This window comes from Lynx canadensis, chromosome A2, assembly GCF_007474595.2.
Source record: "Lynx canadensis isolate LIC74 chromosome A2, mLynCan4.pri.v2, whole genome shotgun sequence".
NCBI lineage: Eukaryota > Metazoa > Chordata > Mammalia > Carnivora > Felidae > Lynx > Lynx canadensis.
Window position 1 is genome coordinate 100471392 of NC_044304.2, and position 252119 is coordinate 100723510.

A 252119-nucleotide genomic window follows, 5' to 3' on the forward strand; every position below is an offset into this window, starting at 1 on the left:
GCATCCGTGAGAGTCAATGTTATCTAAAGAATGGGCTGCCTCAGAAGGAGATAATTGTCCTACCAGAAATGTTCACCCCATGACGACCCAGTCACTTAGAGTATTTGTCTGAAGGATATAAGCAACAGAGGAGACATAGGACTAGAAGACTCTAAGGATTGTTAGCAATTCTAAGAGCCTGATTAAAGCTGGGTTTAAAATTTCCCAGTGCTCAGAGTCTGATGTGACTTTAAATGAATTTGTTTAAATGAAGAATTTTTTCTAAGATATTAATTTATGTGAAATGATAATGAATGCTTTTAGAAAGATATGAGGACACAAATAATAAACAAAGAATTCAATATCAGAATCTATAAGGAACTCCAGGAATTAAATAAGGAAGGAAAAGACAATCCAATAGAAAAATCTTCTCCAAATATCAACAGACATTTCACAGAAGCCTCAGCCCAGATGGTAAACAAACAAGGTTAGATGCCACCAGAGAAAGTCAAATTAAAACAAGATATCATTTTACACCCACTTTTAGCAAAACAGAGAAGTCTGACAATACTAAGTGTTGACAAGATTATCAAACAGTGGAAACTTTTATACACAACTGGTGGGAATTTATAATGAATTGGTTCAAAACACTTTGGGGGAAAAATTGGTATAATATACTATTTTTGAATATTTATATGTCCTGGAACCCAACAACTCCATCATTATACCCAGCATATACCCTAGAAAAACACTGGTACCCATACACCCAAAACTACATAAGAGCATTTGTAGCAACACTGATGGAACAGGGGGAAAAATTAAATGGAAACAGTTTAATCATAGACAAAGCAATGGTTAAACATATTTTGTGATATATGCCCACAGATATGATGCAACTTTGAATGTAAATGGACATTTATGAATTAGAATATATTGACACACCAAGTTGCAAAGAATTACATATTATGAAACAAATGTTCTAAAGCTCAAAAAACCTAAATAATAAGTTACTTAGGAATACATTTAGATATGGTAAAACATATAGATTAATGATAATATTGAATGAAAACAGCAAGTTGCAGAAGACTAGAACATGACCCTATTTTTATAAAGCTAAAATAAGCAAGACTATGTATTGTGCAGAGCTACAAAAAAAATGATTTTACATGTAAAATTACCTATAAAAACCTGATAGCAAAGTGAAGTGGTAAACACAAAATTCAAGATGAGTTATCCCTGGCAGGGAACAAGGAGCTGGGATTGCAGAAGGGAACACAGGAAGCTTCAACAGAATTGATTATGTCTGGTTCATTGTCTGTATGATATGTTCACTGATGTTCATCTTGTTATAGTGTTTGGTAACTTACAAGTATATCGTATGTATTCTTTTGTGGTCTCAAATATTACATAATAAAAATGTAATTAAACCACACAAAATTGTTTTTGTTAAGATGGCTATTCTTCCAGCTTCCTCTTCCTGGACTGCCCTTTTTTGTATCTCCAAACTTGAATGAGGGTCACAGGCCTGAAAGAAGAAAAAAGTGTGTTGTAAGATGATATATAAAAATGCTGTCTAAGCACAGCTCAGAACTAATGATCTTCCCGGGCTGGATGTCGCAAAATTATTACAAAAGTGACAGAGCCAATTCTCTGTTACTCTGTTGGGTCGTATTTCAGTTTAGTGGCTCAGTTTTCAGAATAAGTCTTGCCTTTAAAATACCCTGTTCCGGAGCCTATGGTCTTCAGCGAGTCCCTGGCTATCAAGTGCTTTCTCATTCTGCCCCTGAAAACTGAGTGACTCATTTACATATTTTAAAGGAAGGGTGAAAAGAGTTTCTTTGTTTAAATTACAACTTTTGTCTTAAATATAGTTTTGTTTTTTTACCTTTGTTACCAAACATGTTAGAGGAGTGAGAAGTGACAATTGTTAATAAATTTGAGTTAAGTAGTTTTCTTTTTTTTTTTTTAATTTTTTAATGTTTATTCACTTTTGAGAGACAGAGACAGAGCACAAGTGGGGGAGGGGAAGAGAGAGAGGGAGACACAGGATCTAAAGCAGACTCCAGATTCTGAGCTGTTGGCACAGAGCCCAATGCGGGGCTCGAACTCATGAATCACAAGATCAGGCCTGAGCCAAAGTCAGATGTTTAACCAACTGAGCCACCCAGGCACCCCTGAATTTTCATTCAGATTGGTTTCTCAATCACTTTCAGGGCTAGGGAAGCAAAAATCTAACTACCCTCAGCACCTCACTCCTATCCCAGTACCTCTCATCTCCCATAATCACCATCTTGCTGGGTTTCCCCCAAGCAGGATGTCTTTCTGATCTCGCCACATGCTATGCACAGACACACTCCCATCCCTTCTGATTCCCAGACTCAAATCTTTTCTACCACTGCCCTTTTGCTATAGACAGGGCTGTAAGGGGGTTGGGCACTGAGACCAGTGAGATGTACTGGGTGGGTGCTGGGGACATTGGGAGGTTGGGCCAGGTGTTTAATCTGACATAATTCGTATCAGAACTACATTGCCGGCTGTGATGTAGTGATAGCCTGTGTCTTGAGGTTACACATCCCTGACTCAAATCCCCAGCCCTGCCACTTTTTAGCTGGGTAACCGTCCAGTGGTCCCTGAACTTTTCAGAGCCTCAGTTTCTTTGCCTATAAAAGTAGTTAATACCTACATCCTAGGGGTGGTTGTAAGGACTCACCTATGCTTGTGAATTTTAAGTACTCAGTAGGTACTCAGGTGTGGTGTTTTATTTGTATTGGGTGAATGTGTTGAAATATAGAAGCTCTTTCTAGGTGTGCAGACTACACTCATTAGAGGTTGATTCACTTACTCATCCTTGAATGCAGATTTCTTGACACTCGTTTTCACTGTTGAATCTATTCCCTGAGCCATTACAGCCACTGAACCAAAAGCGGGCACAGGAGTTGACCTGTTTGTCATAATACCATCGAACTACATATTCGCCACAGTCTCCCGGCTTTAGGGGTTCCAAGCATCTAGGATCTAGAGTCAGAAAAGGATACCATGTTATTATAGGCTTTTTTCCCCCTGAAAAGATGAAAAGAGAAAGCTTTGTAAAGTTTATTCTCCATGCACAGAAACACATCAAGGAAGAAAATATGGTTCCAAGTTAAAGACGTGTTCCCTGATACCTAAAATATTTCCTCCAGCACCTGAAACTCCACTATTGGATACTCCTTAGATCTTCATGCAACCTCATTAAAAATGCATATTTCCCTGAAAACATAACCCCGTGAGCCTTCATTGGCTAACACTCTTGCAGGGATTAGTTGGTAAGAGAAAAACAGGAGTTCTTCGTTTACTTTGGACTTGATCTAAAATCAGATTAACATTTGGAATAAAGAGGATCTCAGCCTTCTGTACACATTCCCTCTAGAAAGCGCCACTTGTGATCCCATGTAATTGTGCCCACTAGAAAAGGAAAATCCTTGGGGTGTCTGGGTGGTTTGGTCAGTTAAGTGCCCGCCTCTTGGTTCAGGCTCGGGTTATGATCTCATGGATTGTGGGATAGAGCGTCAGCACAGAGCCTGCTTGGGATTCTCTCTCTCCCTTTTTTTTCTGCCCCTCCCCTGCTCTTGCACACACAGGCACCCTTTCTCCCTCTCTCTCAAGATAAATAAATGAAATGTAAAATGAAAATAATAAATAAAATAATAAAAATAACAAATGAAATAATAAATGAAAATAAAATAAGTTACCACAAAATAAATAAATAAAATGAAGGGCTCTCTTTATATCACAGGTTTCTCTTAAGAAGAGTAGTTCTTGGGGCGCCCGGGTGGCTCAGTGGGTTAAGCATTCGACTTCAGCTCAGGTCATGATCTTACAGTGCATGAGTTTGAGCTCTGCATTGTGCTGTCTGCTGTCAACACAGAGCCCGCTTCCAGATCCTCTGTCTCCCTCTCTCTCTGCCCCTCCCCTTCTCTTTCTCTCTCTCTCTTAAAAATAAATAAATATTTTTAAAGTTTTTAAAATAAAAAGAATAGTTCCTGACAATAAAATCATGACCTTTTAATGTCTATTTGCAAATAAGTCTCAGAAACACTTCCATTGTAAAGAGGAAAAAAAGACAAAGGAGAACTACAATAGGAAAGCCATTCATTAAATCTCTCTTTCTTTCATGGTACTCCTTAGTGTCTTGATTAGTATTCCTTCCTGAGGAAGTGATTCCAAGGTGAGAAAAACCACAAAAACCAAGTAGGTACTTACCGCCTGAGACTTGTGTTCTGTGAGACAGTTTATATGCCACAAGCTTCATTTCTCAATTGTAAAACAAATCCTTTCTCCATCTCCTGTAATCATTTCCCCGGATATAGAGCATGTCTGTATTCCTTTATTTTCTAAAACTAACTTCCAAATCTCCTTCTCCTATGAAGACTTCTTAGACCGAATGGAAAGGAGCAGACTTTCACTATCTCCACTGTTAAAAACAATAACTGAGTAATGTATACCGTGTAACTTGTCAAACCAATCTAAAGTTCTTTTGGGCAAAGATGTTGTCTTTCTTGCATGTTCTTCAGAAACGATGTATATAATGATTAATTTCTATAGATACTAACTCCACAGAAAATGTGTTGATGAGTTGGAATCTAGGTTCTAGCTTTTTTCTCTTCTATAATCTAGGAGTCAAAAATTCAAATGTCTACATGAGTCAAGGCCACATATAAGACAATAGGGAGTGGTAGGGGCCATGGCAAAATGAGAACACAATCATCTGTAAAGGCATTTAAATTTATTTATTTTTTTATGTGTATTTATTTTTTTATTAATTTTTTTTTCAACGTTTATTTATTTTTGGGACAGAGAGAGACAGAGCATGAACGGGGGAGGGGCAGAGAGAGAGGGAGACACAGAATCGGAAGCAGGCTCCAGGCTCCGAGCCATCAGCCCAGAGCCTGACGCGGGGCTCGAACTCACGGAGCGCGAGATCGTGACCTGGCTGAAGTCGGACGCTTAACCGACTGCGCCACCCAGGCGCCCCGTATTTATTTTTTTAGAGAGAGAGTGAGCAAGCCAGGAAGGGGCAGAGAGAGAGAGAGAGAGAGAGAGAGAGAGAGAGAAATCCTAAGCAGGCTCCACACTGTCAGCACAGAGCCTGACATGGGGCTCAAACCTATGAACTGGGAGATCATGACTTGACCTGAAACCAAGAGTCAGATGCTTAACTGAGCTGCCCAGGTACCCTTGTAAAGGCATTTAAATAAAACAAGCAGACAAACAAACGAAAAACAATAAACATGGCGCACCTGGGTGGTTCACTTGGTTAAGTGTCTGACTTTGGCTCAGTTTCATGATCTCACAGCTCGTGAGTTCAAGCCCTGCTCTGTGGTGACAGCTTGGAGCCTGGAGCGTGCTTTGGAATCTCTGTCTCCCTCTCTCTCTGCCCCTCCCCTGCTTGTGCGCGCTCTCTCTCTCTCTCTCTCAAAAATAAGTAAACATTAAAAAAACTCCTAAATCTCTAAAAAACTAAACATTATAAGAGCTTTAAAATTTTCTTATTGCACAAATTTGTCCTATGACCATTCTATTTTCTTATTCTACCTATAATAAAATGAAAAGTGTCTTTTGTCCTCCCTGAGTCAACACATGTTATTTCTGAATGAGATTTCAGAGACACACCCCTTCTGTGCCTTGACATTGTAGATGCAGCAGCTGATTGCCAGGTATCTCTTACCTTGGTGCGCCAACTTTTCTGGCTTTAAGTTCAAAATGGGACTTGGAATTCTTGTTTCCAGACCCTCTGCCCCCTCCTCAGGGAGGCTGAGCAATGGTTCCTGGGTGGTAGCAGCCTCAGGTGAAGGAGTGGTAGTCAGGCCATCAGCCCAGTTAGGCTCTTTCTCTTTGTCCTGGGCTCCAGAGACAGTGACCTACACACAAAAAAATTCACGTTTCTAGTTTGGGGAAATATTTCAGGAAAACCTCAGCATTGCTTCTTCTCCCCAACTCTCCAATATTATTTCAATAAAAGCTCAGGGAATGATGCCCCTCTTCTGTGTCATGCATCCCAGAGTACCTAAGTTATGGACTTCCCTTCTGCCAGGCACAGATGTCCCTGTGCTTGCCTTCCGGAGAGATCCACATTCAGAGTATGAAAGGTATGGGCTTGGGAGAAGTTTATCTCCATTCTTTTCATACTCACTGTCATGAGGAGGGGAAATAACCACTAGTTTCTTTGATCTTGCCTTTTTAACGGACTTTTCCATTTCTTAACACTAGAGAAATTAACAATATATTCCAAAATATCTACAACAAACCCTCAAATGATTTTGGCATTGGGAATTGGGTGGCAGAGGACAATCATGCAGGTGAAATAAAAATAGTAGCAATTGCTTTTCGTCTCATCCTGTTATCTGGACCCCAGCAAATGCCCAATGCTGCAGGATGCTCAGCTTCTAAGAAGTTCTAAAAATGTTTGTTAGTGAAGAAACAAAGGAACATAATGTCAAAAGCAAGTTTTCTGGACTCAAGTTTCCGAGTTCTGTCTGAATTTATGATATGTAATGAGACAAGGCAAAAAAGGTATTTTGTTTCGAAAAAAAAGTCACGTCAGTTATTGTTGACAAGGTCAGTCTTTTATGGGACCAATTAAGTTCTTTTACTTCTTTTCCCTTGGACCCCAGCTACAGGGAATTGAGTCAATCATTTATCTTGGTCTTAGCACGGTATGGTCACTTATCCTTGCAAGGCACTCTTTTTGTTTTCTTTTTGTTTATTTATTTAAATAGGCAAATCTAACTAAGTAAAGTCATTTTTTGATGTTTTCTTACCTGTGTTTCCTATCATCCTGGGACCAGAGCCAGCTGTTATCATTAGCTGCTCTCTGCTGTCTAAACTATAGACACACACACACACACACACACATACACACACACACGGAAGGACTAATCAGTTCTATTACTCATTGTGTACATTTTTACAATGATTAAAGTACTACCAGGTAAATCAAAGCAAACATTTCCATTGGGACTGATGTAGTCATCAGCCCAATATAAAGAGCACTCAATTCAAATACAATTATGGTATGTCACTAGCCCCAAAACACAACTTTTGGGACAAATGGAGATAAAACGATGGATCACTTGGCCTTCCTCCTTCTTTGAGAATGGTCTTGTGTGTACAATATATCGATTTGAATGTGCAATTTTGTTGTCATCATTGAACTACAGAATTTTAAGGCTAAAGGAAAATTCTGTGAATACTTCATTTTCTATAGGGGAACCTAAAGCTCCAAACGAATAAAGAGCCTCCCCCAAATCATTGGTAAGCTGGTGATAAAATCTGAGAAATGCCTGTTTCAAGAAAGAAATCCTATGTTTTGGTTTTGTTTTGTTTGCACATATTTTGTTAAGGAAAAAAATAACTTAAAAGCTTGACTAAGGAGTAGTTTATCAAACGTAAAAAAGCCAATAGGCAGTAGGCTACACTTCAGATCTACTATCTGTCAGGTGAGAAGTTTCCTATGAAGAAGTGCACTGGGCAGCAGTTTTCTTAAAGGAACTAACTCGGCCTTTAAATCATTCCCTTGTTCAAGCCTTAGGGCCTCATAAGTTACTCTTTACCTCTTGTAAGTGTAGGAGTGTGTGTTTTCTTTCTCAGTCACAGCATCATTTGGGAATTTTGACTGCTAGAGCATTATACCTCAGGTTCTAGAGCAAATGGAATTAATATTTTTTCATCAGTGAGAATTATTTTCCCTTTTGGTTCCATGAGATTTCAGATTATTTAAACAAATGCATCATTATTATGGTTTGTCATTTTTATAATTTTCTTATTATAAAAACAAACACAGTCCTTGAAGGGAATTGAGAGAATCTGGACAAGCAACAAGAAGAAAATAAAAATCACAAGGGATTCCACCTCCCAGAAATAATCATAGATGATATTCAGGTGTATTTTTACCTCAATCTTTTTCCTCTGTGCATTTATTTTAACAAATAAAAAATATTGGAGTGTTAACAGGTTTTCTATGTTCCTTTTTTGAACTTATTATATTACTGTGGCCCTAAAATACCATTTAATTATATTACTACCTTTAAATATACAATGACAATACCTTTTTAAACATTTAATTTATTTGCTTTTCTTTTTTTCTGTTGGAAACCACATGCTGATTGCTGGATCTAAGAACACACATATTTGAAGCTTATGAGACAGTCTTCTCCAGAAAAGTCTTATAATTTGCATTCTCACTAGTATTTTTTCTTAAATGATCACCATTTCCTAGCTATTATGACTGAAAAAAGATGTAATTACTAGTTTGATAGGTGAAAAATTCTTCAACTGTTCTCCACAGCCCTGCCACACTGTGTCTCCTACACACACACACACACACACACACACACACACACACACAAACACGCACGCGCTACCTCACCAGCCACTCCTCTCAGCCCACCTTACTATGACCTTTCATTTCTTCCCTTTCATTCTGCCTCAGGCTCTCAAAGTCTGCCCTCTTAAGGGGCCCAGGAAAAGTTGGTCCCCAGCACCAAAACCTTTCCCAATAACCTAGTCAGTGCTAATGCTCCCCTTCCAGTACGTGCATAGTGCCTTCAAATGCTCCCTGCCTTGGCCCTGATATCTAGGAGTTAACCTTTAATCCTACATTATTTCCTAACCTTTCCTGTTTCACATGTGTAACTATCACCTCCCTGATAAGAGAAATTAAACCATGCCACATTTTCTTTCTTTCCTTCTTTCCTTCCTGTTTGTCTTCTTTTTAAAAATCTTTATTGCATAGAACAGCAAACAGCAAATACTAGTCACTGGATAAATTCAGAGTGCATTGGAGGGAGAGAGAAGGAGAGAGGGGACTTTGGGTTAATTCCATTCCTTTAGGTTTTAATGTCATTGTTTTAAAATAAGAAAAGATTAGACCCTGACATCTCTCTCTCTAAAAGTGGTATTTAAGCAGTCCCAAACTTTACTGGCAGAATGCTCACCCGATTCAGGGTAGTCATTGCCTTTGGAGGGAGGGGAAGGAGGAGGAGGAGGAGGATCAGACTGACCACAAACAAGCAAGGACTTTAACTTTATCTGAAGCAACAGTGAGTGAACAAATGGAAACCTGAGTCATGTCCTGGTGGCAGGCAGTCAACTGCTTGTTTTATGCATTCTCTGATCTTTTATAAATCTTAAACCTAAAACAAAAGCCTATCACCTCAACAGCCTTCCTTGGAGGAGACCAGTGGTCTTAGCTCCGAGCAGGGACTCCCCACAGAAAACAACACAGAAGAGGAGCTAGGGGCACGTGAGGGGGCAACACCTAGAGTCCAGGGCTACTTTGTGACGCTGGACAAGCACATGTGACAGTGTCAGTCTCTTTCAGCCTTAGAGCAGATCTTTAAGAGGAGAAAACAGATTTCATGCAACATCCTAGAAAGCAAATGTGAGAGCTAAAAGGAGAATTACTAGCCAGGGTGCCACCGGATTCCAAAAGGTCATTTGGTTTGTGATTTCCAAACATTTGTCTTGTCATTCATTACCCCGAATCTTGCATATATTACAGACAGGCTCTTCAAATCTGAGCTCATGTCTTCTCTGGATGAATGTTAGTCATCATCTGCATTAGCCCATGTGTTTGGACTTTGCTTTTTCCAAAAGTGAGGATCCAAGTTTCTCCTGGTTGGTTGTGGGGACTCTGCTCCTGCCAGCTGGCTCCACAGCCAGCGCCTTCAAGGTGCCTGATTTCTTAGGCTTCTAACCTTAATTGACTCTTCCCAGGTGACCACACTTCTTTTTGCCAGGTCTCTCAGCACATATCTAAACTGATGCTCTTTATTTTCAGTAAAGGCTGCTGAGGACTGTTAGGAACACCTTAAGTTTGGGCTGTGTGCCTCCCCTGATGGCCTGCAGCTTTCCTAGAGGGTGGACTGCAGGATTTTATTCTGTTTAAAACCTCCTCTACATGAGTATAATGCCCTCCATTCTGCCGTTGCCCAGTAAATGTTTCAGACTCTTCTTTCTAATCATATTTTTTTTTTATTTTTTTATTTTTTTCAACTTTTATTTATTTTTGGGACAGAGAGAGACAGAGCATGAACGGGGGAGGGGCAGAGAGAGAGGGAGACACAGAATCGGAAGCAGGCTCCAGGCTCTGAGCCATCAGCCCAGAGCCCGACGCGGGGCTCGAACTCACGGACCGCGAGATTGTGACCTGGCTGAAGTCGGACGCTTAACTGACTGCGCCACCCAGGCGCCCCAACATATTTTTTTTTTAAAGGAAGAAGAGTCTAGCAATAATCCTTTACTTTGCAAATGAGGGAACAGAAACCTTAAGTAATAGGTGATTGACGCAGTGTCAGGCAGCTATCAGATTTTATTTCTAAGAGGTCATTCACTGTCAGATACGCTGTAAATTTTTAAAGTCTTTTTAAAAAGACCACAACACACTAAATAGATGCATCCAGATCTCTGAAATAATAACATAGAAAAAAAAAAACAACTACAGAGCCAAGGAAATAAATATTTAGCTTCAACATTGACAATACAAGCCAAGTTTCCTAACTTCTAGGTCCAGAATATTTCTTCTAGATCAGTCTGCAGTGTTTTTTTTTTTTTTTTGCCCCTTCATAAGATAGAAGCATCTTAATAAGTCTATTATTAGCAACATATGGCACTTATACAGCAACTTCACCAAACAATACTAATATTGGTTGTTTCATAGGGTTTTATCAAGAATTTGAGTTTTTTGACCACCACAATGAAAGAATATTAATTTTATTTTATAAACAAATTATAATATTGATCAATATAACCATGTCTGTATATGTGGCTTAGTCAAGGACACTCACAAATAATTAGGTCTGATTTCAGGAAATCAACTTAATTTTCCTGTTGGTGGAGAAACTAAACTAACACTAGTCTCGGTCTCAAGTTGTTTCTGAAAGTTTGAAAAGTCCACATGTTTTAAGAGCATTGATTATGAATAGACTATTTCATTTAATAATGTGTATAATATGATCAAGCAACTTGCAGAATTTTGCTTGAATTCTGTTAGGAGGAATTCAATACCCTATTAGGAGGATCCTATAGGAGAAGATATAGATATACCCAAGTGTTTATATTATTTTTCCTAATGTACTGTCATGGGGGCTTTATACCAAGTTAAAATAGATGTCACTGTATTATGGACAGGTTTTTAAAGGAAATTCAGTCAAAATGGGATTATATCTAGGAGAAATAATTGATGATGTTATTTTTAAGAGTAAAAAAATAAATGAAATGACACTATCAGCAAGTAATGAGTAAACTGGAGAGGATGTGGAAAAGAGAGATAGGACAAGGGTTTTGAGACCATATTATTAACATAGAAAAGAAATGATGAGACCTCAATCTGAATGGATGAGGAGAAAAGAGTTGACAGCATGGATTGAGAGATGATAAGAACAGACCAAAGAAGACAATACCAGCAAGTATGGAGATAAAGTAAGATTACAGCTACCAGTGCATCCAGGTTTCCCATCAGGTGCCTGGCTGGTTGGTGGGACTATATCCCTAAGGAAGGCAATCTGGAGGAGCAGCATTGTGAACGTATTCCATGTTGGCTGACTGTGGAACACGCAGAGTAAGATCTGCACAGATAACAAAAAATGTAAACCTGGGGCCCAGGAGAAAGATCTGGACTGGAGAGGCAGATTTTGAGAGTTGTTAACATAGGTGGCTTTGGAACTCAGAAAGAGAAGGCTAAGAACAGATGTTAGAAAAGTTAAGAGTTTAACATTTAAGGAATAAACAGAGAATCCACCAAAACAATTGAGAAAGGAAGTTCAGAAGGCTGGGGGGAGAACAAGGAGAAAGAAGACTCTCAAAATCAAAGAAAGGAGCGGCATGGTGTTTATGCAAATGAGAGAGTAAGTAAGAGGATGGCAGTAAGGATGTGGCAATTAGGAGATTGTTTCAGTGCCATATTGGAGGCAGTAGCCTGCCTTCAGAAATTTTTCCCAAGTGAACAGAACTAAGGAAGTGGAGACGGAGAGGAAGGGAAGGAGAGTAAAGGGATATGTGTGTGTTTGACAGAGAGGCAGAGACAGCAGAGACTGGCCTGTGGAATAATTTTATTATAAAAAGATAGAGATAGGATATTAGCAAGAGGAACATGAACTAAGGGAGGGTTAGAGAATGTTTTAGATGTGAGAGTCTAAAACCTATTTACTAGCTGTAGGGAGGGAGTCAGAAATATTGGCAAGAAAGGAAATATTGACAAAACAGTGAAGCAAGGTCCTAGTCTTGGAAGACGCAGAAGGGAATGGGCCTCAGAGCACAGGTAGGAGACTAAAAGGTATCACATTAGAATTGAGGATAGAGCCTAGGGTCATATTTTAGGACAAAGGGACACATCCAATTCCAATATCAAGTCAAAACCTGCCAGAGCTCTAGTTCTTAAAGAAATTGCCAGTGGAGCCCATCTCAGGATGGAGTAAGAATGAATACACATTGCAGGGAAAGGAGGGTAAGAGATGGGAGAGCCAGCAAGAGTGAAAATGAGATGGACATGAGGGGAGTGATGAGGCAAGTGGGATGGGGACCGGGGACAGGGTCCCACTAACTGAGAGGGTGGACAGTGAGAGGGCGGGACGGCCAGCCATCAGCCTGCTATGTTAGTTTGCCATTTACATCATTTACATCAATAGGTGTACATTTCCTCCATGGAAATGAGGGGCCTGCATCCTGGCATTGGACTGCATCTCCTGATGAGAACAAAGGCGAGAAGACTCCCAACTTCCCACTTCCTCCTGGTACAGAGCTACCCAGAGGCACCCTTCCCACACTAGCTTGACTCCCCCTTCACTGGCTTGCTGTGGAAGCACCCTGCATAGGAATCCCACAGCCTCCTTTCCACCAAGAGGAATATATCTCTGCTGCCAGTTATCCAAGTTATTGGCAATCAGGGAACAAATTTTCATGGTACAGAAAGAAGCTTTAAGGAAAAGGTACACAGGGCTTCTTGCTTTTCTACTCTTTCAACTGGAAAAAAAAAAGCTAGAATATTGTTATAAGAAACCAGCTCCAGTGAGTAAACAACCTGTGTGTTGACATTAGTTTATTAATGCATTTAGAATGACAAAAAGTGACTTCATGCAGGAAATTAATATGCTTATTTGCTTAATGAACCATTACTGGATATAATCAGTTGGTCTGACTAAATAATGTGTCCTTGATTTTATTGCCCCACTCACATTTATATCTTGGAAATCTTAACCTAACTGAATATGCCCAGAAAGAATAAAGGAACATGAGTGCCAACATTATTAGTCCCGTGAAAGATAAGGATTTTTTTAAAAACAGTATAATTGATGCCTTTCATTGAAGAAAAATTTGAGATTTCTTTCTTAGCCTAACATTTGGCATAGCATTCATTTGGTCAACAAGTATTTATTGGGCATCTATTGTATGAAAGATGAAGCACAGTTTTGAGTCATAAGTGGGACACAACATTTATTTAGACACAGATCATGTTCTCAAGAAAGTTCAATCTGTTAGGAGAGTTAAGGTATATGCATAAATAATTATTAACAATGTAAAATGTAATCAGCTCCAAAGAAAGAATCCATTATCCTGAGATCTCAGGAGAGGAACAGACTAGAATGGATGCCCATGTTTAGCTTCCCAAGACTGGCCTAAGAGAGCAACAGAGCAGGGGTTGCCGAAGTGTTATGAATTTAGTAGAACCTGGGAAATGCACCTGCTTTCTACATTTCCCAACCCACCTGTTCACAGATGTGTAGTGTGCCTCACGTTCACTCCACAAAAAGATGCAATGCTTAAAATGTAAGTCCTTCTTGGAGGTGGAAACCCATTGACTTAGAGTTCACACAAATGTATAAATAACTAGACTTTTCTCTAAGAACAGATTTTGATAGAAAGAAGAGAAGAAGGAAGGCCAGAAGTAAATGCTGTAAGGGGTAATGAGGCAACAGAGAAAAGAAATACAGACACAGTAACAGAAATAAGACTTCTGGGATCATTTGTTTTACAGGATTGCCTAGGGGTAGGCTTGGGAACAATCTGAGAATCGAAAGGTTTGGACAGATTCACATTACATGTTTGGATTCTTGTAATTATACATTTATTTATTTATTTTTGTAATTATGCTTTAAGATAAAGGTGGTGTGCATGTACAGGTATATAAGTATGTTTTTGTATTTATGTGTGTGTGTACATTATATATGCACATGACAGAGCTATGAATATAAATGCAGATATGTTTGTTCAGTCTAAAATCTATTAGGAACATTTATTGTTTAAAACTTCAATCTTGCCTTGGTGCTTCTGCAAAGAGAGCCAGGGTGAGAAGGTCTAGAGATAAGGGCTAGAAGCTCAAGATCTTTGCAAGCTTCACTATCTTGCTCAGAGGCACCCTAGGAGAACCTAGCTGAGCCTCAGTTTCCCTTTATGTGGTGCTTGGTGTTATAAATCCAAACCATTTTGGATGCACTTTTCTTATGCCCTCCCCTCCACAACTACTAGACTGCTTCATCTGTAATAATCTGTTAACATCATTTGTTTCTCAGGTCCCTCTAACTTCCTGGGTAGTGATAGCAGAGGCAGAGGGGCTTGCTGTCCCTCATTCTGTGTTGTAAGTGCCTTGGAGGTCCTTCAGGCACCTCCACTTTACCTGGAGCAAACTTAGCTCATTATTTTCCTCAAAATACCCCACCCTGGGGCACCTGGGTAAGTCAGTTGGTTAAGCGTCCACCTCTTAATTATTGGCTCAGGTCATGATCTCACAATTTGTGAGATTTGCCTTCTATAGCCTCCATCTCAGCAGATGGTGTTTCAGTTCACTCCAATCCAAGTTAGAAATCCAGCTGGTTAAGTTCCAATCCCTCCAGTCACTAAATTCTACCCCAGAAATGACTTCTACTCTATGCCTGGTTTCATTCTGACCACCCTGCATTAGTTCAGGGCCTCATTACCTCTCTTGGGGACCATCACAGGATCTCACAGCTCCACTCCAATCTCCTGTCCTCTTCCTCCTTCTACTTCTTTGTGCTGCAACAGGGTTATTCCCCATGCAAACCAAACATGACCATACAACCCTCACTTTAGAAACTCCTCTGCTTTCTCCTGGCTGCCTGGCCTACAGATGAAGTTCAAGCTCCTTCACCTGCCACATGACATGTGTAATGTCCAGCTGTAACACTCACCATTCTTCCACACACGTCTTAGGCTCCAGTTAGACTGAACCTGTCTTAATGCCTTAAAATGCCATGCCTTTTGGAATCCCCCTTTGCCCACATGTTCCCTCTGCTGGAAATACCCTTCCCCCTACCCTTTTCTTGAGAAACTCCTACTTATCCTTAAAACTCAGCTCAATGCCACTTCCTCTGTAAATTCTTCCTTTACTCTGAAATTAACTGCAACATCTTTTGTGCCTCACCCACAGCTCTGCTAAAGTTCTTAATAATTCTTGCATGTTCCATATTCCTAATAGGCCATGGACTTCTCTTGGGCAGAAACTGTGTCTTAAGAGCCACCACCTGATACAGTGGTAAATGATCAATACGTACTATGGAATTCATTGATTACAAGGAGAGTTCAGGGTTTAAGTGCCACTTGCTGAATCAAACCTGAGTTTGCTCTCATATAGGAAATCTTCAGAAGGGGACAGATTGAGTAGGGAAGGGACAAAGTGGTAAGTCACACAAGCAGGCAAGGCCCCAGGAGCATTCTATGCTCAGGAAGAGATAAACTGTGTACTTTCTTGTCTGTAATTTACTTTTAAATGCTCAGTGAAGACCAGAATCAGCAAGCCCCATGGGCCAAATCCAAGTTTTCGTCTGTTTTTAGAAACAACTTTTATCTGAATGTAGCCACATTGGTTCACTTAAGTATTGGCTATGGCTGCTTGTGCACTTCAAAGGCAGGGCTGAGTAATTGCAAAAGAGATCAAATGACATGCAGAACTAAAAATAAATAAGTAAATAATTTTACTATGTGGCCCTTTACAGAATTTGCTGACCCCTGATATAGACCATATGGTATAAATGTGTATGTGAATTTCAATCTGCAATCCAGGGGCACTCTATTGCTCTCACTGGAATTACTCATCTTGGAGTCAGTCAGTATTTAATCAAATAAAAATATATTAGAGACTTTTATACCCTTTTTTGAACAGAGTATAAAAATCCAGTGAGTCCTATAGTCTGTCCCCTTAGGAATGGCAACCTAGGCCATCTGAATGGTTCTGGGTCCAGCTAGTAATCTGGAGGTTTCTCAGGGCCTTAGTCCAACTAGATAGTTAATTGAATCCTGATGCTAGAATATTACTGCATTTGCTAATAATGAATATTTCATGTCCTTTCATTAAAGCACAGCACAGGGACTTCACTGAGCTCACAGAATAGGGATATGACACCTGTGTGCCTCTTGCTAGGAGATGTCCATATGTGTGGTAGGGATCAGTCAGCCCTGCTTCGATTGTAACTTGGTGGGGAAGAGACCACAGCACTCCTTTACTGGTAATTATGGCAGGCTCTCTAATTTTCACCTAAAAGAACCTAACAGCTATTGCTCCTGACCTGATTGGCTGAGGTCAGTGCCCAGAAGCTTGCTATGGGGATTGTCATATTTGTCTCAGCACATTCAGGGGGCAGTTCTTTCTCGCACATGTGATTGAGGAACTCTGAAACAGAGCATCCACCTTGTACCACAGAGATGCTTAGCCTCCCACTCCATCCCCACTCTGAGCACAGGAGGTGGAAGCTAAATGAGCAAGAGCAGGGCTTGGATCATGGAAAATGGCAGGTTGAACATGTGCACACATAGAAGAAACTTGCGAGGATGCAGAGTGGGGAGCATATACACAGAAGGATGAGGGGGACTTGTGACCTGTACGAAAGGATCCACAGAGCAAGGCAACTGGGTGATTAAAATAGTGTAGTGTTAATCTGTCCTAGTAGTGTGCACGATTTCTTTGGTGGTAGCTGGGGTACACTACAAAAAGATTACTTGTAGCACTCAATAAATAATTACTTATAAAATATGGAAACATTTTTAAAAATCATATTCATGTTCACAAGCCCCAGAGCTATTTTAGAACCAGATATATGAAGACAAAAGTACCACTATTTATAGTCAAGGACCTGAAAATACATATCCCTCCCTCAGTTGATTCTTGCCACTGCAGGGCAAGATGGTCTTTGATGTAAAGCAGAATACACAATTTTAAGCTAGGCACAAATTAGGCATGACAGTTACTCACAGACTCTGAAATTTCTTCCTGAGGCTCTGGAGTGGATCCACCAAGTTCTTCCTCTGATATCCCCAACCCAGGTTGAAGTAGTGGAGAACCCAAAACTTGAATGAGGTAGGAATCAAAATCCTCACACTTCTTTTTAAACACTTTTTGCTTCAGGGTGTCTTTTAAAAGAGAAGTATAAAAGGGGGGGGAGAGTGGGAACAAATTATGTTTAAAGAGATCTTCCACACTTTGCTTAAAATAAAAAGACATTTTCACATCACTTGAAGTCAACTGCTCGGTGAACTAAGTTTTAAAGCATTTGGGCCTCACCTATAAGAGGCCATCTAAAATAATTCACTTTGGGGTGCCTGGGTGGCTCAGTCTGTTAAGCCCAACTCTTCGTATTGGCTCAGGTTATGATCTCATGATTCGTGGGTTTGAGCCTCACATGGAGCTCTGTGCTGGCAGTGTGGAGCCTGCTTAGGATTCTCTCCCTCTCTCTCTAAATTTTTTTTTCATGTTTATTTATTTTTGAGACAGGGAGAGACAGAGCACAAGTGGGGGAGAGGCAGAGAGAGAGGGAGACATAGAATCCCAAGCAGGCTCCAGGCTCTGAGCTGTCAGCACAGAGCCCCATGCAGGGCTTGAACTTGCAAACCACGAGATCATGACCTGAGCTGAAGTCGAATGCTTAACCGACTGAGCCACCCAGGCGCCCCTCTCTCCCTCTCTCTTGCTACCCCTCCCCCATTTGCACTGTTTCTCTCAAAACAAATAAACTTTCAAAAATAATAAGATAAAATAATTCAATTTAATTTAATAACGTACAACAACCTAAAGTACGCAAAAGAATGACTTAAATCCTTGCTATCCAAAGCATCAGTTAGCTGAAGTATTCTGTGGAAGGGGCAAGTTCTACCCATAAGAAGTATAATAGCCAGTCATCTCTGGTTTTAGGGATAGCAAAAGGCCAGCCAGTCCAAAAATATATCCCTCATTGGCTGGAATGAAGTCTAACTCCTTTGGTTAAGATGATAAAATTCTTAATTATCAAAACATAATATGTCTGAAATGTATAATATTTATGGCCATTCTAACACATTAATAGCCCAGTGAGATTGACTATGTCAGATAAACCCACCAGTCACCCTGCAGTGTGTATTAAGGAAATGAAACCCCAGGTTCGAAAGGCCTGGAGAAAGGGAGAAAGTGAAAGTAAGAAGGTTCTGAGTGAGGCATGCTATTCTTCTGGTGAGCTATGCTAGGACCCAGAGTAGGCCAGGAGCAGCATGAGGCAAAGAAAGTCTGTGTTAGGCCACGTCAGACCCCGCTCCAAGATGGGTGGAGAAGGAAAGAGGGAGCCAAACCTAAGACTAAAACAGATTAAGCATATGTTTTACTTACTTCCTAAGCTGGAATGAGTTATCAGTTTCCAAAGAATTGGAATATTGCTTGTGAAACAATACTGACCCTACTGCAATTGTAGATGAGTTAGTGTCTTAGAATGACTCACTGGAAAATATCAGTTCATGTGAAAGAGTAAAGTAATAGAGGGAAGCCCATCAGAGTAGCATGATGAATATTCACAATGTTGTACTTTGAGATAAACTCCTGGGGCACATGGGTGGCTCAGTTGGTTAAGCATCCAACTCTTGATATTGGTTCAGTTCATGATCTCATGGTTTTTGAGATCGAGCCCCACATCAGGCTCTGCACTGACAGCATGGAGCCTGCTAGGGATTCTCTCTCTCTCTCTCTCTCTCTCTCTCTCTCTCTCTCTCTCTCCCCCTCCCCATCTCTCAAATAAATAAACTTAAAAAAAAGATAAACTCCTGATATCCACCTGTTTATTCTTCATTATGTTCATATTTTGTTAAGAGCAGAGAATAGGAAATAGAACAGAGACTAGAATAGAATAATCCCAGTTATTGTATTTCTCATCTCTTTAGATTACCATAACTTTTTTTCATTCCCTGTGTACTTCTTAATTCACTTTGCTTTCATGGTTATTTTCTGCCTTGCTATTGGCTTACTGCATCTCATATGCAATTAGGTAACTTTTTGAACATTACCTTAGAATATCCCCAATCCTACTCTTTCTTTTTAACCATATCCTCAACCATGATAGCTCAGTTAACAAACTCCAAGGCCAACTCAGCACTTATTCCAAATGAATAAAGACAAGAGATTATACTCTCTAAACTGGATTGATGCTAAATGTGTTTTACCTTCCGGAGTTTATGTGTTCAATTAAATGTTGGTGTAAGCCTCATTAGCCTCCTACTGATTTCCATTTTTGGTCAGAATAATCCAGTGATGTGGTACTTGGAGCAATAACATCAACTCCTTTCACCTGATACTGAGTCTTACCTTGCAGGGTAATGAAGTCATCAAACTGATAAACGTGCTCACTATCTGGGTCAGTAGCAATCAGATTCATTTCTTTGTGGAACATTTCAAAGTTGGGGTCATTTTTCTTCACTACCCCAATCACAAATATTTCCACATTCATGTCACTGGCTTTCTTCACCACCTCTGTCAGATTCTTTTCATCTCGGATATCTGTCTGCCCATCAGTGATGACCAAGGCCACCTTCTTTACACCTGGCCTTGCGGCTTCAAACATGTGGTTGGCTTCATGGAGCGCTGTGGCCGTGTAGGTGCCTTCCCCCAGATACTGCATGTTGTCCACAGCCAGCTTGAAGTCATCCTTGTTGGAGAACTGTGTCAAGTGGGCCACCTTCTCCACCTTATGGCTATAGTTAATTATGCCGATGCGGGCCGTAGCTAGGTCCAGAGCAACCTGGTCAGACAGAGTCTTCACAAGATTTTTGATGATCTGGAAGTTCTCCAGCCCCACGCTTTCAGAGCTGTCGATCACAAACAGCAGTTCTAGAGGAGTCTCTCTGCATTTGGGCCCACAACCTAAAAGATGCATGTTGAGGTAGAAACATTGCATGAATGAAAATAAAAACTTACTGATTGGTATGAGAGAGGGGCAGGGATGAACCAGAGACCTGGATTATTACTTTCCTTCTCTGTGAGTGTTAACATAGCTAACAACTGTCCCCCTCTGGTTTCTATATCTGACTTAAAAAAAAATAGTATACTGCAAAAACAACCCCACAAACCCCCCCCCCCACCAAAACACCGTAGAAGATAAAATAACGAACAGCTATGTGCCAATTTCTCCGATTAAAAAAATACATTTTTAAAAGAGACGGCATCCCTGTGTATGCCTTCCTGATGACATTCTTCTCCCTCTTCCTAAGAGATCACCCTATCCTCAGTTTGCTCTTTATCCTTCCAGCATTTGTATTGAAACTGAATCTGAAAGCTACTATTTTAGTCTTCAATCATATCCTTCTGTGAGATTTGCTATTTGCACATTAGCATGAGCAGTGGGTAAAGTGATGGATTGAAAATGTTTAATCGTGGGGGAGGGATTAGGACCTGTAACTGTTCACAAGAATAGCTGTCCCCAGCTACTCAAGTTTATGTCTCGAGTCACTCACAGTGACCACTAAGCTGGCTCAGTGAGGCCAACAGTGCATCCATACTATGAAACCTTTTAAGGAGAATGATCTCAGAATGCTGGTCAATAAACACCTTCTATTTAGGGTTTACCATTCAAAGCAATCGTTAGAGTCACCAGGAAATAAGAACTATCAGGGCTCCATTGGTTTATTCATATCCTCAGGTTGCCCAACAACCCTACCACAAAAAATCATGAGGAAACTTGGTGTTATATTTACAGGGCTTCTAAAACTCAGAAGCCACGTCTAAATTGGCCTGTCACCATACGAGTCCCAAGTGGGTTCTTAAAGCCCAGAGGTCTTTTGGGGGACAAGCCAGTTCAGGGGTTCTCTGTAAGGAAAAACAAAGACGTTTCTGCCTCTGTCTGTTTGAAACACACAAGTTTCTCTTATCTTCATTAGTCTATTAATCTCTTGCCGTTTGGCTAATCTCTTTTCTTCCTCTTTCTGCTAATTCTATTTTAAGTCAATCATATTTAGCCATAGAAGCATTTAGATGGAGCTCTGAAGCAAGATGACCTCCTGACTCTGTCGGCCTGCCTCTGAAATGAAATGCGCTCTAGAAATAGTGCTTAAAACTCCACTCAGAGAGACTTCTTGCTTCAGGAAAAACACAGACAATATAATCACCAGCCAGGCTGGATTCAAATACCAGTTAGGCCCCTGTGGTTGTATTTCTTTTGTTGTTTTTTCCTTCCCAAGCTCAGGTAAATGTCACTGATTACAAATGAGCTCTGTGCTCACAAAAGGCCTGGCTGCCCACAGACTCCAGGGCCAGTATCTTCACTCTTCTGAACCACCCTGGGAAGATGATTTCTTTTTTTAAATCAGGATTCCTATAGCCTCTCTCACTGCTTCTTGCCATTTCTCATTGACTTTTCAAAAGAGCTTCAAACGTTCCCATGAGCTGTATCATCCACATCTCCGGGTGACCACATTTATCTTGACCAACACAGAACATAGTAGGGTTGGTACTTTAAAGTGATGATTCTCTTCTTGACAGTCAAATCTTACCACATATCTCAAAAATAATTTTGATAATTTCTTCTTTCTGGAGGACAAAAGGAAAATGTATTAATTATATGACCATAATATTTCTTCCTATAGTCCTAAAAGCTATGTCTTACTACAGTTAGCATTGGTCTGTTTCCTTTTATTCTTTCACCAAAGGAAATAAATAGCACAGGGGTTAAAAGTTGGCCACAATATATCACAACTGAAATGCGTTTGCATTGTGAAATGTCATAGCTCAGATTTTTGCAGTTCAGATTGTGGCTTAGCATTTATCAGCTGTGTGACCTTGGACATAGACGATCTAACAGTATCTGTGTCTCAGGGCCGTGATGGAGATCGAATGAGGCTGTGCACACTGAACTCCTAGGATAGGGTCTAGCGCCATAAGGTACCGCTTACAAGGTGCGGGCAATGCGTGCAATCAGTTACACAATTTAACCCACATGTGCTGAGCAACCAAGACAAGTACTGGGGCCAAAAGAGAATTCATTCTACACTGTATTCCCTCTTTCTTTTCTCTACCGCTGTCCAGTTTTGCAAGTCTCCTTCCCAGCTTCCCAATACTTTGACTTTGGCACTTCCATGAAGTGTCGCCATGTTCCTGAATGCCCCTGGTCCTGCAGCCATCAGCCCCAGCAGAAGAGCCTGGGATGAGGTGGGTAGTAGAAATAAAGCTGCCAATGCTCTGCCCTGAGCAGCACGTTTACGAATAACTGGGATGACGCGACAGAAGGCAGAATTCTATATTTGCCGAAGACAGGAAGGTGACAGGAATGATTAACTTAATAGAAGCCCAGAAAATCTCAACAGGAAGGAGGCATGAACCTGATCTAAGAAGATAAAAATTTAACAGTTGCAAAAGTAAAGTTTTGAAGAAAAAAATCTATACTGACAGAATTGGGGTAAAGATGACATCGTTGGTGATGTGACTTAACAGAAACACGTATGGAAAATATTCAGGGCACTTTAATTTAATTGTATTTTCAATTTAAATTGAGTAAAAGCCAATAATTCCAGTGGCTATTTAAAAAGAACTCCCAGATACAATATTATAAAATTATATAAAATGAGGAAGTCATCAGCATCACTGATATCTCTTTCGAGGGGGGGTGGGGGCTTGTCATATTTTAGCACATTTAGAGAGGCATTTAATAAATCTGAAACCAGGACATGTCTAGAAAAGGCAAATGTCTATATTTATATATTTATATTATGTATTTGGAAAGGGGAAATATATGTATTTATGTTCAATTTTTTACAAGTGGAGAAAATACTTGACACCTAGTTTATGATTATAGTTTTTCACTTAACATTATTGCATAATTAATTTCCCATATTATTAAGTATTCTGAAAAACTTGAGGGGCACCTGGGTGGCTCAGTCAGTTAAGCATCCGACTTCAGCTTAGGCCATGATCTCACAGTCTGTGGGTTTGAGCCCCGCGCCAGGCTCTGTGCTGACAGCTCAGAGCCTGAAGCCTGCTTCAGATTCTGTGTCTCCCTCTCTCTCTGCCCCTTCCCTGCTCCCACTCTGTCTGTCTCTCAAAAATGAATAAACATTTAAAAAAATTTTTAAAAATTGATTACTGAAGTCAGATGCACGACCATTTAAGGTTCTTGATTCATCCTGTCAAAGTGACATTCAGAAAAGTTGTAACAGACACCGCTAACAGCAGTCTATAAGAAAAACTGTTTTATTTTAGACACAAAATACTGGTTATTACTATTACATAATCTTTGCCATTTGATAGAACAAGAATTTGCAGTATTTTAAACTATACTTATGCAATTCTCAGTGAGGCTAAATTTTATTTCATAAGCATGTTTCCAAGTTGTATCCTCGTGTGCAAATTCTTTGTATGTTTTTTGTCCATTATTTTCTATTAAAATGTTTCTCTTTCACTGATTTATAAGAATAATTTATATATCAAAGTTGCATTCTAATGCTTTTCATTGTGCTTTTATGTCATAACTGGGTCTAAAATGCTTTAAGTATTCACATATATCAATCTTTTCCTCCTATTCTTTGCTTTTACGTGACTAAAATTGTTTTATTTTTTTCTACTCAAATTGCCCAATGACTACTTTGGCTATTTTTGTCAATGATGAAGCCATCAAATTTATATCCATCAAAAGATTTATAGTACTTCTTATTAGAAGTAGACAAATAAGTACTTTTGTAAGTGCTATGCTATTGGGTTGGAGCCAAAGAACCACGTTGGTCTGCTGGGATTTCCAGGGGTGGGAGCATGAGGGTGGGGTTGTGGTCCAGGGAGGTAGATTGTGAGCAGGTTGGGGTAGGAAATGGTGGCAGGGTAGAGGGGTTGGGGGAGGAGGAGGTGGGGGAGGAACATTCCAGGCAGGGGGCAAAGTACACAAAGCACAGTGCATTACAGTACTTGAGTAAACTTAGGACTCAGGGTACATGGCAGAAAGGATGACAGGAAATGTGGAAGACAGATGAACTCTAGAAGGTCTGTGTGTCATGTTGAAGGGTGTGAATTTTATCCTGGGCAGCTAGAAGACACATGGTCCCTAGGCAGAGAAGAGATCTGATCACATTTTACTTTAAAAAGGTGATCATGGCAGCCAGTGGAGGGGGTTGAGGTTCCTAAATAGTTCAGGGGAAAAAGTGACACCAGAAAGCAGCAGTGGCAGTGGATGGGTAGGAGAGGCTGGCCTGGAGGGACCTTTCAGAGGGAAAATGAAGGGGGTTGGTGAGTAATTGGAAGAAAGGGTGAGGAAAAGGAGTCTCAAAGGAAACAAATGGTGATGGCACACTCTCAGAGGTAGGGAAGAATGGACTAGGCAGGCTGGGAGCTAATGAAGATCACCGGGCTCAGCTTGGGCCTGGCTGGGTCTGATGCATCGAGGGGACATGTGGCTGGAGATGTCCAGTAGGCAGTGAGATGTAAGGTCTGGTGCTCAAGAGAGCAGTTCAAACTGGAGGCGGATTTAAGAAAAGCCAGTGTACAGCTGACTGTTGATGGCAGATGAGATTTCATGGAGCAGAGCCTTTCAGTCTTTTTTAAACTAGTGTATCCCCATACCCCCATTTGTTAAACATATTCTTTTCCATGTTTATAATCTAAAGACAATATTTTTTCACCCTCCATCCAACTTTACTATGATATTACATTAGCCTTTTCAAACTACAACCCCCCCATCCCCCGCCTTCCTTTCATGGCTATCCCTTCCTGAGAGTTTAAAGACCAGGAGAGAGAAGACTGAGGGCAGACACTGAGAAACGCGAACATGTAAGGGACAGGTAGAGAAATAGTCTTTCTGAAGCAATTTTTGGCATGAAGTATTAAAACATCGAACTCTGCCATTGGTATTTGCCTCTTAAAAGAGTAGTTTGCTAATCTGGATGAATCTACAACTGACAGCTGTTTGGGGATATATTTGGTCAGGGAGAGAGCGTGGGTGGGAAGAAGAAAGAGGCCTTCTAAGAGCAGCATTTGTGGGGGAGCAGACTAGATTTGGTACCAGACAAGCCATCTCTGGCTACAAGGGTTCTGCTACTTGTTAGCAAGGTGACTTCAGGCATATGGCTCAAACTTTCTATCTGACTTAGCATGTCTTTCATTGAAGTATAGATAACAGTACCTCACGGGGCTATCGTATGGATTAACATGGAGTCTTGGGCAAGAGAGGGTTGTGGCCTACAGTCTATCCCCTTCTCATTGCACCCTCTCCCCACCAGTTCTGCACTGCATGGGACCTGGGCCAGCATTCATGTAGTGAACACAGTCCTCAATTCTGAGCTCTGTCCAAATTCCCTGAAAACACTTTCCCCTTGCCCACCTTTTGGGTGGACCCATGCATACAGGTCAGTGCTGTCAGCTTTCCAAATGGGCCATTTAGGCAGGCAATTCTGGGATCCTGTGTGTCCAGAGTGTAAGATGGGGGGGGGGGCATGAGCTCAGGGTGTTCACTCTTGATGGCCCTGAGGACTCCTCACCCAGGAAAGGGTACAGCTGAAGAAGTACTAAAGGTCCAGAGTGGGCCCTCTAAGGAGCCCCCAGGCATCTTACCCAGTAAGGGTGGTACTGATGTGAAGGAGCCTACACAGTACCGGTCACATACTAGATTCGCACTTAATGAAAATTCTCTCTTCCTTCATTCATCCTTCCCTGCTAGGCCCTTTTCTAGAATCTAGAAAGCCAAATCAGCAGAATGACACCCCCATTTCTAAGATCTCTGCCTCTTGGTTAAAAATCTTCTGCTCAATGGGAATGCAAGCTGGTGCAGCCACTCTGGAGAACAGTATGGAAGTTCCTCAAAAAACTAATTTTAGAACTACCCGATGACCCAGCAATTGCACTACTAGGCACTTATCCATGGGATACAGGTGTGCTGTTTCGAAGGGACACATGCCCCCCATGTTTACAGCAGCACTATCAATAACAGCCAAAGTATGGAAAGAGCCCAAATGTCCATCGATGGATGAATGGATAAAGAAGATGTGGCATATATATACAATGGAGTAATACTCGGCAATCAAAAAGAATGAAATCTCCAGTTCCATCCATTTGCAGCTATGTGGATGGAACTGGAGGGTATTATGCTAAGTGAAATTAGTCAGAGAAAGACAAGTATCCTATGACTTCACTCATATGAGGACTTTAAGAGACAAAACAGATGAACATAAGGGAAGGGAAAGAAAAATCATATAAAAACAGGGAGGGGGACAAAACAGAAGAGACTCATAAATATGGAGAACAAACTGAGGGTTACGGGAGGGGTTGTGGGGGGGGATGGGCTAAATGGGTAAGGGGCACTAAGGAATGTACTCCTGAAATCATTGTTGCACTATATGCTAACTAATTTGGATGTAAATTTTAAAAAATTAAAAATAAAATTAAAAAAAATTTCTGCTCAGGAGATAAAAGCCTAACTTGGCCCCAAGCATCACTATACATCATTTCGTCTGCTCAGGATCCACATATCTACTCCTATCATAGCATTTATCAAACTGCAGGTGAACATTGTTTGCTTGTCTTTCTTTCTAATGGGCTGTGAGCTCCTTGAGTTCAGAGACAGAATCTTTTATTCTCGACAATTCCCCTGGCACCTACGTCAGAGCCTGACTCAGAATACATGCCCAATAAATGTCGGTGAAATGAGAGAACAAATGAATGGATGAAGGAAGTCAGGCCCTCTCCCCATGTTGGGATAGGAGGGAGGGTATAAACCAATGGGGAATGTTCCTCTGGGGATTTGACATACATTCTCCCTGCTACTCTGGGGGAGGCATTGATGTGCACACAGCTGTTCATGCCCATAGGCATCTGGGGGTGTCTGACTTGTGGTGAGGAAGAGCAAAGAGGAAAAGGCAAACAGGCCATAAAGAAAGTATGTGTTCTTTTTGTCATATGCCCAGCTCTCATGTCTTACCATCACCACCTAAACTCCCACCCCCCTACACCTGGATTCACTTAGCACAGCAAATAGGGTCACTGTCCTCAGACCATGACCCACTGAACAATCAAAAAGAGGAAAAAAAAAAAAAAGAGAGAAGGTTCTTGTTGTTTCTCCACTCTAGGAGATGTAGTGCCTTCCAATGAGAAAGGAAGAAAAAGACTTTGCCACAGAATTTCTAAAACTTTCCCACCCCGTGGGACGTTAATGAGTCAGCTTTTTATTTGCAATGATGCGGGGAGAATAAGGAAAAGTTTGTCGTGGACTCACAAGTTCTCTGGAATAAGTGAATCCGTACCTTAAAGTAGTCCCCATTTTGTGATGGCTGTTCTCGGAGTACTTCCTAAAGGAGCCAGTCAAGGAAACAGAACTCCCATTCCGGAACGTGAAGGATCACGTAGATTAAAAGTTACCTGGTCGGGTGGCTTCTTTGAAACAGCTCACCTCCTTGTTACCCCTTGTCTAGCAGGGGTCAGAGGGAAGTAGCAGCATATCCCCACGAGGCTGGGTAAGGGTTGCCTGGTGTTATTTCTCCCTCATGCTCAGATCAGTTACCTCATGCCCAGTCAACACTGGGCTTGTAGCAGTGATATCATTTAAAAAGCAACTGGAGCTCTGCGTCCAAAGAATTCATGCTTCTGAAGCTAAAACATGAATGTAATAATTTTGCAAATGTAAACCCTCAATTACCCTCTAGGATGGATACTCACAGTAAGTCCTGCGTCTCCCTTTGGTCCTTGTAACCCCTACTTAGTGGAAGAAGAGTAACAGTCAGTGTAGGTTGGAACAAGCTAATGTATAAAATTACACTAAGACTTTAAAAATCACTTCTTGCCTGTTTCCCTGGAGATCCGGGCTCCCCAATTTCACCTTTATCGCCTTTCTTTCCCATAGCGCCCCGTTCTCCATGCTCTCCCTTTGTAATACAGTGAAAAAATAAGTATAGAACATAAATATTAAAGCCAAACTCTAAAATTTGGTTCATTTGCAAGCGGCATCTCTTAAGGACCTGTGGGGCTTGTTGATACAAATATACTACCGGAAAAAAATGGCAAGCATTATATTTATATCCCCACCCCCCCACCCCCCAGGTACCATAATCTAATTCATGATGAGCCGGGAGTCTCAAGGTGAGGAGATCTTGAGTTACTATCAGATCGGCTGGCTACCTTCGGGAAGTTCAACTATTATAACATTCTAACCAGGGTTATCCAGTGTTTTCTATGCGGTATGTTGTAAGGATTTGTTCCTTTATCAGCTGGCTTTTAAGGATGAAAAAATGAGATTTTATGAAGTAAGCATGTTTATAGTTAGGAAAGGAAATGCATAAGGAACTGCTTTCAAATGGATTGTTTCCTCTGAGAGCTGTCAGGATGAATGACCAGTAGAAGTGTTCTTCTAAAGTTTATGTTAAGCTGTTGAGATCCTAAACCTAAGCATTTCTCTAAGGCCCTGAAATGCTTACCTTCTGGCCAGGGAGGCCATGGCCTGTCATGCCTTTTGGCCCTGGAAAACCTTGAGGTCCTTGCTCCCCCTACACACAATATAAAGAAGGGGTCATCCCATTAATTTCCCAAGATAACTCAGAAAATTCCTTGGGTCATATATACACTTGCAGTTTCAGAACAGCCTTATAACATTATCTAAATTGCAGGGGAGGGGTGCCTGGGTGGCTCAGTCAGTTAAGTGTCTGGCTCTTGATTTCGGCTCAAGTCATGATCTCCTTAGTGAGTTTGAGCCCAGTGCATCGGGCTCTGCACTGACAGTGCAGAGCCTGCTTGGGATTCTCTGTCTTCTTTGCTCTGCTCTCTGTCCCTCCCTCTCCCCTCTCAAAAATAAATAAATAAGCATTTAAAAAAAAAACAAAACAAATTTGGAGGGGACTATGTATGTCAGATGGGCTCGATTCTTTGCTAGGAAAAATTTAACTTCTGAATCTGGGGTAGAAGTGAAGGAGCTGATTTATAGCATTTGCCTATTTCTGTGTTGTAATTACTCCCACCTTGGCCAATTTCAAACTATGAACATTATATCAATCAGTTCACACATAACAAGCAGCTGTTATTTCAGTTGTGATATTAATGGTGATTTTTATAAACTTCTCTATATTTTTCTATATTTTTGATAGGCTAAAAGCATTTATTATCTTAATAATGGAGGAAATGAGAATATAACAGCATCTCTACCCAATGAATGTCAAAGAGCTGTTTATATAATTACCATATACTGTTAGTTCCAGCCCTGATAATTTTTTACCATGAATCTATTTATCTAAATTTAGTACCTCCTTAATTCAGAAAATAAAAATGTATTCATTTCAAGGACTTTAACTGCCCCCTCCTGTACCTTAACATTATCTCCTGTCCCCTGCCCCCTGCTCCCTAAAGCACACAGATTTAAAGGGCTTTCATGATGTCGAGCATGAAACAGAATAACCCCTGTTCAGTATACACTCATAGTTCTGATGCTGCTTAACTCTGAATCATTATTAGCAATGAGTCTGTGGCAAAGCTTTGTGGATTCTCCTGGTCAGGAGCTCCGGGGATTTCACTTGCTTACCTTGAATATCTTTCTCAAAGGTATACTGACTACACCTACTAGAACTGCTGGGATTCTTAATGAAAACCTCAGACTATGAAATGAGAATCAAGGATAGGGGTAGGAGTAAAATATGCATTTTGCCATGGCCTTCTAGGACTTGAGAGCCACTGCTCCAGAAGGCCAGATAGCTTGCTTGGAGACCATTGTAACTTTGAGTATTGGCATTCCTCAGCCCCCCTTCCTAGCTCATTGGCTTTCAAGCTTTTTAAAATCAACAGAACCCTTTCTTTCAAAAAGTATTAATAATGAAATATTTCAGACATAAAATTTATACTGAAGAAGGCAAACACTCACCTATATACCACCATATTAAAAGATGAAATGGTGCAGATACCACTGATATACCCTGATGTACCCAATCCCATGCTCTCAACAAGAGGGGAAATCTTTTCTGAAACTGACATGCATCACTCATATCCATGTTTTTATGCTTTAACTACATATGTATGTTCTAAGACAATGGATAATATTTAACATTTTAAACTTCAAATAAGTGATATATTTATGCATTCAATTGTATTCTAAAACTTTTTAAAGCTTGGTTATTTATTTTGAGAGAGAGTGTGTGTACTTGGGGAAGGAGCAGAGAGAGAGAATCCCAAGTAGGCTCCACACTGTCAGTGCAGAGCCCTACATGGGGCTCACATACACAAACCATGAGATCATGACCTGAGCCAGAACCAAGAATGGGATGCTTAACCGACTGAGCCACTCAGGCACCCCACATCCAGTTTTTCTTAAAAAAAATTTTTTTAACGTTTATTTATTTTTTGAGAGAGAGAGAGACACACACACACACACACACACACACACACACAGTGTGAGCGGGGGAGGGGCAGAGACAGTGGGAGTCACAGAATCCGAAGCAGGCTCCAGGCTCTGAGCTGTCAGCACAGAGCCCAATGTGGAGCTTGAACTCATGAACCACTAGGTCATGACTTGAGCTGAAGTTGGATGCTCAACTGAGCCACCCAGGAGCCCCTCCAATTTTTATTTTAAATATCAGAATTATCTGTTGGAAATTTGTCTGTGTACCTATACATAGTTCTAGTTTGTTAATTTTCTCTGCTGTTACAGTACGCCATTAAATAACTCGACTAAAATTTATTCATTATCCTAGTGATGGATACGGTTGTTTCCAATATTTCCCAGTTACAAATAACACTTCAATAAATACGCTCTTATATATCTTTGCATACTTGTACATATACCTAAAAGGGAACCTTTTCATTAAAACAAATCTTATATAGAGGGTACAAAATAAGATGAATATAATTGGAGACTCCTTTTGAAATGCGCAACTTTTGTTGGACCCAAGACTTGGCTAAACTTCTAGGTCCTTTTCATCTCTGCCATGTATTTCTAAATGCAAGGCAGGTGTGGGGTTACAGTTTTGCCTCCTCAATTCATCTCCAGAGGACTTAGACCAAGTTCCTTACAAAGGTCAGATTGCAGAGAACTCATTTGCTGAAGGTCTTTTTCATCTTGGTAACTGTTGAGCCAAGCACAGTGCTATGGTAGAGTGGGCCCACAGTAAAGGCTTGTGCAGTATTGTGCGTGGATGTCTCAGGCCTGAGGACACCCACCCCAGAAGAAGGAGTGGTGCCTCTGTTCGTTCTGTTGGTTGCTTCAGTGGTGATAGGAGACAGGCAGAGATCGCTGGTCTTCTATACTCCGTTCACATTCAAGAGAGAATAGTCTTTTCTCACCCAGGAAATATGGTGGCATTGAGAGCCTCAGAACCTTGGATAGGGATTGGTGCCACTTAAATAAGCCTGAGACAGTAAATCCGCATTCAGATTCCAAGCTGGATATTCAAGCAGGAGAAAGGAGAGGAGAAAAATCTGTTCTGTTTCCAAAGACTGCACAGCTAACACAGGTATGAAGAGGAATAGACAGGAATATGTGGAACACAGACCAACCTCATTACACTTGCTGAAAAACGTGCTCTAAGAGTGGATGTGCAGCCTCATCTTGAATATGAAGGGTAGAAGGGTCTGTCTACATACAGACTGGGTGGCCAGCTCACAGAGTCATAGGCAGGGTGGTGGGAAGATGCCTGCCTGAGATTCTGCCATTCTCTGTTCTAATTAAAAAGAAAATAAGAACCAAAAGTTATATGAAGTGTATCATCTTAAGACAGGTGTGTCGGTAAGGGATACTTTGGCATAGATTAGTTTTCTCATATTTTTTTGTGGGCGTGAAGGAAGACATCTTTATTCGACCAGGTAACTGGTTGAAAGGTAGCTTGAGGGTGTCAGGAAGATGCTCGAGACCGCTGCGACCTGAGTTGGGGGGGAGGGGGTGGTCAGGAGGTTTCCTAGCCAGGTGGAAGGGGATTGAAGGCTCATGAGAAAACACTAGAAGATCTATAGTCGGCTTTGTCCCAGCCCTGAAGGACAGAAGAGCGCGGAAAACGCAGCATCTAGGACTGGGATATGATAGCAAATTATCACTGGGAATTGCAGTAGATGAAGCGGGTCCAGAAAGAACTTGACACCTTTCTGACAATTATTCAGAATAATTATGTCTTTTACAACTTTTTGGATCCTATGACAGCTAATATAGATGTCCAATAGATGTTTATGACTAACTAGCTTCCTTTAAGAAATTACACAATTTCCTAGCAAACTTAAAAGCTACTGTGGCCTCACTGCCAAGCCCTGAGGGAAAAACCTCAAAGTAGCCTCTAATCACGTCAGGATCAGTTCCGTGGTCAGGAATTTATTTTGCATTACTTCACATTATAGATATTTTATATGTAATTGTTAACACTGTAGCTATTCCAGGCAGCTGGGTTTCCCTATAAAGAGGCCCTTTTTTTTCCCCCTTTTAATTATCAGTTTGCCTTCAAAATACTTGAAATCTTCCTATAACTTTCAGACTGTACTATCTGGCTAGCAGCAAGAAGACCTCTTAATTTGGCAGAGGTGAATGCTCTCCAGTCATCTGTGTTTTTCCTTACAAGTCTCAGGAAAATGATACACAATTATATCAGCCTGGATCAGATGCAACTACAGGAAAGAACCTGTCTATCTGAAGGTGTCATTAAATCCAAATTTCAAACCCAGTTTCTCAACCACCGTATCTCAGCCTTAGATTTTCATTGTTCAGATATTTAAGGTGCAGTAAGAAAAAAAAATCAAACTCACGGATGATCAAAAACTATAAAATGAACTTCTGGCTTCCTTTTAGGGAAATTTCTAGAAACTAGAAAAGGCTGCTTTCATTTTTAAATCCACAGTAAAAAAAATGCTAACTAATCTATGAAAGCACAACTTTTTCTCAGAGCATCATAGACCTGTGGTTGCAGCACAACCACCTAGCTCAAAATCTAAGGAAACAAAGGATCCTCTAAAGGAGAGACAGGACACAGGTAGTTACTTAGCTGCTGGAGACACCAGGTGTCATACAAGCTGGTAAGAACTTAGTGAAAATTCTTAACCAATGGCTGAGTGTGGGCTAATGTAAGAAGACAGGACCTCTGAGAGCTCCAGACGCAGGGGAATTTATACCCACTGTCTCATGAACTCTTCGGGGACCTCACCAGTGCTCATGAGAGAGACTGGGGACAGGGCGAGTCCCAAAGCTTCCCTAGTGGTGCAGGCCCAGGGGAAGGAAGCAGGTAACCCCCGTGAAAAGCACAAAGCCTCTTGTGGGACAAAAGTCTTAAGCTTCTGGGGGAAGTACAGCAAACGCTGTCACCTTTAGGGCATAGATGATCCATGGGAGCTGGAGGAAGGAAATAGAATAAAACTTGTAGGAATGGGTCCCAGATCTTTGGAAATGTCCTTACTACTTGGAAAGGGTCAGGAAACCCTCCTCATTAGAGGCCTCTTATGCATTTGCTGGAACTTGTAAAACTGTACACTTAAAAGGTAAGTAATAAGATTATAAATACTCTTTTACTAAACAATAAGAAGAGTCTTTTAAAAAGTAAAAAGAATTAATAGAACAATTGGCAAAATGAATAGGGTCTATAAAGGAAATAGTGTAGCAATGATAATTTTTTGATGTTTATAATTTTACTGTGTTATGTAGGGGAATGTAGTAAATATTGATAAATTTTGAAGGTAGGGAGTACAAGCTCAGTCAAGCAGGCCTTTGAATGAAAAGCAGCTTGAAGTAAGAAAGCAGTATTAGATTAAGATGTTGACTTAGTGGGTAAATGGCAGAGTTAGCAAGACATGGTAACCTGCCTGAATAGTCATCTAAGTATTTGGCCTCAAATCCAGGAACCATTCTGTATTGAAAGGGATTATTTTCTTAGGCTTTAAGGAAATGGCTAGTTCACTTTAGATGGAAGATAGTATTTCCCTGGTGGCCTACAGAGTACATATAATTGTACATGTAGACAGAAGGAGCTTATCTAGGGGCGCCTGGGTGGTTCAGTCGGTTAAACATCTGACTTTGGCTCAGGTCATGAGCTAACAGTTCATGGGTTTGAGCCCCATGTCAGGCTCTGTGCTGACAACTCAGAGCCTGGAGCCTGCTTCGGATTCTGTGTCCCTCTCTCGCCCTGCCCCTCTCCCAGTCGTGCTCTGTCTCTCTCAAGAATAAATAGACATTAAAAATAAAAAAAAAAGAAGAAGGAGCTTATCCAGGGACCCTCTAGAACAACCTAATGGTCTGGCATTTTGGCACCTCTCTCCTTCCACCTAAATTCCAAGCATAACATTCTTCTGTTACAACTAGCAACTGCCAATGATTTGTGTGTCTACATGCGAAGGACTGAGCCAGGTAATCAGAGAGCTAGACATATTCTTATTTAATCGCTATAATAACCTGGGGACAAGTATATAAGTGCTAAAACTGAGGCTTTGCAATTCTTCCCCATCACCTTGGATTGTATTTGATTTCACAGCAATGCTTTCTTTGAACAGTAAATCTCTCCAAAGGTGGTTCTCCCAAAGGCTCTGATTTTCTTCGCTCAGTTCTGTTTCGGCACAGACTAGAAGCTAAGCAGTTTCTCCATCTCCAGCCTGAAAATCAAGAGCCTCCAGCTTCTTCAAATCCTTATCTTTGTGGAATTGAACTCCTTTAACTTAGTATCCCATCTTGATATGTTAACATTCCCTAACACCGGCTAAGACAGCCTAATGCTTGTCCCGCAAAGCAGCCCACTTGGTTGGGAATACAATCAGTGGTTACATTATTTGTGATCAGGCGAGCCTTCTGCTGGAGCATAGCCCAGGCTCACCTGGTACCTGGCCAGAATATCGTCCTAATGGGCCTAAATGGAACAACATGGCTTCATTATACTTGATTTTCATTCAAATGGTGATTGAGTCCCATTGTGTCCCATGAGAGGCAGAGAAATGGTTTGCTTTTTATAGATTCAGGGACTGATTGTGAATCTGTTCCTAAAAATGGTTTAAAACCTGCACCATCTGTTCCTCCCCTCCTCTCCATGGCCCGCAATTCAGGGTCTTTTTTTTAATAATCTAAGAAGTGTCAGCCATGTACAGCAAGGGTTTTCAAAACAGCTCCAGTGGAAACTTCCATGAGTTGGACCAAAATGTTGCTGACGTTAATATTGATGGCTATATTCATTTCCTATTGTTGCTGTAATGAATCACCACAAATTTAGTGGCTGAAAACAACATAAATTTGTTCTCTTACTGTTCTGGAAATCAGAAGCACAAAGTCAGTTTCACTGGAATGAAGTCAAGGTATCGGCAGGATTGGTTTCCCCTGGAGGCTCTGAGGAGAGCATCTGTTTCCTTGACCAAAAAGTTCTAGTGGTCACCTGTATTCTTTGGCTTGTGGTCCCTTCCTTCATCTTCCTCCACTCCATCCCTGTGTCCACCGTCACATCACCTCTTCTGTACTCTCTTCTGCTTCTGCCCCCCTCTTATAAGGACACTCATGATCAGACTGAGGGCCCACCCAGACAATCCAGGATCACGTCCCCACCTCAAAATGCTCAACTTAATCATGTGTGCAAAGTTTCTTCTGCCATAGAAGGTAATATTCACAGACCCTCAGGATTAGGACATGAACGTCTTTAGGGGCCATTATCCAGCCTACCCCATTGGCTTTTTCCCTATTCATGCAAATACGTGTATATGCAATTTAGTTTATACTCTAGGGGTGCTAAGGTAACATTTGAAATACCATAATCAGTGGGCCATACTTTAAAGACAGGTGCTTTAACGCTCACTCTCTGAATTTGCTCCAGAGGGATAACGGAAACAATTTATCCTTGGGGAAATAAGAGGTATTCAAGACCTGTCATAGCTAGGAATTTTGTGCAGATACCTTACTCCTTGCACGAATGGGGTAAAAGAATCAGCCAAACGCTTTGGTAGGGCACCCTAATTCTAGAACTCATTCAAAACAGGTGCCTTCAACACTCATCCCATAATGAAGAGTCCCTTCACTGATTTAAAAGGTTAAGTGGTCCAATCATGAGAATATGGTTGTATTTATCTTAGAGAAATCATTTTATGCAAAGTGCTTGTCAAAGTGCTTTAAAGAAAACCAGAAAATTGGAAATTGGACCAGGCTTCGGTGCATGTTTTTGTGCCTCCTTATTAATAAGTAGCAGAACATTGGGTAGAATTCTATCTGAAACTTGCTTTCATTAAAACACACAATCCGGGGGCGCCTGGGTGGCGCAGTCGGTTAAGCGTCCGACTTCAGCCAGGTCACGATCTCGCGGTCCGTGAGTTCGAGCCCCGCGTCAGGCTCTGGGCTGATGGCTCAGAGCCTGGAGCCTGTTTCCTATTCTGTGTCTCCCTCTCTCTCTGCCCCTCCCCCGTTCATGCTCTGTCTCTCTCTGTCCCAAAAATAAATAAACGTTGAAAAAAAAAATAAATAAAAAAAAAAAATAAAACACACAATCCGATAGTGTTGTCTAGGAGGAAGCAAGTAACTCCTACCAATCTTCAGGGGCTACTGAGAGTCATCAAAAAGATTCTGACAAATTTAAATGTCCAAATTGGCCTTGCTCAGCTCACAACACTCATAGCCAAATGTGCTCAATTTGGGCATATTTCCCTCCAATCCTTTCTCTTAAACTTTTAGTCCCTGCTTCCATTTTTCTGTTTATATCTGCCAGCAGATGTTAATAGAGTTGAACAATTAGCACATGAATATTCACAAATGATCTCAACAGTCAAGCCACCAAACTGGACTGTTTGATTGCTTTGTGGACATATGTGCTCCCGGTTATGATTTTCTATCTGACTGCAGAATTTGGTCCTATTTTCCAATAATAAAATTGTTCTTAGCATAAATGTCAGAATTGAATACATTGATAAGTCATAGTGCAAAGACCTTCATGGCTTCAAGGGGCTTTGCCGGATCAACTCAATTGTACACATTAACTTTGTCTGCCTAAGTAGCCTTCTGTAAAACCTGCCAAATTTCATGAAAATCTTGCATGGCATTTGGCTACACTTACTGCATAAATGACACATACAAGGAGACAAGGTCAGCTTTATGGCAGTTGCCTCTGCTAGAGACAGGAGACTCTGGAATGCTCCCCTTGCTGGCTACCTGCATAGTCCAGGCTCCCGGTTTCCCTCCTGCCGTTGACAATTTGCGTTTTACTTCTCCAGTATCTCTTTTGGTGCTCTCTGTGCCCTCAAGGTAGATGTCTGCCATGGTCCTTACTTTTGTTTTGCAATATTATCCACGTGCCTGGCATTAGTAGTGACCCTACGAGGATAATCTCCACTTTTCTAATCCCCAGTCTCACCCCAGTCTCTCTGCTCTGGGACTAACTTTATATCTGCTTTCCAGAACTTTCCACCTGCTAGCCATATCAGAACCAAATCCATCAAATACAGAAATTCTACTCGGCCAAGCCTGCTTTGTTTTCCGCCTTTCCCTCTTTGACTCCAGGCTTGGGGTTCTCTTCGTGTCCTGAGCTTCTGTGTCCTCTCTAAATACCCTCGTTCCATCTGTGGGCCAGTCCTGGCCCACCAAACATATCCAAGGAGTTTTCCCTGACCCACTCTCGCCCCAGCCATGAGTAATACCCCACAGCATGCCACACCTCTCCTGTGGCACATGTCTAACGGGTTTGGGCATGCACATCTTTCTGTCCTACTTAAATTCCCAAAGTAGATTCTTCATCTTCTTTGTCTTTCTACCTTCTGAAGTACGCATTTCAGGGCCCTGCATATCAAACTGAGCTAGATGGAGTGGATGTGGAGGCCTGCCACCTTGTTGGTAGAAGTTGTCTTGACACCATACACCCTAAATTCTGTTTTTATGTTCACAAATCCTCCACTCCCAACACACACACACACACACACAGACACACACACACACACACACAGGTAACGAGGTGCCTCTCTGGTTAATATAAGGCAAATTCCATGATAAGCTTTTGGGATCAATAGGGAAAAGAGATAACAAAAAGATGTGTGGAAGTGCTGGCAGAGACTTCACGATGTGGGTGCTGAAGGGGGCACTTACAAGCACGTCATCTGGCCTGGAGTGTGGAGCTGTGTGCTGACCACTTTAGCAGTGCGGCCAGGGTGTGGGGACGGCAGGAGGTACTGATCTGTATGGCCACAGCTGCTGCCACAGCAGCGGGACAGGGGGCCTCCTGCTGCGGGGCCTCCTAGCACAATGGTATAAGGGTCTAAGTCTGCTGAGCAAAGAGATGCCATGAAATGTTGTATGCTTTTCAATTCTACTTCTCTTTTCCATGGCTCAGTTGCTTAGCAGACAAGAATGCATCCAGAAGTACTGAAAAGGGCAAAGCCTCTTTTCCGCTGATTTAATAGGAGGGCAGGCTGAATAATGGCCCCAAAGAAACGCAGGTCCTAATGCCCAGAACCTGTGAGTGTTATATAGAAAAAAAAGTTTTGGCAGATGTGATTAAGGATCTGAAGAGAGATTTTGATCTCTTCCTCAAGAGATTATCCTGGATTATAGAGGTGGGTCTTCAATGCAGTCATAAATATCCTTACAGGGGCGCCTGGGTGGCTCAGTGGGTTAAGCATCCAACTCTTGATTTAGGCTCAGGTCACGATCTCGCAGTTCAGGAGCTGGAGCCCTGTGTGGGGCTCTGCGCTGACAGCATGGAGCCTGCTTGGGATTCTCTCTCTTTCCCTTTCTGTCTGCCCCTCCCCTTGCCTCTCTCTCTCTCTCTCTCTCTCAAAATAAATAAATGAACATTTAAAAATAAATAAATAAATAAATAAATACCCTTATAAGAGGGAGGCAAAGGGAGACTTGACAGAAGAGAAGATCATGTGATAGTGCAAAGCAGAGTCAGAAAAGATGCATATCACTGACTTTGAAGACAGACAAAGGGGCCATGAGCCAAGGAATGAATGCAGGAGTGTGGCTCTAGACACTGGAAGAGCAAAGAAATAGATTATCGGCGAGACTCCCTGTCAACATTTGGTTTTTGCCCCGTTAAGTTTCATTTTAGACTTCTAGGCTCCAGAGCTGCAAAAGAGTAAGCTGGTGTTGTATTAAGCCACAAATGTGATAATTTGCTACAACAGCCAGAGGAAACTAACAGAGACACCGACGTTCTCATTTCTCCCACTTGTAGCAGATCAGACCACAACACATGGCATTTTGCATTAAATTACCAAAAAATAATTTGTCTCAGAAATCGTTTGTATTTCAAGTGTCACAAAGTGACAATTCTAATATTAAAATGAGGAGGCCGTGAGCAGCGCTTAGGGTGGCTCTGGGCTTTGTGGAAAAGTTTGAGAAGCTGTGCTTTTCAGTAGCCTTTCTCCCTTCAGGAGAGGAAGCAATGTTGAAAAATAATATTTCACACACCAAAGGGAAGGTTGTTCAATATAGCACATCACTTTTGCAAGATAGTTGGAGACTGGTAGAAGAAGATTATGAGCTACTAAGGATAATGGTTCAGAATGAATAAATCCATCCCTTTTAAACCTGCCTTGGTTCAGGGCACATGGGTGGCTCAGTGGGTTGAGAGTCCGACTTTGACTCAGATCATGATCTTGGGGCTTGTGAGTTTGAGCCCTGTGTCAGGTTCTGTGCTGACAGCCTGGAGCCTGGAGCTTGCTTTGGATTCTGTGTCTCCCTCTCTCTCTGCCCCATCGCCCCCTCGCGCTCTCTCTCTCTCTCTCTCTCTAACGATAAATAAACATAAAAAAAAATTTCAATCTGCCCTGGTTCAGATTCACCTCACCCATGGGTTAAATTGTTACAATAGTTTAATGCATGCCTTTACTTCAGCTCATGTACATCTATACTAAACATTCTCAGTTGTGGGGCCAGAGAGAGAGATGCTAGCATGCAAGGGAGAGGATATTTCCAATGGCACAGCCCACCTCTTACCCCCACACCACCATCTAAAAAGGTAACAATGAGTACAGCTGAGGATGGAGTGTTCTGGATGTGGGAATGGCGTGGAGGCAGAGGAATGAGAAGCCCTGTCCCAAGCTGTCACATACTAAAACATTCAGCTGGCCAGGTCACTCCTGTCCTTAAAAAGGACAAGGTTTACACCCAAGACAAATAAAATCATGTGTCTACACAAAGCTTACACATAGGGGTTCATAACAACATTATTTATGACAGCCAAAAAGTGGAAATAACCCAGTGTTCATCAATGGACAAATGGACAACCAAATATGGTACATCTCTACAGTGGAATATTATTTGGCCGCATAAAGAAAGTTCTAGTACAACATGAATAACCTTTTTTTTTCCTAAGTTTTTATTTAACTTCCAGTTAGTTAACCTACAGTGTAGTATCAGTTTCAGGTGCACAGTTTACTGATTCAACCCTTACAATACCCAGTGCTTATCAGGGCAAGTGCCCTCCTTAATCCCCATCAATATGGATGACCCTTGAAGACATGATGCTAAGTGAAAGAAACTAGCCACAAAAGACTACACACTGTGTGAGTCTGTTTATAAGAAATGTCCAGAATTGTCGAATCCATGGAGACAAAAAGTAGATTAGTGGTTGCCAGGGACGAGAGGTTGAGTGGGAAGGGAAAGGGGAGTGACTATTATGGGACAGAGGGTTTCTTTTGGGGATGATGGCAATGTCCTAAACTTAGGTTGTGTTGATAGTTGCACAAATCTGTGAAAATACGAAACTTCACTGACTTGTTTAATTTAAACAGGTGACGTGTATGGTATGTTAGTTATATCACCATAAAACTGAGTTTTTAAAATAAACAAACCCTTCCAGGGTTTTCTATCATCAGAGCAATGGCTCTTCAACTTTGGTACACATCAAAAATATCTGTAGAGTTGTGAAAACAAAGATTACTGGCCTCCACACTAAAAGTTACTGATTCATTATGCCTAGGTGGGGCCCAAGACCTTGGATTTTTTAAGTGTTTATTTATTTTTTGAGAGAAAGAGGGAGAACGTGTGCACGCACACAAACAGGGGAGGGGCAGATAGACAGGGAGACAGAGGATCCTAATTGGACTCTGCACTGACATCAGAGAGCCCAATGCCAGGCTTGAACTCACAAACCATGAGGTCATGATCTGAGCCGAAGTCCGATGTTTAACTGAGCCACCCAGGCACCCCAAGAACTTGCATTTTTTTTTTTTTTTAATATTTGTGTATCTTGAGAGAGACAGAGTGAAAGAGAGAGAGTGTGTGCATGAGTGGGGGAGGGGCAGAGAGAGAGGGAGAGACAGAATCCCAAGCAGGTTCTGTGCTGTCAGTACAGAGCCTGATGTGGGGCGTGGTCCCATGAACCGTGAAATCATGACCTGAGCCAAAATCAAGAGTCAGATGCTTAACCGACTGGTCTACCCAGGTGCCCCAAGAATCTGCATTTTTAACAGGTTCCTAGGTGAGGCTGATAGAGCTGGTGGGGAGCCCCTTTGGGAATCACTGACTGATAGGCTCCAGCCGAAGCTCTTTAGCTTGGCCCTAACGTCCCTTTACAGACTGGCCCTGCGTGTTTTACCAGTTTATTCCTCTAAAGTCTTCCTCTCATCTTAACCTTAACTCATAAAGATCTAGTTCTAGTTGGGATGAGCACTGGGTGCTGTATGGAAACCAATTTGACAATACATTTCATATTTAAAAAAAAAAAAAAAAAGATCTAGTTCTAGTTCCCCACCAAGTTCTGGCCATCTATTACACACTGGGCATTGATTCATCCCTAGCATCTAGCCCAGTGCCTGGTGCATAGAAAATGTTAAATTAATGATTTAAAAAATTTTTTACATTTATTTATTTTTGAGGGACAGAGAGAGAGAGACAGAGCACAAGTGAGTGAGGGGCAGAGAGAGAGGGAGACACAGAATGCAAAGCAGGCTCCAGGCTCTGAGCTGTCAGCACAGAGCCTGACGTGGGGCATGAACTCACAAACTGTGAGATCATGACCTGAGCTGAAGTCGGATGCTTAACCGACTGAGTCACCCAGGTGCCCCATAAATGTTCAATTAATGTTTTTGAACCAGTGGTTGGTCCCAGACCACCCCAGTACCCTTCCATCTCACATGAACAGATAACTACCTCCTCCTAAAGTCAATGTTACCCCCTTATTGAAATCCCCTGGGATAGGGGCCATAAAGAAAAAGGAATAAGAAAGCAAAATAATACTCATGAGGTATAAACCTTAAAATTCCAAATATACCAAACTATATAAGCCATGCATCCTTGGGCATGTAGCCAAAGGGAAGAGTCTAATTAGAGTTAACTAGCCTCAGTATTCACCAACTTTAGAAACACCAAGAGGAAATGCATGGTGAGAGTCCGTTACATGCTTAACATGAACAGAAAAGTACAGTAGGCAGCTTTATACATAAGCAGAAGGTCACAATGAATGTGTCTTGACTGTCACACTTTTAGGTGTGAAGGCTGGTAAAGATGATGTTTACTTTATTTCATCACCATATGACTCTGGGGAAAGGGAAACTGATTTAGGCTCTATGTGACATGTTTAATTATATCAAAAAGAAGATATTGGGGGCGCCTGGGTGGCTTGGTCGGTTAAGTGTCCGACTTCGGCTCAGGTCATGATCTCACAGTCCGTGGGTTCAAGCCCCGCATCGGGCTCTGTGCTGACAGCTCAGAGCCTGGAGCCTGTTTCAGATTCTGTGTCTCCCTCTCTCTCTGCCCCTCCCCTGTTCATGCTCTGTCTCTCTCTGTCTCAAAAATAAAATAAACGTTAAAAAAAAATTAAAAAAAAAAAAAAGAAGATATCCATGTGACATTCAGCCAGGTCTCTCCTTAGGCCCAATGTATTTCCTGTCAGTAGGTTTGGTGACAACTGTTAATGTCACCAATGTGACACCAATGTTAATGCACCAATGTGTGGTGCACCAAAAAACAGGCCAAAAGGTGAATTGCTCCAACACTTTATCCCATGGTCTCCTTTGGCTGCACCAATGACACCCAATCCACCCACTATGCCAACACTCTTGCGGATCAGGCCCCGGCCATCCTGGAACTCAGATAGCTGCTCTCCCCATGTAGAAATTCTGGAGGCGGTGTTGACACATGTATTTGAGATGTGAATTATAGGACCTATGCCTCTGTACTGTCCTCCTAGTTTTTTTTTTTAATTAATGTTTATTTATTTATTTTGAGAGAGAGAGAGCAGAGGAGGGGCAGAGAGAGATGGAGAGAAGATCCCAAGCAGGCTCCTCACTGTCAGTGCAGAGCCTGATGTGGGGGCTCTATCTCACGAACCATGAAATCATTACCTGAGCCGAGGTCAAGAGCTGGACGCTCAACTGACTGAGCCACACGGGCGTCCCTGTCCTCCTAGTTTTATTACCTGTCAAAAAGATTATAGCTCCTGAGAGACAGTGGCATTCTGTAGACTGATTTCCTCTACCAGGAATTAAAAGCACAAAAAGACCAATACCTAATTGTCCTCTCACAGCGTGTCTTTCACCAGAGGATTCACAATAGTAGCTCTTCTATGTGTCTCTGGATATGCTATGGGGATTAAAGAAGTAATATTTATAGACCCATGATTTTTTTTAATTTATTAATGTTTATTTTATAGACAGACAGAGCACAAGCAGGGGAGGGGCAGAGAGAGCCGGGGACAGAATCTGAAACAGGCTGCAGGCTCTGAGCTGTCAGCAGAGCCTGATGTAGGGCTCAAACCCACAAACCATGAGATCATGACCTGAGCTGAAATCAGACACTTAACCGACTGAGCCACCCAGGCGCCCCTAGACCTATGAATTCTTTAAGTGAAGGTAGGCTTATTTCATTTACCATAAGGTTCTCCGGGTTGATTCATGTTGTCGCATATAGCAGAATTTCCTTCTTTTGGGGAGGCTGAATAATATTCTACTGTGTATACATGCCACATTTTCTTAATCCATTCATGCTTTGGTGGGCATTTAGGTTGTTTTCCTATCTTGGCTATTGTGAATAGTGCTACAGTGAACATAGGAGTGCTAAGTGAAATAAGCCAGTCACAGAAGGACAAATCCTGCATGACTGCACTAATCCGAGGTAACTAAAACAGTCAAGTCATAGAAGCAGAGTAGGATGGTAGTTACCAGGGGCTAGGAGGAGGAAATGAGATGTTGTTCAATGGATATAATGTCTCAGTTTTGCAAGATGAGTAGGTTCTAGAGATGTGCTGTATAACATAGTGCTTATAGTTAACAGTGCTCTCCTGTACACTTAAAAATGTGTTAAGTGGGTAAATATCATGTTAAGTGTTCTTACCACAGTAAAAAAATGAAAACAATAGCTGAAAAGAATAAATTTGTTTTTTAGAAAATGGAAATGATAGGGGCACCCAGGAGGCTCAGCCGATTGAGGTCTGACTCTTGATGTTGGCTCAGGTCATAATCTCATAGTTTGTGAGTTCAAGCCCCACATTGGGCCATGCATTGTCAGTGCGGAGCCTGCTTGGGATTCTCTCCCTCTCCCTCTCTCTGTCCCTCCCCTGCTCATGCTTGTGTGATCTCTCTCTCTCTCTCTGTCTGTCTCAAAATAAATACAAAAATCTTTTCTAAAAAGTGGAAATGATAAAGGTATCCAAGAATATTTTTTGAATAAAATAAAGAAAATTACATTAATGTTAAAAAGCTGGAAGAAAAAGTACAATAACACCTACTTCCTGTAGGCAGTTGTCAATCTCATTCATTTATATGCCCTCTTTTCCTTTCTCATTACTTCCAGCTTCGCATGATAGGAACTATTCCCAATGATTCAGACTCCACTTTCAAAAAGGCAGAACTAACTCATCTATGGAAACTTCGCTTTTGATTTTTCCTGGCAAAACTCCTCTAAACTGTCTTCATAAGCTGCTTACTGAGAAGCTGACAGTTGGCCATGCCGTACCACAGAACACACAGTTGTGGTTGGCATCTCTCAGGTCAAGAAACAGAATTGAAGCAACGTGAAAAGGTCCATAAAACCACAGTCCCCTATAAAAGCCTACCTTTCAAAAACTCTATTTAACAAAGTTAACTCCGGTTTCAACTGCGTCATACTTCCTTCAAGGATAAAGCAAGAAAACATATGAGTTAAAGTTTAACAGTAAGAGACAAATATACATATAATGAAAGTGTATTCACAGATTTTTATAAGCCTAGACTCATGATCACAGTGAAGTAGGAAACCACATCAACAAAGCGGCAGAAACAGACAAAGTCACAGGCAGACAGATTTCAGTTCAACATAAAGAAGGAAAGCCTACCAATTATAGCTATAGAATAAGCCTTTCAACATACAATGAAATGGAAATACTAGCACAAGTATGAGAAAATACAAGAATGTTCTCTGCAGCATTATATAAGGAAGGGAAATATATAAATAAATTATGTTACATTTGTGTAATGGAGTGCTACATAGCTGTTAAAAAGTTTGGTCTTTATGTTTTGATTTGCAGGGCCATCCATGCTCTATTAACTGAGGGTGGGGAGCAAGTTGGGAAAACTACATATAAAATGATTTTAAAGGCTGTTGTGCTATATGTGTGTTTACACATGTAGTCAAAGCTACGGAAGCTACCCATCAAACCACAAACAGTGGTAATCTGTACGGTAGGACTGAAGGGAAAAGTGGGAGACTTTCACAACTTTGCATGATTATGAGGTATTTAGATTTGACACAGTTTGCATTATTTTCATTTTAAAAAGTGACATAGTTTGGGGGCACCTGGATGGCTCATTTGGTTGTGTCCAACTCTTGGTTTTGGCTCAGGTCATGATCTCACAGTTCCTGAGATTGAGCCCCATGTGGACTCCACAGTAAGTGTGGAGACTGCTTGAAATTCTTTCCCTCCCTCTCTCTCTGCCCCTCTGCCGCTCACATGCGTGCATGCATGTGCACACACACTCTCTCTCAAAATAAATAAATAAACATTTAAAAAGTCCCAGAGCTGGGCACCTGAGTGGCTCAGCCTGTTGAACGGCTGACTCTTGATTTCAGTTCAGGTCACAATCCCAGAGTCATGGAATGGAGACCTGCACTGGGCTCCACACTGAGTGTGGCGCCTGCTTCAGATTCTCTCTCCCTCTCCCTCTGTCCCTCTCCCTGGGTGCGTGCTCTCTCTCTCTCTCTAAAATAAAAAATAAAAATAAATTTAAATTTAAAAAAATATAAAAAGTAGCGAAGCTTCTTGAATTTGCTACCAGCCCATTGGGAAACATATGAGAGAGGTGCAAAGCTTTTACTCCCTGGAACATCCAAGCAGAGTGTGAATGGCCAGATGCCCTTTAGAATATTGTAGGATAGATTCTTGTGTTGGATGGAAAAGAAACGAGTAGAAGCACCTTCTAATTCAAAAAACCATAGGCATGCCTCTAGCAACTCCTTTCTCTTTGGCATCGTGAATACTGCCCTGTTCACTAGATCTTTTCCATTAGCATACAGTACACATACATACATACATACATACATACATACATAATATATACACGGAATCTCTCCTATCTTACAAAAAAAAAAACACTTCCTTAATCACACATATCACTCTATTACTCCTTCTCTATGACCTCATTTTCAAAAGTATTGCTGATGTGCTCTGTCTTTATTTCTCGCCAGTGTCTCTTTTTCATGCTTTTTATTTTAAAGTAATTCTAAACATACAGAAAAAATGCAATAATAATACAAATATTTCCCACATTCCCTTCACCTCAATTCATCACTTGTTAAGATTTTCTCACACTCTGTGTGTGTGTGTATTGTGTGTGCGCATACACGTGACTTTTGTCAAGGTCACCAATGACTTCCATGTTGTCAAACCCAATGACCAATCTTCACCTTGCAGACAATAAGCAGCACTGAAACTAGATGACCACTCCCTCCTTGAAACACTTCTTCCGGTAACCACTTTCTCTTAATTCTCTGGCTACTACTCTGGCTACTAATCCACAGTCTCCTTTGTTGCGTCCTCTTCATCATACAAACTGTCAAGTTCTGGAGAGCCTAGGCCTTGTCCTTAGATCTCTTCTCTCTCTACATTCACTCCCTACATGTCCTCATCCACTCCTTTTTTTTTTCAAGTTTATTTATTTTGAAAGAGAGAGAAAGAGAGCATGAGCAGAGGAGGGGCAGAGAGAAAGGGAGAGGGAGAATCCCAAGCAGACTGCACTGACAACGTGGGGCCAGATGTGGGGCTTGAACTCATGAACCTTGAGATCATGATCTGAGCTGAAACCAAGAGCTGAACCTTAACTGACTGAGCCACCCAGGTGCCCCTCCCATCCACTCTTACTTAAGACTTTAAATACCATCTCTAGATTGGTAAACCAAATTTATATCTCCTGTGTTGATCTCTCCACTGAACTCTAGATTTCTTTCTCCCCAAATCTATTTAATAGGCCCATTGGAGGTTTTAGCTTTACATGTCCAAATTTAAATTTCAGAGTATATGAATTGATTTCCTCCATACTTGTCCATCCCCATTTTACTCTCCCTCCCAGCTCAGAAAATGGCAACCCCATCCTTCCAGTTGTTCAGGTCAAAAATCTTAGTCATCCTTGATTCCTTTGTTTTCCACCCCACACTCAACCCAGAATCCAAACACCCCTTCCCATTTCTATCATTACCACCTTTGGTTAAGCACCACCATCTCTCACCTGCGCTTCGGCAATATCTTCCTATCTCAACTCTATGTCTTCATACTCCCACAGTCTATCTATCTGCCACATGCTGCTGGGACCATCCTTTAAAAGTATGATTTATATCAGGTTGCTCCTCTAGGCAGGCTTCTCATCTCATTCATGATTCACTGCAGTCCCATCATCCTGTTACTGATGCTCCTTGACTATACCAGACCTGGATTCTTATTTCAAATCCCTAATTAAGAACCCCCCAAATTCCTTCTACCCACTGCCTGAGCTTCTACTCCACTTTTTAACCTGTAGCATGGAATGTCAAGGGCTAGGAATGCAGAGTGAAGAAGGACAAAGGATGTGACCAAAAAGAAAGTGTTTTTGACAAATTAAGCAAAAACGGGTGGTAAAGAGAGTCTCCCAGTGGGAGATTTGTTGCCCTGAGTTCTCTGTTCCTTTCATTCAGACTTTAGAATATGCCATCAATACAGCTGGTTACTCTGGGGAACTGTTTGTTTTCCACATTGGCTGATATTATTAGGATTTACTTCCAGTTTATGATTTCATCAACAAAGGAAACAGTTAAACCTAAGAACATTTGCTTTGGTGGTCAAGGCTGGTTGCAATGCCATTATCTCATGCAATGATAAGAAGTAAATCATAAATACACATATTCTATAGTTCAAAAGGAACAGGCTCATTTCAGTGTGTAAGGGAAGTCTTCTGGAAGAAGTGCTACCTAATATGAGCCCTGACAGGGATAAGAGCTTATTTCCCTGATGATTAGTAATGTCAAGCATCTTTTTATCTACCTGCTACTTGTTCATATATGTTCTTTGGGAAAATGTCTATTCAGGACTTTTGCTTATTTTTTATTCCATTTTTTGTTTTTTTCTTTGCTATTTAATTGTATAAATTGTTTCTATATTTATGAATTAACCACTTATCAAATGTATGGTTTGAAATTTTTTTTTTCAATGCTGCAGGATGTCTTTCCATCTTGTTGACCATTTCTTTTCCTCTGAAAATCAATACATTTTCAAACTTATTTTTTCATTATTGTTTAGTCAATGGTAAATTTTTAAATTTAGTTTTTCATTTTAATTCCTGTATAGTTAACATATAGTGTTCTATTAATTTCAGATATACAATATAGTAATTCAACAATTCTATACATTACTCAGTGCTCACCAGGGAAATGTAAATCAAAACTAAATAAGAGGGGCACCTGGGTGGCTCAGTTGGTTAAATGTCTGACTCTTGATTTCAGCCCAGGTCATGATCTCATGGTCATGAGATCAAGCCTCATGTTGGGTCCTGTGCTAAGAGTGGAGTTGCCTTTGGATTCTCTCCCTTTCTCTCTGCCCCCGCCCCCGCCTCTAAATAAATAATTTTTTTTTTTTAACTACAATAATGTGGGAAAATAGGTTCTCCTTACATAAATGGGTTAGAAAAAAACTTAGGGCAGAAAGCAACCACCACAGGGTGAAAATGCCCAAGGTTAGTTAGCAAGATGTTGTAATGGAATCATGAGTAACTTGTTATATCACTTGCAGGTAATTACTTCCCATCTGACGCCAATATCACAAACTCCAATTGCCCCCCACACACTTTGCTTCTTACACATGCAAGTTAATGATCACTGTCTGATTGTTTTTTCCATATTCACATGTATAAGATCTTGGTTTCTTCACGTGGGTAATATCTTGTGAGCTCAATAAATAGGGAGATGAAACCCCCGTTCTGGGCTCTTGTCTCCTCCTGGACATTAGCCTCTCTCGTATTCAATTCTGTGTCTTCTCTCTTGCTGGACAAGAGAGAACTCCAGACTCATAGTCTGCGACACAATAAGATATCGCCTCACACTTAGAATGGCTATCATAGGGGCACCTAGGTGGCTCAGTTGGTTAAACATCCAGCTTTGAGTTGGAGCCCTGCATATGGCTCTCTGCTGGCAGCATGGAGCGTGCTTCAGATCTTCTGTCCCCGTCTCTCTCTACCTCTCCATCACTCTCTTTCTCAAAAATAAATTAACATTTTTTTTTAAAAAAAGAAATAATAGCTATCATAAAAAAAGGAGAGATAACAAATCCTGGCAAGGATCTGAAGAAAAGGGAACCTTCATCCACTGTTGGTAGGATTGCAAATTAGTACAGCCACTGTGAAAAACAGTACAGAGCTTCCTTTAAAAAATTAAAAATAGAGGGGCCCGTGGATAGCTGTCAGTTAAGTGTCCAACTTCAACTCAGGTCATAATCTTATGGTTTGTGAGTTCGAGCCCTATATCAGGCTCTCTGTTGCCAGCACGGAGCTCACTTTGGATCCTCTGTCTCTCCCTCTCTCTCTCTCTCTCTCTCTGCCCTTTCCCCACTCATGCTGTCTCTCTCTCTATCTCAAAAATAAATAAACATTAAAAAATTTTTTTTAATTAAAAATAGAACTACTACCTGATCCAGAAATTCCACTGCTAGGAACATACCCACAGAAAACAAAACAAAATGTCAAAAAGATATCTGTACCTTCAAGTTCATGTCAGCATTATTTTTAACAGCCAAGACATGAAACACCTGAATGTCCATCAACTGATAAATGAATAAAGAAGCAGTGTTATATATACGGGAATACTAATCAGCCATCAAAAAGGAAACTCTGCCATTTGCTACAACAGTGATGGATTTTGATGGCATTATGCTAAGTAAAATAAGTCAGAAAGAAAAAAACAAATACTATATTTTTTTATTTTATATGGAATCTTAAAAAAATAGAAGAAAAATGAAAAAAATATCATAGAAAAAGAGTGCAGATTTGTGGTTACCAGAGAAAGGGAGTGGAGGTAGGGGAGATTGAATAAATGCGGCCAAAAGGTACAAACTTCCAGTTATAAGAGAAAAAGGTATTAGGGATGTAATGTACAACCTGATGATCACAGTTAATACAGCTTTATGATATGTTTGAAAGGTATGAAGAGAATAAATCCTAAGAGTTCTCATCATAAGGAAAAATCTTTTATGTTTTTGTCATTTATTTTTTGTATCTATATGAGATGATGGATGATAACTTCAGTAACTGTGGCAATCATGTATGTAAGTAAAGTCATTGTACTATATACCTTTAACATAAAAAAGTGAGCCTGTTTAAGTAAAGTCTGAAAGGGATCTCTGGAAGAAGAGGGAAAGCATATTCAGAAGCACTGGGGCCAGGATACAGGGGAACTGACTTTCAGAGCTGAGGGGTTGATAAACTTAAAATTGGCTGGCTGCCCAGATCATATGGAGTTTTGCTAAGTTTTTGAAGCTATCTTTTTGGGTACATGTTAAGAACTCTTTAGATTTATTTTCTTGATATATAAATATATGAAGATTTTTAAAAATTATTGAACAGATTTTGGATAGCTACCTCTTTACTATGGATAAGGGTTTTGTGTATTAAGAAATACATTCTAGGGGCACTGGGTGGCTCAGTCACTTAAGCTTCTGACTTTGGCTCGGGTCATGATCTCACAGTCCATCAGTTCAAATCCTGCATCAGGCTCTGTGTTGACAGCTCAAAGCCTGGAGCTGCTTCAGATTCTGTGTCTCCCTCTGTGTCTCTGCCCTTCCCCTACTCATGCTCTCTCTCTCTCTCTCTCTCTCGCTCTCTCGCTCTCTCGCTCTCTCTCTCTCAAAAATAAATAAACATTAAAAAAAAAAAGTACATTCTAGAATGTTTTCTAGTGGACAGTAGAAGACCGGCCACTCTTTTACTGGACTTTGGCAGGGAAGTCAGGTAACAGGTGGTACTTCTGTCACATATAGGTCCTAAACCTCATAATTTTACCTATAATGTTTTAGCATATGATTATTATAGATACAGAAGAGAGGAAAGGAAGGGAGAAAGGCAGAAGGAAAGAGGAAAATCCCACCTTTGTTTTCTACAAAAGCATAATGAAAACATGTCTTTGGGGTTAGGATATTTTATTTTTGTACACAGTCCAGATATAAAATACAGTTCAGTATGTTTCAGTAGTTTAAAACTCAGTTGGTAGCTATGCAATCTGATTTATGTGTCTGGCATCAATTGTGCCAGAGCGTCTCTTGTCACATGTTTCTACTATCAGATACAAGTAACTAGATATAAATCCTTTCTGAGGAAGTTAAATTTCTGTGAACTAGATTGCAAAACCTAGATATTCAAATATCATTTGTAATTTCCTGGATTCCTAAATAGCCTCCTAGTTCAGTCTTGGTCCTGCTACAGTCTATTCTCAGCCCACCAGTCATAGTTATTCTTTTAAAAAGTAAGTCAGACCAAATCAAAGTGTTGGTTAAAAACCCAGAAACACTCTAACGTCCTTTTTTTTTTTATTTTTTTTTTCCTTCCCCTCCCCCATGGGTTCCTGTTAAGTTTCTCACGTTAGAGTGGGAGAGAGCCAAAGCATAAGAGACTGTTAAAAACTGAGAACAAACTGAGGGTTGATGGGGGGTGGGAGGGAGGGGCGGGTGGGTGATGGGTATTGAGGAGGGCACCTTTTGGGATGAGCACTGGGTGTTGTATGGAAACCAATTTGTCAATAAACTTCATATAAAAAAAAAAAAAAAAAAAAAAAAAAAAAAAAAACCCAGAAACAGCTCCCCACTTCACTCTGAGTAGGAGCCAAAGCCCTTACAAGGGCCTATCTGGCTAGACATGGACTGCCCCCCACCCTGACCCTTGTGCTGTTACCTTCCTGACCTCATCTCCAGCCACACAGATCCCTTCTCTCTTCTTTTGAACCTGCCAGGCACCTTCCTGAGACCACAGGGCCCTTGCACAAGCTCTTCTCTCTGCCTGGGATGCTCTTCCATCAGAAATACAAGACTCCCTCCTTCAGATCTTTGCTTAGATGTTACCTTCTCATGATTTCATTCCACTTAAAACTTCATCACATCCTCTTACCCTGATTTCCCTTTCTTTCCCATATCAGCTTTCATCTTCAAATATACCAGATAACTTACTTATTATGTTTATTGCCAATAGAATGCAATTTCCATGAGTCAAGCATCTTTGTTTGTTTGCTCATGATATGCCCCTACCACCTATAACACAGCCTGGCATATTTAAATATGCTCAATAAATACTTTTTGAATGAATTGCCAAAACAAAATTTTGTATAACTAGCTGAGACTAAATATTGGAGGCAATATCCTTGATTTTGAGCAGAAAGAAGATCTGATTTTTAAAACTTACATATAAAGTTATTTCCCTTATATACAGAACAAAAACATATCCTATTTGAAGGACATATTAGTATTACTCATCTCAATCCTGGCAAAGTGTGTGTGTGTGTGTGTGCACTATTATTTAAGTATATATGTAGCAGAAAAACACAGCAAGTATGTTTACTTCATGAAATTATCATAGTAAGGTAATTTAAGAAGAAAGGACAGATGGAGGTCTGTGGAAGATTTATTATTTCTAAAATTGACATAATAATCACAATGGGAACTATTGACTCATCAGATTTCATTTTTCAATACCAACAGAAGCCAATAGGAGAATTTTCAGAAGGCTAGTATTCTAATAAATTAAAAATCTCTTCTCTCCTTGGAACTTTAAGAGCTACTATTTAGAGGCATAATTGCATATGCCAATAAATAGTCCTATAAAAAAGCTCACTGTCTCTACACTGATGAATAGGAATTGATAATGAATTATATTAGTATTCTTGAAATGTCATCTCTACAAATATGAACTCATAGGAAAATCTGTCCATTTTTAAGGCTAAAACTTCTTGCTAAAAATTACTTCCTGGTAAAGTGGTGAAAATATAACTGGATGATACTGGGTGTCTCATTTAATTCTAACTTGGTTATGAACTTAAGAGGACCATGGGAAGTGTAATGATATTGCCATGGTTGTCTGGTCTGGTGACAGGTAATGATGGATTAAGTTTCCTCCTGCTTATCTCCTTAATCTATTAATGAGAGTCTTTAAAATAGGACCTAGGTCAATTACGAATTTATTAAATATATGCTCTGATTACCACTAGGCAGAATGCTTGAGTGTAAAAAAGAATCACCAGATATAACACCTCAGGCCCGTTCGTAACAAACACATATGTTTACATGGATAGAATTCACTGTGATCCTGTTGCACTGTGGTAATAGATAATTTGGTCACAAAAATCTACTTTCAAGAAAGCCAAATCCAGCATTTCAAATAAACTTCTATCTGTTAGGCCAATCAAGTATACCAACCCGCAAGAGTAAGGTACTCCCACTATTAAACATTAGGATTTAAAAAAGAATTTATCATTTCACAAGTTTAGAGTTCTCTTAATAATGGAATTCAGTAGTTGTTTATTGAATTAAAATATATATAAATGAATCATTTTGTGGGTCAATAATATGGTTACAGGTGGAACTTTACCACTATTTACTATATAACTTTCATATATCCATTCAATTATTCATTACTTTGTTCATTCATTAAACAAATATTTATTAAGTGTTTACTGTATGCCATACATTCTGCTGGGGACTGGGAATTTAGATATGGATGAAGAAACAAAGTCCCTGCTCTCAAAGAGTTGTTGTCTTGTTGTTGTTGTTAACCAAAAGAAGACAGATAATAAACAGGAAAAAAAACACAAATATTTTCAGATGGTGATAGTGCTACGAAAACAATAAAATGGGACAAAGTTACAGAATGATTGAGAATGGGATGATGAGAGTCTCCCAGAAATGATTAAAAAAAAATACTAGTCCACAAAATTAAAAATTCTAACAAATAAAGATTAAGACACATAAAAAAAGAACCTACAGCTAGATACATCATAGTGAAACTGCCTAACACCCAATAAGAAGAGAAACCATTAAAAGTCACAGAGACAAGGACAAATTATCATCTAAGGAATAGTTAGAATGATGGGTAACTTCTCAAGAACAAGAGTGGGGACCAATTGATGAGAAAATCTTCCCTGCACTGAGAGGAAAAGCTGTGTGCCTAGAATTCTAGCCTCAGAAAAACATCTTTTAAGAAGAGATTAAGGAGAAATAAATGTAGTTTCAGGCAACCAAATGGAGAGTTTACTCTAGCGGCTCTCTACCAAGGAAATTCTGAAGAATCCACCTCAGGCAGAAGGACAGTGGTTCCAGTCTGAGATGAAAGATGGATTAAAGAGGTAGAAAGGAGTACATATGTGGACAAGTCTGAATAAACAGTGATTAAGCAAAAATTACCCGAGGGATTGAAAATTAATTAAAACATGAAACAATAATGATAGGGTAGAGGTAAATAGAATTAAAGTATTCTAGTTATTGTAGTACCCAAAAAGTTAATATGGGTATTTCATAAGGTAAATGTGAATATTTTTAAGAGTAAATATTGAAAAAGAGAAAAATGAGTAAATTCCAAACAAGTAAAAGGAAAATACAATAGTTAAAAAGGAGTAAACCTTAAAAGAGGGGGAAGAAAAGATTTTTAAAAAGGAACATAGAACAAGGGGGGACAAATAACCCAAAATTAGATGGTAGAAATAAACTAAAGTTCACTAATTATATTAAATGTAACTGAACTAAAAATGCTCCTGGCAAAAGACAAATGTTGCCAGACTGGACTTTTAAAAATCCAAATACATGGCGGCACCTGGGTGGCTCAGTCGGTTGGTTAAGCATCTGACTTGATGTTGACTCAGGTCATGATCTCACAGTCTGTGAATTCAAGCCCTCCATCAGGCCCTGCAGAGAGAGTGGGGAGCCTGCTTGGGATTCTCTCTCTCCCTTTCTCTCTCTCTGTGCTCTTCCCCCCTCTCAAAATAAATTAAAAAACTTCAAAAAAATCCAAATATATATTGTCTAAAAGAAACATAAAATAAAAGGATACAAAAAGGTGGAAATAAAAGGATAAGAGTAGAACATCAGGAAAATTTAACCAAGAAACAGTAACTACATTAATTTCAGGTATTAGAGGCTTTAAAGTCAAAAGCATTACTACCCCTAGTATCCTAAAAAAGTCATCATAGCCAGTTTTCGATTCTTTCTTGTATTTCCCTTTCTCCTTTTCCCTCCTAATTCCCTCTCTCTGATTCAGGCAAGTGTTCTGCCTGTTTCTCTCCATTTCAATACTCCTTGCTCTTCTGCCTCAATTTCACTTTCCTAGGGCACAATGCACTCCCGTTGGGCCCATGATTCCCAGCCTTATGATGTGAGAAGCAGTTTTGAAGAATTGCTGATTTGAAGAATTTGCTGTAGGCTGAAAGAAAGATTATCCTGGGGCTGTTTTTATCGCCTTCAGTTTGAGCCACAAATACCCATAAACTCCATACTCATGGCTTTGTTAGAGATTCTCTGATCTCAAACAGGTAATTTACCTCATTTCCTCTGACATCTTATATTTGAAATGAGAAGTCATATCTGCAACTAGATAAGCAAAGGTGCTGATAATAAGAAACCAATAACTGTAAAGTTCTTAAGGTGTTTGTAAGAGCATAAGAAAGTTTTGACTACAGACCAGTTGGCACTCACGGACCTGTCACAGAGGTTTGCAGTACAAAAGCATATGTCCTCAACCAGCCACACAGGAAGGGACTTGATAAGACTTTGAGTGTGGGGGGCGTGTAGCGGTTCTTATAGCCTTCCCCCGCAGCTACACGTACCAGCCCAGAGTCTGCCATAATTCCTAGTCTTAGGCCTGGTCATTGATAACAAAAGTTCACTAAGTCCAATCCTTGGCTTTTGACAGAACTGCACTCAGGGAAACAGAAGTGCTTTTTAATATTTCTCTCTCTCTCTCTAAGTTTTTATTTATTTTGAGAGAGACAGAGCACACTAGTGGAGGAAGGGCAGAAAGAGAGAGAGGGAGACAGAGAGAGTCCTAAGCAGGCTCCATACTGTCAGCATAGAGTCCAACACGGGCCTCACACTCACGAGCCGTGAGATCATGACCTGAGCTGAAGTCAGACGCTTACCCGACTGAGCCACCCAAGAGCCCCTTGAAGGGCCAACTTTTAATTTCAAGATGCAAATAAAAATTTTGCATAGCATTTACCTCTGAAAATCTCAAACTGATCATTTTCCTCTTTCTGACACCTACCTTGACTTGGTTATTATAATTCCTTCCGGGAGGAGGAAAAGCAGGGGTGAGTGACCTTGGTACATTACTTAGCATGTCTGTGTATCACCCATGGAATATGAAGAATGTAATACGGCCTTAGTTCCCTTCCTGAGCTCAATATCCCTGAAGAATAAAGTTGCCTCTTTCCCTGCTGAAAGAAGGGGAAAAATATGTACTAGTAATTTACTTCTAACCAAGCATTGATGGGTGGGAAAAAAAATAAAATACCTTTTGTAAATTTTCAACAGTGAAATTCATGTGCTATAAAGATGGCAGCAGCAAAGAGTTAATTTATCCATGTCCTTCATTCAACTAGGTTTTATATGGACAATATCTGTTACAAGAATGAAAAGGAATTAAATATATAATATTTATGTCTTAATATATTAAATAGACATGAATGGATGGGTAGGAAGAGGAGGGGGTGGGGGAGGAGACACAAAGGGAGGAAGAAAAAAGTCAGAACAATTTAAAATGGCAGCATGCCAGGGCGCCTGGGTGGCTCAGTAGGTTGAGCGTCCAGCTTCAGCTCAGGTCATGATCTAGTGGTTCGTGGGTTCAAGCCCCACGTCGGGCTCTGTGCTGACAGCTCAGAGGCTGGAGCCTACTTCGGATTCTGTGTCTCCCTCTCACTCTGCCTCTCTCCCACTCATGCTCTGTCTTTCTCTGCCTCTCAAAAATAAAGAAACATAATTAGAAATTTAAAAATAAATAAATAAATAAATAAATAAATAAATAAATAAAATGGCAGCATGCTCACCATAATTAAAAATTATGTTGCAGTTAGTATAGTATATATTATATATATATATAATTAAAAATTATGAGCAGTTAGTATATAACTGTGCAAATGAAATCTTTCACATAATTTTCAAATATTTGGTGATAACAAATCTTTTTTTTTTTTTAATATTCACCATTAGCACATGGCATTGAACATTGTCTTATCTTTATTACCAAGTCTTTAGTCTTTTGACTTCTCTTTGGGAATTGGGGAAACCATAGTAAAGCTTGGAGCAGGGCACCATTATCTTTGGAAAAAGTGACTTAAAAAATTAGTTTTCCCTTTGGGGTTCATGGCAGTGTGAGGAGTGTGATAGAAGTCAAGCGGACTTCTGAGACCGTCACTAGCCATTGCACAAGGCTGTATCCACAGTAAACAGAGAACAAATATAAACTGATAATGATGATTCAAGTCCACTAAATTAAGAGCCTAAAATCTCCACTCCGGTTCTGATCTGGGGAATAGACTGTTTTCATTGGAAATGTAATGATGAGATTGAGAAGGGAAAACAGCCTACCATATCTTCAGATTCAGATTGAGAAATAAAAAAAAAAAAAAAAAAAAAAAAAAAAAAAAGCCATCCTTTTTCCTAACTGGCTTGAAGGAATGAAAACCACTTGGCACAGGAGGAAAATGAAAGCATGAAGCAGTGAGAAATGCAGATGGTCTCAGAGCCAGTGCCGGTTGATGAATGTAAGCTTTCCCTCACCTGTACAACCTATGTAGAGAATACTGTGAGTGCAGTGCCATTGGTTTGGGTTTATAACCCATGTAATTGTTTTTAATTTAGTTTAAAAAATAGTAAAAGGTATAAAGGTATAATACAGGTATAAAAGGATGCCTTCGATGTCTGAAAAACAGGTTTGTGGAGTTTGATTACCAGGATCAACTTTCAGCCACAGCACTTCCCACCAGAAGCACCTTGGCAGGTGTAATCCCAAAATGCTGAACTATTTTAAGGTACCTGTCACGTGGTTCTGATGACTCCTTTCAAAGTAGAGGAATCATTGTGGGAATTAGAAGATCACAATATGGGAAAAGTATCAGAAGCTAATTCAAAGATGGTTTGTGGCATAAGCACACATATAATCTATTTTATGCCGTTAACTATATTCCTTATTGTTTCAGTTTAGTTTTTAAGGTGTGTTCAGGTTGAATGCAGTGATTCTACTATTGCCAGGGCTAGTTTGTGTTTTAGTTTTGATGCTGCTCTTTGTAGTCACGAAGGACAAAGAAAACTTTAGGTTGAAACACCAGAAAGTCATTGTATTAAAACATGTGTGCGCATATATTTCTCTCTTAATCGTATTAACACTATCATACACATGGTTACCAGTTTAGAAGACTAGGAAATCTTCCTAATGTCAATGACTCTTAACCTTTCTGCAGGCATTTGCAACTTGGTGTAAACCAAATCTACCCCTGACTTTTTCCCCCTTAAGTCAATTTCAACAAATAAATCATTTCTATTTGACCCTTAAGTGGGGGTAATTTTCCATGCTGTAATAGGTCCACTCTAACCGAAAATCTAGTCAAATGGATTCTGGAAACGCTTTGAAACTGATCAGGTCATAGGTAGGAGCCAAAGAGAAGGCTGTGGGGCTCTCTGTGAGATGTCCACCACTCCATGTATGCTCCAAGTCTTTGAAGCTTTAGCCTTTCTGGTGAAAGGATCCCAGAAGGTGGCAAAAATACTTCTCAGTTAAAAGGGCTCTTTGAGTTTATAGAACCACCGTTACTTTAATGCAGGTGAAACAAACAAAAATCTACCTAAGAAATGACATTAACCCTAAACATTGAATGAAGAATCTTAGAAAGCTCTGGGTCCTAACCTAAATTTCTAAATCAGAGGGCTTTGGAGGGTAAAGCCATTTTCTTTCTGACTGTTCTCCTGCTGGCCCTGAAAGCTGAGCTGACTCACCTACCACCACACCCATGCTGGTCTCAGATGCTATCAGTATCCTGAGTAATCCCCTAGGACACTGACCCTCTCCTCATTCCCCACATGAGCCCAATTGCTGGCTTCTCTTTATTCCTGTCTGGCTCTTCCTCTTCATGCCAGGTCTGCCTCCCTCCTCTGATGTCATCTCTCTCTAGACTTTGAACCACAGCTGTGCTGCCAGGTTCCAGGTGGCTCTTGTCCTCTCACCCTGCCTTTGTCACAGATAGGAATGAGCATTTCCTGTTCCTCTCCTGGTCCCTCCAAACCTCAAGCCTCCTCCAGCTCTGTGGCTAATACTCGGCCTGTCTTCTTGAGACAAATTTCTAAATCATCCGCTGGTGCTCCTGATGCCGCGTGAAATAAGTAAGAAGATATCAAGGTTCTAAGGTTTTCTTTTCAAGTTAGGATAAAAGAATGATGAAGCCAAACTCAGTCTTTGTAAGCCCAGGTAACAGAGTCTCACACTATCAGGATAGCAACTAGCCATTCTGGAAGTTGCCATGGAGACTACTCTTATCTTGTGTTTGCTTCTGGAAGCACCAATATACTTCAGAACAACAAATCACTTTAAGTTTGCCATTCTTCCTAGAGATGGGTTAAATTATGTGTGGCATTAATGCAAGCTCTTCACCAAACCTGTGGTTCTTCTTCCTGGTCACATAGCTGTACTGCCTTTCCACAACACTAATTCCAGCCAGTAGAATGGGGGCAGAGGTGATGTATGTCAACACCTGCCCAAGACTTTGAAGAAGCAGGTGTGCCTCTTTCACACTGTCCCTATCTGCCTGCTGGGAATAAGTGGTAAAGAGGCCCAGAACGTGGAGGAAGCATCAATGGCAGATGAGGTTCTCTCAAATTCTAAATGAAAGAAAATTGTCCACCACAAAGGAACACCTACCTTGGGCTGTTATGTGAGCAAACATACTGTATGTGAGCTCTACTGTTTTTGAGCCGTTATTCCTTTTGGAATAATGGAGCCAGGCCCACACTAAGTCACACAACCAAGATTTTATGTTGTAGAGCATGAAATCATTTGAATGCCAGAATTCTGAGCCTTCATCCTGGAAAATAGAAAAGGGACTAGTGGAAAGAGAGGGAAGCAGGGAAGGAATAATAATGTGACTAACCATAAATATTTGTTGCCTATATAACTATGTGCCGAGTCCTGTGTTAAGTGTGTTATACATACAGTCTCATTTAATTCCATCTCTTCTTTATGATATTTTAGGCAATTGTACTATTATTATCTCCATTATTCAGATATGAAAACTGAGGCCAGGTTGCAGGACTGAGGAAGCCATGATTCAAATCTGTTGACTCCACAGCCAACCTCTGATTGAGTACTCAGTACTGTGTCCTGGGCCCTTTGTACAGTTTTATCTTCACAATGCCTTGTAAAATAGGCTGTCTTATCTCCATTTTAAAGATGAAGAAACTGAGGTTCAAGGATTTATCCAAGCTTACACAACTAGCAAGATTCAGCCCAAGGTCTGTGTAGCTCTCTCTCAAGCTCATTTTCTTCCCATCATGCTTTGAGGTCAGACTATAGGTAGAGGGGGGAGATCATTTGGATGGAGTTTCCCTCCATTTCTGGGCTCCAGTTGTCTTAGAGGTTAATCCTTTAACTCTATAACCATGTGACCACTCCCATCATCACTATTTACCAGCTTCGGAGATATTGGGATTTCTGCCAGATAATGTTCACTAGATTCCCCTAGCATGTCACTGAGGCTATTTTTCACACTGGCTGGGCCTAAATATCAGCCCTTCCTGTGTCACAGCCTAACTGCAGGGAGAGTTCCCTCAGCCAGGTTTGGATCAGTCATGCTCAGGCCTAAATGCAGAATGGAAGCCAATGCCATAGAAGCATATTTTTTTTAAATGAGTGAAGGGTTTATGTCCAGCAGTAATTATAGTAGATACCAGTCCACAAATCTACCTCAGAAACTCCTGAAATCAAGGAGGGCCACTAGGAATCTCATTTTTATAAATACCGATTGATTCTCTGAGAAAAAGCACTACAGGAATGTCAGAGCTGATCAGGACACTGGAACTGACTTCAACAAAGATGGAGAGAGGAAAACTGGCCCACACTCTCATTACATCCCTCCTGGACTCTAGGAGGTTGGATGGTTGACATATCATGGAATCCCTTAAGACCCCACCCCATTTCTCCTCCCTCCTGACTTAATCTGGAGGATTACCGGCATATATATAGTCCATATTTAGGGAAACGGTCAGTGTTCACAGTGGGACAAGATGGTGGAATAACAAACTCCTGGTCTATGCCATGAACCTGAAAGACCAAAGCCAAGAAGCCACACTCCCAGATTCACCCATTCAATCAATAGACATTTGTAGTTGAGAGAAAGCAATGAAGTCCCTGAAGGAGCCAGAGATTCTTTGCAATGCAGAGCCAGCTGAGTCACAGGACTGCAGAGAAACTGCAGGAGGCTGCCCGGGTGCCCAAGGGGAGTGAGCCCATCAGGTTTTCATGTTTCCCAGGACAAAGGCTGCCATGGCAACAGCCCTATATGGTCCCAGAGCTTCAGGAAAGGCAGGAAGAGAGGGTTACCAGAAGGTCACACTCTTTCATATGGAAAATCAGGAGAATACATAGGGGTATGGGAAGGGGAGGGCCCACATTCCTCATAGTCAGTGCACATCCAGTCTACAGATGGTAGACAGAGTGAGTCTTTGCTAATACCTCTCTGATCATGTCATCCTTCCCTGACTTTCAATTACTCTTAGGGTGAAGACTAAACTCATTACTGTGCACTACTCTAAGCCCAATTTATTCCATGTACTGCCCTTCCATACTCTCTGGAGTTCAGAGTGTGATTATTTTATAGCCTGTAAACTTTATGAGGACTAAATACCTGTCTTTTCAGTCATCATTTTATATTGCATTTAACTTATTTGCCTGACACAGATGGTGTTCAATCGGTATTGGTTGGTTGGTTGGTTGGTTGATGAGTGACTGACTGAGACACAATATTTTGGCAACAGGGTCCTCTGGGTGGCTCAGTCAGTAAAATGTCTGATGCGGGATTTCGGCTCAAGTCATGATCTCATGGTTCCTGAGATTGAACCCCATGTAGGGCTCTGCCCTGATAGCACATAGCCAGCTTGGGATTCTCTCTCTCTCTCTGCCCCACCCCTTCACTCTCTCTTTTTCTCTCTTTCTCTCTCTCTCTCAAAACAAATAAATAAACTTAGAAAAATATTTTAACAACAAAATTAGGTGGGTGTTGGAGCAAATACCTCTGTGATTGTAACCCAATCCCTATTTTCCCTGTGGTTGGGACAGTATGAGAGACGGGCATAGATCATACCCCAATGTTAAATGTTACCAGCGACAAGGGCTTCCATCAAAGACTTACCAGCAGAAGTGAGTTTTACTAATTCAAATGCGTTTTAGAAAGAGGTGGGAAATGGGTCAACAAATGAACATAAATGATATTTTACTCACCACATAGCCCTAAAATAACTTGGAGGAACACCAGTTCCCTCCCTTTTTTCCATGATGGTATAACCCAGGGTCAAGAAAATGAGGTGGCAGTCCTGAGTAAAATAGGCTTGCCCTGTTGCCAACAGGATGCCAGGCAATCCAGTATGTCTAGAGAGGTTCTATGAGGCCACCTTGGTCAGGGTTCACTGCCAAGTAGTATCAGGCCACAGTCCTCAGAGTTTATCTCATTTCTGCTAGCCCTGGATATGTGACAGTTTTAATTTTGGTTCCTTCCCTATCGTGGTAGGCTTCACGGTATCAGAGATTCACTCAAGATGGACTTTGAACATAACATAACGTGGAGGGCATAATAAAAGACAAGTGGTGAGGAAGGCAGGACACCTCAGTAGGGTTGGTGAGCACTAAGTGCAACCCAGGCCACTCCTTGTTGAATAAGGAAGTATTTCAGGGATCATAAAAAAGAGAAACTGGCACCAGATTTAACACGGTGGCAATAAGGAACTAACAGCACATGTGAATGGAGCTCCTGTTGGCGGAAAGACCAGTGATCGAACGTGGGTTCATTGCTTAAACAAACCCATGCAAAGGTATCTATAGAGCGTTACTGTCTTTTAACTGTAGAATTTTAAGATTAAGTATGAGAGCGATGTTTACAAAGAAGCAGTTTTTTGCTGTATCTTCCAGTGCTAGTAAAATATCAGCAACATGTTAACTGTCAGGCCTTCCCTTGGATACTCAGCCCCACAGACGAGCAACTGTTATTGAAAAGACCTGACATGGAAGCCCCAGACATTGGGAGAGAGATAGAAAGATTTAACACAGATTCAGTGAGTTTTGCTTCTGACAAACCTCACTCTTTATACAGGAGTAGGCAGTTTATTTTCTCAACACTGGATTTCACAATTATTATCTTAAGCTCCCACTGTCTCCTACTTGCTAAGAAATTCTATTTGTTTTCTGTTTTTATTTTGTTGCCTTTTTTTTTTTTTTTTTTTGAGAGAGAGAGAGAGAGGGCACACAAGCAGGGAATGGGCAGAGGGAGAGGGAGAGAGAATCTTAAGCAGGCTCCACGCTCAGCACAGACCCCGATGCAGGGCTCGATCCCACAACTCTGGCATCATAACCTGAGTGGAAACCAGGAGTTGGGTGTTTAACCGACTGAGCCACCCAGGCATCCCAAGAAATCCTATTTGAAAACCAGTTTATTTTGAACGTTTCAATTTTTAAGAGTCAATATCAACTATGCAGGGGATGAATTACTCAGTTTCAAAGTTTAACTGTGGTAAAAAACAATAGAAGTTTTTTTGGGAGAAACTACAATGTGAATGAGTAAAAAACAAAAATTAAAAATAATAAATCAACATAGGAGATGTAGAAAAGGAAATTGTTTGAAATTACATTGCGACCATTAGATGCCAAATTTTGTCTGCTGAGACATGGGGCACCCTGGGAGTTGCACCTTGCTGGATAGCTTATTGCTGTTGAGACAGAAATACAGCAGAATATAGGTGGCTGTGAATTCCAATAACACAGACTCAGGGTTGAGAGCCACGGTTCTCACCCCAGATGCTCAGGAGAATCACCTGGGGGGCTTTTAAGCCCACAGTATTCAATCACTACCCCGAGAGATTCAGATTTCATTCTTCTGGGGTAGGTTGTCAGTATTATTCATAAAGTTCCCCAGGCAGTTCCACTGTGAGCTAAGACTAGGAAATCTTAGGCTAAGAATGGAAGATACAGTTGAGGAAGGTAAGAGGGAGAGAGAGAACACACAGCTGGGCATAAATTCTCCACTCAGCTCAGAGACCAGCAAGAACAACAAACCTACTGTAACAGAAATTTCACCAAGCAATTTATGTAATGTCTAGTGTTCATGAAAACTAATGTACTTACACCATTTATACACTTCTGGATTGTGTCTCTAAAGTACTGGAGGTAATTTTACCCGCTAAGCTTATATTAAATTCATTTCATTATAGTCATGTTTTTATATTATCCATAACCTCTTTTCTCATCGTTCTGGCGAATTGAGAGATGACTCTCGTGCAATCACATCCACTTACTTTAATTCCTTGTAATCCGTAGCCAGGGGGGCCAGGAGGGCCAGGCAGGCCTTTCTGCCCAATATTTCCCTGTTGGAAGATGAAGAGAAACCAGAGAGAAACATGAGGAGATTTAGGAAGAAACAATGTATCTCTGCTCTTGTCTTCCTTCTTCCTTCCTTCCTTCAGTCCTATCAGGACCTGCATCTGTGCACCCCACAAGCTAGATCATATTTTTTATAAAGCAGTGTTTTTCCAAAAATTTTAAGCCACAGAATCCTTTGTGAAAATCTTACACATAATCCAAATGTAAGTAAAGAGGCAAGGCAGGGCTGCTTGACCGAAGAAGAGTGACGTCCCAGTCACCTTGTCTGCTTGGGCTCCTCTGGTTGAACCTACCACCAACCCCTAGAACACCAGGGGTGAGAAGGCTGCTCACACATAATTCTGTGTAGCCTCCAATGTGTTGTTCCATTTCAACATGGAGTGCTATTCACCGGACTTGCAGTGAAAGGTTCAGTGGATCAGTATCAAACTTTCTTTTTTTTTAATTTTATTTACACCCAAATTAGTGAGCATATAGTGAAACAATGATTTCAGGAGTAGATTCCTTAGTGCCCCTTACCCATTTAGCCCATCCCCCCTCCCACAACCCCTCCCGTAACCCTCAGTTTGTTCTCCATATTTATGAGTCTCTTCTGTTTTGTCCCCCTCCCTGTTTTTATATTATTTTTCTTTCCCTTCCTTTATGTTCATCTGTTTTGTCTCTTAAAGCCCTCATATGAGTGAAGTCATATGATATTTGTCTTTCTCTGACTGACTGATTTCACTTAGCATAACACCCTCCAGTTCCATCCACGTAGCAGCAAATGGCAAGATTTCATTCTTTTTGATTGCTGAGTGATACAGTATCGAACTTTTAAGAAAATCTGCAAATGAAGCGGAAAGTGTAGCATTGCCCAGTGTGTGCATTCTGCAGCACAAGTTAACCCCACGCTTCTTGGGGAAAGTCTCCTGTGGTCAAATGAGATTGGAAAATGTTCTATCCCACGGTGTGTGCCTCTCCTTGGAGATCCCTAGTGCATACAGGCATACCTTGTTTTATCGTGCTTCGCTCTTGTGCTTCCCAGACACTGCATCTTTTACAGATTGAAGGCTTGTGGCAACCCTGTGCCAGGCAAGTCTATCCGTGCCATTATTGCAATAGCATTTGCTAACTTCCTGTCTCTGTCACATTTTGGTAATTCTCACAATATTTCAAACTTTTTCATTATTATTATATTTGTTATGGTGATCTCTGATCAGTGATCTTTTTTTTAAGTTGATTTTTTTTATCTTGGGGGGCAGGGGGAGGAACAAGCTAGGGAGGGGCAGAGAGAGAATCCCGAGCAGGATCTGTGCTGTCTCCCACTTATTAAGAAATTCTATTTGTTTTCTGAGAGAGAGAGCACGCATGTGCATAAATGAGATGCAAAGAGAGAGGGAGAGAGAGCATGTGCATAAGCAAGGAGCAGAGAGAGAGAGGGAGAGAGAATCTTAAGCAGGCTCCACACACAGTGCAGAGCCCAACACAGGGCTAGATCTCAGGACCATGAACTCATGACCTGAGCTGAAATCAAGAATCAGAGGCTTAACCGACTGAGCCATTGAGGTGCCCCTGATCAGTGATCTTTGGTGTTACTATCGTAATTCGTGGGGGGGGGGGGGGGACACGAACCACACCCATATAAGACAGCGAACTTAATCTATAAACGTTGTATGTGTTCTGACTGCTCCAGCAATGGGGACATTCTCCTGTCTCTCTCCCTCTCCTCAGGCGTCTCTATTCCCTGAGACACAAGAATATTAGGGGCTGATGCAGCTGGTGACCTGAAGTTGAAGCCAGTTATCATTTACCATTTTTAAAATCCTAGGGCTCTTAAGAATTATGCTAAATCCACTTGGCTTATGCTCTATAAGGAGAACAGTAATGCCCGAATGACATCTGTTTGCAACACGGTTTACTGAATATTTCAAACCTACTGTTGAGGTTTACTGCTGAGGAAAAAAAAAAAGAAAGAAAAAAGATCCCTTTCAAAATATTGACAGTGCTTGTGGTCACCCAAGAGCAACTGATGGAGACAGACAATGAAAGTCGTGTTGTGTTCATGCCTGCTAACACAACATCCATTCTGCAGCCCATGGATCAGGGAGTAATTTTGACTTTTAAGTCTTATTTAAGAAATACAGGGGTGCCTGGGTGGCTCAGTGAGTTAAGAGCCCGACTTCGGCTCAGGTCATGATCTTCCAGTGGATGGGTTCATGCCCACATCAGGCTCTGAGCCTGGAGCCTGCTTCAGATTCTGTGTCTCCATCTCTCTCTGCCCCTCCCCCACTCATGCGTGTTCTCTCTCTCTCTCTCTCTCTCCTCTCTCTCTCTCTCTCTCTCTCTCTCAAAAATAAATAAACATTAAAAAAAGAAGAAGAAATACATTTTGTGGAGCACCTGAGTAGCTCAGTCAGTTAAGCGTCTAACTTCAGCTCAGGTCATGGTCTCGGGATTCTTGAGTTTGAGGCCTGAGCCAGGCTCTGAGCTGACAATGTGGAGCTTTTTTGGGATTCTCTCTCTCCCCCTCTCTTGCTGCACCTCCCCTGCTTGTGCTCTGTCTCTCTCTCAAAACAGATAAACATTAAAAAAAAAAAAAAAAGGAAATACATTTTGTTGTAGGAAATCTGAAGAATTACTGAAATGAAAACAAAGAATTTAGAATACTGCGTAAACTTAGTTGATACAGCAGTGGCAGCATTTGAGAAGACGACTCCAATTTTGGAAGAAGATCTATTCTGGGTAAAACACTATCTAACGCGTGCTACAAAGAAATCGTTTGTGAAAGGAAAAGTCAATCAATGCGGCTAACTTCATTGTTGTCTTATTTTAAGAAATTGTCACAACCACCACAACCTGCAGCAACCCCCACCTTCGTCAGCCAGTGACCTTTAACATGGAAGTAAGACCCTCTACCAGCAAAATGATTACAACTCACTGAAAGCTCAGAGGATGGTTAGCATCTTTAGCCATAAAGCATTTTTAATTAAGGTATATTCATTGGGCTTTTTTAGACATAATGCTATTGCACCCTTAGTAGACTAGAAGATAATGGTTTTATATGCACTGGGAAGCCAAAAAATTCATTTGACTCTCTTTAGTGTGGTACTTGCTTTATTATGGTGGTCTGGAAATGAACCCTCAGTGTCTCCAAGGTATGCCTATATGAATATATTAAAGCCTCTAAAAAGTCCCACAATAGAGAGATTAGTTTGACTTTGCTTATTCCAGAAGTTCCCAAAGTAACATTTGATGGAATAAACTTTGAGCAAGGCTGGATGAACATAAGTTACGGTACAAGTCAGTCTTTTTTTCTTTCCACTATAGGCAAAAGCTTTATTTATTTATTTTCTGATTGTAAGAGGAACACCTGTTCACTTGAAGAAAATAACAAACAAAAACTAAAACTAAAAACAGAAATAAAGATAACAATGAAGAAGGAAAAATGGACCCCTCTTTCCACCACCCAGTGATAACAACTACTAACATCTTGGGTATGTCTTCATCCATATCAAGTGATCCATAAAGTTAAGAAATCGCCTACTGCCAGAATGAAGTTGATGGACAAAAAAGGATAAACTAAGAATCGTGGTAATTCTGGGATCCTCAGAAAAATCTTTGACTCATAGAGCCTTTTCCCTTTCCTCTCTGATAATGGGGCTCTCATTCATTTCTGTGCATCTTGGTCATGAATATACATGTTTGAAATTTGCATGTGTAATGAGAGGCTCCCTGACGCCCGTTTTCCCTATGAACATGCCTGATACTTTTTTATTTTAGTTTTTGAACAAATCAAAGAATTTTTTGTTGGGCATGTGAATCAATGGTTAAAACAGGGCTTCTGAGCCTCTGAACTCTTGCCATTTTGAGCTGCCTAATTCTTTGTGATGGGTGCTATCTTGTGTACAGTATGATGTTTAGCAGCATCCTGGGCCCCCAGCTACTACCTGCCAGTAGCACCCCTTCCCTGGTTGTGACACCCAAAAATGATTCCAGACATTGCCAAATGTCTCCTGGGGGCAGACCAGGAAGGCAAGAACTCCCTCATTGAAAAACACTTGATTAAGAGAATGAAAGATGAATAATCACCAAAATGGACATGGAAAAAGAAAGAGGAATAGAAAACAGAGCAAAGGGATCCAGAGGCAGTTTCTTTCATGTTCTATGGGGGCAATAAATCTGGACCCTTGCACTGAGGCCCTGACAGAGTGGACTACGCACATATGTCACAATAGATACATTAGCAGGTGTTCTGTTAAAAGGCCAGCAGAGGCGCCTCCGACCAAAGTGAAGATGTGCTTCTTAAGGACAGCACAGCCTTTAAGAAACCTGGAAATATTTTGAGCATTTTGCAACCACTTCCTAATTTCTTTGGGGGAAATAAATGGCTTTATGAACTTACGATCTATTTTACTGAAAGCTCACATAATATGAGAAAGTGAGACTTTTCATCAGCAATCAAGAAAAAATAAGTCAACGCTAAAATAAACATTTGCTATGAAGTTAATGTTCACTTGGTACCTGACCTTCACACAGAGCACAGAATTTAAGACTCACCTTTGGCCCCTGGGTTCCTATGCCCCGAGGCCCAGAGGGACCTGGGGGGCCTCTGACACCAGGCTCTCCCTGAAAAGACACAATGAATGACAAGTCACTGATTAAAGTGAAGCTTTATGTGGTATATTTTATATAAAATGTCATATTTCATATTAACCATATTCCATATGAACTTTCATGTAAGAAAATATATTTTAAAACCCAAACCCTTGAATTTGAGATATTAATTGGGGCCTTTTCTATCAGCTCACTTCCCTATACTTGACAAAGGGAATGTTATCGCCCTTTGTTTTCACTTCTTATTGCCATTTATGCAATCTTCCAGCCAACTGATATGGGTACACTTCAAAGCAATCAAGTCAGTTAACTTGTGACAACATTCCTAGGTACTTTTTTTCAGAGCTCCCTTCTCTGGAATTGGAAGTGCCACCATTGTGAGTGGAGAGAGAAAGATGAGATGAGAATAAAAAGGAACCATTGAAAGGTAGAGCTCCAACCCGAACTAGTCCCTCCTGTTCTTTCATATAACAAAGATTATGCTACTTGGGGTACGGATGAACTTTGTGATACTTCTGCCCCAAGAGCAGTTGAGGCTCCAGGAAAATTCCTATAAAGTGTTTTCAGAGTCTCGGAAGTGTTTTAGAACAGGCAACTAGCCCAGAGAAAAGGTAGGGCTTGATTGGGGTAGGTCCGGCCCTATGCCTAGACCCATGTGAGATGTGAATGATAGGAAGAAGCAGAGAAATGAAAATCTCTTCATCAAACCACCTTCTATGTACCCAGCACTGTGCTGTGCACGTTCACATATGCTAAGTGATATAATTTCGTACTTGCGACAACTCTGCATCACAGTGATGACTAACTTACCTAACTTCTCTGAACCTCAGTAAATTCATCAGATACACAGAAAGTCATACTTACATTTCATGGGGAGACAGAGAAGTGAGATAAAGAATGTGAGTGTGTCTATCACAACGTCTAGCTGAGTAGGCACTTGGGAAATATGAACTCCTTATTGCAGCTTTTATGTTTAAATTTTTTTTAAATGTTTATTTATTTTTGAGAGAGAGACAGAGTGTGAATAGGGAAGGGACAGAGACAGAAGGAGACACAGAATCCGAAGCAGGCTCCAGGCTCTGAGCCGTCAGCACAGAGCCCAACGCGGGACTCAAACCCACATACTGTGAGATCATGACCTGAGCTGAAGTCGGACGCTTAACCAACTGAGCCACCCAGGTGCTCCTCATTGCAGCTTTTATTAAAGAGGAAACTAAAGTTAGCCCAAAGCTGCACAGCTATTGAGAAGTAGGACTAGGAGGACAAGGAGAAGGAGGAACCCTCAGTTGCTGGTACAGCCACTTAGGAAAAGTTTGGTAGTTTCTTAAAAAGTTCAACATCAATTTACCATACGATCTAGTAATTTTACTCCTGCACCCAAGGGAAATGAAAACATACGTCCACACAAAGACTTACATATGAATGCTTTTAGCAGAATCGTTCATAATAGCTACAAACTAGAAACCCTCTAAATGCCCATCAACTGATAAATGGATAGACAAAGCGTGGTATATTCCACAGTAAAAAGGAAAGGACTACGGCTGTATGCTACAACAGGGATGAGCCTCAAAAGCATTAATCTCAATAAAAGAAGCCAGATATATGAGACCACACATTGCTTGATTCCATTTGTATGAAATGTCCAGAGAAGGCGAATCTATAGAGATAGAAAGCAAATCCATAATTGCCTGGGACCAGGAATAGGAACTAGGACAGGATTAACTGTAAATGGGCATAAGGGATTTTACTGAGAGGAAGAAAGTGTTCTAAAACTGATTTATGGTGAGGCCATACAACTCGCTAAATGTACTTTAAAAATCATTGAAAAATACACTTGGAATGGGTGAGTTCTGTGATATATAAAATATGCCTCAGTGAAATTATAAAGAAAAAAGGACAGAAACCAAAGCCAGGCTTTGAAGGTAAATCTCCCAAGCTCTTGTCCCAGGTCCGCTTTCATCCATGTTCTGTTAGGAGCTAAATACCTTGTAGATTTCAACAGTGCAAAGATCATGGATTATAAGAAATGATGACATTGTTTATCTAGCAAAATAGCCCATCCTTATTTAAATTTACTCTCTATGTATAAATCCTAAAGTACTTCTAGAGAAAACAAGGCCTTAAAAGAATTAGAAAGCATTTAAGCTTTATTTTATTACTGCCTTAATTCTTTCAATCTCTATTTTCATAATTACCTATTTTCCTTGTGCTTGCAGACCACTTTTATGATGTGGATCTCCTGTTACCGTCTCTTCCACTTAGTTCTTAGCTGCTTTTGTGGTCACAGGTACTAATTCTCTAACACCTCTCTCCTTCTGCCTCCCAACTTTTGGGTCTTAATTGACCCCCAGATTCTCCCAGCTTAAATGATCTCTCCTGTCATCAAAAGCTCCAAGTAGAGAACATGAACATGTCCTATATCACATACATTTCTGCTGTCTCTCCTTTCCTAAGTATCTCTGATGTGCCTTTAGAGGCAGTATATGTAAGTTCGCTGGGGGAGGGTCTCCAGCTATACCTGACTCACACTCGCTGCATTTTGATACCCTCCAGCAAAACAGAACCCAGGTAAACATACTTCAGTAGATTTTACCCAAAATCATTCAACGTTTTATCAAAAATAATTGTCTTCTTTGCCTGGTTACTGTCAACTCCACCCCAGATACAATGGCTCCCTCTCTTGTGTTTCTATTCACCTCTCCCCTTCCACAGTGAGGTTGGAAAGCATATGGCTGCAACCTGCTATGCGATGGGGAGTACACAGCCCCACCTGGAAAGAATTCTGCTAAGAAAAACAGAACCTGTATTTGAAGAAGTCTCTAAATCTGAGGATGCAGAAACCAGAGGATGTTTCTGTACAACCAGAGGATGTAGAAACATGTAACACCGTAAGAATAGCGTGGGGTGGTTCAGTCTGTTAAGCATCTGACTTCCGCTCAGGTTGTGATCTCTCAGTCAGTGAGTTCAAGCCCCGCATCCAGCTCTGTGCGGACAGCTCGAAGACTGGAGCCTGCTTCAGATTCTGTAACTACCTCTCTCTCTGCTCCTCCCCAGCTCACTCTCATGCATGCGCTCTCTCTCTCTCAAAAATAAACATTAAAAAAAAAAATAGCGAGGATGAGACACAGAACTCATCTACACAGAAAGCCCAAGGAAAAAACAAAGGATGACTAACCTTTGATTAAAAGAGACTTACAAAGCATCTCAATCAAATGCAATGTGTGGACATCATTTGGATCCCAATTCAAACAAACCAACTGCAACAAATTTGTAAGACAAGCTGGTAAATTTGTTTTTTGTTTTTTTTTTTAATTTTTTTTTAACGTGTATTTATTTTTGAGACAGAGAGAGACAAAGCATGAACGGGGGAGGGTCAGAGAAAGGGAGACACAGAATCTGAAACAGGCTCCAGGCTCTGAGCTGTCAGCACAGAGGCCGACGCGGGGCTCCAACTCACGGACCATGAGATCATGACCTAAGCCGAAGTCGGCCGCCTAACGACTGAGCTACCCAGGCGCCCCTCAGGCTGGTAAATTTGAACACTGGATATTTGGTGATACTAAGAAATTATTAATATTGTTTAAGGTTTGTTAATGGTACTACAGTTATGTTTTTAAATTTTTTTAATGTTTATTTTAGAGAGAGAGAGAGAGAGGGAGAGAGAGAGAGAGACAGAACATGAGTGTGGGAGGGGCAGAGAGCGAGATGGAGACACAGAATCTGAAGCAGGCTCCAGGCTCCAAGCTGTCAGTACAGAGCCTGAACTCACAAATGCGAGATCATGACCTGAGTCAAAGTCAGATCCTCAATCGACTGAGCTACCCAGGCGCCCCTACAGTATGTTTTTAAAAACAGCTTTTAATTTGAGATACACATACTAAACCTTTATATGAGAGATGTGTGGGATAGGCTTCAAAGTAATGCAGCAGGAGAGGGGGAAGAAGATAATAGAAGATTGGCCACATACTGATAGTTGTTGAAGTGCAACAGGCAAATGGGAGTTCATTTTAGTAGCCTTTCTACTTCTATATGTGCTTGATAATTTTCAGAATAAAATGTTTTTAATAGTATTTTTAAAATCCATCAACAATATCTGATAACAATCTCACCAGTGAAGGGGAGGAAAGGTTAATGTGATGTTCACCTTTAATGAGAAGAAGAATACAAGATTTTAAAGACAAAAATATGGCAAAGGGTAAAAGCACACAAGTGGATTCAGTATCATTAGAACGTACATGTCTTTGATGCATTCTTGGCATGTCCCCAATGTTATATGACTTAAAAATTAAGTATATGGAGGCAAGGTAGGAGATTTTTTTAACTGAGTAAATATTTCTTTTAAGAAAGAATTCAATACTCTACAATTTAATTCGTGGTATTTTGTGTGTGTGTGTGTGTGTGTGTGTGTGTGTGTGTGTGATGGTTTTAGTTAAAACTTCCTTCTCATTTAGTATTAGTCTCTCTCTTTCTCTCTCTCTCTCTCTCTCTCTCTCTCTCTCTCTCTCTCTCTCTCACACACACACACACGCACACACACACACATGCACACACAGCCCAGATGTGAAAGCAAGGGGAAAAACAGTTGAAATTTGTTGTGAGTGTACTTTAGGCCAGCTTTGTCCACGTTTATTATTGCTACTCATTCTCTCTCTTACTCAACTCTCCCTAACTCTCATCATGTAGGAGTGCCTGCAGGCTGAGTGCCGACCTTGTGGGCACCTTGTTGCTCTTTCTACCCTTAAACCTTGGCCAGTGAACTCTGAAGGTGTGATTCCCATGTCACCTGTGGTGCTTCAGTGTTTCCCTCAAACAAGCTGTCCATCTTTACTCATATAACTGTTGACATATAGCTATGTTTTACGTATCAAAATAATCTTTTGTAACCTTTTGACCTAGGTAAATATAATCTGAGATATGCATCTGATATATAGATAGTCTTCAAACCAAGTCTTAACATATTCTGCAGATGTTAGAGTTGGTCTGTAACATGGTATTAGGTAGGGTTGTTCCTTGGTGTTTCTGTACCATAATTTTCAAGAGGTGGGAATATCAGGCACTTAATGAATTACGTGAATCCACAGAGACAGAGTCTCTCTACTATGGTGGGGTCTTGAAAATGTATTATGTCTTTTGCTCCTTGGGCCATGTGTCCATATGAGGCCACAACAGTGGGTGAATGCATACAAGAAGACCATGGTCAAGACGGACTTCACCATTTGATAGCACCCCATCTGCCACAATGCAGCAAAAGTGGTACCTAAGAAGTACCACTTTCAGACATGACATTTTCAGACATGCAGTTTTATTGTCAGTGGATGGTGTGACAATCATAAATAAAAGGAATTACAACAGGGACTCGCACAGCTGGACATGCAGGATCTGAGAGTTATTAGAACCTGCAGAGGGAGCCCTTGCATTAGGAGATCATAAACAGGCAAATTCTGGAGCTGCCATTTTTAACTATATCCATCAATTTCATAAGACCACATAGCCTAAGCCCTATCCCTCCCCTTCCTCAACAAAACAAAACAAAAGAAAAAACAAAACAAAACAAATCGAAACTGTTTAGATTGCCCAGAGCTTCCCCTTGGCCCACAAAGAGAATTCTAGACTCAAGATACTCTTGCCATTTTCACAGGAAATGGCCAAGTTTAGAACTAACTACCTGCAGTACTTGTATATGTAGTTTAACAATGATTCAGTGAAGGTTTTACCTGGACCATAACCTTGTAGAATGGTTGAAAATCATTCATTGATTAATATCACAACTTTCACTTTTTAAAAAAAAGAAAAAGGAACCAAACACATTATTGCATTCATTCTTTTTCTCATTTCTCTTTGCTCTGGTTAACATTAAAATTATCATAATTAATAATAAAATTAATAACAATTGGCATTTATTAAATTTATTAGGTGGCAAGTACTCTTCATTCATTATCCGATCCTATCAACATCAACTTACTTCATTTTATAGATTAAGGAAGCTGAGACTTTCAGATAAGAATACACGATTTCCCCAAAACCACATGGCCAGCAGCAATTCAAACCCAGGCCTAACTCCAGAGCCCATCTCTCATCTTGGTGGTGGCTGGAGCTAGATGCAAAACGCTAGCTAATGTCTCCATAGACTTTCTTCCAACCGCCATTAAATGCAAAGACAAGGCTCTGTAGCTGTGAAAGGCGTTTCCTATACTCAGTTAATCACACTCTCTCAAGGAGAAGGAAGAAAGCATCCTCATTTCAAGATCCCTGACAGGCCCATGCAACCTGTACAGGTACCCAGCTGCCTAAGGCCTCCCTCTTCATTTCCCCGCTGTTGCCGTTGCTCGGTTTTGTGGCTTAACCCCAATTTTGTACTTAATCTCATTCCAGATCTTCTGCCTACACAATTCTTATTTCCTCTGTGTATCCCTACTGCGATATACTTGATTTGGCAGAGTAACACATGCTGTGACTACTACTACTACTACTTTAGTGTGTTACAGTTTATTAAAACGTTTTATAGACATTATTCCACTAATTTCTTAAACCATAGTTGAGGAAATTAAATGACTTGCTGAGGTCTCACAGCTAGTAGAAACAGAGGTTTCGAGTAGAGCAGTGAAAAGGAAACAATCTATTATACCTTCTATAAGATTTAAATAGAATATTTGAGAAGACAGTGCTCTTAGAGACAAAGGAGCCCAGTTAGACTGCCCCCCCCCCACCCACATTTAGACAAGGCTTTAATCACTCACTGCCTCTCTCCTGGCTGTGCCACTTAGGTCCCTGTCACTCTTTGAGAGGAAGGTGGAAGCAGGTTACAGTTGTTCTAAAAAGGATTTCATGCTTTTCTACTTGGGCACAATGAAAAGCAAACTGAATTCCCTATGAAAAGAATTCACTTCTTAAAAATTTTCCAAGGAACAGTACTCAAGATTCTCCTAAATGATGAAACCAGGAAATGATTGAGTTTTAAAATAAGGCACAAGTCTGGAGCACCTGGGTGGCTCAGTTGGTTGAGCGTCTGATTCAATTTTGGCTCAGGTCATGATCTCATGGTTTGGTTCATGAGATCGAGCCTTGAGTTAGGCTCTGCACTGACAGCGTGGAGCCTGCTTGGCATTCTCTCTCTCTGCCCCTCCCCTGCTCGCTCGCTCTCTCTCAAAAAATAAATAAACTTAAAAAAATTAAGGCATAAGTCAAAGCGATGATTAGCAACTGCTTAATGTTTTTTTCCTTTCTGCTTTTTAAATAAAATTAAGATATATCTACTAAGGCACCAACTACCACAAACACAAGCACCACTCCGGAACGGATTATCTAATGAGCATAGGTACTGGTTTAGTGACTGCAATACCTCCCTTGTGGTTGCCAGGATGTCAATGGAAATTTTAGAGGTCTTATTCTAAGTTTATGAATATGCAGCCTGATACTGATAATGGGTATTGGTTATTGACTGGCCGTTGTCATAATACTCAGTCACTTCTCACTGACACCCTTTAATGTGAGAAGGGAGACAGCAACGATTACTAGCACAATTATCGGGGAGATGTGAAAATAATTAAGAAGGTGCTGGAGGGGCACCTGGGTAGCTCAGTCAGTCGGGCATCCACCTTCACCTCAGGTCATGATCTCACGGCTTGTGAGTTTGAGCCCCTCATTGGGCTCTGTGCTGACAGCTCAGAGCCTGGAGCCTGCTTCAGATTCTGTCTTCATCTCTCTCTCTGCCCCTCCCCTTCTGGTTCTTTCTCTCTCTCAAATATAAATAAACATTAAAAATTAAAAAAAAAAAGAAGGTGCTGGAAAACAAGAACACAAATCATGATAACATTTCCTTTATCATATTTTCCTAGCTTTAAATTTCAAAATATTTAAGCTAATTTCAATTATTCCAGGTAATTTCTCTCCTAGAACTTTAATATTCACCCCAAAGCAGCAGTTTCTCAAAGTCCGTGATAATTTAAAAATTTGCTTTAGGATCCAGGGAGGATCTTTCTTTTCTCAAAATCAACTCATCAGAGATGAACATATGATTCCCCTATGCCAAGAATCTCATTGGAGAGAGAGTCTTTCTCATTTAGCTGAATTAGAAACCTTGAAAATAAAAATACTGATATTGTCCCTAATGACAGAAGAGAAGGCTCTCTTGCACTGATATTCAATATACTTCCCACTGGGGGCACACTCCTCTAGTCTGCATGATTGCAAATAGAAATGTGTTGATGGTGAGTTGGTTGGCTTATGTTAAGAGGATTTAGTGTGTGTCTCCAAGGCGGAAGGGAAGGATGTATGTGCTGCTGGGGAGAGCCATGCAGAGCCAGGAAAACAGCAAGGAGAGACGAAAGCAACTCTGCAGGTCACAAGACAGGCCGGAATGCAGTTCTGATTTTGAAGAACATGCATGGAACTGAATTGGGGGATAACCTGGAAAGGTCACCTCGTCAAGTTTTCCTGGTCTTGAATGTGACCTCTTTTGAAATCTAAAGGTCGGATTGCTTGGCATTTCAACTTGCTATGGCTCTGGCTTTAATTAGTCCTGTTTTTGAGCCGATTGCCCTGTCACAATTTTGCAGTCATATTATGGGAGGTGGGTTTCTTCAGCTCCAACTTGGAGTTACAGACCCTTAATTTCACTGTCATTAAGCCTGCATCCAAGGCCAGCCCTCCTTGTCAGAGACTGTTCAAGCTGGAGTTTCTTGTCCAGTCCATACCCACCAAGAGAATCTGCAAATTCCGAATGCATCTCTGTGTGAATCGCTCCTCTGTTCTGCCACTGCTTGTTGGTGGTGTGCACATATGTGAGCCATTGCAGAGAACAGAGGGACAATTCAAATGCTGGGAACATTTTTAGAATAATGATACTCGGTGGAATTTCACAGAGACTTGCGTTTTAATTTATGACTCTGGGCCACTTTTGTCAAATAAAGCGTGTATTTACAATATTCAAACATTTAAATCTTTGGAAAAATGTTTAACTCTTTTGGGTTTGGGTTTATGCGTCCCTTTAATATTTACGTGATTTAAGTTTTGGTGATGGAAAAGCTAGGATGGAAAGAGAAACAATCCAACTATATACTAAATGGTGCTGAGATAACTGGAAGATAGACAACTTTGAAGATTAAGCATCTGTAGGTCAGGGTGAGTCATTCTCTCTGCTCTGATTTCGTTCATTCATCCATATCCATAGTCTCTCCCTTACACATGAACACAACATAGTATCAAAACTGTTTGTATTGTAAAGGGGCAAGTTGTTCAACCTTTCCTGGTCTTGATTTCCTCACCTACAAAATAAGGGAATAGCTTAAAATGCCATGATATTCTGGAAATACTTAAGTAGTATATAATATATATTTATATGGTATGCGGTAATAATAGCAACAGCAACCCAACATGTGTTCTCTGCCCACAGATTTTATTCCAACCACTTGATGATTAAGAGGTCCCTTGAACACCCTAAAAGGCAGGTTAGATTTCCTCTGTGCAAGGACTGGCCCAAGCTCACCTGCTCCAGAGCCTTAGGGAAGGCTTGACTTCCTCTCTGATGAGCTAGCACACTGAAGGGGGCTGAAAGGGCCAAGACAGGTGCATGGCAGAATGCACTTGCCCTTATAGAGCTCAGGAGAGCCACTCCTTGTATTTCTCTTCTAAGAGGCCAAGAATAAACTCTTACCCTCAGAGATGTCAGTGGATAAACCTCTGGGTGACATGCACCTCATGAGCCTTTGCAGGTGAAAATACAGGATCAAAGAGTTATCTGGGCTTCTCAAAGGGAGAAGAGATTAGCATAATGATTGTCCCCAAATCACAAAGGGTCCTTCTCATCTAGGGGTCCAGGCAGCATTAAATAAGACCATGGAGCTGGCCTTCCCCATCAACAAACAAGTCAGTTTCCAGGGAACTGGGTGTTAGATGAGCATGCCCCGCTTACCAAGAAACCAAATTGTCAGTTCTTCCTGGCGTGTTTCAAAAGTAGGTTTTAAAACTGTATCTACCATCCGCTTGGAAGTGTAGTTTCTACAAGAATTGTAGAAATCTTTCAGAAGCGCTTGTCAAATTTGGATGCCATTCAAGGTCACTGTATATAGAAGCACTATACCCACTGATGTCATATGGAATTCTTCCACTTGGAAAAAAGCCAGAGAGCACCACAAGGGTGCAAGATGTCAGGGACTGCTTTTGATATGTTTTGAAACATAGGAGCTTTGATTCTAATGTCTGTGTCATATGCTAAACACATGTGCCCTTACCTAAATATCACAAAAACCTACCATAAATTGTCAACCTTAATGGTTTCCTCATTTCCAAACACATTTGTTTTGTAAGTTAATGCGCTAAGGCCAATATTTTAAGGTGACTACACAGAGTTTAAATGAAAAACATATCAGATATATATGTCTATACAATTACATACACGTACACACACTCCCACATAATTACAATTTCTTTGTTATTTTAAGTCAGAAAGAAAGGCAAGGAATTTTGTACACATTTGAGACCAGTGCTTTTGCTACCATTGACACCGTTAGGTATTTTAAGGCTCTCATCCCCACTTTACCAAATCAGAAGGACAAAATTAGGTGAAATTAAACTTTTCCAAACATTTTTCTTTGTGTGTGTGTGTGTGTGTGTGTGTGTGTGTGTGTGTTTCCAAAAGTTTTCTTCAGAGGAAGAGGCCGTATAGAGACTATGGCCTCTACAAAGACGAGAGGTGATATTGAAAATTATTTGAAAGTTGGTGTTTGCTTTTAGAATTTCCTTTATTTTCAAGTTTATGATCCATGTTCTTTCATTCCAAGACCAGCTCATACTCCTAACATCTCCTTCTAGGGACAGAAATTTCCAGGATAACACATCTTCCTAGTATCCCCAGGAAGAGGCCAAAGAGAGGAAAAAAGGCAGCCTAGAGGGTGGTGGGGGACAGGGAAACAGAGGCAGGTCCTGCAAATATTCTTTCCTCGTCTCAGCTGGGAATGAGCTCTCAGCTTCTGCCTCCACTCAGCCTCCTGTGCGAGCTAACAGAGATAATGAGTGTCACTTAAGACACATCTCTGGCAACATGTTGGTTGTTTCAAAAAGTAAAATAGGCATGGGGTGCCTGGGTGGCTCAGTCAGTTGAGTGTCTGACTTGTGGTTTCTGCTCAGGTTGTAATCTCATGGTTTGTGAGTTCGAGCCCCACGTTGGGCTCTGGGCTGACAGGTCAGAGCCCGCTTGGTATTCTCTCTCTCTCTCCCTCTCTTTCTGCCCTTGCTGCTCTCTCTCTCTCTCTAAAAGTAAATAAATAAAAACTTTTTTAAAAAGAAGCAAAATAGGATAAAATTTTGAAGAAATGCCCTTTTTCTTTATTTCCCCCCTAAAATGTTATGATAGCAAATACAAGGGACTTGTAGAGAAAAACAGTAGTATATGAAATCATTTTGTAAATCTTTTTTAAAATTTATTTTAATGTTTATTTTATTATTTTTGAGAGACAGAGAGACATAGAATCTGAAACAGGCTCCAGGTTCTGAGCTGTCAGCACAGAGCCCAATGCGGGGCTCAAACTCTCAAACTGTGAGCTCATGACCTGAGTCAAAGTCAGACATTTAACTGACTGAGTCAACCAGGTGCTCCAAAATCATTTAGTAAATCTTTTAGCCTGTATGTTAAATAAACTGACACAGTAGAATATTCACAAGAAACAGATTTTAAAATGTCCTATGTGTATAAGTGCCTGTCTTTATTATCATTGCTAAATATAAAGCAGTAGCATAATAGTATAATTTAATATAATATGATGTATACTTACATAAAATATAATAATGTGCTCAGTGGAAATGTAAATGATCATGTTTCCACTAGAATACAAATGCATTCCAGTAGATATTTAATATATTTTATTTCATGCCATATTTTAAATAAGTTTCTACTTTCCTAACTGAAGGAATATTTATGTAATAACAAAAGCTCTTACCAGTGCTTCACTCAGAGCAGAAAATAACAAGATTTATGTATTGAAATGTCATTCTATTTTAAAATTTTAACATTTGACAGATTACCATGCGTTAAGGAAACAAAGAATACTTCAATCCCCAAATTTAGTATGGTTATTGACACTGTCAAGGGGTGTTAGAGGATTGGATTCAGTTCTGAGTCAGACCAAGCCAGAACCTTGATCAAAGTATCTCAGCTGTGCTCAGCTGCAGGTTTACATAGTACCTTCAGATGCAGTCTCTTCCTGGACTCTCATGGTTACCCTAACAGAGAAAGGGGGGAGCCAAGCTGTCCTTTAGAGATAATATTTAGTGCCATGGGTCTCCAATCATCTTTGGAGAAGGCAAAAGGGCATCTGCCTCACTGCACAGAAGCATCAGTAGGTGTTGTCACTCCCAAGTTCGACGGCAGAGACCAAAAACTCAAAATGAGAAGCTGACACGGAGCAATTACAACTTCTCTCACTAATGACCTGGAAGCATTTGAAAAGCTAAGTAGATATGCCTCCAAGGAAATATTTTTTCTTTAGAGTAATATCCTTCATTCATTTTCAGTTCATTACATGTTTTTTGTTTTGTTTTTTAATGTTTATTTTTGAGAAAGAGAGAGAGACAGAATATGAGTGGGGAGGGGAAGAGAGAGAGACACACAGAATCTGAAGCAGGGTCTAGGCTTTGAGCTGTCAGCACAGAGCCCGATGCAGGGCTCGAACTCATGAACCGTGAGATCATGACCTGAGCTGAAGTCAGACACTTGAGCTTGACTGACTGAGCCACCCAGGCACCCCTGCAGTTCATTAGATGTTATAATGCTCCTTGTGTGTGGCACACCTACTTTCTGTGCCAGTAATTTGGCAGGGAATGAGACAAACAACCTGCCTTCAGGGAAACTTACACTTCCGTGGGATACACAGAACAGTAAATGAACAAGATGGCTTCAAACGGTGATAAATGCTATGGAGGAAATATTCAAGGGGATGTGATAGTGATGGAGAAGGGGAGACAGGATTGTTCTTTGTTTAGGTGGTCAAGACCAGGTGAAGTGAGACTTGAGTGGAGGCCTTAAGAATGAGCCATCTTGGGGTGCCTGGGTGGCTCAGTCGGTTAAGCTTGTGACACTTGATTTCAGGTCAGGTCATAATCTCATGGTTGTGAGATCGAGCCCTGTGTCAGGCTGTGCACTGGGTGTGGAGACTGCCTAAGATTCTCCTTCTCCTTCTCTCTCTGCCCCTCCCCTGCTCTCTCTCTTTCTTTCTTTCTCTCTCTCAATAGATAGATAAATAAATCAAGAAATTTAAAAAAGAGAGAGAGAGAGAAAATGAGCCATCTTGACAGAGCCAGGAGCTAGAAGCTGGAATGAGCTGAAATAGGGCAGAGCAGTGTGGCTGGCGGAAGGCAACAAAGAAGGAGGCAGAAGCTACCATCAGGTCATGAAGGGCCTCACAGGCCACAGAAAGAAGGAAGAGCTTGTTTTAAGTGCAGAGACAAGCCATCAGAGTGTTTTTTGAGAAGGAAAGGAATATGATCTGTTTCGTGGTTTTAATGACTTTTTAAAAAATGTTTTTATTTATTTTAGAGAGAGTGTGAGTTGGGGAGGGGCAGAGAGAGAGGGAGACAGAGGATCTGAAGCGAGCTCTGTGCTGACAGCAGTGAACCCAATGCAGGGCTCGAACTCAGGAAATGAGAGATCATGTCCTGAGCCCAAGTCAGATGTTTAACCAACTGCACCACCTAGGCACCCCTGGTTCATGGTTTTAAAATACCACTCTGCCTGCTAGGTAACAGAAGGGCCAAGATGGAAGAGGCAAGGCCATTGGGGAGATTAACAGCCCAGGCAAGAGATGATGGTGGTCTGCCCTGGTGAAGCAGAAGGAGAAAAACAGCTGGAATCAAAAATATGTTTTGAAGAGAGAAGGCATCAGCACATGGGTAGTGGTGAAAACCATGGGACTGAATGAGTACACCCAGGGAAGAGATGTCTAAAGTAGGGAAGAGGGCTCTGGACCAAACTCTGACTTTCCTACAGAAAACAAAGCAGCAAAGGAACATGGGAGTTGATACCAGAGAAGCAGGAGATAATCCACAAAGTTTATCTACATGTTTAAATTAGTGTGAGTTCCCCAGAAAGTCCATAGGTGAAGATAAATAACTATATATTCTTTAGACACCACTGCTCTTCTAACATGTTTGGGAAAAAAAAAAAAATCACCTTTACCAAAGTCACTTACCTATAAATACATTTTTTTAGAAGCTTCTATGTTACTTACTTTAAAATCTTACCTTTGCTCCAGTGTCCCCCACTCCACGTAAACCCATTGGTCCAGGGGGTCCCGGTAGTCCCCGAGGTCCCTGAGATGACATAATAAAGGAGTGAGTGAGTGTACTTGTCATGTGCAGTGTTCATCAAAGAAGAAAGGAAGGAAGGTAGGGAGGAAGGAAAGAAGGAAGGGGGGAAGATGGAAGGAAGGAAGGAGGGAAGAGAGAGGAAATGAAGGAAATAACAGTGATGTCCACACTTACAGCCACACCAGGATAGCCATCACCTTTGAGTCCTGGAGCACCCACTGGTCCCCGAGGTCCTTGCGCACCCTGGGTAAATTCCAACACCAGGTCATAATGTTAGACTAAACTATGAAACACCTGGCAAAACTTAAGCACAATACCAACTCTATATGGCAAACATGCACTTGATAATGCAAAGGAATGATCTGAAAAATTTTAGAAGGGAATTCTACCACGGATGGCAACTTGTTATAAGTCTCTCTTCATAAGTCTTACCCATTTGCATTTGGTGGGAAGCGTGGAGTGAATACAGGGAATATATGTGAACCATTACAAAGTCCTCTATAGGAAACACATTTCATAGGAATTAAAAATGGCCGATTGTTGATAGGTTAATTTTTAAATTTATACTTTTCTGCATCATAAATTGTGGAGAAGTATAAAAATGAGAAATTTTAATAAGCACAGTGTGAGAAGGAAAGAATACATAGCTATATTTCAAGTGTAAAATTTTGAATGTAAAGTAAGATAACTATGTGCAACCTATTGTTAAACTATATCCATTGTCCTCTTCATTGGTGCCCAAATTACACAAGGAATAAATAAGCCAAAATGAAAATTAAATACAGATTAATTTTTTTAAAAAACAAGTTGTAAACATATAGGATACAGAGTTTGTGTTGTGATTCATATCTCAAGACCGAGGAAGAAGTTCTATATATTGCTTTACATGATAACCTTTGGCATCAAAAACTTTTGGTAGCTACAATTGGCCTCCTCTATAGAGGAAAGTGTGATTACTGCCTTTTGAATGACAGGATTTTCGGGAAAGTGTAACTCTCCTTCGAATGGAAATCAAAGAAATTTCTGGCTCAAGTAAAATGGAGAGAGAGGAAGAAAAAAATGAGGAAAACTCTAGAAGATTCAGTAAATATAAACCTATTACACTGTATTTAAAATGTGTAATTTTTTTTGTATCACATTCCATTCTGTTGCTGTGATAACTCTTACAATGACCCTTTCAACGCATATCAACTATTTTAATTAAAAACTGTCCATATTCCTATGGGTTTTACATTAGAAAGAAACTAGTAATTGGCAGACCTTTGTTTCCCAAGATTGGAAAAAGTAGCAGGACTCTCAGTGCTTTCCTTATATGCAAGGATCTCAAATTCTGAGATCAAACTACCATTATCCCAAGCCAAATGCTGCCCACAATCCAACTCTCAAAAGCTGTTCCTAATTCTACTTCTATGAATGAATGATTGACTGGGGGGAAGAAAATTACATACTCTTTAAGTATAAAAAAGTTAAGTTTATTTTGAAAATCATGAATACAATAGCTGTTTTTTCCTATTAAATTGAGACTGGTTTTATGGGATTAACCTTCTTAAGAGTGATCTCTAGGAAACGTGTGGCCACTTGTAAGAACTTAATCTACTATTTATCATGAACACAACCCCAGGATGATCTCTTCAGGTTATGTGACAGAGAGCAAAAACAAGTTCTTCTGGAGAGGTGAATTTTGGCATATCCCCAGCTCTAAGGAACTAACTAGTCACTAGAAGCAATTTATTGTGTTAATCCAACCAAATTTAATGTTAACAAGTTCTTCTGGAGAGGTGAATTTTGGCATATCCCCAGCTCTAAGGAACTAACTAGTCACTAGAAGCAATTTATTGTGTTAATCCAACCAAATTTAATGTTAAAGTGCCAAACATTACATAAAGACATGTCCCAAAACAATATATCCGTTTCTTTCCATGCCTACACAAGGAACAGGCCAACGACAGAAGAAAATAGTAACTGCTCCCTGGTTAAGTTGAAAGGAAAAGAAAACTGGAATCAAGATTCACTTTCAGGTTTTATTTCTAAATTTCAAGACTATAACAGATTATCAACAGCTGTTACTGTTTATCCTCTGGCACCCACATGGGGAGAAAAAAAATGTTAAAACATTTATAGTTTACAACTAAACATTTTTTACCTAGAGATCCTTGTGCTGCTTCCTGCAAAATTTTCAGCTAGCTTGTTACTTCTAATATTAATAGGAAATATCAGGGGGCAGGGATAGGGGCACTGTTCTGTCTCAGATTTTTATTCTGGACTCCTCACAATATATTTCTAGAGAGAATTTTTGTCACTTGGCCTTTATGTGCTGGATTCAAGAAAATGTCCTGCAGAGCAATTCCCTTTGAAGCGTCTCTCGTTCAATAGAAATTAGGGCAGAAATATCAATCTGGTGTTTTGCAATGGGCTTTAGGGGAGGATCTGGAGCTCCCTGAAGTCATATACAAAACTGAATTATGTGCCAAAACTTCTATAAGACGTTTAACCTCTCAAAGGTTTAAAAAATAGCGCATTAGGGAAGAATGGCAGAAAGAGTATCATTAGAGACCAAGGGATTAGAAAAATCATGGAGTAAAGAAGCAAATAACTTTAACTACATCATTAGCAATGCCAATGGCGATCAGTAAAAAAAACAGGAGGGGCTAGTAAATCCAGGCTGCACATTTAATTGGATTTTATTTCTACTGTAAAGGACAGTATAAGTAGAGAGATGTAATTTTAAATCATGGAACTAGGAATATGCAGATTCAGGAAGTTATCAAACAATATGAAAACTGCTACCCAATGTTCTTGATCAAAGCCCTATCTGCAGTATTAGCATTAGAAAATTTGGAATTTTCTCCTTGTGTCGTACGGAGCTTGGGTTCCCATGTACCTCAGTGTCTGGGGAGTAGGATGACCATCTTGTTCTGGTTTGCCCTGGACTTTTCTCTGTTTTAGCTTGAAAATCCCACATCCTGGGAACCTTCTGTGTCCTCAATAAACCAGAAGATTGCCTCTCTAGCAAGGACAACTGTTAAAGTGATTAAGAACAATGGAGTTCAGGATCTTCCCTTGACCTTTAAAAGGACCACTCCAACTTAATTGCAGTATATAATAGGTTTTGCATTATATTTCAAAAATGGTTCTTAGTTTTCTTTTTTGAAGTTTGAAAATCCCTGATGTTAGTACTTGAATCCTTGTATCCACAAGAGGCAATCTGATAGAACTAAAACCAGTTTCAAAACCACATAACAACATGCTACTGATTTAATGAAGTGCTGATTATGGAGCCCTGAAGCCTGTTCTCATAAACGGGGATGGGATGTGCTTGTGACATTTGGAATGTTAAATTTTGCTGCGATGCTGGGTTTTGTGTGAACAGGGAAATGGTGCCTTGTTGCCATGGAAAATAGATATGATTACTGAAAGCCGTCTTCTCCTATAATTATTTGCATTTTCATTTAAAATAACTGAAAGATGGAGAACGAAGCAGAGAAATTTAATTCAATAAAGCTTCCAAACATGAACTTTCAGTATCTCTTCTGCAAAACGCTGTCCAAAAAGTTCAAGTTTGGAAGATTTATTGAGTTAAATTTCTCTGCTTTGTTTTCCACAGTGGTGGTTTGCAGAAGAGACACCTAGGCCATTCACATGTAAATGAAAGAAGCTAGAGATCATATAATCTCTTGTACCACAGACATTACAAAAGGAGTATTTTCAACTATTGAGTCATCCAAAATTTCACCATAAGGGGCTATCATTCCTCCACATTTATGAAAAATAAATTATCTGATGGCTTGATTTTTAAAAACGAAAACAATGCACTGAGTTCTTCAATGTAGACAGTGAGTAGAACAGTCTCAACTATAAACTTACTGTGCGTTAAATCCCCTTTCTCTTCTGTCTCGTAGAGGGAAGAACATGAATAAAGCCTACCTTTGGTCCTCGAATAGCAATTCCCGGTTCTCCTTTAAATCCAGGCATCCCAGGTCCTCCCCTGTCTCCCTGCATATTTCAAATAATGTTCAGTTTCAGGCTTTAAGTAGCAGGAGAAGCCATAATAGCACGAAGCACAAAAGAGATGAACCAGTTTATAAAGGCTTTGATCTATCAGTCTCTGATCTTGAGGTAGTGGCTTCTTCTAATGTATTTGAGAGGGATTGCAAATCCTAAGCAAATAAAACCTGTTGGTAAAGACTATGACAGCTGTTTAGAGGAAGGCCACTAAAATAGGTGGCTACCTAGACTCAAATACTTGGACTGTAAGAATGGGAACCTCTTAAATCTGAGTAGATTTCTTTCCTGCCAGACTTTCTGATTATTAACCCTACCTGATTCTTCTGAATAAACACAGTACATTTTTACTTGCATTAGGGTTCCAGGATTTGGTGGAGGTAGTTCATGATGAAGTGACAAGTTCAAGAGCAGAAGCTAGAAATCTGTTTTCTAATCTTGAATTTCCTGCTAGACCTTAGTTTGCTTAATTGTGAACTGTCAGGGTTGAACTAGATAATATCTTGGGGTTCTTCCAAAACTAAAATTCTAGTCCATTGGTATCATGAATTTTTTTCCCCACCCCACCTGCCAAAGATCCAAGTTTAAAATATGTATATATAAAAAATAAGTATTCTCAAGAATGCATACCTTTGGCCCAGGTGGTCCAGGAATTGATGCTCCGGGCATCCCAAAAGGGCCCATAATTCCTGGTTCACCCTAAAAAAAAAGAGCAAAATACTTACTACATTGCAAGCAAAGAAATCATATATAGGAATTATATTAGGAAAAATAGAAATGTATTCCCAGCATTTTAAAATATTATGACCTATTTCCCAGACCAATGTGAAAATATTTGAACATCTTTGTAAACCACTACTAAAGTTTTTAATGATTAAGATTTCCGTGCCTTTAATAAATGCATTCAATTAACTTCTGAGTATTAGGAAATTTTTATCTCTTGTGTATTCTTTTATTTGCCAATAAAAATTATGCAATTCACGGTGCTTCCATTTTGTATTGTGTGCCAGGAAGCTCAGAGGGAACTATGTGTTCAATTACAAGAACTTTCTCCAGCATAAGTTCTTGGGTACACTTGGCAGGCAAATAATGTTCCTTTTAGTTTATAACTTTTTCCTTTGTTATTTTATTTTATTTTATGGCCCATGGTGTATCAGTCTTCTATTGTATGCTATCTCACATCACTTTTCAGAAGTAGGGAGTTTATGGTAAAAACAATGGAATTTTTAATAGAAAATTTCAAACATGTCTTTTATTTACTTATTTATTTAATTTTTTTGGCATCTCAATATTGACTCTCAATAAAAACCCAAGCAATATCTCTGTCTCACCTGGTTCTAGACCAGGATTCTCAAATTTTAGTGTAGAGAAATCATAAGAGGAATTTGGTAAAATATAGTCAGGTCTTAGCCCCAGAAACTTTAATTCGGTAGCTCTAGGGGCTGGGCCCAGGAATATGAATTTTATGAGGCACTTCTGGTGGTTCTGATATAGGTACAAATACCTCACTTAAAAACACCATTGGGGAGCCTGGGTGGCTCAGTCGGTTAAGCATCCAGGTCATGATCTTGTGGTTCGTGAGATCGAGTCCTGTGATAGGCTTTGTGCTGACAGCACGGAGCCTGCTTAGGATTCTCTCTCTCCCTCTTTCTCTGTCCCTCCCTGATGTGTGCAAGCCCTCCTCCTCCCCCAAATAAATAAATAAACCTTAAAAAAAAATTTAGAGCACTATGCAAAGTAATTGTCATTAAAAGAACATGACATGTTCAAAATGACCCATTTGGGATACTAGAAGAAAATATTAAAGCTTCATGATATATTTTTATCTCATCTTTTAGATTTTCAATTATTTATGTAAATATCATAACAATATGATAGTTTATAAATAAAACTTACAATTAAAAAATAAACCTATATTGAGGTGTGGTCGAATTCATTTTTGCTAGTAGGGATTTATAATCAATCAGTTTGGAAACTACTGATGTAGGATAGGTGTGGCAAACTGCGACCTTCAGGCCAAATCCTGCCTGCTGCCATGTTTTACACAGCCATTGGCTAAAAATGGTTTTCATGTTTTGTTTCTGTAAGTCGGCTCCACACCCAACATGAGAGTTGAGCTCATGACCTTGAGATCAGGAATCACATGTTCTATCAGGCATCCCAGTTTTCACATTTTCAAATGATTGTTATATAAGTGATTATGTAATATCCTCAATTTTGCCTCTTGGCCACAAGGCCTAAATTATTTACTACTTATACTTTTCCAAGAAATTTGCCTCCCCTTGCCTTAGAGACTGAGCTGTTTCCAAGTGCATGAGCTGCCCACTTGGCCCCCGTGTCTCCTCCAAGAGGGGCTCCATCAATCAGATTCACCACTAAGACTCTTGCCCTTGACCACATTCATCTTCAGAGCTGAGACCCTCCCACTGTGCTGATTACCCTGTACGACCCACAGGCTGAGCACACCAGCCAACCAGGGCCCAGATCGTGCCAACACATGCACACACCAGTCTTTAATTCCGAACCCATAAGGCAATGGCGCATGACACAGTGAGGATTTTGGCAACAGACAACCACCCTGTTCAATCCTATGGCCAAGGATAAAACATCAACTCATTAAAATTCTCACTTAAACCAGAGTAAACAAGATTATGCTTCTAGATTTAATCTATTCTTTTAAAATAAGAAATTATACACATAGTATAGAATTCTCTTAAAGACTGTATTAAATTGTGATTATGCTTTAAAAAATAGCAATTCTTCATCAAAAAAGCTTTATTTCAAAATACAGAAAAAATACTTTGAATAAGAGTAAGATATAAGGAATAACCATTATTATTAATACTAATACAACATTTTCCCTACATGGCGGCATTTCTCATCAGGTGCTTCTTGAATTACCTGGAGCATAGGGCACTTATTTACAAAACACAGATGGCTAGGACCCACCCACCTATTAAGTCGCGCTATCCAGGCATGGCACCAAGAAATACAATTAAAAAATTTTTTTTTAACATTTATTCATTTTTGAGATTGAGAGAGGCAGAGCATGAGCAGGGAAGGGGCAGAGAGAGAGACACAGAATCTGAAGCGGGCTCCAGGCTCTGAGCTGTCAGCACAGAGCTTGATGCGGGACTCGAACTCACAGACCATGAAATCATGACCTGAGCTGAAGTCGGACGCCCAACTGACTGAGCCACCCAGATGCCGCAAGAAATATGGATTTGTAACAAGCTCCCAGGTGACACTGATGGACACTGAAGCTTAATAACTGGTCTACAGAGAATGCTTTATTTTCTACCTGCTCGTATGTGGCTGATACCATTTTTTTTCCCTTTTAGTTGTTTTTTTTAATATCTGGTCCTTGAATATGCTCCTTGTCTCCTTACAAGTAGCATCTTCCTAGAAGCCTGAACTCTTTTAGGTTTGCAATTTCTGTTTCCTGACACATCCAAATGACCTCAATATTCTCTCCTGTTAAGTCAGGACACATACCTAATTGCCTGTCTCACAATTTCCTTTTCTTCATCCTCAGCACCCTGTCCTGGTCACTTTATCAGGACATATATCTCCTACTTTCCATTTCACAGTATTGATTTTTTACTCTCTGAATAGCTCCACGTACTATGTGCCAGGAACAGTGCTAAGTGCTTTATTAACTCTTTCAATCTTCACAGCGATCTTAGAATAGGTACTATTTTTACTTTCTTTCTGCGATTGAAGTGACGGGCCCAGAAAGGTTCGGGGTGGGGGCAGGATGAAAATCCTACTCTACCGCATTCTGAAGCCCCACTCCTCATCATCACTGTGCTGCCTTAGTCTGGAATTGTGCTGTTGTTTAGCAAAAAAGGATGGTAGAGAATTGGTATCTCCTACAGTCATAACTTCATCCCAACTTCTGAATATTTGGTGGTAAGTTGAAAGAATTGACAAACAGATTGTCTCTAAGAATCATAAATGTTCCAGTGGAGATGACATAGTTTGTGGACTCTACTCCATCCTGTTTGGTCTGGAATAGTATGCTTATTCTAAAGCCTTTTTCATTTGGGAGTTTTGTTTTGTATTTGTTGAGTAGGAACCAGGGAATCCAATTTGCAGTGGAAATCTACTATTCTATTAAAACCAGACACAACTTCAATCTCCCGAGAGCACAAATGAGAATATAAGAAACATACCTTCGGCCCTTCAGGCCCTGGAAATCCCCTCTGTCCTTGATTTCCTTTGCTCCCTTTCTTCCCTTCATCACCCTGATGAAATAATTATAAAAAGACAGTTGTGTTAACAAACCGTCCTCGCTCTTCTAACAACCCTATCAGGACCCTGTTATCAACCGACACTGATTTCCTAGCAATGTGTCCCAAGTCCTGCTGGGTGGCATGGGATTTGTCAATGTTCTTGAGCAGATAGGGGGACTTCAGAATTGTTCAGTCTTCACCATTTATTCAATGTGATTTAATATTTTTAACAATCTAAGCTCAGTATCTCTCTTTGGGGACTTCAGTTTGAATTCACAATTCTTTTCACCGTTGGTTTATTAACAGATGCCTCTGAGACATTCACAGTTTCAGAAAAGAGAGCTACCTATGCTTTTTCAGCTTTAATGCCACTTCAGTGTTGAAATGTAAAATGAGATGTTTTCCAATATAGAGAGCAAACTGGTGGTTGCCAGAAGGGAGTTGGGTGGAAGAATGGGTGAAATAGGTAAAGGGGATGAACAGTACACTTATCTTGAGCACTGAGAAATGTATAGAATTGTTGAATCATTATATTACACACCTGAAACTAACAAAACACTGTATGTTAATTATAGTTGAATGGAAAAAAATCTAATTTTAAAAAGAAGTGGCAACAAGGTAGTGAAGCATGAAATAGCTACACAAAATGTTACCACTGAAGGAAACCAGATTTTTCAAATCCAGCCCCATTTCTTCCTCAATGAGGAGTCTAGCTCTATCTCCCGAAGGAGACCAATAATTCTATTGGTAGAAAGATCCATGAGCATTAACCTGGAGCAGAGTTAGAAACTGCCTACTGGCTATTCCTCAGCCTGGTTGTGTAACCTTAAGCTTCTCTGAAAGAATTTTGTGACCTCCAACCAGAGAGCTCAGAGAATTACAAAGCGATCCTTAAACTAGGGCTCAGTTGCAAGGTATCATATCTAAATGTATGCTCAGCTCAACAAAGGAATGAATTTGAGGGTTGCAGGTGAAACCATTTAATCATTTATCAGATAAATGATTATACCACAGTTTTCAAACCTAAGAGTGCATCAGAGTCACGTGGAGGGCTTGTCACCCCACGTGGAGGGTTTGTGCTGAGCCCCACATCCACAGTTTCTGATTTAGTAGGTCTGCATTAAAACCCAAGAATTCACATTTCTGACACATTCCCAAGGTCATCAGCAATGCAGACACTCCGTGAAGAAGAGGTGAACTCCTATTACACCCACAGATTGTAATTAACTCCCCAAGGTCCGAACTAATAAAGAGCAGGGACACGGGTGATAAAAAGTAACAGTTGAATGTTATTGTACCATGAACTTACTGTATCATTATCATTTGCCAATGGAGGCAAAATCTAACCCCAACTAGTTATTTTCTTCCATTCACTCCCACGTTTAATTTACTGACCTAAATAACCCAGAAGATAGCAATAGGAACTCAATTAAAGGTAATAAAGTGCCAACACTGAACAAGAGCATGCCTGGGCTGTGTGATATATTCCTACCACTCTTCTCCATCACCCTCCATAAACCACAAAACCCCTCAGAGCTACAAATCCTGAGCCCTCTTTTTCCAAAGCATTGTCCTTGCTCTATTGGTAGCATTCAACACCACCAATTGCTTTCCTCTTGAAACCCCCTCTCCTTGGTTTCCCTAACATGATAGCTATTCTGCTTATCTTCACACTATTGTGAATGTTCTTTTCCAGCTAAAACACAAGGTGGGATTCAAACCTCAGCTCTCTTTCTCAGAGACATCATTCATTCTACAGCTTCAATGGTTAACTCCAAGGGTCTATTTTCCGAAAGTATATTCTAGAAAACGTTCATTTTCCTGAATGTTAATAGACAAGCATTTCTAAAAATGTCTTTGTACGATGTGAAAAAGGTATTCTCTGTCAACATTCACCCACAAAAAAAGAGATCTCATAGTCTGATAAGTCAATAAATTAAACTGTTTGAAATTCTACAAATGAATTTAAATTTCAAATTCTTACAATTAAGGTTAAGGACTCAATTTTAGCCAATATTTGCATAAAACATAGATTTCTTAGGTTTTCAATGACCATTTTAATACAATTATAAATAGAACACTAATAATTATACAGATTTTATTTTTACTTTACTCATATGTAATTATTCATAATCTTTATATGAACATTGATGACTATACAAAAACTGCAGGAACATCTGGCACCTTAGAGTCTGTAGGTTATGTCACTCGTGGTCTTGTCGATGAATTTGGATATTCTTATCTTGACCTATAAAGATGTTATTCAACCAGCATTTCTATAATGTGCAAAATAAACTTAGGCCAAGTTGTGAAAGTGCAACCTCCGTTTAATAAGGTTGGGATTATGACTTATTTCTTATTGCTTTGTGTGAGATTCTATAAATTTTTGAAGAAAATATATGGACTTTCAAGTCTCAAGGATGTATTTCAAGGCTTCTTTTCTGTTTCTAAAATGTCAATGTGGGCATTTATTGAGAAAACATGTGTTGAACTCTTCCTATTATCTGGGTCTTATGATAGATCTTAGGAAAACAAAAATGAATGATACATACTTGCTGTCTTTCAAAGGTTCCGACAAGCTAGATCCATAATTTTAAACCAGAAGTAAACGCATGTGACATAGCAGGAATACCAGTCTAACAATCGAATTTCTCCCCAGTTGTCTCCTCGGGCAATCTGCTTTCCTCAACACTTTGTCAATTCCATACCTTAGGGCCAGGTTGTCCTTTTCCAGGTGGTCCTTCTGGGCCTCTTGTTCCTGGAAGCCCTGCTTCTCCCTAGAGGAAATGACAATGATGCCTTAGCTGACTCTCCACGGACAGTTTGTGTAAGCCCACCTTGTCTCCTTTTCTGGTCAGTGGATTCTCTGCTGAGACCCTCCGAAAAAAGACCTTCATTCTAGTCTTAAAATGGATTTGGAAATCTACCAACTTTAATAAATTAATATCAAGCTCTAGTTTAGCTCAGAGCCGCTGAAATATGAAAAAGTCCAATTTCTCAGCCAATTTTCAAAGACTATACTCACTTTCCTATGGCTCATCATTCACATGTGATGGTTTGGCTTAAAAAGAAAAAAAAAAACGGAAAGACCTTCAGCCTTTCCATCTGCTATTTTTCTCTACTTATATTGAAAAATGAGTATTTCAAATGTCAATTCATAACACTTCAGAAAATCTTTACAATGGCCTTACTTCCTGAATGCATTTACAGCCTCTCATTTTGGAGGGGGAAAAAGTGTTTTTCTCTAAGGCTACACTCAGGTACTTTCTAGGAATCACAAAGGGACTAGATCACTGGAGGGTACCATGGTCGAAACACTAGAGAGAAAGCAGAGAGCATGAGACCCTGTTCACCCATTAAATTGGTGCTCTTCCTCTCTGAAATAAGTGGAAAAGGAAATTTATAATTATGAGATGTTTTAAAAAGACTAAGCTTGTCCTGGATGGTTTACTTTGAGTTCCTGCAGGACCAAGGTATCAGTGTGGTTCAATAGTTTTTACTCTAGTCACGGAAAAACATACTGTTGTTACCTTCTTTCCTGCAGCCCCATCCTCTCCTGGTACTCCTGGTTGTCCTGGGAGCCCTGTTGAGCCTGGCTCCCCCTGGTGGATGAGCAAAGATTTTATTTCCCAGAAATTCATATTTATAAGTGTCATGTTTACCATAATTTAAATTCATATTTATGCACCACCATTTTGAGGTACTTACCAACTGTATATCTTACAATATTTGAAACAAACCTCTGAATGGGGAAATCTGAGTAGTAACCAGTAGTAATGAAATTATTTGACCTTGGGCAAGTTACTTCAACTTCTTGGATCTCAGTTTTCGATTATGTTGTTCTGGATTGAACTGTAACCTCAAAGAAGATATGCCAAAGTCCTGACCTCTGGTACCCGTGAATGTGACATCATTTGGAAATTGGGTCTTTATAGACGTAACCAAGTTAAAATGAGATCATTAGGGTGGGCCCTAATTCAATATGACTTCTGTACTTAGAAGAAGAAGCAAACGCCATGTAAAGACAGACACATGGGAAGAACTCCATGTGATGACAGAGGCAGAGACAAGAGTGGTGCCACTGTGTGCCATGGAATGCCAAGGATTGGCAGCCAGCGCCAGAAGCTGGGCAGAGGCAAAGAAGGATTCTTCCTTACAGGTTTCTGAGAAAGCATGACTCTGCAGACACTTTGATTTTCGACTTTGAACCTTGAGAATTGTGAGATAACAAATTTCTGTTGTGTTGAACCACAGTGTGTGATTCTTTGTATAGCAACCCTAAGAAGTTAACATGAAAGTGAAATTTCAGCTCTAATATTCAGTACTGCTACTTGCTTTCAAGTTAATTTGTATTTAAGAATACACCCTTTAAAGTGTTTAGAGATAACATGTGCTACCTTCAAACAGTGCCAGAGTGCTTATTGCATTCATTAACAGCAAAAATATTAAAAATAAGTGAAAGTCATTTCACCTAACTTAGCTAAAAAAAAAAACAAACAAACTCGTGAAGATAAAAGCACAGTAAACCTAAAAATAAGTAGAAGGATATGGTAAGGATAAGAGCGGATAGTAATAAATTTGAAAGCCAAAAGTAAGAAAAGTAACAAAATTAAAGGGTATTACCTTTAAAAACTAATAAAATAAATAAGCCTCTACTAGCAGGAATTACTAATACTAAAAATAAAAGTCACAGTTAAACAGTATTAAGAGTTAAAGGGAAATATAACTATATACATATAATAAAAATTTTAGAAAAATTTTCATGACAATTTCAGACAAATGTATTGGAGAACATTAATAAATAATCTTTAAGAAAAATATAAATCACTTAAATGACATAGGAGAAACAGACGAGCTAAATGAACGAGAAGCATCAAAAAATTGAATCAGTAATGAAAATCTCTAACTTCTTTTCCTTCTAAGATCACGGGCTTCGTTGGCTTAACAGTCAAGCCTTATAAATTCTTTAACCTTTGAAGAACAGATATTCCCTATCTTATACAGATAGTTGTGAAAAACAGTAAAAGAAGGAAGTCTACCCAATTTGTTTCACAAGGGTAGTAAAACCTTAATTAAAGTCACACAATAATAGGATGAGTAAACTACATTGTAGACCAGACTACCTATGAATATAGATATAATGTAAATTTCCAGTCAAAATGCAGGATTAGGGGCCAGATTTAATTTCCTCCCTGACACAACTAAAAACCAGACAAAATATATAAAACAGTATCCTTCAAAACATTAGACACCAGTAATGAAGGATAATAATACCGGGGAGCAGGGAAACAAATTACGTAAACACTATACTTTCTCCAGTTTGCTGCCAGGGTAGTTTCCAGGCCATGGTGTACGGAAGGAGAATCTGGAGAAATTTCAGAAATCTCTCCAATTTCAGGAGACAAAGGTAGGAGTCTGGGTAAGCCAGGTATCAAAAATTCACAGACTAGATTACCTGATAGGAAGAAGGTACACAGAACAATGAAGCTCTGAGGAGTGTCCCCTCAAATATTCAAGTAAATACTGTTCAGCACAGTGTGACAAAACTACCTGACTCCCAGAAAACAACCAACTGAAAAGAGTATAAAGAACTGGCAGCAGACCAGAAACGGTGCCTGGTTCCAGTGGCAAGAAAGGAAATGTCACAATTCTGAGGGCGTGTATTAGAGTTCTAGAAAAGGTCTTGCTTCAGTAGTCAGGAAAAATGAACCCTAGACTAAATGCCGCCCCAGTCCTACCTAAGAAAGCTTAAAAGCAAGACCAAGAGGTTCAAGCTGTTTTAAAGTGACTTAAAAGAATCCAGGACAATGCATAGAAATACAGAGATATGTATAGGAATACAAAAACGTCTAGCCCCCCAAAAGGTAAAATTTATGAAGTTTGGATCTAGCCAAAAATTATCAGGAATTCAAAGAAACTAGGAAAAAGCTGACCAAAAAAAAAAAAAAAAAAAATGACACAGGTGATAGAATTGGTAGGTAAGGACACTGAAACAGTTATTATACTGCATTCTACATGTTCAAGAAACCAAAGGAAAGTTGAAATACATTAAATAGAGACAGGAAGGTAGAGAAAGATACAAATTGAACTTCTAGAGTTGAAAATTGCAAAGTAGGAGATACACTGGATAAAATTCAAAGCAAATTAGACATCACAGAAAATCAATGAACTGAGAGACATAGCAATAAAAACTATTTTAAATGAAGCAGAGAGAATAGAGACTGAAAAGGAATGAGCAGAGCATCAGGAAAACAGCCAAATATAAGTAAAATGGAGATTCCTGGATGAAGACAGACAGTGGGAAATATTTTGAGAAACAATGGCCTAATGTTTCCAAATTTGATGAGATCGCTAACCTACAGATCCAAGAAAATCAATGAACTGCAAGCACAAGAAATATGAAGAAAACAAAACTAAGGCACATTGTAATCACAGGGCTCAAAACTAGTGATACAGAGAAAACCTAAAATGTAGCCAGAGAAAAGAGACATACAGAGAAACAAATGTGTAGATTCTAAGAGATTTCTCATCAGAAACAATGCAAGTGAGAAGACAGTGGAACAACATCTTGAACATACAAAAAGAAACAAAACAAAAACAGCCATCAACCTAGAATGCCATACCCAGTGAAAATATGGACAAAATAAAGACTTTTTTGGAAACAAATGTGGCAGTTTCTTGAAAAGCTGGCCTACCATATGACCTAGCCATTTCACTCCTAGGCATTTATCCAAGAAAAATGACAGCATATGTCTATACAAAGACATGTACATAAATGTTCATAACAGCTTTATGTATACCATCCCAAATCTGGAAACAACCAAGCGCCCACCAACATGTGACTAGATGAACAAATTATGGTATGTCCATACAGTGGAATACTATTCAGCAATAAAAAGAACAATAAAAAAAGAGGCTGTTCATAGATGTTAAACATGGATCTCAAAGTAATTTTGCTGAGTAAAAGAGAAGACAGAAAAAAAAGCTTACACGATATATTATTCTATTAATATAATATTCGAGGAAATGCAGACTAATCTATAATGACTGAAAGCAGATCAATAGTTACCAGAGATTGCAAAGCAGATCAGTAGGAGAAGTTAGGGAGGGATGGAGGGATGGTATTACAAAGGGACACATAATAATTTTGGGGGTGGGGGATGATGGATACTTTATTTGGTTTTGGTGATGGTTTCAAGAACATATACATATGTTTTATCAAAGTGTACACTTTAACCATGTGCCTTTATTGTATGTCAACTATGCAATAAATGGAATTGTTTAAAATGGATGAAAAAAATCCTGAATAAAAGATTAGTCAATTAAATTGCTATCATTAAAAAAGTTATACATCATGATCAGATGGGTTTATCTCAAGAATGCAGAATGGTTCAATACCTAAAAATTCTGGAAATGCAATATACTACTATTTACAGGTTAAAAGGGAAACATAAAACAATTATCTTAGTAGAGGCAGAATCTGATAAAATCCAATATTCATAATTAATAAGGAATTTTGGTACAACTGAAACAGAAAGTAATTATCTTAACATAGTAGAGGTTGTCTATCAAAACCCTACAATAAATATCCCACTTAAAATTGAAATTTTAGGGGTGCCTGGATGGCTCAGTCAGTTGAGCATCTGACTTCAGCTCAAGTCATGATCTCGAGGTTCTTGGGTTCAAGCCCCCCATCAGGCTTTGTGCTGACAACTCGGAGTCTGGAGCCTTCTTCTGATTCTGCATCTCTCCCTCTCTCTCCCTCTCTCTCTCTGCCCCTCCCCCGCTTGTGCTCTGTCTCTCTCTCTCTCTCTTAAAAATAAACATTAAAAAAAATTTTTTAAGTGAAATTTTAGAAGCACTTCCTTTGAAGTCACTTCTTTTACACATTGCACTGGAGGTCCTGTCAGTGTATAATTTTTAAAAATGAATAGGAAAAAAGCTAAAAAGAAATAGGTAAAACAGTTTTTATTTTCAGACAATATGATTACGTACACAGGGAATAAAAAACGAAGACTTTGTAAACAATTAGAAACAATAAGAGGAAGGTGCCTGGGTGGCTCAGTCAGTTGAGCATCTGACTCTTGATTTCAGCTCAGGTCATGATCTCACAGTTCGTGAGATGGAGCCCTGCATTGGGCTCTGTGCTGACAGTGTGAAGTCTGCTTGGGATTCTCTCTCTCCTTTCTCTCTGCCCCTTTCTCCGCGCGCTCTTGCTCTCTCTCTCTCTCAGAATGAATAAATAAATAAACTTAAAAATAGAAATAAAAGATACTGTCAGGTGCCTGGATACAAAAATCAATACACCAAAAAACAAACAACGCCACCAACAAAATAATACTTTTCCTGTAGACCTGGAATAGCTAATTAGAAGATGTAGAAAAAGAAAACAATTCACAATTGCAAAACATTTCTCCAATGTACTTTTTTAAAAATGTGTATTTATTCTTGAGAGAGAGACAGAGTGCGAAGTGGGGAGGGCAGAGAGAGGGAGACACAGAATCCAAAGCAGTCTCCAGGCTCTAAGCTGTCTGCAGGGAGTGGAGCCCGAAGCGGGCCGAACCCACAAACTATGAGATTACAACCTGATCTGAAGTCCAACACTTACCCGACTGAGGCACCCAGGATCCCCTCCAATGTACCATTATAACTGAAAAACTACAAGATCTATATGGATAAAATGACAAATATTTTTCCCGGAAAATTAGTTTTACTCTGTGGTTTGAAAGACTCAATATTTAAATTTTTTTCAATGTTTATTTATTTTTGAGAGGAAGAGAGAGACAGAGAGCAAGTAGTGGAAGGGCAGAGAGAGAGGGAGACACAGAATCCACAGCAGGCTCCAGGCTCTGAGCTGCCAGCACAAAGACATGGGGCTCAAGCCCATGAACTGTTAGCTCATGACCTGAGCCAAAGTCAGATGTTTAACCAACTGAGCCACCCAGGCATCCCTGAAAGAGTCAATATTTAATATGAAGTTTCAATGCAACGCTAGTTGGAGACTCCAATGGGATATTTTGTCAAATTTGACAAGTCAATCCTGAAATGAGTATGTTAGATTCAGGAGTAACCAGGAAAGAAATTGGGAGTATTTTCCCTGTTGATGATAAAACTTATAAATCGATCATAATCAAGACAGAGATGTAATAGCTCTGAGAGAGAAATAGACAAATGGGACAGAATAGAGAACTCAGACACTGATCCTCACACACAGAGAGCTTGACGTATGACATAGGTGGAGTTACAAATCAGTGCAGCGAAGACAGACTGCTCAGTAACTGATGTGGGGATAGCTGGTTATCTGTATGGGGAAGAAAAAGATCACCACGTTGCCCCATATACAAAAAATAAACTGTAGTGGAATAAAGACTAAATACCTAAATTTAAAAAAACAAAAACACACCAAGTTTTAAGAAGAAAATACATGAGGATCTTTATGACTTTGGAGTCAAGAAATGTATAATATTCAGAAAGCTGAGACCATAATGGGATAGAAATACACCAAAATTTAGGACTTCTGTATACTAAAAGGTACCCCGTAAAAAAGACAAGCCATAGCCCTGGAGGTGATATCTGCAACCTAAACAACAAAGAATTAATATCCAGATACAGAAAGAGCTATTAATAAAAAAGGAACACCAAGCCTTTAAAAAAATGAATATCTACAGGAATTTACAAAAGAGGAAAGCTGAAGGTCCATTAAGCACACAAAAACTGTTCAAACAGTTACCAGGGAATAGAAATTAAAACAATGAGATTTATCATTCACACTTCCTGTTGGCCAGAAGGTAGAGAAAGGAACGTTGTCATATATTGCTGGAAGGAAGGCAAATGGGCAGAGTACCCATCATCCATTTTGGGCAGGATTTTCACAATGTCAGACGTGAAAACTTGCCTATACTCTATGATCTTCCAATTCTGCTCATAGTGTTTATCACCTACTAGTAAGAGAAACTTGCAGTCTGACTTACACCAAAGGAAACTTGTAGAATGCATATGGCAGCATTGTTGGCAAAGGCGAAAAATGAGAAGCAATTTAAATGTCAATCAATAGGAAAATGGATACGTTTTAAATGAGATATTTTTATACAACGGACTATCATAGACAAAGAAAATGAGTAAATTAAAGGTATAGGAAAACAAATAAGACATGAGACTGAATACAGATATATGGCAGAATGATACATTATGTAAAGTTCAAGAACACACAAAAGATATATGTGGTTTATAGATAAAAACATATGTGGGAAAATTATAAAAACTTTGAAAGAATGATAAATACCCAAGTCATGAAAATAACACATCAGGGGAGGGTGGGGAGGGCCATGAGATTGAGGGGCACAACCAGAGGCCTCTACATATATCTGTAATTCTTCTTCTTTTTCTTTTTTTTTTTTATAAAACTCTATTTAAAAAAAATTTTTTAGTTTATTTGTTTTGAGAGAGAGGGAGCGAGCACAAGCAGGGAGGGGCAGAGAGAAGGAGAGACAGAATCCCAAGCAGGCTCTGCACCATCAGTGAGATCATGTGAGATCATGACCTGAGCCAAGACCAAGAGTCAGATGCTTAACCAACTGTGCCAACCAGGTGGCTTCTTCTTAAAAATAATGCTTTTAATGCTTCTTCTTAAAAAATAGCTAGCATGAATAAGGCAAAATGTTAACATTGGATAAAGCTGGGTTGTGGAATACATGGGTGGGTTTGTTTGTTTGTTTGTTTTGCATTATTCTCTGTACTATTGAGTATGTTTGAAAGATTTCCTTTTCTGAAGTGAGAGAAGCTTAAGATTGTTCATCTAGTTAGTGGCAAAACTGGGATTTAGACAAGGAGTCTAACTGCTGAGCCTTACTATCCTACAGTGCCTTTCTGAAATTGGCACATGAATGATGTAATATGTGTATATACAGATCCGTACACTACATAGATGTATGGTGATATATGTAAGTCACACTTAGCACTTAGCATATTGGGTGGCACATCAAAACCATTCAACAAATGGCAGCTATTATAACCATTGATTTATATTAGTAATTGCTATTTATATTGGTATGTTTTGTAGCCTTTGTAATTGTATGTTTATGTATATGTAATGTGTATATTCTTCCAGACCCACATCTTACACATCCCAAATACTTATACAAACAGTGACCATGTCAGCAGAAACAATGATGGAGTTTAATCCTCAGTGTGGCTAGCCAGGTCCTATATGCCTTCAGGATTACTTCTAGAAATTGTGAAGGGCAAAGTAAGAATTCATTCATTTACTTAACAGCATTTATTGAGTACCTATCATGTCACCAAAACTGGGGATCCACTAACAAACAAGACGAAAAAAGAAACCAGGTCCCTGCCACAGGTGAGAAGCACTATTTAATAGTGTAGCGTAAAGCAAGCCAGATACGTGATTGTAAATTTTCTAGTAGCCACATTTACAAAATTAAAAGAAACAGGTGAAAATCATTCTACTAATGTATTTTACTTACTTTAATGGATCTGAAATTTCATCACTTGAATATGTAATCAACATGCAAATGTAATGACATAGTTCACATTCTTTGTGCCAAGCTTGGTAACCTAGTGTGTATTTCACACTTATCCCACATCCCACTACACACTCAACATGTTTCCAGCATTCAGTAACCATGTGTGGCCAGTGGCTGCAATGTTGACCAGGGTCTTTCGTGAGCGGATTAGTCAGATGAGAAGCAATTCAGAAAGCATGCAAGTTGAGGTAAGTGGTAAAAGCAAAGGAAACTGCAGGCTGAGACATAAAATAACTGGGTAGTAGGAGTGGGGTAGGCATACTTTAGGCTTAAGGAATGACTTTCTGAAGAAGTAGCTTGAGCTTGTACCTGAAACACAAGCCAGCGGCAAGCAAGATGAGGAATGTACCCTTTGCTGCAATCCTACCGTGCTAGGTGCCCTGTTTTACAATAGGACAGGCAAGAATGTTCTTAAAGAATCAATCTGTGCCAAAAGAGGGCCTCTGATGCTAATAAATATATGAATAAAAAAACAGCGGTTGTTAAAATAAACTAGGAATTTTGGTTCTTTTTAAATGATAAGAGTTACACTGAGCATCACTTTTCCAAACAAATATTCTCCTCTGGTGAAATAACAGATGACACATGCATGATCTGTATTGCATTTGGATATGAATGAAACTTCACATAATATGACATAAATTATCTGAGTGCTTCTGATTGGGATGGTCAGCTCACCTTTGGGCCTTGTACTCCAATTCCCACTGGCCCTCTAGGACCTGTAGCTCCTGTTTGGCCTACTTCTCCCTAGTGAGGCAAGAGTATTTGAAGAGTATATGACTACAACAGTAAAATAAAAATAATATATTCCTGCCTTAAGAGCTAAGTGCTCTCTTACAACAACACAATAAGATAAAACAGAGCTTTATGTCCTCAATTCATATATGTGTTTGAATATATATATAGTAAGTATATATTGATTATATTATTAATATCAATGCTCACAATATGTTGTAATGTAAAATATGAAAATATGTAAATATATTATGTTTTTAAGTATATGTTTCTATGTAATTCAAATATATATATATATATATATATATATATATATGCCTAAAATCCCTTTAGGTAGATGGAGTTGTACCGAATTTGGAATATATAATGGACTGGCTTAAAATACAGGCTAGGTAGCATACTTAAAAGGTGGAGGGCACCTGGAATATAGGCAGTTACATTCCACATCAACTAAAATTGACACATGAGAAGCCCAAGTGACTGCTAATCAAGGGCAATATCGTGAACGGACAGAATGACCTGAGCTTCCAATGGTGAGCCCAGATCAAAAGTCTCAAGGACAGTAACTTTATGCTGTCAAGTGCTTCTCACAAGGGAATCTCTAAGGAGTGTACTGGAAGGTAACTACTCTCAGAGGAGTATTTATTTAATGATCATTAGTGACCATTTGAAGCAACATTAAGTATAGCTAGTTAAATAATAAGTGCCATGCTTCTCCCTAAGGGTAAATAATAGCTGTTAATTTAGGACATAATAAGATTCCCATGTTCACAGAAAAGTTTTATGTATTTCTGACTCCATATCTTTAATTAAATGTTTCAGGAGTTTGACCTATTGTGGGAGTGTTGGTCAGAATGAATTAGCAAGCCCACAGGTGGCCTCTACTGACAATCCTCCTTGAATTGCTAGAATAGGATCTCTTGAGAAAACGTAATAAAACAGTAAATTAAGATTGCATAAATAAATGTGTCTAAGAGCATAAAGAATACACATTACCTTATCTAAACCATCAGGAATATCCATAATGTTTTGCATTAAGTAGAAATCTGATGTTTAAGTTCATTTCATGTACTGCTTTCCCAATGCACTGGCTCCTGACCAGGAAACAGCAATAGACTATGGATGTACTAAATTCTGCTTTCATTTAGAAAGTTACCTTGGGAAAAGAAAGAAAAGAAAGAAAAGAAAAGAAAGAAAAGAAAAGAAAAGAAAGAAAGAAAGAAAAGAAAGAAAGAAAAGAAAGAAAGGCAGAAAGAAGAAAGAAAGAGAAGGAAGGAAGAAGAAGGAAGGAAGAAAGAAGGAAGAGAAAGAGAAGAAAAAAGAAAGAAAGAAAGAAAGAAAGAAAGAAAGAAAGAAAAAGGGAGAAATGGAGAAATGGAGAAAGAGAGAAAGGAGATAGGAAGGAGGGAAAGAAAAGAAAGAAAAAGAAAAGAAAGAAAAAGAAAAGAAAGAAAGTTACCTTAGAACCAGGTAAGCCTTGTCCTGGGGGCCCTTGTGGACCAGGTGGACCCATAGGACCTTGGATTCCCTTTAAAATAAAATGTTTAAAAATAGTATTAGTGAAATTCAGAAATTTGGATAAGACTAGTTTCATATCCTCTAACATGAAATTTTAGTTCACATCACATAATACATTACTCATCCTCAATATTTGTTGAAAGGCATGGCAGAGGCTGCTAGTTGAACCATAATATGCATTCTCCCCTTTATCCATAGTAAAAGAATTTTAGCTGACCTGCATGGCTGCCTAGAATAATGACCATATTTCCCAGTCCCTTGTGGAGACAGGCATTGGCATATGGACTGGATTCTGGCCAATGGGATATGAATGGAAGTGATGTGTGCAATTTCTGATTCATGACAAAGGAGGAAGTATGCCTTCCCCTTCCATGTTCCCCTGCCCCAGTGGCTGAAGTGAAGACATACTGGTTATTGTGGATCCTGTGGATGAGGAAAGTACCCTTGGAAGGGCAGACTCATAAGAATGAAGAAGACCAAACCACTGAAGACCCTGATGAGCAGAGCCACCACACCAGCTTGGAGTTGCAAATAAGAGAAACAAAATTCCGTCTTGTGAGCTTATTTCACATCTCAGTCTCATGCAGGCAAACCTATATTCTAGTTGCATCAATGAAAATATATCAGGATATTAAGTTGAAGGTTTGGCCATAGGCTCTAAGAAGCAATAGCCTATAGACATCAAATTGAAGAATGTTCAAACACTAGACTCTCACTCACATTGTGGATATAAAAAGGGGAAAGAGACAGGATTTAATAAGTTCTTCTTTGGAGAAAGTAGTCTTACAAAGCATTTTCTTTGCAGAAAATGAGAGGGATTTGGGTTGCTTCCCTTTTTAGCCTATTCTAGAGAGGGAGCTTCAGTGAAACCACTTATTGACCTTGATTTTTGCTTTGGGGACACAAGGGACCTTTGTCTGCCTCATACCTGGGAGAGCTAAAATGGACTATGATGGTCAAGAGGGGAATGGGTGGGGTCGGGGGGGGGGGAGCAATCAGCCCATCCATCCAGGGTCAGCACAAAGGCTGCACTAGTTTTTTTCTGTGGACCAGATGTACTCTAGATGAGAGACAGGGTTGGCCTGGAATTGTTTTGAATCCTGGCCAAGACGACCTGGAGGAGCTGTGGAACTCCAACAGAGAGTCAGTATTAAATGAACCCCCAGAAAAGCAGAGGTTGATGGGGAGAAATGACTGGAGCAAGAGAGTTCTTCATCCATGTCCCGAAAGTGGCAGTCACAGGGGCAAGGCAGGAGCCCCACAAGGAAACTTAGTGTCAAACATCTGTCAAGACCAGAGGATCCGAAGCCATGTGACAACAGACCAGCCAGGAAAGAACCTCTGTGGCCTCCCCCCTCTACCCTCATCCTTGACTCAGCCTGGGAGGGATGAGAAGCACGATCCCTCCCACGGACCACAGGCTCTCCCTACAGCTCATACCAGATGAATGAAGATTAAAAGGAAAATTAACATATTGACTAGATAATTTGCATTACATAATTAAAACTGTGATTTACAACTTAGAGGTGACACAATAAGTTTTATTACCTAAAAGTGATAAGAAAAGACTGAGGCTTGTTGGTAATTTCTTCCAGAAAAAGAAAAAACTTTCCCCACTGGAAAATATTTAAAGGATGATGAGGAAAAAACTAAAATTTTATTTCACTTACACCTCACAAGCCATGCTTGTATAAATAATGGTTCTAGATATATGATTGGTTTATTACAAATGGCATCCCCTTTTCTCCAGCTGGATGATACAACTGCTGTTTATTTTTTAATTATAAACACGATTCCCCTTTTCTCTGGTTAATGAAGATGAAGCAGCGTAAACAATTTAAGAAAGCTAAGGTTATTATAATAAGGAATTAAAATGTTATTATTAGAAGGAATCGTTTACAATAGTCTACAAGTAGCATGGTATGTGACAAGGAACCAAAAAATTCGAAGGGTTATGTGCACTTATGTGTATGTGGTTATTTGTATTTCACTCCAATTTGTAACAGAGTTGAAGTTGTCAGGCCTCCAAACATTTAATGAAAATCTTGCGGCCACTTGAGTCATATTATAAACGTGTTCCTGAAAACAAGAATTCCCTCCAAAACAGATGACTGGGAAAATTCATTTCTATTAGAGAATTAGGGAGATCTAGCAACAACAATCATTCCGTGGGTAAACATGTTCAATTAAGGATAAGAAGAAAAATGAATAACTGTATAAATGGAGGTTAAATGTAAGTAGGATTTAAATCATTTGTCTTAAAAGGGCAAACACACTCTTTTCTTATTTAAAGCAGTTTATAAATAACACATTCTATTCAATCTCCTACCGATAGGGGTCAGCTCCTAATAGACAGGTCTACCTTAAAAGTTATCTTCTCTTGGAAAAGGAGAGAAAGGGGTGAGAAAACAAAAGAAGTCAGAGATGTTTTTTAACCTGAAGCACAACAACATCCACCAAGATCCAGTAGTAAATGCAATAAGAAGTTGCAGGTGGGAGATCCAGGATTTACAGGCCATCTGGAAAGATTTGGCTTTTTTTTGGACCTAATTTTCAGGCCTATAGTGGTAACTCAGCACCAGGACCACAAGACTTAGGAAGCAACACGACTGTCCAGTCACATCCAGGACCGGAATGTAAGCCTGTATGAAATTGGCAAATAAACTACAAAGTGTGAGACTGCTTGATGCCGTAGTCAAACCATAATCCTTATGTAATCAAAATATCCAGCTCTTAATTATTATCTAAATACTTATATACAGACTTATCTTGGCTTTTCCTGCATCTTAACCTTCCTAATGTATTACACTAGGATTTCTACAAAGAGAAAGGAAATGGAAAGAGGAGTTATATCCAGATTTGCTGTTGCTTAGATTAACAATAACAACAACAAAAATACTAATTAATTGCTAGATGTTTAGAAATAAACCCAGAGTTAATGTCAACAATGAGATTTGGAATTATCCTTTTTTAATCCTCTTTCCCATTGTCCTAGATAAGGGAAGCACTGTTCATTCTCTAGGCAATGGAATAATTCAAACCTTAATCATAAATCTTAATCAACAGATTGGCTACTTTCTATGCAGGAGGACATTCAGCATAAATTTGGATTTGTTCGTCACGTTGATTAAATGAGATTCTGTAGGTAGATAGTACTATTATATTATCTTTGTATTACTCAGATCTAACAAAATTGCCCATCTTTTCCAAAAGTTATGGTCAGAAGATTTGGGAAGCAGTTCCAGCCGTGAATGTAGAGACATCCTCAGAGTGCTTTCCTTTCTTCTGACCGAGGGAGGCCAAATGTTATTTATAAACCCTCTCTGTGATTTGCTTCTATTCAGGAACAGTACCCCTTAAATTAAGTGGTTACCTCTGATTCTGGTGCTGGTTTTAAGTTTAATATTTTTTTAAGATTGGTACATGGTTGGGGAGTAGGAAAGACTACTCTATTGGCATTGGGAGAAAGTGGGATCTAATCATTCACAAAGCCTCAAGGGGAAAATACACAAACCCACAAGTAAATAAACCACTGCTCCTAAGGAAAACTAAAAATATAAACTCAATCTGAAACTCTTATCCTGTTAACTAGACATGAAGGTTAAAAGTCACAGCTCCAAGAAGCACACATTTTATTTTTTAAGTCTTTGGAAGTTCTAGAAAATAAAATCTCATAGAACCATCTTTTCCTTCCCTACACTTACTTTTGGATGTACATCCCCTTGTGCTTTGACTATCAAATATACTCAGAGGTGTTTGCAGGACTGGCTTTCAATGAACAGTAGGATTTGGCCAGAATGTTCCGTACTGAAAGGAAAGGGAGAAAGCTTGGATTACCTGTTCCCCTTGACTCCCAATTCCGGGGATGCCCATTGGCCCTTGGGGTCCCGCAGGTCCCAAATCCCCCTGTGTTGAAAATAAGACAGAAATATAACAATAAACATCATTCTTTCATACTTTGCTAATCTTGAATTATGCTGATTTGAAATCCATCTATAGCATAAAATGGTTCAACATAAAAAGTTAGAAAACTCTTTCTTTTAAACAGTTTATGGTTCAAGTTTGCCAAAGTAGTGAATGCTAGTTTCACTGTTTAGTCTAAATTGGTGACTATTTGTACCTGTTTGTATTTATCAGTCGTTTTTCTCACAGGAACACAAAATTCCTAAATGGTTGTTATAATGACACAACTGCTTCCTGTTAGGATTATAACAAATATTTAAATGTATAATATTCATTGGGTACAAAAAAATCAGGATTTGAGAGAGAACTTGAAGAGAAATGTTTTAAAATTATCTAAATACCTTTCCCCTCCACATCTTATAAAAATATGCTTTAAAAATTAAGAAGTTATTTAAGGTAAATGCAACAGAACTGAAGAACCTCACCTTTCCTTTCTCTGAAATAAATTTGGGAAGCAAAGTGAGAGTTATCAGCAAGAAGAACACTATCATTAATTCTTTGTGTGTTTCAGCAGGTACCCGTGAGTGCCTATTATGTGCTAGGAATTATTCCAAATGCTGGGGAAGCAACAGTGACCTAAGCAGCCAAAAATCTCTGTTCTCATGGAGCTTACATTTTAGTGGGAAAAACAGAAGACAGTAAACAGGATAGATAAAATAAATAATATGTTAAAGAATGATAAGTGCTAAGCAGAAAGCTAAATCAGGGAAGCGGGGGGACAGCTACAATTTTGCATAAAGTGGCCAGAGATGACCTCACTGGAGAGAGAAAATGAATCCAGTAGAAACATAGAAAAAAAGCATTCCAGGCAGAGTAAACATCCACTGCAAGGATGATGATGCCGGAACAGCCCAGAACAGCAAAGACACAATGTGTTGCATATTTTATCTTATTTTTTATTTTTATTTTTTTAAAGCAGGCTCCATGCCCAATGTAGGGCTTCAAGTCACAACCCCTGAGATCAAGAGTCGCATGCTCTATCAACTGAGCCAGCAGGCCCCCCAGATATTCAAATGTCAGTTGTATTTAGGCTATATCAAGGTCCATAAACTTTTTCTTACACGGTTGGATAGTAAATATTTTATTCCTCAAGGACCGTAATAAGGTCTCTATCATAATTAACGAATGCTGCTTTGGTAGTGCAAAAGCAGCCCCAGCCAATACCTAAATGAACAGGTGTGCCTGTGTTCTAAAACACTTTATTTATAAGAACAAGCAGCCAGCCCTAGTTTGCCAATACCTGGGCTAAATAAGTATGTTTTTATAAATAAATTTGTATCAGCATTAGTAAATTAAACTAAACTCATAGAACCATAGTTCTGTTGTACTCAGTTCTCACTGCTCCAAAGGAAGAAAGAGCATCTTTACATATTTTTAGGAGCTAGAGTTACAACCAGGGCTGCGTGATTCAAGCCAAGAACTGTATTACAACTAAAATTGGTATAAGTCACTTTTTACCAGTATCTCTGCTATTTAAATACAGATATGTGGAAGAGAGAGTTACCAGTAAATAAAAGAAATAAGTAATTCAAAACTGAAACACAAGACCCAAGATAATCATGAATCTAAGTCATTATTGTAATATATAAAATCTGATGGCATGCTTAGAAATTAACATACATGACTCCAAATTGATATGAATTCTCTGTTTTTTGCACATTTCTTATATCCTCTCCCCCCTCTGCAGCTTTCTGTTCCCTCTGGTCTGTTGGGCCTTATCAGCCCCCAGCAGCTTCTATCAGCAGCCTCAATACCACTTCTAATCTGGGGACAATCTGTAGCTATTTTAAAGAAGACAAGTAACTAGTGAGAAAGAGACAAGCAATGGCAGGTAGGCCATGGTGTTGTGTTGAACATAAACGGTTTTACAGGCTACCAGTATCAGATATGAACATTCTATGTAATGAACCAAGACAAAAGCAAGAGGAGTCTATAGCCATGTCTGAACACAGACAAAAACAAAAAAAACAACATCCAAACAACCCATTCCTGGACAAATGATCAAACATCCCCCTATTTGAGCTAAAATGAATGGCTATTTCTTTACCAATTATAGCTAAACCTGACTCCATTTTTCCCACCTCCTAGATAAGACTCATTAAAATATCTAATCTTAAAATTACCTCACCTTAAAATTACCTGCAGCGTCCAATCCAAACCCAACCTGTACTTTCTTAGACACTCCCCAAATCACCTAACACAAGCCCAAGCCCTATAAAGAAAACTTTCATCTTCTTACTGAGTAGTGATGGGTTCCCCATGGTCTGTGGTCTCCCTCACTGCAATGAGTCTATAAAACCCAACTTTGTTCAACTATAGGTGGATCCCTGTTGGTCCTTGTAGGAGGGCACCAACGCTAGGTTTCTTAAATGAGTTCTCTTATTTTAGTCCCATTTTTTAAAGTTTATTTAACTTGAGAGAGAAAGCAAACATGAGCGGGGGGAGGAGCAGAAAGAGAGGGAAAGAATCCCAAGCCAGACACAGGGCTCAATCTCACAAACCATGAGATCATGACCTGAGGTGAAATCAAGAGTTGGATGCTTAACTGACTGAGTCACACAGGTGCCCCAGTAATATTTTTTTGAGTGAGCATCTAAGGATGGACATGCATTTTCTGTAATAGGTCAAGTAAATATGTTTTTAAAAACTATTTTCTTTACTAAGAAGGGGTCTGTTTTGCTCATGTTTGTCTACAAAGCTGGTTGGCTGAAGATAGTTTTACTGGAAGTCAAAACCCAAATAAATGAGCCATTACTGTAAATATAAATGATGGGATTTTTCAAATCATAATTCATCTCACATAACAATAAACCCTGCATATACTTGATTTATAATAACCTGGATCCCTATGTGATAGGGTTGTCAGGTTGAATACAGTTCATAAATGTACATGCATAAAGAACAATGAATAAAAATAATTACACTGGTGCATCTTTCCTATCGTATACTCCATATGCAGTACCTTGTCCCCTTTGATTGACAGGCCTTGTAATCCCTGTGGGCCAATTGGTCCTTCAGAGCCTTTTTCACCCTAAAAATATATATGGGAGGAATATCAGTATACTAATAAAAATCAGGATTTAAAAACAGTTGAAGCATCCAAAGCATCCAAATTCACTATTCACTGCAAATGGGTCATTCTAGAGGACCCCAAGATTTGTAACTTGCAAAATACACATAATTAGGTTTAATACTATTAAATAGGAAGGAATCTATCCAAACAGAACATGTACGCAGCATCACTAACGTTGGAAAAGAACTCCATTCCTAATACAATCAGAAATATCTAGAAATGGGGGGCCTAATTAATCATATAGTACAACAAACTGAATCAATCCTCCACTCCCTCAACACTGATGCAGCTATAGGTCCATCACACAATGAACATTTGTCTCTCATATTAGAATATGAACTAACACTTGCTTGTACTGAATTACTTGTCATATGTTTTATATCATAATTTATAAACATTCATTGAAAATTTAGTTTGTGTGTGTGTGTGTATTTTTTTAATATAATTTATTGTCAAATTGGTTTCCATACAACACCCAGTGCTCAACCCAACAGGTGCCCTCCTCAATGCCCATCACCCACTTTCCCCTTCCCCTGACCCCCCCATCAACCCTCAGTTTGTTCTCTGTATTTAAGAGTCTGTTACAGTTTGCCTCCCTCCCTCTCTGTTTGTAACTTTTTTTTCCCTTTCCCCTCCCCCATGGTCTTCTGTAAAGTTTCTCAAGATCCACAGATGAGTGAAAACATATGGTATCTGTCTTTCTCTGACTGACTTATTTCACGTAGCAAAATACCATCAAGTTCCATCTGCGTTGCTGCAAATGGCAAGATTTCATTCTTTCTCATTGCCAAGTAGTATTCCATTGTATATATAAACCACATCTTCTTTATCCATTCATCAGTTGATGGGCATTTAGGCTCTTTCCATAATTTTGCTATTAGTTTTTAGGAGAATTCATAGAAAATCTTCTTGGGTAGACTTCTATAGTCATGTGACCTATGTGAATAGCTCTGGTCGTGATGGCATACCAATGAAATCATGACATTCTGTGCATTTGTATGAAAAATAAACCATATAATCAATTAGAAATAGCTTTTGTTTCATGAATTTGTTTAAGCCAAGGGTAAAATCAAAGAACACTTGCAAGAAACCTATGAAACAATAAACCTTCAAGTCCCTCTAGATTCATAATTTATTCGCTTAAGCTCTATATCAGTACAAAGTAACCCCATGTAGCACATATAGAAAACTCCCTTTGGTCCTGCTGGTTGGGGAATGAGGTATTTTGACTAAAGAATAAAATAACAGAAAGAATATAATGTATTCTTTCTGGGATGAGATAGAGGGTAACACAGTGCTGTGGGTTATTGTGAGTGTATTATTATAACATACAGTTGAACCTGTCACTAAGACACACCCTGCAATATGCTTCTTGTATTTCATTTGTTCATTATTTATTTATTCATTCATTTAAAATGTTTTTATTTATTTATTTTGAGAGAGAGAGACAGAGAGCATGTATACAGGGAAGGGGCAGAGACAGAAAGGGAGAGAGAATCCCAAGCAGGCTCCACACTGTCAGCACAAAGTCTGATGTGGGCTCAAAACTACGAACCATGAGATCATGACCTGAGCCAAAATCAAGAGTTGAACACTTAATCAACCAAGCCACTCAGGTGCCCCTCTTATTTATTTATTTATTTATTTATTTATTTATTTATTTATCTTAAAAACCCCCACAGATTATAAAGAGAAATAACCCTGGATATTTGAATTTCCCAGGTTGTTTGGACTACACATAAACAGAAATTTTCTATATGCCAAAAAAAAAATCAAGAAAGTATGTATTATAAAACTTCCTGAAATGTAGTGCTAAGTTGCTAACATCTGTCTTCTGAGAGTGATACTCTGATTAAGTCAGGGCATTAGTAATGTCCCTTTTATCCTACATATTATTTCCACTTATTGTGACAAATTAAAGTCTGTTAGTTAATGAGGGCCTCTTTTACAATTCAACCCAGCAGTCACAACTTAGTGTAAATTAGGTTTTAACTAATTGATTTCCCTCTAGTGGAGATTCAGGTTTCTCATAGACAATAGAATATTGATCATGGTGGAAAAGGCTAAGAATGAGATGCAATTCTAGAGCATGAGGCTATACTGAGAAGGTGAGATCTTAGCAATCTGACTGACTAAAGTGGAAATTCTTAGACACTTAAGAAAACAGCATGTGCAGGGCACAGGGTGGCTCAGTTGGTTAAGCATCCAACTCTTGATTTCGGCTCAGATCATGATCTCATGGTTAGTGGGTTCAAGCCCACATTGGGCTTCATGCTGGCAATGCAGGGCCTGCTTGGGATTCTTTCTCTCTTTCTCTTTCAAAAATAAATAAACACAAGAAGAAAAGAAAGAAAGAAAGAAAGAAAAGAAAGAAAGAAAGAAAGAAAGAAAGAAAGAAGAAAGAAAGAGGAAGGAAGGAAAGAAGAAAGGAAGAAAGGAAAGGAAAGAAGAAAGGAAGAAAGGAAGAAAGAGAAAGAAAGAAAAGGAAAGAAAAGAAAAGAAAGAAAAGAAAAGAAAAGAAAAGAAAAGAAAAGAAAAAAGAAAGAAAGAAAACAGCATGTGCTTCCCTGGGCGGTGCATGTGTGCATGCATGTATGTTTGGGGAAAGACTTTAGAAAGAAGGAAAAAGAACCCCCAAATGTTTTCTTAGTTACTGAAATTTTGTTGATGCTGCCCAAAGTGTCTTGGAAAATCATTTCCTGTGTGGCCTTTGGTAGATTGTGGGTAAGTAGCCTCGACCAGAGGTCAGCAAATTATAGCCCACTGGCCAAATCCAGCTCACTGCTTACATTTTTTGGCAAATACAGCTTTACTGGAATACAGTCATGCTCACTCATTTATACGGAGCTGATGACTGTTTTCATGCTACAACAGCATAAGTTAAGTAGTTGCAACAGACACCATACTGCTCACAAAGCCTCAAATATTTATTATCTTTCCCTTTATGGAAAAAGTGTGCCAACCCCAGAGGGTTCCTCAAGGAACCAAGGTTCCCAGGGGAACTTGAGCACCAAGAATTATATATGAGAAGCAATAGAAGCATTTAAATTTTCAATTGCCAGGTAAAAGGTATGTTTTTCATAGTTTTTGCTCCTTATTATAACAAGGTAATTCCAGTGCCCTCCTCCCTGCCATATTTCCTTTCTTATTATGCTAATGACAATGTGATTACAAATTGGTTTATTAGTTTCTTATCTATGTTTCACAAAACAAAGCTGTGAATAAAGTTCTATGGTAGCTATGCTTGATAACTTCTGGGCATAACGATGCTATTTATCACTGTGGCTTTAATGACTATAGATTACTTTAAGAGAGTTTTCTCATTTCACATGCAATAATTATATGAAGTAGAAGTCTGTCAATTAGTTATTTATAATTGCAAATTTCACCAGAGTTTCATGTTAAGGAAAAATTTACATCTTCCTTCATTTAATAGGGTGAAGGTGGTCTGGGAAATACTTGACTTCTGGTAATTGGCTAGGACCCATTTTTTTAAAGTTATAAATCATGACCATGCAAGGCAAAGCATTTTTTTCATAGTACAAGAGGTGTTGTTACCTTTGGCCCTGGAAATCCTTCTCCTGGTAAGCCCCTCTCTCCTGGTGCTCCCTCAGGACCACGGGGACCCTGTTTGGATAAGAGGGAATGAGGAACAGGAAAAGAGAAAGAGAGAATGGGAAGTGGGGAGAGAGATAGGAGGAAGAAGGAAGAGAGACAATGGTTATATTTTAGTTCACATGGGCATGCAATGATATAGTCCTATTTATGTTATTAGTGAGAATCCTAGTAAATTCCATACTGATCAGCAGAATTGTAGAGTTGTGAAGAAGAATATTCCCATTGTATTACTCATTCCATTTGATTGGCGTAAGATGTTCTATTCTGGTGTCCTCATATTAGAGGAAAATGGAAATTAAGTGATGCTTCGGAATAAGGATTAGGAAATAAGTCCTTTGAGGGAAGTCTAAAAATCTAGCCACTGTGTGGCCTGGAGAAGGTTGCTGAGTGATTAAGTAATTTAAAAACATCAGGGGAGCCCTGTGAAGAAATCACTGCACAGCTGCTTTAAAACATCGAATTCTGTTTACATGTGTTTTAATTTCTATCCTGACAAATTTGGATTCAAACTTGAATTCTTGAATTCTTTCGAGGACTGGTTGAGTCCACTGTGGGTTTATGTGCAAATAGGAATCTTGATAGAATCATGCAGGGGAAGCATGGTTTTTTATCTCAGTGATTCAAATTAAAAAGTCCATGTAACTATTGCTCAGAAAGGCAGTCAGACGGTGAAGAGTTCTCACGTAAGTAAAGAGAAACAACACACTCTCTGGCTTTGAAGTGGACTGGCAGGAAACAAACTGATTGAAAAAGAAAAGACAACAGCAAGATATTCAATTAAAGTGGAAATTTTAAAAGGCTACAAATTTTCCCTCTCTTTATTCTTGGCCAGAAGGCATAAAAGTAGAAAAGGAACTAACAACAAGAACCTTAGAAGCACAGATAGGAGCTTTTCCTTTAATGGGTGTAAAAGAAAAATAATGAGGGCTTGCTTGCCAGAAAGTGAGCCTAGGACAGAACAAAGTCTACCGAGTTGCCCAGCAGCTCCAAAACCAGCAAACGGCAGACACTGTGAATGATCTTCGGGCTCGATACACAGTAATCCGGGATAATTTAAGAGGTGCTTTCTACTGAGCCTGGGAGCAGAGCTAGGATTCAGCATTATGCTAATCAGTGACTGATCACAGTTATAGATTTATAAAAAAGAAAGCTAATTGTATCCTGTGTTCAAATTTTTTTTGCCTTCCCCTATTATTGTATATTTTAAAAGACAGTCTTCTTCAGTATTTATGCATAACCAATTTCATAAAGACTTTAATTAAAGAAAAAAGCTAACATTTAATTCAATTTAGATTGCTATGCTTATGGGAAACCTAGCTTTTAACAGTCCAAGACCTTAATCAAAGCACTAATATCCATGATAGCTTACTCTAACGTTAGAGTGATTAACTAGGGGAAAAATAAATATAAGCATGAAAACTAGATTGCAAATAAAAGAGTAAGTGCCTAGCTAACATCATATGCTTTAACCAAAAAAAAAAAAAAAAATTGACAAATGATTCCTCTTCCCCAATGATAAAACAAATGAAAATAACACAACTTACATTCAATGCAAAGAAGTCTTTTTCCAGTTCACTCAATTTTTTCCATTCATTCAGCAAATACTGACCAAATGCCTAGTAAGTGCCAGGCAGTGTGCTAAGTTCTGGGAACAGCAGACAGACCTGTCCTCTAGAGCTTACAGGCTTTCCTGACAATTATACTGTCATATGGATTGAGGGTCAAGTCCCAGCTCGGCTATGTGTTAGCAGTGCGAACTTCGACAAAGAATTTAATCTCTCTAAAGTTCAGCGTCCTCATCATGATGGTGGTAACAATAGTACCTACCCGAACCATGAGTATTAATATATAGGTTAGGTCAGAGAGACTTAAAGCTCTTACATATTGAGCACTTAATAAACATCTGCCATCACTATCGAAATTATTTTATTTGAATCTTGTGATGGTGAAGAATGTCCTTTCAGGGCATTATGAATAAGTTAGCCTCGGGGTGAATGGTTTACAGTAAGCAATATGGAGAGAGGGCTGCTACGTGGCATAAACACCCAACCCTCCTTTCATCTCTGCATTTCTAGAGTACACCAGCCAAGATGAGACTGAAAACATTGGAGGCTTTGATGAGCCATGTGTTCCAAGCTGCAGAGAACAGAGAACTAATACTTGTGAGTAATTGCTTAAAGGCATTTAAAACAACAGTGATCCAAAATTTAATTATTGCCAACCGTCAGAGGAACAGTCTGTATTATCAGAGTATTCTCATATTTCACAGCAAAGCAGAATGAAAGGTGACTGCTTGGTTAAGAGAAAGAGCAAGTACTCGGGTAGATGAACTATACTTTACTACGACAGAACCCATGGATTATTTCTAAAAGACAGAAATGCTTCTATAAAAAACTCACAGTTTCCTTTTCAAAAGCCATGAAAATCAATTATAATTATGGCATACTTATTTGATTTCTCATGAATGCCTCTAATAAAAAAAATATAAGGACTGTTATTATCAGTTAACACAGTCTGATCAGTGAAATGCTTTATTTGAGACATTAATGAGGTAAAATGTGATCATCCATTATCTTATTACTTTTCTTAACATTCTCTCTAGTGTAGATAATCAGTAAAAGTGGTTTTAATATACATTTCAAGCATTAAAAATAACTGTGCTAAATAATAATAAAAATTGCCCATAATATTCAAACAGTACTGTTTATATAATTTTTAACTTCAAAGTATTTATAGTTCTACTTTAGTGGGTATTTTTTACTAACAATGTTCTCAATATCCTTGTACAAAAAGAAAACAACAAACAAACAAAAAAAAAAAAAAACCTGACGCCGTTTGAAATCATCCAGACAAAGAAACAAAGGTAAGAGACTTTCAGCAGAACCTTTCTCAGTCCCAAGGTAAGTCTTTATGTTACTTCTAAATAATTCAGAAACTCAGTGTTGGATTTTTATTATGACATTTTGGTACAACATTTGCATACATTATTTGCGATCCTCCCCATCTTTGTAATGATTTCAGTTCCCACTTGAACTGCAGACTTCATGGTGTCTTTCTGATTTGTATAATTGTGGCTTAGAAAGCAAACAAACAAGAACTTCATGTTCTAGCAGTATTGTGTAAACTCTCTAGCTATAAACAAAAAAGGCAAGTAATACAAATTTTCTTTAAAATAAATTTTAAAGGCAGAGCTGAAATCCAAAAATAAATAAGTGAGGGAAGTCACAGGGCTCCAAAACAAAAAGAGCTGAACGCTAGGGTAGTGCGCATAGAAACTGATGCTGTGGTTGTTCTGGGTGGAAACGTGTGATCGTATGGTGGAAATAAGTCTAGAAAACCAAAGACAGAGAACCAGGAGCAAAGATTTTGGCTTACTCAAAGGAAAATGAGGAGAGTATTAGACCTGAGATCCCCACAGAAAGCTAGGACCTTCAAAGTTACTTACATATTGTCAATGAAAGGGCAGGGTTGAGAAAAAAGCCATTTAGTCAACACAGCGATATGAAAGACAAGAATCTTGTCTACCCTCACTTAGGCTCTAAATGGGCCTAAAAATTCCAAGCCTGTTCCAGTGCTGTGTATGGGTTTGTAGTTTTAACTGCCATCACATAGGTGATCCAGGAACACCTAGTCAAGACATTAGTATCAAGGATATCCGAGGAGTACCTAAGAGGTGTACATGCAAATTCCTTTCAAATACCCTCCACCCAGAACACTTAAGATTTTCACAGGTAAAGACCTGATGACCATGAATTCAGATGCCAGAGAACAAAACATATAAGAAAACAATTGACAATGAATATAAGTGAGCCTATATAACATAAATTTTCCCAAAAATGTCAAATAATAAAATAGAGACCAAAAAATGGTCTCTTTGAATGCTTAATGGTCTAATAATAGGAATATAAAATACAAGAAGAGAATATTACACTAAAAATATAAGTATAGTAAAACAATTATTAAAAAATGAATTCAAGGGATACACAGATGGCTCAGTCAGTTAGGCGTCCGACTTTGGCTCAGGTCATGATCTCATGGTTCAAGCATTCAAGCCCCATGTCGGGCTCTTTGCTGACAGCTCAGAGCCTGGGGCCTGCTTCAGATTCTGTGTCTCCCTCTCTCTGCCCCTCCCCTGCTTGTACTCTGTCTCTCTCTCAAAAATAAATAAACATTAAATTTTTTTTAAATAAATAAAAAAATCAGTGTGTGGGTCTGTATCTGGGTTCTCTATTCTATTCCACTGATCATGTTTCTATGATGTCAGAACTGCACAGTCTTGATTGCTGTAGTTATGTGAATAAATCTTAAACCCTTTCTTCAACTTTATTCTTCTTTTTGCAAATTGTTTTAATTATTCTAGCTCCTTTGCCTTTCCATACAGATTTTAAAATAATTTTGTCCATACCTTTAAAAAAATCTTACTGGGATTTTTTTAAAGGCTTGCATTAAACCTTATATCAATTTAAAGAGATTGACAGCTTTATGATGTCAGGTCTTCCAATCGCTGAATATGGTATGTCTCTCAATTTATTAAATATTCTTTTATTTCTTTCATTAGTGTTTTGAAGTTTTCAGGATATAAAGCTTATACATGTTTTATTAAATTTATACCCAAGTATTTCTATTTTTAATGACTATGAATTCTATTGTATTTAAAATTTTTATTTCTATGTGTCTGTTACTAGAATATAAAAATAAAGTTGATTTTGCCTGTTCTATCTAGAAGACTGGTTTGATTTTTTGTTTTTACAGTTCCACATCATATGGCATTTGCCCTTCTCTGTCTGACTTATTTCAATTAGTATAATGTCCTCGAAGTCAATCCATGTTGGAGAGGAAGGGAAGATGGCGGCGTAGGAGGACGCTGGGCTCACCGCGCGTCCTGCTGATCACTTAGATTCCACCTACACCTGCCTAAATAACCCAGAAAACTGCCAGAGGATTAGCAGAACGGAGTCTCGGGAGCCAAGCGCAGACGAGAGGCCCACGGAAGAGGGTAGGAAGGGCAGCGAGGCGGTGCGCGCTCCACGGACTGGCGGGAGGGAGCCGGGGCAGAGGGGCAGCTCGCCGGCCAAGCAGAGTCCCTGAGTCTGGCTTGCAAAAGCGGAGGGGCCTGACGGACTGTGTTCCGACAGCAAGCGCGACTTAGCGTCTGGGAGGTCATAAGTTAACAGCTCTGCTCGGAAAGCGGGAAGGCTGGAGGACAAAGGGAGGGAGAGCTATGGAGCCCCCGGACGACAGAGCTCAGTTTGGTGGGGAACAAAGGCACTCGCCAGCACCATCTCCCCCGCCCATCCCCCAGCCAAAATCCCAAAGGGAACCGGTTCCTGCCAGGGAAATTGCTCGCTCCGCGCAAACAACAACTCTGTGCTTCTGCGGAGCCAAACCTCCGGCAGCAGATCTGACTCCCTCCGGCTGCCACAGGGCCCCTCCTGAAGTGGATCACCTAAGGAGAAGCAAGCTAAGCCTGCCCCCCCTGCCGCCGTGCACCTTGCCTACCCACCCCAGCTAATACGCCAGATCCCCAGCATCACAAGCCTGGCAGTGTGCAAGTAGCCCAGACGGGCCACGCCACCCCACAGTGAATCCCACCCCTAGGAGAGGGGAAGAGAAAGCACACACCAGTCTGACTGTGGCCCCAGCGGTGGGCTGGGGGCAGACATCAGGTCGGACTGCGGCCCCGCCCACCAACTCCACCACAGCACAGGGGAAGTGCCCTGCAGGTCCTCACCACACCAGGGACTATCCAAAATGACCAAGCGGAAGAATTCCCCTCAGAAGAATCTCCAGGAAATAACAACAGCTAATGAACTGATCAAAAAGGATTTAAATAATATAACAGAAAGTGAATTTAGAATAATAGTCATAAAATTAATCGCTGGGCTTGAAAACAGTATACAGGACAGCAGAGAATCTCTTGCTACAGAGATCAAGGGACTAAAGAACAGTCACGAGGAGCTGAAAAACGCTTTAAATGAAATGCAAAACAAAATGGAAAGCACCACGGCTCGGATGGAAGAGGCAGAGGAGAGAATAGGTGAACTAGAAGATAAAGTTATGGAAAAAGAGGAAGCTGAGAAAAAGAGAGATAAAAAAATCCAGGAGTATGAGGGGAAAATTAGAGAACTAAGTGATACACTAAAAAGAAATAATATACGCATAATTGGTATCCCAGAGGAGGAAGAGAGAGGGAAAGGTGCTGAAGGGGTACTTGAAGAAATCATAGCTGAGAACTTCCCTGAACTGGGGAAGGAAAAAGGCATTGAAATCCAAGAGGCACAGAGAACTCCCTTCAGACGTAACTTGAATCGATCTTCTGCACGACATATCATAGTGAAACTGGCAAAATACAAGGATAAAGAGAAAATTCTGAAAGCAGCAAGGGGTAAACGTGCCCTCACATATAAAGGGAGACCTATAAGACTCATGACTGATCTCTCTTTTGAAACTTGGCAGGCCAGAAAGAATTGGCACGAGATTTTCAGTGTGCTAGACAGAAAAAATATGCAGCCGAGAATCCTTTATCCAGCAAGTCTGTCATTTAGAATAGAAGGAGAGATAAAGGTCTTCCCAAACAAACAAAAACTGAAGGAATTTGTCACCACTAAACCAGCCCTACAAGAGATCCTAAGGGGGACCCTGTGAGACAAAGTACCAGAGACATCACTACAAGCATAAAACATACAGACATCACAATGACTCTAAACTCGTATCTTTCTATAATAACACTGAATGTAAATGGATTAAATGCGCCAACCAAAAGACATAGGGTATCAGAATGGATAAAAAAACAAGACCCATCTATTTGCTGTCTACAAGAGACTCATTTTAGACCTGAGGACACCTTTAGATTCAGAGTGAGGGGATGGAGAACTATTTATCATGCTACTGGAAGCCAAAAGAAAGCTGGAGTAGCCATACTTATATCAGACAAACTAGACTTTAAATTAAAGGCTGTAACAAGAGATGAAGAAGGACATTATATAATAGTTACAGGGTCTATCCATCAGGAAGAGCTAACAATTATAAATGTCTATGCACCGAATACCGGAGCCCCCAAGTATATAAAACAATTACTCATAAACATAAGCAACCTTATTGATAAGAATGTGGTAATTGCAGGGGACTTTAACACCCCACTTACAGAAATGGATAGATCATCTAGACACACGGTCAATAAAGAAACAAGGGCCCTGAATGAGACATTGGATCAGATGGACTTGACAGATCTATTTAGAACTCTGCATCCCAAAGCAACAGAATATACTTTCTTCTCGAGTGCACATGGAACATTCTCCAAGATAGATCATATACTGGGTCACAAAACAGCCCTTCATAAGTTTACAAGAATTGAAATTATACCATGCATACTTTCAGACCACAATGCTATGAAGCTTGAAATCAACCACAGGAAAAAGTCTGGAAAACCTCCAAAAGCGTGGAGGTTAAAGAACACCCTACTAACGAATGAGTGGGCCAACCAGGCAATTAGAGAAGAAATCAAAAAATATATGGAAACAAACGAAAATGAAAATACAACAATCCAAACGCTTTGGGACGCAGCGAAGGCAGTCCTGAGAGGAAAATACATTGCAATCCAGGCCTATCTCAAGAAACAAGAAAAATCCCAAATACAAAATCTAACAGCACACCTAAAGGAACTAGAAGCAGAACAGCAAAGGCAGCCTAAACCCAGCAGAAGAAGAGAAATAATAAAGATCAGAGCAGAAATAAACAATATAGAATCTAAAAAAACTGTAGAGCAGATCAACGAAACCAAGAGTTGGTTTTTTGAAAAAATAAACAAAATTGACAAACCTCTAGCCAGGCTTCTCAAAAAGAAAAGGGAGATGACCCAAATAGATAAAATCATGAATGAAAATGGAATGATTACAACCAATCCCTCAGAGATACAAACAATTATCAGGGAATACTATGAAAAATTATATGCCAACAAATTGGACAACCTGGAAGAAATGGACACATTCCTGAACACCCACACTCTTCCAAAACTCAATCAGGAGGAAATAGAAAGCTTGAACAGACCCATAACCAGCGAAGAAATTGAATCGGTTATCAAAAATCTCCCAACAAATAAGAGTCCAGGACCAGATGGCTTCCCAGGGGAGTTCTACCAGACATTTAAAGCAGAGATAATACCTATCCTTCTCAAGCTATTCCAAGAAATAGAAAGGGAAGGAAAACTTTCAGACTCATTCTATGAAGCCAGTATTACTTTGATTCCTAAACCAGACAGAGACCCAGTAAAAAAAGAGAACTACAGGCCAATATCCCTGATGAATATGGATGCAAAAATTCTCAATAAGATACTAGCAAATCGAATTCAACAGCATATAAAAAGAATTATTCACCATGATCAAGTGGGATTCATTCCTGGGCTGCATGGCTGGTTCAACATTCGCAAATCAATCAACGTGATACATCACATTAACAAAAAAAAAGAGAAGAACCATATGATCCTGTCAATCGATGCAGAAAAGGCCTTTGACAAAATCCAGCACCCTTTCTTAATAAAAACCCTTGAGAAAGTCGGGATAGAAGGAACATACTTAAAGATCATAAAAGCCATTTATGAAAAGCCCACAGCTAACATCATCCTCAACGGGGAAAAACTGAGAGCTTTTTCCCTGAGATCAGGAACACGACAGGGATGCCCACTCTCACCGCTGTTGTTTAACATAGTGCTGGAAGTTCTAGCATCAGCAATCAGACAACAAAAGGAAATCAAAGGCATCAAAATTGGCAAAGATGAAGTCAAGCTTTTGCTTTTTGCAGATGACATGATATTATACATGGAAAATCCGATAGACTCCACCAAAAGTCTGCTAGAACTGATACATGAATTCAGCAAAGTTGCAGGATACAAAATCAATGTCCAGAAATCAGTTGCATTCTTATACACTAACAATGAAGCAACAGAAAGACAAATAAAGAAAATGATCCCATTCACAATTGCACCAAGAAGCATAAAATACCTAGGAATAAATCTAACCAAAGATGTAAAGGATCTGTATGCTGAAAACTATAGAAAGCTTATGAAGGTAATTGAAGAAGACTTAAAGAAATGGAAAGACATTCCCTGCTCATGGATTGGAAAAATAAATATTGTCAAAATGTCAATACTACCCAAAGCTATCTACACATTCAATGCAATCCCAATCAAAATTGCACCAGCATTCTTCTCGAAACTAGAACAAGCAATCCTAAAATTCATATGGAACCACAAAAGGCCCCGAATAGCCAAAGGAATTTTGAAGAAGAAGACCAAAGCAGGAGGCATCACAATCCCAGACTTTAGCCTCTACTACAAAGCTGTAATCATCAAGACAGCATGGTATTGGCACAAAAACAGACACACCGACCAATGGAATAGAATAGAAACCCCAGAACGAGACCCACAAACGTATGGCCAACTCATCTTTGACAAAGCAGGAAAGAACATCCAATGGAAAAAAGACAGCCTCTTTAACAAATGGTGCTGGGAGAACTGGACAGCAACATGCAGAAGGTTGAAACTAGACCACTTTCTCACACCATTTACAAAAATAAACTCAAAATGGATAAAGGACCTAAATGTGAGACAGGAAACCATCAAAACCTTAGAGGAGAAAGCAGGAAAAGACCTCTCTGACCTCAGCCGTAGCAATCTCTTACTCGACACATCCCCAAAGGCAAGGGAATTAAAAGCAAAAGTGAATTACTGGGACCTTATGAAGATAAAAAGCTTCTGCACAGCAAAGGAAACAACCAACAAAACTAAAAGGCAACCAACGGAATGGGAAAAGATATTTGCAAATGACATATCGGACAAAGGGCTAGTATCTAAAATCTATAAAGAGCTCACCAAACTCCACACCCGAAAAACAAATAACCCAGTGAAGAAATGGGCAGAAAACATGAATAGACACTTCTCTAAAGAAGACATCCAGATGGCCAACAGGCACATGAAAAGATGTTCAGCGTCGCTCCTTATCAGGGAAATACAAATCAAAACCACACTCAGGTATCACCTCACGCCAGTCAGAGTGGCCAAAATGAACAAATCAGGAGACTATAGATGCTGGCGAGGATGTGGAGAAACGGGAACCCTCTTGCACTGTTGGTGGGAATGCAAATTGGTGCAGCCGCTCTGGAAAGCAGTGTGGAGGTTCCTCAGAAAATTAAAAATAGACCTACCCTATGACCCAGCAATAGCACTGCTAGGAATTTATCCAAGGGATACAGGAGTACTGATGCATAGGGGCACTTGTACCCCAATGTTCATAGCAGCACTCTCAACAATAGCCAAATTATGGAAAGAGCCTAAATGTCCATCAACTGATGAATGGATAAAGAAATTGTGGTTTATATACACAATGGAATACTATGTGGCAATGAGAAAAAATGAAATATGGCCCTTTGTAGCAACGTGGATGGAACTGGAGAGTGTAATGCTAAGTGAAATAAGCCATACAGAGAAAGACAGATACCATATGGTTTCACTCTTATGTGGATCCTGAGAAACTTAACAGGAACCCATGGGGGAGGGGAAAGAAAAAAAAAAAAAAGAGGTTAGAGTGGGAGAGAGCCAAAGCATAAGAGACTGTTAAAAACTGAGAACAAACTGAGGGTTGATGGGGGGTGGGAGGGAGGGGAGGGTGGGTGATGGGTATTGAGGAGGGCACCTTTTGGGATGAGCACTGGGTGTTGTATGGAAACCAATTTGTCAATAAATTTCATAAAAAAAAAAAAAAAGTTTACAAGAATTGAAATTATACCATGCATACTTTCAGACCACAATGCTATGAAGCTTGAAATCAACCACAGGAAAAAGTCTGGAAAACCTCCAAAAGCATGGAGGTTAAAGAACACCCTACTAACGAATGAGTGGGTCAACCAGGCAATTAGAGAAGAAATTAAAAAATATATGGAAACAAACGAAAATGAAAATACAACAATCCAAACGCTTTGGGACGCAGCGAAGGCAGTCCTGAGAGGAAAATACATTGCAATCCAGGCCTATCTCAAGAAACAAGAAGTCAATCCATGTTGTTGCAAATGGCAAGACTTCATTCTTTTTTATGATTGAATAGTAATCCATTATATATATATCCAATAGTAATCCATCATATATGTGTGGATATACTCTATAAATATATCACAATTTCTTTATCCATTTATCCATCAATGAACACTTAGTTTGTTTCCCTATCTTGGTTATTATAAATAGCAATGAACATGGGATGCATATGTCTTTTCAATATATTAGTGACTTTATTTTCTTTGAATAAATACCCACAAGTGGAATGGCTGGATCATATGGTAATAGAATTTTTAATTTTTTGAGGAATCTCCATACTGTTTTTCACACTGGCTATACAAATTACATTTCCACCAATAGTGCATGAGGGTTCCCTTTTCTCCACATTCTCAACAATACCTGTTTTCTTGTACTTTTGATAATAGCCATTGTAGCAGGTGTGAGGTGATATCTCGTTTTGATTTTGATTTGCATTTCTCTGGTAACTAATGATGCTGAGCATCTTTTCATATACCTGTTGGCCATCTGTACGTCTTCTTTGGTAAAATGTCTGTTCGACTCTTCTGCCTGTTTTTTAATTGAATTTTTGTGTTATTGTTGAGTTGTATGAGTTCTTTACATATTTTTGATATTATCAGATATATGATTTGAAAATATTTTCTCCCATTCAGTATATTGCCTATTTTGTTGATGTTTTCCTTTGCTGTGCAGAAGCTTTTTAGTTTGATATAGTCCCAACTTGTTTATTTTTGCTTTTGTTCCTTTTACTGTTGGTATTAAATTCAAAATATTATTGCTAAGACCTGTGTCAGGGAGCTTACTGCTTATGTTTTCTTCCAAGAGTTTTATGATTTCAGGTCTTACATTCAAGACTCAAAGCCATTTGAGTTAATTTTTGTGTATGGTGGAGGATGGTGGTCCACTTTCATGGTTTTGCATGTGGCTGTCCCATTTCCCCAACACCATTTATTAAAGAGACTGTCCTTTCCCCATTGTATATTCTTGGCTCCTTTGTTGGAAATTAATTGGCCATATATGTATGAGTTTATTTCTAGTCTCTCTATTCCATTCCATTGGTCTGTGTGTCTGTTTTTATGCCAATACAATATTGTTTTGATTACTATAGCTTTGGAATATATTTAGAAATCAGAAAGTGTGATGCCTCCACCTTAGTTCTTCTTTCTCAAGATTGCTTTGGCTATTAGGATCATTTACGGTTCCATACAAATTTTAAGATTGTTCCATTTCCATGAAAAATGCCATTGGAATTTTGATAAGGATTGCATTGAATCAGTAGATTGTTTTGGGTAGTATGGACATTTTAACAATACTAATTCTCCCAATCCAATACAGTTGTTTTTATTTGTACCTCAGTGAATTAGTTACTATTCTTTTCTGGGAGAATAATGATTACTTGAAAAGTTAAGAGAATTTCTATACTAGAATAGTCATGTTTTATTCATTTCTTCTCCAGATCTCTTGATAGAAACACTTTTTTTTTCTTCTGCAAAAATAGTAAACTTCAAAGCTACATAAGTTAGAAGCTGCAAATAACACAGATATCACCTGTCTACCTTCATCAATCCTACCCATAAATTAGCTTATGAACAAGGTCCTATTCTCAGTGATTTTTCATGGTTACAGGAAAGTCAGTTACAAAGTATAGACCTATGCCTAAATCCAGTTCTCCTATATCCTAGGAAATTTTGACACATGAGATCTCTTTCCTTCTTGGACAAGCTGATCAATCTTGTAAGAGATTATGGTAAGAGAAAGCCAGTCGTATATGTCACATGTGTATGCATGTGGTTCTATCAAGTGGTATGAAAAATAACACTCATATCTGGTCCTTGCATATTTATTGTCTTTTGTTGTCCCAAAGATACAAGATGGCTTAATTTGACCATTTAGTCTAACTACAAAAAGCAAATAAGAACTGTATTTGTCCTTTTTATTCCATCTAGAATTTCTTGATACTTACTGGCTGGCCTGGTTCACCAATGCCAATCGGTCCTGGAGCCCCTGTTCTTCCTTCCTGACCTCTTTCCCCCTAAGAGAAAGAAATAATCAAATGAAGGTTTGAGTTTTTAAATAAAGAATAAACATACCACAAGATACTCTGGAGATTTCAACAAAAATAATGGCAAAATAGTCAAACTTTTCACATTCATAAAGATAAAAAAAATTCTGGAGGAGGAAAAATGGTTTGAATTTAAGTGAACACTACTTTTAGCTTTCAGAAGCTATTGTGTAGTATTTGGCAGGATAGACTGTATTCGATTCATTTTTGGTTACGGAGATGACCAAGCAAACAATGCTTGTGCTGTTCCCTGTCCCCCCTTGCCACCATCCTGGAATGTTACCCACTCTGTTCCATTTTACCTCTCTTTTCAATTCTATTTCACACTTGATCTTCAGAATCCTTGTCCGATAACTCTGCCAATATAAACTCCACTTTCTCTAGAGTCTCAATATGCTTATTGTTTAAATACCATCCGTGGTGATACTTGACTTCATTAGAAGTGCACTGTTTTGTGCTGCTCTCTGTTTTATTCCTGCAACAAAGCCTTATTGTCCCAATGACATAGAAAAGCCATTTAAAATAAGCACTTTTGCTCTGTGACATCCTACATGATGCAGAGCACTCCAGGGTGTTGGATGTTCCAGTACTTTCTAGTTCCCTAAAAACCTTTCTATCAACACTTACTTGTTCAGTGTTGTGGTCCTTCTGGTTTCTGCCCTTCTATGCTTCTTTAGTGTGAGAAGATGATAGTTTATGTGTTAAGATGCTTCACATCCCAATAACAATTTTGCATGTTAACATTTACATTCCATGAAATTAATAGAACTAGATGTACATTGGCAATAAGGTGGGTATTTATTTGGAGACAAGACAAATTTTTCATACCAATCAAATAAAAACTACATTGATTTTTCTTGTGGTAACTGCCCCTTCCTGGAGCACTGCAGTGTCCAAGAACCCAGACTGTAAGTACCTTCTGCAGGCAGCCTCTTTGTATCTAGAGGGTAAGGTTGAGTGGATTCAAATCATAGCTTCTCCAGCCCAACAATAAAATTAATACTCATAAATAGGGAAAAAGACAAGAATCTTTACCTTAATTCCTTGCTGTCCAATACCGGGGGCTCCTGGAGGACCATGAGGACCAGGGGGACCTGGTTCACCCTACAAGAAGAAACAGTTATATGTTAGGTCAACTCAACAGTATTTGTTGAACAGCTCTTAGAGCATAGTGCTGTGGTAGGAGTTTTGAGGGCAACAGTGAAATCTAGGACACAGTCACTGCCCTCAAAGTGTTTATAATCCAGCTGGAAGGACAACAAAGACTCAGGGTTGAATTAACCACTGAACACAGTAGTCACAAAGTCTAGGGTCCATGAAAATGTTTCCATTTTAATGTTTAAAATCAGAATTCAATTTTTTTTAAAAAAATAATGAATATATGACAATGAATTCATTCTGGATTAAATTTGTCTTTATCCCAATTCAGTTGTAATGTATAATTGTTAGCTTTTTTTTTTTAATGGAAGAAGAGGCCCGCAAAAGCAAACGTTTTCAGGATGCATGTTGCACTGCAGCCCTCACTTGTTGTTCAGCAAGTCTTTATTATATGCTTCTGACAGACACATTTGTCTCCTACCCAATGATCATCCCCTGCCCTCTTTCCTTCCCTGCTGTTGGAACTCTGATCTGTTCATGTCAATGGAAAGCTGTTCTTTATACTCAGGGTCACAGGATGAATAATAATTGGTTTAATGCAAATCTACCATCTCCTGTTCCTTTGCCACTGGTTGGTTCTTTGGCTCAGTACCAACCAATGAGATGTGGTGACATTATTAGGTGCAAAGAGAAAAGATTTTGCCCCTGCCTCTTCTTTCCTACTTGGAGATGCGATAGGTATCTTGTAAATTTGAGGCAGCCAATCTCTTGGCTGAATGCCAACCATTGAAGAGGACCATGCAGAAAAACATTTTTAAGTGTCTGGCTCCTGGAAAACCTCATTGAACTTGATCAAACAAAACCTCATTGAGCTACCCACCTTCAAACCTTCTGTTTACTAGAAGTGGCTATTGATTACAATTTCTTTTTTTAATTTGTTTCTGTTTACAGAAATAACACACCTTCATTATAGGAAATTCACCGCATATTGAAAGGCATACACACATAGAAAATTTTAACTTATCTGTCTATAGATACTATTAATTTCTGGGTCATTTCCTTCTAGTTCTTTATGTACACACATACCTCTAATTTATGGGAAGGAAGGTTTCTGAATACTGTTGTGTTTGAGTTAATGAATACTTGCTATTTAAAATTTCATCCAACTTACAGATTTCTCTCTTCTCTTCAACCTTGTATTAATTAACTGTAAAATGGGACAAGAAGTTGAAACAATCCTTCTCCGGACTGAGGGAAACAAAAGAATTTTCAACAATGTTAAAGCCTCAATTTTCCCTGGAGGCTTGTGATTTTGAAGGGGACACTTTAGTGACTAAAGCAATTTCTATTGATATGGTACAGGCCTTACTTTAAGGAAGTCTATGGACTTTAATCAATTGTAAAGGGGGGAAAGAAGAGACAGGAAGAAGGGTCAGAGTCAAATCAGCCCCCCAAAAGATAAGCCCAAGCTCAAAATCATAACAAAGAAAACCTGTCTCAAAATCAGTTGATTGTGAGAGTTTATGATGCTTTGGCATTTAAGTGGCTTGTATCTAAAGGTATCTTCCTTCAATTCATTCTTGTAATAAGTCAATCTGGCAGAAAAATAAACTTGCATTTTTCCCTTAAAATCAAAGTTTTACGTATTTTTCTATGCATATTAAATTTTCTGGAGCAGCCAGATAATTGCCATTCTTATTTTTCACATGTTCTTGCCCATGGAATTTCTCCATGTATAATATCAGACATAAAGGCTCTCCCAGATTTGAAGCTGTCTTCTTGACATCAAAGTTTGATTTAAGTACTAGAGAATATTCAGTTTCCTAATGTAGATTCAAAATTTTCATTTCAAAGAATCTTTTCCCTACAACTTCTTGTGCTACATACATCCTTATCCGTGTGAATGGGTGACAGCTTCCGTCACTCAGCAAAGGAATAGCAAGCATTTACTATGTGGACAGTAATGAAGTAAATATAGAAAAGTTTAGGACATAGTCCCTAAACCCAAAGGACTAGTTTAAGAGGTAAAACACACCATTAAAATAATAATAACATAAGGCCTTAAGTTCCCTTTTTCTATTCATTCCCTGCCCCATTTATATTTGTTTGGTTCTAAAATGGATCAGAAGGCTTTTAAATATTATGTTATGCTATATTATTTTAATTATATTATATTATACTGTATTATATTATATTCATAGTATATATTATTATATTATATTATATATATTTTATTATATTATATTATATAATTATATAATATTATATATTATGTATCACTTTTCTGTACGTTTGATCTAAAATAAATAAGAGCACAGGTTGGTGAGAAGGTTTCCTCTAACTAGGGGCAAGGAATTGGTTCCATTGTTAACTTGAAATGTGTGTATCAGGAAAATCAATAGAAGAGCGACTATCTTACCCTGAAACCCATGAGTTTCCTTTAGCCTTGGTCAAGTACCCATAGCAACTGAGCAATTTCTCTATATTGCTTTTTTTAGGGAAGTTACAGGGATCTGAAGGTTATAAAGGAATCTCTTTCCCTTTCCTCAAGACAGCTCAGTAGCAACATATCTTCACATTTCAGTTGCGTGAATTTACTTTTCAGGAGCTCAGCACCTCCACATAGGCCTGCAGACCTGCATTGGCCTACAATTAATGTTTATCCGTTTCATACTTCTCCTTCCCCTTTCCTACAAAGTTTCCTGAGGTGGTAAAGAAAGTGGTCCTGATTGTAACATAGCATTGCTGGGTAAGAGAACAGGAAGAGAAGAATCATTGAGAATACTCACAATGATTTTCTGGAAATTCACCAAGGCAACATAGCCCTGGTAAGCCTCCAGGCTTGATTCCTTTTCTGCCATTATTTCTACCACAACCTTCACCAATAAGCACAAATACACAGAGAAAGGTTGAATGGCCTCAGTACTACTTGTTATTTCTCAATTTCACTTTCTTTGACCATCAGAGGCATATACAAAGAAGATTGAGTTAAAGTGGATAGCCCTGGAGGTGGTCTGTTTCACATGACTTTCATATGAGTGTAAGCATGTGTAGGGGCATTGAGGAGGCTGGGTAAAACACTTTGGTCTTTCTCAGAAATTAAGGATGCTAGGAGCACCTGGGTGGCCCAGTTGGTTAAGCATCTGACTTTGGCTCAGGTCACGATCTCGAGCCCCACACCATGATGGCTCAGAACCTGGAGCCTGTTTTGGATTCTGTCTCTCCCTCTCTTTCTGTCCCTCCCCTGCCTGCACTCTGTCTTTCTCTCTCTCTCTCAAAAATAAATAAACATTAAAAAAATTAAAAAAAAAAAGAAATTAAGGATGTCTGTGCTATGGCCCTCAACATCGAAGGAAGCCAATGTTTAATAAAACCTAGCATTTCTAAGCGCTGCCCTGACACTTTATATACATTATGTCACTTAATCTTTTAACAATTTTAGGAAATGGGTATTTTCCCCTATTTTATGATTTAGGATATAATCACTACTTTTTAATCAATTTTTCAGTATGCATAGAATCACAGAAAAAAAAACATGGCTTTTTTCATTCGGTCTAGTTGAATTCTGGCTCTATAATTTACTAACAGTTTGAGCTTTTGCAAGATCTCCATATGCAAAATGAGGATAATTATATCTACCTTGCAGAGTTGTTGAGAGGATTCAAGATATTATCTATAAAACATCTAAGTCATAACTAATTATATGATCACTATTTAATATGTGTAGATTCAATTGTTATTCATCAGACTTTCACTGAGTACCACCCTCATACCGAGTACCCAGTTACATAATTATAGACATAAATCAGATCACACCTGTACTTTGCAGACACTTACAATCTGGCTGGAGAGGCACATGAATATAAAAGAAAATATAAGCATGTGAATTAGCTATAATAAAGATATTAACAGAGGATGACAGACTCTGTGACACAAGTGTTTAATTCTGCCTTAAAGAATGAGAAAAGTTTCAAATAGTAGAGGAGATATTTTCTCTGAACCAAAAAAAAAGTAGGAATCATATCTAATCTGGCATAAAAGAAGAGGAATAAAAGTTAAGGAAAAGGAAAGTGTTTGAGGCATAAAATGATGTGAAATGTTCTGGGGACAATAAACAGCTCTGTGGGCTCAAACGGACAGAAATAAGGCAACAATAGGGTCACTGTCTAGAGTAGAGCCATCCACTAGAAATATACAATGAGCCCTATATGTAATTTTATTTATTTTTTCACATATGTAATTTTAAATTTTCTAGTAGTCACCTTAAAAAATTAATAATAACAGCAGCACCTGTGTGGCTCAGTCAGTTAAGCATCCTACTCTTGATTTCAGCTCAGGTCATGATTTCATGGTTTGTGAGATCAAACCCTGCATCAGACTCCATACTGGGCATGGAGCCTGCTTAGGATTCTCTCCTCTCTCTCCCTCTCTCTGCCCCTCCCCCAGTCACATGCATGCACATGCTCTCTCTCTCTCTCTCTCAAAATAAATGAAGAAACTTTTTTAAAAAAGTAATAACATATTTTAGTTAATTCGATATATCTAAAATACCATTTCAGTATGTGATCAACATAAAAACCTTATCAATGATTTTATTTATTATTTTTAATACATGTCTTTGAGATCCTATGTATATTTAACAATTATAGCACATCTCCATTTAGACTAGCCATATTTCAAGGGCTCAATGGCCACATGTGACTACTGTATTGAACAGGGTGGGTTTAGTGACTAAGCAGGCCAGAAGCTTAGGTCAGAACCATGGAGAGTACCAACATACAAGTTGGGTGGGAATGGAAGAACATAGAAATGTCTTGTGGGGAGTTGAGGATGGCAGTCTGAGAAAAAGAAATGGGAACTCACAAACGCAGTGTGATAGAAGTCAGGAAAGGGAATTTCAAAAGAAACCCATCATTTCCAAAGACAAACTCATACTCTTCCCCTCACAGACCTGATCACCTTCCAGCATTCTCTATCTGGGAAGAGCACCACAATCCCTCCATGAGTCAAGCCAAACAAGGAGTCATTCTTGACATCTGTCACTCTTTTACCTACCACATGTAATGTATTGCCAACTCTTTTCAATATGTCCTCTAAATCTCTCTCAAATCTATCTACCATTTTTAATCCCCTACCATGCCTCTGTAGTCTACTTCAAATTAATCTCACCTCTTGCACAGATTACAAAAAAGTCTTTAGTACCCTACACACATACATTGCTGCGCATTTTAATTTATTCCCCTCCACCCCCACCATTACTGCCAGTCTAATCTTTTGATTTTTAATGTGAATGAAACCATTCAAGGCCTTTCCCTTTGCTCTTAGTGGAAAAACAAAGCTCCTTACAAGGCTTGTGAGCCCCTGCATGGTGTTGTCCCACAGTCTTTTCATTCCCATCTGCAACTAGTTGCTTCTTCACTCACCACCCTGGCAGCATTGGCCTTTGATCCGTTCCTTGTCCTTCCTTGCTAGGCCCCCTTCTGCCACGGGATCTTAGCATGTGCTACTCAGTCTATCTAGGATGTTCTTACCTCCCTTCTTCCCTATTTAATCCTTATTCATCCTTCAAATCTTATTTTAAGCAGCACAGCTTCAGAGAAGGCTTCTCTGATCAGGTGAAATCCCTATTCTAGCGGCACTGATTGCACCATTTTCTTCTTTTTCTGCGTATCCATTATAATTATAATCTTGCATTTAGTTAACATCTATCCCTAGACTGTGGGGAGGATGTCATGTGAGTTTGCTCAGTTTTGCATTGTCAATGGTTAACTAATGGATAACATTCACCCAACCATCCATGCAGCAAACATTTACTGAGCAGCAACTTGGAAGCAGGTGCTGTGCTAGCTGCTGGAGGTGACCAAAACAGGAAACCAAACAGGTCTGGGCTGGGGAAGCTGGAAATCTAGAAATGCTCCCTTGGGGTTCCCTCTGGTTTACTTAGGTTTCAACCAAGAGCAACTGTACATAAATTACAAAGTGATTTAAAGTACCTATTACACAGTTTCTCCTGAAAACTTATGCAGACACAATTAAACTTTTTTTTTTTTCAGTCGAAGTCACGATGAAATCCCAATAGACAGACTAAGGTTACACTGTATGGGAAGCTCAGCTAAAGCAACCCAGCATGCCTTATTCCTGGCACCAGTTCTAACCAGAGTCAACATCTTCCTTGCCCTAAGATAATAAATAATGAAATGTTGTTCAAAATTCTGAATTTTGGGGGGACAGAAATTTACCTTTTCTTGAATAATTCAGTTATGAACAATTTAATCATACTTTAGGATCTTAACATGAGAACAACATTTTAGCAACTTCTTTTTTATCATTTCCCAAATATGTGTAGCACCAACTTTAATATTTTAAGTCTTATGACAAATATTCTCATACTTTCCTAATGGAGGAAAATGATGCAGAATGGTTCAAGTACAGCCAAGATACAGTCTTATCTGAAACTCAGCACAGTGATGACTGCATACAAAGATTTGGGAGAAAAGCAAAAAAAGGTCCTTTTTTGGGGAGAAAGAAAGAAAAGCAGGTGTTAGGAGGCAGAAAACTAACATTTATCAAATACTTGATAACTCAAGCTCTATTTTTAATACCTAATTTCTCTTATTTCAGAGAAGTGTTATAAGTGGTTTATTTTTAGAAAACATTTTAGGCCAGACTTGTTCTACATTAATAAGAGAGAGTTGTTAAAATACTTAACTGCTTAATTATTGTCAACACATATGGCACTTACTATGATTAAATCATATAGTCTTTAAAATGACTCTTTAGAGGTAGGTGCTATTATTAACCCATGACATGAATGAGAAAACTGAGGCATGGGGAGGATAAGTACTTGCCAAAATAATGGAGCTAATACAAAATAGGGCCTTGTTTGAACCCCAGAAGTCTGGTTTTAGAGCCAGTGCAAGACTGCCTCTTGAGACTTCTCGATTCTTTTCTTGAATTATTTCAAAAATCATTTGATTGCAGACTAAATTCATATCTTTGTTACAGGATGAAAAGCACAAAAGTCAGATAACTACAGTCTACCCATTGTGGAAGATCCATCATATGAAGACAGAGGATCTCTAAAATAAAATGCAAACCAAGAGAAAATATACTTTTACAAGCCAATTCACATTTCATTTCAGGCATTTAAGTCTACCTGGGTCAGTGTTGTCACTAAGTGAGTGGTAAAGGTAACATAAATTATAATTGGCAGTCATGTAATCACACAGTGTAGGTCTACATATAAATCAGTTATTAACCAACTGCACTGAGTTAGAAACCATGATTATTTGAAATCTCCAACTGCAATCTTTTTTGAATATCATCTAGTTGGATAAGAGAAAAGACCACAGTCCACATATTCCACTTATTCATGCTTTTCAAAAAAGAAAAAAAAAAACCCATAATAACAAAAAAGTGGTGAAAATGTAATGAAAACTGTACCAGATTTTAGTAATTCAACTCATTTTCTTGATTGCTATTAGGTTAAACCGCATGAAATTGATAATATTCAACCATGGTTGACCTACAAAAATGACATTCATATGATTCAATCTAATAGGAAAGTCATACTTCATCATATATAATAAAATATAAAGAATTGTGTATCATTGTCCCTAAGAGGAAAGTCTGCTCAGAGGCCCATCAGGATAGCTTTAAAGAATCCCAGCTCTGGTGGACACTCCTTGGACTCTCCCAACACAAAATGACTCACTGGAAAATATTCACTGTGATCCCTACCCATGAATCTGAGAACAAGGACATTAGTTTATTAGAGAAGATGGGTTCATATGATCATATGATATGTTTCTTTAAAAACTTACACTTGGAGACTAGGCGCAGGAAAAATAAGGAGAGTTATTATTTGAAAGGTACAAAGTTTGTGTTAGGATGATGAAAAAGCTTTTGGGCATGGGTGGTGGTGATTATTACACAACATTGTGAATGTATTTAGTACCGCCGAATTGTACACTCACAGATGGTTAAAATGATAAATATTATGCATATTTCATCACAATAAAAAAGGCTTACCCTTGGAATAAACTTCATACTCCCTGTTGCAAAGCTATTGCAACTTTCTTGGATTCGGGACAATCGTGTGATTGTTTTTTAAATTCTGACATCCCTCAGAAGACACTGCAGTACCTGATTCTGTTCCACATTAGTGCCCAGCTTGCCTGGGCATTGTGGGTTAGACTCAGCACCTTTATATTGGCAGCATTTTGGGTTTGGGTTTCTTGATCCATCAGAGTCTTTACCTTGACAGTTTCTGTGCACATGCATGCACATGCACACGCGCGTGTGCACACACACACACATACACAGTATACCCCCCTGATGAGAACCATATGCATCAGAGATTTGGGAATGAAAATCATCTGCCTTGAAGCCATTGGCTGACATCCCACATGTTCTGGCAGCCTCTTCAAGTTGTCACTATCAGCTGTCTCATGTCAAATGAGTTAATAAGCTCATTTAGACTCCTGGTGGGCAGATGTGCATGTAGGTCAAAGCCCTTTTCGCAACAACAACTGCTGGATTACTAATGATTTTTTTTCCCTTTAATTAGGCCCAGGACAGAAATAGCATTTAAACTTTGACCCCTCTGAAGAAAAAATATTCACATAGTTTGGCAGGTTGGTTCCAATTCTTCATTAAACAGATATTTTTACTTACAATTGTAAAGGGATTCTTCCCTTTACAGTGCTTTACAAGCATCACAACCTTGTTCAAAGTTGTTAGCCTGCCAGGGGCACCTGGGTGGCTCAGTCCGTTGAGCATCTGACTTCAGCTCAGGTCATGATCTCTTGGTTTGTGAGTTTGAGCCCTGTGTCAGGCTCTGTCCTGACAGCTCAGAGACTGGAGTCTGCTTTGGATTCTGTGTCTCCCTCTCTCTCCAACCCTCATTCTCTCACACTCTGTCTCTCTCTCTCCCAAAAATAAATAAATATTTTTAAAAATTAATAATAAAAGTTGTTAGCTTTCCAGGAGAACGAGAAGGCCCATTATTGGTTTTGGACAATTGGGAAAGCTGACATGTTCAAGTACCCTGACTTAAAATGCTTTACATGAAGCAAAAAATATAGTCATTCCGTTAAAAGAGCCATGAACTTAAAAAACTTTTCTGTTTGAGTAATTACTCCATACCAGGATTGTTGATGTCTGTGTATGTTTCACCTGGTTTACGTCCTATAAAGTTTTAAGGAATTATATCCTATTTTAAATCATGATTTTTTACAGATGAAAGCAACATCATGATGTCAGAAGATTTTGTTAGGTTTTTAAATTGTGTGAGAGCTGAAATAAAAACTACATAAATGCTTGTTGGAGGAAGAAGTTTAAAATTCTTCATAGTTGTTCATACCTGTGGTGTTGAACTACTCCCAAACCATAAGTGAAATATTAGTTACATTTAGTAGGTTGATCTACAAAGCTAACGTTGAGTTGAGTAAAATATTTAAATAATGAACAAAACAAGAAAGTATTTTTAAATCTACTAAATCTTCATTAATGATATTTCGGTTCCTGCAAAAATAGTTATAGAAAACATGAGTCTTCTCATGCCTCTCTTAGAAAAAAGTGGAAGTATACGAACACATTAGATTATTTAACACACAAGAAGCTTTTCATGGGTTATGTCAACACTGTTCTGTTTCCCTTTATTATCCCAATATCTTGGAAGAATGGTCAGAATTCCTGGCTTTTGTACTCTTCTCCTTTGTCACCTCCCCAATATCTCTATTGAAACTGCTCCCTTAAAGATTTCCAAAAACCTCAAAGTTGACAAACTAAATAACTCTGTTGGGCTCCTGCCTGTTTCACTTGTCTGCAGTTTAATACTGTTGACAACTCATTCCATTTAAATACTCATTCATCCATTCATTTAACAAATACTTCTTTGTTACATATAACTTTTTCTTTCATGTGATAGTGGTGCCCCCGACCCATTGTCACTACATCTTCTGCTTCAGGTTTTTTTTTAAAGTGATGGACCTGCACACATTTGTCTAATTCTCCTGCCAGTGGTTCATATCTGAAAGAAGTCTAGCAATGTTTAAAGGTATAATGCATGGAAGCTAAAAGGAACTACTAGCTACCAAAAATATCTGCATGTACATTCCTGGTAGCTATTGCAAAGGTTGACACCCAGCCCTCTTTTCAAAATTGAACTCCTTTTGGGGGCTCCTGAGTGGCTCAGTCAGTTAAATGCCTGACTCTTGGTTTAGGCTCAGGTCATGATCTCACGGTTCATGGGTTCGAGTCCATGTCAGGCTCTTCACTGACAGAGTGGTGCCTGCTTGGGTTTCTCTCCCTCTCCCTCTCTCTTTCTGCCCCTGCCCCACTTGCTCTCTCTCTCTCTCTTTCTCTCAAGTAAATAAACTTTAAAAACTAATTTGAAAAATTAAAAAAAATTAAATCGACTTCTTTTCATTGAGCATTTTGAGGAAAACAGGATGTTGTGTAAAGATGTTTACTAGGTTTACAGTTTCAATTTTAGGATTTGTACATTTGACTCTTATTTACTTCTTCAAAAGATTACCAGCTACTTGAAAAACATGTACTGTCCTTAGAAGCGTCAAAAAAAGTGAGGTGAAACCTTAACAGAGTTGGATAAGGAAGAGAAGGGTGTCCAAGAATCATGGTCTGGTGCAGAACCATGAAATGATCTAAGTGTTTGATCTGCCCTCAGTCCTCTTGAAACATAGATTCCCTTTATTCGTCGATATGAGCTTCTTTGTTTATTTTGAATGGATGGATGAATGTTTGATTCACTGGGGATTATTTACCCTCCCCATATCTATTTATTAAACTGGAAAAGACTGGTGCTATTTCTCTGTGGGTTTTCATAACATCTCAGAAGTAAAAGTGGGTTAAGACAAAGTCTCGTATATAAAAGGACTTTGTGTTTCCTACACTTGAGTGTAGCACAAGAGGAAAAATCTTAGTGGAGAAAAACCCTGCAGGAAATAGATGAATGTCCTAGAGTAAAACAATGGAAGAGGTTAGGAGAAGGGAGATAATTCATCCATTAAGATAAATTAGTATATAATATAATCTCATGGTATTTTTCATTGTTTGAGGATTAATGTGTGGTACTTTGACGTGGGAAAGTACATCAGGGATATTTCCTAGTGCTCTTTTGGCCTTAGCACTAAAACTCTAGGACTAGGATATGTCAGCTTGTCACAAGCTATTTTCTGTTCATGCCACAGTGGGCAGTCATTCCTCCCAGGAGCACAAAGAGCGTCTTGGAAAGAGCCAATATACATGAAACTTGAGAAGGAAATACCCTTCAAAAATAACATCAGAAAGACATCAAGAAATGGCAAAAATTACCTAATGTGGGTTTGACACACCCAGCATTCTACTGTGTTTATTTGTATAAAACTGATTTTGTAATTTCTTCTCTGTGAATTGAAAGGCCTGCCAATCTTGAGCCATTTTTTTTCTAGTTATTAGAGGGCCCATTCTATGGACAGAAGGAATTGCAATCTAAGCCATCACAATAGCCATTTGATGTTGGTGTAGGGCTCTTAGGTACTCAATTTTTACTCAGAAAAAGCACAGCGCTCTCTCCGGAGCATAGCTCTGTCCAGAAAATAGCATTTTCCATTTGGTCCTAGGGATAAGGCTTCTCAGGCGCTTGTGTGATTATAATACTGATTTTGGAGACTGACAGGATGTTGTTCTTCTGAATGCCATTGCATGACCTCCATATATGGGGGAGGCTGAGATGGCCTCAGAGCCACAGCTTCATCCTGAGAAACATCTGTTTTGTTTCAAAGCAACAAGAATAGGAGCTACTTTACATGTGGAAATATTAATGACAGAAATGATTCATGAAACTGGGCCAGAATCACGTTTTTCCTTGATTTATCACATGCTATTTTTTCCTTCTGTTCTTTGACCACCTTTCCGCAAACCACTTGATGAAGAACATCAACTACTAGAGCAATAAAATGGGACTATAGCTCATGACAGAGACCATTCATAAATACAAAGATATATAGAGGCCCCATCTAGAAATTCATATGTAATATTTGCAAATGTTACAAATCTGAGGGTTTTTATTTTAAGGTCCCCTAAGAGACAAAATATTTGAAAATGCTCATCCCTGGTTTCTTTTTCCCATGTGATTACCTTCCTTCTCTTCCTGTACTTTCAGATGAACATTATAATCAAATAGAAATACACCTCTCAACAAACAGACTGGTGTTTCCAGCCAGAGTACATGAGAAGAGGGACAGATGCAATTTCCATACTGTCCAAACAAATGCATTTATTTCAGGTCAACTATTGAGGAAATTCAGCAGTGTTCCTAAGGAGACAAATACAATATGTTGGTTCAGAGCATACTGGCTGGGTTTGAATCCTGGCTCTGTCCCTTATTAGCTATGTAGATGTGGACCCATACTAAATTCTCTGTGCCTGAGTAGCCCAATCTGTACCATGGGGTAAGACTAGATCATGCCTCAAAGGGTGGTATTATGTTACATGAATAATTAGAACTACATATCTGTTGGGGTGGCTGGTGGCTCAGTCAGTTAAGTGTCCAACTCTTGGCTTTGGCTCAGGTCATGATCTCACAGTTCATGAGTTCAAGTCCCACACTGGGCTCTGTACTCACAGTGTGGATCCTGCTTGGTATTCTCTCTCTCTCTCTCTCTCTCTCTCTCTCTCTCTCTCTCTCCCCCTCCCACACGTGTTCTCTCTCTCAAAATAAATAAAGAACTATATATCTGTATGTAGTAAATATACACTGTTATTGATTATTTTTTTTAAACGTTTGTTTATTTTTGAGAGAGAGAGCACAAGTGGGAGAGGGGCAGAGAGCAAGGGAGACACAAAATCTGAAGTAGGCTCCAGGCTCTGAGCTGTCAACACAGAGCCCGACACGGGGCTCAAACTCACGGACCACGAGATCATGACCTGATCAGACGCTCAACCAACTGAGCTACCCAGGCACCCCTGTTATTGATTATTATAGAAGTTTCAAAATAAATAATCCTCCCAGTGCCCATTAGAAAATACAGAATTACTGGATTTTAGAGTTTTTCTGCACAAATTGCAATAGCAATTTCTTAAAAACATTTTGTGATAAAATGGTAATAGATGAAAAGAAGTGTCATTATAAACATAACATTATTTCCAGATTGAGGAAAATATAGTATATTAAGTCTTTAAGATTTAGAAGTACATTCTGAGATACAAGATGAAATAATTCCCTGAAACCTGACTTTTAAGATAATACACAAATAAATGTATAAAATTTTTAAAAATTTAATGATCAATGCAACATGCATCTCTCCTTGACAGATCCAAAGAGAAGTAGAAATTAGTAATAGTCTTGAAGAAAGAGTTAAGAGACTCTTAAGAGTTGAGTTAAGAGACCACTAAATTTGTGACCATAAACCACAAGGAAAAAGAAAAACTCACTACTACCTCACTTGCCCCTAGCAATCCAGAACATTCTCTAGAAATTGACATCTTTTCAATTGGCAATGAAATTCATGTATTCACCTGGCAGTGAATTTTGTGACTAAATCCCAGTGGTAATTTTATGTCACGTATCCTTTACCACAATTTAAAAAAAAATTTTTTAAAGAGAGGACCTTGGAAAACTCATGAAGTCCTCAAATACTTTTGGAAAAACTACTCCTTTTATGATGATGTGAAAGTCAAGCATGAAGTGTTATTACATCAGAGCATTACAGGCTCCCCTAAACACTCAACTGTATTTATTCTTTCTGAGAATTAATGCACTGGTGAAATTAAAAGCTATATTCTGTTTAAATAAATTTATGTTAAAAGAAAAACTGAAATCGTAATTTATGAGACATAAAGAGAAGTAAGTGAGCAAATGATGACACCTTTTTAGGGACTGCCACTAAGCATCTCCCAAAACTACATGCACTGTCCTCAGTCCTGCATGGGCACTCCCCAGAGCTGCTGAGTCTGGGTGTGTCTCTGCCTCAGGCAAGCCATTTGATATCTGGACTTCACTTCTCATTTTCCAGAATGAAAACCTTGGGCTAGTATGATCTCCTAATATACCTGGTGGCTCAAACATTCTGTAATTCTATCACTGTTGCAGACTCCAGCACTGATACCTGATTTGAAGCCTCTTTTTCCCAAGCATGAAAATGATCATCTTAGGTAACCAAAGAATCCTAGAAATAAGTGTGGACTGTCAAAATGTTTTTTATTCTTGCTGCAGGATTTTATCTACTGCCAAAGCAATTTTATAAAAACTTCTACTCAGTATTCAAGAGATACATTTCTTTTCCCCAGAGAGAATTAATCATAGGCAAGGACTGGAAAAGGCAGTTTCCCCAGATGAAGCTTAAGCACACTCCCGCTGAGAAACTCATTCTATTTTAATTTGCCAATTAAAAGTGGCCTGGGAAATCACACACTGTTGTTATCTCATTAAAAATATTATACTTGTCATTCTCTTTCCTCTCTCTGGAAAAAGAACACTCAAGTAGCCCAGCTGCTCCCCACAGCTTAAATTTGATAGTACCCTTAAAAGATTGGCTTTATCTAGGGTCCATTGAGGATGGCACCTTCTGCTGTTATTACTGCCACGAATTCCACAGATCTCTAGTCACTGACACTATTTATTGGATATTTACTATATCCATGAAATTTACTAAGCATTGGGAAGTTTAAAAGGTACTAAAAAGCTTGTATTCAGCAAATTAATGGCCACTTTCATTGCAAAACAGAGCCTTGTATCAAGGTCTTTTAAAGATCCCAGCCGTAGCATCTTTTGGTTCTATTTGGCTTTTATTCGATCCCTCCCCATCTGTCTTGCTGATCCGTGGAATGCCATTACAAGCATGGTACTGATGGTTGAGATTACACCCCTGTAATAATTTTTAAAAGCTCAATCTTTGTTGGCATGACAGTCACAAATTGCCTACTCTTATAAACTATATATTGAGTTGACATCATGTATGGGGAAATAGAATGATTTGAATTGGTTATTTGTTACTAATCAGTTTCTAGTGAACCATAAAATGACTATAGGGCAGGAGAAAGCTGGAAATACTGCAAAGATTTTGAATAATGGCTTGTATTTAATAATTCCCCTCTGAATAATGTAATAATAAATGATAAAGTCATGCCACTGACTTCCTGCATGTACTTGAACATGATTCTGTGTATATACCTGCAGGTTATTATGTATTGCCAAAGATATATCCTCAAGGAGTCCATTGACTTCTGCTTAATAAAAACATAAATTACTATAGCTCACCGGGAGAAAGGCACTCTGCCTGTCTTTACTCAAAGGGTATGATTACCTTATTGCCTTGAAATCCCTTCGGGCCTGGATCCCCTGGAGGTCCACTAATGCCCTGCTCCGAGGTGAAAACCAACAATTAGTTCTATATATAAAAGGCCAACCAAGAAGGAATTATTCATTAAGGTCCCTAGAGATCCTGAATTTAGAAGTCAGACTAAATATCTCAGAGTTAAGTTAGGGTTAAATGTGACTGAGAAATGGAATGAGATAAAATTCCTCCTGTCAAATAGGCAGCTTCTAAAATAGTATACTTAAGCTGAGAACAAACATTTATTAATGAGGTGTTTGCTTTCTAAGCCTGTTTCCAACCTTATCCCTGTGCTGGACACCCTTCTTAAAGAATTTTGAATGAGCAACTTTTTTAAGTAGCTAAGGCATTTATAACTGGAAGTTGGAGCTTCCAATGACCCTGTGATAACCAGAGTTACTGCCCTGTGCTGACACAATTCCAGGTCAGAGCAAAGGAGTTGATGGTTAATTAGATGCTGTCTGGGAAATCTTGAGCCAAGTTACAATTTTCAGTAGACTTTTTGAAATACATAAATGAACTCTTCATGTACATACATCCTCCCCCGCATGAAAACTTTAGACTGGGCAAGTCCCCAGACTGGGAAAAAACTGATCTAAATTATTTTCTGAAATCCATGGAATATGTCTAACTTAAATAAATGCCTTCAAAATCTTTTCCATGCTATTGAACATTAAGTACTTATAATGAGCATTCCATGTTTTTGAATATTAAGTACTGTATCTAAATTACACATACTGTAATTAGATAAAATGCATAGTTATTCCAACTATATTATACTAGCAAAGCAAAAATAGTTACATCCTTCTTTTAACTGCTTTGACTTCACTCATCTTCCTAGACTCGAATTTTTAAACTTCTATCCCTCTACTAAGTAAACTCACCTGCTGGTACCTATCTTTGGGGAGCCTGAATTAGTCATTCAAAACATTAGGGCAGTGATTTCCAAACTTTGTTGCACATTGAAATCACCTGGGGATCTTTAAAACTACTGATGCCTGGCTCCAATCCCTAGACATTCTAATTGAATTGGCAGAGGGAGCAAATGGGCAAACAGATTTTTAAAGCTTCCTAGGTGATTCTAATTCAGATATAGATTTGGTTTAGCCTCCTTACCTGAAGTCCTCTGGGTCCCTTTGGTCCATACGGCCCTAAGGATCCCTGTGGAATAAAATTAATGGTAAGTTGCTCTAAGTATCCATCTTCAAAATGCAATGATTTTAGGTAGAGGAGAAAAGAATGTGTTCTCAGTGATGGCCAATCTTCCCACTTTATCCAAACAGCAAAGCAAACCGATACTTTGTCAACAAAATGATCCTAAATAATAAGCCAATTTGAGGTTAGATTTTCCTTCAGTAAACTCCACGAAAACAGTTTTAGATGTAAGTCCTTCACCTGTATATTGAAATTTTGGTCAGAGCAAACAATTTATTCCTTACAATTCCTTAGAAAAAGTACAGTTGGTGGAATATTGTTTCTTTCCAACAAGGCAAAATCAGTTAAATTAACAATTTAGTGAGTTTCCACAATGTCTAGATCACTCTTTTGCCCATCTTCAAGACATGCAACTTGACAAAACACTGTTTATACTCAATACTCTCTAATAGAAGATATTTCAATATGTTCCATAACTAGGAAACCCTTTGAAATTTATTTTTATGAGAATATAGTATAGTCTAATCTCTCTTTTCTCAGATTTTCATTTTTCTGCTTAGCAAGATATAACCTGTTCACAATAGACACACCTTGGCAATTAAAGGAAAAAAGTAAAGAAACAGAAAAAAATCACACAGAAGCAACTGCTATTAACATTTTAGGCATATAGAATATTTTTCTTCAAATAATTGATTCAAGTGTGTATACAATCAAGGACAATCTTGTGTCCTACTTATTTGGTCTTCCATTGTATCAAAAATATTTTCCCATGTAATTAAAAACTCTTAGTAAATGGAAAAATATTCAAGAATATGTATCTATTATAATTTACTTATTTTCCTAGTTTTGGCATTCAAATTGTTTCTGATGATTATTATTTTAAATACTATTATAATGAATATCTTTGTTTATAAGTCATGTCCAGCTTCTGAAAGATTTCTGAAGGTAATGTCCTGGAAGAGGATGACAGACACAGAGATGATGAACACATTCAAGGCTCTCTCGTTCTCTTTTGTGTCTCACACCAATACATGGGAAGAAAAAGCAAAGCTTCCCTCCATAGTTTTCTCAGATTTCCATTCTTACTACCTGAGTAGAGAATGTGCATCTCCACCTTAACAGACACCCCCATCAATGCTGAGTATTGTCTATTATCCCTGTGTTTGCTAATTTGATAAGTGAAATAATATTTTAATGTGTTAATTTCACTTCTCTGATCGCTGATGTATTGGGTTTTTTTCACTTATTAGCCATTTATAGTTCCTCTCTTGTGTCTCTTCATGTTCTTTATAGTCTGACTTAAGAACTTGTATGAACTCTTCATGTCAAGGACGCTGTATTTCATTGACTCTAGACATGCATTTTTTTTTCAGATCTTTACATCTCTAATATCAAGATATGTCTTATAATCAATTGCATCTTCTGTTTGTAATTGGCAGCACTTTTTCTTTCTTCTTGGCACAGAATATAATAGGGCATTTCACAACCCCTGGCATCTTAGTCAATGAAGTATGATGATTAGCTCTTTATCAACCGTTCTCATTTCAAACAGTTTTCAACAGTTACTGTTTAACTTTCATTTTGTTCTTCTCTGTCCCCTTCTGTATTTTCAAGTCTGTGTCCACCTCCCATTTTCAATTACCCTCCAGGCAGAATCCATTCATTACTACAGTTTTCATTTTGCCCAGAGATAATTATCAAGCCTACATTTTTTTTCAGATCCACCTGGCCTTTAACTCTACAGTACTTTAAAAGCTTTCACAAAAGTCTCAAGCTATTTAAAGTGCTTAGTTACACAGGCCAGTGTCATCATCTTATTCTCTGCTTTTCACCTTCTGCCTCATTTTTTCTCCTTGACTCTCTCCCATAATTAAAATACAGATATTGAATGAGTTGAGTATCTTGGCAGCATGCTGTTAATAGTTCTTCACTATAATGAAAACTATTTTTACTCTGTACATTTTTGGATGCTTTGTCATTAAGTTTCAAATGTACTGTCTGTATATTTCTGACCCATTTAATATTGTCTCCATTTTAAATGCTTTATTCATATTTATTTTTTAACGAAAGGTTAATACCCACCCAATTGCCTGTGGCGTACTGCAGTTTCAAAATTTCAATCCCCTATCTATGCCTAGTTCTGCCACATTATTTATAACTATTTCATTAACTTATTCCATAGAGTTCTTCACTCTATTTTGGAAAGTGCTTGTTGTCAGTGTTTACATCTGGAAAACAATTCCAGATGCAAAGACCCAACTGGAGCTTGAACTGACTTTGCTGGTTAAATTATCCTTTTTTGCCATAAAATTCCATAGGCCTAGCCTCAAAGGTTAGGGAGCCACAAAGCACCGTCTTAAAGATCCATATGAAAGGTATGTGGAGGCTCCATTAAGTAAAGTTAGGTATAGTTTTGTTTTCTGCTTCATGTTTTACAGATGTGAAAATTGAGCCAGTAACTTTCCAACTCCAGGAGTGAGAGCAAGGTAATGCATCCCAGGAATTTCCTCTTAGGGAAACTCAGCCCAAAGGGATCCCAGCTGTTAGCATTTTAAAAACATGTTCCTTACTTTGTCACCTTTTATTCCTGGTTTTCCACATTCTCCATTTTCACCCTAAAAAATAAAGAAATGAAACAAATAAGAAGACCTTTGCAGTCGTTTGGGGTTAGGATGTTTTAAAAAGTTTTCTTATGACATAAGCACTCTGATGGGTTTTACACAATTTTATCCTCAATCCTGTAGGTTATTTGGGCATTACACTCTGAAAAATTTTATCCATGAGTCATCTTCCACTTGACAGAATCAAATCAGTGATACCACCTAGTAAGGTTTGACATTTTTGAAAGGGAGATGACATTTAAAGGAAAGAAACTAAGGTTTACCGAGTATCCACCATATGCTCTTTGTGATTTAAGTGAATCCACGTTACAGCTCAATGAGATCAGTTTTACAGTTGTATTTTATAGATGAGAAAACTTAAGTTCACCCAGATAACTTTCCTCAAATAAGCAGCTCTGATTCAGAGTCCCTATTTTTGCCACACTATACTCCACCCTGAGTACCAGCTTTGATCAATTAGTAGTGTTTGCCCAGAGAACTGTGAGAGAAAGGTCCTGAGACCACATCATGGCTTGGTGGGGAAAGGAGCCAGGAAGAATTAGCAAGGTCTGCTGGGGACGGGCATGGTGGCAAGAATGCCATATATTTCCAACACACTCTACTGCCCTGCCTTTCCTGGCATATTAATGAAAAAAGAACTAACATTTAAATTGTGCTTTACAGTTTATGATTAATTTTATTTAGCAGACATTATCTAAGGTAAGCTGACATTAACTGTCTGACACAGATATTATTAGCCCAATTTTACAGACTGAGAATTTGTGATTCAGAAGGTTAAGTACCTTGCTCATGTAGAATGAGAATTGGGACCTCTGAATACTAATCCATTGTATCAGACTTCTAAGACTTTGCATAATTAGAACCAAAATGTATCAAAGGCAATTAGAAAAACAGCTAAAGTTAAAATTTTCAAGTGCTTTCATGCTTTTATCTGAGCCTCAAAGCAATTGATTTAATTTTTTTTTTATATGAGCCTCAGCAATCAGACAACACAAAGAAATAAAAGGCACCCACATCGGCAAGGAGGAAGTCAAACTTACACTCTGCAGACGACGTGATACTCTGTGTGGAAAATCTAAAAAACTCCACCAAAAAACTGTGAGAACTGATCCATGAATTCAGCAAAGTTGCAGGATATTAAATCAATGTATAGAAATCAGTTGCATTTCTATACACCAATAATGAAGCAGCAGAAAGAGAAATCAAGGAATCGGTCCCATGTACAATTGCACCAAAACCCATAAAATACTTAGGAATAAACCTAACCAAAGAGGTGAAAAATCTACACACTGAAAACTATAAAACACATTAAAAAGATTGCAGAAGACACAAAAAATGGAAAAGCATTCCATGCTCATGGATTGGAAGAACAAATATTGTTAAAATGTCAATGCTACCCAAAGCAATCTACATATGCAATGCAATCCCTCTCAAAATAACACCAGGATTCTTCACAGAGCTAGAATAAATAATCCTAAAATTTGTATGGAACCAGAAAAGACCCAAATAGCGAAAGCAATGCTGAAAAAGAAAACTGGGGCACCTGGATGGCTTAGTCAGTTAAGTGTCTGACTTAGGCTCAGGTCATGATCTCACTGTTCGTGAGTTTGAGCCCTACGTCAGGCTCTGTGCTGATAGGTTGAAGCCTGGAGCCTGGAGCCTGATTCAGATTCTGTCCCTCTCTCTCTCTCTCTCTCTTCTCTCTCTCTGCTCCTCCCCACCCTCTCTTTCAAAAATAAATAAACCTTAAAAATAAATTAGAAAAAGAAAACCAAAGGTGGAGGCATCACAGTTCCAGACTTCATGCTGTATTACAAAGTTGTAATCATCAAGACAGTATGTTACGGCACAAAAACAGACACTCAGATCAATGGAACAGAATAAAGAACCCAGAAATGGACCTACAAATGTATGGCCAACTAATCTTTGACAAAGCAGGAAAGAATATCCAATGGAAAAAAAGAGAGTTTCTTCAGCAAATGGTGTTGGGAAAACTGGACAATGACATGCAGAAGAATGAACCTGGACCACTTTCTTACACCATACACAAAAATAAACTCAAAATGGATGAAAGACCTAAATGTAAGACAGAAAGCCATTAAAATCCTACAGGAGAAAACAAGCAAAAACTTCTTTGACCTTGGCCGCAGCAACTTCTTACTTGACATGTCTTCAGGGGCAAGGGAAATAAGAGAAAAATGAACTATTGGGACCTCATCAAGATAAAAAATCTTCTGCATAGCAAAGGAAACAGTCAATAAAACTAAAAGGCAACAGCTGGAATGGGAGAAGATATTTGCAAATGACATATCAGATAAAGGGTTAGTATCCAAAATCTATAAAGAACTTATCAAACGCAACACCCAAAAAAAACAACTAACACCCAAAAAATGAGCAAAAAACATGAATAGACACTTTTCCAAAGAAGACATCCATATGGCTAACAGACACATGAAAAAAATACTCAACATCACTCAGCATCAGGGCTGATGTGGCAAATCAAAACCACAATGAAATTCCACCTCTGACACCTGTCAGAATGGCTAACATTAACAACTCAGGCAACAACAGATATTGGTGAGGTTACGGAGAAAGAGGAATGCTTTTGCACTGGAGGTAGGAATGGAAACTGGTGCAGCCACTCTGGAAAACAGTATGGAGGTTCCTCAAAAAATTAAAAATAGAACTACCCTATGACCCAGCAATTGCACTACTAGCTATTTATCCAAAGGATACACGAGTGCTGATTCGAAGGGGCACATGAACCCCAACGTTTATAGTAGCACTATTGACAATAGCCAAAGTAAGGAAAGAGCCCAAATGCCCACCAACTGATGAATGGATAAAGAAGATGTGTTATATATACAATGGAATATTGCTCGGCAGTCAAAAAGAATGAAAACTTGCCATTTGTAACAACGTGGATGGAACAAGAGTGTATTACGCTAAGTGAAATAAGTTAGAGAAAGATAAATACCATATGATTTCACTCATATGTGGAATTTAAGATACAAAACAGATGAACATAAGGGAAGGGAAGCAAAAGTAATATAAAAACAGAGAGGGAAACAAATCATAAGAGACTCTTAAATACAGAGTACAAACTGAAGGTTGCTGGAGAGGAGGTGGGTAGGGGGATGGGTAAATGGGCAAGGGGCATTGAGGAGGACACTTGTTGGGATGAGCGCTGAGTGTTACATGTAAGTGATGAATCACTAAATTCTATTCCTGAAATTATTATTACACCATATGTTAACTAACTTGGATTTAAATTAAAAATAGAATAAAATAAAATAAAAATGTTTTATTTGAGCATAATTGACACACAGTGTTACATTAGTTTCAGGTGTACAACATAGTGATTCAACTTCTCCATACACCACGCAATGTTCATCGCAAGTGAAGCTACCATCTGTCACCATACGATGCCGTTACAATATCACTGACTCTATTCCTTAAAAGCCATTCATATTTTTAAGACATGGCAACTCAACTGGAGAAGCTAAATGAATTACTTAAATGCACATGCTAGCCAGTGGCTCCTAGTCCAGCGCCTTCACCACTGCTTTATCATCCATGTGCTGTAAGCATGCTTCTCAAAATGCCACCTCAGAGTGACATAAGAAACTTGCACTACAATGATCAGTGCCCTGCTTCCTTCATTAAAGAAGTCATGCTGTGAAAAATGAATGTCAACTGAGCTAAACAGTGTGTTTAGTGATATAGTGGGTTTATATTCTGGTGCAATCTTTAGGTCATGACAAAATACCATCAAGCAGTTCACAGGTTGACGGCCAGCATACAGACCACACTTTGAATAGCTCCGCTCTAAGAAGGGAAATAACCATTGTAACCACCAATTATGGATCCAAAGTCCAAACCTTTACATTACTGCTAATCCCCACAGCAGATTAGATTAGAGAGAGAGAGAGAGATCTCCATTCATAGATGAGGAAAAGGAGACTCCGAGGGATTAAATAGTTTGCCCGTGACCACAAGCTTGAGTCTGTTAGATTCCCAAGTCCATGGTCATCAGCCACTCAAAGCTGAACAAGGCATACCACCATGGTCTGCAAGATACTTTCCACTAGCCTAGAGTACTACATGGGGTGTCGCTGGCATCAGGAGCAAGAAAGAGGGAGGTACAATTCCTAGATCCAGCTATGCCTCTGTTCAAAAGCAATCTGTTCTCTCTCCACATCATATTGTGAGTCAGACTGACCCAGGAAAAACTGAGCTTTCACTTAGAACAAGTTGAACATTTATTTCTGAATGCAAATGGAAACTCACTCTTGAAGAGTCAATTAGAAAGCAATTAATTTAATAATGTTGGATGGGAATAAATGAGTCAACCACCAAAATATAAAACAGAAAAGTACCATAAATACACTCAAAATTCTTTTGGCCAGAATTCACATTCCATTTGTCCAGACAGATTTGTTAGCTATAGGTCCTGAGGAACAGCATTTGTTTTGGGGGCAGACTTCCATCAATGAAAATATTGTACTCCTGTTATTCGCCTTTGTAAAGGCGTTTTCTTTTTTGGTGGGCTCAGTAATCCCCGTGGAATGGCCACAATTACAATTTCACAGAGCAAGTGCTTCAGAAAGCTATGAACAGATTAGCTCTGTTTCCAGCCTCTGATTTCTGATGCTGCTGTTCCTGGTGAAATTCTGGTTTGAATGTCAATGGTTCAGGGTCACTCTACCCTGACAACTTGTATTTTCCAAATGAGAGCTCCACCAGTGATTCTATAATTTCCCAGAAGGTTAAAATGAGTCTTTTCATATATATAAATATATAAACATACACATATATACTATATTTGTAGTATACTATATGCTATATAATATATATATATAGTATATATACATAACACTATATATACTATATAGTGTGTGTTTATGCGTGTGTGTGTGTGTGTGTGTGTGTATGTATATATATTTAGTGTTCATGAGTAGCTCATATTATAAATCAAGATGGGGGACCTGTATAATTTTCTTCAACTACACTTAGGACAATTTTATAATCATCAAATTTTTTTAAATTTCCTATTTTATCATTTGTTCTCTGCCTCTTCATAACAGCACCTTGCATTTTATCGACCAGCAAACAGCTTATAAGACATTGTCACATCCATTATTCCATTTGCTTCTCCAACCACCCTGTAAATTAGAAGGCCTATATTAATCCAGCTCTATATGGATGAAGAAACAAACACTTAACATTTCTAGTGACTGGGGACAGATTTATTTGCCTGTATGGAGACTCACCTCTAATATTTGCAGGGCCCAGGGCAAGACTGCAAGCAGAGGCCTACGTACCATGTATCTAAACAGCTGAAAGTTATAAATTAAGCTAATAACCAACCTAGTAATGTTCTAGCTTCCTTTTTTGACACGTATCAATAAGAATAAAAATGAAAGAATTGTGGTATTCCTTAGAGGTCTAAGTGCTAGTACAACCCCATGCCCACAGCCTACAGACCAGCTCCTACTTGGCCTCTCCCCACCTTTGGTTCCTCCCAGGAAAGGAGGAACAAATGCACAAGAAGGTGCCCCAGGCAATACAATACAGTGAACCTCCCACCAGGGCCCCTTCCAGCCCCAAAACCAACTTACATTTTGTTTCCCCTCAGGCCTGGGGAAAAGATGGACAAAGGAAAGATGTTTGTTATCTGCCTTCAAAGCAGGCTCAGGCCATTTTGCAGGGACTTCTGGGGTCTTGGTTACCTAAAGTGTGGTCCAGGTTTAAGGGGGCATAAGCCTCATGCCCTGTAGCTTCCTGGATCCTTTGGGGGTCAGACGGCCATAGGAGACCCAGAGAAAGACCTCTTGCCCTAGGTCTGAGGGCTGTAGACAGGATGAACGAGGACACACTCTATTTTCAGATAGAACATCTGGTGATAGAACTGTGACATTAATCTATGAATGAGCGCTTGAGGCACTTGGGTGGCTCAGTTGGTTAAGCATCTGACCTGGGCTCAGGTCATGATCTGAGTCACAGTTCCTGAGTTCCATCCCTGCACCCGGCTCTGTGCTGACAGTTCAGAGGCTGGAACCTGCTTCAGATTCTGTGTCTTCCTCACTTTCTGCCCTTCCCCTGCTTGTGTTCTCTCTCTCTCTCTCTCTCTCTCTCTCTCTCTCTCTCTCTCTCTCTCTCAAAAATAAATAAATAAATGAATATTTTTTAAAAATCTATGAATGAACCATGAACAACTGTCAACATGGTTCTTGAGCCCCCATCCACTTTGCTAACTTTCTAATTTGTAAAGAATCATAAAATAGTCTACCAGCCCATAACTTTTGTTGGTTTGTCAAATTTATTCCCCTTGCAAGCTCCACCCAGATGTCTCACTGTATGAAGAGGTTCCTTATCGCCTAACCAGAATAAATCCTCTTGCTTCTACAACAGGATTTGATGTCTAGGTTTTGGTGTCTAGCTTTCATAGGAAGTTAAGCATCAAGGTAGCAACCTAACTGAAGTATTGCCGCATCCATTTTTATTTGGAACTTTTAGTCTGTGCTACATGGCTGGTAAATAGGGGTCCTCGTGTTTGCAGAGCTGAGAGAGGCTGGATCCTAATCTCAGGCATCTTAGGATGCTTTTCACCCCTTCCAACACATCTCCGTACCTGAAGTTTATTATTATTTTATGTTTACAGACTTAAGAGTATACTTGGGAATTAGGGAACCTAGACTTAGGAAAATAAAGGAAAACAACTTTTATTAAGTACATAAATACAGTTATGCTTCTGTTTTTCTCTCTGAAATCCTGGCCTATCTATTCATTGTTACCAACTTACCTTCTCACCTTTGTACCCAGGGATTCCCTAGTTACAAAAGAAAAAAAGAAAGAAAGAGTAAAACATATTAGAAGACATAGTTGGAGGAAGTATTTGATGTTTTTCATTTACAAAGTATAAAAAAACACATCTGTACAGTCAAGGAAAATAAGACCACACACAGAAATGTAAGCTATTTTACTTCTCTGGGAAGAAGAAAAGAACCCATTTTCCTCTTTATTACATTCTATTCTCAGTTCCACATATTTTTTTCAAACCCAATTTCTTACCCTTTGGCCCAAAGCTGAAGGAGAAACTATACACTGAAACTTATAAAAGGGACGACCTACAATGCTCCATTCAAAATTGTTATATTGACTTTTAAACTATGAACTATCATAGCTGAGAATGTTTCACAGAGACTGTTAAAGAAATTGGCTTTGAAAATGAGCTGAGATAATGGCCTTTACAATGTATGTAAATATTTATATCCATTACGGTCCTCCTTTCAAATTCAGTCTCGAATATGGAACATCAATGAAATGCATGGTTCCTTTATCAACCCTAATGAGACGGTGGCCTTTAAGGCACTATATTTTATCTCATGCTAACTATGGGGCTAACTCCTCTTCTGTGTCTCTCCTGGGAATCCTGCACAACCTCCTCCATTGCGTCCCTGCCTGTGAGCCCTTGAAGTAATATGATTCTGAATATTAAGTGAACTAGGAAATTAACAACTTTAAGCAAGAGCAAGCCTTTTCCATATAGGACTTTATATCTTTCTCATACAACAATAGCTTTTAAGTATGAAAATAAAATTGTAAGATATATTTTAAGTGAGCCCGAGAAACTGATGGAGAAACAAGCTATTATCACAATTACATGTGTCAGATGACAAAACATTGTTTTGTATGACTTTTTTTTACAAAAGGCAAAAAAAAGGAAAACTTCAGGAAGGAAATAACACTTCTCTCCAAATGAGTGGTCACTGGGAAATTGAAACTAAAAATAGAACTACGGTCAAAAGTATTGTTATGCTGCATTTTAGTTCTTCTTAGATATGTTTATTAGCATAAAGGGTTTAGGTTTTAGTATTGTGCTTAAAATTAAAGGCCACATTATAGATAGTTAAATTGGGGTACTTTATTAAAACAATTCATGTTTGCAGCAAAAACCTTACTTTTTTATATTATACTCTTTTTTCCCCTGTTTTTCTTTCTGAACTCTCTGGTCAATTTATTGTTTGATTGTTATCAGTTTCCTTCCTTCCCTCCTGCCTTCCTGCCTACCTTTCTTTCGTCCTTCCTTGACATCTTAATTACTTGTTTGAAAGTATTCAAATTTAAGATATCCAAAACTGCACTCATTGGTCTGCCAAATTTGTTTCCTGTTTGTATTAGTGGTGCCATCATATTTCAAATCACACAGAATCAGAAGTTTATCTTTTCTCTCTACTTGCCCCTTACATTCCTTGAATCCAACCAGTTAAAATTCTCCAACAGCTGTCACTGCATTTAGTTTTAAGTCCATCCTTTCTACTGTCCACCCCCCCACCCCCGCCCCAGCCAGCAGGATCCTCTGTGACCCACTCCTACTTAGCTCCATAACCTGTCTACCACCACTCTTTGCCAAGTTCTGGCTTTCTTTCCATTTCTTCAGCCTACGAGCTTGTTCCCACGCAAGAGTCTTTGTACCTACTGCTCTTTCTGCCTAGAACATCCTCATGACCTGGTTTTTTTTATTTATTTATTTATTTATTTATTTATTTATTTATTTATTTATTTAAATGTTTATTCTTGAGAGAGAGACAGGGACAGAGACAGAGCATGCGTGGGGGAGGAGCAGAGGGAGAGGGAGACAGAATCCAAAGCAGGCTCCAGGCTCCAGGCTCCGAGCTGTCAGCACAGAGTCCGACGCAGGGCTCAAACACACAAACCGTGAGATCATGACCTAAGCCAAAGTTGGATGCTTAACCGACTGAGCCACCCAGGCACCTCACGTATGACCTGGTTTTATAGGTCAAGAACACATCTCATTGATGAAATCTCATTCATTTGTTGGCCTGTTGCTTGCTCACCCTGCTAGCACACTGTATGAAACAGGAACTATCAATCTTGCTCACTGTATCCCCAGCACCTAAAGAAGGGCCCAGCATATACCAAGCGCTCAATACATATTTGTTGACTATATGAGTCAGTGTCAGTCCCCACAGCCTATCCTTCTTGCCTTCTATGGTTCTCACAATGTTCTCTTCTTCTCTATTCTGTCATCACTGTGGCCCCATTCTATCCAATTGAATGTGATTTAATTCCCTAATAGCCACAGGAAGAAAATGACAACAGGTGAAATTATTTTTTAATAATATATTTTACTGATCCCTCTAGGTCTGAAATACAAGGGTTTCCAACATTTGGCCAATATAAAAATTATTCATGAGATATTTTACATGTTCTTTGGCACTAAGTCATCCAAATTCATTGTGTATTTTACTCCTACAGCACACCTCAGTTCAGGCTAGCCATGTTTCAGCTGCTCAGTAAGCACATATGGCTAGTGGCTTTCATCCTGCCTGGAGTAGCCCTAGCCAATGTCCCTGTTCTCAGGCCGTAACAAAAAACCTTCTTCTAAGTACTCCTTCTTTCTGTTTATTCCCACTTCAATTTCCCCTTGAGAGTCATGCCAGATTAATCTTCCAAGTACACAGCTCTTGGGTTGCACCCTTCATTTGAAATCTCAATCTCTCACCTAGCAGAGCCCAGATCTACAGTCGGCATGGAACATCCACTCTGCCCTTCAAGCTGTGTCTGCCAACATCCTCTTTAGGTACCTCCTCTCACCATTTTCCAACCCATAGCCTTCCCTCAGGTCGATGCTCATGGCACTCTCCATCTGGAATGCTTGTCCCTTCCACCTTTCTGCTCTATCCTTTCCAGTCACAATCCTACTCTCCAGAAGTCATTCTATAAAACCCATCCCGTTAGCTTCAATCTTCTCTGAAGGCCCATAATAATTTGTGCATGCAGTTTTTATAGTATTTTGACATTCTGCTTCATGGTGTAGCTATTTTTTTTTCAAAAATTAAAGTATAGTTGACATACAATGTTGCATTAGATTCAGATCTACAACATACTGATTCAATTTCTCTATACGTTATGCTATGCTCATCACAAAGTGTAACTACAATCTGTCACCATACAATGTTCTTACATTACTGTTGACTATATTTCTTATATGGTACCTTTCATCCCTGTGACTTATTCATTCCATAACTGGAAGCCTATACTTCCTACTCCCATTCACCCATTTTGCTGCCCCCAGACTCCCTTTTGGCAACCAATATTGTAGCTATTTTAGATATTTTAATCTCTCCTATAACAAACTTTTCAAAAAATATGAGTGCTTTGTCTTAATTTCTTTTCACATAATAATATGCTTTACATGTAGACAACACCTAAGAAATACTTCCTAAAAGAACAACACACATATCTGAATGAATTTCCATTGATTATCAATCTTTCTATTAGACTTACTCATAAAGTTGATTACAGACACCAAGAGACCAGTTTTTAAAACCTCTGGGCCTGTCTCCTGGGCTTTTGCCAGGGGGACAGCCAGGAAGAGAAATGTGACATGGTCTTTTTTTATTCACTGTACACCCTTCTCTGCGCTTTGCAACTTTACTACAACTCCCAGAAAAATGAAAAAGAAGAAATTTTCTGTAATTATTTCTCAGGCAATCTCTAACATCTTCTAATTTTAGAGATAATAAATCAACTAGAATGCTTTTTCTTTTGTCTGCAGATCAAATTTACAAAAGCATAGTTTAGACTCTTAGTTCTGTGCTCCCAGAATTTTTAACGCATTCTTTATTAGAAAAAAACAAACAAACAGAGGTGTCTGGGTGGCTTAGTTGGTTAAATGTCTGACTCTTCATTTTGGCTCCAGTCATGATCTCATGGTTCATGAGATTGAGCCCCACGGCCAGCTCTGCACTGACAGTGTGGAACCTGCTTGGGATTCTCTGTCTCCCTCTTTCTCTTCCCTTCCCCCTCTCTCAAAAACAAATAAACATATTTAAAAAAACACAAGAAGCAAAGAAAAATATTTTCCTGAATTGAGTCTTCCACAAAACCCACTTAGGTATCCAAGAATGTCATGTGCTTGACCACCCTGTGTCATCATCACTCCTGTTGAGCAGAACATTTTCTCCCCATATTTCCATTTCCAAGGCCATGTCTGTCTGACTGCCCATCTGTGCCATCAAGAGCACACGTATATGTAAGTCATTTTTGCACTTGAACTACAGGGGGCAAAATGATCATTTACAGAACCTTAGCATCCTAGATTACATTCTGGGGAAAGCATTCCACTTGCATACATACCCCTGGGCCTCTTTGTCCAGGCTCCCCTTTTTGAGCATCACCCTGTGGGGGAGAAAAAAAACTCAGTCAAAATTCCACAGCCCTACAGAGTGACTGATTGCTCAGTAAAATGCTCGGAATAAAATTATTCCGAATTCCCAGATTAATAGGTTAACCCAGTGGGGAAAAAATCTTTGGCCTTCACCATTGACATTTTCACCATGGAGTCTAGGGAAGAAAATCGCTGTTCAGATAGCCTTTGCCCTTTGGAGCGAAGCCAGATGCATAGGGTGCAGACTGCAGATACATTTTCATAGCTTAGGCCTAGGTTTGCTTCTCAGTTTAACAACACAGCCCTTGTTCTCAAATGCAGCATTGTACCCAATCGGAGCCAGGCACTCTGGCTTTTCTCCAAGGGGCTTTGGAATGTTTTCCAAGATGTCCTTAAGAGTAATTGCTTGATTTCCGCAAGACTTAGGAAAATATATGATGTGGCACAAAATTACAAGCCAAATAAATGAAATGTAAACATAAATTTAAAACAGGTATTTAACAAAACAAAAAGAAGACACGATGGCATCATTTCAGACTCACATGATGAGGAGGTACAGTTGTGTGTGTTGTAAAGCTGCTCGAGGATTCTTCACATTCCCTTTCTTTTTGTTTTTAATTTAATTAATTTTTAAAATTTCATCCAAGTTAGTTAGCATATAGTGCTTTCAGGAGTGATTTCAGGAGTAGATTCCTTAGTGCCCCTTACCCATTTGGCCATCCACCCTCCCACACCCCCTCCAGTAACCCTCCGTTTGTTCTCCATATTAAAGAGTCTCTTATGTTTTTGTCCTACTCCCTGTTTTTATGTTATTTTTGCTTCCCTTCCCTTATCTTCATCTGTTCTGTGTCTTAAAGTCCTCGTATGAGTGAAGTCATAGGATACTTGGCTTTCTCTGACTGACTAATTTCGCTTAGCATAATACCCTCTAGTTCCATCCTCATAGTTGCAGATGGCAAGATTTCATTCTTTTGATTGCCGAGTAATACCCTATTGTATATATATGCCACATCTTCCTTATCCATTCATCCATCGGTGGACATTTGGGCTCTTTCCATTCTTTGGCTATTGTTGATAGTGCTGCTATAAACATTGGGGTGCATGTGCCCCTTTGAAACAGCACACCTGTAACCCTTGGATAAATACCTAGTAGTGCAATTGCCAGGTCATAGGGTAGTTCTGTTTTTAAATTTTTGAGGAACCCCCAGACTGTTTTCCAGAGTGGATGCACCAGTTTGCATTCCCACCAGCAGTGCAAAAGAGATCCTCTTTCTCCACATCCCCGCCAATATCTGTTGTTGCCTGAGTTGTTAATGTTAGCCATCTGACAGGTGTGAGGTGGTCTCTCATGGTGGTTTTGATTTGTATTTCCCTGATGATGAGTGATGCTGAGCATTTTTTCATGTGTCAGGTGGCCATCTGGATATCTTCTTGGAGAAGTGTCTATTCATGTCTTTTGCCCATTTCTTCACTGGACTATTTGGTTTTTGGGTGTTGAGCTGGATAAGTTCTTTATAGATTTTGGATACTAACCCTTTATCTGATATGTCGTTTGTAAATATCTTCTCCCATTCCATTGGTTGCCTTTTAGTTTTGCTGATTGTTTCCTTTGCTGTGCAGAGGTCTTTTATTTTGATGAGGTTCCAATAGTTCATTTTTGCTTTTGCTTCCCTTGCCTCCAGAGACGTGTTGAGTAAGAAGTTGCTGCGGCCAAGGTCAGAGAGGTTTTTGCTCGCTTTCTCTTCAAGGATTTTGATGGCTTCCTGTCTTACATTTAGATCTTTCGTCCGTTTAGAGTTTGTTTTTGTGTATGGTGTGAGAAAGTGGTCAAGTTCATTTTTCTACATGTCTCTGTCCAGTTTTCCCAGCACCACTTTCTGAAGAGACTGTCTTTATTCCGTTGGATATTTTTTCTTGCTTTGTCAAAGATTAGTTGGCCACATGTTTGTGGGTCCATTTCTGGGTTCACTATTCTATTCCATTGATCTGAGTGTCTCTTTTTGTGCCAGTACAATACTGTCTTGATGATTACAACTTTGTAATACAACTTGAAGTCCAGTATTGTGATGCCTCCTGCTTTTTTTTTTTCAAGAGTGCTTTGGCTATTCAGGGTCTTTTCTTGTTCCATACAAATTTTAGGATTGTTTGTTCTAGCTCAGTGAAGAATCCTGGTGTTACTTTTTAGGCGTTGCATTGAATATGTGCATTGCTTTGGATAGTATTGACATTTTAACAATATTTGTTCTTCCTATTGAGGAGCATGGAATATTTTTCCTTTGTGTGTGTGTGTGTGTGTATGTGTGTGTGTGTGTATTCTTCAATTTCTTTCATAAGCTTTCTATAGTTTTCAGTGTGTAGATTTTTCACCTCTTTGGCTAGGTTTATTCCTAGATATTTTATGGTTTTTGGTGCAATTATAAATGGGATCGATTCCTTGATTTCTCTTTCTGTTGCTTCATTGTTGGTGTATAGCAATGCAACCGATTTCTCAACATTGATTTTATATCCTGCAACTTTGCTGAATTCATGAATCAGTTCTAGCAGTTTTTTGGTGGAAACTTTTAGGTTTTCCATATAGCATATCATGTCATCTGCGAAGAGTGAAAGTTTGACCTCCTCCTGGCTGATTTGGATGCCTTTTATTCTTTGTGTTGTCTGATTGCAGAGACTGATTTCCAATACTATGTTGAATAACAGTGGTGAGAGGAGACATCCCTGTCTTGTTCCTGACCTTAGGGTGAAAGCTCTCAGTTTTTTTCCATTGAGGATGATATTAACGTTGGGTCTTTTATATATGGCTTTATGATCTTGAGGTATGATCCTTCTATCCTTCCTTTCTTCAAGGTTTTTACCAAGAAAGAGTGCTGTATTTTGTCAAATGCTTTTTCTGCATCTGTTGAGAGGATCATGTGGTTCTTGTCCTTTCTTTTATTGACATGATGAATCACATTGATTGTTTTGCAGTTATTGAACCAACCCTGCATCCCAGGTATAAATCCCACTTGGTCGTAGTGAATAATTTTTTTAATGTATTGTTGGATCCGGTTGGCTAATATCTTGTTGAGGATTTCACATTCCCTTTCTTTGACAAGCAAGTAATTGGCTTTCACGTATCTAAATACTTTAATGCATCTAACTTATTCTCTTTTTCATTATCTCCCTAAACATAGTTTCAGAAGTGCAGTTATTGGGTTAAATTCTGAGTATTTGAATACATCTTATGTAGTTCCTAATTGCTTTCCAAAATGTGCCAAGTTACCTTTGCAATGAACAAACCACCCATTGCTATCACTAGTTATTATTTTAATATCACTGTGCTAACTGCTATAAAAAAATTTTTTTAATCTGAAATACACAAAAAAAACCCACCCCAAACTATGTGTACTAGAAAATTGCTCCCCTCTCCACACAAAAACAACCCAACAACCCTGGAAATAAAAAGTTTCTAAAATGTGAATAATTAATTTCTAAAATAATTTCTAAATTTTTAGAAATAAAATAATTTCTAAAAACAAAGTTTCTAAAATGTGAATAATTAATATTGAAGGGTACCTCATTATCTCTTTTTAAGTATCATTCACTATACAGTGAAAATAAATATTCTTCTACTTCTTTATTTACTGGTTTTATTTCCTTTCTTGAAAATTGTTGGTTCCTTTTACCAATTAATTATTAGTGGTTTGATATTTCCTTATCTGTTTTATAAAGTCTTTATATACTATAGAAATTAACCCAATATCCATTGTATTTAAAGCAAATATTTCCCTGTTTTCCTCTTCATTTTAATTATTATTTTTCATTATATAGAATTTTGCCATAGATTTTCACATAGTTATATCTCTCTCCTATGACTCTTTTCATCACTCTTGAACTTGGAAGATCATCATCTGAAATATTATCTGATTTTTAAAAAATTAATCTAGAATATTTTTTTATGGGCTCACAAATAAAAGAACTAGGGAAATGCCTGAAGATGGTCTGGGAGTAAGAGATACTTGTTTTTTCTATTATTATCATAGGTCAGTTATACATAAAATGGATCTATAAAAAACATAAGTGCCAATATCAATTTCATATGGGATATGTATTAGTAATTCATGGAACAATGTAAAAATTAATAGGGTCACCATTATGTAATTACCAATTTCTATTTGTTTAGTATCCCTACGTTTCCCAGATTTATTAACTAAAATGGTCATATATTACTTAGAATTTGTAAATGCAAGCTAACACAAACCAGACAATATGGGAAGTAAACATCCTGTAGTCTTCACAGAAATCATCATATTCCCAGCACTGACATATAGTACAGTTCTCTTTTGTTTTCTTCAGTTTTGTTCTTTAAATGAATCTAGAAAGAGATACATTCGTTTATAAAGAAAGCTGTTTATTTATTTACCGGGTTTCCTTTCGGTCCTCGTTCACCTTTGATACCTGGGTTTCCATGTGTACCCTGAAGGCAAAGGGAAAAATGATTGCATTAAGCAGGCATTATATTCGTTTTTTACACATTACAATAATTTCTGATCAGCTCCATCCCATAAAATGAGGGAAGACTGTAAAAAAACTTAACCTACCAAGCAGAGATTTACCTGTATTCTCTCTTTTACTAAAAACAAGGAAGACTGCACTGTCTTGAAGAGGTAGATTCTCTAGATTTGCTCAAAAGAGGACAATGTCTCTCCCTCCCTAATATCCAAGGGATAATTTCAAAGATGAGAGAAGAGGGGCAACCTGGGTAGCTCAGTCAGTTAAACGTCCTACTCTTGATGTCAGCTCAGGTCATGATCTTGCAGTTTGTGAGATCAAGCCCCATATCGGGCTCTGTACTGGCAGCATGGAAACTTCTTGGGATTCTCTGTCTCCCTCTCTCGCTAACCCTGTCCTTCTCTCTCTCTTTCTCTCTCTCTCTCAATAAAGAAACTTGAAGAAGAAGAAGAAGAAGAAGAAGAAGAAGAAGAAGAAGAAGAAGAAAAGATGAGAGAACTGGCACAAAAAGAGACACTCAGATCAATGGAATAGAATAGTGAACCCAGAAATGGACCCACAAACATGTGGCCAACTAATCTTTGACAAAGCAAGAAAAAATATCCAACGGAATAAAGACAGTCTCTTCAGAAAGTGGTGCTGGGAAAACTGGACAGAGACATGTAGAAAAATGAACTTGACCACTTTCTCACACCATACACAAAAACAAACTCTAAACGGACGAAAGATCTAAATGTAAGACAGGAAGCCATCAAAATCCTTGAAGAGAAAGCGAGCAAAAACCTCTCTGACCTTGGCCGCAGCAACTTCTTACTCAACACGTCTCTGGAGGCAAGGGAAGCAAAAGCAAAAATGAACTATTGGAACCTCATCAAAATAAAAGACCTCTGCACAGCAAAGGAAACAATCAGCAAAACTAAAAGGCAACCAATGGAATGGGAGAAGATATTTACAAACGACATATCAGATAAAGGGTTAGTATCCAAAATCTATAAAGAACTTATCCAGCTCAACACCCAAAAACCAAATAGTCCAGTGAAGAAATGGGCAAAAGACATGAATAGACACTTCTCCAAGAAGATATCCAGATGGCCACCTGACACATGAAAAAATGCTCAGCATCACTCATCATCAGGGAAATACAAATCAAAACCACCATGAGAGACCACCTCACACCTGTCAGATGGCTAACATTAACAACTCAGGCAACAACAGATATTGGCGGGGATGTGGAGAAAGAGGATCTCTTTTGCACTGCTGGTGGGAATGCAAACTGGTGCATCCACTCTGGAAAACAGTCTGGGGGTTCCTCAAAAATTTAAAAACAGAACTACCCTATGACCTGGCAATTGCACTACTAGGTATTTATCCAAGGGTTACAGGTGTGCTGTTTCAAAGGGGCACATGCACCCCAATGTTTATAGCAGCACTATCAACAATAGCCAAAGAATGGAAAGAGCCCAAATGTCCACCGATGGATGAATGGATAAGGAAGATGTGGCATATATATACAATAGGGTATTACTCGGCAATCAAAAGAATGAAATCTTGCCATCTGCAACTATGAGGATGGAACTAGAGGGTATTATGCTAAGCGAAATTAGTCAGTCAGAGAAAGCCAAGTATCCTATGACTTCACTCATACGAGGACTTTAAGACACAGAACAGATGAAGATAAGGGAAGGGAAGCAAAAATAACATAAAAACAGGGAGTAGGACAAAAACATAAGAGACTCTTTAATATGGAGAACAAACGGAGGGTTACTGGAGGGGGTGTGGGAGGGTGGATGGCCAAATGGGTAAGGGGCACTAAGGAATCTACTCCTGAAATCACTCCTGAAAGCACTATATGCTAACTAACTTGGATGTAAATTATCTAAAAAAATAATTAAATAAAAAGAAAAATAATAAAATTTTAAAAAAAGAAGAAGAAGAAAATATGAGAGAAGAGAGTGCTCCAATCCTGTTCCAGAAAGGCGTTTTGTTTTCCCATTCTCAACCGCCATAAAGCTGGCTTTTCTGAGAGTTTTTAGGGAGACTCAGTAAATGCTAAATGACATAGTTTTGTGTCTATCTCTATTAAAACATGGAATGTTACCGCATAGGGAATATAGTTAATGGTATTGTAATAGTGCTGTATAGTGACAGATGGTAGCTGCACTTGAGGTAAACACAGCATCATGTATAAACTTGTTGAATCACTGTGTTGAACACCTGAAGCTAATATAACATTGTGTGTCAACTCTACTTCCGTTAAAAAATGGTACATTAATCTCTAAAAATATTGAGTGACTAAAATTGTCAGATTAGCTCAGCAACTAGTAAATTTTCTTTACAGTTCATTCTAAAACATAATTGAATATCCCAAGTACACCTTCCCAGAAAACCTCTTGGTGTAATAAACATAAATGAAGACTTTATAAGAAGGGGAAGTTTAAACCTTTGCTTTGGCCAAAATCAGCTTCTACTGGCTTCCACATTATCCTATAATATATCTAACTTACATTTTGGAGAAAAAAAATAAAGGACAGAACCTCCTGCTTTCTAATGCCTCAACTGATAGAATGGTTTGAAAAAATATAGTCTTTGGACCCAAGTCTCAAGAGAAAATGTGCACAGTCTAAGCAATTCACAGTGCACATTCCGCTCCCTGCCCCCAAATACAAGCATTCGTTCAAAAACTGTATCAATGCATTTTTGTGAGATATGTCCACTGGGCTTATGACCTCAAAGGTTTGAAACAACATAAGTAAATGGAATACTGAATGAGCAGCATGGATGCATCAGAATGAAATGTATTAAAGAAATATATAGTATCTCTACCATTGTGATGTTTTTTCAAGTCCCTTCCCAGTACCTAGATGGTACCTTCCAGATGTTAGGCCAGAATATAAAGGAAACACTCCTTTTGGGACTATCTTATCAAGTATTGAATCATCATAGTACATCCTGCCTTTAACCTTTAGTTGCCAAGTTCCATTTCACAGGATTCACTCTAATCCCCAAAGCTTCCTGACCAGCTTCCTCCCTGAGAGGCCCACACAGTGTTGCTCTTGGATACATGTGAAGTCACAGTTAGCTCCAGAGAGATCTGTGTCACTTGTTCTTAGGTGGAGTGGGATAAAGCTTTCCCTAAAGCACCAAGGATTTGTATGACCTTTTTCTTTGTTTTCACTTCAGTGTTGAGAAATTCTGGCCCCAATTGTCACATCAGACGTGATCCTGAAATATCCTTTGTGAGAACAGCTTCATCATTTTAAACCAAATCTGCCCTCAGTTCAGTTCAGGTCAGGAAAATCCCAGGCCTGTTTGTAAGGACAGAGTGTATCCCTTTAGGAATAAAAGAAAAAAACAGCATTTCCGTGTTTGCTGCTATTTGCACACAACTGCTTTTCTTTCTTTCTTTCTTTCTTTCTTTCTTTCTTTCTTTCTTTCTTTCTTTCTTTCTTTCTTTTTATTCTTGAGAGAGAAAGAGACAGAGCATGAGCGGGGGAGGAGCAGAGCAAAAGAGGGACACAGAATCCAAAGCAGGCTCCAGGCTGTCAGCACAGAGCTCAACACAGGGCTCCAACCCATGAACCGCGAGATCATGACCTGAGCCGAAGATGGACGCTCAACCGACTGAGCCACCCAGGCGCCCCACAACTTCTTTTCAACAGCATCAAACAGTCCTGCGATTTCAAGTGTCAGTAGAGCAATCATGACTAGGGCTTCCTGACTTGACTGTAAGTTCAAAGTAGAAACATACAAAAAAAAAAAAAAAGTGGAAACATACTCACAGGAGGCCCTGGATCGCCTGGATCCCCTTTCTCACATTCACAAATCTTGTGTTCACACTGAGTCAAGAATGAAATCCAATATTAACACATAATGAAATGCAGCATTTCAAATCTTATTCCCTTGAAGAAATTTTACCAAACAAATTTATGGAGTTTTTGCTCTCCCTTTTCAAGTCTTCTAGGCTAACTCAGATCTGGTAAGAGCCAGCTAATAAAGTATTACTAAACATTGCCATGGTTAGATAAATTAGACCTCCCACCAAAAATATATGTATAACATCTAGTTGCCAGTTAAAAGGGAAAATAGGGGCGCCTGGGTGGCGCAGTCGGTTAAGCGTCCGACTTCAGCCAGGTCACGATCTCGCGGTCCGTGAGTTCGAGCCCCGCGTCAGGCTCTGGGCTGATGGCTCAGAGCCTGGAGCCTGCTTCCGATTCTGTGTCTCCCTCTCTCTCTGCCCCTCGCCCGTTCATGCTCTGTCTCTCTCTGTCCCAAAAGTAAATAAACGTTGAAAAAAAAAATTAAAAAAAAAAAAAATAAAAGGGAAAATAAACATTTTCAGTGGATTTTTGGAATTTCTTCCTTTTCTCTTCTATACAGTACATCAAAGCTCAATAACATACAAATATCAAATATTCCTTTAGTCAAAAAGGAAAACATGTGGCATACCATATTTTATCAATTCTAGGATGTACATTTCTCCTTATTTTAACATGTCTGAAATCAGAATGAGTCTTATTTGAATCAGGCCTGATCATAATGAAAGTGTTATTTTCTGCACATGTTCTTCAAAACTTACAGGATGAAATGGAAGAAAACTCCAGAAACACTACTGGAGCACACTCAAGAAATGCTGCATCACCAGTGTTTTTGATGGCACACAGGCTAATATTGGGGGGAGGTGGGAGGAAGGGCATCAATGACTCAGAGACAAAAAGCCATGCAGAGGATTTAGACTCTGAATGCGAAGAATTTTAGAAATAACCAATTTAGTTTGCTTCTACTTTCCCTTACACGTATGTACAAAAGTGATACAGGATTTAAAACTCTATGTCTAAATAAATCTAAAGGGACTCTTACCATAAGTATAAAATCAAGAATTGTAATTTATAAGAAGTTACTATATCACAGCTTAATTGGCAGGGTCCTTTCCTATCTCAGTGGTACACAAAACAATGGTGTCTCAGACCATTTGATGAAACATGGTGTTCTGCAGGGTCTGGTTGGCTCCTATTATCTGTACATTTCCTGATGTTTAATAAGCAGTTTATCAAACAAAATTCGCATGTTCCAAACTCTGTGTTAAGAAACACATATGCAGTATAGAAGTCCTCAGCAACGTTGTGGTCTTCGATTGTGCTAAGCACTATCCAAACAATATTAGCCAGCTTCCTTTGCCACTTGGTATGGTTGCCACCAGCAAGAAGGAGAATGAACTTAAAGTCAATCCCTGGGCAGCAGCAGGAGACTCTGAGTGGTGTCTCTGGGCTAGGAATCTTGGCTAACACACCTCCCAAAGTGAAGGATCCCCACGAGTAGCTGGTATCAGAGACATGCTTAGAATAAAGGAATTGTTACCAAAACAAGCAAAAACTATGCCATTTGGGGGGGGGGGGCACCTGGCTGGGTCAGTTGGTGGAATGTGTGACTCTTGATCTCAGAGTTGTGAGTCCAAGCCCTGCATTGGGTGTAGAGATTACCTAAAAATAAAATCTTTTAAAAAAATTATGCATTTTGGCTACCACTGATTTCTAAAGTTACTCTCTAAAATCATATTAAATATTTCTTACTTTTTCTAAATTTTCCAATCTGCAGTAGATAGAGCAGCATAAAAGAAATCAGATGGCTGCCTCAAAATTGGCTCATTTTAGAAAGAATTAAGCATTTTTGTTTAGACACTCTTTATCTTCTAATGTGAATTACAATGCTGATTTGATTATGCAAACTTTTAGAGTTAATTCATAGTAATCAAAGCATGTGGTGCTTACCTTCTTTTCAAATAAGATATCCTAGGAGGGAAAAAAGAATAAAACATTAACTCGCTTCATGGTTCTGCTTCCAGCTTCTTATTAGTCTTAATTATTCTCTATGGGATATGCAATTTTCAAGAAGAATAGCAATTCAGTCTTTTTAACCTTATAAAAGCAGTAGAGCCTCCCAGCCAACCTCCCAAGGAGCACTCTGAGCCATATCACAAGAGACAGGAAGGGCACTAACATTAAAAATTACTCTTTTTTGAGGAACTTTATCTTGTTACATCCTATGTTCTAGCTTTTGTTTTCTTAATCAGCTCTCTAATCTCCATAATTTGGCTACAAGCTTGATCAGTCATAATAAAGACTTTTCACTTTTACTTATAAAGACTTAGCCAGAATACACAATTGTATGTTTTCTCTACTTTTATTTTTCCATCCCTATACATACATGCATTTTTTCAAACATTAAAACATTAAGTTTAGTGTGATAATTTCATGAAATACCAACAAGCCTTTCAAGTCAATCAGGTCCAGACTCTCATTTTGCCTCAAGGAAACTTGAGTCTGCTGTGCTGTCACTTGCCCAATGTCATACACTTGGGTGGAGCTACCTAAACAAGTTCAAGTGGTACTTTATACTTACCCACACAGTAATGAATTAGCCAGAATATTTTTCAAAATTCCTTTAAATTCACAATTTTAGAGAAATTCACAATCTAGTCTTTGTCTAACATCTTGACCTACTTCCGCTGAATGAGGTACTATCTGACGAGGGCACTAAGGCCACGTCCGAAGCCAAACATGGGAAAGAAATGAACCAATGCTTACAGATGAGAGAATTGTTTTCATAATGTAGAAATGATGTGTCAGATTGATGCCTTACAACTGGACCTGAAGGGTTAATTTCATATCATAAAATAGAAAATGGAAATAAAAAGCCCTAGAATATTTGTTGCAAGATATTAAAAATGAAGTGGGCACCTGGGTGGCTCAGTTGGTTAAGTGTCCAACTCTTGCTTCTGGCTCAGGTCATGATCTCATGGTTCGTGAATTTGAGCCCTAGATCAGGCTCTGCACTGTCAGTGGGATTCTCCCTCTCCCTCTCTCTCTGCCTCTTCCCAGCTCACATTCTCTCTCTCTCTCTCTCTCTCTCTCTCTCTCTCTCTCTCAAAATAAATAAATAAACTTAAAAATAAAATGATAAGAAATGAAGAATGTAATGAGGAAGTTAAAGATAAGTCAGAGCTGTACCTTTATGGAGGACCCCACATCCCTTTAGTTTTATTTTTACTTTACCTTTATTTCCATACAAACTAATAATACAGAGCGAAGATGTAGCAAAATGCTTTAAGCAGTTCTAGGGATCTAATAGGAGGACAAAATTAGGCTGAGAATTAAGCATCGTCTGGAGTTTTTACCCTGTGTCCACCATGAACTAGCTGTGTGGCTTTGGACAAGACACATAATCCTTCCAGGTCATTTTCCAAAAATACAAAAAATAAGAAATTTTGACCATGGGGTCTCAGGAGCTGTAAAACTCTGGCCACACACCCTATTTACAAAACTCAGAGTCTCACCAATGGCCTTTTGTCCCTTCCTTCCCCCTCACTCTCCACCCTCCTGATTTAAAATAGCCAGCCAGTATAAATTCAGGCTGAAAGCAGATGAACTGCTTGTATCTTCATGAACTAACAGGTCATGTGGAGAAATGGGAATTCAGATATACTGACAGTCTTGGTGTAATTTTCCCTCTCCAGAACATTTGACTGTGCCTAGAAAATTGAAGATGTGCATACTTTATTTCTAGGTTGCCCAGGACGAGTCCTTGTTTCCACCTGTTACTCTGACATCCCTTCCAGACATATCTTAGAGAAATTCTTGAAGTACTTGTATATTTCAGCATTCATTATTTTCAATAGTGAAAATTTGGAAATAATGAAAATATCCATCAGTATTAGAATGGGTCAATAACTGAAATATTCAGCAGTTTAAGTGAATCCATTGGGGCTACATATTTCAACATAGAAAATTTCCCAAGGACAGTGAGTGATAAAGCAAGTTGCAGAGGGATTTATAGAATGTGATCCAAATTATGAAAATATTTTGAACACATGTCAGAAATTTAGTTTTCCTGAGAGAGGGAAAGGAATTTGAAAATAGTTCAAAATATAATAAACAAGTAATAATTCAAGACAAATTGTAATGTTTGAAAGCAACTACTGAAATAAAAATGCAAAGTTCTGTCACCTTACAACCTTTTTATAATAAGCAACACCCTTCTATTATCTAGCATCAGTTTTTAAGCTCATGAATTTAGCTGCCACTATGCCTGATGTATAATTTTACACTTTTTTCAGCTCTTCCTTTGAGAATTTAATTTCTGCTGTGCCATGTTAACTCTTTAAAAATATGTGCCATGAGGCTTAAAACCATAACAACATAACTAACTAATTTTGGAACTCATTTGATTTTGTGTTTGCTGGAATTTGTATTTCTATGGAAACAAAAGTAGACCAAAGACTACACAATAGATAAGACTGTTTCAAACAAAGAACAAAGCTCTATCCCTAAGGGCACTTATAGTCTATAAGCCCCAGTGACAGAAAACAGCACACAGCAAGCAGCGTGGGAAGGAGATCCCAGACTGGGTGGGGAGGTGGGAAACAAGACAGTTTCTGGAAATAGGTGGGTTTTCTGGATAATTTTCAAGAAGAATGTAAAGGACCAGCTCATTGATGGAATGCTCCTCTATATGTCAAAGTTTATGAGGAAAAAGTCATAAGGACTAGTGTGGGCAATAAGACAAAGGAAGCAGTGAGGAGGGACATTTGAAAGAGTGGACAAAAGGGCCCATGTGGACAGAGGTGGACACCTTGGGAAGTAGTGAGTGCCTTCACTTAGCAGAGAGGCAGGTTATGTGGCATACAGCTGGGAGAACGTGGTCAAAGCCATAGGGAAGGGCACGTTCAGTTAAGATCTAGGCAGATGAGGGTGCCTGGGTGGCTCAGTCGGTTGAAAGTCCAACTTTGGCTCAGGTCATGATCTCACAGTTAGTGGGTTCGAGCTCTGCGTTGGGCTTTGTGCTGACAGCTCAGAGCCTGGAGTCTGCTTCAGATTCTGTGGTTCACTCTCTCTCTGCTCCTCCCCCGCTCATGCTCTGTATTTCTTTCTCTCAAGAATAAATAAACATTAAAAAAATTTAAAAAAAGATCTATGCGGTTGCTCTAGTTTAAATGGAAGGGATAAATGGAGAAAAGCCCTCCCTTGAGTGAAAGAAGGTGCATTTTATTAATGGAGGCAGAGTTCTATGATGGCATATATGTGGAAGGAAAAGACTAGAATGGAACTGCCAATTTTGTGAATGAGTATGAGGTCAATGCTCTGAGAAGGGGACAGAGGACATGTGAGGAAGGTGGCAAAGGTATTGGCACGGTAGCAGATGGGATCAGAACAAAGAACTTAATAGGCAAGGATTACAAACTCTGTGACAAAAAAATATCTACAGCTTAATATAATGGCAAAATAGCCACCATAACATCTTTTCTGAAAGACCAACTATATGTATGGGATATTGGGTTGGAATTGTTTCCTTGGTTTCAATACTGTTATGTAAATCATAATAAAATAGTATTAAAACATTTTACATATCCTCTTCAATGTGGAATCATCAGGTATCTCTTGGGTCATTCAGAGTTGAAATGTATTCATGGGGTTCTTACATGATACTTTCTACTAGAGGTACCAGGGAGTTGGTAATGATTCCTTGATTTGTCTTGCTTCCTGCAAAATCTGTTCATTGTGGGCACCCATGTCCATTAAATTCAACTGAAGTCTACTCCTCAGTAAAAAGAAATAAACTGCTGATATAAAAAACAACCCAGTCGATTTCCAGAATTGTCATGCTGGGTATAAAAACCTTGACAGAAAAAGAGTACACACTGCATAAGCTTGTTTATATAAAAGCCTAGAAAATGTACACTAAACTCGAGTGACAAAAATCAGATCAGGAGCTAAGAGGCAAGGGAAGGATATTGTGCAAAGAGGCATGAGGAAATTTGGGCGTGGCAGAATGTTCTGTATCTTAACTGTGTTGGTGGTTTCGTGAATGTGTACATCTATAAAAACTCATAGAATTCTGTACTTTAAGTAGATGCAATTTTTTACTTAAATTATACCTAATTAACTTCTTTTAGAAAGTCAACTACATAATCATTTCAAAATGAAAAGCTTAAAAATGCAACAAAAAAAATGTAATGGAAATAGATTAGATGAGGAATTTTTCCAATGGCCTGATCAAGAGTCAAGTTCTGCCTCCCACATAGTGGCAATTGGAAACATTGAAACTTAGCATATTGTTCTTTGAGGGCCTAATAAGCACTTTGGTTGCTGGAAGTGTTTGGAAAGCAGCATCTCCTGAGAAGTGGCTTGTTCATAGAGCTTCCATCTGAACAAACAAGCTGAAATCACAGGATGCTAAGCAAGAGCGGGGTCATTGGGACACTTGATCATTTTCTGGTTTCCCCCAAAAATGGACAAATAGTCCTGTGTCAAGTCTACTGCCAAGATCCTGTGTTCTGAGTTGGGCAGGAGCTCTCAGCCAAGACAATGTGTCTAGAAGGAGTATGAACCTCCTGAGCCTACACAACTGGCCAAAGAGATGCCTCCCCTGCAACTTCTATAGTCAGCAACTGGCAACTCATTATCTCAATTCAAGTGTTCTCTCCAGCACATGCTAGAATCTTCTATTTTGGGTTCAGTGGTAAGGACTGTTTACATTATGGCACAGACAGACCTAGGCAGTTAGCCAGGTACCCCTGCACATTTCCCTTTCATGCAAAAAAGATGCTCGGGGTAAACACTCCCCCTAACTCCCCTGGGGACTGAAATCACCATCTCCAACCTGGGCTGAGCTCTCCCTATCTACCCCCAATGCCCAAGGAAAAGAGACCAGAAACAATAGCAGCTTTGGAGGAGGGATGTTGCTTAACTGTTTCAAGGCAGTTCTGATTGAGAAAATCTTAAAACACAGTTTCTATTTTCCCCCTTCAAGATAATTTCATAGGGTTAACTGTGAAGACCTCAGGGCCTTTGCATGGCATTACATTTTCAACTATAAAATGAGGATAATATAGTACCTACATCATAATATTGTTGCAAAATAAAATAAAATAATGAATAAAATAAAAGATGTAAGTAAAGTACTCAGAACAATGGCTAAGACAGAGAGCACTCAAGACATGATAACTATTATTTAGATAAAATAGTTAATGTCTCATGCTGAAAACAACAGTTATAAGAATAACTTACAAGTTATTATCTTAAAGTTAATATTTAAGAGAATTAACTTACAGAATAGTTATATAAATATAACAGAAAAATATAATATAAAAATATAAATATAATATAAAAATAAAATATAAATAGAATTTAAGTTATTAACTTATAAGAATAATGTTAGGAAAAAGATTGGGAGAAGGGACAAAAGGGCAAAACAATCTCTGAAACAAGGCTGAGATTTTTTGCAACCTATAGAAAACAGCTATATGAAATGCCTAGTATAAGGGACACATGTGCCTTGCCCTCTTCTCAAGAAATCAAAGAAAATCAGTATTTGTAGGAAAATCGATTTTTAACACTTAACAAATCAACCACTTTTTCTCTAGGAGTTTTTTCTTGAGAAATACTCTGAAGAGGGATTTTATTTTGATTGCTTTGCCTTGTGTTTTCCCAAGCAGAAAGGAAAGGATCTCACACACAGCTGAGCAATCAGCAAAGAAAAGCATCGACATAGCTAATCAGACCAATCAAATGGCACTCATTGATATGTGGGAGAAACTGTTGGGTGACTGAAGGTTGCAGGTGATTTTACATTGGGTGGGCTTGCGAACACCTAAGAAACAAGGACATAATGAAAAAATTAGAAGTCTATGAACTTTGCTTGAGTAGCATAATATTGCTGTAGGTGACATATTGAGTCAAAACGTTTCTGCAGATGTTAAATGGGGAAAAAACCCAACTTAGTACAAATACTGCAGACCACAAGTTGACCACAAATTGAATATAAGTCAGCAGTGTTCGTGATCCCAGGATGTATAAACAGGAGACTGAAGTATATAACTGGAAAGTAATTCTTCCCAAATTCTCAGCATTGGCTAGCAATAAAGTTAGGAATGCAATTCCAGAGCAGGAACTCTGGTACTTTCCCAGTTTATCTGGTGTAAACTATCAAGGAAGTGGAGAGACTTCGGAAAGATTCTCTTAGCTATTTCCAAGGTGGATTCTTTTTCCTTTATCTTTCTGACCCAGTATCTATCCTCACAGAATTTATAATTAAGGTATCAATATTATGGTTGGAAATATATATATAAGACCCACTCCTCAAGTACCTACCAGGCGATCTTGAATTTTATCTTCAAGTGTGGGATCACTCAACAGTAGAATGGGCTCGCTGGGTGATTCCCCAGATACCAAACGAAGTTTGGCTTCATTGACGACAGTGGAAAGTCCAATGGTGATAAACAATATTCCTGCAGTTCTGGCGTCTTCAGAAATACTCTTGACATCTGGATTCTTTGGATGGTCAATGCCATCAGTCATCAGCAAAGCCACTTTCACACCATCTTTACGCCCTTCTCTCTTAAGCAAACTAGTGGCATTGGAGATTGCATAATAGGAGAAGGTGCCTTGCCCAATGAAATTCATAGATTTGACCCTCTGTTTAAAAGTCTGCAGATCCTTCCAAGAAGAAAAAGGTGGATCAATTTGGACAGAGGTGCTAAACTGAAGTGCTGCCAGTTTGATATCATATTTCAAGGAGCGAACCGGGGTCAGTTGGAAAACCTTGTCACTCAAGCTAGCCACAAAATCTTTCTGTTTATCAAAGAGAACAATTTTAGAACTTTCAGAGCTGTCCACAATGAAGACCACATCTATGAAGCAAGTAGAGTCTGAAATAGAACAAACAGGTTAGGCAAAATATTTGTTCCTAATCAGGAAACCACTTTGCCTAAGGAAAGCCCTGAGGTGGTGGGATGTGTGTTGTTTTGGAGAGGAGAGGGGAGTGCAAAAGAGAGGTGCCTTGGAGATGGGGCTTAAGTTGTGAAGAACTACATCTCTTTCCAAATCTAGAAATTCTTTGCCTCTTAAAATCATGCAAATGAAAAGCAAACAAATAAAATGCCATGTATATCCAGCATCTCCTCAAAGTAAAAGCTGCTTAGAAATCCAGCAAATATTGGGCAAAGCTGTCTAGACGTAAACAACACTCTGCCTAAATCTCAGGTTCTATGTCACATTCATGAGGCTTCATCTTGTTCGGATAGTTGGTTTGGGGATTTTTTTTTTTTTTTTAGCTTTTTTGAAATCCAGGGAGAAAACAACTATGCACATCACTTTAGCAATAAAGGGGGAATCTTAAAAACAGAGAACTTGAGCTTGAATTCTAGCTCTGCATCTTACTAGTTCATTTGTCTATGGCCTGAGATATGCCATTTAATCTCTCTGGGCTGCCATTTCTTTATGAGAGTGGCACTTTCTGTCATTACTATTTTATAAAGCTACTGTGAGGCTCAAATGAGATAATGAATGTACAAGGGCTCTAAAACATCTAAAGTTTTTATAAGTATCTTTGTATGTATACAAGGTATATTATTATCACAACATAATTATATTAAAATAGAATATTACATATGTTTTTATATATGTATGGTTTGATATTTATATCAAGTGTTATTCAGAAAAAAATATTCAGGCTAAAACTAATCATTAAAAAAAACTTTTTTTTTTTTTTTTTTTTACCCTGGAAGTTACTTTTCTTTGCAAGTAAATTGGACTTTGATCCTTTCTTTCTTTGTCCATGTATGGTTTGACTCATAAAAGCTGGCAAAAGCAGGAGATAGAAGACAAAATGTCTGTTCCACATCATGGCAGGTGGTGAAAGGTCATCTGTCTTGTAGCACCTTTAATAGAAAAATCAGTTATAAATACTTTGGTAAAATAAAATGTTTGCTATTTTTTAATTTCAAGCCAGCAGAATTGAAAACCAGCATGTGACAAGAGAAAAGGGTTTTCATTCATATTTCCAGAAAAATATCTACACTGAGATTTTAGAAGATTTTAATTGAAATAAATCATGTCACCACAAGCCAACACTTATTACTGAATATTTCTATATAGTCAAAGAATTACAGCCAAGTAATCTGAATTTCCCATTTTATTATGAGAAGCAGAGAGTGGGAAAAGCCATCTGAGAACACTTCAGTCCCACTCTGTATGATGACCATGGTTCAAGCATAGGGTCTGTTTTGACATTTCCACATTCTTCAAGGTGATATCAGATTGCTACATGGTTGTTTCATTATAACTAATTCCTGATGATCTCAATATTTTTACAGGGTTGTAGAGAACCACCATCATTCCAGTCTTAATAATACATGCACAACTTTAGTGACTTCAAAAGGCTAGTCAAAAATGAAATTGCCCTTGTATTCCCATAGAACATCATTTCTCTTTTATGCTCTTGCTTGGAAACTTCATCTACAACAGAGTTCCAAGCTGGACTACAGCTGCATATCCAATGAATCAAATGAGTATGAGAACAAAAATAGCAGATTTGCTCAGCAACATTGTTCTTCCAGCGAAGAACTGATGGGCAGAAATAAGACTTGATATCAGAACACACTTCCTCTGAACATTCCTGTGAAACTATTTTTCTGGGTCAATTAACAATGAAAACTCTAATCCTGTATTAAATCTTCAGCCATCTTCATCCCTCAATATGCCCAGCTATCTGCTGGATGACTTTTAAACCCACAGGCTTCCCTGGCAAGAGAAGACTCACATGTGGCTAGCTCAGTATACTGGAGAAGGAACAAAAAGGCTTTTTTGAAACAATGTTCTGCATGGTTTGGAAATGCTCTCCTTCTTAAACTATACTGACTTCAGAAGTTCTGGAAAAGGAAATCACATTTTCCTTCACTTTGTCTTCAGAGAATGGGAACCAGGAAATCATGAGTGATTTTTCCAGGCTCAAATAGGGGGTGGAAATATATGCAAAGGTAGTGAGGAATGGAATGGATCACTGACTTCTTTCATATATGCCAGATAGAGAAACCCAAAAAGGAATCAAAGCTGTTGGGTTGAGGATGAACCAATGGATGGCTCCATGCCATAATCTGCTCCTCAAGTAATATCGCCTAGCAGGAAGTTTATTAAGCTGACTCTGTATCAGTCTGGCCAAGCTTCTCTTTGGCAAGTGCATCAAGTGCAATTGGCCAGATGTCAACAGTTTTCAGATCAGGTATGTTAAGATGTGAAGACAGCTGAATGTTTAAAAAAGAAGAACAAGAAGTTTCCTGAGGAAATAAAACACATAAAGGACATCCTTCCCTCAAGTAATCCCTTGTTCACCAAAGAGAAGAATGCAGAAGGAAGTACAAGTTTAACTGAAGACTAACGTAAAAATAAGGCTGTGTGGCAAAACACAGCTGCTATTGCATTTTCAGGGGGGCAGGCCAGGGGAATAACACCACGTCCCTGGTGTGATATATGACCTTTCCTTTTCGTTGAGCCCATTATTATAAGAAGCATCTCAGAAGTTATAGGAATAAGAGACTGAGGATTTAATTTCATTGAAAATAAGACGATTTTACAAGCTACACGATCAATACAACTCTTCAAAAAAATCTAAAGAAGATGATTCCCATGCAGGACCCTGAGCAGAAAACCACTTTCTTCTCATTTGTTGGCCTCATTTTGGGCTTTGGAAATGCTGTCTTTAAATAAAGACTTGTCTTCCCTAAAACTAAGCACTTACTCATACAGTTGTGTGTGTGTGTTTACTTGTTTGTTTGTTTGTTTTTGTTTTTGTTTTGGGGGGGGGGGTTGGTCATATAACCATGAATTCACACCTGAAGCTTTTTCTATACAATGGTCACCATCACAACGTCTTCACTAGCAACAATCACAATCTCATATTTTATTACTATTTCCTCTGTTATTTTTTATCCAGCTCTCCCAAAGCAGTCTTGCTATTCCTCTCTCTTTACTGGTATTAGCCTGAGGATAACCTTATACGTTTGGTTTCTAGTTCCACAGCCTTTCTGAAATCTCTTTCTTTTTTATTAGTTTGGCATAGTAAGAGACACTCATTTCTTATCATTTTTGCCATGTTTTATTTTGCCTCAGTTTTCAATAATTCTTACCTTTTGCTCATTTAGACATCATATACAAGCAAAATAGGTTTCAGGGGGAAAATGCCATTAAATAAAAGAAATTTATAAATTCAGATAAAAGAATAAAAGATATAAATAAATAAAATAAAAGTTAAATAAAAGAAATTAAGAAAGAAGAAAGAAAGAAAGAAAGAAAGAAAGAAAGAAAGAAGAAAGAAAGAAAGAAAGAAAAGAAATAAAAACCTCTGTGTTTACTATAAGTGGCATTTTATAAATGCAGAGACAACGATTATCTTTAACCAAATGCTATATATTTGCCTTTTTTGCCTAAAATTTATTTTGGGTAAATATCAGCATCAATAAATCCAAGAGACTTCATATGTTATGATGTTTCAAAACTAAAATTCTTTCAGCAGAGTTTACCAATTGTATTCACAGTGTTTGCATAGCATTTATTTCACATAAAGATAAAATTATCAAATGAGCACTTTATTCAAATTGCCAAACTAACCAAGGTATAAAACATTCTGTAATTAATACTGAGTTATAAAAATATGTTCCAAATTAAGAAAAAGAGGTCCCAAAAGATATTAACATCATTGCAATGCTATGTAGTAGCCTGTGAATTAAAAATCAATTTTCAAATAATTCTGACATAAATTTTAAATGTCTACATTTTAACAATTATTTATATTTTTCTAATAATTAATTTAAAGTAGTGGCAGAGGATAGAAAATTTTTCTATCAGCTATTATTTTCAGCTTTCTTCACATAATAAGTATGCACACCTTTCAGTCTTTCACAGTGCCTAGGTGGTCTTCTCTGATTTCAAGTGATTAAAATAAAACAGTTATGTCTTACCTTATAAAGTTTGTCAAACTGGAATTAAAGACTGATTAAGCAAATGCCAACAGCAAGGACCATTGTTGGGGATGGAGTTAGCTATTTGATATTGTTCTGTTCTGTGGAAATAAAAATTATCTTTGCTTTTGGAACTTTTGCAATCTTTTATTTGTGTTTATTAGCCTAAGTTAAAGCAAGAGTGGTCAGGCATTTGGCCAGGGTGCAAGATCTGGGTGGGATCAGTAAGTAATTTAAAGGAACAGTGTCCTCTTGGATCAAGTCTATGTTCTCCAAACTGTTATAAAAATAACTTGAGCAGATTTTCTACATTTTCGGCATTTATTGACAGTCTGCCTTTGTGTCTCATACCATATCCTCCTTCTATTTCTACATTTCTTCGCCTGGGGTGTGCTCTTCGTGATACTAGTTCCTAACTGCTCTATGAGGGAGTGTAAATGACAACAGACTCAGATGCAAAACTGGTTTTTCAAGAGAGGCAATGGGTTGAAATTATTGAAGCTGAATGAAGAGTATAGAGAAGTTCCTTATTCTAGCCTTTCTATGTCTGTGATTTTTGAAATTTTTCATACTACCGTTGGTATAATATACAGTGAAAGAGTGATCTGAATTTAGTTCTGGTTTTGTCTCTAATCTGGGGACCTCAGTTTCCCATTTATGAAATGAGGGAGTGAATTTATTTATCAAGATCCTTCCAAAGTATAACACAAGAGCTAGGTTTACAGTGGTCATATTCTGAGCTCTCTGTTCCAGAAAGGTAGTCACTGAAGTGGCTCCGTTCTCTTTTTCCCTGTTTTCTACCTTCTGGTTACAACCCATATTAAGATGTTTATCAGTGCAAAACATACTGCCACAAAGCCACTCGACTGCTAGACAAGTAACAGGCTTCTCAAGGAACTGCCTCACAGAGAGTAGCAAGATGATCAGAGATAGCAACACAAATCTTCACGTTATAATTATTTAAAAGTAGCCTTCTTAGGAAAGCATTTTGACATTTACAGATACACTTATTGTAACATAATAGCTTCTACTTCATGAACATTTTACCAGGTGTGAGGCACTGCGCTAAATGCTTCATTCACATAATGGCATTTAGCCCTCCCAAAGCATCACCACCTACGGTACAGTAAGTGTTGTAAGAATTCATTTTGCAGATGAGGATGTTGAGGCAGAGAAGAGTGTGGTAAGACTTTCTCACTGTCATACTAATGCTAGAGAATGCCAGAACAGGATCTTAACTCAGATGTATCTGAACCCTGAGCCTCACTTACAACAACTAACGCATTATTAAATTACGTGTCTGGGTAAACGTTCATGTTTTCATGGTTTCTGCACCACAAAGCAGTTTTTGAGGAACCGAGGAAATTTTGTGAGGCTTTGGTAATAGAAAAACAGTGGGTAACTGTGCAGAAGTACAAATGGAATTTCCCAGGAAGCAACCATGTGTATACCTTAAATAACCTGTGGATGTTTGCCACACTTATCACTTTTGTGAGATGAGAATCGTGGGACAAGGAAGTGGCTTTTTTTCAGGTCAACTCCTTTTTTTCTGGGGTAAAGTACCAACTTGCGGAATAATAATAATACCTCTAAGAAGCAACCAGGCAACTCCTGGAGGGGAGAAATGGACTAAAGCCCTCCTGCTTCGGAACTGTTCTGACTGAAGTTGGTGACAGGTTGGAGTCCTGCCTGCTCATCGTTTTCCTTTCATCCCCCAAGGTCAAATAGGGTAACCCACACCCAGGGTTTTCCACCTTTCATTCCTAGGTGTGGCAATCAGCACTACATTGGTTGATTGGGTAGATGACTCTGAAGAAAATCTTCTGTCCATTTACATGAAAAGGCTAGTTACATAAGGCAATTGGTTTTACGTACAGAGAAGCAAAATGTCGTGGGTGAAGAATGCAGTCTTAATCCTAATGGGTGGTCTTCAATTAGTCTGCAATTGGACATACACAGTCCAAATAAGGGAACATGGAGAATGATGATGACTAGAAAAGGCAACTTGGAGTCCATGACCTTCTGACAGTTGTTCTGTAGCAAAGACCTTTTTTTTTTTTAATTTTCATTATGCTTTTATTATTGCTTATAGGGGCGCTACCTCCTTTATACACCCACTAGACAACATCTACCTTAATATCTCTAATTTTTCTATTACAGTGCACAGTGCTGGCTGTAGCAAAGTCTTCATAGAAGAAAGAAGCACACTATTTTTACTATTATTACTGTAATGGCCTAGAATAAGCACTCAAGAAATATTTATTGAGTGATTACTCAAACTAATTTTTTCGTATTTATCAATCACTTGAGAACTGTGATACAATAGCTTGTTCTCTTCCAGAGCTTTACTAGACAAGGAATCTTTTTGCATCTTTTTCAAAAGTGTTTAATACTCTACCACGGTAGAATCTATGTTGGCTTTATTTGTTTTGGTACCAGTGCCAAGATGTCCATTTCAGTAGTGATGGTATTTGGGGTCCTAGAAACATTTAAAAGGAATCAAAGTCTGGGATGACTTGTGTATATTGGAAGGTTTTATCTGCTTGAGGTTACAGAAATAATGAAAAGGCTAAGTAACATATCAGATCAAACTTGTGTTGAAGTTATACATCTGGACCAAGACCAAGCTATAGCATAATGTTTCACAATCTTCTGCCAATTTCCCTGACCTTTCACAGTGCTGATCTAGAGTAGAAAAGAACATTATCAACTGAGAATGGAGAAGCCAAAGACTTTTTTGCCCAATTTGGAGTTATCTGTAACCATTAGAGGTCCCCTTCTATTATTTTTCCGTATAAAATCTTGAGATAGTAGAGTTGGGTTTTTTTGTTTTTTGTTGTTGTTGTTGTTGTTTTTGTTTTTTTTGTTTTTTTGTTTTTTTGTTTTGCCGCAAAGCTCTGGAGCTTCTGAGATTCACCATCTTTCTTGGCTCTAAGGGTATGACTTGAACATTCTCTCATGTCATTCATCCGTAAATTAAAGGGACACCAAAATGGACTTGGTTCTGTTTATCAACTAAGCAAAGGATTAAAAATATTTAAAGACAACAAGGAAGTGAAAATTATCATTGGTAATAAAACATAGGCAATGTGTCATTGCTTCAGTATGGAGCAGTGTGTCTACAGCGCCCCTCCCCTCACCAAATGCTGATCGAGTTGACTCTTCTGCATTCTCTTTACTCACTTACGGTTTGTATTGTTTGTTCCCTGATATATCTGGATTGTTTGTCATTTGGTCTTCAGCTTGAGTAATCATGTCACAAATGTAACACACAGTGCCCTAGACCACCGTGACAGCATAAATTCCCACTGTCCCAATCTCAATTGCTAAAATCTTTCTTTAAAATTTTCCTTCAATATTGATATTTTCTCTTTGCATTTATTCTTTACTAAGATCAAATTAATTCATGCCAAAAAACCAGAGTGCTCTCTGGAAAAATTTAAAATTTTCCTGTCTGATAAATGTCTCAAAGTGCTTAGGTCTTGTGGTACCATAGGTTTGAATGTTCAGGTTTTTTTTATTTTTGTTTGTTTTCTCAAAATTATTCCCTTCAGTTAGTGGATAGGGCACTCATGCAGAGTGCACTAAAAAAGAAAGATCAGATCTATTTAAGCCTTGCCCAAACTCTTGTTTTAATGGAGAAAATATTTTCTATTTTTCATTTAGTTGATTTTACTTTCAGGTATTAGAAAGTATTATACTAGGATGCCTGGGTGGCTTAGTCGGTTAAGTGTCTGACTTCGGCTCAGGTCATGATCTCGTGGTTCATGAGTTCAAGCCCTGCATTGGGCTCTGTGCTGACAGCTCAGAGCCTGGAACCTGCTTTGGATTCTGTCTCTCTCGCTCTCTCTCGCTCTCTCAAAAATAAATAAACATTAAAAAATTTTTTTAATGTTGTACTGTATTGGGGTGAATTATTTAATTTCCCACTAGATGGTATTGGAGCTTTTCTTGTATGAGGGGCAAAGAAGAGCATCAAATATCAGAACTGAAAGGAAACTTAGACACAACTTCTATTTGATGTTTCCATTTCACAGATGATAAACTAGAGGTAGGTGTTGTGACCCACCCAAAGGTCCTAGCATGAGTCAGTGAGGGAACAGAGTTTAGATCTTTGTGTGGTAGCTGGCCATCTTTCTTTAATCCTGAAGCCCTCAGGATTGCTTGGCCTTTGTACCGTCCAGGTTTGTGCCACAGCAGGAGAAAAAGGATGCTGGTCTATGGCCAACAATATATGTTTGAAAAATATGGATTTACTTTAGGGGCCAATGGCTCAGGACAAATTATCATGAGCTAAATTCCTGCATGTGATGAGTCTCACATCTCACTATGTATGCCTGGACTATCAAAGGCAATGAACACCAGTCCTTGAAGAACTGTCTCCTCTGGGTTTGGGTAGGTTCGCCTGAGAAGCTGGGGATTATTACAAAGATTTCAGTGACCAACTGTGCATATTATTGATACCTAATCAAAATACATCCAGAAATATAAGAAGACATCATCATCTGTATGTGTAAGTTTCAGAAACTCAACACCCATCTGGATGTTGTGGTCAGTCTTTTTGCAATTTAATAAGAATATCCCCCAAAAGGAAGTTTGTAAAATAATTCAAATTTCTGGAACTAAAATGCTTTAAGAACATTAAGTAACATTATGCCACATTATACCAACCCATGACAACTCTGGTTTACAGAACATTGTCCCTATTTGAAGTAATAGAGTCAACTGTTTGCATTACATCTAAATTATGTAGTTTCTCCTATATAGTTTCTGTCCTTTTAAATTCTGCAATAAGAGTAGATTATTCATGGACAAAGTTTACAGCAAAAGAGACCTGAGGTGAGTTAATATTTTTACTATTTTAGGATATGAAAAATATTTTAATAAAATAACACTCTACACAAGTATAAAGTGTATATTATAGTCATTATTTATTATTTATATCCAGAACTATAGACTCTGACATTACACATGTATAATTTTTTTAGGGAGAAAGCTTTTTTACTTAAAAAATTCAGAAGCCAGTACACTAAGTGTCAGGACTTAAATAATGAAGCGCTTTAAGTGCAAGGATTTTTTTCAGGCTCTGGGTGGATGGCTCGGAGCCTGGAGCCTGTTTCCGATTCTGTGTCTCCCTCTCTCTCTGCCCCTCCCCCGTTCATGCTCTGTCTCTCTCTGTCCCAAAAATAAAAATTAAAAAAACGTTGAAAAAAAAAAAAGTGCAAGGATTCTTTGATTTGAAGGTGTTCAGAGCAGATGGGCCAATGTGGAAAACAGATCACCAAGATTTGGGGATTTAGTGAGGCTTGAGAGGAATTTGCAGGGAGGGGAAAACTTAGTAATCAGAGAAGTGAGAAGAGAGTCTTTTGAGTAGATGAAGCACCATGATGAGCAATGGTAGGGAGATGGGGTTCCGCCCAGCAGGCCAAGGGATTGCTGTGGAAATTGGCAGCACACGTGTGTTCCTGGAGCAGCACAATTTCCAAGAACTGGCTACAGAGTGGGGACAAGCAGTCTGGAGAGCAGAAGCCAAGAAGGTGTTCCTGGCAAGTTGTCTAGCTGAGTGCTGCAAGTGTCAGCCCTGTTGAACCACCCTGGGAGGTTAGTACTATTTTATCATTCTCATTGTACAGATGGGGAAATTGAGGGACAAAGGCATCTTGCAACTAGCTCAAGATCACATATGCAATTTCTAGAGTCCAGAATTAAAAACCAGGTGTGAGAGTCCACACAGAAAATCACAATGCAATGCTTCCTCCTACTTCCACAATGTGGCCTCTTTTCTCCCTCTCCTTGTGCAGTTTGGTCTCTCAGACCCCAGGTCGATTTTTTTGGCTGTTCAGAATGATTTGATAATTATCCATCTGTGTTCCAGGGATCAGGCAATCATAGGGTCCCCCTACTACTCTGCCATCTTAACTTCTCTCTTTATATAATTTTTAATGTAATTTTTACTTAATTATATATTTTCCATTATGTTAATTGACCAAATTCGGAAATGCCAAATACACAAATTAGGACTGACCCTGGGTCTTGAGGGACTATTGATTGAAAAAAGATATTTGGGCACCACCTTGTGGGGCTTTGTGGAAAGACACAGTGTGAGAGTCCGCTTGCCTACTATCATTAACAGATTAAAATTCTTAATTGCTTACGATGCTGAATGGGTAGAATGTAAATTGCTTTCTATAAAATTTTCTGGGTAAGAAAATAGGAGAGTAAGTCAAAGAGATGGCAAAATTACTTTTATGTATGAATCAAGAAACTAACATCTGATGAAATTCCAAACGTATTTATTTAACAAACATTAACTCACATACAGTTCCTAGTATATGTGAGGCATTGGGTAAAAAATAAATAAGACCTAGTCACTTCAGCTCAGTGAAAGAGATAAGGAAGTAAAAGGCAGTGGCAAATTTTACCAAAAAAATATTTTTTAAGTAATTGAAAGACAAATGCTAGTTAATGATACCATGTTGATGTGTTTGGAAGCAAAATACACTGTTACCCACAACTTAGTCTGAAATGCATCAGATAAAAAGAAGATGGATAAAGCCATGTGTAGATGGATAGATATATGATGGAGCAAATATGTCCGTTATTGATCACATGTTAATCATGGAATCTAGATGGTGGGTAGTGAGTTTACTGTGTAATTCTGTCAACTTTTCTGTATGTTTGAAAATTTTCATTAAAAAATATTTAGTTAAAAAAACAGGTAATGACAATACAGTACGATAATATCTATAAAAGAGACCTGAGAAGAAGGCACCCGGTCCACACTGTGACACAGAAGTTGGAAGTCCAGGGAGCAGAAGATAAATAGACATTTCTCTGATGTCATGTTAAAGGGTTTAGACTTTATCTTGAAAGCAACAAGGAGCCACTGAATAGTTTTAAGCAGAGGAGAGACATGATCACATTTCCATTTTAGGAAAATCACTCTACTGGCTATGTGAAGAATTAATTGGAGGGAAGCAAACCTGGAGACTGAGAGACCTATAAGGAAACTTAGCAAAATACCAATGAAAGATAAGACTCTCAAATACCAGCAGCAGAGATGGAAAGAAGTGAACAATTCTGAGAAATACTTAGGAAACAGAACCAAAGAGCTTACTACCTAATTGGCTTAGGAAAGGAAAGGAAATGAAAAAGCACAGCGTCCAGTAGTTTGCTGAAGAGGATTTAGCAACTGGCTCTCTGAAAAAAAGTGTGTATACATATGTACACAAGTTTATGTAAGCTTATTATAAATGTTACTGATATAAGGAGTATATAGTGTATTTATAGGTGTTATTTACAAATAATAACAAGATATACAAATTTCTGCATTATGAATTCCATATAGCAAATTGATTCTCATAGAATGCTTTCATTTATTTTTGCCAAATTCTTGTATCCTTAGTCAACCTCTGGTTGCAGTTGATGCCTGACTATAGTTCTAACAGGGATGTTGACTGATATTTCCATTTTCTTTAGCAAATATTCCCCTTCTTTCATTTTTCTATGGTACTTATGTTAGTGTATAACTGTTGGTATCTCTTTCCTCCCACTATTCACACCTCCCCATAGGAGAAGGAGTTAGATTTATCCTGAATGATGGGCACGATAGTCTAACACACATTCGTCCAAGTTTCCTGTATCAACATCCATCATCACAAAATAATGTTCTAATAGCCTGAGCATTTGCCTAATTTATACACCATGTGTGAATGCTTCTAATGATACATAGTCCATTCCTTTTACAGTATTACACATGTAATATAGAGGATCATACCCCATACTAGAAAAGTGTATTTTTCTCAAGACTTTTACTGCCCGACAACTGTCAGAATAACCACAATGCAAATGGCCCTTCCAGAGTCATGTAATGCATAACCTGCAGAACTATAGGTTTCAGCCCTGTGTAACAACACACTTTTCATGCAATTAATATTTTGGTATAAAAAGTATAAATTTGTTTGCAATTTATTATATATTTTTTAATTTTATTATTTATTTATTTATTGAGAGAGAGAGACAGACAGACAGACAGAGAGCGCATGTGGATGAGTGGGGCGAGGGGCAGAGAGAGAGAATCTCAAGGAGGCTCCAAACTTAGAGCAGAGACCAATGCAGAGCTTGATCCTACAACCCTGGGATTATGACCTGAGCCAAAGTCATGAGTCAGATGCTCAACCGACTGAGCCACCCGGGTGCCCCTATTATATTTTATCATTTGTATTAACTTATTAAAAACTTGAAATTTTGGATGCATACTGTTTTTTTGCTCATTTGATTCCATTTGAGTATCACCAATCTGTTGAATATGCAGGACTCCATAGGATGCATTATAGAATAACTTTATTTTACTTCCCACCGTCTTTTTGTTTCTATTTTTGAGGCCAGGATATATATCATATATATCATATATATGTATACATATATATGATATATATGATATATATATATATATATTTTTTTCCCTTTTTGCCACTTGGATCACAGGTTGGTGCCCTAAGTCTTTGGGTCAGTCTTTTATATAAAAATCATTTCTTTCACATTTAATTATAAACACTATCTTCTTTCCATAATCAAAATATCTATTCCCATATAGTAGTCCAAACTCTGAGCTTGAAGATTCTCCTCTCCTCAGCTGGGATTCACTTCAAGCTGGAAGCCTGCAATAGGAAAAGGGGCATAGTCAACTCTCCCGCTTCCCCACTTTGTGTCTGTCTGTCTTTCACACACTCACGAAGAGCAGGTAGACCAGCAGGAAAGAGCTACTTCACTGCCTTGCAGTGGTTTTGGAAGGTATTAAAGTGATCTCTTTCTCCACTGTGGAGTTCTCCCTCATTCTTTGGGAGACTGCGTCACTGGGGATCTCTCATCCCAAGTTCTTTTAAAGCCAGCTAGGTCTCTTCTGTGGGGGTGGGGGTGGGGGTGGAACTCCCCCTCCTCTCACCCAGCCTATTCCCAAAGGAACACCTCCAGTGTCTCTCAGCTGAGGTCACCTTACTCCCACCAGAAAGCCCTCTTATTGACTGGGTTATGCTGCCTCTCTTGCCCTTGTGGCCCTCATCCTGTCCACAGGGTACACTCAGGCATCGTTTATCCTGACAAACTCCAGGAATGAAAGTTCTTTCCAACAGATGCTCCTCTCACCTCTCAGCCTTCAGAACAACCAAGCTGGCCTTTAGAGTTTTCAGGCATGGCTCAGACAACAGACCATCATGTTCTCTACCTGTGTCTCTGTTCCAGCTTGCACAGATCAAGCCCTCCATGGACAACAGCACTCTCAGATCTCTCCTAGGGAATTAGGAGTAAGATTTTCTGGACGTGAATTTCTTCAAAGAAATCTCTCTCAGATTCTTCAGTTTCAAGCCCCTTTCAGGAGGGTTTGGGGTCTTTAGTCTACAAAATCTATTCTAGCCCTGCACGGTGGTAGCATCTCACTTTGGAATGTGGGAGTAATCATCACCTATTATTCTGTGCCAGTCTAGCGGGGCTTTAGCTAGTTACTAGAAATGACAAATTCATTTTTAACATCTTATGGGGCGCCTGGGTGGCGCAGTCGGTTAAGCGTCCGACTTCAGCCAGGTCACGATCTCGCGGTCCGTGAGTTCGAGCCCCGCGTCAGGCTCGGGGCTGATGGCTCGGAGCCTGGAGCCTGTTTCCGATTCTGTGTCTCCCTCTCTCTGCCCCTCCCCCGTTCATGCTCTGTCTCTCTCTCTGTCCCAAAAATAAATAAATGTTGGAAAAAAAATTTATAACATCTTATTACTCAAACAAACATGTTGTATGAGCATGGATAAATCCTGAAACAGAAACAGAGAAATGAAAACAGTTGTGCATGGTGGGAATATATGAATTTCAAGACATTTCCTTCAATACTGTTTTCACAATAATATTTTTAAATTTTTGAGTTGGAATGGAAGCATTCATATAGTTGTGTAACTTTTCATCATGCATTCCTTTCATCATGATTTAATAAATAATGAGGGGAACAATGATGACTGTAACGTATCCCACCCTCAAGGAATTCATAAACTATATAAATATATTGCAATATAATAGGTAATAGCATTATTACAGTATATAATTGTGTGTGTGTGTGTGTGTGTGTGTGTGTGTGTGTGTAGAGTCAAAAGATCTAACCTAGGCACAGTAGACAAGGTGCTAAGGAGTTTGGGAAGATAGACATTACTTCCAGCTATGGGAGACTTCAAAGAGGAACTGAGTGATATATTCTGTGGGATGAATAGAATTTAATTTTTCTAATTCTTGGAGAAGGACATTCCAGAGAAAAAAAAAAAAAGGAACAAAGGTGTATTCCTGGGCGGTGGATTGTGGAATTCCTCAGTTCTTGTCTTCTCAAAGAAAAGAATTCGGTGGAGAGACCCGATAGAGAGATAGAGTTAAAGTAGAAAAGGTCTTCTATGTAGCAGAAGTACACTCCAAAGACAGAGGAGAGGGCTGACCCAAAGGTAGGGGTGCAGCATGCTGAGTTTCTCATTGTGTTCTTTTATGGGGTTTATTTGGTCTCCTCCCTCTCATCTTATTATTATCACTCCATCTTGGGTCTGCCTTGGTTTTCTCCCCTCCAACCTTTCTGGTAAGTCTGTGTTAGTCATCTTCCCATGAGTGTAGGCGTAACCCATGTTGGGGGCCCAAACCACATTGCACATGGTATTATAATGATATCATTACAGCCTCAGAATTACTAGTGCACATGGTCTTTCATAAGTGTGCATGCTCCGAAGTTGGGGAAGTCCCTGTAGCCAGTATCTTCTGCTTATCAGTCTGTGCTAGGCCAAAAAAGGGGTTGGTCTAAGGGAACTGGGGCAGCCTCTTGGCAGAGATGGGGTAGTCCCTGGCATTTGTCCCTCTGTTATCTTCCTTTCTCCCCTTCTGCTCATGTGTATCTAACTGCTTACGCTAGCAGGCATGTTACAGGAAAAGTGCTATATAAAAATAATTAGGCACAATTCAGTAGGGCTAGAGCTACTAGCTCTAAGAGATCAAATGGGAAAAACATATTGGGCCAGAATGGGGACAACTTCATGGTGATAACATTCCTTTTAATATCCCAGAAGCTTTCATGCATGTTACATGGAGAGGAGTATCCACTATTATATGTAATTTGTTAACCTTTAAATCATTAGTACATATTTTACTTCATTTATACAACTAATATATTGAAAATACATGAATTTAATAAGCTAGATTTCCTCAAACTCGTAAACATTGCAAACTGAATACTTCTTCTCAAGTATACAGTAGCAGATATTTCTTTAATGTTTTTCACAAGAATAAAAAATACACCCCACTCTTCAATGACTATAAAACTGACTGATAACAAAAGTTACAAAAGGGTTAGACCTTAGGAAGTAGATTTTTTCATCATTTCTATCCTGATTCTAATTCTGATTCTCTTTATGCTTTTGGTTTCCTACCTCTTGCATTTCTTCCTGGGGTTGCAATTATACTTAATAAGAAAGTCAGGCTTAGCTTCTCAGATAAGCTGCTGATGGTCCAAGATTTTGAACATGAGAATCAAATTAATCATCCACTTAAATGTTTTATAGTCACTCATCATACATTACATCAGAAACATTCCAAATTATTGGCTTAGACCTATCAGATATGCTTTGGTTTTTCTGTGACCTGGTCTTTTGCTCAAAATTACACTGGTTCTGAATGCATCATCTTCATAATTAGATATATGTCTAACTTTCAGTGATGGCTCTGGGAATCTTTTTCTCATCTTACTACCAAGAGAAGTGTGCCTTTACGACTGTTTTGGGCTTTGTCTGGTTTAGGTAATTCTAAAATTAATTTGATCCATTGAAAACACAAATGTTCTTTCTCATCGACAGTTAAGACTTACAGTATTGATGTCTTAACTGTGGGCTGTGGAGTTTGGATGTTGGTCTGCAGGGAACATGAACCAATGAAGAGTTCCACATAAGAGAGTCACTTGAGATGTGCTTCAAGAAGATCAATCTAGCTACACAGAGGACAGGGTTTAAAGGAAAAAGGTAGGGACAGAGGCCAGTTGGGAGACTACTGTCTGGGTGAGCAGTAATTAAGACCAAAACTAGGGCAATGGCTGTGGGAGCAGAGACGAGCAGAATTTAGCCTAATCATCTGTTTCAAAAGCCCAAATGTGATTTTCTCAAATCCCATCCAAGGAGGGGAAGAGACCAGGCAGTGAGGTGGCCTGTGTTTCACTAGAATTAACAGTGCTGCTCTGATAGTATTTTGCTGGCTACTGCTTTCGTGCTTCCGTGCTCATCAGAAGGGACAAGCCAAGTTTCTTAGTTCTGTCTCCTGTAACAAATTACCATAGGTTGCATGGCTTACAAACAACAGAAATGTATTTCTCACAGTTCGGGAGGCTGGAAGTCTGAGATCAGAGTACCAGTGTGGTCAAGTTCTGATGAGGACCCTCTTCTAGATTTCAGAGTGCTGACTTCATTGTGTCCACACATGGCAGAAAAGGAGTGTGAGAGCTCTCTGGGGTCCCTTTTGTAAGGGCATTACTTCCATTCGTGAGGGCTCCGCTCTCATGACCTTATCTCACAAAGGCCCCATCTCCTATTGTCACCACGTAGGTGTTAGGATTCCACTATATCGACTTTAGGGGGGACACACACATTCATTCCTTAATACCAAGTTACCCACAAATGAAACAGAGACCCTGTGAAGAATCAGTTAGCCAAGCAGGAAATGTTAGCACCACTCATGTTGCGGTAAATGTCCTAGAATGGCTTCAGTTCCTGAAGCATTTAGTATGCTGCTTAAACTTTATTATTTCTGCCTTAATCCCATGGGTACAGGATTATGATGTATCTGCCTATCATTATGGAATTTAGCATCCTAATTCCTCCAACTACACTCTTTAAAATAATATTCATTGGGTGTTTTTCTCATTAAAAAATCTTTACATTTTTATTTCAGAAAACATAGAAAAGTATATAATAAAGAAAATAATGATCACTTTTAAGCCTATCACACAGAGAAATCTACCAATGAAATGTTGGCATAATTCCTTCCAGCCTTCAAAAAATAAGGTTAGAATTATTATGTTTACTCCATTCGGTACTATTTTATTCCTATAACAGTACACTGTGAGTGTTTCCTCTGTCTTTAAATGTTTTTCTAAAACAGGGTTTAACAGACTAATCCAAACTGCCACCTGTTTCTATAAATAATGTTTTCTTGTAACATAGCCACACCCCTTTGTTTATGTACTATCACAGCTATTTTTGCCCTGCAATGACAGAATGGAGTAGTTGTGATAGAGACAGAGTAACCTAAAAAGCTGAAAATATTTATTGTCTTGCCCTTTACAAAAAAAAAAAAAAGAAAAAATTGCCAAGTCCTGTTTTCAAAGATTATTTTTTTTAAATTTTTTTTAACGTTTATTTATTTTTGAGACAGAGAGAGACAGAGCATGAACAGGGGAGGGTCAGAGAGAGGGAGACACAGAATCTGAGACAGGCTCCAGGCTCTGAGCTGTCAGCACAGAGCCCGACGCGGGGCTTAAACTCACTGACAGTGAGATCATGACCTGAGCCGAAGTTGGCCACTCAACCTACTGAGCCACCCAGGCGCCCCTCAAAGATTATTTTAATAACACTTAGAATTAGGTTAAGTGGCTTTTCCATTTGATAAGTGCTTGGGCCAATAGTTAGAAGCACAATGCTGGGGACATGTTGTCCGGGTTCATATCCTCGAGGACTCCACCACTTAAGAGATATCTTGGGGCAATTGATTTAACATTTCCATGCCTCCATGGTCTCATTTGTAACAGGGAAAAAAATAACAGTATCATCCTCATTATGAGGAAGATGTGATAGAGTCCATGGTGCACCTCCTAGATGTCCTCCTTCAGTAATAAATGACTTAGTCCTTGGGCTACTGGGAGAGTTGCCAGGAGATGTCCTTCAGCAGCCAGCTGTGTTTGGGGACTGTTTGCTGGAGAAAATTGCCTCATTCAAAGCCATACTTCCTTCAAGGGACAGGTCACATCAATGACATATCCACATCAGTGAGGTGGTATAAAGTCCTGAGTCCCTTGTCCCAATTCAAGACAACTCCTGAGGGCCAATCCAGTTTCAAAGTTTCTCATGGATTGGCTGAGGCTTTTGTTGGTATTGGATCACAGCTCAGCTTTTCCCTCTGCCCAGTCCTGCATCTTCTTTCTTCCTTCCATGGGTGCTGATCCCAACACTTCTTCACAAGTATCCTACGTCCTACTCCATCTTGAAATATGGTTCCAGAGCACCTAACCCGAGACAGTGGTAAATGAGCCTTGTGTTGTAGAGCATCTGGCACGTGGTATATGCCATATAGTTGTTTGTTATCAAAGAATTCTGGAAGAAAGTAAAAGGGAAGTACAAGATCAAGAAGTAAAAAATAGAATAATATAAAGTTTCCCACAATTAAAGAATAGCTTAGTCACAAAAATTTTAAATGAATGATTGTAAGAAACTCTAACATATTTGAATTTCATCAAATACATTTAAAGTGTAGTGTAACAATTTTACTTATAATTTAAGTATTAAAAATGTACTATAAATCATATCCTTGAAGCTATGTAAGTAACATTATTATGACATTGTTAGATATAACCCCCCAAAATATACAAATAAGTATACTGATTTACACACTGATTTGGGAGTATACTTGAATACTTTTTGAAGACCACTAGTTTAAGATCTCTCACATTGGGACACCTGGGTGGGTTTGTCGGTTGAGCCTCCGGCTCTTGATCAAGGCTCAAGTCATGATCTCACAGTTCAAGAGATGGAGGTGGCTGGGTGCTGACAGCACACAGCCTGCTTGAGGTGCTCTCAGGTACAGACTGATTTTGTGCATGTGCAAATAAAGGGAGCTGGGATTAGCCAGTCACAGACTCCACAGCATGTTCCAATAGTAACTGAATTCCTTCTAAGGGCAGCCGTAAATAAGAAGGAAATCTGAGGCACCTGGGTGGCTCACTCGGTTAAGCCTCCAACTTCGGCTCAGGTCTTGATCTCACAGTCCATGAGTTCAAGCCCCACATTGAGCTCTGTCCTGACAGCTCAGAGCCTGGAGCCTGCTTCAGATTCTGTGTCTCCTTCTCTCTCTGCCCCTCCCCCATTCATTCCCGTCTCTCTCTCTCTCTCTCTCAAAAATAAATAAGTATTAAAAAAAAATTTTTTTAAAAGAAGGAAATCAGCAGTTCTTCAGCTGTTGTCCTTTGTTGGCTTAAAACCACAACAAACAAATCCTATCCTGGATCGCCACACCATATGTAAAGGAACTTAGAAGGATATCTTGTTAATGACACAGAAGTTCAAATTAAAAAAGAAAACAAAAAACCATGAGACTGAACTATAGCAACTCTGGCATCCATTACAAAATGCACGTTTGATAGAAACAACTAGTGTAACCTCAGAGCAGTCTGTTAAGTTCTCTGACACATTATAATCTTCAAAAAATACAATGCACTCTCCCACTCAGTAAATATTTTTGAATGCATATTATATAGCAGGAGCTATAGGAAATCCAAAGTTCTACACTACTCACAAGGAAATGCCACCTGCCATTTTCCAGATGGCAGGAAGGGAGAAAGAAGAGGAAGTGAATGGCAAGAAGCTTCTCTTCCAAGGGACTCAGTCCAGTTTTACTAACAAGGAACACCGTTTGGTGAAAAAGGAGAATTGACTTCCAAGTAGAATGCGAAAAGTGTCACTTATTCCTATTGGGATTTTAGAGTGCAAGAAACTGGTGGCAACACACTTTCACAAAAGCTTAGATGGAAAAGGAAGGAGAGAAAAATATATTAGCTGGAGGAAAGTGTAGAGAAAGGTATTGTTTTAGGATGTATTCAACAAATTTTTATTGAGCACATGCCCTATGTTTTAGGCTCTAGAGATTAAGTAGAAAATAAAATAGATAGTGTCCCTGGGTATCAGGAAATAGGCTAAGCCACTATAACAAAACAGGTCTAAACAAACAGTAATTTTTAAGAGAACACAGTTTATTTTCTCTTGTGTAATGGTCCAGAAATCTATGGTTGATCCAAGGGAGGGGGTACCTCTGCTTTCCGAGTTAGGCTGGGACCTAGAGGAAGGGGACAGTTTTGTCTTTCTTTTTTTTAAAAAAAATTTTTTTTTTCAACGTTTATTTATTTTTGGGACAGAGAGAGACAGAGCATGAACGGGGGAGGGGCAGAGAGAGAGGGAGACACAGAATCGGAAACAGGCTCCAGGCTCTGAGCCATCAGCCCAGAGCCCGACGCGGGGCTCGAACTCACGGACCGCGAGATCGTGACCTGGCTGAAGTCGGACGCTTAACCGACTGCGCCACCCAGGCGCCCCCAGTTTTGTCTTTCTTAATACATGGCCTCCATTTCTATGGCATGTTTATTTTTTCCTATTTTCCAGACAGCTGGAAGGGAGAAAAGGAATGTAGATGTCAAGCAGCTTCTCTTTTAAGGGACATAATCCATTTCTACTTACATCGCTTTGGTCACAAATTTTTTTTTTAGTGTTTATTATTCATTTTTGAGAGAGACAGAGTATGAGGGGGAGAGAGGGACACAGAATCCGAAGCACGCTCCAGGTTCCAAGCTGTCAGCACATGAGATCATGACCTGAGCTGAAGCTGGAGGACCAACCAACTGAGCCACCCAGGTGCCCCCACAATTTTTGATATAACCACACTTAGCTGAAAGGGAGGCCAAGGAATTCTTCTCTTTAATTAGGTCACCGAGTGCCTTGCTAACATTTGGCGGGGGGGGGGGGGAGGTAAAACAGAATGAAAACTGGTGATGTCGAGCATATATTCCGGAAGCAGAACAGAACTATAGGCAAATAATGAGCAGTTTTGGTGGTGCGGTGACATGAAGGCCTGAGAGGAGTGAATTCAGGGGAAAACAGGAAAATATAGGATTAGAGAGAGCCAGTATGGCCTTCTCCTTTGAGGAGAAAAATGGGAGTGACTTGAACACATGTTGAAAGTAAAAAAAAAACAAACAAACAAAAAAAACAAACAAACAACAACAACAAAAAAAAAAAACAGTAGAAATAGGGACACACAGAAAAGAAGAAAATTGTCCCAGAAGAGGAGAAACATCTAGTCCCTCCTCTTCCTTTGTGTCAACTAGAAGAAGGAAAGAATGGGAGTGAATGATGATGTTGGGGGAAGGAGAGAGAAAATAGTAGAAGGCTGTGGGAAATTCCTACCAAATACCTTAAATTCTCTTTCTGAAGTAGGAAGCAACATCATCTCCTGACCATGAGGGGAGATGTTTTCCTTGGCTATGAATATGGTAGGAGTGGATAAGAAAGAGACTTGTATTGGTCTGGTGTTTTGGGTCCAGGGCCTAAACCATTGAGAAGATTGGCAAGGTAGTGTTTGAGGTGATGAATCTTGTGGTATCTCCCCACAGCAGTACAGTACTTTCTCCAGCCTCCACTTCTCCAACAGCAGGAATGAAAAGGAGCCTCAGACCACTCCAGGCAATGCTCCTCCTAAACTCATCCTCTTGCCAAAACGATCTGCCTTGAAGATCATGGGGATTAAGCTCATTTTGCTATCTGTGCCAATCACTACAAGCCCCAAACCACCCATTTTTAAGCATGGTTGCCAGATATCTCAAGGAAGCCTGTGTCAGATTTGTGACACTTGTGGCTGCACCATTCACTCAGTTATGGGAACCAGAAACCTAGAACCCTCTCTGTCCCTCACTCATCTTAGTCAACCCTCAAGCTCTGTTCATTCCATCTTCTAAATATTCCCCACACTTCTCTCCATTCCCACTCTCCATATCACTGGTAGTATGGATTACCATAATCTCTCGTGGAGATACTTACCCTATCCTTTCCTTTCTCCTGGAAAAACCATCATACCGCTTGCCTAGTTAAAAACATTCAATACTGCATCATTGTCTTTAGGACAAACCCACTACCGTGGTTTCCAAATGCCTTTCTGATACAGCATCTTAATCTCTCCCCACTTCCTCTGCTCATCCATCCATACTTGACTGCTTCCCCATTGAGATGCCATCCCTCCTCAACTTTCACTCTTCCTCTGCCCTAAAAGGCTCTTCTCTTCCAACCCCCTCCTCTCCGTTCCCTTCCCCATCTAATTCCCCCAGTCTCACCCTAGGGGTCCTCAAGGAAGCCTTCCTGACCTCCCTACACTAAGGAGGCGCCCCTTCGATGGAGCACGTATTAGCCTTACAAGGCATCCCTGTTTTCTTCCAGGACCACTTCTTTTTTGTTCACTTCAGTTCCCGAGCATTCCAGGACGGTGCTAGGTACACAAGGTCACTCAAGAGGTGTTTGTAGAATGAGTAAATTAATGAATAAATCTTGAACCAAACACCCTGGAGTTTCCACTACATGTATGGCCTGCATAAATTGTTAATGTAAATTTAACTGATCAAATGAGCTAAAGTGTGTGTAGTACTTGGGAAATTTCCTCTCCGAGAGTCGGTCCAGGTAAGCTTGCCCGCTTTACCTCTCGCAGGCCGCAGGGGCGGCGCCTCCGGGGGCGCAGGGGAGCGCTCGAGCGGAAGGCGGGGCCTCCTGGGCAGTGGCCCCGCCCCAAGGCGGGGCTATTCCGGGGTGACGAAGGGCGGGGCTCACGGGCGGGGATCTATCCTTCCGAGGCCGAAGCACGTCCGCGTGTGCCGGAGGCGCGGTGGTGGGGTCGTGGGTCCCAGCCGGGTGGCCTAGGTTACTGACCGCGCCGCCGCGGCCGCCATCTTGCCCGCGCCCGGACTCCCGCGGCGGGAGGGGCGGTGACCAAGCCGGAAGTGGCTGTGCGGTGGCCGCGCTGCCTCATCAGGTCAGTGAGCGCGGCTCGGGCCGCGCGTCTCAGCACCTCCGACGGAGGCCCGGGTAGTGGGCTCGGGAGTGCCGGGGCCGCCGCGAGGGGCCCGGGAAAGCCCGGTTGAAAGGCCCGGGCGGGGGCGGACCCGGGGGCCATCTCGGAGCCGAGGCGCAGGGCGTCGCGTTCCGCGCTGCGGGATAACCGCGCCGGGCGGCCGGCAGGGCCTAGCTGGGAGCCTCGGAGCTGCAGGAGGCCTCGGGGAGCGCTCGGACCTCGTCGGGGACGCTGGGGCCGCGCGCCGCGCGGCGAGTTCTTGCGGAACCGCGTCCTCGCGTTGGACGGGCGGCTCAGCCAGGTGTCTAGAGCGTGGGAGTGGCCCTCAGATTCCTGATTTACCCGGAATAGCAAGAGCCTCGCTTTGGTTGTACTTTATTAAATACTTCCTAAAGGGCCTGTCACCCGGTTGGTTAGCTGTGTTCTGTGCTTGTATGAGTAGTGAAAATTCCGTAAGAGGATGAATAAAGCCTTTCACGTGTGCCACGAGCAGTGCTAAAATGATTTGCAGATGCCTGCATTACAGGCCCTTTGTATAACTATATTTTAAGGGAAATTTGTGTAGTGCATCTCCTTGAAGATGGTGAGGGTGAAAACTTCCTGAAACTGCTGCTGTTGTTATTTGTTACGGTAAGAGAAGTAGAAGACAACAAAAGGATGTGAGAGGGTAGTTGGATACTTTGTACACTTAGTATTGTGGATCTTCACTGTCCAGTAGCCACACAGAGTTGAGATGTGCTCTAAGTGTAAGATAAAATACCCATTGGATTTACAGGACTTGACACCCCCCTCCCAAACAGACAAAAAAAAAATTGAATAGTTTTTTAGTTTGATTGCATGTTGGAAAGGGATTTTTTTTTATGTGTTGGGGAGAATAAAATATATTAATTTCATCTCTTTATACTTTTTCAGTGTGGCTACTAGAAACTTAAATCCTGTGGCTAACACTGTATTTCTGTCGGATAGTGCTGTTTACAGATGTTATGGTGAAGAATACAGGATCAGTATGGCTTTCCTGTGCTCAAAACCATTGAGGGGAAGTGAACGCTTGTAAAACTTGAAGGTGAAGATGTTAACATAAGCTGTAATTATTGCAGATTTCACCCCTTCCACTCCCACTTTTCAGTGTTTCCAACACTTGAAAACATTAACTTCAGGGTTGTGGAAGAAAATCATAGTGATACTAACAGCTGTGTGATATGAAGAACTCAGTTTGTCACAACTTTGTGACATGAAGGTAGGGTGTGTTCTATCTCTTACAGTCTTGGTGTATTAACAGACTTGTTAGTGTTCAGCCAGTGCGTGGCTGGAGGTCCCCTGACTCCAGGTTCAGTTCTCTTTGCTCTTCACCTTATTCCTAGTCATCTACGTTCATGAGCCAGGATCCATCTATACCATGTGTTGGATTGTAAAAAAAACATATTTCTTAAAAGGGTGCTTATGGATATATCTCTAGGTTGTTAATACAACCTATGCAGTCACATATGACCCGTTGTTTAGAAGGGCTGGCACTTGGTTTAATGTTCTTGGTCACCACCTTGAAATTCTTAATGATTTTTCAGTAAGAGGGCCTTGTTATTTTCATTTTGCACTAGGCCCTGCAAATGATGTAGTTGATTTTTTTCTTATACAGTAATCTGGGATGGGAGTTGGGAGGTTTTGGACAAGAACCAAAACGCCTGGTCTTCACTTTACTCCAGTGTGAAATGAAAGGGGTTTGCCAGTCTAACTCTCAAGTTTTGTACAAAAATTACTGTAATCAGATTTTATGGATATGAAACATTTTATGGGTATAAACGTTGTACATGCATACTTACATCAGAAGAAATGCTGATGGTCCTCCCTTGAGAGTCATGCAAATCAGAGTTTTTTAAATTATAGTAACGCTTTCTATTTTGTGTGTTTCTTTTAATTTTTTTTTTAATGTTTACTTATTTTTGAGAGAGACAGAGTGCGAGTGGGGGAGGGGCAGAGAGAGAGGGAGACACAGAATCCAAAGCAGGCTTCAGGCTCTGAGCTGTCAACATGGATTCTGATGTGGGGCTGGAACTCATAAACTGCTAGTTCATGAACTGAGCCAAAGTTGGATGCTTAAGTAACTGAGCCACCCAGGCACCCTCTGTGTTTTTTAAGGTGGATTTTTCAGTTTGCCACCAAGTTTTCTTACAGATCATCCATGTAAAGAATATGATTATGGGATGGAAGCCCAGATTGAAAGTGTGCTTAATAGAAGCATACTTTGAAAGTCCTATTGATAAGATAGGAAGATAGGCTAGATCCCCAGATACCTCCAGTTAAGAGGTTTCCTCTGTCCATACAGGCATGAGTGTGAACCCTTACTTGGTAGTATCTGTTCCTGCTTTCTGTGTCTTACCTACGTCCTACTGCAGCTACGTCCTACTACATCCTAACTTCAGCTCTAGAACGCAGGCATTGTTAGACCTTTATTAGTCTGCTTGGGCTGCCATAACAAAAGCCCCTAGACTAGATGGCTTAAACAACAGAAATTTATTTTCTTACAGTGCTCACAGGTTGGAGTCTGAAATCAGGGTGCCAGGTCTAGTTTTGGTGAGAGTTCTTTTCTTGGCTCACAGATAGCTGCCTTCTCACTGTGTCCTTCTTACTGTGTCCTCACTGTGTCTTCACATGGTAGGGAGAGAGCTCTATAGCTCTCTCTCTCTTCTTGTAAGGGCACCAGTTCTATCAGTTTAGCACTCTACCCTTATGACCTCATTTCACTCTGATCACCCCCCTTAAAGGCTCTCTCTAATACTATCATATTGGGGATTAGGGCTTCAGTATGAATTTGGGGGAGAGGGCACAATTTAGTCCATAGCAATCAGAGAGTTTATCTGTCCCTGTTTACTACCATGTTAGCATTTAAAACAGTGTCTAGCACATACACTATGCCCAATAAATATTTATAGAATAAATGAAAGGTATTAGAATGATCCTTTCTTAGGATCATTGTGGCTCACTGTGGGCTCTTGCCCATCATTGGAACCAGTTATGACAGTGGGCACTTTGCTCTTGCCTGGAGCCAGTCTCTACTAGGAAGAGTATAGGTAGAAACATGAGGAGATTGGTAAAACTTGGATATAACAGTGTGGGAAATGTCAGATGGAGCATTTAACAAATGCATTCATTTAACAAATAATTGTTAAGTATCTACTAAGTGCCTGGCACTGGGCTGGGTATCAGAGGTACAAATAGAAAGCAAAAGGTACTTTTCCTGCTCTTATGGAGCTTATAATTTAGTAGGAGAGACAGGGTGATTTAAAGGGAAGGAATACTATTCACTGAGAGTACATAACTAAGTAACCTGACAGACTAGGGAGGGGATAGAGGATGTTTGATGTCAACCATGATGGTTGAGAGATGGTCAAGCAGGTGTTAACTTGACCAAGAAGGGAGGGAAGAATGTTCTAACAAGAGGGAACGGCATTTGCAAGAGTGGTGATGGGGGGGGTGATGAGGGGAGGGGACAGAGGGAGGTTATAATCTAGGAACTTAAAAAGAAGACTGTGTCGCCAGAACACAGCAAGGAGGAAAATGGTGTGCCTTAAGGCCAAAGCAGTAGGTAGAGGCCAAAAGATTTAGGACTTTATAGGTTATATTGAAGATTTTGGAACTCTGTACTGAGAACAATTGGAAACCATTAGAGGGTTTTAAGCAGAGATTGTATAACCTGGTTAAGTTTGCATTTTAGAAAGGTCCCTGTGATAGTACATAAAGATGAATTTCATAAAGGCCTGAGTATACAGATAAGTAAAAGAATTGCAGAATCAGCACCATAGGCCAGACATGTTGTATACCTTAATTTCTGTGGAAACTGTCCTTAAGCTGTGAAACTTGGCAGCCTGAGTGGAGGAGAGAAGAATAAGGGTTGATCAAGGTTAGGGGAAGACAAGCCTAAAGTGGCAAGGAAATGAAGAAATTGAGGGTCTGTCTAGTAAGAATATAATTGAAATGATTGATATTGAGCTTCAGAACCCGAAGAAAGGAAATAAGCTAGTATAAGTATTCTTAGTGGATTTTCCATTTAAATTGTATGAGTCTGTTGAATTCTGGACTAATAGTTCCTGACTAAAAGTTTTACAAGATCAAAAAGTAAAGCAAGTATGTTTGAGCTGAATTTATTTAGTTTATCTGTATTAGGAGTCTGTGCCAGGTTCTGTATCTGGTATAGGGGATGAATGAACGAACCATAGCTTTACCTTTTAAGAACTGACACTATAGGGGCACCTGGGTGGCTCAGTTGGTTAAGCATTGGACTCTTGGTTTCAGCTCAGGTCATGATCTCATGGTTTGTGAGTTGGAACCCCAGAGCTCTGCGCTAACAGCACGAAGCTTGCTTGGGATTCTCTGTCTCCCTCTCTCTGCTCCTCCCCCTCCAAGAATAAGTAAAAGTTAAAAACAAAACAAAACAAAACAAAACCTATTAAAAAAAAACTGAGAACATGGTTGTGCAGATACCATTTGCCATAAAGGTACTAAATGTCTTTGTTCCTTTTTTTTAAAATTTTTTTTAATGTTTATTCATTTTTGAAAGAGACAGAGCACAGGGGTGGGGTGGACCCAGAATCTGAAGGGGGACACAGAATCTGAAGCAGGCTCCAGGCTCTGAGCTGTCAGCACAGAGCCCGATGCGGGGCTCGAACTCATGAACCGGGAGATCATGACCTGAGCCAAAGTAGGATGCTCATCCGACTGAGCCACCCAGGCGCCCCATGTTCCTTTTTAATCCACACTATAGCCTCTAGCGAGAATTGGTTAAAAACAGACATTTACATTTTTGTTAAGTAGCTTTTGTTTTTAAAATAACATTTTAACATAGTTATTTTTAGTTTGTGCTTAAATGACTGTCATATTTATCTTTTCAAAAACCCAAGTCAATATTAATCAAAATGTATAGAATTGAAATCTGAAAGAGCCTTTAATGATCACTTAATTCAGTTTTTCTCAAATGCAGTATGTACTGCTGGTTGTAAACAGGATGATTTTAGGTAAAACATAAGCATTTTTAAAAAATTCCAGTATAGTTAACATATTAAGCATTTTAATAGTTATACATTTCAATGTATATTAGAAAAATACATTTAGCATACCATGCCCATGATCCATGGATTTTATGATAGGTTAAAATAGATTTTCTGATTTTAAAAATAGTCAATGTAAATAAAAATATTAAATAAAAATAGATGGTATGTGAATGAAATTTGGCAAACACTAAACCAACTCTTTGGTTGTATAGACGAAAAAACAAAAGGACCCCCAGTCACAAAGGCCTTTCCCAGGCGTATAGCTAAATACGTCAGGGGTGGGAATAAAAGTCAGCTCTGCTCAATACCTGCTGCTATTTATTCTGCCATATAGAGCTGCTTGTTATTGTTGAACCTTGAGAAAGAGACCTCTGTCTTTGTAGTGGCATTGTATTTTAAATCTTCATTGTCTATTATGCTGGCAACCTGTGGGTATTAATTAAAAATTAGTTAAAGGTAAATAAGATTTAAAAATTGTACTAGTCACATTTTTAGTGCTTGGTAGCCACATGTTGCTAGTAGCTACCCTATTGGACAGCAGTATAGCTAGAGAACATTTCTGTCACTGCGGAAAGTTCTGTTGAATAGTGTTGCTCTAAACTGTTGCTTAAGAACATGATTCATAATTCTTTAAAGTTTTACCCCCTTCAAAGGGATGATGCTTATTAATTTGCTCACCATGCTGAAGTTATATTAATTCTGAGATTAATGACGTTAGTAGTCACAGTGCAATTAAAATACTTGATCATGGGAAAAAAGGCCAAAATGTAGTTCTCAGAATCTTACCACCTCATTTTATTGGGAGAAGTTCTTTTTCCTTATTTCTTCCTTCCTTCTTTCCTCCCCTTCCCCTTCCCTTCAAGCAGGGGAGAAGGGCACGGGGACAGAGAGAATCCCAAGCAGGCTCCACACCCAGCACGGAGCCCAACATGGGGCTCAAGCCCACGATCCTGGGATCATGACCTGAGCCTAGATTAAGAGTCAGACACTCAACTGACTGAGTCACCCAGGCACCCTCCTTTTTCCCTCTTTAATTAATAAATATGGTCATGAATTCCTAGCAGTTGGAAGAAATATATTGAGAAACAGAGTACCTATATAGAGAATTTCCTGACTTTCCAAATAGCTTATTCATCTTAGATTTGTATTTTGTTAACGTTTTAAAACTTTTTATTTTTAAACAGATTTTCAGTGAATGGACCTGACTGGACTACTTGAGCACAGCACTAAACATGAGCGGTACCAAACCTGATATATTGTGGGCACCACACCAAGTTGATAGATTTGTTGTGTGTGACTCAGAACTGAGCCTATATCACGTGGAATCTACTGTGAATTCAGAACTCAAAGCTGGATCTTTACGTTTATCTGAAGACTCTGCAGCTACATTACTATCAATAAATTCAGATACACCATATATGAAATGTGTTGCCTGGTATCTCAATTATGATCCTGAATGCCTCCTAGCAGTTGGACAAGCAAATGGTCGAGTTGTACTTACAAGTCTTGGTCAGGATCATAACTCAAAATTCAAAGATTTGATAGGAAAAGAATTTGTCCCCAAACATGCCCGACAATGCAATACCCTTGCATGGAATCCATTGGATAGTAACTGGCTTGCTGCTGGGCTAGATAAACATAGAGCTGATTTTTCGGTGCTGATTTGGGATATTTGCAGCAAATATACACCTGACATAGTTCCCATGGAGAAAGTGAGACTTTCAGCAGGTGAAACTGAAACAACATTATTGGTAACAAAACCTCTTTATGAATTGGGACAGAATGATGCTTGTCTGTCTCTTTGTTGGCTTCCACGAGACCAGAAACTTCTCCTTGCTGGTATGCATCGTAACCTAGCCATATTTGATCTTCGGAATACGAGCCAAAAGATGTTTGTAAATACAAAAGCTGTTCAGGGGGTGACAGTAGACCCATACTTCCACGATCGTGTTGCTTCCTTCTATGAAGGTCAGGTTGCAATATGGGATCTAAGGAAATTTGAGAAGCCAGTTTTGACTTTGACTGAGCAGCCAAAGCCCTTAACAAAAGTAGCATGGTGTCCAACTAGGACTGGTCTGCTTGCCACTTTGACAAGGGATAGTAATATTATTAGATTATATGATATGCAGCACACACCCACTCCCATTGGAGATGAAACTGAGCCCACAATAATTGAAAGAAGTGTGCAACCTTGTGACAATTACATTGCTTCCTTTGCTTGGCATCCAACGAGTCAAAATCGAATGATAGTTGTAACTCCCAACCGAACAATGTCTGATTTCACTGTTTTTGAAAGGATATCTCTTGCCTGGAGCCCAATAACATCTTTAATGTGGGCTTGTGGCCGTCATTTATATGAATGTGCAGAAGAAGAAAATGATAATTCTTTAGAAAAAGATATAGCAACGAAGATGCGCCTTCGGGCTTTATCCAGGTATGGACTTGATACAGAACAGGTGTGGAGAAACCATATTTTAGCTGGAAATGAAGATCCACAGCTCAAGTCACTCTGGTATACTCTGCACTATATCCTTTTCATTGTGAATTTCATGAGCTGAATCAGGTAGAAATGTTCTGAAAGTTTGCTGAAAAGTCAGCCTTTAAATTTTATTCTGAATGTTTTATATGCAAATACGAGTTACATAATGCTAAAATTACAGAGTAAAATTATTTAAAACTTGAGCTTGAAATACTGCTTTATAGATTGTAGAGAAAGAAGAAAAGTATATCTACGATAAAGTAGAACTATCACTGATGCCTATTATGAATTGGCTCCGTATCAAAATAAATTCAGCTCTGAAGTATTTTATTATACATCATCATTAGTATTTCCTATGCGTTTAAATACTTATGAAGCAGTATACAGAAGATATGGATCAGAAATCTCCAGGAAACAAAGGATCATTGGTTTATGCAGGAATTAAATCAATTGTAAAATCCTCTTTGGGTAAGAAAATTCAATTTTATTTTTTAAAGTTTTATAATTTTTGTACTCTATTTTCTACTTTTTCCTCGTTAGTTACTTCAGAATAGTATGCATACATACTTTGTTTTTTATTTTTTGTTGGGGGGGGGTTCTGATTAGATATTTTAGTTGAGTTAAATGCATAATTGTTTTTATATCCAGAATTCTTTTTGGAGGGAGTCTTATTTCTTTCAAGTGATACTGTCTTTCTAAATCTATTCATTTATCCCATGTTATTTTTTGAAGATCCTGAGAGGTATTACATCCGATGACTTACAGGGTCATGGTGGTTGGTTTGGATTTTATCACAGTATTTTGCTTCTATAAAAACTAAATAAAAAGATGTATAATTGAAGGAGTTCCCTTTTAATTCTGCTGTCCAAACACTTTGTCTTAGCTATCTATGGCAAGATCTAAGTAACTATGTCAGGAAGTGTGGCCTTGCCTGAAGGAGCCTTACCTGAAAGAATCCTTGATAATTAAATTAATGTATGAATTAATACAGGGTTGAAATTGATCAACTATTTAAGAATAAGATAAAGATGACAAAAGAGCCAAACTTATCTTTTCATTGAACCGTTGTTCTTACTGTTTTTATTGGAATTGAATTGTGCATTTTACTATGATACTTCCCCCGACCTAGTATTCAGTATCTAGCTTTTGATGGCAGTCAAATTTGGGCCACAAAGTCAGGCTGCTCGAAAAGTAGTTTATATTATTAGTCAAAGAGTGGCAGTTCAAATAATAAGTTCAACTTGGTCTTTAATAGGGTTTTCATAAATACTGTACAAATAATACCAAATAAAATATTATTTTTTAATAAGAATAGGTTAAGCATTTTAACTAAACTGTTATATTATTAAAAAGAAGCTTAAAGGACTTTCACGTTACTTTGTTCCACATTGCTGAACATGCAGTAGACTATTATCTGATCAGTTCCGTTTTGGTATTTTCTCACTAGGTTTCCACCAAAAAACTAACTTTTTAAATTTCTTTTTTTATTTAAAAAAAAATTTTTTTTAAATGTTTATTTTTTGAGAGGGAGATTGACAGAGTGTGAGCAGGGGAGGGGCAAAGAGAGAAGGAGACACAGAATCAGAAGGAGGCTGCAGGCTCTGAGCTGTCAGCACAGAGCCTGACATGGGACTTGAATCCACAAAATGTGAGATCATGACCTGAGCCCAAGTTGGACGTTCAACCGACTGAGCCACCCATGCACCCCAAAAGTAACTTTTATTATAAATAAATTTATTACCAGGTGCCCCAAAAGTAACTTTTATTACAAATAAATTTATTATTGGGGTGCTGGGGTGGCTCAGTCAGTTGGGCATCTGACTTCGGCTCAGGTCATGATCTCACAGTTCGTGGATTCGAGCCCTGCGTCAGGCTCTGTGCTGACAGCTCAGAGCCTGGAGCCTGCTTTCGATTCTGTGTCTCCTTCTCTCTCTGCCCCTCCCCACTTGTGCTCTGTCTCTCAAAAATAAATGTAAACAAATAAGTAAATTTATTATAAATAAAATGAGTCTACTTAGAAACTTCCATTTTTATTAATATAAATAAAAGGGCAGATAATACTATCATATCCCTGTAGATGAACCTGCGTACCATGGTTAGAACTGCTGCTGCAAAGACTTAAACACCGAGTTTATAGAATTTTTAGTATTTTTGCCATATGGTAGGTGAGGGCACATTGCATTCTTAGTTATTCTGAGGTTTATTATTGTTGTTGTTGTATTTTGACATATTTTAGGGAAAAAACTTACAAACTACCTCTGAGGAAAAGCAAGGGGAAAAATAGACCATCATTATATATTTCTGGTGAAGTAGAAACCGAATGTCTTGAATCAAAAATAGTCTTTACCCACATTAAAAAACTATATGGTAGAGAGTTCCTCATTGTTAGACTTTTAGCTTTTTCTTTGTTTTGGTTTTGATATTTTTGTTTTTACAGCCCCAAAGTAAAAAGCAGAGAAATAACTGTCAAAGATGGCACTTGTGGACTTCAGTTTTTTATCTGGCCCTACTCCTTTCTCTAATTGTATCCCTAATGATTCAACACATAGTAAGTCAACACACTGAACCTTCTTGCTCACAGTAATCTCATATACAAGTTTATTAGACCACACAGTGAAATTTTAACTTTGGTCACAAATAATAGATACTGAGTGCTCTATGAATTAGGCATCATGCTAACTGCTTTCCCCATGTTACTTTATGTCATTCTTACAATTACAGTATGAGGTAAATTTGTTTATTCAGCAAATGCTTATTATTTGCTTGTTATATGCCAAGAATTGTCCTTGGAATAATAAAGGCATAACTGTCAACAAGATAAGTCTCTTCCTTTGTAGAGACTGAACAAAGTAGATATTACCCCTATTCCTGGGAAGTTTACATTCTAATTCAGAATATGGACAAGTACATAGGCAATTTAACATGAGGAAGAACAAACAGTTGTGTATAGAAGAATGCTAGCCTGGCTGTTAAGGATTGGAGAGGGTTCCCTGGAGGAGGTAACAGTGAAGACAAGGTCTCGACATGGAGCAGCATATGCAATTAACCCAGAGGAGAGGGACTGTAGCACATTTTAGTATTGCTGGAACAGAGTGTGAGAGAAAAAAAATGAGGAAAGAGTGCTGACTAGAAAGGTAAGCAGTGGGGCAGCTCAGGACTTAGAAATCATGGTAAGAATTTAGGGAGACTTACCCTGTAACAAGGGGAAGCAAGGAAAGATTTCAGAGTATTGACAAAATTAGATTTGTGTTTTAGAGCTGTCGCTATGTGTGGAATGAATTGGAAAGGATCAAACAGGAACCTCAGATAAAAGCTACAGTTATTAGGCAAGATATGAGGGTGTTCCTACCAAAGTTAGTGGCAGAGGAGTGAGAGAAATGTGGGTAAATTAGAGAGTGTGACAAAATTTAATGATTGAGTAAAGGAGACGGACGGGAAGGAAAAGTGAAAGCACACATATTTACCTTAGGAAACTAAGATAATACTGGTACTAGTTGATTAGATAGGAATAACCTAAGAGTGCCTTTGAGAAGAAAAAGTTCATTTTAGAGAAAGTTGAATTTGAGATAGCTAGGTGGAGCTGTGCAGTGGGCAAGAAATTTAGGGTAGGTTGAAGAAGTAAAGTCATCCATTTTAAATAATTCTTCCAAGGAATTTGACCACATGAAGGAGGATAAAAAGGGATACAATAAAAGCACAGCAGGTGAATCCAGAGTCATAGGAAGGTTTTTGTGTTGCTTTGTTTTTAACGTGGGATTGATTTAAGCAAGTTTAAATGCTAATGTGAGGAAACCCATGCAAAGAAGTGATGATGCAGAGAGAAGGGAGTGAAGAGCAAAATTCCTAGGAATATGAAGGAATAGGATCCAGAGGACAGGTGAAAGATCAGCTTTAGACAGGATGTACACTTTCTCCATACTGCCAGAGGGAAAGGGAAAGGTATGTAGGTTGTATAAGGTTGAATGACTGGAGGCTGATGAGTTTACCACGCAATGGCTCTCTTTTCTCAGTGTGGTAGGTTTGCTTGTTGAAAAGGAGCAGGAAGGTGGTAGAAGACATGGAGAAAAGGAGCCAGGGTTGTTTTGAGAAACATGAGAGGATTGTGGGGCAATTGTTTTAATCAGAAGATAAAATAAAGGACAGTATGGTGAGAGAATTAAGGGTACTGGCAAGAGAATGATTCATTTGTTGGTTTTGGGGAGGGAAATGACAGGAGACTGGTAAGTAAAAATAAGAGGGGCCAAGAGATTGTAAGGTTGAAAAATTTAGAAGAGAGATTTCTGAAAGGCGATGAGGTTGTGGTAAGAAAGTGGCTCTTTTTTTTTTTTTTTTTTGTAACTTTCCTTTTAATGTTTATGAGAGAGAGAGAGAGAAAAAAAAACATGAGTGGGGGGGGTGGGGCAGAGAGAGAGGGAGACACAGAATCTGAAGCAGGTTCCGGGCTCTGAGCTGTCAACATAGAGCCTGATGTGGAGCTCGAACTCACAAACTATGAGATCATGAGCTGAAGTGAGACATTTAACTGACTGAGCCACCCTGGCGCCCAAGAAAGTGGCTCTTTTGAAGGAGGATCAGTTTGGATGTGTTCATTAAAGGAGTGGGTAAAATCTTGGAGGCGTGAACCACTGGATATAAGGAAGCAAAGAGACAGACTGATTTATTGGACAGACTGAGTGTTGAAGTCAACCAGGATGAGAAGGCATGCTCTAAGGGAATGTCTTGTAAGTCTTGTGGAGCAGTGTTCATAATGTTAATTATAATTTCTTCCTTTTAAGATGGCAGAAAATTGTGTAATAAATACTGGTCAGCCTTCTATCCAATATGATGAAAATATTTTTCATAGTTAAAGGGTAAATTCTGATCTATAGAACTTGTCTATTCAGAATTATTTTAACAGACAGAATAGCTAGGACTTAATGTTTTTAACAAAATGTTCTTATAAACACTTGATACTTTTACTGCTTTGTTATACAGATGTATAAATGAAACAAATTACTATCTGCAAATAGCATAGTGTCTGATTGCTTGGTGTAGTATTTGAAACCAATTTTTTAAAAGTGTTTTTTTTTTCTTCCAAGATTTTATTTAAATTCAAGTTAGTTAACATATAGTGTAATATTGGCTTCAGGAGTACAGTTTAGTGATTCATCACTTACATATAGCACCAAGTGACCTCCTTAATGCCTATCACCCATTTAGCCCATCCCCCCCACTCATCTCCCCTCTAGCAACCCCTAATTGTTTTCTATAGTTAAGAGTCTCTTACGGTTTGCTTCCCTCTTGTTTTTTTGTTTGCATTTTTTTGAGAGCAAGAGAGAGCACACGTGTGAGCAGTGTAAGGGCAAAAGGAGAGAGAGAAAGAGAGAAAGAATATCTCAAGCAGGCTCCACAGCCAGCATGGACCTCAATGCAGGGTTGGATCTTATGACCCTGAGACCATGACCTGAGCCAAAATTAACAGTCAGATGCTCAACTGACTGAGCTGTCCAGGTGCCCTCTCCCTCTCTGTGTTTATCTTATTTTATTCTCCCTTCTCTTCCCCATGTTGATCTGTTTTGTTTCTTAAATTCCACATATGAGTGGAATCATACAGTATGTGTGTGTGTGTGTGTGTGTGTGTGTGTGTGTGTGTGTGTGTGTGTGTGTGTTTTCCACGTCTTCTTTACCCATTCATCAGTCGAAGGACTTTAGGCTCTTTCTGTAATTTGGCTTGCTATTGATGCTACTGCTATAAACATTGGGGTGCTTGTGCCTCTTCAGATCAGTATTTTTGTATCCTTTGGATAAATACCTACTAGTGCAATTGCTGAGTTGTAGGGTAGCTCTATCTTTAACTTTCTGAGGAACCTTCACACTGTTTTTTAGAGTGGCCGCACCAGTTTGCATTCCCACCAACAGTGTAAGGTGAATCCTTGCCAACATCTCTTGTTTCCTGGGTTTTTATTTTAGCCATTCTGACAGGTGTGAGGTGGTATCTCATTGTGGTTTTGATTTGTATTTCTCTGATGGTGAGTGATGGTGAGCATCTTTTCATGTGTCTGTTAGCCATTTGTATGTCGTCTTTAGAGAAACATCTCTTCGTGTCTTCTGCCCATTTCTGTTTTTTTTCTTAAATTTTTTTTTTAATGTTTATTTTTGAGAGAGAGACAGAGCATGAGTGGGAGAAGGGCAGAGAGAGACGGAGACATAGAATCTGAACCAGGTTCCAGGCTCTGAGCTATTAGCACGGAGCCTGATGCGGGGCTTGAACCCATGAACTGTGAGATCATGACCTGAGCTGAAGTCAGATGCTTACCCAACTGAGCCACCCAGGTGCCCCATCTTCTTCCTGTTTCTTAACTGTATTATTTATTTTTTGGATGTTGAGTTTGATAAGTTCTTTATAGAGTTTGGATACTAACCCTTAATCAGATATGTTAGTTCCATATATCTTCTCCCATTCCATAGGCTGCCTTTCAGTTTTGTTGAATGTTTCCTTCACTGTGCAGGTTTTTTTCTTGATGAAATTCACATAAGTCATGTTTGCTTTTGTTAACCTTGCCTCCAGAGATGTGTCTAGTAAGAAGTGCTACGGCTGAGGTCAAAGAGGTTGCTGCCTGTGTTCTTCTCTAGGATTTTGATGGTTTCCTGTCTCACATTTAGGTCTTTCATACATTTTGAGTTTATTTTTGCATATGGTGTAAGAAAGTGGTCCAGGTTCATTCTTCTGCGTGTTGCTGTCTAGTTTTCCCAACACCATTTGTTGAAGAGACTGTCTTTTCTCGATTGGGTATTCTTTCTACTTTGTTGAAGATGAATTGACTATATAGTTGTGGGTCCATTTCTGGGTGCTCTATTTTCTCCCATTGACCTTTGTGTCTGTTTTTGTGCCAGTACCATACTGTCTTGATGATTACAGCTTTGTAATATAGCTTGAAGTCTGGAATTGTGAGGCGTCTCGCTTTGCTTTTCTTTTTCTACATTACTTTGGCTATTTGGGGTCTTTTCTGGTTCCATACAAATTTTAGAATTGTTTGTTCTAGCTCTGTGAAGAATGCTGGCATTGTTTTGATAGGGATTGCATTGAATGTATAGATTGCTTTGGGTAGTATAAACATATTAACAATATGTATGTATTTTATGTATAATTTATTGTCAAATTGGCTAATATACAGTGTGTAAAGTGTGCTCTTGGTTTTTGGGGTAGATTCCCATGGTTCATACAACACCCAGTGCTCATCCCAGCAAGTGTCCTCCTCAATGCCCATTACCTATTTTCCCCTCTCCCCCACTCCCCTATGCCCCCACGCCCCTATGCCCCCACTCCCCTACTCCCCCATCAACTCTCAGATTGTTCTCTGTGTTTAAGAGTCTCTTATGGTTTGCCTCCCTTCCTATCTGTTTGTGACTATTTTTTTCCCCTTCCCTTCCCCCATGGTCTTCTGTTAAGTTTCTCAAGATCCACATATGAGTGCAAACATATGATAACTGTCTTTCTCTGACTTATTTCACTCAACATAACACCTTCCGGCTCTATCCACATTGCTGAAAGTGGCATGATTTCATTCTTTTCGTTGCCAAGTAATATTCCACTGTATATATAAACCACATCTTTATCCATTCATCAGTTGATGGACATTAGGCTTTTTCTGTAATTTGACTGTTGTTGAAAGCACTGCTATAAACATTGGGGTACTTGTGCCCCTATCAGTGTGCACTCCTGTATCCTTTGGATAAATTCCTAGTATTGCTATTGCTGAGTTGTAGGGTAGTTCTGTTTTTAATTTTTGAGGAACCTCACACTGTTTTCCAGAGCGACTGCACTAGTTCTCATTCCCACCAACAGTGCAAGAGGGTTCCCGTTTCTCCACATCCTCACCAACATCTGTTGTTTCCTGAGTTGTTAATTTTAGCCACTCTGACAGGTATGAGGTGGTTGTCAGTGTGGTTTTGATTTGTATTTCCCTGATGATGAGTGATATTGAGCATCTTTTCATGTGTCTGTTGGCCATCTGGATGTCTTTGGAAAAATGTCTGTTCATGTCTTCTGCCTATTTCTTCACTGGATTGTTTGTTTTTTGGGTGTTAAGTTCTTTATAGATTTTGGATACTAACCATTTATCCGATATGTCATTTGCAAATATCTGTTCTTCTAACCCATGAGCGTGTTTTTCTATTTCTTTGTATCATCTTCAATTTTTAAAAATATTGTTCTATAGTTTTTGGAGTACACATTTTTTACCTCTTTGATTAGGTTTGTTCCCAGGTATCTTGTGGGTTTTAGTGCAATTATAAATGGGATTGATTCCTTGATTTCTCTTTCTGCTGCTTTATTATTGGTGTATAGAAAGGCAACTGATTTCTGTGTGTTGATTTTATATCCTGCGACTTTGCTGAATTCATGGATCAGTTCTAGGAATTTTTTGGTGAAGTCTTTTGAGTTTTCTACATAGAGTATCAGGTTGTCTGTGAAGAGTGAAAGTTTGACTTCTTCCTTGCCAATTTGGATGCCTTTTATTTCTTGTTGCCTGATTGCTGAAGCTAGGACTTTCAGTACCAGTGGTGAGAGCAGACATCCCTGTTGTGTTCCTGACCTGAGGGAAAAAGCTCTCAGTTTTCCTCCATTGAGGATAATATTAGTTATGGGTCTTTCGTTTATGTCCTTTACGATGTTGAGGTATGTTCCTTCTATCCTTACTTTCTTGAGGGTTTTTAACAAAAAAGGATGTGCTTTTTCTGCATCTATTGAGGGAATCATATGGTTCTTATCCTTTCTTTTATTAATGTGGTGTATCATGTTGATTGGTTTGTGGTTATTGAACCAGCCCTGCAGCACAGGAATAAATCCCACTTGATCATAGAAAATAATTCTTTTAATGTACTGTTGGATTTTATTTGCTAGTATCTTGTTGGAAATTTTTGCATCCGTGTTCATCATGGGTATTGGTCTGTAATTCTCGTTTTTAGTGGGGTCTTTGTATGGTTTTTGAATCGAGGTAATGTTGGCTTCACAGAATCAGTTTGGAAGTTTTCCTTCCTTTTTGTTTTTTTTGAATAGGTTCAAAAGAATAGGTATTAACTCTTCTTTAAATGTTTGGTAGAATTCCCCTGGAAAGCCATGTAGCCCTGGAGCCTGGATTCAGTTTCTTTACTGTTTATGGGTTTGTTCAAATTTTCTATTTCTTCCTGTTTCAATTTTGGTAGTTTATATGTTTCTAGGAATTTATCCGTTTCTTCCATATTGCCCACTTTGTTGGCATATAATTTTTCATAATATTCTCTTATAATTGTTTGTATTTTTGCAGTGTTGTTTGTGATACCTCTTCTTTCATTTGTGATTATATTTATTTGGGTCCTTTTTTTAATTAAAAATTTTTTTTAATGTTTTTATTTATTTTTGAGAGAGAGACAGAGACAGAGTGTGAGCTGGGGAGGGGCAGAGGGAGAAGGAGACACAGAATCTGAAGCAGGCTCCAGGCTCTGAGCTGTCAGCACAGAGCCCGATGCAAGGCTCGAACTTGTGAACCACAAGATCATGACGTGGGCCGAAGTCAGACACTCAACCAACTGAGCCACCCAGGTGCTCTCTTTTTGATAAGTCTGGGTAGAGGGTTATCAGTTTTGTTAATTCTTCCAAAGATCCAGCTCCTAGTTTCATTGATCTATTTTGTTTTTGTTGTTGTTGTTTCTGTATCATGTGTTTTTGCTCTAATCTTTATTATTTCCCTTCTGCTGGTTCTGGGCTTTATTTGCTGTTCTTTTCCCAACTTCTTTAGGTGTAAGGTTAGGTTTGTATTTGAGACCTCCTTCTTGAGGAAGGCCTGTATTGTATTCCCTCTTATGTCACCTTTGCTGCCTCCCAAAGGTTTTGGACTATTGTGTTTTTATTTTCATTGGCTTCCGTGTATTTTTTAATTTCTTCTTTAATTTCCTGCTTAATCCATTCATTTTCTAGTAGGATGTTCTTTAACCTTCATATATTTGTGGTCTTTTCAAATTTCTTCTTGTGGTTGACTTTAAGTTTCATAGTGTTGTGGTCTGAAAATATGCACAGTATGATCTCAGTCTTTTTGTACTGGTTGAGGCCTGATTTATGACCCAGTATGTGATCAATTCTGGAGAACGTTCCATGTGCATTTTGCTGCTTTAGGGTGAAATGCTCTGAACGTATCTGTTAAGCCCATCTGGTCTAGTGTGTCATTCAAAGCCGTTGTTTCCTTGTTGATTTTCTGCTTAGATAATCTCTCATTTTGGTAAGAGGAGTATAAAAGTCCCCTACTATTATTGTATTATTATCAAGGAGTTTCTTTATGTTTGTTATTAAATGATTTGTATATTTGGCTGCTTCCAGTTTGGGGACATAAATATTTAAAATTTTTAGATCGTCTTGTTGGATAGGCCCCGTTATTATGATATAGTTCTCTTTTTCATCTTTTATTATATAGTCTTCGGTTTAAAATATAGTTTGTCTGATATATGTATGGCTACTCCAGCTTACTTTTGATGTCCATTAGCATGATAGATGGTTCTTCACCCCCTCACTTTCAATCTGGAGGTGTCTTTGGGTCTAAAATGAATCTCTTGTAAGCAGCATATAAATGGGTCTTTTATATGTATGTGTGTATGTGTGTGTGTATACATACATACATACATGCACATTTTGGTACCCTATGTCTTTTGATTGGAGCATTTAGTCCATTTACATTCAGAAGTAATTATTTATAGATATGAATTTAGTGCCATTTGTATTACCTGTAAAGTCATTGTTCCTGTATATTGTTCCTTTATCTTTGTTGTTTTTGGTCTCTCTTTCCCGCTCAAAGGGTCCTCTTTAACAGTTCTTGCATAGCTGGTTTAGTGTTCACAAACTCTTTTAGTTGTTGCTTGTTTTGGAAACTATTTCTCCTTTCTGACTGACACCCTTGCTGTATATTCTCAGTTGATGGGGTGGCTGAGTGGCTCATTTGGTTAAGCATCTGATTCTTGATTGGTTGAGATCCTGATCTCATGGTCGTGAGATTGAGCCCCTTGTTAGGCTCAGTGCTGACAGCATGGAGCCTGCTTGGGATTGTCTCTCTCCATCTCTCTCTCTCTCTCTCTCTCTCTCTCTCTCTCAAAATAAATAAACATTTCTGGAAAATGTGAAGTTAAAAAAAAAAATTCTTGGCTGCATTTTTTTCCTGACTGGCATGTTGAACATATGCCACTCTGTTCTGGCCTGCCAAGTTTCTGTGGACAGGTCTCCTGGTACTCTTATGTGTCTACCCTTGTAGGTTAAGGACCTTTGTCCCTAGTTGCTTTCAGAATTCTCTCTTTTTTTTGCAAATTTCACTATGATGTGTCTTGGTGTTGACCTGTTTTTTTGTTTTGTGTGTGTGTGTGTGTGTGTGTGTGTGTGTGTGTGTGTGTGTGTGTTTGACGGGAATTCAGCATGCTTCTTGGACTTGAATGCCTGTTTTCCTTCCCCAGATTAGGGAATTTCTCAGCTGTATTTATTCAAATAAACCTTCTGTCTTTTTTCCTACTCTTCTTCTGGGACTCCTATGATATGATATTATTGCACTTTATAGAATTGTTGCATTCCCTAGGTCTGTATTCATGATCTAATAGTTTTCTTTCCTCCTTTTCAGCTTCATTATTTTCCATAGTTTTATCTTCTATATCACCTATTTGGTCCTCTGTTTCTTCCATCCTCATGATTACATCCAGTCAGTTTTGCATCTCAGTGATAGCATTTTTTATTTCAGCCTGAGTAGTTTTTAGGTCTTTGATTTTTGTAGCAAGTGTTTCTCTGGTGTCTTCTATGCTTTTTTCAAGCCCAGCTAGTATTCTTATGACTCTTGTTCTAAATTCTTGTTCAGATAAATTACTTATATCTGTTTTGAGCAAATCCTGGCTGTGGTTTCTTCTTGATTTTTGTTTGGGGGACAATTCTTCCATCTTGTCATTTTGTCTAGGTTCCTGTCTTTTGCATGTTATGAAAGCTTGTTATATTTCCTGGTCCTGAGAGTAATGGGTATATCAAGAAGGGGTCATACACTGTCCAGGGCCTGGCATTTCAGGAATTGTTTCAGGTATATGCTGTATGTATGCACTGTGCTGTTGTGATATAGCTGCTTTTTCCCCCTGGTCAGTCCTTGGCAGAGTTCTTCCTTGCTTGTAGTGGGGAGTATTTGACCTTTAATTGGGTGTGCTTTGATCTATTAAAATAAGCCTACTGAAAAAAAAAAAAAAAGGCCTGATCAAAAAAAAGAGAAAAGAAATAAAACAAACAAAAAACTATAAGCCTGATTTCAAAGGAATAGAAAACAAAAAAGAAGAAAAAGAAAGAGAAGCCTGATCCAAAAAACAAGAAAAGGAAACAAAAAACCAAAAGCAAACAAATGAACAAAAAACTAAGCCTGATTTAAAAAAAAAAAGTCGGGTCCTGTTTCCACCAGAATTGAAGCTGATGCTTTGGAGCACTCTATGATCAGTGGACTTGTGCACTTGGGGGTGGGGGAGGGGGGAGCTGTGTTGGTCCTTGGGGAAGAGGCCCACTGCACTGGCTCACAATCAGACCTGCCCTTGTAAAGATGTCCCTGCAGGGTGTAGGGGGGGGGCGGGGTTTGGTGTAAACAGCTTCTGCCTTGACTGGGGGAGCTGTGTTATTTGCTGAAGTCAGACCCTGTTGATGGGTGGGGGAAGATGGCGCCACCCTGCTCTCTCCTCTATTCCTGGGTAGGAGAGCTGGCGCCCACCTCTGTTCTGGTAGTCCTCACAGACAAGCGAACAATTTCTCCTCCTGTGTCCCAGGCTTCTGTCAGATCCGTGCCCTCAACCCTTCTGTTCCCTGGGCCATAGACATGCTGGGCACCATAGTTTTCCAGTGTTATTGTTTGTTTGTTTTAATATTTCCCATTTATTTTTATATACTTTTTAAGTTTATTTATTTCTTTTGAGAGAGAAGAGAGAGGGAGAAGAGAGAGAGAGAGAGAGAATGTAAGTGAGGAGGGGCCGAGAGAGAGAGGGGAGAGAGAGAATCCCAAGCCAGCTCTGCACTGGCAGGCTGGAGCCCAGTGCAGGGCTCAAACCCACAAACCACAAGAGTATGACCTGGGCCAAAATCAAGAGTCAAACACTTAACCAACTGAGCAACCCAGGTGTCCCTTCAGTGTTTTCATCTTTGGTGCAGGACTGAGATTCAAAACTCTGAATCTTAAAGGGCTCACCACAATGTGGACCTGCTCCCCTCTGAAGGAGAGGCTCGCCGTGCTGTGCCTTCTGTCCCAGTAAAGCAATTGCAGGGCCGTACAGGTGCCTGGAGTTTATGATGATGCACAGTGAAAAGCTGTGACCACTTTACCCACCACAGTGCACACCTCTGTCTCCTATTGAACATTCAAAGGCGCCAGCATCAGCTTTTGTCCTTGGAGAAGCAATATATCCTTGTCCGAATGCACTCCAGGAAAGGAACATTCTCTCCTAGTGCGACCCAGGGGATCCCCACATCGCACTGTCTATTCCAGGGCCTCCCCTCCATCTCCCTAGGAGCACCACCACCCTCTTGGATCTACTGCAGCAAATGGCACAGACTGTCAAAAACCCAGAATTTCAGCTCCACTGTTTGCAAAAAGTTGGGATAGTCAGTTCCTCAAGATTCCCCCATCATTGGTTTTGGGGGAGTGCTTTTCTTTTGCGAACCCAACACACTTCTTTCTCTCCCCTTCTCTTTCTCCTCTTCGCGAAAAAGGCTCCCACCCCTGTGCAGCACCATGGCTTTCCTGTCCCCCAGTTTGCCTCCCTGCACCAAGTACCTGCCACGTTCTATCAGATTATGCAGATTGTTCTCTTAATCCCCGGATCGATTTCCTGGGTGTTCATATGATTTGATGTTGATCTGTGTTTAAGGGACGAGATCCCCAAGCCTGGGGTCCCCTTACTACTTACTCCACCATCTTAATTCCTCCCTCACAAACTAAAAATGTTTAATGTTTAAGTGTACTTGTTTCTCTTGCGCCTGTCAATAAAACATCAATTCTATTTATAAAAATAGGTTAGTCTTAAATTTAAGGGATATAGTTTTGTTCTTTTAGTATTGAAAGACATGTGTAAATACATTTTAATTCTTTTTCAGAGATAAATTAAAATCATAAATTTTAAAATTTATATGTGTTAAAAAGAATGACTATATACTTAAAAATGCACAATAATATCACGCTGCTTATTTGATAATCCTAATTACCAGTTGCATAGTTATCAAGCCATAAGAAGGCCAAAGGATCAGGCAAAATACACGACACGGTATCCATGCACTTGACTTACAGGACATATTTCCACTTTGTAGTACTGAACTCTTTGGAGTTGTACGTATTCATCTTTATTTATTCCATGGCACAATTTCTGTAAAATAAAAACTCTAAGAAACTCAAATATTATTAAACTGTGAGAATTTGTTTGAAAAATAAATTGCTGCTTTTTGTTCACCTGTTTAAAATAATCCTTTTTTGGGGGGTGCCTGGGTGGCTCAGTTCATTAAGCGTCTGACTTCGGCTTAAGGCATGATCTCACAGTTTGTGAGTTCAAGCCCACATTAGGCTCTGTGCTAACAGCTCAGAGCCTAGAGCCTGCCTGCCTCAAATTCTGAGTCTCCCTCTCTGTCTCTCTGCCTTTCCCCTGCTCACACTGTGTCTGTCTGTCTGTCTCTCTTTCTCTTTGTCAAAAATAAATAAACATTAAACAATTTTTAAATAGTCTTTTTTATGTTTGTTTATTTTTGAGAGAGAGAAGAGAGAGTGTGAGTTGGGGAGGGGCAGAGAGAGTGATGGAGACACAGAATCTGAAATAGGCACCTGACTCTGAGCTGTCAGCACAAAGCCTGACTGGGCTCAAGCTTGGGAATGGTGAGATCATGACCTGAGGCAAAGTCAGATACTTAACCAACTCATGTGGTTGGTTACCCATGTGCCCCTAAAATAGTTTTTATTTATTTTTTTAGAAAAAGTTTATTTTTATTTATTTTGAGAGAGACATAGCAAGCAAGGGAGGGGCAGAGAGAGAGGTAGACAAAATCCCAAGTAGGTTCTGCACTGTCTATGCAGAGCCTGATGCAGGGCTCGAACTCAGGAACCGTGAGATCATGACCTGAGCCGAAGTCAAGAGTTGGATGCGTAACCGACTGAGCCACCCAGGTGCCCCTGAAATAGTCATTTTTACCTTTTAATATCCTCAGCATTCAATCCAAAATTTATAGGAGAGATACAAAAATAAATACCAAATGGTACATCTACAGCTTATTCTTAAAATTTAATAGCTACATTTTATCTAAATGTAAATTTGTTATTCAGAAAAAATGTTGTGTTTAGCTTTTTTTTAAGTTTTTATTTATTTATTTTGAGAGAGAGCATGGGAAGGCAGAGGCAGAGGGAGGGAGAGAGAGAATCCCCAAGCAGGCTCCGCACCATCAGTGCAGAGTCTGACGTGTAGCTCAAATTCATGAACTGAGAGATCATGTCCCAAGCCAAACTCAAGAGTCAGATGCCTAAGTGACTGACCCACCCAGGTGTCCCTGTTGTATTTAATTTTTAACGTGTTTTAACCTTATTATTCAGAATTTTATAACAGTTCTTAAAAGTTCACTTTCATAAGCTAAAATTGATTTTGTCATGACTAACTTTCTTCATGGTTGCAAATAGAGCAGCATGCTTCCTCTTTTCAATGGGCAGGTGGTTCTCTTAAGGGAAGAAAACTTTTCAGAAGTTTCCTCCTGACCCCTTGACTTAACGGCAAGTTTTCAGCAGTAAGGTTAAAAATAAATAATTTCATGTGTAGATATTTAACTGTTTTTTTTAATTTCCAGATTTTACAAATAACTCATCTTGAAACTTTTTTATAAAGCAATGATATATAGCTTAAAATATGTCCTACCATGAATAATATTATGAGCTTTTGCCATGGCCTAACATCATATAATGAAGGAAGTTATTTAAAAGTGTGAATTAGGTTTGGAGAGTTTAGACTTTTGCTGTTATACTAATTTTACTCTTTACTCATGCATTTAGACATTCACTATATACTAATTTTACTCTACCCATGTATTTAGATTAAATGGACTTTAAGAAATAATGCTTTGCATTATTTATATATGTATTTGATTTGCAAATGGCAATTGATTCAGTTTTTAATATTTTCCCAATTTTGCTTGTGTTCATTTCTTTAATTCTTTTCTCAGAAGAGTATACAGTCAACTTTGGACAGTATATTAGTTTTTATATTATGCAAGTATCATCATTTCCATGGTCTAAAGTCTTGGCATGGCTTCACTGGGTCCTCTGCTCTTGGTTTCACAAGGCTAAAATGAAGATGTTAGCCAGGCTTTGGTCGTTTCTGGAGGTTGGAGTATTGTTCCAAGCTCATATGGTTATTGACAGAATTGTTTCCTTGAATTTGTAGGGCAGAATTGTCCTTGCTGGCTGTCGCCAGGGGCTGTCCTCAGCTCCTAGAGGCTACCCACGCTTCCTTGCCACACAGCCTTCTCACAACAAAGCAGCTTTTACTTCTTTCTAGTATAGCTGGAGAACCTCTCTCATTTTCTCTGGACTCTTTTGAAGGTATTAACGTGGTTAAGTCAGGCCCACACATGATAATTTCCCTTTCATTGACTCAGAGTCAACTAAGTAATGACCTTTTATTACATCTGCAAAATGCTTTCACTTGTACTATATTGTGTAATTGAGAAGCAAGTCACAGATTTCACCTGTACACAAGGGGAGGGGATTATACAAGGGTATACTAGGGGGCAAGAATCATGGAGCCCAATTTACAATTCTGCCTACCACAGACAAATGGAATTATTTCTTAAAACCTATTGATCTAGTTATTTACAAAGGTATAATTATGTATTATATGTAAGTATAAAAGTTATAATAAAAGATGTTTATAATGTTAAACATTCTTGCTGCCTAACTCATAACTGAGTTTATTCTGAAAATCCTTTTTGTTAAAATAACAGATAATTCTATAATGACAATTTTGATGGTACAACTTTCTAGAACATTTAAGGATTTGATATGCAATAGGAGTCAGGTTTTATTTCTATTTGTTTCACCTTTATTTAATGCCATTAGGATCATCTGCCTTGATTACAATCTAATACTCGAAGAATTAGATTCCTTCTGAAAAGAGAATGAGAATATATAAAATCTTTTGATTTAGTGAAGGGGAAGAAACCTTCAAATAATTCCCATTTTGTTTTAGCTTTAGTATTTACTTCAAACTTTCAGAGTACTTTGGTATTTACGATCTCATTTTTTCATATATATGTATATAATTTTTTTAATGTTTATTTTTGAGAGAGAGAGAGAGAGAGAGAGAGAGAGAGTCAGAGCATGAGTGGGGAAGGGACAGAGAGAGAGGGAGACACAGAATCTGAAACAGGCTCCAGGCTCTGAGCGGTCAGCACAGAGTCCAACGTGGGGCTCGAACCCACGAACCATGAAAATATGACCTGAGCCGAAGTCAGACACCTAAGAACTGAGCCACCCAGGTGCCCCTGTATACATATATATATATACCTGTGTGTATGTGTATATATATATACATATATATATATACATATATGTATATGTATATATATATACACACATACATACATACAAAGAGAGAAAGTCGGAGAGGGAGAGTCAGTCTATTGGATTCTAAGCACTGGAGATAATCTTTCAAGTAGAAACAAGACACCTGCCCTTTTGAAGCATATATTCTAGTAGGAGAAGAGATAAGACTGAAAACTAATAAAATATGGGAGCTTACATTAGGTCTAAGGGAAATCGAAGAAACAGTGTTACATTAGATAATAGCAGGTGACACTCTTAGATTAGGTGGTCAGGGAAGCTTCTCTGAAGCAGCAGCTCAGTCCATCAAGCATTAATTGTTCTTCCAGTAGCTCTTTTGGTATCTCAAGGAACTGTTGTAGTTAACAACATGTAATGTATGTTTTGTTTGTGGCATATTTTACATTTATGCTGTCATGAATTTGTGGTTAAGAAGTCAAATATCCAGGGGCATCTGGGTGGCTCATTTGTTAAGGGTTCCACTCTTGATTTCGGCTCAGGTCATGATCTCATGGTTCATGAGTTTGAGCCCTGTCAGGTTCTGCACTGACAGCACTGGAGCCTGCTTGGGATTCTCTCTCTCCCTCTCTTTCTGCTCCTTTCTGCGTTCGTGCTCTCTCTCTCTTTCTCTCAAAATAAGTTTAAAAAATACACTTAAAAAAGTCAAATATCCAGAGTGTAATATTGAAATATTTCTGTGTAAAATGGACTTACTTTTTTTTTTTTTTTAATGTTTGTTTTTGAGAGAGAGAGACAGAGTGTGAGCAGGGGAGGGGCAGAGAGAGAGGGAGACACAGAATTCAAAGCAGGCTCCAGGCTCTGAGCTGTCAGCACAGAGCCTGATGTGGGACGCAAACTCACAAGCCATGAGATTAGGACCTGAACTGAAGTCGGATGCTTAACTGCCTGAGCCACCCAGGCATCCCCGGACTTACTTCCTAAATATATTTCAAAATATAGTAATAAAGCAACTAATATAAAAATACTTATCTTTTTTAGGAATGGTGGAAAGTAGCAGACATAATTGGAGCGGTTTGGATAAGCAAACTGATACTCAGAATTTAAATGAAGAGAGAATTTTAGCTTTACAGCTTTGCGGGTGGATAAAGAAAGGAACGGATGTAGATGTGGGGCCATTTTTGAACTCCCTTGTACAAGAAGGGGAATGGGAGAGAGCTGCTGCTGTGGCATTGTTCAACTTGGATATTCGACGAGCAATCCAAATCCTGAATGAAGGAGCATCTTCAGAAAAAGGTATTAGGTTATATTCTAAGATGACTGCAGTTCATAGAATCCTTTAAAGTAAAGATGCTTATAACTTTAAAATATTTAATCAGTATTTTTAGATAATTTTTTTTGAAAGAGTAATGAGCACAGAACTGTATCTATGAAAGTAGATATCCCATCTCTTTTGTTTATGCTTTGGTTTATGTCTAAAAAAGAAAATGTGTCTTAAGTACCATTTTAATGATGTTACAGTAAATGCTCAAATGTGTCCCTTTTAATGTTTTTTTTTTCTTTTAAAGATGGTTCACATACATTTTTAAAAATGTATTGGAGATTGGGCAACTTCAGTTTGCAGGCATTCTTATGGCAAACATTTGTATTTTATACATCATCTTTTGGATGGTTATTGGCTGACTTTTAGGAAACTAAGTGACACTTTAGTTAGACTAATACAGATTCTTATAAAAATCATACTTTGATCTGCAAAAATGCTTCTACTGGAGTCTGGTGATTTAAACATAGTTTTATAGTAATAGTATAAATAGTATACTAGTATAAATAGTATAATAGTATAATAGTATAAATAGTATATAGTGTAAATAGTATAAATAGTATAGTAAAAAATAGTAATATTTTTTAAAAGGAAGAAACAGTGAAATGTAAAGTTTTTACTCTGACATTTTGCAAGAGAATACGTGGGCAAATAAATTTCAGTCTAGACATGCAGTTTTTTCCTTATCAGGAATATTTCAGTTGAAAGTAACTAAGATTATATATAGCTTTTGATTTTTAATACACCTAGCAAATTATTTCTGAATATTCAGAATGTGTAATTCTTATTTGATGGTCCATTTTGAAAACATTACATTTCTATTGTACCACAGAGAAAAACATGCAAATAATTGTAATGTATTTGTTTGCAGTAAAAAAAAAGTTTGAAAAACTAATGTTTTGCCCAGATTGGCCTCTTTTCCTTCACTTTTGCTCCAGTGTAAGTCTTCCCCATTTGGGAGAGCAATAGAAGATAATGTGGAGATGAAAAAAAGAATCGATATTTAAGCCATTTGTAATTATAATTTTCGTATAACCTGAGAGCTTGATGCCTCCCTATCATGTGTGCCTGGAGAATTTGGTGTTAGATTTAAACACCCATACTATCAATAGGGAAAGTATATTTCCTGTGATTTTAATAACTTGGTTAAGGACTAAAGAAAAGATTTTCTGAGTCAAATATTCCTTTCCACTTGGAAATAAATTGTTTTAAGCAGGATTCACAAAGATATTCTTTGGTTGTGAGGGTGGTTGTTTTAATCTCAAAAGACTTTAAATCTAATTTAATAGAGTAGGCAGAGGAAGCAAGCACAACGTAACTTGGGGAAAGTGTTCATAGGAATGAAGAGCAAGGCTATTTAAGAACATAAAGTGGGAAATGCTGTTTTATTTGGAAAAGAAAGAAAATGATCAGTCTCAAGGAACAGAATAAGAAAATTGCTATAATAAATGTAGAAAATATTCAAAAGTTAAAGGTGAATTTAGTTTTCTTTTCTGAAGCTGAACTTAGATGGCCAAGCAGTCATAGGGCTAACTGCCAGTTTAGCAGCTTATCCATGGCTGTATGAACTGCTAAAAACTGCAATTTAGAAGACTATTGGTAACAAATACTTTGTTGCAAATGTGTCTAAATACAATGTTACTCTGTTAGTTTTGATAGTTAATTTTGCCCTAGAAAAATTAAAAGTATAATACTATAATAAGAATGCTAAAATAATGGCTTTCAGAACATATACTTAAGTATGTGCATTCTGTATTTAGGAATAGGAAAACAAAATTATTTTGAAAATTGTAATCCTGAGGTACAGTAATGTTTATTATCAGTGTTCTGAAATATCTGTATGTAAATGAACATGATAAGGCTGGCAATGATTCTGGTAGTATGGCTTCACTTCTCTTCATTTAGACCCTACACAATAACACGGTATAGGAACCTGCCTGGAATGAGAACTTGAAAATTTAATGATGTGTTTGTCCTGCACAGGGTTAGTAATATTGGCAACAGTTTTATAAGAATAGAAATTTTTGCTCATGGTCCTTGCCAAATTTTCCAGTCTGGACCAAAACCCCTATTCTAGTGGGCTTATTTTTCTGTAGGTAAATGTTGTCTTCCAGTCTATTGGTTTATGGTTTAAGAACTGGAAGAGGAGATATTAAGCTTTTGATTACTTTGATTAAGCTGACTGTTTTTAACATGCAGGCGATCTGAATCTCAATGTGGTAGCAATGGCTTTATCGGGTTACACAGATGAGAAAAACTCCCTTTGGAGAGAAATGTGCAGCACTCTACGACTACAGTTAAATAACCCATATCTGTGTGTCATGTTTGCATTTCTGACAAGTGAAACAGGATCTTATGATGGAGTATTGGTAAGCTAATTTCTGTTTGACAAGGTTCCTTTTAAAATAAAAGTTTTTATCTAGCCTTGTTAAAATGTTCAAATGTCTGTTGCATGAAATATTGTTATATTTTGATGTATTTTGTATTAGTTAAAATAAGGTATCTTAAATATCTTTGGGCGGCTCTTGAATGTCATTCTACAGTTAAATACCTGATAACAAACTTGATTTTTTAAATAGTTTTAACAACATAATTTGCAGATATAGAGGGAATAGAATTTTATTCTTTAGCTTAAGAACAGCTCTAGAATTCTACAACTATATAAATATAAATTTCATTTTGAAGTGCATTTTTTAAAGTTTATTTGTTTTGAGAGAGAGAGAGGGAGAAAATCTCAAGCAGGCTCTGCACTGTCAGCACGGAGCCCGGCACGGGCTCAAACCCATGAACCATGAGATTATGACCTGAGCTGAAGTCAAGAGTTGGATGCTTAATGGACTGAACCGCCCAGGCACCCAAAAATGCAAATTTTTAAAAGTGTGTGTTTTTGTTTTTAATTAAGTAAACAAACACATGATCAATTATGATTAGAATAACCATGTAACTTATCTGAGTTAGTATTTGCATTCTCAGACATACAGACAGTTTGGAAGATCTATGATCACATTACTTATACTGAACTGTTTCATTTTTTCATTATTTGGTCTTCTCTATCACTTTTTTCTCCTGCTTTACCCACATATGTATCTAACCATATCACCAAATAAGTTCTTTACACAAAGTGGGGACAGAAGAGTGAAATGAGATGTACTTATCAGTTTCAGTTATAGTGTTTTAAGCTTCACATTAGTACTATAACTTTTTTTTGCATTGTTGGATACTTTTCTACCACTGAGAAGAGCTTTCTAACATGGAACTTATTTCTGTGTTTGCTATTATAGCACTTCATATAAAAGACACATTGCTTGGATGATTGATTAAAGGGTCAGGCCCTAAGAATTTTTAAAAAACATGTATTTTACTGAGGTATCTTAATGAAAAATTTAATAAATGTTGTTAATGTCCACTTTGGCAATTCCTTAGTTTATGGATTTTGTCCATTAACTTCTAATAAAAGAACTATTGAACTTTTCTAACCACTTCAAATTAATATCCAAGAGTGGTTTTTTTTTGTTTTTACTGTAATTACTCTTTTTTGTTAAACAGAAGACTTTAAAATGTTGTATTTTGGAGAAATAATACTTTCAGGAAGTAGTAAAGTATGGTAAAGACAAGAAGAAGAAGTGGATTGTTCAATTTTATGTTTATTTTTGAGAGTGATAGAGACAGAGCATGAGTCGGGGAGGGGCAGAGAGAGAGGGAGACACAGAATCTGAAGCAGGCTCCCAGCTCTGAGCTGTCAGCACAGAGCCCGATGTAGGGCTCAAACTCACCAACTGTGACATCGTGACCTGAGCCAAAGTTAGATGCTTAACTGACGGAGCCATCCAGGTGCCCCAGATTGTTCATATTTTAAATTGATAGAGAAGTATTGTTTAAATACTCACTTTCTGTATTTTAAATTAAGTGATCTATTACAAATACCCTTATTTTCTTATATCTAAATTTGGGTTATTAAGTAAGATATATCTTGCCTTAAGTAGAAACTTCATATTTCCAAACTCTTTTGAGAGTGTGCCTAATTATTCTTTATGTATTAATAATTATAATTAATGTGTCCTTTGTTAAAAATTGTTAAGTTGCAGTAATCTAATGAAAAGTGCTAAATTGGGAAATCGAACATAAAGTCCTTGCTCCAGCACAGTTACTTCAGCTAGTCAGTTTACTTTTGGGGTTTTCATTTTCTGAGCTGTAAAATGGGACAGATAATATTTATAATTCTTTTCCAATCAAAATTACACACATGCGCTGAATCTAAAGAGTTAAATCTAGTTTGCATGAGACATGTTCCATCGTAAATGCAGTACCGTATTTTATACTTGGAAGTGCACGTTAGGATAGGTATCAGTTGAAATGGTCTTATGTTTAAAGCAGGAAAACTATATCTCATAGGATGAAATCAATGGAAGTCACTTTTAAACTTTTATATTTAGCACAAAGTTAATTACCTTCCTACATTTATAGAAATTCAAAATAGTATTTTACAATATTGACAAGTCTACAAAAATTTAAGTATCACAGTACTCCTGAAATTTTTGCCACAAACCACCAATATAGCAGTATTTTACTATGGCCAAAATAAAGTGTATCTATTTATTTATAAGGGTATGTTTAAAACTTTCTACTTTGTATTTAGAAACATGTATTGATAGTCTTTTTAAATTCTGTATTGGTATATTCACTGGTAATTCACAGATTTCCTAGACTTGTTGATTAAATTAGCATCCCAGAAAAGATTTCCTCAGTTTCCCCCAGATGTATTTCTATAATGGAAGGATTACATGGCATCTTAAATTTGATAAACCATATTTTATTGCTTGCATTTTATGTTGGAATTATGTAAAACTGAACTGGAATATTTTTAACCTGAATTGGTCAGTATTTTAGACATAAATTTTTACTTTGCAAGAATAATAACCTTAGCATGGAGTTTCCTGAGGGCTACATGAAGAAAGACATCTTAGGGGCACCTGGGTGGCTCATTCAGATAAGTGTCTGACTCTTGACCTCAGCTCAGGTTATCATCTTATGGTTCGTGGGTTCGAACCCCGTGTCGGGCTTTGCGCTGATAGTGCAGAACTTGCTTGAGATTCTCTCTCTCCTCTCTCTCTGTTCACTCCCTCTGTCTTTCAAAATAAATAAATAAACTTAAAAAAAAAAAAGGCATCTTAGGCAGTCAGTGGCTCTCCCAGTATATACTCAATAACTTACTAATACATTTGAAAATTAAATTGCATATTAGATATGTAAAATAGTCTGCAAAAAAATAAAACTCATAGCACCTACAAGTAACTCCTTGCTCTTTCCTTTTCAGTATGAAAACAAAGTTGCTGTACGTGACAGAGTGGCATTTGCTTGTAAATTCCTTAGCGATAGTCAGGTAAAAACTGATACAATTCTATGTTTGAAGTTATTAATATTTACTCTTACTGCATTAGGAAATTAATCTTTTTGTATAGATATGTATATGTGACATTTATATATGAATTATTCTAAAAAAAGTAAACTAATAATTCTTTGTTAGGTCAAGATATTGTAAACCTGTGTATCATAACCAAAATTGCTTGTGTAAGAATGCTGACTTAATATTTTAGTTTATTTCTGCTTTTGGCCTATAGATAAAGATGTTAAACTCACCCCTTAGGGATGTCATAAGAGAATTCCTTCATTTCCTAATACAGTAAACAAGTATTAAATGCATATGCTATGTGTATAGTGAGAGAGAAATGCACAGAAACAATGAGTAACATAATGTGCTAAGTGCTACAATAATGAGAAAGTGCTGAGGGAAAACGGAGGAATCTTGGCTACAGGTTGGGGTGGGATGAGGCCAGGGAACACCTTACCAAGAGATGTTATTTTTGATAATCTTAAAGCTCCCTTTCAACTCCAATTCTGTTACAGCAAGAACTTGGCAGAATAATGAGGACAGTTCTCTTTAAGTTTAAAATAGTAAACTCTGTAGTTCTTTTGTAGAATAATTATTAAAACAATAAATGTCTTGCTGTTTTGAAAAAGTGTTTTAAATGATCATGGATTCTGCATTGTAGTTTATGATAGATGCAGACTTCTTAGAGATCATATCTAGATTTTTGCAAGGGCTTTGGTTTTAAAATGTTTTCCGTAAATATAGCACTATTTTAAAAGTACAAGTTTTGAAGGTACAAAGTATATAGTGAAACATATTAATTCAGAAAAATCACTTTGAATTTTCCAGTTAAATAGGTATATTGAAAAGTTGACCAACGAAATGAAAGAGGCTGGAAATTTGGAAGGAATACTGCTTACAGGCCTTACTAAAGATGGAGTGGACTTAATGGAGAGTTATGTCGATAGAACTGGAGATGTCCAAACAGCGAGTTACTGCATGTTACAGGTTAGTGCAGTGTGGTGGCAGCTTAAAGAAAAATAGTGCTTAACCACCTTCCTCTGTCATCGAGTGGTTATGCCTTTTGCTTGCTTAGGATCTTTAGGAGGCATTTCACTTTAACCCAATCTCTTGATCTATAGAGGACTTCTTCGTGTCCCTCACTCTCCTGCTTTGGGTTATCCAGTTATTCCTTTCATTTTGGGAAGTTTCAGTGTTGAATTTATATAAAGTTCAAATGGAGCAGAGAAACCTCTCTCCAGTTTCTCCAGTTGACAGAATTATACCTTTTGTGAAAGAGATGGTCTTTCCCTGATCTGAACTGTAGTCTCCCTTGAAGTCCTGAAGGCAAGTTATATCACAACTCTCTTAACTCGTCATTTTCACTCTTTGTTATCAATGGGCATGATTTGGAGTAACAAATTCATCACTTTACTTTCAGTTTTTACTGTTAGTAGTTTACTGTTAGCTGTTAAAAACAGATTTCTGGCAAAGGTTTCCTTCTGCTTTACTTTTGATAGACATACCATGAAAATTTAGAGCATTTCCCTGAGATTTCCTATAGCTCTCCAACTCTTCTTACCCTTTCATGGTGTCCTTTTTCCTGTCCCCATCCCTTCATACAATATGATAGCATGCTGTGTACTGGGCAAACATAGTAGAATGCTCCCTTCCCCACCCCTACCATCTCAGGAACAAATACAGATACTGGCCCACAGACCACACTATAATATACTTACCAACATATCAGGCCACTGTCCATGGAAGAAAAGGTGTCTTTCTGTAACATAATGCATAATTTTGTCTGACTGAAATGAGATTACATCTGTTAAATTACACTGGAGAAATATGACTACCAAGTACAAATGAGTTGATAGCTTCTTAACAAGATTTATAAAATATAGTTAATATGCAGACAGTGTATAATAAAAGACAGTGGATCTTGCTTTTAGAAAATCCATTCTGATGTTTCCCCCATTTGTATTTATATGATCAAGGTTAAGTCTACCATCATGCTGTTTGTTCTCTATCTTATTTTTCCTTCTTCCTTTTGTTCTTCTGTCCCTTTCCTCCCTTCTTTTGATCTAATTGGAACATTTACTTGTTTCACTTCACCCACTGGGTTTTTAACTATTAACCTGTTGTTATCTTTTTTATTTATTTATTTATTTTGAAGTAGTTGTTCTTGGTCTAACAAAAATGCATCCCTACCTCATCAGTTAACATTTTTACCCCCTCATACTTCACATTTCACACCTAACACATCATGTTTCCTACTTTTTCTCTTTTATCTCTCACCTGACGTTTCCACTTTTTATCTTCATACTTCACACTTTTCAGATGTTACAACAGTGTAATTCCATTTACACATCTCCTTCCTTTGTCCTATTATTTTACTTCTATATACCTTATAAACTTCAACTAACAGTGTTATTGTATTTGTTTTGAACAGTCACTTGTCTTTTATGTAAATTATGTGAAAAATGAAAACATGGACTTTTACATTTATTTATTTATTTATCATTCCTGGGACTGTTTACTTCCTCCAATAGACACAGTTTTCACGTTGTATTATTTCTCTTTGGTCTTTCTCTCTAGCATTTCTTGTAGTACAGTTTCATGGATGACAGATCCTCTCAGCTTAATTTTAACTGAAAATGTCTATTTCACTCTTGCTTTGGTTCAGCACTTTAAAGGTGTCGTTTCATACTTTTCTGGCCTCCATTGTTTATGAAGAAAAGTCAGCCATTATTATTAATGTCTCCCCTGTGTAATGTTTCATTTTTCCTTGGGCTGCTTTTGGTTTTCAGCAGTTTACCCTTGATGTTTAGTTGTAGTTCTTTTTGTCCTGCTTGTGGTTCACTGATCTGCAAGTCAGTGTTTCTCATTAGATTGTGAAGTTCTTCAAATTGTTTAAATGCTGTGATTTGTTCATTGACTCTTAACGTCACCTGAGGAGAAGATTTTCAGCTCTTGTACTGTTTAGTTCTAGAGTCTTAATTTTTATATAGTTTACATTTTTCACTCAGATCCCTATCTGTACGCTGATTAAAACATTTTTCCTGGGGCATCTGAGTGGCTCCATCAGTTAGGTGCCTGGCTCTTGATTTTGACTCAGGTTATGATCTCACGGTTCTGAGATTGAGCCCTGCATTGGGCTCTGTGTTGAGCGAGGAGCCTGGTTGGGATTCTCTATCTCCCTCTCTCTCTCTGCCCTTCCCCCACTCACGCATACGCATGTGCTCTCTCCTTCTCTCTCAAAATAAATAAACATTTAAAAAAAAAAAACAAGAAAACACACAAAAAACAAAAACTCTACTTTTCCTTTAAGTCTTTGAACATATATTTAATGGTTGCATTTATGATTTTTCCTGCTAACTCTCTTAATGTGGGGTATTTTAGATTTGGTTTTTGTTGACTGCCTTTTTCCTTGACTTTGAACTATGCTTACCTGTTTATGTCTGGTGGTTTTTCATTTGAATACTGGATGTTGTGTATAGTACATTATAGAGATCTGGGTTCTTTTACCTTTTCCTGAAGAATGTTGGTTAATGCTTTTGGAAGTTCAGTTACTAGCTGCTCACTTTGGTCTTAGATTTTCTTACTATGGATTTTTGGAAAGCCCGGGGTATTTCTCAAGCCTTTCCAGTCATAATCTCTGACCTGTTTACATTGCACATTTTGTTGGAGATTAAATTTAGATTTTTTGGGGCAGATCTAGAGAAGACTTATCAAATATGAATTGACCAAATTGGGGAAGCGTGGGATATGAAGATTTATTTTTCTGTGAATTTTCTTTTTAAACTAGGGATTATACTCTACTTTAGCACTTAGTTTTGGCTAGTTGGTCATTATTAGGACTAGAGGAGATGTTTACTTTTTTAAGAAATGAAATTGTCAGCCAAGAGTTTTTCACATATTTTTTTGCTGAATTTAACCCTGAATTTAATTGAAATTAATACCTAATTAATAGGTGAAAGGGTGAAAGATAAGCTTCTTCTGTTTTGATAGAATGTTAAAAGATAGATTATCTATTAGCTGTTACAGGTTTCTTCCCTTTTTCCATTAGTAAGATGCTAAGTTCTCTCTAACATTTTACTTTTCTATCTGGCTCCCTAAAACTGGGAAACCTGGGCTTCATTACTGATGCCCGTGGCGTCATTGGAGGCTGAGACTTTCTCTACTTTCTTCATCATGTGAACTTAAGGAAGATATCCTGGACAGGGCTAAAAGCATTCTGTGCAAACCCAAAATAAGCACAGGTGAAATGTGAAATGTCACAGCTGCCAGGGAGAATACAGCTTTAGGAAGAGCCTTACTGGCAAGAAATTGAAGTTCGTAATGAGAAGAAATCTAAGTTTAAGGTAAAGAAACTGTTGCTTTTCACTGTGGCCTAGGGGCAAAAGAATGAAGAATATTTTTGGTTTGGGTTTTTTTTTTTGTGTGGGTTTTTTTTTTTTTATTTTGAAGGTAGTAAATGTATGTTTTGATTGAGGGCAAGAGAGAGAATAGACAGATTTAACTTTCAGGTAAATAGGTATACAAAAAATAGCATCTGCATTCACAGTACACTGCTAGATCCAAAGGACAAGGCTCAGTATTATTTTATATGTCATGGAGCTATTTTGGTATGCTTTTAGATTAAACAGTAAACAGATTTTGTGAAGGCAGAGGTTTTAATTTTGGGGACAGAGTATTCACATCACTTTGTACTGTATTCAAGTAGGAAAGTGAATTGTTTCCTCTTGGATCCTTCAACTTAAGTAAGAGATACAGAATTATACTTTCCTGGCCAGGTATAATGATAATATATATAGTACATATTTATGTCATTAGTAGAGGCCAGCTTAAAGTAAATTAAAGAAGCTTCCGCCAATTATTTTGTCCGTATCCTCATTAGGAATCAGCTTTTGGCAAAAAGGGAGCCTATTTCATCTGTGCGACTCATACTCACATGTTACCTGCAATTTTCTGACTTAGCCAGGAAGTTTTTAAACAATTGTATTAATTCATGTTTTCATTTTAGGGTTCTCCTTTAGATGTTCTTAAAGATGAAAGAGTCCAGTACTGGATTGAGAATTACAGAAATTTATTAGATGCCTGGAGGTTTTGGCACAAACGAGCTGAGTTTGATATTCACAGGAGTAAGTTGGATCCCAGTTCTAAACCTTTAGCACAGGTAAGTACAATATTTTGGAGAGAATCAAATTGTAACATGTACTTAATAACCCAGCCCAAAATAGAAGTGTTTACGGCATGTTATATTGGGTAAATTTAGAGTTCAATTTAATAAATTATTATTAGCTCATCCTTTTGCTTATATTAAGTTCCTATTGATATATGTGTAATAAGGCAGGATTTCCTTTTTTCTCTAACAGTATATACATATGTCTAATTAGACATGGACATTTTTTTCTTTTAGCATTAGTTTAAAAATCCTTAGCTCAGTTATCACATAAAGCATATTCCATGAGATCACTGTATCTAAATTCAGACATTAGATATCAGGTATATCCTCAATGTGAGCACTGGATGGTGCTATTTTCTTATTTTAGAAAGTTGAGAAATTAGTGATTATATTAAAACAACCAAAGTGTTGTAAAATAACATTGCATGGTAATATTTGTTACTAATCTGTGTAAGTGTTTAAGAGCTTAGGAATTTAACGTAATGGCAAAATGAACACTTTCTGTTGCTATTATTCTAAAATTCTAACTGTTTGACATTTTAGGATCCTTAACTCCTTTTGTCTTAGGAAATGAGTGCTTTCTTTATAAGAAAATTTTGTTCAGGAGATCAAATCATTGAACTGTGGATCAGAAGTTAAAATGGGTTATTTTGTAATGTTCAAAGTGAATTCTAAAGTCTTTGTTATTTCTAAAATGTTATTATCTAATATTTCTAGGTTTTTCTACAGATACTAGTAGTATTAGGAGAAATATAACTAAACAGAGGTAACAGAAGAAGTATTCATATAACGTAACTGCTAAGTGGAAATCTCAAATGGGAGCTGGTTAAACTTAGCAGATAACAAATTATTTTATAATATAAAATAAAGTTTAACAGTTATTTAAGAGTAATTTGTTAGGATCAAACTTTGAATTTATTTTATTTGTAAAATTTGCATGATATTTATCCCTCCTTTCGTTTTGTACAGGTGTTTGTGAGTTGCAATTTCTGTGGCAAGTCGATCTCCTACAGCTGTTCAACTGTGCCTCATCAGGGCAGAGGTTTTAGTCAGTACGGTGTCAGCGGTTCACCAACAAAATCTAAAGTCACAAGCTGCCCTGGCTGTCGAAAACCCCTTCCTCGATGTGCACTTTGCCTCATTAATATGGGAACACCTGTTTCTAGCTGTCCTGGTATGACATAATTCTATAATTTTCTGAGCTGAAATTGTTCCTACGTAATTGATTTAATGTTGTAAATAGAAGACATACTAGATTGAGTTTATATTATTTCTAGGAGAAAACCACTTTGCTGGCTTAAAGGTTTTGTATTTCCTGTAATTTATAAAGTCTATACATTAAAAGTAAAATCTGTATTCATGATATCACAAGTAATCTCACAAATGCTGGCCAATTTAAAGTTCATGAAAAGGGCTTAACTATTAAGTAGCCCTATAATTATACTATTTTCTTATCACTTTTCTAAGAGGAGTTCCCTCAAATTTTATATTTAAAAGTCAGTATGCCCTCATCTAGTAACAAGTACCTTGTATGCATAAAGAGCTTTTGATAGTCCCAAAGCACTTTTACATTCTATCTTACATAATCTTCAAAATCTACCTGTGAAATACACGGAGGAAGTGTTAGTCTAGAAGTCAGATCCTTTTACTTCCAGGTTTTGGTGCTGCTTCTGCTAGATTTGTCAGTTACCTAGTAAAAACATGTGTTTTTTAATGGTTAGAAGTATTAGGATTATTGTTTACTGCTTATAGTAAACACATAGAAAAACTTTTTGAGAACAGTAGATAATTGAATATAATGTATCCAATGACTGGAAATATTCAAGCTGTTTATGTAACTTGAAAATTATACTATGGCAAAAACTTTAATTAAAAACATTTGAGTATTTAGCACGCTGGTATAATAAAGAACTGGATATGGTGTCAGAATGCCTGTTTTATTCTCCCTCTGTGACAGTCTGACATTCAGTTACTCTAGCCCTCTTTCATGTAAGGTGTTAGACGGAGATCCTTTCTAGTTAAGAAATTTTATAAATCAACTGTGCAATTGGTTCATGTAAATAGTTCATTTGTTACATTAACATTTGTGAAAGAGATGTGCTGGAATCATTGGCTGAGTAATTATTTTTCAAGTTTGATACCTTTTTTTTAAGCAAATAAAGGCAATACATAATATTTTCAAATTTACATATTAATTTTGATTGAAATTTCAAATTTTGATTTTCATTTTATACATTGCATGCTGACCATTTTTGTGGTCCTGATACGGTAAATAGAAAATAGTTTGGACTAAAAATCTACAGTGAAAGAACAAGGAGGCAAAATATTGCGTAAAGAAGTTCTATATGAACTGGGATACATAAAAATAGTTAAATTTAGGGGTGCCTGTGTGGCTCAGCCAGTTAAGTATCCGACTTCGGCTCAGGTCATGATCTCCTGGTCCATGAGTTTGAGCCCCATGTCGGGTTCTGTGCTGACAGCTCAGAGCCTGGAGCCTGCTTCGGATTCTGTGTTCCCTCTCTCTCTGCCCCTCCCCGCTCTGCCCCTAATGCTCTCTCTGCCCCTCACGCTCTGTCTCTCTCTGTCTCTCAAAAAATGAATAACATTAAAAAAAATTTTTTTTTAAAGTAAATTTAATACATCTTTCACAACATAGCCTCAGGAAGCCATAATGGCCTATTATTTTTTGCTAGATATTTCCTTTTCAATCTTTTTAATTTTTGAAATAGGTGAGAAAAGATAAAATCAATTTTCTAAAATTTGAAGGAAGCTCAAAACATTTCACCCTGTTATAGAGATTGTTAATTTAATGAATATTCTACACTCAGGTTTATAAAATCTTAACATTTTTCCATATTTGCATCAGAAAGTGTTTTTTTTTGTATTTTGCTTCAGTAATATTTTTTTTTATATAATGTATATTTGAACAGTTGAAGGCTGTATATGCTGAGTTGAATCGAAGATCCTTGTGGAGCTTATAGTGTACAATGAGCATGGATAAAATAAGAAATGATATGTTTAAGAAAAGAAATACTGGTCCAGAATCCCTTATCTATCATTCCAGAATCTCTAAAAAGATCTGAAAATCCAAGTTTTGTAAATGAATTTACAGTAATCTCATATGGTAAACAAACCTGTTCAGAACTGGCAGAAGGCTGTTAAGGTCTTTGATAACAGGATGCTGCCTCTGACTTTCCTGGAGTTGTTATATAATATTTGCTCACTATTTTCCAAAAATCCCAAGCATTCTGTATTCTGAAACACATTAGGCTTTCTGAGTTAGATAAGGAATATTGTATAAAGAAAGTGTTATACTTCTGTTTGAAGGACATCTGGAAATTTTCAGAAAGAAGATGCCGTTTAAGGTGGTCGTTTAAAAAAGTTTGGGAGATTTAAATATGGGAAGATCTTAGAGAGGCCTTCCAGGTTGGAGACGAAGTGTAAAAAGCATAAACAAGGGTAAAGAGATTAGTGAGTGTTAGTACAGAGAGTGTATGGGAACTAGCAGTTGCGTCTGTATGACAAGAGCCTCAGAAGTAGATTAATAGGAAATAGTGTGGGGAAATTAGGGAAACCTGGTCTTTAAGTGATTGTTGTGCTAATTACAAAATACAGTTGACCTTTGAACAACATGGGGGCAACCTCCAGACAGTCAAAAATCCAGGTATAACTGATGACTCCCCCAAAATTGAACAATTGGTAGCTTACTATTGACTGGAAACCTCACAGATAAGCTAAACCATTGATTAACATACAGTGTATGCTTTGTGTATTATATACTGTATAGTATATAATACTAGGGAAAATAAAATGTTAAGAAAATCATAAGGAAGAGAAAATATATTTACCATACTGTAAAAAATCCACATGTAAGCAGATCCATATAGTTCAATCTCATGTTTTCCAAGGGTCAGCTATAATAAGCATATTCTTTTTTAGTATGTAAAATCAGAAGACTCTGAGTTCCAAAACAAGACAGGACCTAATAGAAATAAAATGCTAGCTCAAGGTAGTTTAAAGATTGAGGTGTACACATCCCTCTGTTGCTTTGCCTACAGTTAGAGATACCATCCATCCATCATGCTTTGTGATCCAAGTGGCCAGGATTTCCATAAGCTTATTTAACGGAGGGTTGCATATCTTTACACTCAGTTGTGCTTTAAAGATTGGACTCTGTTGAAACTCAATAGAGTTTATAATTATAAACACAATTATTTATAAATGTTTATAATTTTATAACTATAATGTTTAATTGTAAACATATTTAGCAGTATGACTTGTAACCGTTATTTAGTCAACAAATGTCTAATTAGCACTTATTCTTCTAAGTGCTGGGAATAGTACAGTGAACAAAACAGAAAAATCCCTGCCTTTATAGATGTTAATGTACAGATGTGATACCTTTTTTAAAATTAGGTTACATACTAGTTTCTCTCTTACTCTTCTTTTAGTAGTAGCAGTAGTAGTAGTAGTCAGTGACTATGTGAAACTCTAGTTTCCCTTGACTATTCTGTAGCACTTATCTTTGTAATTCACTATGAATATTATAAAAGTTACGACTATTTGATCTTTTTTTGAGTATAGTTGACACACAACATTACTTAAGTTTCAGGTAGGTGTACAGTTTAGTGATGTGACAAGTTTATATGTTATACTATGTTCACCACAAGTGTATCTACCTGTTACATCACTATTACAGTATCACTGACTGTATTCCTACATTCTGCCTTTTATTATTGTAACTTAATCATTTCATTACTGGGAGACTGTATCTCCCTCCCCTCTTCCCATTTTGCCCAACCCTTCCTATCCCTCCCTCTGGCAACCATCAGCTTTATTCTCTGTATTTATATGTCTGATTCTGCCTTTTATTCTAATTTTTTAAAAATTTATTTATTTTGAGAGAGTGAGAGCAGGGGAGGAACACACACACACACACACACACACACACATACACAGAGAGAGAGAGAGAGAGAAAGAGAGAGAGAGAGAGAGAGAGATTGAGAGAGATTGAGAATCCCAAGCAGGCTATACACGGTCAGCACAGAGCCTACATGGGGCTTGAACTCATGAAACTTGTGAGATCATGACCTGAGCTGAAATCCAGAGTCAGACACTTAACTGACTGGTCTACCCAGGTGCCCTGATTCTGCTTTTTGTTTGTTTATTCATGTTTTTTAGATTCCATTTACAAGTGGAGTTGTATGATATTTGTCTTTCTCAGTCTGACTTGTTTCACTTAGCCTGATACCCTCTAGGTCTATCCATGTTGTCTCAAGTGGCACAATTTCATCCTTTTTTATGGTTTTATAATATTCCATTGTATATGTACACCACACTTTGCTTATCCATTTGTCTATTGATGGACACTTAGGTTGCTTCCATGTCTTGGCTATTGTAAATAATCCTGCAATAAACATAGGAGTGCATGTATCTTTTTGAGTTAGTGTTTTCATTTTCTCTGGGTAAATGCCCAATACTGGAATTACTGGAATTACTGGATTTTTAATTTCTTGAGGAACCTCCATATTGCTTTCCACAGTGGCTGTTTCATTTGCATTCCCACCAACAGTGCATGAGGGTTCCCTTTTCTCTACATCCTCACCAGCACGTGTTATTTTTATATTTTTGTTGCTAGCCATTTTGAGAAGGGTCAGATTTCATTGTGGTTTTAACTTATATTTCCCTGATCTTTCCATGTGTCTGTGAGCCACCTGTATGTCTTCTTTGGAAAAACAACTGTTCAGGTTCTCTGCCTATTTTTTTAATAGGACTGTTTGTTTTCTGGCTCAGTTATAGAAGTTTCTTTTGTATTTTGGTTATTAACCCTTTATCAGATATATCATTTCCTAAAGCTATTTGATCTTTCAAAAGCCTTTTCACATAGCATTGAGGTAGACCTTAATATTTTCAGCTTCATCAGAGGAACATAAGGAATAAACTGTTCTGGATTCAGTCTGTTTTCTGCATCTTAGAAGTTACAAAAATAAAGTGAAAATCACTAATGAGCTATTACACAATATAAAATGGTTATCTTTAAAAGGTCTATATTAAAAAAATAAAGGTCTGTATTTTCTTTCTTTTTGTCTTCCTCTCCCCTTTCATTGTTAATCATTTTTATGAAGCTTTTAGGAAGAATTTCAGTGTATTTACATCTTAAATTCTTCAACCACCTGTACATCCTTTCACCTTTATATCATTAGCAAAAACAGATGGATATTTTAAAAAACTATTTGTAAGACTATCACTTTGGTCATTAAAGTGTTACTAGCACAGCATCATATGTTAATAGCACAATTGCTCGATTAAACTTAATATTTTTACTTAATCATTTTTCCTATTGCCTCTAATCATATACAATCTTAAAATACTTTAATTTGATCTGTTTTAGAACAACAACAATAAAAATATTAAGGTGGCCAGGATTAATAGAATGAGCATTTTTTGAGTACTAAAAGTTATGTAAATATGTGTGTGAAGATATACATGTATAAACATGCATGTGTAATAAAACATTTTTCTTAAACTTTTTTGTGAACTGTAACACAAATCGAACATCCCCGAGACCTCTAGCCTGCTTAAGATAACATTGTCTATACCAGTGCCTTTGCTCATTATTCCCTGCCTAGTCCTACCTCTTTCCTCTTCCCCAGAAGTAACTACTGCCATAAATTGTGTGTTACTTGGTTTCTTGCTTATCTGTATGTTCTATCACATGTTTGGTTTTGTCTGTATTTTAAATTCCATATGAATGAATCTTCAGGAATATATCCTTTGACTTACCTTTTTTTTGCTCAACACTTTTTTTTTGGGGGGGGGGTTCTTTTTTTTTTTAGTTTTAATTGTGCTAATGAATATAGCTGTAGTTTATTCACATTTCATTAATATTTGATATTCCATTCATGACTCTAACACAGTTTTTCCATTCTATTATTGATGGATGCTTTGGTTGTTTCTAGATTTTTACTATTACAAACAATACTGTTACGAACATTACTGCATATGACTCCTTTGTGCATGTACATAAGTTTCTCTATGTACCTAGAAATAGAATTGCTAATTAATACTGTTTGCTAACGTTTTCCTTTGGATTTTTATGTCTGTTCAGGAGAGAGATTGTCCTATAATCTTCCTTTCATACATTATCTTGGTCTGCTGCTTTTAGCAAAGTTATACCAGCATCAGGAAGTACATTGAGAAATTTTCTCTCTTTTCCTGTTCTTTGGAAGAGTTTGTATAGATGAAAATTACCTGTTCCTTCAGGGTTTAGTATAACTCACTTGTAAACCGGGCTTGGTATTTTCTCTGTGGGAAGATTTTAAACTGATTGCTTTTCTGAGGTTAATTCAGATTGCTTCTTAGTGGGTTTGGTAATTTATATTTTTCCTTTTTTTTGGACTATTAAAAATGTAAGGAAACTTTTGTTATTCAGTAGTTTTTCAGTCTAAACTGGGTCGTAGCATTAAAATACCTATTTCAATATGATGTATGATTTGTATTTTAACATAGTTTTAGAAATAACTTTCAAGTTAAAGCTTTGAATAAAATTTTGTGATAATAGTTAATGAAGATGATTTTCTTTAACCCATAGGAGGATCCAAATCAGATGAAAAAGTAGACTTGAGCAAGGATAAAAAATTAGCTCAATTTAACAACTGGTTCACATGGTGTCACAATTGCAGGCATGGTGGACATGCTGGCCATATGCTTAGTTGGTTCAGGTAATCAGCACATTTCTTCTTTAATAGGCTTGGAGTTAGAGGTGATAGCGCAGATGGCCTTTTAAATAGTTCAGGTTTATGTAGCCGAAGGATAAATTTCTTTTTTGCTGTCGTTGGAGTTAACAAAGGTGGTGTCAACATTTCTATCATTAGATATCCTATGTAATTTTAAACTATAAGATTAATACTTATATAAGAAATAGTTTAAATATTATGTATGGGTTAAATGTGTGAATTTACAGTTTTTACAGCTAACCTAATGTCCAATCTTAGTGTGTAATTGAAATTAGAAATTAAATGACAGAGTATACATATCAAACTACCGCATCAGTTATCTTCTAAATAAACTTGTTATATAGTAAGTATGCATTCGATGCACTGGAGACTCAAGCCATGTTTAACTTCTGCTTTGAATAGTGCCAGTGGCCCTTTGTCCTCATTGCTGTAACTTTTATACCCAGTTTGTCACATTGGCTTTAATTACAACTCTGAGCACATCCCTGTCAACTTCATAACTATAAATAAGGTGTCTATTGTATATTTAAAAGGCAAAGCTATTTACTTTTTAGTAACTTTCTTCCCAGTTCAGCCTGTCAGTCATTTTTTGTTTAATTCTTTGGGTCTTAATTCCTGTATTTTTTCAAATACCATTCTACATACAGATAGGTATATAGATAAATGTATGTATGTATATGCTTAATTTAGATTTTTAATTTTTACTTGACCTATTTTTTTTTAGGGACCATGCAGAGTGTCCCGTTTCTGCATGCACATGTAAATGTATGCAGTTGGATACAACAGGAAATCTGGTACCTGCAGAGACTGTCCAGCCATAAAATGTTACCATCTAAAGAGAAACCTTCAAGTGTGGAGCTTTCTAATCGATGTCCTTCATAGCTCAAAAACGTACCTCAGAACAAGTCACTCGTGACTTTCCTGTAATGGGAAAATAAATCATTCTATCAAATCAGCAATTTGATGTTTGAGTGATTTTGATGTGCTTCACAGAGACAAACGCTGCTCAAGTGAACAGAGTGTGGGCATGAATTCTGTTCAGTAGGTTGAAAAAGTTCATTGTGGAAGAGTTTTATAGGGTTTGTCAAAATTATGAACACTTTGCAAGCAGAGTTTTTGGAATAACCAAGAACAGACTTTGAGCCTGTATCTTCTATGCTGAGATTGGATCTGTATATCTTTTAAAATAGAATAAAGTGACCAATTTTTACCTCTAGAACTGGAGAGCCCTTACTCCACACTGGAGAATAAATTTCATCAAGGTATGGTTGGTATATATGTTTTAAAGAGTCCATTCCCTCGTACACTTTCATTTCAAGATAAGAAATCTTCTGGCACAGATCATTATTGTCTTCCTAAGAAAAGCCAGAATTGAAAATGCATCTTACAACTTTTTCTCATCTGAAGAGAAAAATATGTACCATTTCAGGGGAACATGTTCTGAAATTTTCAGTTTTTCAGCCTTTTGTTTTCCAGTGTTCTCATTTGTCTTCAAAGATCCTCTCCATGTTAATTCATCATCTTATGCCCATGATCTGCAAACATTTTGCTGAACACAAAGTCTATGCAAGATTATTATATGTGACCAACCATTCAGCTTCACCTACTTCAGTATGTCCTACTGTCAAATCCCTCCTATTTTGGAATACCCGTTTTTTTTTCTAAGGTTGTGGAAAGCAGAGTCACTTTGGAGATGATTATACTTTAAATGTAAGTTTCTAAAAGTATATTTGGGCAAATTCAGGAGCTTTATTTAAAAATTTTATTCTTTCCCTTTTCATAGCTAGATAGTTGGGAGAGAAATAGCAAAGGGTTTGTAGCATGCTTCTCTGTTATCTGACTTACGCAGAGTATTGAACTGAATTTCGTAGTTGAAGTTGTATTCATAGATAAAATAAGCATAAATCTTAATTATTATATAGATTTTGGAGAAAAATATCTTAAGCTAAAGAATTTTCAGAGCTTTCATGCTAGCAGTTTTACTTGGTAGAATTAATATATTTATTTTGAGGTGTGACCTAAATACTGAACAAAAGTGGATTCAATTTATTTTTTACTTTGAGATCTGATACAAAAGACCCTTTTTAGGGAAAATATTGTATATCTATTGCATATCTACTGTAAACATCTCACCTAGATGACAGTCTTCTTTTAAATTGAAAGAATAGGGGCGCCTGGGTGGCGCAGTCGGTTAAGCGTCCGACTTCAGCCAGGTCACGATCTCGCGGTCCGTGAGTTCGAGCCCCGCATCAGGCTCTGGGCTGATGGCTTGGAGCCTGGAGCCTGTTTCCGATTCTGTGTCTCCCTCTCTCTCTGCCCCTCCCCCGTTCATGCTCTGTCTCTCTCTGTCCCAAAAATAAAAATAAACGTTGAAAAAAAAAATATTTAAATTGAAAGAATATATATATATATATTTTTTCAAAGATTTCTATAAAGGGGACTTTTTCCAGTCTTCTTTTAAGTAAATCTTCCTGACTTTATTTTACTTAAATATAACCTTTATCTTTACCTTTAAAATTGCTTCAGTTGAAGTGTTCCTTTCAAATTTACTATGCCAAATCAGCTTTAAGTAATGTCAAACTATCGTAATACATTTTCATTTCTCCTTAACTAAAGTTAAGATAGAATTACTGAATTTATATTTATAATCGGGTTATACTTAAAATATTTATAATTTTGGGAAGTACAGTATAATAAAACAAAATCTAGTATATAAATCTGCTTGTAATCATATAGGATGACATTTTTAAGATTCCTTATGCCTGTGTCAGTCTCCTGATATTTTCTCTGAAGCCCAAATATTCATATGTCTATTATATTTGTTTTGCATTTCAATGTATGTGGACCATGAAAATAGATTCAAATTATTTTTCCATTTTTATTCTTAGTCACTGGTGTTTGGGATTATAAACTCAAGGTATTTTACCTAAACATGTTCAATAGAAGTGTTTAATAAAAATGTTTTTATTACTTTTTAAAAAATTGAATAAATTTGGGTTGAAGTCAGCATGTCTGATCTAGAATTTATCTTTGACTCCTTTACACATAATCCAATAAAATAACATTCATACTTATTTTGATGGCAAACTTGATAACTAATCTTGGAAGTAACATTTCTTTAGGCTCTTTTTCAGTTTAGTATGCTTTCCAGGATGGTTATTCTGTAAAATGGTATATTTTAAAGGTACCTTTCCATTGTCAGTGGTAGGTATTAGAGTTAAAAGAAATACGATTCTGAATGCAATTATATGGCCAAATTTAATTTCACCTATTCATTTGACTGCAAATATTAAAAAGGATGGGCTTTGAAACTTAGATTATAATCCTAGCCCCAGTATAGTGGCCAAATGACTTACCCTTTGTGAGCCTCAATTTCCTCCTATGTTAAAAAGTAAAGAAATACTTCATAGGGTGATTAGGAGTGTTAAGTGATGAAATAAACATGAAGTACTGTATCCCTGTCACATACTAAGTACTCTGTAAAAGGTAGTGATTAATACTTACTGTTATTTTCATCTTTATTGGTTACTTGTCTTACTTTTTAATTGAATATGGTATAATTTAAATGAGGTATAGTTTTACTCTTAAGTAAAAATTTCCCAAGAGCTTATTTTCTGAAATCTGGATAAATTATGACTTTTTTTTTTGAGGTAGGACTTACCTACTTTTGTTTATACTGTATTTAGAATAATACTTTTTGCTTTTTGAGGAGAGGAAATCCTTCAAACAACCATCTAGGAGTTTGATGTAATACAGGAGTGAACCCAAGGATTGAAATTAAGTTTTCGGTACCTCTGGACACACCTGACTGGTAATTCTTGAAAACTTGAGGTTTTTGTATTCATATTCAACTCTTAAATCCCGGTCTTTATTTGTCTAGGAGAACATATTTCTGTGTAATCCTTCCTTTTCTGCTGTTTCATTACACTTAATACTCATTTCAGTTAAAATGTTGGGGTGGGTAGTATTAATAAAACAGAAGTATACTGTGAGGTTTTTTTCTCCCTTGGGATAGATGTAATTAAAACAAGTTGGGGGAACTAATTAGTTGTATATGTCAGACATCTGCTCAGAGGCATCACAGAGGTAGGAGAGACATGTTAGGTGTTAGTTCAGCATCCTCACTGTGTCCTTGAGATCCACATGGCCATGACAGAGATGGGGCTACCCAGACATCTGATCTCCTCCTATCTGCTACTCTGACTCCTTCCATGACATCGTCTGCCTGTTTTCCCTCTTGCCTGAAAATTTTGTAGGTTATTTGGCTGATATACAAAGCAGCATTTTACAAAAATACTTCTGTAAACTGTTAATTTTTCCTGAGTATGGAGACCGAAGGAAGGCTTCCCAAATATTTTTAAAGCTAATGTAATCCAGAGATCAAATAACATGGATTGCCAAAACAAAGAACTGATTTCACTTAGGAATATAACATGATAAATTCATAGTAAGTAAAGTGAACATCAAGTCCAACAGTGTATTAATAAGAATAATAGATACTGTTAGTACTCATTATGTGCCGTGTTCCATGCACGTTACCCTATTTGATCCACACAGTAGCCCTATAAGGCAGGTGTACTATTACTGTTCCCATACTGTACATGAGGTAGTTGAGGTATAGGGACACGATGTCACTGTGGTAGGTTACACAGCTAGTAAATAGCAGAGCCACGATTGAGGTAGCAGCAGTCTGACTTCCTAGTCCTTTTAATTACTATTTTATACTTCTATGTACTACTTTATGAACTGAACAAGAAAGGTTTTATTTAATATTAGTACATCAAAACACACCAAAAAATGTCAATAGCTCATTCAGTGTAAAAGGCATTTGATAAAATTCAAAAATTTATTTCCAATTTGTTTTTTAGATTTAGTTATTATGCAAAGGAACTGTTTTTCCTCCCTTGTTTCCCTTCTATTTTGCTGTCTCAAACAGCTGGCCTCATGCCTAGTGGAGAACTACTGAAATCCTTCCCATAAAACAAGGATCCTAATGTTACCACCAGTTTTGTACATAGCAGCACAGAAGAGGAAAGCACAAGGAGGCATATCTTGTTTCTTTTCCAAGTCCTTAAAGTTTGGTGTGGCAAAAATGCCATAAATAGTTAAAAGGCAAGCAAACTGGTAAACTACAACATGCATGACAAATACCCTTAATTCATAAGGAGCATTCTCAAATTCATAAAATACCCAACCAATAGATAATCTTGATCAAGAACTTGTATAGGCAAAATAAAATGGCCAGTAAATATACGTAAATGTTGAATCAGAAACTAATACTAATTAAAACAATAGGATACTGCTCACCTGCCTGCATAGATTAAAAAGAATAATATGCATTTTCATGGATGTGGAAAAGGAATATTCTCAGATAACAGTTTGTGAGAGTATATATCAGTACAAGTGTTCTTGAGGACATTAGAGCAATATGTATCAAAAGCCTTAAGGTTCACACCCTTCGACATAGATATAGCGAATATATGGGAATATTTCTGAGGGATAGATAAGGGCACAAAGATGTATGTTTCTAGGAAGTGGTTCATAACAGTATTGTTTATAATAAAAAAAATAATAAAATTAAGAGTGAAGAAATTGTTATGTCCAGGGAATACTAACAAATTATTCAAATAGTATAGATACTTTTATTGACAAAGGAAGATTGATGAGGTATTAGCAAAGAGAAAGGCAAGTTACAGTATGTATAACATATAAATATATTTGCATGGAACATGAATATTTACAAAAATTTTAACAGTGGTCATTACTCAAGAGTGGGATTTTAAATGTCATTTTTTCTTCTTGCTTATCTGTCCTCTAGTTTTTCTATAATAATGATAAATGTACAAATAAATGAATGTGCATATCACACACTTCTATAAAAGTTACCCATGATATGGTATCTTACTATGATAATGAACAATCAAATATGGGGAATCATTCTGAGAGTTATTCTGAGAATAACACCTTGCTGCAAGGTGTTATGAAAATTAGTATTGAAAGCCTTTTTTTTAGATTTCATATTTTATGGTAATATATAGGAATAACATGAAGATGTG

At 38.5% G+C, this 252119-nt stretch overlaps 2 protein-coding genes across 3 annotated transcripts; one reads left to right on the plus strand and one right to left on the minus strand.

Annotated features, from left to right (window-relative positions):
- Nucleotides 1-791: 791 nt before the first annotated feature.
- COL28A1 (collagen type XXVIII alpha 1 chain) lies at nucleotides 792-182647 on the minus strand. The gene is made up of 36 exons (XM_030308009.1): nucleotides 182538-182647; nucleotides 179302-179462; nucleotides 177895-178451; nucleotides 171517-171537; nucleotides 169531-169587; nucleotides 165663-165716; nucleotides 161233-161274; nucleotides 156872-156898; nucleotides 150016-150060; nucleotides 147407-147451; nucleotides 146261-146314; nucleotides 130890-130958; nucleotides 129756-129824; nucleotides 116674-116742; nucleotides 113005-113073; nucleotides 109917-109985; nucleotides 106021-106089; nucleotides 104505-104573; nucleotides 95814-95885; nucleotides 94992-95060; nucleotides 92224-92295; nucleotides 88679-88747; nucleotides 87971-88039; nucleotides 84221-84289; nucleotides 83981-84049; nucleotides 69692-69760; nucleotides 65071-65139; nucleotides 28636-28704; nucleotides 28006-28086; nucleotides 27881-27916; nucleotides 21748-21784; nucleotides 19568-20122; nucleotides 17219-17376; nucleotides 5687-5879; nucleotides 2822-2994; nucleotides 792-1504 (listed from the first exon to the last, which is right to left on the minus strand). The coding sequence occupies exons 2-35, from the start codon at nucleotides 179426-179428 to the stop codon at nucleotides 2822-2824; spliced, it is 3441 nt and encodes a 1146-aa protein (XP_030163869.1). The 5' UTR covers nucleotides 179429-179462; nucleotides 182538-182647; the 3' UTR covers nucleotides 792-1504.
- An 18518-nt stretch (nucleotides 182648-201165) lies between these two features.
- Nucleotides 201166-247022, plus strand: MIOS (meiosis regulator for oocyte development). 2 transcript variants are annotated; one of them, XM_030308010.1, is made up of 11 exons: nucleotides 201166-201365; nucleotides 207631-208972; nucleotides 209295-209393; nucleotides 227492-227746; nucleotides 229971-230140; nucleotides 233086-233151; nucleotides 233989-234147; nucleotides 238166-238318; nucleotides 239297-239501; nucleotides 245919-246048; nucleotides 246788-247022. In XM_030308010.1, exons 2-11 carry the CDS (start codon nucleotides 207679-207681, stop codon nucleotides 246882-246884), a joined length of 2628 nt encoding a protein of 875 aa, XP_030163870.1. In that variant the 5' UTR covers nucleotides 201166-201365; nucleotides 207631-207678; the 3' UTR covers nucleotides 246885-247022. The 2 variants fall into 2 exon arrangements, with proteins under 2 accessions (XP_030163870.1, XP_030163871.1); XM_030308011.1 differs by lacking the exon at nucleotides 201166-201365 and adding an exon at nucleotides 201702-202034.
- Nucleotides 247023-252119: the final 5097 nt, after the last annotated feature.

Bases quoted from the DNA above. Each gene is read 5' to 3' on its own strand.
- COL28A1 (XM_030308009.1), bottom strand. From the start codon at position 179,428: ATGATGTGGAACAGACATTTTGTCTTCTATCTCCTGCTTTTGCCAGCT. The intron at 106,090-109,916 runs GTAATCCAAGCT...TTTATTTTAAAG, and splicing joins TTGGGAGTCAAGGGGAACAG to GGAATCCAAGGTCCTATGGG. The intron at 5,880-17,218 runs GTGAGTAACTGT...TTTTGTGTGTAG, and splicing joins AGGAAGAAATTTCAGAGTCT to GTCACTGTCTCTGGAGCCCA.
- MIOS (XM_030308010.1), top strand. From the start codon at position 207,679: ATGAGCGGTACCAAACCTGATATATTGTGGGCACCACACCAAGTTGAT. The intron at 227,747-229,970 runs GTATTAGGTTAT...TTTAACATGCAG, and splicing joins AGGAGCATCTTCAGAAAAAG to GCGATCTGAATCTCAATGTG. The intron at 234,148-238,165 runs GTTAGTGCAGTG...TTTTCATTTTAG, and splicing joins CGAGTTACTGCATGTTACAG to GGTTCTCCTTTAGATGTTCT.